The sequence below is a fragment of the Chiloscyllium plagiosum genome, unplaced genomic scaffold (assembly GCF_037043375.1).
Source record: "Chiloscyllium plagiosum isolate Xiang-an unplaced genomic scaffold, Cpla_swu_hap1 HiC_scaffold_11, whole genome shotgun sequence".
Taxonomy (NCBI): Eukaryota; Metazoa; Chordata; class Chondrichthyes; order Orectolobiformes; family Hemiscylliidae; genus Chiloscyllium; species Chiloscyllium plagiosum.
This window is the reverse complement of record NW_028270149.1, coordinates 21,623,979-21,858,004: the sequence shown is the minus strand read 5'-3', so window position 1 is coordinate 21,858,004 and position 234,026 is coordinate 21,623,979. Positions and strand designations below refer to the sequence as shown.

Below are 234,026 nucleotides of genomic sequence, written 5' to 3'. Positions count from 1 at the left end.
GGAGGTGGAACTTGAACCTGGGCACCTTGGCTGTGCCACAACAGTCTTCCAATCCACCACTCCCCGCAAACAACTTTTACTAAAACAAAACAGTTACCCGGCCATCATCACTTTATTGTTTATGAATTAGCCACCAGCTCCTTACGATTACATCAATAACTTCATTTTAAAAATTAGCTATAACAGGCTTTGGGTTTTTTGGACATTTTGAAAGGTGATATATAAATTTCTTTTAGCAGACAATTCATTCATGTGTAGTCCATGAGTGGAGAATACTCAGTGTGCCATCATCAGTACTGCATAGTCTGATCCTGAGTATGCCCACTGAAGTTAACAAGTTGTAATAATATGTACACTGTAGTTTGACAATGCTTACTTTGACAATGAAAGCTATGAATAAAGAATGGCCTGGGGATAGATGTATTGTGCAGTGTTACGAACAGAGACAAGAAACCTCAACTCATTAGCTGAGATGATGAAAGATTATCAAGATAGGCAGAGATGTAAAGTTGAGGTTACAATCCGATCTGCCATAATATTATTGAATGACAGAACAGGGTCAAAGGCCAGAACAGGGTCATCTTGTATTTTTGGCTGTATGTCACAGAATCCTGAAGGGTAGATAATTTTAATCAAACTGTTTAGACTGGTTATGACTCTAAAGAAATTGAGTCTTGAATCCAGTTCTTTTGGTCCAGAAATAGAGACACTATCGCTGCAATAAAAGAGCTCCCAATCCTAATACAGAACACAGAACAGTACAGTATAGGTACAGGTCACTTGGCCCATCTACTCTGTGTCGACCATAATGCTGTCCTAACCTAATCCCATCTGCCTCCACGTGGTCCATTTCCCTGTATTCGCTGCCTGTTCATGTGTTTGTCTAAATGCCTCTGAAACATTGCTATTGTATCTGCCACCTCCCTTGGCAGTGTGTTCCAGGCAACTACCATCCTTTCTGTAAAACAAAACTTGCCTCATATATCTCTTTTAAACTTTCCCCCTCTCATTTTAAACCTATGCCCAGTAGTATTTGACATTTCCACCTTGGGAAAGTGACTCCCACTATCCACCATATCCATGCCTCTCATAATTTTATATGCCCTATCAGTTCACCTCTCAGCCTCTGGCAAAAATGATCCAAGTTTGTCCAACCTCTCCTTATAGCTAATATGCTCCATTCCAAATCACGTTTGAACCCTTTCTGAAGCCTCCACATTCTTCCTAAAGTGTGGCAACCAGAAGTGCACACAATATTCCAAATCTGGCTTTACTAAAGTTTTACACAGCTGCAACATGACTTGCTAAATTTTATACATAAAGCCCTGACTGTTGAAGTCATACATGCAGTACGTCTCCTTTCCCATCTTATCCACCTGTATTATTATTTTCAGGGAACAATGTTCTTGCACCCCAGCATCCTCCTGTATATCAATGCTCCTAAAGGTCCTGCCACTTACTTTATACTTTCCTCTTGCATTTGACCTCCCAAAATGCATCACCTCACACTTGTCTGGATAAAACTCCAGCTGCCATTTCTTCACCCAACTTTCTAACTGGTCTATATCTTGTTCTATCTTTTGACAACTTTCCCCACTAACTACAATATTAGCAATTTCTGTGTCATCTGCAAATTTACTAATCAGATCACCTGCATTTTTTTTCCATATTGTTTATTTAATTACAAATAACAGAGATCCAAGCACTGATCCTTGAGGAACATCGCTGGTCACAGACCTTCAGTTAGAAAACACACTTTCACAACCACTCTCTGTCTTCTCTGACCAAGTCAATCTTGTAGGCAAAAGTGAGGACCGCAGATGTTGGAAAACAGAGTCTAGATTAGAGTGGTGCTGGAAAAGCACAGCAGGTCAGGCAGCATCCGAGGAGCAGGAAAATTGACATTTCGGGCATTCCTGATGAAAGGCTTTTGCTCGAAATGTTGATTTTCTTGCTCCTCGGATGCTGCCTGACCTGCTGTGCTTTTCCAACTTCACTCTAATCAAGTCAATGTTGTATCCAACCTGCCAACCCACCATGGATCCCATGTGATTTAATCTTCTGGGCCAGCCTATCATGAAGGACCTTGTCAAATGCTGTAGCAAAACCCATGTCGACAATATCTACTGCCAGACCATCATCAATTAACTTTGTTATTTTGTCAAAAAACTTATCAAATTTGCGAGGCAAGACCTTCCCTACAAAAAGCTACACCAACTATCCCTAATAAGTCCATTCTTTTCTCAATGTAAGTAAATCTTGTCCCTAAGAATCTTCTCCAATGATTTTCCTGCCAATGATCTAAGGTTCACCAGCCTATAATTTCCTGGGATTATCACTGTTGCCCTTCTTAAACAAAGGAACAACATTGACTATTCTCCAGTCCTCTGGGACCTCACTTGTGGCTAAAGAGGATACAAAGATCTCTGTCAATTCCCCCACAATCTCCTGCCTTGTCTCCTTTGGTGTCATGGGAGACATTAATTGAAAAAGAAATCTCTATCTCCTTGGAGAACGTATATGGGAGCAAAGATTTAAACAATTCGAGGGTCAGATATTACTTTTGGGAATTCTTAACCCATGTCTGGACCGTAAAGGCAGTTCTCCACAATCAGTGATACAGTCCATCCCAACAGGTGCAACCTAACAGGAAAGATACTTTCATATTCTCAATTCATGTGATTCAGACAGAGGAGAGAGTATTGGAACATGGAGAATCTTAGATTTGGCAAAGAGTAGATTCACACCTATGATATAAGCTGAATGTAATGTTGCAATTGTCCTTCTGTCTAATTAGAGAGAGATGCCTGGTGGTGGTTTTACCTGAGGGTCACCATGCCTCAGACAGAGGATTGAGATGGAGAGTCCTTCATGGGAAATACAGCCAATTATCCTCGGCTTTGTTGACTTTTGAAAGTATCTGGCAGAGAAGGCAATGTTCACCCCATATTTGTTCCTGTTATATCCCAATAACTGGTTTGAGTGTCACTCAGGAATTCAAGGGGTGAAGTTCTCCACTTTTGGTTCAAGTAATGTGGATGAATGGAACATAAGTGCCTTAAAAAGACATTCTTATCTATTGATAGGTTACATGGGGAAACAGGCGTAGCACAAATGTTCATCTGCTACATTTTATGTTCATAGTTTGTATGTGTAAGTAATTGCCAGTGTCGAAAAAGACATAACTTCATATCTTCTTACCAGGAGACATTTCTTTGAAAATGGGGTATGAAGATTAGGCCGAAATTTCAGTAATAGCATTAATCATTTTGCATTCCATCTTTACCCTGACCAATGACAAAAGAGGCTCCACCCTGATTCAAGTAGCTAATGGACTGGGTCTCTAACATTATATTATCTGATGGACGAATGGGTGATGTATGCAGTAGCCTCATTAAAGTGCCTCTGTGAATTTTTGCAAGCTAATGTTTCACCTAATTATAGAAAGTCAAACTATGTTCAAGCAGACCTTCCATTGTCACATTCAAAGTCAGGCAGTCTTTGGCATTGGTGAGATGGATCTCTAAATTAGAATTTGTTGATTCAGTCATGAGGTACAAGGTGTCCTGAGAAGCTTTAATATGTGATTTTATGCCTAACAATGTTACAACTTAAAAATAAAACCCAGACAATTTATGTCTTGTTCAAAAAAATGCAAAAACTGGGACAGATACAAAGGGAATAGACAAGTAAGTAGAAGAAATATTGCAACTACAAAGCTTCTATTTAATTGAATTGTAAATAATAAAAGTTTGAATTACAGACAGTTAATATCAGAAAATATACAACAAGGCAGTCATAGTTCAGATGAAACATTTGTCCCTTCTATGTTATATAACACTTTATTTAGGTCTAACATATTGGTATGTACCATTTATCTGATGTTTTATCAGCTTGCTCCAGTTGTTATCATGGCAGCTAGAAATAACTATGGTTGTGCTTCCTCATTTACCTGAATAGTTCAAGAGGAATTGAGGTTGGCCACTCAGTAGGGGTGTAGCCCATCTGCTCCTGTCTCTCTGAAAGGTAAGCTGCCAGTGATTCCATGATTCTTTATGTTTCCTCTTCCATTGTGGGAAAAGTCAGCTCTAGGAGGGATATGGTTTCCCGATGGTGATGTTGGTCAGGCACCACCCAATGCTAGAACACCTTCCACAGATCAATGTGTTTCCATTTCAGTTAGTCTCAATTGGGTTCAGTTAATTCCAAGCAGGCAATAGTAGAGATACTGTGTCTGATATTAGCAAATGGAAAATATAACCAAGCCTCACAATATCGATGATAATTGAATCAAGCACAAGAAAGGATAAAAGTTGATTTTTTTATTTAAAACTCTGAAATATTTGATCTATCTAACATGAATATATTTTTGCATTAATATTCAGAAATATATTATCTTTGATTAAGGATGAGAGGATGGATACTTTCATCAAGGTGACCATGATGGGTAAATCATTTTATCCATTTGTTCAGACTAACGTGTTTCCTCTAACTAAGCCTCTTGTTCCACATGTTTTCAAATCCCGAGCAGGAGGATGAATGGAGCTCAAAAAGAGACAGATGGTGCTTGTTCTATCTCTAATTAGCAATGATTTTTCTTAATCCTCTTAGTGCATCTCTGTAAGCTCTTCCACTCATATGCTAACTCAATGCTTGACAGTTCTGTAATTGTTCAAGTCATTTATACTGAGATTGGTACATTAATGAATTGGTCGGAAAATATTCCTCTGGCTTTTGATGAACAATGTATGTACTATAAGGGCACCATGTGTCAAGTAATGGAATGAAACTAAAGCAATTTAGCAGGCAAAGAGATTTTATATGCTCATATTTAATGCAGGCGTTCTAACATCATACAGTGTCATTTCAAAGCCAAAGAGAATCAATTATTTCCATTTCTTCAGCCGACTGAATAAATCACTTCTGGCTCATTTCTCTAACTGTCAGAAGGATTAATAATAGGTTTCAAACTCATTTTTCTGGATCCTGCCAAATATTTTGTGGATGTTTTCCCTTTTATAGTGAGATTTTCATCTAGTTTACTTCACCTGCCAAATCTTACTCCTGGAGGTAAGTGCACAACAAGCCAAGGTCCTCTTGCTGCCCACCAAATGAAATTCAGGAACAATTCTCCCTTGATATTTCCTCTTGAAGAACACCTTCAGGATAAAGCATTGAAGTAGAATTTAATAAGTATATGGAATTACGAATCTAATAATGGCTATGAATTCATTGGAAAAGCCTAGCTGGTTCTCTCATATACTTTAGAGAAGAAACTGCCATTCTTACCTCATATGAACACTATGTGACTCTAGACCCACGGCAATGTGGATGACTCTAATGACCCTCTGGTATGGGCAATAAATGCAAGCCTAGCCAGCAATATCTTCACCACCTTCTGCATGAAAAAGTTGCCCCTCAGGTCTCTTTTACATCTTTTCTATATCACCTTAAACCCATGCCCTCTAGCTTTGGACTCCCATATTCTGGGAAACTACTTTGGCTGTTCACCTTACCCATGCCCTTCGTGATTTTATAAACCTCATTAAGGTCACTTCTTAGTCTCTGATGCTCCAGGGAAAAGAGACCTGAGTCTATTCAGCCTTTACCTACAGCTCAAACCCTCCAATCTCAGCAACATAATTTTAACTCTTTTCTGAATCCTTTCAAGTTTAACAATATCTTTCCTATAGCATGGTGACCAAAACTGAATGCAGTATTCTAAGTGTGGCCTCACCAATGTCCTGTACAACCACAACATGACATCCCAACTCCCATTCTCAGTACAATGGACAATAGACAATAGGTGCAGGAGTAGGCCATTCTGCCCTTCCAGCCTGCACCACCATTCAATATGATCATGGCTGATCATCCTTAATCAGTATCTTGTTCCTGCCTTATCTCCATAACCCTTGATTCCACTAAGCTTGAGAGCTCTATCCAACTCTTTCTTAAATGAATCCAGAGACTGGGCCTCCACTGCCCTCTGGGGAAGAGCATTCCACACAGCCACCACTCTCTGGGTTTCTCCTCATCTCTGTCCTAAATGGTCTACCGTGTATTTTTAAGCTGTGTCCTCTGGTTCGGCACTCACCCATCAGCAGAAACATGTTTCCTGCCTCCAGAGTGTCCAATCCTTTAATAATCTTATATGTCTCAATCAGATCCCCTCTCAGTCTTCTAAACTCAAGGATATACAAGCCCAGTCGCTCCAGTCTTTCAGCGTAAGGTGGTCCCGCCATTCCAGGAATTGACCTCGTGAACCTACGCTGCACTCCCTCAATAGCCAGAATGTCTTTCCTCAAATTTGGAGACCAAAACTGCACACAATACTCCAGGTGTGGTCTCACCAGGGCCCTGTGCAGTTGCAGAAGAACCTCTTTGCTTCTATACTCAATCCCTCTTGTTATGAAGGCTGGCATGCTATTAGCCTTCTTCTCTACCTGCTGTACCTGCATGCTTACCTTCATTGACAGGTGTACAAGAACACCCAGATCTCTTTGTACTGCCCCTTTACCTAAATTGATTCCATTGAGGTAGTAATCTGCCTTCCTGTTCTTGCCACCAAAGTGGATAACCATACATTTATCCACATTAAACTGCATTGGCCATGCATCTGACCACTCATCTAACCTGTCCAGGTCACCCTGTAATCTCCTAACATCCTCATCACATTTCACCCTGCTACCCAGCTTAGTATCATCAGCAAATTTGCTAATGTTATTACTAATACCATCTTCTATATCATTAATATATATTGTAAAAATCTGCGGTCCCAGCACTGATCCCTGCGGAACCCCACTGGTCACTGCCTGCCATTCCGAAATGGAGCCGTTTATCACTACTCTTTGTTTCCTGTCAGCCAACTAATTTTCAATCCAAGTTAGTACTTTGCCCCCAATACCATGCGCCCTAATTTTGCTCACTAACCGCCTATGTGGGATTTTATCAAAAGCTTTCTGAAAGTCCAGGTACACTACACCTACTGGATCTCCCTCGTCCATCTTCAGAGTTACATCCTCAAAAAATTCCAATAAGGTCAAGCTTGCCAATGCTATCCTATCTACTTATGTTTCCACTTTCAAAGAACTATGATCATTCTTCCCTAGGTCTCTTTGTTTGGCAACATGCCCCAGGGCTTGGCCATTAAGCTTGTATTTTCAAATAACTCTGTTGGACTATAACCTTGTGTCATGTGATTTTCAACTTGTCTAACACCCACACCTCCACATCATTAACATACCATCAAGAAAGTTGCAAACATCTCCTACCCTTTGTGTGTAGAAGTGCTTCCTATCATCTATCCTGAACAGTCTGGCCCTGGTTCTCCGAAGGTTTTCCATGCTGTACATCTTTATGACTCTATGTCCCCAATGTTCTTGAATCTCCAACCAGTGAAAATAGTTTGTCTTGATTTATTCTGTCTTTTCCTGTTAATATCTTGAAGCCTTCAAATAGATCACCCCATAACTTTCTAAATTTGAAAGAAAACAGGCCTGATTTATATAGTCTCTCTTTATAACTTAACCCCTGAAGTCCAGGTATTTTTCTTGTCCACCCACATTGTATTATCTCCAAGGCAAATATATCTTTCCATACCTGTCGTGCCCAAGAGATCTACCCAGGGTTTTGTGTAATTGTAATATAACTCCTATATCCTTGTACTCCAGTCCTCTAGACATAAAGACCACCCATTACCTTCCTTGATTACTTTCTGCACCTGTTTGTGATATTTTAAAGATCTATGCATCTGAATCTCAAAGTGTCTTTCGATATCCATTATATTTGAATTCATACGAATTGGAAAGTATCCTGATCTATCCTTTCTTGGTCCAAAATAGGTGACCTCACATTTGCTTACATTGAATTCCATCTGATACAATTTTCCCATTCACTTAATATATCAATATCCCTTTGTCTACACTGTCTAAAATGCCACCTAACTTTGTGTTACCCGCAAATTTGGATATATGATTTTCTATTTGATTTGTTTTATTGTAGTCACATGCACCTAAGTACAGTGAAAAGTTTTGTTTTGCAGGCAGTACAGGCTGATCAGAGAAAACAAGGACAAACAGATCATAAGAGTGAGGCACACAAGGTTATGACTGCGCAGGATGTGCACAAAAGCAAGGTCAACATTAGATTTGAAATTAGACAGGTCCATTCAGAAAGCTAATAACAGCAGGGAAGAAGCTGTTCTTGATCCTGCTGATGCACGTGTTCAAGCTTCTGTATCTTCTGCCTGGAGGAAGAGATTGTAAGAGAGATTACTGGGTTGGGAGGGGTCTTTGATGATGGAGGCTGACTTTCTGAGGCAATGGGGAGTGTAGATGGAGTCAATAGATGGAAGGTTGGCTTTCCTGGTGGTTTGGGCTGTACACGCAACTTTCTGTAGTTTCTATGCCATGATTTATTAATAGTTATTAATAGATCATGTGAATAATTGAGGCCCTAACACAGATCCCTGTCGGACACAACGGGTCACAGCCTGCAAATTTGGGTACCCACCCATTAGCTCTACTTTCTGTTGCCTGACACTCAACCAAGTTCCCAAGCTTCTCAGTATTTTGCCCTCAATCCCATGGGTTTATACCTGAGTTAACAGTTTCTTATGTGGGACTTTATTAAGTGCTTTCTGGAAATCCATATAAACAACATTCACAGACATTCCCCAGTCCATTACCATTGACACCTTTTCAAAACATTCACTGAGTTTTTTCAGGCATGGCCTATTTAATAGAACAATACAGTACAGAACAGGCCCTTCGGCCCACGATGTTGTGCCGAACATTTGTCCTAGCTTAAGCGCCTATCCATGTACCTATCCAATTGCACTTAAAGGTCACCAATGATTCTGACTCTGCCAATCCCACAGGCAGCGCATTCCATGCCCCCACCACTCTCTGGGTAAAGAACCTACCCCTGACATCCCCCCTATACCTTCCACCCTTCACCTTAAATTTATGTCCCCTTGTAACACTCTGTTGTACCCAGGGAAAAAGCTTCTGACTGTCTACTCTATCTATTCCCCTGATCATCTTATAAACCTCTATCAAGTCACCCCTCATCCTTCTCCGTTCCAATGAGAAAAGGCCTAGCAATCTCAATCTATCCTCGTAAGACCTATTCTCCATTCCAGGCAACATCCTGGTAGATCTCCTCTGCACCCTCTCCAAGCTTCCACATCTTTCCTAAAATGAGGCGACCGGAACTGCACACAGTACTCCAAATGTGGTCTTACCAAGGTCCTATACAGCTGCAATATCACCTCACGACTCTTGAATTCAATCCCTCTGCTAATGAACACTAATACACCATAGGCCTTCTTACAAGCTCTATCCACCTGAGTGGCAACTTTCAAAGATCTATGAACAAAGACCCCAAGATCCCTCTGCTCCTCCACCTTACTAAGAACCCTACCAATAACCCTGTATTCCCCATTCTTATTTGTCCTTCCAAAATGGACAACCTCACACTTGACAGGGTTGAACTCCATCTGCCACTCCTCAGCCCAGCTCTGCATCATATCTAAGTCCCTTTGCAGCCGACAACAGCCCTTCTCACTATCCACAACTCCACCAATCTTCGTATCGTCTGCAAATTTACTGACACACCCTTCGACTCCCTCTTCCAAGTCAATAATAAAAATTACAAACAGCAGAGGACCCAGAACTGATCCCTGCGGAACTCCACTTGTAACTGGGCTCCAGGCTGAATATTTACCATCTACCACCACTCTCTGACTTCGACCGGTTAGCCAGTTCTCTATCCAACTGGCCAAACTTCCCACTATCCCATGCCTCCTGACTTTCCACATAAGCCTACCATAGGGAACCTTATCAAATGCCTTACTAAAATCAATGTACACTACATCCACTGCTCTACTCCCATCCACATGCTTGGTCACCTCCTCAAAGAATTCAATAAGACTTGTAAGGCAAGACCTACCCCTCACAATTCCATGCTGGCTGTCCCTAATCAAGCAGTGTCTTTCCAGATACTCATAAATCCTATTCCTCAGTACCCTTTCCATTACTTTGCCTACCACCGAAGTAAGACTAACTGGCCTGTAATTCCCGGGGGTTATCCCTATTCCCTTTTTTGAACAGGGGCACAACATTCGCCACTCTCCAGTCCCCTGGTACCACCCCCATTGACAGTGAAGACGAAAAGATCATTGCCAACGGTTCTGCAATTTCCTCTCTTGCTTCCCACATAATCCTAGGATATATCCCGTCAGGCCTGGGGGACTTGTCTATCCTCAAGTTTTTCAAAATGCCCAACACATCTTCCTTCCTAACAAGTATCTACTCTAGCTTACCAGTCAGTTTCATACTCTCCTCTTCAACAATACGGTCCCTCTCATTTGTAAATACTGAAGAAAAGTACTCATTCAAAACCTCTCCTATCTCTTCTGACTCAATACACAGTCTCCCACTACTGTCCTTGATCGGACCTACCCTCGCTCTCCTCATTCTTGTGTTTCTGACATATGCATAAAAGGCCTTGGGGTTATCCTTGATCCTACCCGCCAAAGATTTTTCATGCCCTCTCTTAGTTCTTCTAATCCCTTTCTTCAGCTCCCTCCTGGCTATCTTGTATCCCTCCAACACTCTGTCTGAACCTTGTTTCCTCAACCTTATGTAAGCCTCCTTCTTCCTCCTTACAAGACATTCAACCCTTCCTCATCAACCAAGGTTCCCTCACACGACCATCTCTTTCCTGCCTGACAGGTATATACATATCAAGGACACATCGTATCTGTTCCTTGAAAAAGTTCCATATTTCAACGACGTCCTTCCTTGACAGCCTGTGCTCCCAATTTATGCTCCTCAGATCTTATCTTGCAGCATCGTATTTGCCCTTCCCCCAATTGTAAAACCTACCCTGTTGCACACCTATCTCTCTCCATAACCAAGGTGAAAGTCACAGAATTGTGGTCACCATCTTAAAATGCTCACCCAATAACAAGCCCATCACTTGTCCCAGTTCGTTACCAAGTACCAAATCCAATATGGCGTCCCCTCTGGTCGGACAATCTACATACTGAGTTAGAAAAGATTCCTGGACACACTGCACAAACACCGCCCCATCCAATCTACTTGATCTAAAGAGCTTCCAATCAATATTTGGGAAGTTGAAATCGCTCATGACTACTACCCTGTGGCTTCTGCACCTTTCCAAAATCTGTTACCCAATCTGTTTTTCCACATCTCTGCTGCTATTGGGAGGCCTATAGTAAACACCCAACAAGGTGACTGCTCCTTTCCTATTTCGGACTTCAGCCCATACTACCTCCAAAGGCAGATCCCCCTCGAACTGCCTTTCTGCAGCCGTTATACCATTTCTAATTAGCAACGCCACCCCCCCCTCCATTTTTACCACCCCCCCTAATTTTACTGAAACATCTGTAACCAGGAATCTCCAACATCCATTCCTGTCCCTCTTCTATCCATCTTTCCGTGATGGCCACAACATCGTAGTCCCAAGTACTGATCCACGCCTTAAGTTCACCCACCTTATTTCTGATACTCTTCGCGTTGAAGTATACACACTTGAACCCATCTCTGTGTCCGCAAGTATTCCCTGTCAGTGCTACCTTCTCCACAGCCTCCCTACATTCTTGGACATCCTGAAAAACAGCTAACCTACTTGCTGGACTACAAGTCGGGATCCCATTCCCCTGCCAAATTAGTTTAAACCCCCCCCGGAAGAGTGCTAGCAAACCTACCTCCCAGGATATTGGTGCCTTTCTGGTTTAGGTGCAACCCGTCCTGCTTGTACAGGTTCCACCTTCTCCAGAATGCAGTCCAATTGTCCAAATACCTGAAGCCCTCCCTCCTACACCATCCTTGCAGCCATGTGTTCAACTGCACTCTCTCCCTATTCCTTGCCTCACTGTCACGTGGCACTGGCAACAACCCAGAGATGACGACTCTGTCCGTCCTAGCTTTTAGCTTCCAGCCTAACTCCCTGAGCTCCTGAATAACCTCCCCACCCCTCTTCCTACCTGTGTCGTTGGTGCCAACGTGCACCACGACTTCTGGCTGCACACCCTCCCCCTTAAGGATTCTGAAGACATGGTCCGAGACGTCTCAGACCCTGGCACCCGGGAGGCAACAAACCATCTGAGAGTCTCGTCCATGTCCACAGAACCGCCTGTCTGTCCCTCTAACTACAGAATCTCCTATAACTAGCGCTCTCCTCCTCTCCCCTTTTCCCTTCTGGGCCTCAGAGCCAGACCTCGTGCCAGAGACCTGGTCACTGCAGCTTACTCCGGCTAGGCTGTCCCACCCAACAGTATCCAAAGCGGTATACTTATTGTTGAGGGGAACGACCACAGGGGATCCCTGCACTGCCTGGTTCATCCCCTTCCCACCTCTAACTGTTACCCAGCTACCTCTGTTCTCTGGCATAACTATGTCCCTGTAGCTTCTATCTATCACCCTCTCAGCCTCTCGAATAATCCTCTGTTCATCCAACTCCAGCTCCAGAGATTTGTCATGAATCCATGCTGGCTCTCCTTGATTCACTGAAAAGATATTCAATTGCCCAGTCCTTGAGTATGGGCTCCAACAATTTCCCCTTGGTTTCCTCTTTTGCATTCCTTAACAAGTGGAGTGATGTGCAATTTTACAATCCAGAAGGATGATTGCTCCATCTACAGATGCTGTATTTGAAAGATTATAGTTAGGGCATCTATAATGCGCTCCTATACTTATTTTAATACCTGAGATGGGAATATCAGGTACTGGAGTTTTGTCACTGTTTAATCAATTACTTTCATAATTACCAATGCTTTAATTCTGTTAATTTTATTCAGTTTGTGTTCCTGTTCCTCTGTTAATTTCCTCAGGACTTCCGGCAAACTATCCTCCTTTCCTACTGTGAATATTTAGACAAAGTAATTATTTAGTATGTCTGTTATTTCCCCATAGTCATTATCAATATCCTCACTTTCAGTTTTTATTGGGCCAACATTGTTCCTGACCCACTTTCGCTTTATGCAGCTATAACATTTTTTATTGATAGCGAGTTTTGAGAACATTTGTAGCTTAGGTTGAGGTTCTGAATGTAGGTTTGCTTGTTGAGCTGGAAGGTTCAATTTCAGACGTTTCATCACCGTACTAGGTAACATCTTCAGTGAGCCTCCAGACAAGGCTTCGTCCAGAGGCTCACTGAAGATGTGACCTGATATGGTGACAAAATGCCTGAAATTGAACCTTCCAGCTCAGCAAGCGAACCTACATTCATTTCTTATTGATTTTGATGTCCCTAGCAATTTTCATTTCATTATCCCGTTCAGTAGTTTTTGTAAACTGCTTTGTGGCTCTTTGCTGGTCTTTGTATCTTTCCCATTCTGCAGAACTCATGCTTTTTTTTGCATTTTTGTAAGCTCGTTCTTTTAGTTTCATGATGTCTCTATCTCTTTCGATTTCCATCATTGTAGTTTCTGTGAAGTGGAGCTTTTCCCTCCCTGGTTTTGTGTTATTTTCAATGTTTCTTTAAACATGCTCCTCTATTCTTCAGTTATTTTACACATTAGCAGATATTCCCACTTTACTGTGGACAGTCTGTCTCATTGCAGTAAAATTAAACCTAAAACAGCAGTAGCTGATTCATGCTTTTTGCTTTCAACTGCTACATTAAACTTAATCATGTTATGATCTCTATTTGAAAAATGTTCACGCACAATTAGGTTACTAATCGAATTGGCTCCTTACTGTGTTCGGTTCTGGTCACCACAGAATAGATAATTGGATTGCACTGGAGGGGGTGCAGAGGAGATTCACCAGAATGTTGCCTGGGATGCAGTAGTTTAGTTATGAAGATTGGCTGGATAAGCTTGGGTTGTTTTCTTTAGAGCAGAGAAGGCTGATTGAATTGTATAAGATTACGACAGGCATGGGCAGGGTGAATATAAAGTAGCTCTTTCCCTTAGTTGAATGGGGCATAATTTTAAGGTGAAAGGTAGGATGTTTAGAGGGCATTTGAGGAAAAATGTTTTTACTTAAAAGACAGTGGGAATATGATGTGTACTGCCTGGGAGGGTAGTTTAGATTAGATTTCCTGCAGTACAGAAACAGGCCCTTCAGCCCAACAACTTCACAGAGTAATCCACCCAGACCCATTCCCCAACCCTACATTTATCCCTGACAAATGCACCTAACACTATGGGCAATTTAGCATGGCCAATTCACCTATCCTGCACATCTTTGTGGACTGTGGGAGGAAACACAGGGAGAATGTGCAAACTCCACACAGGCAGTCACCCAAGGCCGGAATCGAACCTGGGTCCCTGGTGCTGTGAGGTAGCAGTGCTAACCACTGAGCCATCGTGTCGCCCAGATGAGGTGGGAAACCTCACAACCTTTAAACACTGCTTAGACGAGTGACTGAAATGTCCTAACATTCAGGGCTATGAACCAAGTGCTGGATGGTGGGAACCAGTGTAGATTTTGAGTAGATTTTGTCGCTGCTAAAAGAGCCTCCTCTGTGCTGTATGATTCTATGATTCTGTGACTTTAACTTCAGAAGGATATGGACAATTCATTAGATGGAGCAAACAAGAAATTTAATGCAGGAGTGTGTGAAATGATTCATTTCAGTAAGAAGATCTTAGAGAGACATAATAAAGGGAAATTCAAAAGGGAATGCAAGAGCAGAGGGTACCTGGGTCTGGATTTAGTTATAATTGTGATAAGAAGAGGCAAGCAATATTCACCTTTCATCATTGGCCTTTAATGTCTGAGACTTTCATGGAGTAAAAATGCTTTAAAGGAAGAATATTACTGATCTAAAATGGCTTCTGTGATGACTTGATAAGCTTAGGAAAGTCACATAGTATATATGAAACCAGCTGCATTAGAATGACCACTTCAAACATGATATACTGAAACTCAGTAAGGCATCAAGATTTTTGCATCTCTTTTGTTACTCACTGATGAATTCACAAAGTAGAGATGAAAAGCTGCCTACAACTCTCCTTTTTGAAATTAAACAATGACACAACACCGTCATCCAGAAAGGATAGCAACAGCAGTCTTTGAGCAAAACAGCAGAGAGAAAGCTCATAGCAAGCATACCTGAAAGCTCTTCTTTCCCTCTCTCTGTCAATAACAGAAGCAAGGAAACGTAGAGAAACCATCATAAGCCGAGAAATCAAGGTTATCTGCTAGATCCTGAGAAAACAGGACAACAGTAAAATGGTTCAGGCTTCAGTCTTGCAACTAAAGTATTTTAAAAACTTTAAACTGCAACTGCCTTTACTGTCCCCCCAAGACACTTTCTCCCTTCTTTTTAAACTTATCTCCTGTGTTCCTGTCTGTTTGACGTCACACAATATTATTATTTTCGTCTTTTTACTCAAGCTGTTCTCTTTATGAAATTTTCATCCAAATGTGATAGCTGCATGCTAAAGAGGATTGCCAGCAAACAATAGAGGTTTAAATAGAAATGAGCTGCTTCCTCACCTGCTAATACCAACATGCATAAATCATTGAACGTGGTAAGATATGTTGAAAGATTTATTAATAAAGCATGTAGCATCCTGGTCTTTATCAGTAGGGAATAGAGAACAAAAGCAAGGAGGTTATGTTAAATGTGTATGAAAACAATTGCAGGCTTGATCTCAGCTAGTGTTGAGTTTTGTTTACCACACCTTAAAAAGGCACAAATAGGGTTCAGGAAAGAATTACAAGAATAGTTTCAGAGGTAAGAAACTTAAGTTGACAAAAATACAATACTGTGGATGTTGGAAATCTGAAATAAAAACAGGAAGCACTGGAGAAATTCAGCAGGTCAGGCAGAAATATAGCCATCTTATGACATTAACACTCCAAGGTTCCTTCAAAGTCCTTGTTTTCAATCGCATGTCTTCTTGGAACTGGTGTACTTCAGTCACTTATGTTCCAGAATGACTTTCTGACCTTTTGTTTTAGAAAACTCCTCACAGCACCAAACCACATTTATACACTTCTCTTTTAAAACAATGGAAGTTCCAAAAAAAGAGGTGATTTACTTAGTACTCCTTTCATCACAAAGGCATCTGGTAATGTGGTCCAAAAAGTGACCAATGTTTTGATTCTTTGAACCAATAATATGTTGTTTTTCACCATATAACATGTGTTATGTATTGTGGACTCACATACTATGGTTTTAAAGCTGAGATCCAAGGAGATTTATGTCCCATTGATCCAGTGACTAGCCATTTACTGTTTTGTGGCAGATGTGCCATGGATGTTACTGTCCTATACACATTTTGGGTGGTTATTTACAATCTGGTGATTGTGTGATATTTCAAAAGATTAATTGCAGACTGTGCTACATTCTGGCCTGTCTTTGATGGGAAATTTTGATACTTTTTTCAAAGCTCAGTCCTTCCGCCAAAAAAGAATCATATATTTCATCTCTGAGGATTTGTTTAAATGCCCTTGACTATCATTCCACACTTTCTGGAGAGTTTTAAGCTATGGGTCCATTAGGATTTTCAGGAAAATCCCTCCTATTGGCTAGGTTGCAGGTATGGGCAAGAAGAAAGACAAGTTTGGGTGGAAGATGCAAATGGAAAAGGGTTGGGGGATTGGGGAGAAGAAGCTTTAGTATTTTCTTGTGGAAGCCAGATGGATACTCTTCCACTTTCACAGGGAATCTGGGTTTTAGATTGTTCAAAGGCACGAGTGTGTCAACTTTGGGTAAAAGTAAGAATGGGATGGGATGTTTTCACTGCTGAGAACATGCACTATCTGCATTTGCATGAAAAATAACCATTTGAACAACAAAGGTAATGGAAAGCTCCTCAAATTCAAGGAAATAAACTGGAGCCGAAGTTGACATATGCAATGGAAGGGGAGATGAAAAATAAGAGAATTGGTAAGTTTATCCTTCTTAAAAATGTGGCTCAATCCCATATTTCCATGAATTCCCATGAATTCAATGTCAGGACTGCTGTATGAGGAGCAATTGTTTCGACTGGACCTATACTCGCTAAAGTTTAGAAGGATGAGAGGGACTCTGATTGAAACGTACACATTTCTAACAGGACTAGGCATACTGGATGCAAGGAGGATGTATCAATATCTAGAGCTGGGGATCACAATCTCAGGATATGGAGTAGGCAATTTCAAACTGTGATGAAGAAATATTTCTTCACTCAGAGGATAGGACCTGTGGAATTTAGAGAAGGCTCTGGAGGGTAGGTCTCTGGGTATGTTCACAAAAGAGATTTGATACATTTTTACATATTAAAGGCATAGAGAGAGAGAGAGAAAGTGGGAATGTGGTGTTGAGATAGATGCTCCACCGTGACCATATTGAATGGTGCACAGACTCAAAGGATTGAATGGCCTGCCTCTGATTTTATTTTCTGTGTAATTTCAGTAAAATCATGGGTTCTTTGTGTGGATAGAATATTGTTAAAACTCACAGAACACTAGGTTATAGTCCAACAGCTTTATTTAGAATCACTAGGTTTCGGAGCACAGCTCCTACAACAACCTGACCGACTGGTGTTGTGTGATTTTTAACTTTCTCCACCCCAGCCCAACAGCAGCATCTCCAAGTCATGGATAGAATATGTTGTCTATGGATAATGGGTCATGGAAACAAAGGTGATGAGTCTTTAATCAATCTGTTGAAGTATGCATTGAAAGGAAATTAATTCGAGCAATACTTTAATCTTCTCTTTATCTGAATAAGTAAATCAACAGATCAGTCTAAATTTATAACCCCCACAGCCTAAATGAAGAAAAGTAGCAGATGCAGTGGAAGAGCACCAGCCACAGGTTCACATCAAACTCATACGCTTTCCTGACTTGAGATAATATTACTGTTAATTTATTATCAAAGTGCTGGAACTCCATCCTGAACAGTGCTGTGGAAATATGTACAGCAAATGAACTCTAGTAGTTCATGAAGATGACCCACCATCAACCTCTCAAAGGTGATTAGCGTAGCGAATGCTGGTCCAAGTATGCCACTTCCCATGAGTATATCAAAAGGAATAGATGGACAGCCTACATTAGTTTGAAAGTAAATCTTTAAGTTGTAAGGCCAATTGTTATTTTTTTAAAAACCATTTTGTTGAATAGACAGGATAGAAAAGAGACAATTGCAGTTCCCTTTTAAATTTGGTATTCTTGCTTCTGGTCCTGCTTAATGCAAGACAAAATCTATGGCAGCGTGTCTGTTTTCTTCAGCAATTGCCAAGTTTTGAATTACCAAGCTACTGTTTTTCTCATTTGTACTTTACTGATGACTTTTTTTTAATAAACCCATACCAGCTGAAGAATGGTTGAATTGAGAATAGAACATATTCTATTCCAGAAAGTATATATCATCATTTTGCTTTCATTACTTCAATTCTCCAAAGCCATTTGGCCCACACTCCTTAGCTGCTGGCCTTCCTCCCATTTACTCAATTGCTTGCAGAATAAATCGGGATGCGGCATCAATCAGCAGGGGCCATGAGAGTCAGCATACAATCACCATTACAGATTTCATTCCATTTAAGGTAAAGATAATTGAACTCTTCTTGACAGGCTGTGGCTGGAGGAAGCAGAGAATTTGGTAATGTTCTGCCAAGGGCAGGATAGTGCCTGAGCATCTATATTGCTGGCCTAACCTCCGTATGATGGTTCACACAGTTGGAAGATTTTACCCTCCCTCTCTGTCTGAAGGTGGCAAATCTCTGAGATATTGCCTTCCCTCCCCATACTGGGAGGCACAGGAAGAGGAACATGCTGATAATTGAGAGGAGGAGGGGAAAGCACAGAGGCTTTTGGCAGAATCTTATTGGTGTCTGAGCTATGTGGGCTATGGCAAGACATGGTAGAATTCAATAAAAATTCTAGCAAGACTTCATCTGTTATGTGTTGATGTCTAGGCAGTGATAAGTTGCTAATTAAGCTCAATGATAAATTTTTTGTTAAATGCCTTGTTGACAGCCCAACTCACATCATTAGTATTCAGTTTTCTCTGTTACTAAGCTAGCCATTGAGAAGACTCAATTTGGAAACCAGAGTAGGGGAAAGTGAGGACTGCAGATGCTGGAGATCAGGGTCAATAAGTGTGGTGCTGGAAAAGCACAGCCAGTCAGGTAGCATCCGAGGAGCAGGAGAGTTGATGTTTTGAGCATAAGCTGTTCATCACCTAATGAACTGCTTATGCTCAAAATGTCAAGTCTCCTGTTCCTCAAAGCTGTCTGACCGGCTGTGCTTTTCCAGGGCCACACTTTTTGACTTGAAAACCAGAGTGACTATCTGACAGATTTAGGTTGCTACTTGCCACAAATGACCTCTGTGTTGGACTCTGGGCTCCAACATATCAGGGCACGCTCCTTGGGCACTGGCCAAGTGGACCCCATGCCCATGGACATTGGCATAAGAAAGGTAGAAACCATGTGGCATATCTTCAGTCCACTTATAGGAACCTTCAGCACTTCAATGTTTGCACTTTGGGCTGCACCAGCAACTATCATTGAAATGCTGCAGCAAAGATGCTCTGCTCAGGTCACACACCCAGCTCATGGGTTGGAACAGGCTGTATCTCCAGGTTCTTCACTTACTTTCATAGCACTCACTTACTTTGACCAAACTGTATGCTCACAGCATCCCTGCCTTGTGTTGCCTTGCCTTGTCTTTTTGCAAAGTAAAATCCAAAATAATTGCGGATGCTGGAAGTCAGGAACAAAAATTGAAATTGCTGGGAAAGCTCAGCAGCATCTGTGGAGAGAATGCAGAGTTAAGGTTTTGGTTCCGGTAATCCTTCCCTGGTTCTGAGGAAGGATCGCTGGATGAAACGTTAACTCTGATTTCACTCCACAGATGCTGCCTGACCCGATGAGCTTTTCCAGCAATTTCCGTTTTTGTTCTTGGCTTTTTGCACTTTGCTGTCTGAGTCAGACGTACCAGGCTCATATTACTTCTGTTTCTCCTTGCCATTTAGTGCAGACACAAAACCACAGGGAGAGGAGCAAGTAGAAGTTGATGGAAAAGCAAAGCCTAACCTTGAGGTTGATGGAAAAGCAAAGCCTTTGTTGGCAAAATCTCAAGGAGATAAGGAATGATGGTTGAGGTTGGTGGCAGGTTAGAAGTGTCTATTGAGGGAATTTAGGATTCCTGCAGTGACTTGTCTCTGTTGTGGAATAGTGTTAATGACAGGGATTCCATTTTCTGTTGTATTGGATGGCAGTGAGAGTCTTTAGATGTGTGAGCTTGCTGGACAAATTTTCTCTCTGACTGAAAGTGAGTAACAGCGTCATCTGCCTTAAAGGCTGGAACATGTTCAAGTGAAACATGGTTAGATTAGGACCCAGCCTTTCTGCTTCTCACTGAGAGACCTGGCAACCCATTCAATGATATTACAGACAACCTGCTACAAAAAACCTTACTTTATACAATAGAATATTTTCCTAAACAACAGCGTTATGGCACATGAAGCCGAACCATATAAAAATCTTGCAACTAGTACATACTTCCTGTTCGTCACATTTCCTATCATCTGACTGTAAAAATGTTCTCTCATATAAACTCTTCTTAGCTTTCAGTCTGCCCAACACTAGATGGAGTTACCGCTTCCCCCAAATCAAAACTAAAGTAGGCAATCCCTCCAGATGCTATTGTAGATATTTGACAAAGGGTCAGTTAGACTTGAAACGTCAGCTCTTTTCTCTCTTTACAGATGCTGCCAGACCTGCTGAGATTTTCCAGCATTTTCTCTTTTGGTTAACTCAATATTGTTTACTTTTAATATCTCCAATTGCCTTCAGTTAAGCATTTTTTTTAAAAGCAATGATTAAATATTTTCCATTGTCATGGGACAGCTTTGTAACATGTGTACATATTTGTTCTGCTGAATTGTTTCTGTCTTAAACAATTGTTGGGTTTTACTCACATTTTGGTCCACCTTTCCCTACTGGTGTTCCAATGTGCCAAAGGGTATAGACTGCTGACCAACCCCTCTGCTCCCCTTCCCCTCTCATCAGCTCTAGAATTTGCTACTTCGTTTGTATTGCCTTTAGCCCACTCCATTTCCCATTCTGCACCTCCTTAGTCATTCACCTGTCTGCAAGACCATTTCTCTCCAGTGCAAACAAGAAACGTCCCTTTCTGTTAGTCAATCTCAAGGTTCCTCCTTTGTACTATTAAACGTCAGGATCCTAATCACTTAAATGTGTGCAGTGCAAATTGACTTATATCTTATTTATAAAATTAACTTGGGAGGTTAAGCACTGCAGGTTTAATAGTTTTAATTAGAGATCACAAGATCTTGCAATTCAACACAGGAATGACACATATCCCCTTTCAAAGTTCATCTCTACTTATAGTGGTTTTCTCACACCAAGGAGGTGATTGCTGATCACTGCCACTGAGGAGTCCTGCCACTGGAGGGCCTGTGTGACACACAGGACTGCTAGTGAACAACACGAATTGCAGGCATGCGGGAAAGCTCATGATTGAAGCAACAGGACAGATAGACGAGGCTATCTCCTCGGAAGCTGCAACGACAGAGGAGTTGTCTAAAACCTAAACACCAAGCAAGCAACAGGCCAAAAGGGTAAGTGAATGGCTTCATCGCAATGAGTGGTGTTCAGTGAAACCCTCGCTTCATACATTTAGTTTTAGATAAAGGACATGAAAGAATGGAAAGTACTATTTATGTTCAAGCTAGGTTTAATGAATATGCTTCACATAAGACTTTTAACATCAGATGGTTGTAAGACTGACTCTTGTGTTTCTGTTTGGTTGGATTCTTAGAATAAAACAGTTTCTGTTTGAAGTAGATAACATTGTAGAGATAAATATCAGACGTGTTGCACTCTGAAAGTAACAAAGACGTTCGCCCCAGTTGTCCACCATGTTGATCAATACCGATTGTTCTTCTGCGTCAGGGTATGGATGGTGTGTGACATCCTCTGCTGTGTTTGGGGAAGAATATCAAGTTGCTACACTTTCGTCTTTTGGATTTAATAAAGAATGTTTTAGTGGTTAGTGCTCAGCCTCTCACCAAGTAGCCATTTGGTGAAGTGCAATTTTACATCCAGTGTTCTTTCACTTTGACAACAATCATTAAATTTGTATCAGTTTCATATTTTTCCATGATTGCTTTCTGATTCAGCTATTTCATTGTTTGGCATTTAATTTTGCTTGATTTTGGAGATTCTCACTTTTTAAAAAAATATTTTGATTGCCAGTTTGAGTGTGACCTAATGAAAACTGACCGTGGTATTTTGTGACTCTGTGTGAAACAGATAATGCAGAATTTTCATTGACTTCAATGGAAGTATAAAATTGGGAGCAATGTAACATGGGCTGCTAATTCCCCGTCAGCAGTTTGACACGATTGTATGACATTGAGATCTACCTCATTGGGTTTCACCATTGATTCTTCAAGATTATCAAGTTTAAACTGCAAAATAGAGATTCCCAGATTCCACACTCCTGGTCGATGTTGAGTTAGCTGATTCCAATTGTGGTCATGACAGGGATACTATAATTGGTCTACACAGGTTTGAAGTGGAAGAAAAATGAACTACCAAGATTAAACGCAGACCTGAGGGGCTGAATGGTCTTCCTCATTGTACGATTCCATAATTTATATCATTGACACTGCCCCTCCAACTTACTAGATGATGCCCATACGTGGAAAGTACCGATGATACTCTGCTTGACAATTGGTTACTCAAATCAAACATGATAAATGGTTACTCAGGTAAGTGGAAATGCACACAAATCAATCAGCATTAATGGATGTTTTAAGGAGCAGAGAGAATTGCAAAGGATAAATAATAATCCTTCTTTGATCGTTTATTAAGGATCATATCAGGAGCGCAACAGCTTTCACTTAATTGCTGTTAATACATGAACAGATACTGTAATGGCGACCTTTAAACCCTACTCAACATTCAGCATCAATAGTCAGAAATTAATGCCAGTGGGAAATACGTTACTTCAACCTGTTCAATACAGAGTGATTTTGACCCCTTGATTATTGAGTTTCACAAATTCTGAAATAGTTAGGATGCACACCATGTCACCACTTGATTTATATATTTGACAACCTGGTTGATATCTTCCATTTCTGCAGTCCTGTGTTAAAGAGTCATATAGTCATACAGCACGGAAACAGACCTTTCAGCTCAGCTTGTCCATGAAGACCAGGTTTCCTAAACTGAACTAGTCCCATTTGCCTGCTTTTGGCCCATATCCCTCAAAACCCTTCCTATCCATCTACAAATGTCATTTAAGTGTTGTAATTGTACTCGCCTTTCCTTGGAGAAAGTGAGGACTGCAGATGCTGGAGATCAGAGCTGAAAATGTGTTGCTGGAAAAGCGCAGCAGGTCAGGCAGCATCCAAGGAACAGGAGAATTGACGTTTCAGGCATAAGCCTTCCTGAAGAAGGGCTTATGCCCGAAACGTCGATTCTCCTGTTCCTTGGATGCTGCCTGACCTGCTGCGCTCGCCTTTCCTACTCCCGTCTGGCAGCTCGTTTCATATCCTCACTAACTTCTTTGTGAAAAGGTTACCCCTCAGGTCACTATTTGCCTGTTACATCCTTTCCCTCTCACCTTAAACCTGTGCACTCTATTTTTGGACACTCCAACGCTGGAGAAAATACCTTGGCTATTCACTTTTTGTATGCCCGACTATAAACCTCTATAAAGTCACATCTCAACCTCCAGCACTCCAGGGAGACTATCCAGAGAAATCGTGAACGAAGTGGTAAAATGATGGGATTGAAGTTCTGGGCAGGGCAATACTAAAGTAGACAAGTTGATGTATTTGGAGCTATTCACAACAGGTTGCTATAACCTATGTGGCAAAATATTGGCACAACAAATTCATCACATGAGACCCTTCCCAGTATGCTTTTACTTGCTGGTATAGTCGAAGTAAAAGCATGTGGAGAAAGGGAAAGCAACTACAGGTATAGTTCAACAAGGGAAAGGAAGCACTCTGGCAGGGCAGTTGGAGAGGATGATGAACAGGCTGAGGGGCTCGAGTCTTTCACACACATGGTCTTAGTGGTGAAACTGGCTGAGAGGAATATCCAGACTTTGAAATCTGCAGTTGAAGTAAACAGATCATTTTTTCAATTTACGAGTCCTTTATGTTACATATTATTATCAATGTTTCAAATAAATTTAATCTACAGTAAAAAGCTTAGCCTTAATTGCATCCTTTCCTGCCTTCGGCTTAAACAGACCAATAGCGAAAAATCAAATAATTGGAATTGTAATTATTTATCTTTCAGACTCTGCTTGAACAGTCTCTTTCATATTGTTCTTTATTATATTTTATAATAGATATTTCATAGCAAGTTACTTTATTATCCTGCTCACCTGATAATGGCTATGATAGTACTTTGTCAATCAAATGCCCAACACTTGGGTAGCCTAATATGTCTTTAGTATTAGACTATAAATCTTCCATTTGTTTTGAGGTTGTGCATCAGACGACTTGATTGTTCACTTGACATTTTAATTACTAATTTCATAATCAGGTTTCGGAGCATAAAATCAGAAGGTGTAGGAACAGAAGTCGGCCATTTACCCCATCAATTTCACTCCACCATTCAATGACATCATGGTGAATCTGAAAATCCTCAATTCTGCTTCCCTGCTGTTGAATAACTTTGATTCCTTTACTGATTGCAAATTTGTTTCTCTCTGCCTTGAAGATACTTAAAGACTCACCTTCAATACTCCTCTCCAGCAAGTAATGCCAGATTCTCCACCCCCTGAGAGAAAAAAATGTCCTCCTCATATCTGTCTTACACCTTACTCTGACAGAAGTCACCTGATGAAGGAACAGCGCTCCAAAGCCTTGTGATTTCAAATAAACCCATTGGACTATAACCTGGTGTCGTGTGACTTCTGAATTTGTCCACCCCAGTCCAACACTGGCACCTCCACATCATCCTTATTCTGATATTATGTATCCTGCTTGTAGACTCTTCCATAAAAGGAAGCAACCTCTTGCTATCCACCCTGCCAAGGCCCCTACGATTAATACATATTTCAAAGAGGTGATTTCGCAATCTCCTAAACTCCAATGGGTAAAGGCCCAACTTGTTCAACTATTTGTCATAAGGCAGACCTGCCATATCCGGGTTCAATCAGTGACAATGCTGTCACTTTAATAAGGTTATATTGTCCTTGGGTTTTTTTTTTAAGAGAGGTTGTCAAGGCAGAGGTGCCGAAATGTCTGGAAAGACTCTAAGTTAACAATGGCAGGGGAGTGGCCAGATCTCCCAATTCAGGTTTTTTTTTCTCTATTTTGACTTAGTTGTAGCAGAAAAGCTGCAGAAAAGCAGAAAATGTGCTCCAACAGATGATCCTTGACTGGCTTCTGTCTCTGAAATCAGTCCTGCCTGTAAGAACTGGTGTTTGAATTGACCTTTTGCCAAAGGATGTTACACGAATTGGAACAGCTGCAAGTCGACTGCAGCGATTCAAGAAGGCAGCTCACCACCACCTATCAAGGGCAAATAGGGATGGGCTATCAATGCTGGCCAGCCAGCAATGCCCAAATCCCACAAATGAATGAAAAAACATTTTAAAAATTAAGTTGCTGTTTTGGGTCAGTTGAGTTTTCCAATAGTTAAGTTATTCTAGATTCCATTTTCTTTTGTTTGTTTTCCAACTGTAGTGTTTAAATAAATTCTGTTTTGTTTAAAGCCGAGTGGGTAGACCAGTTGCATCACACCCTGAATATCCACCTCGGATCTGCCTTTAAAATAAGAAAAGTTAGGGTCTTTTTAAAATGTTTTGAGGGGGGGGGGGGGGTCTGGCTTGGTCAATAACAAATCTAATGAACCTACTCCAGACTGCCTCCAATGTCAGTGCATCTTTCCTTAGATGAAGGGAGTAAAACTATTCACAGCATTCCATCTGTGACCATGCATAATTTTAGCAAGACTTCCCTTTGTACACCATTCCGTTCGAAATAAAGAACAACAGCCCATTTATCCTCCCTATTACCTGCTGGTCTTTTTGTGATTCATACAATGGAATCCCCAAATCTTTTGTGCTGCAGCTTTTCTATTCTTCCTGCCAAAATGCACAATCTCACATTTTCCCATAATATGTTCCATCTGCAAAAGTTTTCCTCACTCACTTCACCTTTCTATATTCTGCTGGAGAATCTATATGCCATCTGCACCACTTGCCTTCCCATCTTCTATTTTGCCCTCCACAAACATAGCTATAATACATTCACTTCCATCATACAAGTCATTAATATTTACTGTAAGTACCTGTGGCCCCAGCACTGACTACAGAGGCATTCCAGTGGTACTGTGTTGCCTTCCTGAGAATTCTCCCTTTATCCTAACTCTCTGTCTTATATTAGTTAGTCAATCGTCCATTCAAGCTAATTTACTACCCTAACACCATATACTTTCATCTTATTAAGTAGCATTATGTGTGGTGTCTTAAAAAATACATTTTTTGAAATCCAGATGTATTACATCTACTGGATATCCTTTATCTATCCCACTTGATACCTCCTCAAAGATCTGTAATAAATTTGTCAGGCATGATTTCCCTGTAATCATACACATACAGCATACTGACTTTCCTTGATTATGCTGTGTTTCTAAATGCTCGGCTATTAAATCCTTTGGAGATCAGTTTAATACATATCCAATGACAGATATTAAGCCAACTGGCCTATAGTTACTTGTTTATGTCTCCCTCTCTTTTTGAATAAGAGTGTTAAATTGTTGCTTGGTTGTGGTTTTTCGAGGTTGTTTGCTTTATGCATTTAGAAACAGTCTGAGATGCAGCTCACTCTTGTCTATATAAACAGGACAGCTCCATTTATAAAGGGTAAAGCAAAGAACTGCCAATGCTGCAGATCGGAGACAAAAACAGAATTTACTGGTGAAACCCAACTGCTCTGATAGCATCTGTAGGTTGGAAACAGAGTTAATGTTTTGAGTCCAATGATTCTTCATCAGAACCATTCAGAAGAATCAATCGCTGGATTCAAAATGCAGATTCTGCTTTTTTCTCACATCGATAAAGGTAATGGATGGATTTGTGCATTGAGGTTATCTCAATGTCGTGATAGTCAATCACATTGAGCTCATTGAACAAAATAATTGTGGAACATAGCTCAAAAGCTCCTGGAAGTAATGAGTTCTCATGTCCGTGTAGGCAGTCAGTGAAAGATTAATTATGTGAGACTTGAGTCTGATGGATATTGAGGAATTTAGCTGCTTGTCCATTGAAAAAGCAGGTTGATAATGCACAAACATGTTCTTAAAGATTAAAGACAAATGTAGAGTGAATTGTATTAAAAATAGCAAGTACTGAAGATACCCATTTGATCTGACATCATCTGGACAAAAAGAGTTAATATTTGAAATCCAATATGGTTCTTCTGCAAGAGCTAAAAAACATGGAGGTATCATCTTTACTGGTGACAGAAAGGTTGGTGAAGTTGTGAATAGTGTGGGTGGCTGGTGACCAGTGGTGTTCCACAGGGATCGGTTCTGGGACCTCGGCTCTTTGTGATTTTTATAAATGACTTGGATGAAGGAGTAGAAGGGTGAGTTGGTAAATTTTCCAATGACACGAAGATTGGTGGAGTGGTGGGTTCTGTGGAGGACTGGTGTAGTTTGCAACAGGACATTGCCAGGATGCAGAGTTGGACTGATAAGTAGCAGATGGAGTTCAACCTGGAAAAGTGTAAAGTGATTCATTTTGGAAGATAGAATTTGAATGCAGAATACTGGGTTAAAGGTCGGATTTTTGGCAGTGTGGAGGAACAGAGGGATCTTGGGGTTCATGTCCATAAACGTTGCCACCACTTGTGGCAACGGTATATGGGCTTTCATTAGCAGGGGGACTGAGTTTAAGAGCTGCAAGGTTATGCTGCAGCTCTATAGAGTGCTGGTTAGACCATAGTTGGAATATTGTCTTCGGTTCTGGTTGCTTCATTATAGGAAAGATGTGGAAGCTTTAGAAAGGGGACAGAAGAAATTTACCAGGATGCTGCCTGGACTGGAGGGTATGTATTATGAAGAAAGTTTGAGGGAGCTAGGGCTTTTCTCATTGGAGTGAAGGTGGATGAGAAGGTGACTTGATAGAGGAGTACAAGTTGTTGAGAGTCATAGATGGAGTGGATAGCCAGAGACATTTTCCTCAGGCAGAATTATCTATCACGCGGAGACCTAATTTTAAGATTAATGGAGGAAGGTTTAGGGAAGATGTCAGAGGTAGGTTCTTTACTCAGAGAGTGGTGGGTACATGGAATGCACTGCCAGCAGTAATAATAGAGTCAGAGACATCAGGGACATTTAAGCGACTTTTGAATAGGCACATGGAAGTTAGTACAATGAAGAGTATGTAGGTTAGTCTGACCTTAGAATATGATAAAAAGCCGGCACAACATTGAGGGCCGAAGGCTCTGTACTGTGCTGTACTGTTCCATGTTATATATTCTATGTTTTCCCATGTTATATTTGCTTTAATTTAATGGTCTATCAGTGTTGGATAGAATAGGGAATATAGCATAATGTCCATCTTGTCCATAATGTTCATTATATTATTTTGGCAATTCATGTTCTAATTCTCTTGCCCTAGACCACTCAACTACTGGAAACAGTCTGTTTTTAGTCAGAAGGAGGTGAACAAACAATGCACACATGAACTACCCTGGACACTTTACAGTTCTAATTTCAAATAATTGACATAAGGACACATTCCAAAGTTTCTCAGGGTGATTAAATCACAATGAATTATGAAGAGCCTGAATAGAAAAGAATAAGGAAGACCGTTGCCTAGAAGAGGGGCCAATATCTTGGACCATTGATTTAAAGTAGTTGGTGGAAGGGTTTTACAGAATTGAGAAGTAACATTTCACCCAAAGTGTGGTGGAGGTCTGGACTCAAAGATTAAAATGGTGGTAGAGGCAGAAACTCTCACTATTTTAAAATCACTGAGATAAATATTAGAAATGCCATAACATTTAGGTTTAAAAGCCAAGAGGTAGATGGCATTTTTTTTTTGGTTGACACAAAAAATGATGGGTAAATAGCCTCTTATGCTGTGAATCTCTATGATTTGGAGACTTTATTGCCACAGTTGTATGTTATTATATCCATCAATGATGTGTGCACTGCCTTTTTATTTAAACAACCTAAATTTGTGTTGTTGTCTTGCTGACCAGGATGGAAAAGATAAAGGATATGGTTTGATCAACATCACAATGCACTGGTTTTTTTTCCACTGTGCAAAGTCCGAAGCCTTTTATGTCTATGCTTTGCTAGACTACTGTTTGCAAACTTCTGACCGTATTTTCTGTAAGGTTGCAGAATTACATAAATATGGCAAAATATTATTCAAGCAATCTAAACGCATCTGTCCAAAAGATGTCGAAGGGCTGCAATCATAGTCTCCCTTTTGCTTATTGAACAGTTCCAGGGCTCTTGTTTCTATATTCTATCAGAAAGTCCAGATAAATTGGTCACTTTTTAATTGCAGAAAATTCATAATTAAAGTCGTAAGATTGTTCGTTATGAGTTTAAAATTGTTCTTGTTCTCTGCTCTCCCAACTCAGCTTGTAGCCATTTTGCAGATCTACCCTTTGCATATCATTTCCAATGTTTGAAACCTGTTTGTCCCTCAGAGTGTAAAACCTAGGTCTTTCCATTATTTTCCCATGAATCAAATCTTTGATACTTGGGATAAACCCTGCCACTTTTCTCAGAGATGCATCGTGCATGTTCATTTTTCTCTGTGGTTTTGTGATCTGACGTAACACTTAAGATTGAATTTGACCAGAGGACCATACAGCTTGAACATTCAGGAGTGAATGAAGTTATTATTCAAAAAGAAAAACTGTGCAAGGTTACGGAGAGAAGGTGGGAGAATAGGATTAGTTCACAGAGCCAGCATACATGCAACAGGCCAAATGGACTCCTACTGTGCTGTAATGATTCTGTAACTTTGTCTGGCTCATGCTACGTACTGGATGACCTTCACTTCACACTAATCACAGGGATGTTCAAGGACCTTACCTTGCTCTGGTTGTGTGAATCCTACATGGATTGAACTATGGCGCTTGGATTTAACTCTGTCTAATAGTTAAAGAGTTAAAGGATATAACGAAACTAGAACCAGGCTACATAATGAAAGTGGAAGCAGGTCTTTGTGATGGAGAGATTAGGTGGAATTTAAAGAGAGGCTGTGAGGCATGTCATTTGTCATTACAGCTGGTGATGTATCCACTGAGAATTTCTAGATGTCGCATGGGGATTAGTTCCCGAATTGACAGTGGGAATCCTATCACTGGGACTCTCGAATCCTTGTGGATATTTATTCCCAGGACTTGCCCCAGTGTGGTGGAGAACATGTCCTAAGAGCTCCCACCCAGTCAAACATCAATAGCTGTCCATTAAGGATAATACTACCGGCACCGGTGCCCACTGCTGGTAATTCACTTCTGCCTCGAATCACTAGAGAAAGTTAAGTGAGGGCAGGGTGGGGCCTGTGAGAGAGGGTCACCAGCAGTATAGGGGAGGAGGTAGGGCAAGGTGAGAGCATGGGATCTGTGGAAGTGGCTTTCAAATGCCCGTCTCTTAACAAGTCCCCCTCTTCTGATGCTGGTTCCCTCATTCAAGCCTTTTATTAGCCCCACAAATCTGTCAGCAAAGCTGTTGGGGTCCCAGGGTGATCTCAGTATATAGTGAATCCACCCTGTTAGTCAATGGTTGAGTGCCACAAGAGTTTCTGTCACAAACTTAATCAGAGTGAAGCAGGAATGCAATGCCTCTGTATTGATCATTCAGACAACACTCTCCTACACATTCTGAAACACATCCAGAGGGAGCACTGAACTCCGGCCAATAGCATTGAATACATTCTGGGATTCATAACTTTTGCAGAGTAAGAGATTTAATTAGGTGACACCATTTCTTATTAAACAGATGTTCATTCAAAATGGGATATGAACCTGGATTCTTAGTTCTTAGGGCTAAAGGGATCAAAAGGTATGAGGTTAAAACAGGAATAGGATACTGAGTTGGATAATCAACTATGATCATCTTGAACGGCAGCGTGGTTTGATGGGCTGAATCACCTCCTTCTGTCCTTTTTTTGATTTGCTGAGCAGACAATGTACGAGTGACAAACTCCAGGCCGAGTCAGCCTTAGGAGTGGAAATGATTACCATATAATATTACTGCCAGTAGCATATTCTAAAAAAGGGCCAGAACCTTTACAGGATTAAAACATGATACATCCCAGATTGAAATTCACTTGGCTCATTGTGTTTGTGCTGGCTCTGTGAAAGAGCCACTGAATTCATCGCACGGCCCTGTTCTTTCCCCACATCTCTGCAAATGTTTCCTTTTCCATCGAATTCTCATTTGCCAATAGCTCTTTAATCAGTCCCACCATCCTTTCACACAATGCATTCCAGGTCATAACAACACAGCGCATGAAAAAATTATCTCCCTCTCTCATCCTTTCACCAACCATTTTAAACATGTCCTCTGACTACCAACTAACCTGTCAATGAAAACAGTTTCTTCTTATTTACCCGACAACATACCTTTACATATTTTGAACTCTCTGTTGAACCTTTTGCTTTCTTTAGTTTAAGGAGATTGAGGGAGAGAGAGGGGGAGGGCGAGAGAGAGAGGGAGGGAGAGAGAGAGAGGGTGGGTGAGAGGGAGAGAGAGGGGGAGAGAGAGAGAGGGAGGGAGAGAGAGGGGGAGGGTGAGAGGGAGAGAGAGAGAGATTGAGGGAGAGAGAGGGGAGGACAAGAGAGAGAGGGAGGGTGAGAGAGAGGGAGGGAGAGAGGGAGAGAGAGGGGGAGAGAGAGAGGGAGGGAGAGAGAGGGGGAGGGACGGCACGGTGGGCGGCACGGTGGCACAGTGGTTAGCACTGCTGCCTCACAGCGCCAGAGACCCGGGTTCAATTCCCGCCTCAGGCGACTGACTGTGTGGAGTTCGCACATTCTCCCCGTGTCTGCGTGGGTTTCCTCCGGGTGCTCCGGTTTCCTCCCACAGTCCAAAGATGTGCAGGGTCAGGTGAATTGGCCATGCTAAATTGTCCGTAGTGTTAGGTAAGGGGTAAATGTAGGGGTATGGGTGGGTTTCGCTTCGGCGGGTCGGTGTGGACTTGTTGGGCCGAAGGGCCTGTTTCCACACTGTAATCTAATCTAATCTAATCTAATCTAATCTAGAACAATCCCACCTTTTTCAGTCTCGAATGTAAATCAAGGCCCTCATCCCTATTCTAGTCTCATAAAAAAATTGTGTGCAGTCTCCAAGACCTGGTTATTTATCCTAAAGTGTGGTGCTTGAACAAAGAACTCTAGCTGAGATCTCATTTGTGTTTTATAAAATTTGCATATCATTTCCTTGCTCTGTATTCCATCCCGATGCTTATAAAGCCAAGGCTGCTCTTATACCAGCCCTCTACAAGTCAATTTATTTTCCCCGCTCTTCAGTCTTTCTTTCCAAACACTGCACTGCATTTCTCTGTACTAAACTTCATTGAAATGTTCCCATCTATTTCACTTGTCTGTTTTTTTCAAAACATTGAGTAACCTGAGTGAATAGTGAAAGTTTGAGGGGCTGGATTATATGGGGTGCCACAGTCCATACTTTTGTGTTGGGTTGCCAAATGTGTTTGGATGTATTCATGGACATTTAATCACTTGACCTACCCTCATGCTCCCAGCTATTAGTTGATGATTATATCTATCTTTGCCAACTTTAAGTACATTTAAGTTGTCATTGGACAAGCATATGGACGTACATGGAATAGTGTAGGTTAGATGGGCTTCAGATTGGTATGACAGGTTGGCGCAACATCGAGGGCCAAAGGGCCTGTACTGCGCAGTAATGTTCTATGTTCTATATATCCCTGTGACACGCTATTTTGCTCCATCAATTGGAAAGCAAAATTTCTCATTACCCACAAGGCATGAACATTAACTGCAAACCAAGCAGTTTCTTTTTTTCCCCCCAATATCCAATATCATTTGAGGAGAAAGTGAGGTCTGCAGATGCTGGAGATCAGAGCTGAAAATGTGTTGCTGGAAAAGCGCAGAAGGCCAGGCAGCATCCAGGGAACAAGATATTCGATGTTTCGGCATAAGCCCTTCTTCAGCCCATTCCTGAAGAAGGGCTTATGCCCGAAACATCGATTCTCCTGTTCCCTGGATGCTGCCTGACCTGTTGCACTTTTCCAGCAACACATTTTCAGCTCAATATCATTTGCCTGGTAAAGAGAAATGTTCTAAGAGAATGACAAAAAAATTTTTTTAATGGTGCCATAACCTTTTTAAATGCACTCATGGGATGTGGGCTTCCTTGTTGAAAAATGTGTTGCTGGAAAAGCGCAGCAGATCAGGCAGCATCCAAGGAGCAGGAGAATCGACGTTTCGGGCATAAGCTCTTCTTCAGGAATGTCGGCTTCCTTGGTCAAACCCAGCCATAATTGCCTCTGAGAAGGTGTTAGTGAGCTGCCTTCTTGAACCATGGTGATGCCTGTGCTGTGGGTAGACCCATAATGCCATTAGGGAGGGAATTCCAGGATTTTGAACCAATGAAATTGAAGGAATAGTGATACATTTCCAAGTCTTTCTCCACAGTCTCACAGAGCAATGTCCTGAAGGTTGATTTTCAATTCCTGGAGACTCCAGGTTGGCACCCCTACTCCCATGGCCACCTCACAATCCCGTAAATGGCCTCACACCCAGGTAATCCTGACAGCGGAGCTCATTGCTTTAAGACAAGACTTCCAGTATTATCTTATCAATCAGGTGGCTGGCAGCTTTGAAGTGTTAACAGAGCAAGCTGGGAGAGGTGGACTACAGAAAGCATGACCTTGATAAGAAGGCCAGGTAAAACTATCATCAAGGATGAAATAGTAAGACCTCTAAGTAGAAATTGTCCCATTGGGCAGACGCAGCATGGGTTCATGAAGGGCAGGTCGTGCTTGACTAATTTTACTGGAATTCTATGAAGATATTATGAATGCGGAGAACAATGGGGACTGATGTGGTGTATCTGGATTTCCAAAAGGCGTTCAACAAGGTGCTGCACAAAAAGCTGCTGCATAAGGTAAAGATGAACAATGGTATGGGCAATGTATTAGCATGGATAGAGGATTAGCTATATAACAGGAAGCAAAGAGTGTGGATAAATCAGCGTTTTTCTGGTTGGCAATCGGTAACTACTGGTGTGCCTAATGTTGGTAAATGTGAACCTCCATTTTGGTTTGAATAATAGTAAAAAGGATTATTATTTGAATGGTAAAAAATTGTAGCATTCTGCTATGCAGAGGGATCTGGGAGTCCTAGTGCATGAATCGCTGAAGGTTGGTCTGCAGCTACAACAGGTAATTAAGAAGGCCAATGGAATTTTGTCCTTCATTGCTAAAGAGATTGAGTTTAAAAGCAGGTTATGTTGCAGCTGTACAGGATGCTGGTGAGGCCCTACCTGGAGTACTGTGTGCAGTTTCGATCTCCTTTCTTGAGAAAGGATGTACTGGCAGGAGAGGGAGTGCAGATAGGTTCACTAGATTCATTCCGGAGTCAAGGGGATTGGTTTATGAGGACAGCCCGAGTAAACTGGGATTATATTCATTGGAATTTAGAAAAATGAAGGGTATCTTATAAAAACACATAAAATTATGAAGGGAATAGCTAAAATAGAAGTAGGGAGGTTGTTTCCACTGGCAGGTGAAACTAGAACAAGGGGGCACAGCCTCCAACTAAGGGGCCCATCGGTGCCAACTGGACCTTCCAGTCACCACCCATTTTATTTCCCCTTCCCACTCCCTTTCCGACATGACCATCTTTGGTCCCCTCGATTGCCACAATGAATCAAACTACAAATTGGGGGAACAACACTTCATCTTCCATCTGTGCAGCCTACAGCCCGGAGGACTCAATATTGAGTTCTCCAATTTCAAATAAACTCCCTTCCCTTCTTCCAACTCCCTTCCCAGCCCCTCCTCATCCATTCCACTCCTCCCAGCCACCAACTGGATTCATTCCTCCCATCAACCAACCAGGTCGTACCCTCTACCTGTCTTCACTGATTCCCCACCTCACTACCCTGGGCCCCCTCACTCCCTTTATCTGCAGCTCCCCCTTACATCCACCCCCAGTCCTGAAGAAGGGTGAAACCTGAAACATCAACTTCTCCACCTCCTGATGCTTCCTACCTTGCTGTGTTCTTCCAGCCTCCTGCTTTCTACCTTGGACGCCAGCATTTGCAGTTTTTTTTGACTCTAGCAAAAATAAGGATGAGAAGATTTAGCACTGAATTGAGCAGTAACTTCTTGTCCCAAAGAGTTGTGAATTTCTGGAATTCCCTGCTCAATGAAGTAGTTGAGGCTTCCTCTTTGCATGTTTTTAAAGCTTAGATTGGTCATTTTTGAATAGTCAAGGAATTATGGGTGATGGTGAGAGGGCAAGTAAGTGGAGCTGAGGCCACAAGAAGATCAGCCATGATCTTATTGAATGACAGAACAGGCTTGAAGGGCCGGATGGCCTACTGCTGATCCTGGTTCTTATGTTCTTACATTCCTACTTTCTTCAGACTAGGCCAATCTGACACCATAATCGTTTGTGGTGTTTACATCAATTCAATCAAATATTAAGCTTTTCAGTCTCTCTCAAACCCAGATACAACATGTACCAGAGGGGAAGAGCTGAAATATTTGGTTTCTGTAACAGTTTCACTTAATCTACATTCCCTTCAATTGATGGAGGCATTAAAATTTAACCTAAGTGCAGTAGATATTTTCCTTTGATTTTTCATGTGTCATTTTTCTGGATCCCAGCATTCAAAGGCAGGAAGAGTGCCGAGAGCAGGTGGATGTTGGAGATTGATGCTTGCTCCTTTTGGATCAAGGGGACTGCCAATGAGAAAGTAAGTTGAAAATGCCAATCTTGGCCAATCACAGGAGTAAGGGGTTGGAGGTCATTCAGTAGTGAATGAATGTTTCCAGAAACCGATAGGAACTTAAACTGGCTCTGAGCTCCAAGGTGTGCAGGACTGAACAAACCTGAGAAACATGGAAAACAGGAACAGGAGGAGGTCCTTCCTCATTACTGGAGGCTGATGGCCCATCTGGGGTTTGGAAGGGAAAGAGGAAGATCAGTGGCCAATTCTTTATAAGTTGACTTTTCATGAGGTGATGCACAACCAAGTGTCAGACATTGGATCATGAAGTCAAATATAATTCACAGGAAAGTTAGAAGGAAAGACTTGCATTTATATAGCACCCATCACAATTGAGTGCTGGCCCAAAGTGTCATATAGCCAATGAAGTACTGTTGTAGTAAATTCACCTCAGTTATGTAACAAAACTGCGCAATCAATTTGCGCACAAATAACTATTTGGAAGTAACCAGCCAATCCATCCCAGTAATGTTGGTTGATGAATTAATATTAGCTGAGACACCAGGGAGAATTCCATTGCTGTTCTTTGAAACTGTGATATGGGACCTTTTGCATCTATCAGAAAGAGAAGAAAGCCATCCTCAACTGTACAACAGTAAACTAGATTTTGTCCTCAAATTGTCTTCCTGTATCCTTCTTACTCTGCAACAACAGTGCAATCATGTGAACAATAATGACAGCACCAGTTTACAACTATTTACACATCTTCATTAACATCTTGCTGATGGCTTTTTTCTTTCCTTCCAGGGTTTCGCTGATCGGTTTGTATTGGGTGTGATCAGAATGGCTACAGCAGGTCCACCGTGGTATCACTTGGACATTAGCCGAGCTCAAGCTGAGGAACTGCTCGCCAAAGCTGGAATGGATGGGAGCTTCCTGGTGAGAGGCAGCGAGTCAGTGGTTGGAGCGTATGCACTTTGTCTGCTGTGAGTATTACTGAGCCTATTTGTGGAAGTACTAATGGTGATACAGGAAACTTCCAAAACAAATATTCTGATGTCTTGGCATCCACTTTGGATTTAGCATGTAAGGATTGGCAATGTTCAAGTGGGGCTGATGAATTGACCTCTGTTGTCTTTAGTTTATTTTGAAGTATGAGACTAAGGAAAAGCAAACTAGAAATGCAGGAGGAACCTTTTACTGAAAGGATGGTTTGGGTGATGAAATAAGAGATCTCTGTGGGTTTCGAGAACAAACTGAATACAATTTGCCAACAAATGGAGAAACATCAGGTGATCACTTTGGATGGATGGGATTGAAGAGGTCATTTCTACGATTGTTACTCAAGTTGCTGGAGTAGAAACTAGAGATGAGAAAATTGATTGGATATTTATTTATTCATTCAATGGATGTCAATTTTACAGTTTGGGCCAAACTGTAGCAGTATACTGCTGATCTGAACAGCTGCAGCCTATGTGGCATCATATTCCCACACATGATGAAGGTTTTCAAGATTATGAAGGACTAGGATGATGCATGTTGTGGGAGCTTAAATCATAGAATCCCTTCTGTGTGGAAACAGGCCCTTCAGCCTAACAAAGTCCACACTGACCCCCTGAAGAATATATCACCCAAACCCCTACGCTATCACTTTACATTTACCCCTAACACATTCCTGAACACTATGGGCAATTTAGCATGACCAATTCACCTTACCTGCACATTTTTGGACTGTGAGAGGAAACCAGAGCACCGTAAGGGAATCCATGCAGACACGGGAAGAATGTGCAAACTCCACATAGACACAGCCTGAAGCTGGAAACAAGCCTGAGTACCTGGTGCTGTGAGGCAGCAGTGCCAGCCACTGAGCCACCATGCCACCCAGGTAGGCAGTCCATGGATAGATTAGCTCTATTTCTCAGCAACACCAGCAACAAGTGGGAACAGGATTGAAATTATCATAAAAGGACTTTAAATGGCGATTAAATAAACTCACACAAAGGGTGGTTATAACTTAGAACGTGCTGCAAAATGTTTTTGAAATAGAGCAAGGAAAGTTTCTCTAAAGGGAATTCATAAAGTATGGATTACGAACAGAGAGTCCAGATTAGGCAAAATGAACCAGATTATCTTCTGATGTCCTACTGCCCCACCTTCCCTTTCTTGGCTCAGTGGGATCATACCCTGGCTCACTCACAAGAGAATGTGATAAGGGATCAGGGAATTGGACAGACCTCCAGCTTCAACCTCTTCTCTGAGAAAGAAAATCAGCTCTGGGGACAGTCCTGGAGAAAGCTACATTTTACTTTCAAATGAACTTCATAAAGCAACATTGAGAGAGGCCCAAAGGTATGTTGTTTGCTGTCGACCAATAAGAGTTAAGTTGGCACATAAAATTCAGTTGCCAAAGTAGGTCCCCTAAGCCTGCTTCAGTCTGTAGATATCAACCTAAGATTAGCTGGGTTAGCCAACATCAAATTAAATGGAAAGAAATGGGGAATAGAAATGAGGCTGCTGACAACCTAATGATTAGAAAGATCATTGGTTTTAATGTGTTTCCCTGCTTTGCTAAAGGAATATGTATGTGTTTACAGCAAGAATAGTAACTTAACACTAATAGACTGAATAGTCACAAAAAAAGCAGATGTTTTCTTTAAAAATAGATGCAGTGAATAGATGTAATAATGTGGATAATTTATCAGTTAACAATTAGTGATTGTGCAGTGTAAATGTCATTCAGTTGATTGAGCAACACAGGGTGACCTGGTGGCTCAGTGGTTAGCACTGGTGCCTCACAGCACCAGGGACCTAGGTTCAATCTCAGCCTCGGGTGACTGTCTGCGTAGAGTTTGCACATTTCCCTGTGTCTGTGTGGGTTTCCGCTGGGTGCTCTGGTTTCTTCCTACAATCCAAAGATGTGCAGGTCAGGTGAATTGGCTATGCTAAATTGTCTATCATAGTGATAGGCACATTAGTCAGGTGTAAATATAGGCTCGGGGAATGGGTCTGGCTGGGTTACTCTTTGGAGGGTTGGTGTGGACTTGTTGGGCTGAAGGGCCTGTTTCTCTCCAGTAGGGAATCTAATACAATCACAGAGCAAGCTAAAGCTGAGTTCATTAAAAGCAGGAGATGAGCTTCTTTCCAAAGAGAGATAACTAAGCCCTAACAACGTAATTGATTAAAACTAGCCATGGTAAGTGACATGTCTGTGATATTTACCAGTGATCAAACTAATAATTTGATAGAGACTGGATAGTGTCAAGTATTTGAATATCTAACTTCTTTGTATTGAAAGAGTGTCATAAAACACTTGCCTGACAGCATATTAGCTACATGTTGTGTAGTCGGAAGTGTATTGTTTTATTAATATTCAGAATAAACTGAACAGACCATGGAAAGTGGAAATAAATTCCTACAACTATAATCACAGTTAACTTTATATAGGTCAACTTATTATCTGGGCCTCTATCCCTGTGTTACATGATTTGCTAAGCTTTTGGTTTTATTTATTTATGGGATGTGATCACTAACGCTAACATTTGTTGTTCATCCCCAAATGCCCTGGACAATGTAGTAGTGAGCCACCTTATTGGTCTACAGCTACCCATATAGTGTAGGTACAGCCCTAGTGCTGAAAAATCTATGAATGTCAGTGTTGAATATTCTCTTCAACTGAGGACCCACAGCACATTTTGACCAGCAAACAAGGCATACAGAGGAAATCAAAGATCCTGCTCTAGGGGAGGGCAGAGTGAACAGAAGTAAAATATTCATTCTCATATGGAAAGAATCCCAAAGATATGCTCTTTAAATTCCAAAGCTGGAAGCCAATGTGGTTTCATTGAGCCCTTGCCTCCATGTGAGAAACTGGGGCCTATCGCTTACCTCCCATGAGCTAGCAATACTTTTCTCATGGTAGCCTTGAGATGCTGGGCAATTCACTGACTTCCCTCTGCGGTCCATTTTCATATGTGGAAAAGAAGAAGCCCAGTGGCATTTCTGACAGGGAGAAAGAGAATTGTAGTTGGTCTGTGAAGTAGCGGTGGACCTCACCACAACATATTCCTTCAAGCTTTAATGGTATCCTGCTCAGTTTAGGGTTAGATGGCAAAAAGCCATTGTGCAAAAGCTGTATACCACCTGATGGACGTATACGGCCAACTGTTATCCTGCTCTGCTATGCCTATGACATTGAAACACTTGGTTGTACTGTAGGTGTGTAGATTTAGTTGCAAACAGTCTATCAATATCTGTGTTTAAACCTATGAATATATCAACAGACTTCAGCTGCAGAACTGAATCAAATATCACTTAGCTCTGTCCAGTAATTCAAAAGGCCCCAGTATTTTCAAACACAAGTTGCAATTAAAAAAAAAGAAAATGTAAATTCAAAATTCAAATTTCTATTGAATTAATTTGATTGTGTTTGTGTCAGTGGAAATTTGAAATGCTATTTTTTAATTCAAATCATCAATTATCATTTTCATGAGCAAACCATTTTGCAATGCCAAAAGAAAACTTATCATTGTAATAAAGGTATTTCAAATGTTAATTTATCATCCTGAAACTGCAAAGAAACACTCAAAACATCACTTTAAACATATGAGTATGAATACTTTACTTCTGTTCGCTCTGCCCTCCCCTAGAGCAAAATCTTTGGTTTCCTTTGCATGCTCCGCTCGCTGGTCAAAAAGTGCAGAGACACCCAAACTCTCTCTTCAGGATATCTTCTTCCTATCAGCAGTTGAGAGGACACTTCTGGGTCTTTCTCCACAATCCAGGAGAGAGAGAGAGAGAGAGAGGTTTCAGTGGTATGAGTTAACATGGGAGAGGGGGGTTTACGATGTGTCAGAAGCTAAGCAGAGGTGTCCTCTTGCCGACAGCTCCTTGCCCATTGCCCATGCCTTCAATCAGCTACTGAGTGCATTTTATTGACGCATCCCTCCCTCCCCTCTCAAGCAATGTGCTCCACACTCTTTGATCAGTCATGCAAACCACTTATCAGCAGACCCGCCTGGAGCTGGGTTTCTCCCAGCAATGGCAGGAAGACGTCATTAAGTAACAACTTAGAGATGACGCAAGAGACCATTTACAGGTCTCAATCAGCACTGAGCTGGGAGGGAACCTACTCAGAATGTAATTCTAGTAAAATCAAGATGATAGTGTGGTTCAGGCACACCCTCCCATACCATCTCATGGAACTGCTTTCTCACCTCCAGCCATGCCACCACTGGGAGCTCAAGATTCAGCTCCTCATCTTATTCCCTGCCCTTCCTTTACAGTCAGCAGCATGTCCTTTATGCAGCATGCCCTTAGCTTTCAAAATTATTGCCTTTTATGTGTCCCACCTTTATAGGGAGAGGGGTTTTCAAGTGTGTTGTAAGGGTGGCACAGTGGTTCAGTGGTTAGCAGTGCTGCCTCACAATACCAGGGACCAAGGTTTGATCCTACCCTCGGGCACCTGTCTGTGTGAAGCTTCCATGTTATCCCCATGTCTGCGTAGGTTTCCTTCAGATGTTCCAGTTTCCTCCCAGAGTCAAAAGATGTGCAAGTCGGTGGATTGGCCATGCTAAAGTGTCCAGAGATATGAGGCTAGGTGGATTAGCCATGGAAAATGTAGGGATAGGGCTGGGTCTGGGTGGGATACTCTTTATGGGCGTGGTAGTGGTTCAATGGGCTGAATGGCCTGCTTTCATACTGTTGGGATTCTATGATCTTTCTTTCAATATCTCATCTTCGCACTTTTGAAATCAATTTATTTTCAATCATTCATATAGTGCGGATGTTGCTGATGGAGCATTTATTCAAATCTTGTTGTGATTGCAACAGATGGCAATACTGGACAAGAGATGGTCTAGGTGAAACATTGTTTGATAGATCTTTAACGGAATTTTGCAGTTGGTTATTGTGGTGGTTAGGTTGAACATGCATGAGGTTGCAAATGTTCTTTAACAAAAGGACACAGTCTATTGCATAAAAGAGAAATAGTAAATTTATATTACTTTTTTATTTAATATTTATGAAAATGACAGTTTAGGAAGATCTTAATACTTGCATCAAAACAAAGTTTCAATCTGCTTCCAAGGAATATCCTTTCACAAGTGCTCTATCCCAGAGAGATAGCACTCCTATATGCTACCTTTATTTTCTTGGTTGTTTGACTATTTCCAGTTCTCCTCTTTGGTATGATGAGACAGCTTTACAATTTGAAATTCCTATTCAAACTCTCATAGCTTGGAGTCTTCTCCAACTAAATCCCTTCAATTACAGTGACTGATCTCCTGAAATAGAAACTTGATTCTTCTGCTATGAGTGAGGAAGATTCTCTTCTAAACTGAACTCTTGAGTCATCCACAACAAGCTTTCTTGGATTCTTCATGTGGACGGACTGGTTACAAAGGCCCAACAGCATCTCTTCTTCCTCAGGCAGCTGAGGAAATTTGGCCTGACGGTGAATATCCTTGCCAACTTTTATGGGTGTGCCATCGAGAGCATTCTGTCTGGATGTATCACTACATGGTTATGTAACTGTACCATTCGAGATTGGAGACGGTTACAGAGAGTGGTGAACTCTGCCTGGACAATCACAAAAGCCCAACCTCCCATCTATAGAATCCATCTACCAGGCCCATTGTCAAGGAAAGGCCGCCAGCATTCTCAAAGGTCCATCCCACCCTGGCAATGTTTTTCTACAACCTCTACCATCGGGGAGAAGGTACAGAAGCCTGAACACACGCACCAGCCGGTTTCATAACAGTTTCTACCCTACTGTTAGAATACTGAATGGACTCACAACTCTTAACATTCGTCTGTACCTGTGTTTTTGTTTTTGCCAGTTTACCTGTTATTTACTTATCTATGCTACTTAACTCTTGATCTGCCTGTCTTGCTCACTAGACAAAGCTTTTCACTGTGCCTCAGTACACGTGACAATAAATTCAATTCAATTCAATTCAACTCAATTCAATTCATTTCAATTCAATTCAGTTCAGAACCAAAGTCAAAACTAACCTAATAGTCCCAATCTGTTCTCTTCATTGCAAATGCAGCAATGTAAACATTCCATAAATTAAGACCACATGCATCCAACTGAGCACTTAATATGCTTTCTTGGAAATAAAGTATTTAGGCCACTGTTCCACAGGACTTTCTGACCTGTTTAAAAAAGCAGTTATCTTCACAGAACTGAAACCAAAATCCATCCATCTTTTAAATAATAGATTCCCAATGGTAATATACATTATACATATTTATAACAATCCCTAATTGTACCTGCAAAGTTGGTGGTGAGCTAAAATCTTAACAACTGAGTGGTTTGCTATGCCATGTCAAGGGACAATTAATGGTCATTAATCCCTGATTGCGAACATAAACCCTGGAGTCACATAATAACCGCACCAAGTAAGGGCAGCAGATATAATTCATTGAAAAGTGACAAGAGAATCAGACAAGCTTTTGTAAATATCTGATAGCTTTTTTTCTTTATTCATTCACAGAATGAGGGTGTCACTGGCTAGGCAGCATTTAATACCCATCCCAGGCAGTTAAGAGTCAACCACATTGCTGAGGGTTTGGAGTCACATGAAGGCCAGACCGGGAAAGGATGTCAGTTTCCTTCCCTCAAGGACATTAGTGAATTAGTGAACCAGATGGGGTTTTTCCAGACATTCAGCAATGGATTCATGGTCATCATTAGATTCTTAATTACAGATATTTATTGAATTCAAAATCCACCATCTGCCATGGCGTGATTCAAGCCTGGGTTCCCAGAACATTATCTGGGTCTCTGGATTAACAGTCCAACAACAATACCTTAAGACCATCACTTCCCCATTAAATACTCACCATTACTGATAATAGTATTTTATTAACATTGTGGTAAATTTAAGCTCATGACTCACACTCCAAGCCTCTAGATGACCAGGACCATAACATAACTTATAGAATCACGGAGCCACACAGCACAGAAACAGACCCTTTGGTCCAACCAGTCCAAACTAAACTAGTCCTATCTGCCTGCTCCTGGACCATATCCCACTAAATCTTTCCTATTCATGTCCTTATCCGAATGTCTTTTTAACATAATTGTACCTAAATCCACACTTCCTCACAAAGTTCATTCCACACACAAAACATCCTCTGCGTAAAAAGAAATTCCTTCTCATGTCTTTTTTAAATCTCTCTCATCTCACCTTAAAAATGTGGTACCTGGTCTTGAAACTCCCCCATTCTAGAAAAAAGACAACTACCATTAACTCTATCTATACTTGTCATTATCTTAAAAAGTGCTCAGTGGTTACGGTTAATGTGCTCATGGTTCTTTAGGATGGCACAGTGGCACAGTGGTTAGCACTGCAGCCTTACAGCACCAGAGACCTGGGTTCAATTCCAGCCTCGGGCAACTGTCTGTGTGGTGTTTGCACATTCTCCCTGTGTCTGCGTGGGTTTCCTCCGGGTGGTCTGGTTTCCTCCCAAAGTCCAAAGATGTGCAAGTTCGGTAGATTGGCCATGCTAAATTGCCCATTGTGTTAGGTGCATTAGTCAGAGGGAAATAGGTCTGGGTGGGTTACTCTCCGGATGGGTGGTGTGGACTTGTTGGGCCAAAGGGTTGGGAATCTTAAAAGAAACCTGCTCTCGGCTATTATCTCCATTCGGGATACAAACTGCACATAGTGTTTGCCATTGTTATTTCCTTATTTATTTACATTGTCCTTGATAATGACTAGCCAAGGCAGCCCTGACTATGTTCTCCTACATTCTTTCAAATTTTTCATCATAATTTGTCATATTATTCCACAATCTATCAGCAGCAATTTCACTGTTCTTCCTTCAATTCCTAAGTCCAGAGCCTTTTGTGTACAACAGCACAAACATGAATCCTAAGCTACACGATGAAACATGAATCAACAACAAATAAAGTACTTAATTGAAAACTGCATCTTTGTGTATTTTAATGATATAATTAACATACAATTAGCAATCAGCATCAGCTCACTTAGATCATCATTCCATAAGACATCGGAACACAAGGAGGCGATTCAGCCCATCAAGTTCGCTCCACCATTCAATGAGGTTGTGGCTGATCTGATAATCCTCTAGTCCACGTTCCTCCTTTTTCCCCATCGTCCTTAATTTCCTTACCATTTGACTTTTCCACTTTGAATATGGCACAATGACCCTGCCTCAACAGCCCTCTGCAGTAAAGAATTCCAGAGATTCAATATCCACTGAGATAAGAAATTCCTCCTCACGTCTGCCTTAAATGAGTGACCCCTTATTCTGAGACTATGCCTTCTGGTCCTAGACTCTTCCACAAGGGGAAACAACCTTGCTGCATATACCCTTTCATGTCCCTTAAGAATCCCCTAAGACTGCATTTTAATAGCCTTATAAACTATCTCAAACCCTTAGTCTTGGCTCTTTCACCCTCCTCCAAAAGGTTTCTGTTCCTGTCATCACAGTCCCTTCAGTTCAGCATGCCATCATCTGCAGGTGTCAATTGTGGTAGTTTATCATATTATTTTTCAAGGGCCTTGCATACCACACCTTTTGCAATTCTAGGGTCTGTGCTTTGTCTGGATTGTCTAAAGTTTCAAGTTCAAGAAAGACTTAGCTGTTGGAAATCCACATTTCCTAGTCTCAATTATGATTCTGAATTCTTCTACCATTATAGTGTGGCACTAAGTTGTAGCCTGAGCTGAGATCAGCTATGCACAGTGCAAAGATCGAAACTGAGTAATCAAGCCCTTAACTTGGTTTAAAGAGTTTTTGCAAAGTTGAGCTGAACTACATTAATAATTATTTGATTTAATCCTCTCAAAGAGTAGCAGCAATGGTCAGATTAGAGTCGTAGAGCTAGACAGCATGGAAACAAACTCTTTGGTCTAAGTTGTCCATGTCAAATAAGTTTTCCTAAGTAAGTGAGTCCCCTTTGTCTGCATTTGGCCCATATCCCTCTAAACCTTTCTTATTCATATGTCTATCCAAATGTCTTTTAAATGTTGTAACTGTATCTGCATCCATCAACTCTTTGGGTAGTACATTTCACACAAAAACCACCCTCTGTGTGAAAACATTTTATTTTTTGCAAACTCACGAAAATAAGACAAGTTTTTCTAATTTCCCATATTTGTTGTGATCAAAATTTTTTTTTTAGATGCAAGCGCCAGTTGCTGCTGCTGGGAAATTGAGAGTTACAGTAAATCTAAAGAAATATTTTCTTTGGGAAATTGTAAACTGCAAGTCCAGCTATCTAACCAGCGTGGTAATTGTACATGCTGTACAGTATTTTTCTCAGTGGAGACAGCACACCAACGCAGTTTTGAACACTCAGTGGCATTGAACATTGACTGCTTTTTGGGCCTAATACTTCCTGTATATAACAGAGATTGTCAGCGATGATAACACTTTGCATTTCCTCAAACAATTGTTAGCAACAGCTCCCCAACTGTTGATCAGTTCCTTCTTATCACCAATTTGAATAAACCTCAAGCAGGCACAATTTCTTCATTCTCCCCAATAACAATAATCAATTCAAGCTTGTCACATCCAAATGCATTATGGAATCATTGTAGAAATTTTCAGCTGCGATCCAAGCTGTTGCATTGGGAAACCAGAGCAGTCCATCTGTGCTGAGTAAGGTTCCAAAGACTGCACATCGACAAGCAGAAATATTAACCTATACAATTGGAAAACTCTTTACTTAGAATAGTGTCTTTGGACTTTTACATTGATGAGACATGGCTTCAGTATATATCATCTGAAAGACAGCATCTCCAACAACTTTCAAGCTTCAATATATGTCTAGATCGAGATGTGAAAGTGCTCTTATCTAAGCTGTGGGGATTGTTTAGAGTACAAAGGAAGTCAAACGACTGCAAGTATTTCACTCACAGTTGAATGGAAAGGATGTGGTCATTTTAAAATGTGTTGAATGTTGCTTCCATTTAACTGTTTCCACGCTGGCATCTAAAATTGGTGTCTTTGCTAAAAGTTTCCATTTCTCTTGCAATTGGTTAGTACTGTCATAAAAATCATTTACTCAGTAATCAGCATTTTAGATTGGCATTAAAAATATACAGGCAAGAGAAATAAAAGTTGTTTTTTAGATTATTTATTTACATTAAGACATAAATTGAATGCACAAATTGTATTCTTGCAAATGATACTGTTCCTCAGTATTTTTGTACAGTTTTCTTTTGTCTTTTAACTGACAAGATTAAAGTAAAATTAAAGTGAGAGGCACAGACCAAAGCAACTTCGACATTGAAATTTAAAGAAAAGTCTGGCTTTTTGCCTTGGAAGTACTTTGCATTTGGTTTAAATTACAGTTGAGCTGATCTTCTAAAACCGCAGTCATATTGTGTTGGAAGAGAATGGAGAGTAAATGATATCAAACTGACTTGCAACTGGATTAGAAGCACAAGATTAAATCAATGTTTAGCACACTTGGTGGAGACCTAGATAGCTTTTTCAGATGCTGTGTTTTTATTTAAAACTCAAGTTCAGATCTGAAGCAAGAAAGGGTGCTTTGGTGGAGTGCACAGAACATTGACAAGGCAAACTGTATTTCGGCCAACTTTGTCTTGCTGATCTCCTTCGATTTACAAACAGCAATGATATAATTTAATTGGTTAACTTACCATAAACCAGCTATTGACATAATCATAATTTTAGCCGAATCCTTTTTACAACCATTAACATTTTTTTGTTCCATTGCAGCTATAATAGTTGCAATAGTGCAAAGATATCATGAGTCACAGATTTGATAACATGGCAGCTGAATTATTTGAATAGACTGCAGTTCTGAGAACTTGACCAAACCCATCCTCATGGATATAATAATGGTCTTAAGATCATAAGACTATAAGACATAGGAGCAGACATTAGACCATTCAGTCCATCAAGTCTGCTCCGTCATTCAATCATGGCTGATAAGTTTCTCAAACCCCTTCTCTAACTTTCTGCCCATAACCTTTCATCCCTTTGACAATCAATAACCTATCTATCTCCATCTTAAATATACTCAATGACCTGGCCTCCACAGCCTTCTGTGGCAGTGAATTCCATAGATTCACAATTCTCTGGATGAAGAAGTTTCTCCTCGTCTCTGTTTTAAAGGGTTTTCCCGTACTCTAAGGCTGTGCCCTCAGGCTCAATCTCTCCTTCTAATGGAAATATCTTCCCAATGTCCACTCTGTCCAGACTGTTCAATATTCTGCAAGTTTCAATTATATACCTCCTCATCCTTCTAAGTTCCATCAAATATAGATCCAGAGTCCTCAAACATTCCTCATATGTTAAGACTTTCATTGCTGGAACCATTCTCATGAACCTCCTCTGGACCTGCTCCAGGGCCAGTACATGCTTCCTGAGATATGGGGCCCAAAATTGCTAACAGTACTCCCAATGCAGTCTGACCAGAACCTTATAGAGCCTCAGAAGACTATCCCTGCTTTTATATTCTAGTCATCTCAAAATAAATGCCAACAGTGTATTTGCCTTGCTAACTATCAACTCAATTGGTAAGTTTACCTGAGAGAAACCTAGACTAGGATTCCCAAGTCTCTTTGGACTTCATTTTTCTGAATTTTCTCCCCATTTAGGAAATATTCCACGCCTTGATTCTTTCTATCAAACTGCATTACCTCACACTTTCCCACATTGTACTCCATCTGCCATTTTTTTGCCCAATCTCCTAACCTATTCAAATCTTTCTTCAGCCTCCCTACCTCCTCAATACTACCTCTCCCTCTGCTATCTTTGTATCATCTGCACACTTAACAAGAATGACCTGAGTTCCTTCATCTAGATTGTTAATGTATAAAGTGAAAAGTTTGTGGTCCCAAAACTGAACCCTGTAGAACACTACTTGCCACCGAATGAGAAGGACCCTTTTTATCCCCGTTTCTACCCATGCTAGCACCTTGCCTCTAACACCATGGGCACTTATCTTAGTGAGCAGCCTCCTGTGTGGCACCTTGTTGAAGGCTTTTTGGAACTCCAGGTAGATAATATCCCTTGACTCTGTTTGGCCTAACCTGCTCATTACCTCCTCAAAGAATTCTAACAGATTTGTCAGGCATGACTGCCCCTTGATCAAACCATGCAGGCTTTGCCCTATTTTACCATGCACTTCCAAGTACTCAGAAAATTCATCCTTCACCATGGACTCCAAAATCTTACAACATAACTGAGGCTTGCTTACAAAGTTGTTTCTCAACTTCCCACAGACTATTGGGGTCTATAGTTCAATCCCAATGAGGTAATCATCCCTTTCTTACTTCTCAGTTCAACCCACATAACTTCCCTTGATGTATTCCCAGGAATATCTCACCTAAGTACAGCTGTAATGTTATTTTTAATCAAAAATGCAACACAGCCCTTTCTTACCCCCTTCCTATCCTTCCTATTCCATTTATATAACTGACTTGGATGTTAATATAGGAGGTATGGTTAATAAGTTTGCAGATAACACCAAAATTGGACATATAGTGGACAGTGAAGAAGGTTATCTTTGAGTACAGTGGGGCGTGATCAGATGGACCAATGGGCAGATGGAGTGGTAGATGGGAATTTAATTTAAATTTAATTTAATTTAGAGGTGCTGCATTTAGAAAGGTAAATCAATGCAGGACCTTTACACTTAATGGTAAGGTCCAGGAGAGTGCTGCTGAACAAAGGGACCTTGGAGTGCAGGTTCATAGTTCCTTGAAAATGGAGTCCAACGTAGACAGGATAGTGAAAAGGCATTTGGTATGCTTGCCTTTATTGTTCAGTGCATTGAGTACAGGAGTTGGGAGGTCATGTTCTGGCTGTACAAGACATTGGTTAGGCCACTTTTGGAATACTGCATGCAGTTTGGGTCTCCATGCTACATGAAGGACATTGTGAAACTTGAAAGGGCTCAGAAAAGATTTACAAGGATGTTGTCAGGTTTGGAGGGTTTGAGCTATAGGGAGAGGTTGAATAGGTTTGGGCTGTTTTCCCTGGAGTGTTGGAGGCTGAGGGGTGACCATATAGAGGTTAATAAAATCTTGAGGCGCATGGATAGGTTGAACAGATGAATTCTTTTCCTTAGGGTGGGAGAGTCCAAAACTTGATAGCATAGGTTTAGGGTGAGAGGGGAAAGACTTAAAAGGGACCGAAGGGGCAACTTTTTCATGCAGAAGCTGGTGATGTATGGAATGAGCTGCCAGAGGAAGTGATGGAGGCTGGTACAATTACAGCATTTAAAGCATCTGGATGGGTATATGATTAGGAAGGATTTGGAGGAAATGGGCCAAATGCTGACAAATGGGACTAGATTAATTTAGGATATCTGGTCAGCATGGACGAGTTGGACTGAAGGGTTTGTTTCCGTGCTGTACATCTCTATGACTCTATTAGACAGACATGTTTCTTTTCTCCTTTGGACTTGGGGCATCTAGAAAATTAAGCTGCATTTCTCAAGTTTCTAATGAAGTTATATGTTCCAAAACACTTTCATGGGTTCATTATCAAACACATTTTGCAACTAGCCAGCTAAGGGATATTATGACAAATTTGTGAAGGAGATGGGATTTAAATACCAGAAAGGTTCAGTAAGGCAAATTCCCAAGTTGAAACATCTTATTTCGATTTCTCCTGCAAGGACAGAGTCACAGCAGCACTGTCTGTGTTGCTTTCTACATATATTTTCAGAATATAGAACAGTATAGCAATAGAACAGGCCCTTCGGCCCACCCTGTCTGTACCAACCATGATGCAATTCTGTAGTAATCCCCTCTGCATCTTCCTCTATTTTCATGTGTCAGTCTAAACACCTCATAAATGTTGCTATTGTACCTGCTTTTATCACCTCCACTGGATGTGTTCCAGACATCTACTATTCTCTTACATAAAAAAATTTGTTTTGCGCATCTACTTTAAATTCTCCCCCTCTCACTTTAAACCTTTTTCTCCTAGTATTTGTCATTTCCAACCTCGGAAAAAAACTCTAACTATCCACCCTCACCATGTCTCTGATAATTTTATGTATTTCTATCAGGTTGCTCTTCAGCCTCCAATGCTCTAATGAAAACAATCCAAGTTTTTCCAAGCTCTCCTTACAGCTAATACACTCCAATTCAAGCAACATCCTGGTAAACCTCTTTTGCATCTTCTCCAAAGCCTCCATATCCTTTCTATAGTGTGACGACCAGAATTGCGTACAATACTCCAAATGTGGCCAAAGTTTTACACAGCTGCAACATGACTTGCCAACCTTTCTACTCAATGCCCTGACCAATAAGGTAAGAGTGCTGTATGCCTTTCTTACCACCTTTATCCACTTGTGTTGTTACTTTCAGGGAACCTTGGACTTACACTCCAAGGTCCCTTTATTTGTCAATGCTACCCTGCCATTTACATATGGTTTCCTCTTGGATTTGACCTCCAGAAATGCATCACCTCACACTTGTCCAGATTAAACTCCATGTGCCATTTCTCCACCCACATTTCCAACTGTTCTATACCCTGCTGCATCCTTTGACAACCTTCCTCACTATCTGCAACTTTACTCATTTCCATGTTGTCTGCAAACCTACTGAACAGACCATCTACATTTTCATCCAAATCATTTATAACTATCATCACTGGAATCTTATAATCTATGTTGATGAAAATAATTGAAATGAAATGGAACATTTTTCAATAATTAATTACACAAGAAATAAAACAAAGTCAATTCATCAATTGGAGAATAAGGTATTTTTTTTCTGAGGAAAACCAAAGGTTCTTTGTAGGAGTAGGAAAAATTGTTGCCTTTTGTTTACAAGAACTCATTGGATTCAGGGATTTCAGAAGCATTCAAGTGGATTGGAAAGCTACAAATGTGATACCACTGAGCTGATCAGGAGGATTTAAACTAGTAAGGTGGGGTGTGGGACCCAGGGAGATAGTGAGGTAAGAGATCAATCTGAGACTGGTACAGTTGAGAGTCAAACAGTCAGGACAGGCAGGGAAAAGATACGACTAATAAATTAAACTGCATTTATTTCAATGGAAGGGGCCTAACAGAGAAGGCAGATAAACTCAGTGCATGGTGAGGAACATGGGACTGGGATTTTAGATTTTATTCCCTACAGTGTGGAAACAGGCCCTTTGGCCCAACAAGTCCACACTGACCCTCCGGAGAGCAACCCACCGAGACCTATTCCCCTACCTTTATCCCTGACTAATGCACCTAACATTATGGGCAATTTAGCATGGCCAATTCACCTACCCTGCACATCTTTGGATTGTGGGAGGAAACCAGAGCATCCGGACGAAACCCACGCAGACACGGGGAGAATGTGCAAACTCCACACAGACAGTCACCCGAGGCTGGAATTGAACCTGGGACGGTGGTGCTGTGAGGCAGCAGTGATAACCACTGAGCCACCATGCCGCCCCAATTACAGAAACATGGCTCAAGGATGGGCAGGACTGGCAGCTTAATGTTCCAGGATACAAATGCTACAGGAAGGATAGAAAGGGAGGAAAGAGAGGAGGGGGAGTGGCGTTTTGTGATAAGGGATAGCATTACAACTGTGCTGAGGGAGCATATTCCTGGAAATACATCCAGGGAAGTTATTTGGGTGGAACTGAGAAATAAATATTATAAACCTCCTAATAGTCAGAGGGAAATTAAGAAACAAACTTGTAAGGAGATCTCAGCTATCTATAATAGGGTGGTTATGGTCGGGGATTTTAACTTCCCAAACATAGACTGGGACTGCCATAGTGTTAAGGGTTTAGATGGAGAGGAATTTGTTAAGTGTGTACAAGACAATTTTCTGATTCAGTATGTGGATGTATCTTCTAGAGAAGGTGCAAAACCTGACCTACTCTTGGGAAATAAGGCAGGGCAGGTGTCTGAGGTGTCAGTGGGGGAGCACTTTGGAGCCAGCAACCATAATTCTATTAGATTTAAAATAGTGATGGAAAATAGTGATAGTTCAGATCTAAAAGTTGTAGTTCTGAATTGGAGAAAGGCCAATTTTAATGGTATTAAGCAAGAACTTTCAAAAGCTGATTGGGGGCAGATGTTCACAGGTAAAGGGATGGATGGAAAATGGGATGCCTTCAGAAATGGGATAATGAGAACTCAGAGAAAGTATATTCCTGTTCGGGTGAAAGGAAAGGCTGGTAGTTATAGGGAATGCTGGATGGCTAAAGAAACTGAGGGTTTTGTTAAGAAAAAGAAGGAAGCATATGTAAGGTATAAACAGGATAGATCGAGTGAATCCTTAGAAGACTATAAAGGAAGTAGGAGTATACTTAAGAAGGAAATCAGGAGGGCAAAAAGGGGACATGAGATAGCTTTGGCAAATAGAATTAAAGCGAATCCAAAGGGTTTTTACAAATACGTTAAGGACAAAAGGATAACTAGGGAGAGAATAGGGCCCCTCAAAGATCAGCAAGGCAGCCTTTGTGTGGAGCCGTAGAAAATGGGGGAGATACTAAATGAGTATTTTGCATCAGTATTTACTGTGGAAAAGGATATGGAAGATATAGAAAGTAGCGAAATAGATGGTGACACCTTGCAAACTGTCCATATTACAGAGGAGGAAGTGCTGGATGGCTTGAAATGCATAAAGGTGAATAAATCCCCAGGACCTGATCGGGTGTACCCCAGAACTCTGTGGGAAGCTAGGGAAGTGATTGCTGGGCCTCTTGCTAAGATATTTGTATCATCGATAGTCACAGGTGAGGTGCCGGAAGACTTGAGGTTGACTAACGTGGTGCCACTGTTTAAGAAGGGTGGTAAGGACAAGCCAGGGAACTATAGACCAGTGAGCCTGACATCAGTGGTAGACAAGTTGTTGGAGGGGATCCTGAGGGGCAATGTGCACATGTATTTGGAAAGACAAGGGCTGATTAGGGATAGTCAACATGGCTTTGTGCATGGGAAATCATGTCACACACTCAGGCGACTAACTGTGTGGAGTTTGCACATTCTCCCAGTGTCTGTGTGGGTTTCCTCTGGTGCTCCGGTTTCCTCCCATAGTCCAAAAATGTGCAGGTTAGGTGAATTGGCCATGCTAAATTGCCCATAGTGTTAGGTGAAGGGGTAAATGTAGGGGAATGGGTCTGGGTGGGTTGCGCTTCGGCAGGTCGGTGTGGACTTATTGGGCCGAAGGGCCTGTTTCCACACTGTAAGTAATCTAATCTAATCTAATCTAATCAAACTTGATTGAGTTTTTTGAAGAAGTAACAAAAAGGTTTGATGAGGGCAGAGCAGTAGATGTGATCTATATGGACTTCAGTAAGGCGTTCGACAAGGTTCCCCATGGGAGACTGGTTAGCAAGGTTAGATCTCACAGTAAAAAGGGATACAGAATTGGCTCAAAGGTAGAGGGTGGTGGTGGAGGGTTGTTTATCAGACTGGAGGCCTGTAACCAGTGAAGTGCCACAAGGATTGATGCTGGGTCCTCCACTTTTTGTCATTTACATAAATGATTTGGATGCCAGTATAAGAGGTACAGTTGGTAGGTTTGCGGATGACACCAAAATTGGAGGTGTAGTGGACTGTGAAGAGGGTTACCTCAGATTACACAGGACCTTGATCAGATGGGCCAGTGGGCCGAGAAGTGGCAGATGGAGTTTAATTCAGATAAATGCGAGGTGCTGCATTTTGGGAAAGCAAATCTTAGCGGCACTTATACACTTAATGGTAAGGTCCTAGAGAGTGTTGCTGAACAAAGACACCTCTGAGTGCAGATTCATAGCTCCTTGAAAGTGGAGTCACAGGTAGATATGATAGTGAAGAAGGCGTTTGTTATGGACAGAGTATTGAGTACAGGAGTTGGGACATCATGTTGCAGCTGTACAGGACATTGGTTAGGCCACTGTTGGAAGATTGTGTACAATTCTGGTCTCCATTCTATCAGAAAGATGTTGAACTTAAAAGGGTTCAGAAAAGATTTACAAGGGTGTTACCAGGGTTGGGGGATTTGAGCTATAAGGAGAGGCTGAACAGGCTGGTTCTGTTTTCCCTGGAGCGTCAGAGGCTGAGGGGTGACCATATGGAGGTATACAAAATTATGAGGGGCATGGATAGGATAAATAGACAAAGTCCTTTTCCTGGTGTCGGGGAGGGCATAGGTATAGGGTGAGAGGGGAAAGATATAAAAGGGACCTAAGGGGCAACTTTTTCATGCAGAGGGTGGTACATGTATGGAATGAGCTGGCGGAGGAAGTGGTGGAGGCTGGTAAAATTGCAACATTTAAAAGGCATTTGGATGGGTTTATGAATAGGAAGGGTTTGGAGGGATATGGGCCAGGTGCTGGCAGACGCGACTAGATTGGGTTTGGACATCTGGTTGGCATAGACGGGTTGGACTGAAGGGTCTGTTTCCATGCTGTACGTCTCTATGACTCTAGACTCTACATTCAAGAAGTGAACTGAAAATGTGTTGCTGGAAAAGCGCAGCAGGTCAGGCAGCATCCAGGGAACAGGAGAATCGACGTTTCGGGCATAAGCCCTTCTTCAGGAAGGGCCCCAAACCTCGATTCTCCTGTTCCCTGGATGCTGCCTGACCTGCTGCGCTTTTCCAGCAACACATGTTCAGCTCTGATCTCCAGCATCTGCAGACCTCACTTTCTCCATTCAAGAAGTGAAGGAAACACAATGTAGGAGCATAACATCCATCATCTGTAGGACGAAATAGCAAAACTTCTAGAAACACTTAACACAATAAAAGAATTGTAAAAGGGAAATAATATTTAACAAATTTGCCAAAGTTCTTTAAGGATATAGCAAGCAGAGCTGATAAAGGGGGACTGGTAGATGTAGTGCATTTGGATTTCCAGAAGACATTCAATAAGGTACGAGATAAAAGGTTCTTACACAATATTGAATTAGCATGCATTAAGTGTCAGTTAACACACAGCCAACAGAGTCAGGATTAATCAGCTTAGAAAGATATTACCAGTGGAAGGTCACAAGGATAAGTCTTAGGGCCTCAGTTATTTATGATCAAATGGTAATGAATTGGAGGAGGGGACAGAATCTAAATTTTCTGATGATACAAAATTATGTGGTAGGGCCTATTGAGATGAGGACATACAGAATTCGCAAGGGGATATGCGGTAGATAGATTGAGGAGTGATCAAAAGCCTAGCCTGTGGAGTTTAATGTAGGTAAATACATTTTGGTGGGAAGAATTAATAGGTAAACTATTATTTAAATGGAGGGAGACTCCAAAAAAAGTGCATCACAAAAAGATCAATTGTTCTTATGGATGACACGCAAAAAGGTTCCCATGCAGATGCAGAAAGTAATTAAAAAGGCAAATTGAACCTTGGTCTCTATTGTTAGTGGGTTGTGGTTTAACAAGGTGGAAGTTTTATGACAACTATACAGGGTGTTGATGAGGCCACATCTGGAATACTCTGTGCAGTTTTTATCCCTGTTCTTAAGAAAGGATACATTGGCAATGGAGGCACTTCTAAAGAGATTCATTAGGCTGATTCCTAGAATGCAGGAGTTGACTTATGAATCACGGTTAAATAAAGTGGGCTTTCATTCATTAGATTTTAGAAGAATGAGGTGTGATCGAATTGAAACATCCAAGATTCTTGACAGGGTAGATGTGGAGAATTTATTTCCACTTGTGGGGAATCTTAACAGTTACAGAATAAGGAGAGACTCATTTAAAACTGAGAGGTGAAGAAATTCCTTCTCCCAGAGGTCAACCAATGTTTGGAATTGTCTGCCCCAATGGGTTCTGGAAGTTTAATCACTGGAAGTATTTAAAGAGGAAGTAGATAGATTTTACAAGTGACAGGGATTTGAGGATTTCGCTGAACAGTCATGAAAGCTGAGTTGATCTTGTTGATGTGCAGTGTGGAGGTGGGGCTTTATTTCTCGTATCAATTTATGGCAATTATCAGATCTATGGCATTGCCAGATATTCAATGAAGTGTTCCAACAGGGACAATTCTTTCCTTGATCTTTTTAAACCTGATGTTTTACACATTTTTTTAAATCACTTAAGTGATTCGTTATGGTGTTGAATTCACAATTACCTTGAAGTCTCTGATTTGATATATCAGTTTACTTTCCCACATAAATCACTCCTTAAAGCTTTCTGCACTAGGGACAATTAACCCATGCCCAAAAGAAATTGGATTGAATCTGCTTAAATGTATTCCTTACAGAGGTCCTGACAGCACAGAGATGGAGTATGTTTCTAATCTGTAAGAGGGCAACAGATATGAACCCAAGTTGAAAGGTCAAAGGTAATATCTAACATTAGCGCAGTATAAGCTTTAACAGAGCCCATACAGTGTGCAAGGTGACAGACCAGCTTGCATAACTACAGACAAAGTCATGCAGTTTCTTTCTGCAAGTGAGAAAAGTGATTCCTCTTCAGTCAGTAGTGAGAATGCAGGGAATCTACCTGCTGGTTAAAGGGTTATTATTGCGTCACTAAAAGGCCATTATCTCTAAACTCTCAGGGATTTAGTGGTGGCTCAGGGAATCTTTTGAACTGGGACAGGGTGCCCCAAGTTAGATTTCCATTCTGGGGTTGGGGGGGGTTGGGGGGGTGTTGGTGGGGAGGGGGGGTGGGGGGGGGTTGGGAAGCGGTGGTAAGAGAAAGGGTGTTTGTAGTCAGGTTGGGTGACCCAAGAAACACTGTGGAGGATGCCAGGTACAAGACCAGGCTAACCCAACTTGACACAACAGTTGTCTTTTGAGGCTGTGCAAAACAACCTCCACAAATCAGCCCTCATCTAAAGCAACAATTCACCTCTCCCAGACACTGCCATCTTACACCCCCTCCCTCCATCATGGCCTTTCATACCTTCCATGCTGATCTACACATCTGTGCCCATCCTCTAGGCAACATCTTGACACCAAGAACAGCAATGTAAGAATCCTACTCATTGACTACAGTTCAGCCTTCAACACTATTACCCCTCATGACTGATTACTAAACTTAGTGATCTCAGACTAAGCTCCACTCTCTGCAACTGGATCCTCAGATTTCTGACCCACAGGCCTCAATCAGTGAAGATTGGGGACAATATTTCATCTCTCTAACACTCAACACTGGAGCACACCAGGGGTGCGCACTCAGCTCCCTACTGTACTTACTGTATATCCATGACTGTATTGCCAAATACCAGACTAATGCCATTTACAATTTTGTCGCCATCTGAGATGCGACCACCATAGTTGATCAAATCTCAGATGGCTCAACTGAGAGACTACACACAGGAGGTGGAAGACCTGGAAATATGGTGCACTGAGAACAACCTAGCTCTTAGTGCTAGCAAAACCAAGGAACTCATTATTGGCTTTCAGAGGGATGTTACTTATGCCCCCTCAACACATTAACAGCACAGAGGTGGAACGAGTGGAGAGTGTCAAGCTTCTGGAGTGGTCATCCACAGGTTTTCTTGGATACTCTTCATGTGGGTGCACTGGTTACAAAGGCCAAACTATGTCTCTTCTTTCTCAGACAGCTGAGAAAATTTGGCATGATGGCGAATACCCTTGCCAACTTTTACAGGTGAGCCATCAAGAGCATTCTGTCTGCGTGTATCACTGCCTGGTATGGCAACTGTACCATTCAAGATCAGAGACTATTGCAGAGAGTGGTGAATTCAGCTCGGATAATCACAAAAGCCAACCTCCCATCTATAGCATCCATCTACCAGGCCCACTGTCAAGCAAAGGCCGCCAGCATTCTCAAAGATCCATCCCACCCTGGCAATGCTTTACTATTGAAGAAAAGGTACAGAAGCCTGAAAACACTCACCAACTGGTTTCAAAACAGTTTCCACCCTACTGTTGTTAAAATACTGAATGGATTCACAAACTCCTAGCATTCGCCTGGGCCTGTGTTTATTGTTTTTGCTGCTGTTTACCTACTATTTACTTATTTGTGCTATTTAACTATGTGATCTGCCTGTATTGCTTGCAAGACAAAGCTTTTCACTGTGCTCAGCACACGTGATAATAAATTCAATTCAATTCAATATACTCTTGTAGTCACTCCCATTTCCCCTTATAGTCTCATATGTGACAACTTCTGACTCTGTGGCTGGCCTGACACAGCCCAGTTCAATGCCTGATTGCACTTGAGTTGGCTGTTCTCAGAAAAGGGACATGGGTTCCCAAGCAGTTTTTCCACAAGTCCATTGAATCAAATAACCCCCAATATTTTGATGAAGTCAGTCTTGGGATGTGGGCATCACTGGCTGAGCCAGCATTAATTGCCCATCCCTAATTAACCTGAGAAAGTGGTGGTAAGCTATCTGTGAAACTACTGCCCAGGATTTTAAAATATGTCTCAGGACTTCACAAGTTAATGATGTACCAATATCTTTCTTTCCAGTTGCAATCCACAGTAAATTTAAAACTCATGGTTACTTCCCAAGAATTAGTATTTCTTTATCTCTCATCTTTTGTACATTGGAATGTTGACTTTGAATCTTTATTCTGTACCTCACCAAAAGATGCTGTGACTTGGTAAACTGCTGTCCCACTGGAACAGAATGCTTCTAAACCTTACATAATGATGTTTCATTGTAGAATTCTTCAGCTCTTCCTCATTCCAGAAATAGTGATGGTCCCTTTAAGCTAAGGAACACAGTCAAGTCTCTTCTGATTGAAATACTGGTAACTTGAGTAATTTATTTTTTCTCCAATAATTTGCATTAATTGAATTCATTCATTAGTGGGTGGCACGGTGGCTCAGTGGTTAGCACTGCTGCCTCACAGCACCAAGGACCAGAGTTTAATTCCAGCCTTGGGTGACTGTCTGTGTGGAGTTTCCACATTCTCCCTGTGCCTGTGAGTGTTTCCTCTGGGTGCTCTAGTTTCCTCCCACAGTTCAAAGATATGCAGATCAGGTGAATTGGCCATGCTAAATTGCTCATAGTGTCAGGTGCATTAGTCAGAGGGAAATGGGTCTGGGTGGGTTACTCTTCGGAGGGTCAGTGTGGACTTGTTGGGCTGAAGGGCCTGTTTCCACACTGTAGGGAATCTAATCAAAAATCATCTTGAATATGAACTTGTTTTAACTTCAAAAGTGTATTACCCGTAAGGGCAGCTTCCCCATTTATGCTGATAATAGAACCAAGGAAAAAGATTAGGAAGAGCAGAGGGTAAGAGTAACTAAGAGTGTGGTGAGCCAGCTTCAGATGAGGTAAACAAGAGGAAATTGGATTGTCTCCTGGAAAGGATGAACTTGCAAGGTTATGGGGAGGAGGTAGGGAATTGCATTAGTCACATTGTCCCCCAGAATGCCAACACAGACATAATGGGCTGAGTGACCTCCTTCTATGCTGTAACAATTCTATGATACTCAGCTTTACCTGATCTGCCAGCACATTGATCTCATGACCATCACTGTACACAGTAAAAGGGCTTGCCCATCAGCAAGTCAGACATGGAATCACAAAAGTGTACAGAACACAATGGAGCCACTGTACCTGATCTGGCTCTTTAGTAAAGTTAAACAATATGTCCACTGCTCTTGCACTACCTCCACTGCTCCCCTGGTCTTTCCCTATCAGCCTCTAAATGTTTTCCGTTTAAGTTTATACCAGTTTTCTTTTAAATGTTGTTACTGACACTACTTTCACTATCAATTCAGACAGTGCACAACAATTCACAATATAAAGGAAACCTTTGTTGTGTCACCTCTGGTTCTTAAGCCAAAGCACATGCTCAGTAGTTATTATTAGAGTAAAGACTTGGTTAACCTTTACCTTACAAGAGAGAAACTTTAAACCCTATAACCTACTTATCAAAGAACCTACTGACTGCCATCTCCTATTATTATTCACTGTCACAGAAACTTTTGTTCATGTTTTGTTCAAGTCCATCGACACTTCCTTTGCTTCCTTCCAAGAGTATGTGTACAATTCCATAATGCCATATGGTCATGTCCTACCTTAAAAAGTAACCTACTCAAACATTACCCATGTCCTTTTGTCCACCTTGTAGCTCCCCATGTATTCTCCTGTTCCCTATCAGATGAAAAATCTTTGAGCAATCCTGAGTGTACACCCTGGGACTCTCCCCAGCTTTCAATTTGATTACTTCCTCCTTATCGTTAAAATCATCTTCAGCGCCTATTTCTTCAAACATATATTTGGTTAACTTTTCTTTCTCAACCTGACATCTGTTTTTCCTCTTTGAAATACCTAAGGTTACTAAACACATTGAAGAAGTTTTATCAATGCAAATGATGTTATTAATTTCGTTAAATAAAGTTGCAAGGGTTGTGAAAATTAAATCAAGGTGGAAAGCCCCTTTTATCCAAAGGAAGTTAGAATCTGCATTCATTCAAAGCCTTAGCAAATGCACATGAATTCTCAAAATGTTTTACAATAAAAAGATTACTTTTGACATCACTATTATTATGTAGAGGATCCCATTAGCCAGTTTGTAAAAATGAATTAATAATGAGTGCCATCCTATAATCTTGACTGGATGTCGTAAGATTCACACAGTTCGACAATGCTACAAACATGAAATTCTAGTCTGTAAACAAACCTTGTTTTCCTTGTCAAGGTCAGATAAAAATCCTAATCTGAAATCCTGAGAAAGAAAAGTGGACCCAGAATACTGTGAGAATTTCCTGTTCTGCTTCAGAAGATTTGGGATTGAAATTCTATTGCACTTTCATTCAGGCAAAAAGAAATCTGCAAATGACTTTCAACATCGACGCTGCCAAAATCTTCAGAATCAGAGAAAGTTTGCTTCATTTAAATGAAGGCAATAGATTTCTGGTTCATTAATAGTGTACATTAAGAGCACTTCTGAAGTCTTTGATGTTCTGAGATTGAAAATCAAAAGAACTAATGACAAGCCTGGGGCCTGAGATTTGGTGTGCTTACTCTCCTGAAAAGATCAAGAAAACTCATCCAATGACCCCTAAATCATTAAATAAATAAAGTATTTTTATAAACTTCCCAGATCATCCATACAATTAGCGTGGGCTAAATTGCATACATCATAGTGCACCACGATACACCACAAGAATGGGCCCAGGAAACTCTCTGACTGAGAATCTTTACTTCCAACCATGCTTCCCCCAGCCTTTTTTGAACTGCATGGTGACTTTACCCATAACAAAGCATCTCATACACTTCAGGGGAAGACCCAACCAGAAATAATCGTCTTTATTCAGTATCCTTAAATGGCATTTTGAAAATGATTGTCTCATTATTAATGTCATGAGAGGAACTGAATTATCCACAACACACAGCTAATACTGAAGAGGATTGGCTATCCCCAGGGATGGGACGAAACTACCAGGTTGAGAAAAGTACTCAATCAGTTGTGATTTTTAGTACGAATGAAGCTATGTGAAAATCATTTTCGCACTGCACATTCTCTGAAGCAGAATCCATCTGTAAAAACTACTCTCAGATCTCACGTAGAAAGGTAAGAGGAGCTATAAGCAGTTAAGGTGTTGTTTTGGATCTCTGCTAATTCAAAGTGGGGTGGGTGGGTTGTGGTAGGCGAGGATTGGATGGGGGAGTAGACGTGATTCTTTACAGTGGATACCAGGAAACTTTCCGGTCTGCAGCAGATAGCACATCTAATATCTACCATTCTTTTCATGAAGACTATACGAATTGGGAACAAGAATAGGCCATTTGTTCCCTGTAATCCCTTTAACCCTATGAATTATATCATAGAATCCGCACAGTGTGGAAACAGACCATTTGGCCCAACGAATCCATACCGATCATCCGAAAAGTAATGCACCCAGAACCATTCCCCTACCCTATTATTCTACATTTCCCCTGACTAGCCTACATACCCCTGAACAATATGGACAATTTTTTAGCATGGCCAATTCACCTAACCTGCTTGACTTTGGACTGTGGGAAGAAACTGGAACACTCAGAGGAAACCCACACAGACACTAGGAGAGTGTGCAAACTCCATACAGACAGTCGCCTGAGGCTGAAATAAAACCTGGGTCCCTGGCACTGTGAGACAGCAGTGCTAATCACTGAGCCACCATGCCGTCCAAATCTCCTTTTAAAAATATTCAAAGTTTTGGCCTCAACTGCTTCTGCGGCAGAGAGTTCCCCAGGCTTACAACTCTCTGGATGAAGAAATTTCTCCTCTCAATCCTAAATGGCCTAAATCATATCCTTAAACTGTGACCCTCAGTTCTGCACTCTCCAGATCATCAGAAACATTCTGCTTGCACTCATCCTGTCAATCCTGTTAGACTTTTATAGGCTGCTAAGACATTCCTCCTGCTCTCCACTCCCATATTTCTTTTAAACTCCAGTGAATATAATCCTTATTAATCCAATCTTTCTTCACATGTCAGTCTTGCCATCCCAGGAATCAGTCAAGGTTCAATGGTGTATTCCGTTTATTTTGTTCTTGCGTAAGGACGGAGGGAGAAGTCATTATGTTCTCTCTGAATACAGTGAAATACACAAGGTGTGAAAGTGACTTTAACAGGCCACCCTACAGTACCACTGACTGCAAAAATGTGTGACTTTCGGGTTATCCTACTGTCTATAGGAGGAAGTCACCACTAGTGCAAAGTCTGGTTGACATGTGAGCAGGGCACATTACGTTGGTGAATGCGTCTTACCCTGGTTGTTTTTATTCTGTCAATGTATTGTTGCCTCAGTCATACAGCGCTATGGTCAAATCAAAAGCCAGCAGCTGTGCTGCAAAGGCTATCCTCCCACATGAGCAATCCCCATGTGAAACATGATAGAGCTGACCATTGGGGTCCTGTAAGAATGGCTCTGCTGACTGTACCATTCTGGAAGAGGCCTGATGTATTTGTTGGAGTCAGAGTGTCATGATTCTTGTGGTGGTCTGGTGTATCCTTCAATATCCTGGGTTGGAGGTTTGCTAGATTTCTTAAGGAACATTTAAACTAGTTTGGCAGGGGGATAGGAACCGGAGCTATGGTTCATAGGATGGGGTGAGCAGGCAGATACAGCATGCAGACAGTCTGTGAGGAAGGATAGACAATTGATAGGGCGAAGTTGCAGACAGTGCGATGGGTTAAACAAGAAGTGTCAGGAAAAAGGGTGATGAACTTCGAGAATGGTTCAGTACTTGGAGCTACGATGTTGGGGCCATTACGGGTATCACAGGGTCAGCAATGGTTGTTGGATGTTCTGGTGTTTAGATTTTTCAAAAGGAATAGGGAGGGATGTAAAAAGAGGTGGGGGAATGGCATTGCTAATCAGGGAGAAAGGGAGGTCATCAGGGAGGATTTGTCTACTGAGTCAGTATGGATGGAAGTCAGAAACAGGAAAGGAACAGTCACTTTATTGCAAATTTTCTGTGGACCCACCCCAAGAGCAACACGGACATGGAGGAGCAGATTGGGAGACAGATTTTGGAAAGGTGCAGAAGTGACAGGGTTGTTGTCATAGGTGACTTCAACTTCCCTAATATTGATTGGAACCTCCTTAGTGTGAATAGTTTGGACGGAGCAGATTTTGTCAGTGTGTCCAAGAAGGATTCCTGACTTAAAATGTAGATAGCCTGACGGGAAGAGAGGCCATATTGGATTTGGTGCTTGACAATGAACGAGGCCAGGTGACAGATCTCTCGGTAAGAGAGCATTTCGGTGATAGTGATCACAACTCCCTGACCTTAACGATAGTCATGGAGAAGGATAGGAGCTGGCGATATGGGAAAATATGTAAGTGGGGGAGGGGGAATTACAATGCTATTAGGCAGCAACTGTGAAGCATAAATTAGGAACAGATATTCTCAGGGAAATGCATGTCCGAAATGTGGAGGCTTTTCAGGGAGCACTTGCTGCAGGTGATGGATAGGTTTGTCCCACGAGGCAAGGAAGGGATGGCAGGGTGAAGGAACCTTGAGTGATAAGGGATGTGGAACATCTAGTCAAGAGGAAGAAGCAAGTTTACTTAAGGCTGAAGAGGCAAGGATCAGACAGGGCTCTGGAGGGTTGCAAGGTAGCCAGGAATGAACTGAAGAATGGAGTAGGAGAGCTAGAAGGGGGCATGAAAAAGCCTTAGCAGGTAGGATTAAGGAAACCCCAAGGCATTCTACACTTATGTGAGGAACAAGAGGATGGCCAGAGCGAGGTTAGGGCTGATCAGTATAGTGAAGGGAGCTTGTGCCTGGAGTCAGAGGAAGTAGGGGACATCCTTAGTGAGTACTTTGCTTCCATATTCACTACTGAGAGGGACTTTGTCATTTGTGAGGACAGCATAAAACAGGCAGATAAGCTTGAAAAGGCTGATTTTAAGAAGGAGGATGTGCTGAAAACTTTGGAATTCATGAGGATAGATAAATCCCTGGGCCAGATGGGATATACCCAAGGTTACTATGGGAAGCAAAGGAAGAAATTGCCACACCTTTCGCGCTGATCCTCACTGTCCACTGGAGTAGTGCCAGATGACTGGAGGGTGGTAAGTATTATTCCCTTGTTCAAGAAAGGGAATAGGGATAATCCTGGGAATTATAGACCAGTCAGTCTTGCATCTGTCATGGGCAAATTATTGAAGAGGATTCTGAGAGACAGGGTTTATGATTACTTGGAAAGCCATAGTTTTATTACAGATATCAGCATGGTTTTGTGAGAGGCAAGTCATGCCTCACAAACCTTATTGAATTATTTGAGGATGTCACAAAACACATTGATGAAAAGAGAGTGGTGGCTGTGGTGTATATGGATTTTAGTAAGGCATTTGATAGGTTTCCCCATGGTAAGCTTATTCAGAAAGTAAGAAGGCATGGGATACAGGGAAATGTGGCTATCTGGATATAGAATTGGCTGGCCATAGAAGACAGAGGATGGGAATAGATAGAATGCATTCAGCCTAGAGCTTCGTGACCAGTGGTGTTCCACAGGATCAGTTCTGGGATGTCTACTCTTTATGATTTTCATAAATGGCTTGGATGAGGAAATGGAAAATGGGTTAGTAAGATTTCCCATGACATGAAGGTTGGTGGAGTTGTGGATAGTGGGGAGGACTGTTGTAGGTTGCAATGGGACATTGACAGGATGCAGAACTGGGCTGAGAAGTGGCAGGTGGAATTCAACCTGGAAAAGTGTGAAATTATTCATTTTGGAAGGTTGAATTTGAATGCTAATTACAGGGTTAAAGACACGATTCTTGGCAGTGTGGAGGAACAAAGGGATCTTGGGGTCCATGTCGATAGATCCCTCAAAGTTGCCACCCAAGTAAATAGGATTACGGTATGTTGGCTTTCATTAGCAGAGGATTGAGTTTATGAGCCGTGAGGTTATGCTGCAGCTCTATAAAGCCCTGGTTAGACCACATTTGGACTATTGTGTTCTGTTCTGTTCACCTCATTATAGGAAGGATGTGGAAGCTTTAAAAAAGGTGCAGAGGAGATTTACCAGATTGCTGCCTGGACTGGAGGGCATGTCTTATGAAGAAAGATTGAGGGACCTTGGGCTTTTTTCACTGGAGCAAAGAAGAACGAAAAGTGACTTAATAGAGGTGTACAAGATGATGAGAGGCATAGATAGAGTGGATAGCCAGAGACCTTTTCTCAGGGATGAAATGACTATCACAAGGAGGTAAAATCTTAAGGTGTTTGGAAGAAGGTTTAGGGGAGATGTAAGAGGTGGTTTCTTTACACAGAGAGTAGTGGGTGTGTGGAACGCAGTGGTAATGGAGTCGGATACATTGAGGATATTAAAGCCACTCTTGGATAGGCACATGGATGATAGTGAAATGAAGGGTTTGTTGGTTAGTTTGATCTTAGAGCAGGATAAAAGGTCTGCACAACATCAAGGGTCAAAGGGCCTATACGATGCTGACCTGTTCAACGTTCTATGTTTTAAAACCTCACGATCAAGAGGGCACTACCCTTGTCACCAAGAATCTGGAAGCATTTCAGGAGGAAGGGAATGGAAAAGGGCAGTGGCAGCTGGCATATTCATGTTCAGTTAGCTGTTCATGATGCCTTAATTCAACAATAGTTTCCATGAACATGATCCTAAATATCATTATACAATAGGCTTAGACTTTAGCATCCCTCTTCAATGAAACACTGCAATGTCCTATAATTCCACAGGTGGCACGGTGGCTCAGTGGTTAGCACTGCTGCTTCACAGCACCAGGGACCTGGGTTCAATTCCCACCTCAGGCAACTGTCTGTGTGAAGTTTGCACATTCTCCCTGTGTCAGTATGGGTTTCCTCTGGATGCCCTGGTTTCTTCCCACAGTCCCAAGATGTGCAAGTCAGGTGAGTTGGCCATACTAAATTGCCTGTAGTGTTAGGGGTAAACATAGGGGAATGGGTCTGGGTGGGTTGCTCTTCAGAGGGTTGATATGGACTTGTTGGGCTGAAGGCTTGTTTCCACACTGTAGGGAATCTAATCTTCTCTGTTATAATACTGGAAGAAAGGCCACCCCAAAATATAACTTCTAACTTTGCTATATCCAACTAACCAGAAAAATTTTCACACAAAACTCAACAAATAACCCTTTTGTATTCATTGAGCATCTGATACCTTTCACTGGAACACCACACTGACACAATGCTATCCTACTGGCTACAGCAGGTTGCAAATGTTTCATTTGACAACCTCGAGTAACTTGCGGTCAACATCAGACTGTATAATCTCAGTTTAGGGCCAACTGCAAGAACACTGCTAGAGGGGCAGTGCTGGAGGGGCAGTGCTGGAGGGGCAGTGCTGAGAAGATAAATGCTGGCGAGGTCAGAAGACCTGAATACTATGGAGATCCTGCCCTTTCCCTGATGCCTGTCCAACCTTCGTAACCTGCTGAAGGCCAGTCTACTGGACTGTGATGAAATGTTGAAAGCTCCCTGAAGCACCAACAATCTGAGCCTGCAAGGCAACAAGCTGAGAGTTCATGTCTCCCGTGTGAGTTCTCACTATAGCACTTGGAGATTGTGTCGAGTCTTTGACTATCATACTGTGTGTCATGTTCTCACAAGTGTTTCTGGGGAATTGATAACATTCCAAGTCTGGAAAAGATGGGCTCAAATCTTTGTGCAAAACCCTTAGCTAACTGGGAACTATGCTGTTCCAAACTCCTTGATAGTGAAAGCATGCTTTCTGGTTGATCTTGCTTGTCACTTATTCAGTCACTGGGTGGTTGATGTCATTGACTATATATTGCCCTTCCCTAATTACCTTTAAGGAGCTGACGATGAATTGTTTTCTTGAGCCACGACAATGTCTGGGGCACTGGGGCATCCACAAAACTATTGGCAGAAGCGTGGAGCTGTTTCAGGATTTTAACCTGTTAACAGTGAAAGGATGGCAATATCATTCCAAGTGAGGATGATGTGTCATTTTGAAGGCAATCTGCAGGATGTGGTTTACCTCACGTCTGCTACCCATACCTTTATATGGGTGGTACAAAGGTCTGGAAAGTACTATCAAAGGAACCTTGGTGAGTTGCTGCACTGCATTTTATCAACAGTACACACATCACTATGCATCAGTTGTTTATAGGGTAGTGAATGTGAAGCTCATCAAGCAGCCTGCTTTGTCCTGGATGGTGTCGAGCTTCTTCAGTATTATTGGAGCTGCACTCATCCAGGCAAATTAGAAATATTCCATTACCCTTCTGCAAACAGTGCATATTCCCACTTCTGGTCTGAACGTAACAGGAAGGTCATTGATAAAGCAAATGAAGCTACCAAAACCACAAGCATTTCATTGTATTTTCACATCAGAAGTCTCATGAACGTTCCCCCATTACAACGTCATAACGGTAAGGGAGTTTTTGGTATGAGTGGTGCTTGATTGAAACTGGAGGTGAGTGAAGGGGATGTGGTGAATTAGCAGTTCAAGTGTGCAAGGCCAATGGTGTAGTTGTGACGAAATGTCATGTACAGATGCATTCACTGACCTTAACCACATGAATGACATTAATTAACATTTTGCAAAAGTACATAGAGTCATAGAGTCATAGAGATGTACAGCATGGAAACAGACCCTTTGGTCCAACCCGTCCATGCCAACCAATTATCCCAACCCAATCTAGTCCCACCTGCCAGGACCCAGCCCATATCCCTCCAAACCCTTCCTATTCATATACCCATCCAAATGCTTTTTAAATGTTGCAATTGTACTAGCCTACAACACTTCCTCTGGCAGCTCATTCCATACATGTACCACCCTCTTCCTTGGAGTTCAGCTGCTGTCATTGAGCACAAAAGCTATTCCCACCCATTGCTTTTATAATGCCTGACTGGAGAGTGTGCTAGGCATCTGAGGAAAAATGTCTTGTCTCCTCCTGTCCTCCACTGTGACCTCCATCAAAGACTCTTGGGAATGCTCTCCTGCCCGTTTCAACTCTTTTCTACACGTATCAACTCTTCTTTAAAAAAAAACAAAAGCTGCACCAGCTAAAATGGACCTTACATTTGGACGGGACAGGCTTGCTTTAAATACAGCAGGCTGGCTTTAATGGTAGCAGCCTTTCAGCAAAGGCTCCAAGCTACTGAGCTCTACATGCACTCCACTGCACATCGACCAATGTGGGTTGAAAGCCGCTATCATTTAAATTAATAAGCAGAATGAAATGTGAATGTGGATGTTGAAGGGCATGTGTTAATCATGCATTGTGATCCCTTTGCCTGATTACCAGCCTTATCCAAGTGTTCCCCTTTATAACTTTTACAGTTAATGGGATGGAAATTAATGGAAAATAATGATAGATGATAGATGAACAGTACTAGCAAATATTAGTTCACTCTAAAGATCTAGTCATTTGTGTTGAAGAACAGATACACTGAATTGTGACAAATTGCAGGACATTGACAGAAATTACCATCTCTCCCTACTGGAGAGCAAGGAGTGCCAGGAAATTGTTGGATTTAAATAAAAAAACATGTTGTTGTAACCATTTAGGACTGTTAATTCATGCCATAAGGAGGTTGTCAATAATGTAATGTATGACCATGACACAACACTTCAAGGTCCTGAAAGGAATCAAGGTGAGATGTCACCCCAACAGCAAGTGAATTATTTCCAGATATTATTTACCTATTTTGCTGTAACCTTGTGTCATGTTTAGATTAGATTCCCTACAGTGTGGAACAGGCCCTTCAGCCCAACAAGTCCACACCAACCCTCCAAAGAATAACCCATCCAGACCCATTTCCCTCTGACTAATGTACCTAACACTATGGGCAATTTAGCATGGCCAATTCACCTGACCTGCACATCTTTGGATTATGGGAGAAAACCCACACAGACACAGGGGGAATGTGCAAACTCCACACAGACAGTCACCCAAGGTTGGAATTGAACCCAAATCCTTAGCACTGTGAGGCAGCAGTGCTAATAAATGAGCCACTCTGCCACTCTTACCAAAGATTAAAGTGTCATGGGAAACTAAAGCAGCAAATGATAAAGACTCCAAGGGTGCTGTTACAGATGAAACAGATGTTTTTGGCAATGGAGTCATCCCATTTAAATGTGGTCTCTTTGGGATAACAACTGCGGCATATGCAGCCAAAAAGCATATTAAGAGGGATATTAGGGGGTTCTGAACCAAATCCAGTAACAATTCTGCTAATTGAAATACGGAGGTCCGCAGTATCTTAGAATACTGCTGATAATTGATAAGGCAGCCCAACAAAGGAATATGGAAGGCTAGATCTGTCTTTGAAGTTGACATTTCCCAAATATTGGGTGGGTGATACTAATTAGATGAGCTGGGGCAGTTTGTCAGTGCTCTCACTGGTAATTGAGGTACTTCATTCTAATTAGACCCCGGTAGAATCTGTGTGCACACTGAGAGGCCACAAAGCCCTGTCTTGACAATCTGCTCCTAAGTTTAGGTTTGATAAGATGGCAATGTCCATAAGACACAGCATGCCACGTTCTGACAAAGTGAAACAAAAGTAGATTTTCACACTGTTTACCTCACTGTCACCAGAAAGGCAAAGCCTGGCAGTCTCTTTAAACATATGCAATAGTGAACTAGGTAACTCTGCTCTGAAATACTGTGTTAATTCACAAACAAAATATTCTTGGTTTCCGCATAAAACCCACAGTTACTGCAGATGCTCATAAGTTTCGTTCAAACTCATTTTAAAACTTTGTTGAAAACTTTAACTATAATAGCAAGATAATAAGATCATTAATTTTAAGTGAATTATTAGAAAAAACGTTTTGCATAACTGGAAATCAGTTAAAAGGAAATAATCAGCTCTCGCAGCTCTTTCAATTCTGGAACCCAATCTTGTTATTATTTATTATTAAACCAACTTGCTGCCACATTATGCTGTAAGCATAATGGTATTCATAGAAGCCCTATGGTGTGGAAATGGGCCATTCAGCCCATCAGATGCACACTGAGCTTCCCAAGATTATCCCACACAGACCAACCCAATCCCTGTAACCCTGCATTTTCTGTGGCTAATCCTCCAAGCCTGCTTATCCCTGGATAATATACTATAGCCAATCCAGCTAACCTGCACATCTATGGACTGTGGGAGGAAGCAGGATCACCTGGTGGAAACCCACGCTGGCACAGGAAGAATGTGCAAATTCTACACAGACAGTCGCCCGGGGCTGGAATCAAACCCTGGTTCCTGGCACTGTGAGGCAGCAGTGCTAACCACTGAGACACCCTGCCACCCTGTAGCTGGACTGTTAATCCAAAGGCCCAGGTAATGTTCTGGGGACCTGGGTTCAAATCCCAAGCAGCATTAGGTGGAATTTGAATTCAATAAAAAATCTGGAATTCAGAGTCTAATGATGATCATGAATCCATTGTCAATTGTTGAAAAAAAAATCTTATTTACTAATGTCCTTTCTTACCTTTTCTGGCCTACATGTTACTCCAGATTCAAAGCAATGTGATTGACTCTTAACTGCCCTCTGGGCCATTAAAGATGGGCAATAAATGCTGGCCTAGCCAGTAAAGCTGTCATCCTGCGAATGACTTTAAAAAAAAATCAGAATAAATACATTATGTCGACCATATGAATTTCAGCAATTTCCCATTAATATGTTGAGACACTGTGCCAATTGGCAAATGAAGTCATGACTCTCCCTTAAGGCACTTCCTAATGTAAGTGATTAAAACACAGAGCACAGATTGTATGTCTTGGAAACTCATCTGTAATTGTCAATCATGTTTGATTCTGAAAGACAACCTTATCATCTTTTGTTCCACTTTGGACTTTGAAAGTAACAATAGTTTATTTTGGAGTCACATATCATGACTTATTTTCAGACTCTGCTGTTGTAACTGTTGCAAAGACCACTGTGAAAATCCAATTTTACGTGTAACATTCTGGCTGAAGTTGCAAATTATGAGTTTCTGGATGTTTATAAATTAGAAATAAGTGTAAACTGCTTTTGAAAAATGCAGAGATTCCTTTGCACTTTCTACTGAAATCCATTTTGTTTGGTATTTTCATATTATTTTTATATCATTTAATAAAACTCATTCCATCCCTCCAATTTAAGGGATTAGTGCATACCAGAGGGACAGAGGCTATGCAGCACACTTTTTTCCCATTGATTAGTTTTAATTGATTGTGATTTCAACTTGCTGCAGTAAACAGCATGCATGTGCTACCCTCTGCACCAATCGACCCTATGCATTTAAGGTATGTCAGCCTTATTTTGTTCAATATAAAATTCAATAATTAAAGTGATCAGGTGTTAAGTAGAAAAGGCAGGAAAGCAGAATTGAGGATTATTAGATCAACTGTGATTGCATTGAATGGTGGAGCCATACGATAGGCCGAAAGGCTTCTTTATCCTCTTATGCCTTATGGTCTTAGGTAAAGACGTTAATGGCAAATGGGCATATTAACTATGACATTATCTTGCACATCTTGTTGATTTTCAGCAAATGCTAGTCTTCCTTTGCCTTCAATAACCCACGTCAATAATACACCCACTTCAAAAATATCTCATTGGCTGTAAAAACAAAGTACTGCATTTCTGAAATATCTTTATTTCTCAAAAGGATGGTGCAACTTGGAACTAGATTGCTGTCTATAGTGCATTGCAGAGAAAGCAACTGGGGAAAAAGACGAAAAATAAATTCAAAGAGGTTTCTTTCCCATCATCTGAAAACAAAACAACATGAAATGGAAGCTTCCCTGATGCAAACTGATACTTAACCAAAACAAGCATCTGCTCTGATAATCAGCGTGGTTTTCTTATTATTTTTATGTGTGGCTGGGACCGTATCTCTACTTTCAAAAGAATGTGTCATTTTCCTAAAATAATTGTACTATCATTTGAGGAGACATATCATTTTTGATGATAAATAAGAAAAAATGTGCAACACATCAAAAAATATATTAATTACACAGGAAGTGGATTGCAGTTGAGTAATCCCAGCAGATATCATAACAGAAAGATCTTGGCCAACAGTAATATAGTTGATTTTTGTTTTGAAGGGCTGGATGATGATTTAACAGTTTCCTTTACCTCTTACCCCTTTATTTGAACCAATTTATTGGCAATTCCACTATTTGCTACTCTGATCAGATCTTTCTGAACTTAAGCATAAGAGCAATGTAGCACAGATGCTGGAAACCTGAAACAAAAACAGAAAATTGTGAAAATGCTGGGCAGGTCAGGCATCATCTGTGGAGAGAAGAATCGTTATGTTTCAGGTTGATTTTCTGTTCTGTTTCAGAAAGATTATATATTGTTCCCTTGATAGAACAATACATTTACTGAGATTGGGGTGGTATGGTGGTTCAGTGGTTAGCACTGCTGCTTCACAGCACCAGGGACCCAGGTTCGATTCCAGCCTCGGGTGACTGTCTGTGTGGTGTTTGCACATTCTCCCTTTGTCTGCGTGGGTTTCCTCCGGGTGCTGTGCATGTTAGGTGAATTGGCCGTGCTAAACTGCCCATAGTGTTCAGGGGTGTGTAGGTTACATGCCTTAGTCAGGGGTAAATGGAGTGTAATGGGGAATGGTTTTAGGTGGGTGACTCTGCGGAGGGTCAGTGTGGATATGTTGGGTTGAAGGGCCTGTTTCCACACTGCAAGGATTCTAATTCTAATTATGACATTAATTCTATCTGCCAGTACAGGTTCAAATAATGTAAAGCACATTGAAGAAGGATGCAGCATCCATTCTTTGAACTTTGTTTCTATAGGGACAGCCGTTGAGTGAGATTTCTCAATGGAATAATGTCAGATGTGACAGAATTGAGACAGATTGGGAAAGTGTGTCCACTGTGTAAGGCTTTCTGATCAATGTAATTAAAATAAGCTTTGTACAATATTTCAAGGAGAAATGACCACAATGAAATTACAAAATTATTAAAAGTAGACAAGGTATTCAGATATGATTAAGGACCGAAGCTTGGGCCGAGGTCCAGTTGTGCAAAATCAAACCGGACAATGGGTTCTCTTGAAGCCAAAGTAGTTGAAGTCAGAGGGCACATTGAAATGAAATGGGTTATTATCTTGCTTTAGGTCTTCGATTTGATATAATGGATTGAGATACTTTTATTCATGGAAACTGGAAGATGCAGATACAGTTCATACCCAACCTTAATGGAGCACCATTCACCAGTTATCGTTTTGGTCCCTATTATTTATTGGTCAAATTTCAGCAAACTTTTTCGGTAATTCTATGTCTGTGCAGAGGTATGTTAGCAGCACCCACAAATTTGTTCCACTTGACTCTTCTACAAAAGAGAAGACGCAAGCTTGAAAAAGAGGAAGGCAAAAAGAAAGAAAACTGACTTGGAGAAGGTGAAGAGAAGGCAGAGACATTTTGGTGTATAGTGGTTGAAATCAACTTCATAACTCAGAGATGAAAGGACTGCACTGCCTGTCTCTTTTACATGCTGATCCTTTTCAGGAAGTTAAAGTCACTTTTATCATAGCTAATCGACAGTACCATGTCTGTTCTTTCCATACAGGTATCTAAAACAAGTTTATACATACAGAATCTTGCAAGATGAGGAAGGGTTTCTGGCTGTACAGGTAAGTTGAATGTCATAGCACATTTAAAATAACATACTTCACTTTTTTCTTAGCACATAGTCTTCAGTTTGCCTCTGTTTGTGTATTTTTATTTAAATCATTCACAGAAAGTAGGTATGGTTCGCAAGACCAACATTTATTGACCTTGAGAAGATAGTGATGAGGTGTCTTTTTGAGCTCTATTGTGAAGGGACACCCACAGTCCTATTAGAAAGGGAGTCCCAGGAATTTGACCTAGGGACAGTATGACCAGACCAAGAATTACTAGATTTCTTTTCCTTCTCGGTGGTTATATGGCACATTGCTGTGATGCATCTTGTAGCTGATACACATTGCACCACAATGGCAGAGGGAGTGAATGTTGAATATGGTGAATATGCTGCTGATCAAGCAAGTTGATTTGCCCTCAGTCATGCTGAGCTCTTTGAATACTGATAAATCTGTTACTTGATGCAAATATTCAGCCCTGAACCACCTTTATATCCACCCACCTTTATTTATGTGACCTGTCCAGTTTAGTTTCTGATCAATGGTGATGGTGGGGAAGTCACTGTGAAGGTAACTGTGCTGAAAGTCAAAGTGAGGTGTCTTGACCTACTCTTATTGCGGATGGTCATTCTGTGGCATTTTGCATGCTATTTAGTACTTAGCATCCAAGCCAGAATGATGTCAATGTTGTTGTGGTTCTATGGATGAAGAAAGGCTCATGCCCGAAACGTCGATTCTCCTGCTCCTTGGATGCTGCCTGACCTGCTGTGCTTTTCCAGCAACACATTTTCAGCTCTGATCTCCAGCATCTGCAGTCCTCACTTTCTCCTAGTGGTTCTATGTTTGTTCAACACAAACTTACCAATCCCACATCAGGACCAAATCTAGATTTTGTATTTGTGAAGATATTTTGAAGGACTACCCAGCAGATAGACTCACAAGAAAGGTTCACCTACTATTTTTAACAGAAATGCCAACTATATCCCCTCACACAACATACAGCCTGCAAGTCTATGCAGTGGCTGTGAGTCACATGTTCTACATCCTGGTACTTGCTTATTATCATATTCCCTCTTAAAGTGATAAAATAACTCATCTTTTAGCAAGTGGGCACAAACATTTATAGAGGTATGTGTATAAATGTGTTTTATGCAAAACTGGAAATAAAGAAAAGGACGTCTCAAGGACATAAATAAATATCATTTGATATATTTGGATGGCAACAAATTAGTTTCTTGCAGATAAGAGTTGCAAATTATTAGAAAAATTATCATTTTAACTAGCAAGTTTTATTGGAATTAACATTATTGATTGCTTACAGCATTTATTTCCAGATGTAGGTCTGTAAGCATTTGCCCTTAAATATCACCTTTACAAGTCTGCCATGCTGACCAAAAACCCAAATTTCCTTAGAATGGATTTCACTAGAATTCACTTTGCATGGTGTTGATCAGTCTTCAATTTCACCTGCAAAATTGTGAAAAATACAGCACAGAATGAGGCCATTCACACCATCATGCCTTTGTCAGCTCTTTGAAAGTATTATTTGAATTTAATGACATGAAGATTGGTGGAGTGGCAGAAAGCATAAGGGACTGTCAGAGAATACAGGAAGATAGTACTTCACACAGAGAGTGGTGGACGTTTGGAACACGTTGCCAGCAGAGGTGGTAGAGGCAGACACGGTAGATTCATTTAAGATGCGTCTGGACAGATGCGTGAGTAGGTGGGGAGCAGAGGGATACAGATGCTTAGGAATTGATTGACAGGTTTAGACAGTACATTTGGATTGGCTCAGGCTTGGAGGGCCGAAGGGCCTGTTCCTGGGCTGTAAATTTTCTTTGTTCATTGTTCTTTGTTCTTTTTAAAATTCTTCAATTAATCCCAATGTCCTACTTTTTAATCATAACCTTTGTTTTATTTTAGGGTATATATCCACGTTCATTTTAAGCCTTGTTGGCTCTGTTACCTGATTCCCTGCCTATCCTTAAGTGTATTTTTTGGTTTTGCCAAGTGCAGTGCCTTTGACATGCAAGTCTTTTAAGGAGATAGTAAGCAACAAGAATCTTTGCATACGTCCCACATGTGACACCCAGGGAACGTATTCCCCCTGTCTTTGTCTAAATCTGTCTGAAAACCTGTGCCTCACTTTTGGAGATGTGTAGTCACACCAAATACTCTTTTCATCACTGCTGTTGTAAAAGGAAGATGTTAGCTAGCATCAGTAATATCACAAGCCTATAAAATAATTGCTCAATGGAAGTCAGCAAATTCAAATGTCAAATCGATAATTAAAATGTCTTCACCTAGGCTTGTACTTGTATCTGAGGCTGGAATTGAACATTCCACTTGAAACTGCTGCTGATATCTAGTTGCTTTGCATCAGACAGAAAGATGCAAGAGGAGTCAAATTCAACTTGCATGGTAAAGAAAACTAACAAGAATGAATGAGCAGCCTACTATATACTGTCTCTGTTTTACTTCCATCAGGAAAAGAAAGTTAAGAGGAATGGAAGGCAGACTTATGATTCCCTTTCACATGTTTTTCAACTTCTTCACCATTATGTGATTTGTTGTGTTTGGTACGTCCTTGTGGAACTATAGTGTCCACAGTGGGTGAGGCAACTAGGCAATAATGTGATAGATAATGATATATTGGACAGACAACTATTTGAAGATAAGGCGGGCATTGACAACTATTTTTTGATTCTCTGCTCAATGCAAGAGAAAGCTGAAGAGAGATACAATTTGGATGTCTAAATATTTTCAAGCTCCTTTAGAGAAATTGGCTAATCAAGCACAGCCATCATGCAACATGATCTGGGAGAGACCAGATTGAAGCTTTCAATCCAGAAGGCGCAAGAATTGTTTGGAATAACATACCTTGTATAGAAGCTGATGAATATATATAATCCACAGCCAGGAGATGTTGAAAATTGAAAATACTTCAGGAAGAATTGGATATTTGAGTGAATATATTTTTTAATGGACCACAAAGTCTTTTCAGAGCTTGTACCTCCCCAAGTTCAGTGGAATATTTTCGGTAGAAACATTATCCAAACACATATGTTTTTGGTTGTTTGAACTTATATATTAATTAGACATTCAGGAGGAGACTAGTATTGCTGTTTGCTTTAAGGTCTGCGTTTAATACTGGAGACATGTTTCACATTGATCTGAGAAAATTAGCCAATCTACGGTCAGGGTTTTTCACTGATTCTCAAATTACTGCCTTTAATGGGTAGATATTTGTGGGCACACATAGATAATTCTACTCAAACCAATGGTTATGGTCACCTGCTCAGACACAGTATTGTCCACTGGAGTCTTGAAAGTAGGAAGATTTGTCCGGGGCAGCATCAACAGCTTCAACAAGGCATTTTCTTTTAAGATTAGATTACTTACAGTGTGGAAACATGCCCTTCGACCCAACAAGTCCACACCGACCCTCCGAAGAGCAACCCACCCAGACCCATTCCCTTACACCTAACACTATAGCCAATTCACCTGGACCTGCACATATTTGGACTGTGGGAGGAAACCAGAGCACCCGGAGGAAACCCATGCAAACACGGGGAGAATGTGCAAACTCTATACAGGCAGTTGCCTGAGGCCGGAATTGAACCCAGGCCTCTGGCGCTGTGAGGCAGCAGTGCTAACCATTATGCCACCATGTGCTGATTCAATCCAGCCTCAAGGCTAACTTAAAACCAAGAACTGAAATGAATCTTTCCTGGCTATATTATGTAGTATCATGACACACAGTGCATTTTCTCATTAATACAACAAAAAAATCCTTATTTAACGGAATATTGTTTTTTGAAGTGTTTTGAAACATTTTTAATTTCAGTTTTGTACTCCTGGGCTGAGGAGCAGAAAACCAGCTCCCAATTCCTCCTCAAAACGGTGCAAGTCTGGATGTCAAAAGGCTTCAGGCTTTTATTCAGCTATTGTACTGTCCCGGTCTATGATCTGGGTAGATGCTCATTGACCAGTTTTGTAAACAAAGAACGGGTCAAGCAACACTAGGATGCACAGTATCCCAACAAAAAAGGAAGCCCTTTTAACAGGGAGAGGAAACTTATTTTCCGTTTCCTTCTGCTTTCAAGGCAATTATTCTCTTTTGTGCGCCAGCTCAGCAAGAAATTTCAAAACACAACAATCCAACCCTTCTTTGGGATTTTAAGACTTTAGCTTGGCTAGGACTTTTTTAAATTACAGAAATGCTTAGTCACCACAGTTTTCAGTCCACTCCAATCCCATCCATGGATGGCACTGTCTTTGCTGCAGTTTGTCAGTGCACAGATGCCAGGTAGCACCTATAGCACTGCTGTGCTGAGTAAATTCAAACATTAGAACATGCAACAGCCGTCTAGAACCAAGCAGTGAACAAATAAACACCAGTGATTCTCAGAAACTCAATTATAGAGTCATAATCAAAGGGATGTACAGCACGGAAACAGACCCTTCGGTCCAACACTTCCATGTCGACCAGATATCCCAACCCAATCTAGTTCCACTTGCCAACACCCGGCCCATATCCCTCCAAACCCTTCCTATTCATATACCCACTCAGATGTATTTTAAATGTTGCAATTGTACTACCCTCCGCCATTTCCTCCGACAGCTTATTCCATACACATACCACGCTCTGAGTGAAAAAGTTGCCCCTTAGATCTCTTTTATATCTTTCCCTCTCACCCTAAACCTATGCCCTCAAGTTCTGGACTCCCCCACCCCAGGGAAGAGACATTGTCTATTTATCCTACCTATGCCCCTCGTGATTTTATAAACCTCTAAAAGGTCACCCTTTAGCCTCCGATGCTCCAGGGCAAACATCCCCAGCCTATTCAACCTCTCCCTTTAACTCAAACCCTCCTATCCTCGCAACATCCTTGTAAATCTTTTCTGACCATTTTCAAGTTTCACAACATCTTTCCAAAAGATGGAGACTAGAATTGCACACAATATTCCAGAAGTGGCCAAACCAATGTCCTGTATAGCCGCAACATGACTTCCCAACTCCTGTACTCAATACTCTGACCAATAAAGGAAAACATAGCAAACGCCTTCTTCACTATCCTATCTATCTGCTACTCTACTTTCAAGGAGCGATGAACCTGCACTCCAAGGTCTCTTTGTTCAGCAACACTCCCTAGGACCTTACCATTAAGTGTGTAAGTCCTGCTAAGATTTGCTTTCCCAAAATGCAGCACCTTGCATTTATCTAAATTAAATTCCATCTGCCACTTCTCAGCCCATTGGCCCATCGGATCAAGATCCCATTGTAATCTGAGGTAACCTCCTTTGCTGTCCACTACACCTCCAATTTTGGTGTCATTTGCAAGCTTACTAACTGTACCTCTTATGCTCACATCCAAACATTTATATAAATGATGAAATGTAGTGGACCCAGCACTGATCCTTGTGGCACTCCACTGCTCATAGACCTCCTGTCTAAAAAACAACCCTCCACCATCACCCTCTGTCTTCCACCTTTGAGCCAGTTCTGTATCCAAATGGCTAGTTTTCCCTGTATGCCATAGGACCTAATCTAGCTAACCAGTCTCCCATGGGGAACCTTGTCGAACGCCTTATTGAAGTCCATAATAGATCACGACTACCACTCTGCCCTCATCAATCCTCTTTGTTACTTCTTCAAAAAACTCAATCAAGTTTGTGAGACATGATTTCCCACGCACAAAGCCATGTTAACTATCCCTAATCAGTCCTTGCCTTTCCAAATGCATGTACATCCTGTCCCTCAGGATTCTGTCCAACAACTTGCCCACCACCGACGTCAGGTTCTCTGGTTTATAGTTCCCTGGCTTGTCCTTATCACCCTTCTTAAACAGTGGCACCACGTTAATCAACCTCCAGTCTTCCGGCACCTCACCTATGACTAGCAATGATACAAATATCTCAGCAAGAGGCCCAGCAATCACTTCCCTAGCTTCCCATAGAGTTCTAGGGTACACCTGATGAGATTCTGGGGATTTATCCACTTTTATACATTTCAAGACATCCAGCACTTCCTCCTCTGTAATATGAGCATTTTTTAAGATGTCACCATCTATTTCCCTGCATTCTGTATCTTCCATGTCCTTTTCCACAGTAAATACTGATGCAAAATACTCATTTAGTGTGTCCCCCATTTTCTGCGGCTCCGCACAATGGCCGCCTTGCTGATCTGTGAGGGGCCCTATTCTCTTCCTAATTACCCCTTTGTCCTTAATGTATTTGTAAAAACCTTTTGGATTCTCCTGAGCTCCATATGCCAAAGCTGTCTCATGTCCCCTTTTCGCCCTCCTGATTTCCCTCTTATGTATACTCATTCTGCCTTTATTCTTTTCTAAGGATTCACTCGATCTGTCTTGTCTATACCTGACATATGCTTCCTTCTTTTTCTTCACCAAACCCTCAACTTCTCGAGTCATCCAGAATTCCCTACACCTATCAACCTTTCATTTCACTCAAACAGGAATATACTGTCTCTGGATTCTTGTTATCTCATTTCTGAAGGCTTCCCATTTTCCAGCCGTCCCTTCACCTAAGAACATCTTCCACCAACCAACTTTTGAAAGTTCTTGCCTAATTCAGTCAAAATTGGCCTTTCTCCAATTTAGAACTTCAACTTTTAGATCTGGTCTATCTTTTTCTATCAGTATTTTAAAACTTTGTTTTTAATTAGATGTCATATCTATGCTGTGGTTCTGTTCGCCGAGCTGGAAGTTTTTGTGGCAAACGTTTCGTCCCCTGTCTAGGTGACATCCTCAGTGCTTGGGAGCCTCCTGTGAAGCGCTTCTGTGGTGTTTCCTCCGGCATTTATAGTGGCCTGTCCCTGCCGCTTCCGGTTGTCAGTTTCAGCTGTCCGCTGTAGTGGCCGGTATATTGGGTCCAGGTCTATGTGTTTGTTGATGGAGTTTGTGGATGAGTGCCATGCTTCTAGGAATTCCCTGGCTGTTCTTTGTTTCGCTTGCCCTATAATGGTGTGGCTACTAGGGATAGCTGGTCGTGTCATTTCGTGGCTAGTTGATGTTCGTGGATGCGGATCAACTAGCCACGAAATGACACGACCAGCTATCCCTAGTAGCCACACACGCAGACGACAAGCAACATGAATTTGACTGGGACAACACTACCATTATAGGGCAAGCGAAACAAAGAACAGCCAGGGAATTCCTAGAAGCTTGGCACTCATCCACAAACTCCATCAACAAACACATAGACCTGGACCCAATTTACCGGCCACTACAGCGGACAGCTGAAACTGACAACCGGAAGCGGCAGGGACAGGCCACTATAAATGCTGGAGGAAACACCACAGAAGCGCTTCACAGGAGGCTCCCAAGCACTAAGGATGTCACCTAGACAGGGGACGAAACGTTTGCAACAAAACTTCCAGCTCGGCGAACAGAACCACAGCAACGAGCACCCGAGCTACAAATCTTCTCACAAACTTTGTCATATCTATTCCCAGAAAACCTATTTGGTGGGCGACATGGTGGCACAGTGGTTAGCACTGCTGCCTCACAGCGCCAGAGACCCGGTGCAATTCCCGCCTCAGGTGACTGACTGTGTGGAGTTTGCACATTCTCCCTGTGTCTGCGTGGGTTTCCTCTGGTTTCCTCCCACAGTCCAAAAATGTGCAGGTTAGGTGAATTGACCATGCTAAATTGCCCGTAGTGTTAGGTGTAGGGGAATGGGTATGGGTGGGTTGCTCTTCGGAGGGTCAGTGTGGACGTTTTGGGGCGAAGGGCCTGTTTCCACACTGTAAGTAATCTAATCTAATCTAAATACTATATTTATTTACTTCAGAAGGCTTTTTGAATTTGAATCAAATGTCAATCACATGGTATGCATTATATATCAGCATCTTCATTTATAAGCAGAAGTGGCTTCTAGCATCTGATATCTGGTGTGTTAAAAACAGGACAAGACACTGAATAAACCTTCCCTACTGCACACTCAAACGACTTCATCTCAAGTGCAGCATTCTGTAGAAGTAGAATAACACTCCATCTCCCACCTGTGAATAAGCACTGCCAATATTTAACTACTGAGTGAATCTTCCTGTACTCTAACAATACATTTTGACTCCTACTTCAGTCAGGCGTGACCTACTAAATCAGGTTCATGTTTCTGTCTGTCTGACATCTCCCAACAGTTTCACTTGTGATTTCTTTGAATGTGATTGCCAATTTAATAGGCTTCATTACCTCTACCCATGGTTTCTAATATTTATAGAAGTAGAACAGTCAGGATAAGGGAAGACAGTTTCATCATGCCACTGAGGGTCTGATTCAAAATCTGATCTCAGCTGAAGTGTGAAAGAGTAAAGCTCTAATTCCCTGCTGTCTTCTTCCATTAAAAGTATGTTTCCATCTGAATTTGTTTTTAGTCTCTCATCTCCAGTGCCTGCCTTTGTTGTGAACATTCCTTAGTACAGCTCTGCCTTTTCAGTGATAACAATGCAGCCACTTGACAGATGCATTTCCTACCAAAATTTTAAGGTTTGTTTTTACACAACCAAGTGTTGATGTGCCCACAGAGCCTGATGTATTTCCTCTCAGATCAAACAGTGAACATCAACTGAGCCATTTTGCTACTTGCTGACTTTATTGAAGTTTCATAAAATTAAATGCTCATTTTTACTTAAAGGCAGCTGCTCCAGAAATTATATCATTGTCTGTGTAAAATATATGTGTAATTATAAACTATTAATTGTCAACGGTTTAAGGAAAACTTCAAATTTTACAGCCCAAAGAAAACTGCAATTGCAGGACTCTTCTTTGTAGGGAGGGCTGGTTCCACCCAATAGGTTTTATTGTGAGTGTAGGTTTGCTCGCTGAGCTGGAAGGTTCATTTTCAGACGTTTCGTCACTGTACTAGATAATATCTTCAGTGAGCCTCCAGATGAAGCTTTGTCCGGAGGCTCACTGAAGATGTTACCTAGTATGGTGACGAAACATCTGAAAATGAACCTCCCAGCTCAGCGAGCAACCTACACCCAGTACCTCAACCTGAGCTACAAACCTTCTCAAAACTCTCGAGGTTTTATTGTGATTACAATGAGTCCAGTAATGCAAGGCATTGCAAAGGTTATTCTACCAATGTGTATTGCTGTTGTTTCAGTTTCAAGCAAAATCTAAAACTTGAAAATTGATCAAAGGCATGGAGATGTGTCTGGTGGCTTTATACAATGATTTCTTAGTTGAAGCTGTTGACGAACAATAATTTACCCCTACATTCCACCATGCCTGTTGATGATTGTTTCAAAATTCTTAAATGGGCCAGGCAGTGTCAACTTTGTTGGAAATTAGATGAGAATAATGGATAAAGCAGTTTTAGGGAGATTTCTGAATGGAGGGAGAGGTAGTGAGGCAATTTTCACAGAATTACAATATTGTTTTAAGGGAGAAGGAGGTCATTCAAACCATTATGTCTGCTTTAGTTCTCTAAATGAACACTTCACCCAGCCATGTTCTCACAATCTTGCATGATTTCCTATTCAGCCCTGATCTCTTTTGAATGCTTCAATTGAACCTGGATCCAATAGACTTTCAGCAAGTACATCTCAGTTTTGAATCAATTGCTGTGTGAAAGAATTATTCCCCATGTTAGTTTTGCTTCAGTTACCAGTTATTTCAAGTCTGTGTTTTGTTGTTAATCCTCCTTTCATGATTGAGAACATTTGCTCCTGATCTGCTCTGTCCAAACTTCTAATGATTTTGAACACATCTATCAAATTTCCTCTCAGTCTCTGAGGAGAAAGTGAGGACTGCAGATGCTGGCGATCAAAGTCGAAGAGTGTAGTGCTGGAAAAGCACAGCAGGTCAGGCAGCATCAGAAAAGCAGGAGAGTCTATTTATTGGGTCTAAGCCCTTCATCAGGAAGGACAATAGTCCCAATGTCTACAACATATCTTCATAACTGAAGTTCCTCACACTTAGAATCATTCTCATCAATCTGTTCTCCATGCTTTCCAATGTCTTCACATCTTTCCCAAAGTGAGGTGGCCAGAACTTGATGTAAAACTCCAGCAGAGGCTGAACTGATGTCTTAGACAACACATTTCAACATGACCTTCTCACCCTATACTCTTATTCAGTGCAGCTCTCATGCTGTGCATTGTTTTGAGGATCACAAGCTTAGGGTCAGGGGTTTCTACCAGGTCTCTTCAGGTGCCTAAACAGGCTGATGTTAACCCACAGATGTTGGGCCGAAGGACCTGTTTCCACACTATTGGGAATCTAATCTAATCCAACAGGATTTTTTTTATTATTACTTTATGGGATGTGGGCGTCTGACTGGACCAGTATTGATTGCCCATGCCCAGTTGTTCCTGAGAAGGTGATGGTGAACCACCTTCTTGAACCGCTGCAGTTCATTGCTAGCAATAGACCCACATTGCCATTAGAGAGGGAACTGCAGGATTTTGACCCAGTGACACTGAAGGAACAGCGATATATTTCTGAATTAGAATAATGAGTGCTTTGGAGGGGAACGTACAGCTAGTATGTTCCCACGTACTTGCTGCTTGCATCCTTCTAAATGGTTGTAGTTTTGGAATATGTTGTCAACGAACTTTAGTAAATATTTTTGGTGCATTTTGTAAATGGAACCTCCATAGGAGGTCAAGGTGGATCATCTGCTTGGCACTTCTGGCTGATGATTGATGTGAATATTTCAGCCTTATCTATTGAACTGATGTGCTGGGCCTCTTCCATCATTTAGCACAGAGATATTTGTGGAGCCTCCTCCTTCAGTGAATTGTTTAATTGTCCATCACCATTCATGACTGGATGTGGCAGCACAGCAGAGCTTAGGTCTGATCCATTGTTGTGGAATTGTCTGTCTCTCACTTGCTGCCTATGCTATGTAGCACACAAGCAGTCCTGTTTAGTAGCTTCAGCAGGTTGACACCTCATTTTTAGATATGCCTAATCCTGTTCCTGTTATGCCCTCCTGCACTCTTTATTGAACCAGAATCGATCCACGGCATTGATACTGATGGTAGAGAGCATACGCCAGGCTATGATGTCACATATTGTGATTGAGTATATTTCTATTGCTGCTAATGGCCCTCATGATTATCTACAACTGAGTTACTAAATCTGTTCAAATCTAACCCATTTAACGTGATGATAGTGCCACACAACATGGTGGAAGGTGTCTCCAATGTCAAAACAGAACTGCATCTTCACAAGGACAATATGATGGTCACTCCGTCTGTCCCATGACATATTTTGACAATTTAAAAAAAGACTTGTTTCAGGTTGTGTTCAACATGCTTATTTCGGAGTTTAAGGTGTTACAGCACTAAATCCAATCCTGACATTTAAAAAAAATTACCATAATATTTGCGTTCACTCAAATCAATACAGCATGTGACTTAAAAACCTGAAAATTTGAAAACAAAATTGACTGGATGTTGTATCTTTTAGCACCCTAAACAAAAGACTTTTTTTAAATTTGTGGGATGGATGCGTAGTTGACTGGTGAGACAGGTGAGTTTTTCCAACAGTTGACAATGGTTTTTTGGTCGTCATTAGACTTTTAATTCCAGATTTTTATAAAATTCAAATTCCATCATCTGCCATGGCAGGATTCAAAATCCAGTCCCTGGGAACATGACTTAGTTCTCTGGATTAATAGGCTGGTACTCATACCACTAAGGCCAACACTGCCCCTTTTAATTCCTGCTTATCTTATTTTCTCCACTTACAGTTTTTTGACCAAGCATTAATGGAGACAGATTGTTAAACTCTCAGCTTTTGCTGTACTACAGGTGGAGTAATGATTTCCATAGAACCAGAGAACCACAGACAGATGCCTTGCAGTGAATTTAATTTGAGAGTCATCAAGCTTTAGGTGATATTGAGAAATTGGGAGCTTCATTGTGACCTCAGCTAGTATTGGAGTTGACCCTGCGCTGTTGGCATGAGTGTGTATTGAAAACTAGCCATCTATCCAACTGAGCTACCTGACCTCTATAAACAGCTGATAGGTGATCATTAACAGAAGGAAAGGGTTTGCAATTAGGTAGTATCTTATCACATCCTCAGGAATTTCTTGAGGCTTCATTAGCAAAGAATTACTCTTGAAATTCAGCGATTGTTAAAATGCAAGCAAATGTGACTGCCATTTGGGCACAGCAAGCTCCCACAACTGAGGTGACTGACCCGAAAATTATTTCTTGTTGATGCAGGTTATTGAGCAGGTTCGGAGATGAGTCATAGAGTCATAGAGATGTACAGCATGGAAACAGACCCTACGGTCCAACCCATCCATGTCAACCAGATATCCCAACCCAAACTAGCCCCACCTGCCAGCACTTGGCCAATATCCCTCCAAACCATTCCTATTCATATATCCATCTAGATACCTTTTAAATGTTGCAGTTGTTCTAGCCTCCACCACATCCTCTGGCAGCCCATTCCATACACGTACGATCCTCTGTGTGAAAAAGTTGCCCCTCAGGTCTCTTTTATATCTTTCTCCTCTCACCCTAAACCTATGCCCTCTAGTTCTGGACTCCCCGACCTCAGGGAAAAGACTTTATCTATTTATCCTATCCATGCCACTCATAATTTTGTAGACCTCTATAAGGTCACCCCTCAGCCTCCGACGCTCCAGGGAAAACAGACCCAACCTGTTAAACCTCTGCCTATAGCTCAAATCCTCCAACCCTGGCAACATCCTTGTAAATCTTTTCTGAACCCTTTCAAGTTTCACAACTAGAAATGTGGTTAATAAACCTGGATGAGAAATCTAGCACCAGTGCAGGTGACTATGGATTGTTGTAAAAACCCCATCTTGTTCATGATTGCCCTTAAGGAAAGGAAATCTGCCTTCCTGATCAGCTCTGGCTTTTGTAGTACTCCTAGCCCAAAGCAATGTGGTTGACCCTGAAACTGTTCTCTGAAATGGTTGAGCAAGCCATTCAGCTGTCATAAAGATAGCTTACCACGACCTTATCAACGTCAATTCAGAATGGGCAATGACTGCTGGCCTAGCCAGTGACGCCAATATTCTAGGGCTCTAAACAAAAGATGTAAATGGTAAACAGTGGATTGTTGCGATTTACTTTTTTTTATTTCCTGACTTTTTGTGCAGAATAGGTTGAACTGTGAAATGCATAGTTGCACTTAAAAGTAACTGCAAAAGCTTACAACTAGGTCAAACATCTTTCCACTGTTCACAAGTGCAATATAAAATTAACATTGTGGTTTCATACAATTTCTCTCCTGATTTGTTGAGTTGAAACGTGGTCAGGATCTTCATTTTATTTCTCCGTTGCTATATTTTGTTTATTTCTGAGCTGCAGTATTTTGTTGAAGTGATATTTTTAGTTGAGGATATTTGCATTTCACTTTGTTGTTGCAGTTTAGGGTTAGTAGTTTGTCAATGTGCTGTGCCATTTCCTGCTAGAAAGTTCCAGCACAAAGAGTGACTATTCAGGAGAAGTTCAAATCAACTGAACCCTCGTAACGAAGTAAGGGAGACCAAGATTATTGCCAACACTTCTGAAAGGAAACAAAGATTGACCCAAAGATAGAGAATTAAAATTTGATTGTTTTGGAAAGGGGTGCAATTTTCCCTGCCTCAGATGGTAAAAAGGGGAAATGGTGAGGCAAGTTGTGATATCAAGTGGTTGATCTCTGAAAGCCATGCATTGGGCTTTGCATCAAGCCCCTTGATAACACCTCTCCCCACCATATTATCTCCACAGGAAGAGAAAGAAAAAGAAAAAGGCCCCCCATGTTGCTGTTGGGTCTCCTAAGGATTAGGTCACCATCAATGATTTTCAGAACACAGACTCTTACTGGCTGGCACCTTCTGGGAAGCCGGGACACCACTAACGAGATCTGTGATTGGCCAATATGTTCACTAAATCTCTCCAGGTTCTCAACAAGCAATGTTTGATTGTGTTTTCGTGGTGATGGGGCGAGACAAATTAGTTTTTTACTTTGCAGGCCCACCTCCACACTTCACCTCAAAGAGGGAAAATTGTGGCTGCTATCATTTTAATTTTTGATAAATTATGTCCTTCTCTAATTTTGATCCAGTTTTAGTTGTTGCAACTGTCTACTGGTGTTTCCCTTATCTAATCATTTATCGTATGTGATTTAGGAAGTTTTTTTTTGCCAACATTTATTTCACTGTCAGGCCACTTGTGTATATATATTTTCCTTTACCTTTTTAGCCACTTCAGCAGAAATGTGAAGGATTTAGAATCAACTTTAGCATTGATCTAAAGGAGCTCTTCACCTTGTGGCTGTAATCAGTTCTGGACCTGAAACATTATTCACCCCAAAATTTCACTTGCCCTAACTCTGTACTCTCCTGCGCCCCCGCCTCCTTTTATCGATGATGTAGATGAGCCGGTGTTGGACTATGGTGGACAAAGTTAAAACTTTATATTTTTATCTCACCATTGATAAAGGTAGCCTTCAACTGCCTCAGACCCATTTTCAGGAATTCACTCTGAATTCATCTTAAGCCCATAAGACCATACGAAACAGGAACAGGAGTAGGCCATTTGACCCCTCAGGAATGCTCCACCATTCAGTAAGATCATGGATGATCTGACCTCCCTCAGGTCCACTTTCCCTCCCTCTTCCTGGAACCTTTGATTGCCTACTGATTCTCCTGAATAAGAATCTATCGATCTCAGTTTTAAAAGTACCAAAGGACCCAGGCCCCACAGCTCTCTGTGGCAAGGAGTTCCAAAGACTCACAACTCTCTAAGAGAAGAAACTTATCCTCATCACAGACTTGAATTGGTGCATCTTTATTCTGAGACCATGTCCTCTGATCCTAGACTCTGCCATGAGGGGAAACATACCCTCAGAATTTACCCGGTAAGCCTTCACAAATCCAATATATTTCAATGCCTCATCTTTCAATAAGGGAACCAAAACAGCTCACAGTACTTGAGATATGGTCTCATCAGCACCTGGTACATTTGCAGTAAGACTTCTCTACTCTTATACTCCAAGCTCCTTGAAATAAAGCCAAAATTCCTTGAGCCTTTCTGATTACCTTCCTCATCTGTGTGCCAGCTCTCTATGTTTCATGGGCAATAACACCAAGTCCCTATGGGTTATAACCTAATACAGTATTTTTTTCTCTATTTAAGTAATATTCTGTTCCTATGTTCTCCCTTCCAAAATGAACAACTTTGTATTTTCCCACATTATACTCAATTTGCCAACTTTTTGTCCATTTATTAAACCTTTCATTATCTCTCTAAACTGTTGGTATCCCTCTCACAATCTACCTTTCCACATATTTTTCTGTTGTTTGCAAATTTGGTTAAACTGCATTCACTTCCTCCCTCCAAGTTATTAATACATATTGTAAACAGATGTGGTTCCAGTACTGACTCCTGTGGAACCCAACTGGTCCTAGGTCACTACCCAGAAAGTTTCCCCACCTGCTGTTTCCTGTCCATGAGTCAATTCTTTATCCATGATAATATACTGTCTCCAGCACCATGGATACTTACCTAATGACTTGATCTTTTGTGAGATACCTTGTCAAATGCATTCTGAGAATCTAAATACAACATATAGAGATTTATAAAATCATGAGGGGCATGGATAGGATAAATAGACAAGGTCTTTTCCCTAAGGTGGGGAGTCCAGAACTGGAGGGCACAGGTTTAAGGTGAGAGGAAAAAAATTAAAAGAGACCTAAGGGACAACTTTTCCATGCAGAAGGTGGTGCATGTATGGAATGAGCTGCCAGAGGAAGTGGTGGAGGCTGGTACAATATAAATGAAGCAGGAAAGATGTTAAACAAGGAATTGAGATGGCAAAAAGGAACCATGAAATTTCCTTAGCAAGTAGGATTAAGGACAATCCCAAAGCACTTTTTCTGTGTATTTGGAGCATAGCAAAGGAAAATGTAGGACCACTGAAGGACAAATTAGGGAATTTATGTATGGATCCAGGGGAAGTGGGTGAGATCCTTAATGAGTACTTCACATTGGTAGTCACCATGGAGAAGGGCATGGATGATGGTGAGATTGTGAAGGGGTATATTGATGTTCTAGGACATGTCGCTAGTTAGATAAGGGGTTGTTGAGTGTCTTGAAAACTTTAAAGTGGATATGTCCCAGGGTCTTTTGGGAATATTCCCAAGATATTAAGGGAGACACGGATGGAGATTGCTGCAGCCTTGACAGAAATCTTTGTATCCTCTTTAGCCACAGGTGAGGCTCCAGAAAATTGGAGAATAGCCAGTGATGTTCCTGTTTTTAAGAAGGGCTACAGAAATAATCCAGGAAATTATGGGCTAGTGAAACTTATGTCAGTAGAAAGGAAATTATTGGAGAAGATTCTTAGGCATTTGATTTACTCACACTTGGAAAAGAATGGACTTATTAGGGATAATTAATATGGCTTTGTGTGGGGAGATGTTGTCTCACAAACTTGTTTGAGACTTTTTAAAAGAAGTGACAAAGAGGATTGATGAGGATAGGGTAATGGATTTTATGTACATGGACTTTATGTATGTAGAAAACATTTGACAAGGTCCATCATGGTAGTCTAGTCCAGAAGATTAACATACATGGGATCCACAATGAGTTGGTAAATTGGAAACAAAATTGGCTTGATTAAAGAAGACAAAAGGTAATTGTGGAAGGGTGTTTTTCTGACTTGAGGTCTGTGACCACTGGAGTTCTGCAACAATGGTTGCACAGTGGTTAGCACTGTTGCCTCACAGCGGCAGAGACCCGGGTTCAATTCCCACCTCAGGCGACTGACTGTGTGGGGTTTGCACGTTCTCCCCGTGTCTGCGTGGGTTTCCTTCGGGTGCTCCGGTTTCCTCCCACAGTCTAAAGATGTGCAGGTCAGGTGAATTGGCCATACTAAATTGCCCGTAGTGTTAGGTATATGGGTAAATGTAGGGGTATGGGTGGGTTGCGCTTCAGCGGGTCGGTGTGGACTTGTTGGGCCGAAGGGCCTGTTTCCATACTGTAATGTAATCTAATCCAATCAATGCTGGGATTTCTGTTGTTTGACATGTATATTAAAAATTTGAATGAAAATGTAAATGATTTGATTAGTAAGCTTACAGATGAAACAAAAATTAGTGGAGTTGTGGACAGGAAGGAGAGTTGTCAAAGATTACAGCAGGATATAGATCAGCTGGAAATTTGGGCAGGAAAATGACAAGAGGGAGTTTAATCCAGACAAATGTGAGGTGATGCATTTTGTGAGGTCAAATGAAAGAGAGAAATATGCAGTTAATGGCAGGACCCTTTAGATGATTGATATACAGAGAGATCTTGGAGTGCAAGTCCATAGTTCCTTGGAAGTAGCAACACAAATAGATAGGATGGTAAAGAAGGTGTACGGCATGCTTGCCAGCATTGAGGAGAAAGGTTGCAAGCAATGTTGGAGCTGTATAGGACTTTAGTTGTGCTTCATTTGGAGTAACATGTGCAGATCTGGTTGCCACACTATAGAAAGAAGGTGCAGGCTTCCGAAAGAATGCAAAGTGCTTTATCAGGGTGTTGCCTAGATTGGAGTGTATTAGTTATAAGGAGAGGTTAGATAAACTTGGATTGTTTTCATTGGAACAGCAGAAGCTGCCAAGTGACCTGATAGAAGTAGCTAAAATTGTGAAAGGCATAGATATGGTATCATTTTCCCAGGGTAGAAATGTCAAATACTAGAGGCACAGTTTTAAGGTGAGAGGGGGAAAGTTTAAAGGAGATGTGGAGGACGGGAAAAATTTCTGGCTGTAAGAGCTGCTCCTTTTTTTTTGAGGTATTTTAGGTGCTGGAGGTGATTTCCTCGAATTACAGGAGCAGCAATCACTGTTTTATATGCTGTTGCATTGTTTTGGAACTTTGGAAAAAAAGTCAAAACAACAGCAGTTTTAAAAGGGAGAAGAACAGACAAAGGAAGCACACTCTGGATTAGGGGTGCTGGAAGAGCATTGGATGCTGCCTGAACTACTGTGCTCTTCCAGCACCACTAATCCAGAATCTGGTTTCCAGCATCTGCAGTCATTGTTTTTACCTCAAAGGAAGCACATGGTGAGGACAGTGCAGGAGAGAGAGAAAGAGAGAGAGAGAGAGAGAGAGAGAACCTGCACAGTTACTGCCTTTGCTGTTTTTGAATTCATGTGTCGCTGGACATCGGAGTGCATCTGGGAAAATTAACAAACAGTGAATTTCACAACTAATCTTGGAGGAACCGGTTTGGGCGAAGTTCACAACACAGAATCAGATAAGTTAATTGTTGTTTTAAGTCTGTCCAAGAGAAAGGCTGTATTAGTGAGTACAGTGGGTTCTTTCTTGATTATATGTTTTTGGAGATATGTCTCTTGATCAAACTTAAAATATAAGCCATAGCTATCAATTTAACCTGGTGCAGTGTTTTGTAGAGGAATAAGACAATGTTATTTTCTGGGTCTGTAGATTGTGAAGGAGCAAAAATGGCCTTTGCAGTGATATGTACTTCTTGTCAGATGTGGGAATTTAAAGAGTTTAAGGGTTACTGTGGATTATATCTGCCATAAATGCTATTGGATGCGAATCTTACCAGATCGACTGGATCGGTTAGAGACAGACAGATAGAAGCGATGAGGAATTTGCATCAGCAACAGTATGTGATGGATGGCAGTTATAGGAAGGGGGGAAAGTCTCAGATACAGTCACATAGATGGGTTAACTTCAGGAAGGGTGAGAGAGGTAGGCACCTAGGGCAGGAGTCTTTTGTGGATATACCCATTTCAAACAGGTATGCTGTTTTGGAAAATGTAGGGGGTTGATGGATAGCACAAACAGCCACGTTTCTAGTATTGAGACTGGCTCGAATGCAATGAGGGGTACGTCGGCTTCCAAGAGATCAATTGTGTTAGGGGATTCTGTAGTCAGAGGTACAGACAGACGTTTCTGTGGCCAGCAGAGAAAAAGCAGAATGGTATGTTGTTTTCCTGGTGCCAGGATCAAGGATGTCTCAGAGAGGGTGCAGAATGTTCTCAGGGGGGAGAGAGGCCAGCAAGAGGTCATTGTCCGCATTGGAACCAACGATATAGGAAGGGAAAAGGTTGAGATTCCGAAGGAAGATTACAGAGAGTTAGGCAGAAATTTAAAAAGGAGGTCCTCAAAGGTAGTAACATCTGGATTACTCCCAGTGCTACGAGCTAGTGAAGGCAGGTAAAGGAGGATAGAGCAGATGAATGCATGGCTGAGGAGCTGGTGTATGGGAGAAGGATTCACATTTTTGGATCATTGGAATCTCTTTTGGGGTAGAAGTGACCTATACAAGAAGGACGGATTGCACCTAAATTGGAAGGGGACTAATATACTGGCAGGGAAATTTGCTAGAACTGCTTGGGAGGATTTAAACTAATAAGATGGGCGGGGGGGAGGGGGTGATGGAACCCAGGGAGATAATGAGGAAAGAGATCAATCTGAGACTGGTACAGTTGAGAACAGAAGTGAGTCAAACAGTCAGGGACAAGATAGAACTAATAAATTAAACTGCATTCATTTCAATGCAAGGAGCCTAACAGGGAAGGCAGATGAACTCAGGGCATGGTTAGGAACATGGGACTGGGATATCATAGCAATTACAGAAACATGGCTCAGGGATGGACAGGACTGGCAACTTAATGTTTCAGGATACAAATGCTGCAGGAAGGACAGAGAGGGAGGCAAGAGAGGAGGGGGAGTGGCATTTTTGATAAGGGATAGCAGTACAGCTGTGCTGAGGGAGGATATTCCTGGAAATACATCCAGGGAAGTTATTTGGGTGGAAATGAGAATTAAGAAAGGGGTGATACACTCATTGGGATTGTATTATAGACCCCCTAATAGTCAGAGGCAAATTGAGAAACAAATTTGTAAGGAGATCTCAGCTATCGGTAAGAATAATAGGGTGATTATGGTAGGGGATTTTAAATTTCTAAACATTGATTGGGACTGTCATAGTGTTAAAGATTTAGATGGAGAGGAACTTCTTAAGTGCGTACAAGACAATTTTCTGATTCAGTATGTCGATGTACCTACTAGAGAAGGTGCAAACCTTGACCTACTCTTGGGAACTAAGGCAGGGCAGGTGACTGAGGTGTCAGTGGGGGAGCACTTTGGGGCCTGTGACCATAATTCTATTCGTTTTAAAATAGTGATGGAAAAGGACAGACCAGGTCTAAAAGTTGAAGTTCTAAATTGGAGAAAGGCCAATTTTGACGGTATTAGGCAAGAACTTTTGAAAGCTGATTGGAGGCAGATGTTCGCAAGTAAAGGGACAGCTGGAAAATGGGAAGCCTTCAGAAATGAGATAACAAGAATCCAGAGAAAGTATATTCATGTCAGGGTGAAAGGGAAGTCTGGTGGGTATAGGGAATGCTGGATGACGAAAGAAATTGAGGGTTTGGTTAAGAAAAAGAAGGAAGCATATGTCAGGTATAGACAGGATAGATCAAGTCAATCCTTAGAAGAGTATAAAGGAAGTAAGAGTATACTTAAGAGGGAAATCAGGAGGGCAAAAAAGGGACATGAGATACCTTTGGCAAATAGAATTAAGGAGAATCCAAAGGGTTTTTACAAATGTATTAAGGACAAAAGGGTAACTAGGAAGAGAAGAGGGCCCCTCAAAGATCAGCAAGGTGGCCTTTGTGTGGAGCCACAGAAAATGGGGGAAAATGAATATTTTGCATCAGTATTTACTGTGGAAAAGGATATGGAAGATATAAACTGTAGGGAAGTAGATGATGACATCTTGCAAAATGTCCAGATTACAAAGGAGGAAGTGCTGGATGTCTTGAAATGGTTAAAGGTGGATAAATCCCCAGGACCTGATCAGGTATACCCTAGAATTCTGTGGGACGCTGGAGAAGTGATTGCTGGGTCTCTTGCTGAGATATTTGTATCATCGATAGTCACAGGTGAGGTGCCAGAAGACTGGAGGTTGGCAAACGTGGTGCCACTGTTTAAGTAGGGCGGTAAAGACAAGCCAGGGAACTATAGACCGGTTAGCCTGACCTCAGTGGTGGGCAAGTTGTTGGAGGGAATCCTGAGGGGCAGGATGTACATTGATTTGGAAAGGCAAGGACTGATTAGGGAGAGTCAATATGGCTTTGTGCATGGGAAATCATGTCTTACAAACTTTTTTGAAGAACTAACAAAGAAGATTGATGAGGGCAGAGCAGTAGATGTGACCTATATGGACTTTAGTAAGGGGTTCGACAAGATTCCCCATGGGAGACTGATTAGCAAGGTTAGATCTCATGGAATATAAGGAGAACTAGCTATTTGGATACAGAACATGCTCAAAGGTAGAAGACAGAGGGTGGTGGTGGAAGGTTGTTTTTCAGACTGGAGGCCTGTGACCAGTGGAGTGCCACAAGAATCGGTGCTGGGTCCTCTACCTTTTGTCATTTACATAAATGATTTGGATGCGAGCATAAGAGGTACAATTAGTAAGTTTGCGGATGACACCAAAATTGGAGGTGTAGTGGACAGCGAAGAGGGTTACCTCAGATTACAACAGGATCTTGACCAGATGGGCCAATGGGCTGAGAAGTGGTAGATGGAGTTTAATTCAGATAAATGCGAGGTGCTGCATTTTGAGAAAGCAAATCTTAGCAGTACTTATATACTTAATGGTAAGGTCCTAGGGAGTGTTGCTGAACAAAGAGACCATGGAGTGCAGGTTCATAGCTCCTTGAAAGTGGAGTCGCAGGTTGATAGGATAGTGAAGAAGGCGTTTGGTATGTTTTCCTTTATTGGTCAGAGTATTGAGTACAGGAGTTGTGAGGTCATGTTGTGGCTGTACAGGACATTGATTAGGCCACTGTTGGAATATTGCATGCAATTCTGGTCTCCTTCCAATTGGAAAGATGTTGTGAAACTTGAAAGGGTTCAGAAAAGATTTACAAGGATGTTGCCAGGGTTGGAGGATCTGAGCTACAGGGAGAGGCTGAACAGGCTGGGGCTGTTTTCCCTGAAGCATCGGAGGCTGAGGGGTGACCTTATAGAGGTTTACAAAATTATGAGAGGCATGGATAGGATAAATAGGCAAAGTCTTTTCCCTGGGGTCAGAGAGTCCAGAACTAGAGGGCATAGGTTTAGGGTGAGAGGGGAAAGATATAAAAGAGACCTAAGGGGCAACCTTTTCACGCAGAGGGTAGTACGTGTATGGAATGAGCTGCCAGAGGACGTGGTGAAGGCTGGTACAATTGCAACTTTTAAGAGGCATTTGGATGGGTATATGAATAGGAAGGGTTTTGGAGGGATATGGGCCGGGTGCTGACAGGTGGGACTAGACTGGGTTGGGATATCTGGTTGGCATGGATGGGTTGGACCGAAGGGTCTGTTTCCATGCTGTACATCTTTATGACTCTATGACAAATCTTTTTTACACAGAGGGTGATTGGTGCCAGAAATACACTGTCAGAGGACGTGGTAGAAACAGGTATGATAGCAACATTTAAGAGGAATTTAGAAAGACATATAAACAGGCAGGTAATAGAAAGATATAGACCATGTGTAGCAGATGGGATTAGTTTAGAATGGCAACATGATCAGCTCAGATTCTGTGGGCTAATGGGCTGTTCCTGTGCTGTAATTTTCTATGTTCGATGTTGTCAATTCTATGTTTAACTTCTTTGCCATTTCCTTGTTCCCCAAGACTATCTTCCAGATTCATTTTCCAGGGATCTATGTACACTTTGACCTCTCTCTTCCTTTCTACATATTTAAAGAAACTTTTATTATCAATTTTTAGAGTTCTCACCAGTTTGCCCCCATAGCTTATTTTCTCTGTCTTTTTTAAATCATTTTCATCCTCCTGTGCCAGATTCTGAATTTATCCCAGTCTGCTGGGCTATCATTGAATTTAATCTATGCTTCCTCTGCATGAGTAGCCATGGTTGGTTTATTCCACTTTTAGAATTTTGTTTCCATACTGGGATGTGTTTTTATTAAGACTCATGAATTACCTCCTTAAATTTTTGCCACTATTTGTTCACTGTCATTCTTGCTAATCTATCCACCTAGTTCATTTTAGTTAACTCTCTTCCCATTTCATTTCAATTCCCTTGATTTAAGCTTAGCACAGTTGTTTCCAATCTAGGTTTCCCATTCTCAAACTGAATATTAATCACTTCCTAGTGGATCTTTTACTCGGAGGTCATTCATTAAACCTGTCTCATTGCTGATTATCACATTCAAGATAACTTGTTCCCTGGGTGGTTCCATGATGTATTGTTCTATGAAACTATCCCTCATGGACTCTATGACTTTTTTTATTATAGCTACCCTTTCCAATCCAATTGACATGAAGATTAAAATCACCCTTGACTATTGTTCCATGATTTTTACATGCCCCTATTATTTATTGATTTGTAACCTTTGTAACAGAGGGTCTACTGTTTAGGGGTCTGTACACTACCCCTATCAATGTCTTCTTTCCCTTGTGTTTTAGTACCTCCACTCAAATGGGCTCTACATTGTTGGAGCCTTGATAATCTCTCACAACTGTCCTCATTTAATTTCTTATTAACAGTGTTATCCCACCACTGTTTCCATCCCTCCTATCTCTTCAAAAGGTCAAATATCCATGAATGTTAGGCTCCCAAGTCTGGTCTTCTTGTAACCATGTTTCTGTAATGGCTATGAGATTGTATTCACGTAATTTGATTTGCACTGTCATTTTATCTACCTTATTCTGAATGTTTCAGGTAATCCAGTACAAAACCTTTATGTTTGTTCTATTATTGTGTTTCCCTACACTTTATGGTTCCTTGATGCAACATAGCATTCACACATTCTACCCCTTATTTTTATTTTCTGTTAACAATCAACCCCATCATTAACCTATAATTCTGCATTCTCCTTCGCGTTTGGCATTCTAATATTCCAAACACCCTCCCCGCCCCCTTCCCGACACACTGTTTTGTTTACAGCCCTATCTACAACTTTAAAGATATGATTTGCCTCAGGAAAAAAAATGAGGGGGGCATCTCATAGAAACCTACCAAATTCTAACAGGGCTCGACAGGGTACACACGGGAAGGATGTTCCCGATGACCAGGGAGTCCAGAATTGGGGATCGCTGGCTAAGGAGGTGGGGTAGGCTGTTTAGGACTGAGATGAGAGTAGTGAGCCTGTAGAATTCTCTGCCACAGGAAATAGAAATTGTTTTCAAGGAAGAGTTAGATATCGTTCTTAGGGCAAAGGGGATCCAGGAGTGTAGGGATAAAGCAGAAGCAGAGTATTCATTTGGATGATCAAGCATGATTGTATTGAAGAGCAGAGCAGGCTTGAGGGGCTGAAAGACTTCTTCCTGCCCCTATTTTCTGCATATCTATGTTTCTAAGTATTTTACTCTTAGACTTGGCATCAGGTTGACAGAGGAGAAAGTGAGGTCTGCAGATGCTGGAGATCAGAGCTGAAAATGTGTTGCTGGAAAAGCGCAGCAGGTCAGGCAGCATCCAAGGAACAGGAGAATCGACGTTTCGGGCATAAGCCCTTCTTCAGGAATGAGGAAAGTTTGTCCAGCAGGCTAAGATAAAAGGTAGGGAGGAGGGACTTGGGGGAGGGGCGTCGGATATGCGATAGGTGGAAGGAGGTCAAGGTGAGGGTGATAGGCCGGAGTGGGGTGGGGGCGGAGAGGTCAGGAAGAAGATTGCAGGTTAGGAAGGCGGTGCTGAATTCGATGGATTTGACTGAGACAAGGTGGGAGGAGGGGAAATGAGGAAACTGGTGAAATCCGAGTTCATCCCTTGTGGTTGGAGGGTTTCTAGGCGGAAGATGAGGCACTCTTCCTCCAACCGTCGTGTTGTTGTGGTCTGGCGATGGAGGAGTCCAAAGACCTGCATATCCTTGGTGGAGTGGGAGGGGGAGTTGAAGTGTTGAGCAACAGGGTGGTTGGGTTGGTTGGTCCGAGTGTCCCAGAGGTGTTCTCTGAAACGCTCCGCAAGTAGCCGGCCTGTCTCCCCAATATAGAGGGGGCCACATCGGGTGCAGAGGATGCAATAGATGATGTGTGTGGAGGTGCAGGTGAATTTGTGGCGGATATGGAAGTTTCCTTTAGGGCCTTGGAGGGAGGTGAGGGGGGAGGTGTGGGCGCAAGTCTTGCACCTCCTGCGGTTGCAGGGGAAGGTGCCGGGAGTGGAGGTTGGGTTGGTGGGGGATGTGGATCTGACGAGGGAGTCACGGAGGGAGTGGTCTTTACGGAATGCTGATAGGGGAGGGGAGGGAAATATATCCTTGATGGTGGGGTCTGTTTGGAGGTGGCGGAAATGACGGCGGATGATGCGCTGTACATGGAGATTGGTGGGGTGGTAGGTGAGGACCAGTGGGGTTCTGTCCTGGTGGCGGTTGGAGGGGCGGGGCTCAAGGGCGGAGGAGCGGGAAGTGGAAGAGATGCGGTGGAGGGCATCGTCGATCAGGTTGACACACCAGCATCACTTTCCAGAATCTCTCTGCCATGTGATCTCTTACACCACAACTGATATAGTTGACTAGAGATATTTGAGTATTAATCCTTTACTGTAAATAAATATTAAGGGTGAAAGAGAATATGAGTCTGTCTGTTTTTGCCCCATTCCCCTCACAGCCCTGTCACAGCATGTGGCTTACAGGACATGGCTAATTTCCAGGTCTTAATTTGGAGGTGCCGGTATTGGACTGGGGTGGACAGTTAAAAAAAAACACACAACACAAGGTTATAACACTGCTATTAAGACTAGTAAAACATTTTACTAGTCTTAAAGCAGTGTTGCTCAGGTGAATTCATCAGAAGGAAGTTTTGAACTGGAACTTTGCCTTTGCAGCACTAATTAGATACATCAGCCTCGAGATTTGGACTTCCGAGCCTGAAATTCAACATCATTCGATTGCAGTGAAATGCTAGAAAGATTATCATCTCACTTAAAGTAAACTTTCTTCATGTACCACATGCCTTTGATTAACTAGGATTATTATGTGTGAAGTACAGGGTTACCTTTTAAGGTAACTGTTCTGTATGACATTACAAAGACCACAATAGTTCAGTCAGCACAATAAATTTTAGAGTAAAGTTCATCTGTTGACAGTGACCACATCCTGGTGATTTCGCTGTTTAGAGAGACCTCAGATCGCATGAGAATGGACTGAAATGGGCTGAACCTGTGAGTTCCAAAACTTTGGAGGAGATTCTCTTCTAACTGACTCTGTCACACGGAAGTGGTAATAGGAGTGTGCGTGAGTCTGTTATCTGCCCGATGGGACAACAGAAAGTCTCTTCACTTTTTGCGACTGAGCCATGCGAGAATAATTCCGGAGAATAGGCAGCACTAGTTAAATGCTGAGAGTTAAGTGAACAAGATTTCATGTATTGGCAAAAAGTGTGGTGCTAGAAAAGTGCAGCCGGCCAGGCAGCATCCGAGGAGCACAGGAGAGTCAACGGTTCGAGCATAAACTTTTCATCAGGAATGCTGCCTGACCGGCTGTGCTTTTCCAGCACCACACTTTTTGACTCTGATCTCCAGCAGCTGCAGTCCTCACTTTCTCCAAGCTATCATTTATTGCATGTTAGCAGCTAGTTACAGATGACATTGATGTGATAACATTGGTACAGAGCCATGTCCGAAGATCAAATGACAGATCTCAGTTCTTTGAGATCCTGGCTATTCTACCCAGCACTCCAAGTAACATCATTATTGGGGCAATGCTTATAGCACTCTGTGGTATTAACTCTTCCAAACTCACACTCAACATCTTCCTGCAAGCTTTTTGTTCATAATTTTAATTCTTACTTTGTGTATATAATTACCTTTACCACTATCCTATGTCCCCACAAGTCTGTAACTTTACAAATTCGGGTAATCTGGAGGTTTCTCTATTCTCCTTGAACATATTCTCTTTGGACTAGGAGAGCTTGTAGCTTTCTGGGTGGAAGACCATTGACTTTCTTCTTCTTTCTGGCAGTCTGAAATCTGGAGGAGCCTTCCTTTATAAAGTTCTCCATTGGCTTTCAGGCCTATTCCACCATTCAGTCAAATCATGGCTGAAACAAACACAGAAATTGACAGAGAAACTCAACAGGTCTGGCAGCATCTGTGGAGAAAGACAGAGAGTTAACGTTTTGAGTCCCGTGACATTTCTTCAGAACTGACAGTAGTTAGTTAAAGGTAGCATAAATGTCACAGATACAGAGACAAAGGGATGGGTGATAAGGTCACAGAATCCTGACACTGTGGAAGTAGGCCATTCGGACTGTCAAGTCTACACCGACCCTCTGAAGAGCATCTCACCCAGACCCACTATATCCCTGTAATGCTGCATTTCCCATGGCTAATCCACCTAATCTGTACATCCCCAGACACTATGGGCATGTTAGTATGGCCAATCCACCGAACTTGCACATCTTTGGACTGTGGGAGAAAAACGGCATATCTGGAGGAAGCCCATGCAGATACAGGGAGAATGTGCAAACTCTGCACAGACAGTCGCCTCAGAGTGGAATTGAACCTGTGCTCCCAGTGTTAGGAGGCAGCAGTGCTAGCCACTGAGCCACCATGCCACCCCAGGCTGTGTGCAAAGGAAAGAAAAGCTGATAATAGGGACAATGAGTAGGTTAAATTGTGATGGCTGTGCTGAAAACAGCGTAAGTCATGACATGGCCAGGGGTGTGTGTGAGTAAAGGGCATAGAAGAAGCTGTTCAGGTTCTAAAATTATTGAACTCAGTGTTGAGTCCTGAGTCCTGAGCATACTAGTATCCACCTTTTATCTGTCAAACCATTGTTCTTTCTCTCTCTTTGGTCTCCATCTCCACTTAACCATTCACTCCTTTACTCCCCAAAAGCCTCCACCTTCAGAATAAATACCACCCTTTCTTAGCTACTATCAGCTCTGAAGAACGGTCACTGGTCTTAAAGCATTAGCTCTGTCTTCTCTTCACAGCTGCTGCCAGACCTGTTGAGTTTCTCCATCAACTTCTGTTTCTGTTTCAGCATTCACAGTTACTTGTTTTATTTAATGTTAATGGTTATAGAGTCATAGAGTCATAGAGATGTACAGCATGGAAACAGACCCTTCGGTCCAACCTGTCCATGCTGACCAGATATCCCAACCCAATCTAGTCCCACCTGCCAGCACCCGGCCCATATCCCTCCAAATCCCTTCCTATTCATATACCCATCCAAATGCCTCTTAAATGTTGCAATTGTACCAGCCTCCACCACATCCTTTGGCAACTCATTCCATACACGAACCACTCTCTGCGTGAAAAGGTTGCCCCTTAGGTCTCTTTTATATCTTTCCCCTCTCACCCTAAACCTATGTCCTCTAGCTCTGGACTCTCTGACCCCAGGGAAAAGACTTTGCCTATTTATTCTATCCATGCCCCTCATAATTTTGTAAACCTCTATAAGGTCACCCCTCAGCCTCCGATGCTCCAGGGAAAACAGCCCCAGCCTGTTCAGCCTCTCCCTGTAGCTCAGATCCTCCAACCCTGGCAACATCCTTGTAAATCTTTTCTGAACCCTTTCAAGTTTCACAACATCTTTCCGATTGGAAGGAGACCAGAATTGCACGCAATATTCCAACAGTGGCCTAACCAATGTCCTGTACAGCCGCAACATGACTTCCCAACTCCTCTACTCAATACTCTGAACAATAAAGGAAAGCATACCAAACACCTTCTTCACTATGCTATCTACCTGCGATTCCACTTTCAAGGACCTATGAACCTGCACTCCATGGTCTCTTTGTTCAGCAACACTCCCTAGGACCTTACCATTAAGTGTATAAGTCCTGTTAAGATTTGCTTTCTCAAAATGCAGCACCTCGCATTTATCTGAATTAAACTCCATCTGCTACTTCTCAGCCCATTGGCCCATCTGGTCAAGATCATGTTGTAATCTGAGGTAACCCTCTTCGCTGTCCACTACACCTCCAATTTTGGTGTCATCTGCAAACTTACTAACTGTACCTCTTATGCTCACATCCAAATCATTTATGTAAATGACAAAATGTAGAGAGCCCAGCACCGATCCTTGTGGCACTCCACTGGTCACAGGCCTCCAGTCTGAAAAACAACCCTCCACCACCACCCACTGTCTTCTATCTTTGAGCCAGTTCTGTATCCAAATGGATGGTTCTCCCTGTATTCAAAGAGATCTAACCTTGCTAATCAGTCTCCCATGGGGAACCTTGTTGAACGCCTTACTGAAGTCCATATAGTCACATCTACTGCTCTGCCCTCATCAATCTTCTTTATTGATCTGTTTGTGGTCTCAGCTCCACTTTCCTGTCGGCCCTGAAAACATTCTTGTCCATCAAAACTCTCTCTCACGCAGCCTTGAATAAATTTAAAGAGCCAACCTCTTCTCCCTTCTGCAGTAGAGAATTTCACACTCATAACGGCCCTCTGAGAGAAAATCTTTCTCTTCACGTCTATCTTAAAAGGGAGACCTCTTATTCATATCTATGTCCCTAATTTAATATCCTCCATAAATGGAACCATCCTTCTGGTAACCACCTTATCCAATCACCTCACAATCGTATGTGTTTCCATCAGATCACTTGTCATTCTGCTAAACTCTGGTGGATTAAGGTTTAATTTATTCAATCTTTCTTCACAAGATAAGCCCACAGGATTAGGCTTCAACAGCTTCAAAAACGATTGTACTTTTTTTTGTTTCAAAATACAGAGATCAAACTATACACAGTAACCCAAACATGGTCACACTGACACTCTGCAGAACTTCAGTGAAACTTTCTTCCATCTTTTCCATTTCCCTTTGCAATAAGTGGCAACATTCAATTTGCCTCCGAATGACTCACTGTATGTGTATAGTAACTTTGTGATTCATGCACCAGGTCACTCTGTACTCCTGAGTTCTCTAACCTCTCTCCATTAAATTAACACTATATAATGCTTTTCAATTCCTCCCGCCAAAAGTTCCCATTTCCCTACATTATCGACTCATAGAGTCATAGAGCTGTACAGAATGGAAGCAGACTCTTTGGTCCAACACATTCATGCTGACCGGATATTCTAAATTAATCTAGTCCCATTTGCCAGCACTTGGCGCATGTCCTTCTATATCTTTCCTGTTCATGTACCCATCCAGCTGCCTTTTAAATGTTGTAATTGTACTAGCCTCTACCATTTCCTCCAGCAGCTCGTTCCATATACGCACCACCCTCTGCATGAAAATGTTCCCCCTAGGTCCCTTATAAAACCTTTCCTCTCTTACCTTAAACCTATGCTCTCTAGTTTTGGCTCCCCTAACCTTGGAAAAAGACCCTGGCTATGCACACTCTCCATGCCCTCCATGATTTTATAAGTAAACCTCTGTAGAGTCACCACTCAGCCTCCAACGTTCTAGGGAAAATAGCCTCAGCCTATTCAGCCTCCCCCTACACCTCAAATCCTCCATCTTTCAAACCTCTGCCAAGTAATTGTTTGTCCCTATCCCTTTCTTGTTATCTTTCTATCTACTCTTAATAACTTAATAGATTCCCACTTTATTTTTGGTGTCATTGGTAAATTTAACCATCATACATTCTGCTGGTATTACTGTGATAGCTGAGGTCCCAGTACTCATCTTGACCAGAGATTCAAGAAGACCCCTTGACAGGTTCTGAAGGGCAAGGAGGGATGGGCAACAAATGCTGACTTTCCCACAATGTTCACATCAAAAAAAAAGAACAAAACTCCCTCTAGAATCAGACTTTCTGCAAGATTGCTGTACCATTTGTTATTCATTAACTAATAAACCCAATGGAACCAATAAGTATCCTGAGTGATACATTTTAATTATATTACAGACTGAAAAGGGTGTCCCAGTGAAGAAATTCTCATGTCTCACCGATCTAATGTTAAACTATCAACAACCCTTTCAAGGGCTGGTCACACCGCTGCAATATCCAGTGGAGAGAGAAAATGAAAAAGAGATGATGGATGATTTTTCAGGTAATTTTTAATAAACTTGACTGATGTTTGGGTCTAGTTTGATTTGTCAGCACGAGTGCTGTTGATGCTGTCGATGCGATATTTGACTTGTATTGCAGTCAGCCCTGTATCAGAAACTCACAGATTTAATACAAGCAAGATACAAAGTAATATTCCTTCAGTATGATTCAATGAAACTCCCATTCTTGGCACTGGTATCGGATAAATTAGTCACAGGATAAAGTCAGCAGACTTTTCATAGGATATGCATGAGATTGGGCACCAATCAGCTGCTGAGAAAATGCAACTTAGTGAAACACTAGGTATAGCACACAGTTTTGGTCTTATTGCTGATCTCCATAATTTGAACTTGCCTGTAAGTGCAAAATAAAACAGCTGCAAGCTCTGCAAATACTAAATACATAACAAATTTTATGAAATAGTAATTGTGGGCTCTATGTTTCCAATTGGACTGGAGATGTGGAATGCACCGGTTGACACACAAGGGCATGTTGTAGGATTGCTCAAGACCTGAGGGACAGGGCACACATGTTCTTAGACTGGGTACTAGCAGTCTGACTGGTCTCGGATCAGAGTGCAAAAATTCTTGAGGGCATTTACTCTCTCTAGTGAAAGAATTTGCAATATCAATGCTGCCAACATATTGGTAAGTCCTGAGAAAGTGTTCCAGAAAATCTCAGATGAGTTTCAGCGATCCTCCATATAACCACAACAGCAAGGGAAGATGGAATAAGGAATGACACTTGACTAATGCTAGAAATAAAGGCCTGTTTACTCCATCAACTGTCCATTGTTAAGAAGGAAGTCAATTCAAACATATAGCCAACAAAATGCCATGTAGCCTCTTTAATGAACAAAAACAGGCATTCAAGTGAGTCAACCCATTCATCAGCATTAGGTAATCATTTCTAGCACAACCTTTAACTGATATACCAGTTTCGTCTCTATGTTACGTGCAGGCTGATCTGATCTTTAACTCAGAACTTCAGCTTTTTAAAGATTTACTCAACCAGCATTGTTATCACACACCTCTGGATCTTCAACCCAAGCCTCCAGGTCTAGAGGTAGGGATATTACCTCTGCACCACCAGGCCCCCACACAACTCCGGAATTGTCAGCTCACATGATCTTTACCATCTGCACACACAACTGTTTAGTAGAACAGACTATTTAGTAGAACAGCAGTTGTTACAAATCTGATGGAAGAAATGCATTAAGAATTAAGTCCCATTACTCCATGAGCCACACAATAATGTAAATGCTTGGTTCATTCACTAAAATGGCTGAATTGTTTCACTTTATTCCTATCCTCCAGAATAAAAAAGACTTCACAACATTTCTTTGATAAACTTAAGAATAACTGGCTTATTGTAAACAAAGCTTATTCTTTAAACAATTGGCAAACCATTAACAACTAAACTATCATCTGAAGTTAAACAATATTCCCTAATTCCAAACAATCAGATTCACATGACAAACAAGATATATGGTACTGCAGAGATGGTATAGCTTTTTATAAAAAAGGCACAAAAGGGGGAAAAAAGATCCTGTGGGTCAATGATCAAACTCAAATGATAAAATTGGATCATTTTTCACTGTTTCTTGACTTTCCTGCTGAGGAGGTTGAAATGCTGACCATTGTAGAGTGAGAGAAAGTCTTTAGATCAGCTTTCAGTTCAGGTGAAAGGTCAGTTGGACTTAGGCCTATGAACAGAAATAACAGTTCAGCTTTCAGAATTTATCACACCTTCAGATGCTGATATTTGGAACTTTCTCAACTTCTCAGAAATATTTCAGTGAGAGAGAATTCTGCTGCTTATGCTGCTTTTGGACTTTTCTGACTTTTTCCTGGGGTGAGAGAGATTTGCTAACTCCAAACTTTAGAGGCCTTTTACTTTTACTGACACAACCAGGTGCCCTGGAAAGACAGAAAACAATCCACAGTAGTATTGCTTGGCAACTTTTAATACATAAGCCCTGTCTATTCCAATTGCGTTTGTCCAGCAACAAAGGCAATGAAGACCAATTCTTACTTCGCAAAACCTTTGCTTGTCTCCTTTGCAAAGTTACTTAAATTTTCAGTAATGATCAATTTCAAGAAAGCCCTTCAAAACATCCCTTCAAAACCTTAGAAACCCGTTTTTAAAATCTGAAACACCTGAGCAGTTCCATATTCCAGTAGTTCATGGGCCTCATCTCTAAATATGAATTCTCAAGCAGGAGAATTCCTGTTCACTCATTGGCTTATAGCCATTTTAATTTTCATGTTGGTCAGATGCCAAGTAATTCCCTTGAGAGAAACACTTCTGATATCTGAAACGTGCAACCACTATATAGCTCGAGATTGATACTTTGAAATTTCTGAAGATGAATTTGCAAATTATTTTTAAAGAATTGGTTTTTAGAACTGTGAGATAGGTAGTGGGTAAGTATACAATGGAAATATAAGACAGTTACATTTAAAATTGTTTATTTTTCTTGTAAAATAAATTCAATTGATAGTTTAGCTTCGTGTGCGCTAAAAGGCAAATAAATATGTCATTGATAGTCAGTGAAAGTTTCATCGTCTCTGTTGCTGAAATAACTTTGCAACTCCAGATTTATTAATTGAATTCACCTTCCATCAATGGGCATAATGGAGTATGAACCCATGCCCCAAGCCATTAGCCTGAGCCCCTAGAAATGTTGAATGTCTAGTAACATTACCACTGTGCCCTGTCTCCTCCATTACATGTAACAGTCTCAGAAGTTATACAGATGTCTTCTTATTTATAGATGGTGAGGATGAGAAACCAGCCTTGCCTCCTCGTCCATTGAGTACCTCCATCACTTCACCAGAGGCAAAAAACACCTTAAGTCAACAGCTACAGGAACGTTTACAGGAGGGGTCTTTAAAAAGGTAATGCTGTGAGATATGGGTGTTTAAATATCCACGTACTAACTGGAACAGACAGGGAGCAAATAAAGAAAAAGGGGAGGATGTACTTGGAATGTATAATGGACAATGTGACATTTGTATGTTTATAAGGGCAGGTGTGTAGTTAAATTTGGTTATGAGTAACAAAATAAGTCAGATATTGAGTTATGTGTGTGGATATTTCAGCAAAGTAATGATTACAGGACATTAATGTTTGCACGATGATAAAATATCAGTGACAAAAGGAGCAACAAACATACAATACTTGCATTTATATGGTGTCTTTAATATGGAACCACAAGAGCATGATCAAATAAGATGTAATACCAGGCCATATCAAAAAAAATTAGGGCAGATTGCCATAAACTTTGATCAAGTCACAGAATTATTACAGTGCAGAAGGAGGCCATTTGGCCCATCGTGCCTGTATCAGCTCTATTATCTAGATTCAATCTTCTCTGTTCCCTGTATCTCTGAACATCAGTGCACTGCTGTTTGAATGCCTCAATTGAAACTGCCTGCAACATATTGTAAGATAGTGCATTTCATAACTATCAACATAGTTAGTAGAAGAAGATTTTTTGCACATTGCCTCTGCTTCGTTTGCACATCACTTTAAATCTATGCCGTCTCCTTCCTGTTCGCTTACAAGCTGAAACAGTTACACCCTATCTATTTTGTCCAGCTTCATAGGTTTTAAGGAGCATCTTAATAGAGGAAATGAGGTAGAGAATCAGTGAAGTTCAGGAAAGGAATTCCAGAGTATAGAGTGTGGTAGCTGAAGTCAGGACTATGAATGAAAGAGTGGTTATAATTAAGGATGTAAGAGTTTGGGCAGAGCAGATATCGCAAAGGACTGAAGGACTACAGGAGTTTACAAGAATAGGGAGTAGGGAGGCCATGGAGTGATTTGAAAACAAAGATGAATATTTTAAAATTGAGATATCGCTTAAACACGAGCCAGTGTGTGTCAGCAAGCACACTGGGAATGGGATTTGGTGTGGAGAAGAACGTTTGGATAACCTTCAGTTTAGAGAGAATATTGAGTTTGGTCCGTGGAGTTGAATTGGTTGACGGGAAATGCATTTTCACTGGTGTACATGGACTTTAAGATAACCTTTGAAAATGTATCTCACAGACACGACTGAAGAAAATTAGGTACTAAGGAGATTAAAGAAAAGATAAAATCATCATCGTCCAGCTCTCTCATTGGAGTGAGAAGACTGGTGGTGGTTTAACTTGAAGGTCACCACACCTCAGGTAAATGGACAGATTGAGAAGGAACATTTTTCCTGGTAACCTCAACTTCTATAGGAATTGAATTCATGCTGTTGGTATGACTTTGCAAGCCAGCCATCAGCCAACTGAGCTAACCAACCTCCAGCTAAGGCAATAGAAGGGAGATGCCAGAGGAAATAGTGATAACTTTTATCACCAACAATTATAAGTGACAAAGAACTGGCAGCCTGTTTTACATTCCACTAATTTTCTTTTCAGCTTTAATAGTTCAAGCCAGTGAGATGATGCACTAAATGCTACAGCCAAGAAACTGAAGGAACGGGAGGAATATAATATTAAGCATGGTGGCAGAGTTAACTTTTCAAGAAGATCTGGAATTGAAGACAAAAGCGTTAATTCAGAGACAATCTAAGGTGGGAGGGAAGACAGGGAAGAATGCAGGTCTGGAAGCAAGATTTAATATTAACAAGACAGTTTGCACAATTTGATGTTGACGATGACAGATTGGGCACCAGCAATAAGCATACTGGAGAAAGTATTAATTATTGACTATTCATGAGATGCTGCATTGTTGGCTAACCCAATATTAGTTACCCCATGAAGCTGCCTTCTTAAACTGTTATAGTCTTTAATGTGTAGGCACACACAATGCTGTTAGCCAGAGTGTTCCAAGATGTTGACCTCTGCTAACAGTGAAGGACTTGTGACATATTCCAAGTCAAGTTAGTATGTGATTTCGAAGGGAAATTGCAGGTAGTGTGCTCTCATGCATTTGCTGCCCATGTCCTTTGAGGTGCTAGAGGTTGCAGATTTACCAAGGAAGAAGATGCAACCCCATCCATGGTGAAACAGAAGAAAATTCAGTTGCTAGATGTTCTTCAAATTTAGATGGAGGAGGTGTTGGGTGTGTTGTTTATACTTTAGGTTGACAAGACACCAGGACCAGATGAGATGAATCCAAGAAGACTGAGAGCAGTAAGAGTCAAAATTGCTGAGCCAATGACAAGAATTTTTCCATCATCTTTAGACTCAGTGATGATGGCAGAAGACTGGAGAATTGTAACCATTATGAACTTGATCAAAAAGGCTGTGAGCATAAGCCACTGTAGACCAGTTGGTCCAAATTCAGAAATTGAGAAACAATAATTCAGGACAAAATTAATAGTTGAGCAAAAGAAGGTTAATTAAGGAGAGGCAGCATGCATTTTTTTTCATAGAAAATCAGGTTTGACTAACTTGCTGAAGCTTTTTGAAGATGGATTGGAAAGGATTGATTATGGCAATGCTGTTAAGGTAGTCTACATGGACTTTCAGAAGACATTTGATGCAGTACTGCATCATGACTAACAGACTTATGAGCAAAGTTAGAGCTCGTTGAATAAAAGAGATTTTAGCAACAAGGATACATAATCGGCCAAGTGAAAATAAACAGAGAGAAATGGTAATGGCTATTTTCTTGGGTTTGGAGAAGGTTTGCAATGGAGTTCTCTATGGATCTGTGTTTGGACTCCTGATTTTTTAAATATATATTAATGATCTAGATCTTGGTGTAAGGGCACAATTTCAAAATTTGCAACGGATAAAGACATTTGGAAATATTATAAGCCATGAGGTGGACAGTTTGCAATTTCAAAAGGATTAAGACAAGTTGGTGGAGTCTATAGAAAGGTTTCAGGTGAAGTTCAATATGGAGACCAGAGAGATGATTGATCTTGAACGTGAGAAACAATGTACAATAAGTGGTACAACTGAAAAGGAAGTGCAGGAGTAGACGGCCCTGGGTATATATGAGCAGAAAGTTATTAAGGCTGGTGGCACAGATTGAAAGAGCAGTTAATAAAAGATACAATATTCAAGGCTTTGTTCTTCAGGACAGTGTACAACAAAAAGGAAGTTATGATCAACTTGTATAAGACACTAGTTAGGCCTCAGCTGAAACATTATGAACAGTTCTGGGCACTGCACTTTGGAAACATGTGAAGGAATTGGAGAGTGTGCAGAAGAGGTTTCTGAGAATGGCTCCAAGCTTGAGGAATTTCAGTAATGAAGATAGATTGGAGAAGTTGGGACTACTCTGGAGAACAGATGGCTGCCATTAATAAAGAAGCAGAATTGATATGAAGAAAATGTTTTTCACAGAATGGTTTGTTAGGGTCTGGAATGGTTTTCCATGCAGTGTGGAGAAGGCAGTAAGTTGATGTTTTCACAGGGGCATTCAGACAATTATTTAGGAAGGAATCTGTTCTTATGAAGAGTCACTGGACTAGAAAAGTTAACTCTGCTTTTCTCCCACAGGTGCTGCCAGACCTGCTGAGTTTCGCCAGCAATTTTGATTTTTGTTTCAGATCTCCAGCATCTGCAGTTCTTTGTTTTATTTGGGAAGGAAAATATTCAGGGTTACAGAAAAAAGCAGGAGAATGGCAGTTAATGAGATGTTCATTTGAAGAGTCAGTGCAGATATGATGGGTTTCCTTCTGCACTGTAAGAATTGCGTAATTTTGTGAAATGTGCATGAGTTGTTTTGGTATCTGAGGACACACAAATAGAGCTGAAAATTGTGCATTCATCACCACTTCTGACCTTTTAGTGGAGTTCATTGATGAAGCAACTGAAGATAGCCAGGCCGAGGAGATTGCCCTGAGAAAATTGAAGGTCATTAATGGTGCAATGGTAGTGCCCCGATCTTTGACCCAGAAGCTCAATTCCTACCAGTACCAGAGATATTTACTAATATGTCTGAACAGGTTAGTTTTTAAAAAAAAAAATATGTCCCAAAGAGCGAGAGGGGCTCTTCTTGTTCAGTTGCAATATTGTTATTTCTGAACCAGGAGATCCGGGTTCAAGTCCCACTCGCTCTAGAGGCGAATAATAACATTTCTGAACAGGTTGATTTGAAAATATCTATAAGGACTGTTGTGATGCCATGATAGTGTCTTTACCTCTGACCCAGGAGGGCCATTTCTCCAAGAGTGTGTAATAATGTGTCTGAATAGCTTTGATGAGAAAATATCTGCCCTGAGGAATTTCTGGAGCTGAGGTGACTGACCACAGAGAGATTTCGCCCTAATTCCCATTGACATTAGATTTGTTCTGTTTCCTTGATGCCATATCTGATTAACTGCTGCTGTGGTGCTCAGAGAAGTCCCTCTTGCCTCACCCTGCAGTTCAGCTCCTTTGATCTTGTTTAGAGTAAGGCTGTAATGAGATGAGAAACTAAGTAATCTTGGAGGGATTTAAACGGCGTATCAGAATAACCAACCATTTTGGAAAAAAGGTGGACACTCCGACTGAATTGGAGCAAAGGGACCTTGGTGATAAATAAAATGCAGGGTTCGAAACTCAAACCCCGGTTTAGCAGGATCTATTTGTTTTTTATTAGGAGAAAGTGAGGACTGCAGATGCTGGAAATCAGAGTTCGAGAGTGTGTTGCTGGAAAAGCACAGCAGGTCAGGCAGCATCCGAGGAGCGGAGAATCAACGTTTTGGGCATAAGCCCTTCATCAGGAAGGGCTTGTACCCGAAATGTTGATTCTCCTACTCCTCAGATGCTGCTTGACCAGTTGTGTTTTTCCAGCACCAACTCCTTGGTCTTTATTAGTCTGACTCAGCTGGAGCATGTGGTAAGAATAATGTTCAAACTAACAGCAAAGAAGAAGAGTACTTGGTCTGTAAAGTAATCAAGGGCTTTGATCTTTCTGAAGTGCATGGGTGCATTACCCATTTCACAATGTCAATCAAAACAAAATTCAGCAAATTAACATGAATTTTTATACTGATGCACTTATACTGTCAGGTATCTTGAATTGATTCACACTGAGCAGCTTTTGGACTAGATTACATCTGAACATTTACTGACTATAACTGCTTGTATCATTAATGATCTTTGGAATGTGACAATGTTGAAAATACTTAATAAGTAGTCTAAGCTTTTGAGGGTATGTGAATATATTTTGTGCAGTAATACAATGCCTTATTTACTGCAGTGAGTATGCTGCTTTGCTGAGTGACTACTTGAAGATGAGTCTTCATAAAGACCTTGATGCTATTGGTGCAGGGAACATAGCACTGGTACATCTCAACAAGACCATTATAAAGTTATGCAAAGACCTGGACAGGTAAGTTTCAGGACCCTGCCTAGGCACTCGCATCCTTTTATATTATTGGAGTAGTACTATGGATCAGTGCAGTACGCCTCAGAATATTTTAAGAAGATATCCTAGATCCTAAACTTTTTTTTATTTTAAAGGCAAATTTAACTTATTTTGTTTTAGATGTAATTCCTATGGTCAAACTACTGTACATGAAACAAAATACGATACATTTAAACATTATAGTTAAAATAAATCACAAGAAAGAAGAACTTAGAATAACTTAACACTATTGGAAAACTTGACAGAATAATAAAGTAACTATGACTAATTAACAGTTCTAATATCCCATAAATAGAGCCCTTGGCAAAAAGGCAAATTCAGAAAAAATGGCTTGTCTGACAGGTACCCAGCAACAGAGAGAAACTCCAGTTTCTTACTGTAACCAAAAGAGGGAAAAACAGTTTCGACTTTTTCAAGCCCACAACAGCAATTGCTTAAATCTAAACCTAAAAATAAAAACAAAAGACTAGTCAAAGAAATCCTGGTCACACCAATCCAGGCTGCTTCTATTGCTCCAACTTTTCAAAAAGCAACTGAGGCCCCACAAGCTGTTTACTTCAGTGGTTTTGGTAGACTGCTCGAAACCTCTGGCATACAACATCTCTTTAAAAATAAACCCAGGACAAAATAACCTCTTAAAGCCACAGAACCGTCACAGTAGTAAACACCAAAATAAGATTATCTATTGAATTGAAGAGACAGATCCAAACATAAAACAAGTTTCAAATATCCTAATATAAATTTGAAAAGCAGCAAATTCTTTACGCTAAAATAAATATAGAAAATTCTGGCAATGCGTAGATAGTTCATCAGTGCCTAAAAAGTAAAAAAGATAGTCTATTTATTTTGACGTATAACAACATTATGCTCCAGCAACGATTCTCTGTGTGAGCTAACAGCCAGTCTTCTGTTTCCTTTTAGACTGCTATAATCAGAATCAGGGTGTCTATATTACAGCACAAAAAAAAGACCGTCATGGACTATTGATTCCTACAGTTTATTATCAAGATCAGTACACTCAACAGACTGACTCTTGATCTGCACAAGAACATAATAAACCATAAGAATTTCAGAAATAGCAGCAGGAGTTGACCTTTTGACCCATCGATCCTGCTCTGTCTTGCAAAAATCAGAGTTTCATCTGATTGTGACTTTCACACCATTTTCCTGTCAACGCACTCATTACTTTTGACTCCCATCCAAAGCAAAATTCTGTCTCACTCGACTTTGAATATATTCACTGACCTAGCCTCCATTCCTGGGTTAGTGAATCCTGTCCTGCATGGAGCTCCTAAAATTCTCCCTCACTCAGGAACATAACTTTGGGTCACCTGTTGGGAAATGGAACAAATTGACAAAGGTTGCCCAGAAACTTGTTGTAAAAAGTTCAAAAATTAAAAATGCACAGAGACTATTCCTTCTACTGTCTGTCTTGGATAGGAGACTCCTTATTTTGCAACTTAATCCCCTAAATCTAATTTACCTCATTAGATGAAAACTCCCCTCATCATCAACCTTGCCAGGCACCATCTTATATGTTTCATTAAGATCACTTCTAATTCTTCTAAACTACAATGAGTATAGGGTGAATCTGCTCATTTTCCTTCAAACAAGAACACTTTAATCCTAACAATCATTCTCTGAACTGCATCTGATGCAAGTATATTTCCACTGAAATAAGCAAACCAAAACCATACGCTGTTCTCCAAACTGGTTTTCAGTCTTGCTCTATGCAGTTGTTACAAAACTTCCCTACCTTTATACACCTTTTCCCATTTGCATTAAAGGAATTTGATTTCTTAAGAATTTGCTGTATCTCTATGCTAAGGTTTTGTAACTTGCCCTCTGTACTGCAGCATTCTGTAGTCTAGCAGAATTAAATTCCTTACAGTGTGGAAACAGGCCCTTCTGCCCAACAAGTCCACACCGACCCTCCGAAGAATAACCCACCCAGACCCATTTCCCTCAGACTGATGCACCTAACACTGTGGGCAATTTAGCATGAGCTGAAAATGTGTTGCTGGAAAAGCGCAGCAGGTCAGGCAGCATCCAGGGAACAGGAGAATCGATGTTTCGGGCATAAGCCCTTCTTCAGGAATTTAGCATGCCCATTTTACCTGACCTGCACATATTTAGATTAGATTAGATTACCTACAATGTGGAAACAGGCCCTTCAGCCCAACAAGTCCACTCAGACCCTCCCACTTGGACTGTGGGAGGAAACCAGAGCACCCGAAGGAAACCCACACAGAGACAGGGGGGATGTGCAAACTCCATACAGACAATCACCCGAGGTTGGAATCGAACATGGGACCCTGGTGCTGTGAGGCAGCAGTGCTAACCACTGAGCCACCGCACCGCCCTTGGCCCATCTTGGAATATCCTGGACCATCTTTTCCAGCATGTCCTTTTAGTCAGAGTTATTATGTATGACTTTCAAATTTGTCAGAGAGACATGATGATTGATGAAACCACAACATTGTCTTACCAGATATTTACATTCCAATTAAGCTCATAAGACCATAAGATATAAGAGCAGAATTGGGCCAATTGAGTCTGCTTCACCATTCGATCATGATTGATATGTTTCTCCATCCCACTTGTCTGCCTTCTCCCCATAATCCTTGATCCCCTTACTAAACGGGGAGGCAATGGCCTTGTAGTATTATCATTGGACTGTTAATCCAGAGACCCAGGTAATGCTCTGGGGACCTGGGATCAAATCACGTCACGGCAAATGGCGGAATCTGAATTCAATACTAAAAACAAAATATTGAATTAAGAATCTTATAATGACCATGAATCCATTGACGATTGTTAGAAAAGTCCCATATGGTTCACTCATGCCCTTTAGGGAAGGAAGCTACTAACGTGTTAGTCCAGAATCAAGCAATGTGGTTGACAGCCCTCTGGATAATTAAGGACGGGCAATAAATGCTGGAATATCCTGTGAATGAATGACTGAATAAAACAAACATAAAGAAATTAATTAAAAACTAATTTAAAAAGGCATTGGCTCATTTGGTATTGAAGATAACTTGCTTCCACTATGGTTCAATTGATTCTGAGATAGCTGATAAGTCCAATGCCTGACCTGAAGACTCTACCACAGACAAGGCAGGTGGTGCTGGATAAATTGGCTGGATAGGTTGTTTGGAGGGTTTCTGCACTCTCTCCAACCTTTTGACTTTGCTCGTGTAGCTTTCCAACAAGGTCTCTTGACAGATTTGGTGCTTTCCAGATGAAATATCTCCATTTTACCCAGCTTCAAGACAGGGAATCCCATGATTTGATATTAATGTTGATCACTTTAGGGGAACTTTGAGGGCATCCCCAATTGTTAAATGCTTCAGAGACTCAAATTCAGGATGAACCTTTTAGAATGGACTAATTACGATTTTGTTCCTCTATCTGTTTCAACTCACTGTCAGTTTCTCTCACCAGGGAGATAGACCTGGTGTCCGGCAACCTTGAGGCAATAGTGCAAGTGTTTGGTGGGAATAGCCATTCCAACACAGCCAAAAAAGAGGTAAGGTATGAATGGCACTCAAAAACAATGACCTGAAGTTCAGTTCTAAATATAATTTTTCAATTTGTGTGCTGTAAAGAAAGGATGTTGAAACCATCCGATATGTTGCAGATTCCTACAACTTCTCACTTTCATTGGGTTTCTACTCTTTAAATTCTGGGGCTGAGATCGGGGTGCTGACAGATTTTTCTGTCCACTGCACCTCTCCCCTCCACCAGTCACATGTACATTGTTTGCCTGTGACACTTCTGCACTGTCCAGGATACTCTGCCTTTCGCGTGCAGCATAGTTCCATGTGAGTACCAATAGACAACCTAGTATCTTTGGAAAGAAAGTGGATTGATTGCAGAAAGAGGATTGGTTATCATTTCATTGAGATGTGCACCTTGAGTTGACCCTGAGGAAATTTGATGCAACATGATGAGAAAGTGGGGCTGACATTAACTCTGTCCCACTTTGTGTAACATAACTGGAAAAGCTGTGCATTTGTCATATAAGCAAAATTTTTGCTGAACCTCCAGTGAAGCTACTCCAGTGGCAGAGGAGCATCAGTCCTGATCTTCGGAAGTGTTGTCTCCATTACATTTCTTGCATTTGTCTAGTTGAGATATTAGACACTGGAGCTGTCTGTGAAACACTTGCATTCAATGATCAAAAGTTAGTGCTGGGTTTCTTTGTACATGAAGTGTATGCTTGTGCACAGGCTCCATCATCAAATGTTGAAATATTCAGATTAATATGTAAGATATTTCCATACAATTTCCAACCACGTTCTAGACAAGTCTCCAGGATTCTGATAACATCAAGGTTTATGATAGAGGTGCAGGGGTTACTGCTATGGCTTTATTGACTGTGGCAATGTCAAGGTCACTGAATGAATAACAACAATTAACACAAAATCTGTGTACCATGAGTCTTCACAAATCCAATCTTCCTGCTCTTATTAGCAATCCAAATTTAAATACATTTAAAAAAGACAAGATGCCAAAACAATTTGGATGTATAAAAATTTTAAATCAATATTTTTAGTTGCTAATTTTGAGAATAGTTGCTAAATTTGAAAGCAAACTTCTTGTAGATGCTAGCTACGCTATACAGGCCAGGGCAGTATCTATTCAGGGAAAAATAGAGTTAATGTTTCAGTGCAGACCACACTTCTTCTAATATCTCTCTTATATTAAGCTTTATTTTGCACCTGTTCTCAGGATGTTGGTAATTTATGTTATTACTATTTATTCCCAGTCTAAAACTAGAGGGCATAGATTTAAGATGAGAGGGGAGAGATAAAAAAAAGGGTCTAGAGAGGCAATATTTTCATACAGAGAGTGGTGAGTGTCTGGAATGGGCTGCTGGTGGTGGTGGAGTCGAGTACACTTTTGTCATATAAGACATATTTGACTAGATACATGGATGGGATAGGTATGGAGGGATATGGACCAAACACAAGCAAATGAGATGAGATTAGTTGTGAAAACTGGGTGACAGGGGCAAATTGGCCAAAGGGCCTGTTTCCTCGCTGTCACCCTCGATGACTCAGTCCTTCAAAGGCACTTCTGCTAGTGATAACTCTTCAAGAAGAGTGTCTGAGTTTGGAGCCATGTACATAATATGGGCGTGAAGAACGCAATTTAGTCAGAACTGGCAGATCAGTTGGAGCAGAAAATTGGAGTCAAGCCTGGTAAAATCTGAGGCCATTCATCTTATGAAAATTGTGAAGACTCGGATTGACAGATTTAGGAGGTGAGGTTTAAAGGATTCTTGGAGTTCAGATGCATAAAGAACCATATTCAAATTGAATGGTGGAACAGATTCAAGGGTCTACTTATGTTCTTATAGTACTTTCTTCCTTTAATGTGAAGGATATTGGTTTGTTAGAATGATTTGAGGTTTCACATCAATTTGTCAACGTTTACTTCTGGGTTGTTGTCCATGACATGATCATGCCCTATCGTTGATTAAATTAGAAGAAAAAACTTGGAATCCAAAGTTTTTTTATGTCCAATGTTTAATAACTCATGTTTTGATTTTCACAGGAGCCTCTCAGTCCAAGTGGTTCTAATGAGCTGGAAATCCTCATCAGTAAAATTAAAAATCTGGGCAATTTGCTGCCGAACATGGAAGAAAGGGTACAGAATCCATATCCGATTTGAGACTGTATTGGGGCTGGTGAATTGTTTCATGGGCTAGTATATTAAACTTTCATCTTTTATATCCAGTCAAATGAAAGGTTCCTCTCTCTTCAGGCTGTACGAAGTAAGAAATGAGCTTGAGTGCACACAGTCTGATTCCTATTTCTGCTTACCTTTCAGCAACATCTTGCATTTACATAATGTCTTTAATGGAGGATCAGGATATAAAAATTCTTCAGAAAGGTGTGAGAAACATTGGCTAAAATAAAGTGAGCTTAAGGTGTGTGACCAAACACTCAGGAAAAGGTGTGAATTTGTAAGGAGGAAGGGGTGGAGTTTGGAGGGGTGGAATGGCTTAGACGAGGAATTCTAGATGAAGAATATGATTTACCTGGTTGAAGGTATGATTGCCATTGATGCATGAATCTCCAATAGAAGCAGGCTCAAAAGGCCAATGGCTTACTCCTGCTCCTATTTTCTATGATAGGGCAAAAGGAGGAAAGGATGCATATGAGGTAGTGGACTGAGATCAGGAGCTCAGAGTTAGATGTAGGGTTGTCGATTATGAAAATAGAGGTCATAGTGGCAGAGCAAGACAGAATCAGCAATGTTGATACCAATGTGCTGTCTCATTTGGACAGGCCACAACAATGCGATATTAAAAAGCAGTTGTGTTGCAGTGGGGACATTGTAGATTTTCTTCAAAATGGCAACTTCTTTAAAGGATTTCTATCAATTAGGAAATGGTTTAAAAAACTATTCTTCATATTTGGGAAATGAAAAGAACCAGAAAATATAGTTATCAGTTTATATCCCAGTTAGGTAGTCAATAACTCATTTTGATATTTATTGTATCTCACTATAGTTTTGTAAGCAAGTTGGAAAGAAATGATTTTCCATGATGTTATGTCATGAAGATGGTGCTGCTTTAAGAATCAAACAGATTTTTGACTTAAATTCCACAGATTCACAACCCTTTGAGAGACGAGATTCCTCCTTGTCTCAGTTTGAAACATGATCTCTTGTTCCAGCATTCTAATTTGACCAACAAAGGGAACTATCCTTTCTACAGCTACTTTGATTTGATTCGTTATTGTCACATGTACCGAGGTACAGTGAAAAATTTTGTTTTGTGTGCAGTACATGCAGATTGTGCCATGCAAAGTGCATTAGGGAAATAGAACAGAGCAAAGAGTACAATGTTATGGCTGCAGAGAAAGTGAACGAGGAGAGAGATCAACATTAAATTTAAAACTTGAAAGGTACGTTCAGGAGTCTATTAACAGTAGGGAAGAAACTGTTCTTGAATCTGTGTGTGTTTAAGTTTTTGTGTCTTCCACCTGAGGGAAGAGGTTTGAAGAGATAATAACCAGGGTGGGATGGGCCTTTTATTATATTGGCAGAGTTCTTGAGCAGTGAGAAGTATAGATGGAGTCAGTGGATAGAAGGTTGGCTTGTGTGATGTACTGGACTGTTTTCTCAACTCTGTAGTTTCTTATGGTTCTGGGCAAAGCAGTTGCCAGACCAAGCCATGATGCATCCAGATGGGATACTTTCTATTGTGCATCTATACAAATTGATCATAGTCTTTGTGCACATGCCAAATTTCCTTAGCCTCCTGAGAAAGTAGATATATTGTTGTACTTTCTTGACCATAGCATCAACGCCAATCCTCCTTAGCATCATTTTTACCTCAGTTGAATCTCCTCTCATCATTCCAGCATGGGAAGGGAGGGAATCCTGCTGGGACCCTACAAACATGGGCTCCAGTTCCATGTGATCTCACATCACTATGACATGGCTGTTTACCCACCCACCCTATTGCAATCCTCAGTGTAAAAGTATAATGAGCCCTTTATCTTCCATGGCTTCTGATGGCACTTCTCGATTTCTTGCAGATACTTGGGTGGGATGGCAAGAAAACCAAAGATAAATGTTTCTGTGATTGGAATCATGTGACTGGGGGACCCACTGGCAGCTGGGAGAGGTTTAACTTGCTTTGCTGGCAAAATTCATGCACCACTGTAGGACAAGATATAAATAGTTACATTTTGGATACGTTGCAGTTGATGAAGTTTATAAGGAAAATGTTCCTGATGAAAACTCTCTCATATCACATGTAGGCTGGACTGGATGGGACAGGAAGGTTCCCTTGTACAAGGACATTTGTGAGTCAGAAGGTCTGTCCAACATACAGACTTGTTTCACAGCCAAATACATTGCCTTCCTGGGCAGAATTTAAGCTTGCAAACTGTAGGTTGTTAGCACAGTTCTCTGACCACTGGACATTGTATCCTGTCACTGATGGGGAATGTCAACAATGAGCATTGAGGAACCAAGGGTTATCTTGGAGCTGGGTGAGGTCATATGATTGATTTCTGAAATGTTATTCTGTTAGCATTCCTTCCTTGCACTGTCTACCAATTTCAGTTAACCTGGAACCTTTAGAATGTCCTTCCCATATTCTTTTGCTCTTTAACAATACCAGCAAACTGTCATTGCTTTTGCATCATTGCCAAAATATGAAAAGATACAGATGATCTATTTGTATTCTCGAGACAAAGTTCAGGTGGGCTTCATTCACTGTACTTTTGTTTGTTGACAGGTGTTGAAGGGGTTGCAGCATATGATGATCACAAACAGGGTGGAATTACCTGTTCACTTAACATCTCCTGAAAACAATGGCAGGAATGCATCCAAACCCATCCCAATCCAGAGCTTCGAGGTAAAAGAGAAAAAGCTTTCCTTTTTTTTAAGCAAATGCAAGTTCTAATGCATAAGTTTTTATCATGGAAGAAATTGAAGCCATGAGGAATGGAGTATTTATCTCCTGTTATTACATTAAGCTTGGATCAGGTGTGAAGCAAGGCTGTTTAGAAGAAAATCTCTTAATGTAAAAGCAGTTTGTAACATATTGCCTGCTTGTCTCTACCCTTCTCCTAATGCTATTCAGTGTCTCTGCTGTTCGAGGATAGGACAGACAGGTTACATCTCACGGTCTCTGATTTTACTCCAGTCTATTACTCCAAATTATCAAAATTTTATTCCAATTCTTTGCTATGGTGTTTGTCCATGGGAAGAGTTACAGAAACCTTTCAACATGTCTTCAATGTAACATGGCCATAATCTTGAAATCATGCAATCATGGGTGGACCTCGGCATAATGAGCACATGCACTATTATGCTGTGGACATTTCAAAGTCTCTTTTTATGCGGAGGATGATCATTTACCCTATTGAACTCTCTTACCCTAAAAGGTACAAAACTTTGGCAGAGTTAAAACTTCACAAGCTCTCTGATCTGTGCACAACTGATCTTTTTTTTCTTTTGTGAGTTCAGGATGTTTACACCATCAGCCTGTATAAACCTTTCTGTTGACCATTATCCTGAATCTCCCTTCAGATATTGCTCAAAGCAGAGGTCACTGGATGCTGAGCAGAAGTTGGAGCCCCAACTGATTTTCATGCTGCCTAAACTTCTGTTATTAATTCTGGCTGAGATCAACTAATTCATCATAATGCATCAATCAAATCGAATCCTTCACAGGATGACATGAGCAATGCAATTTTTGTCACAAACTCAGCAAATGAGACAAAGAAGGATCTTAATGGTCATGTGAAATGATCTTGCTCAGCTAACACTATCTGTTTCTTCTTACATTTTAGGTAAAGCTTGGAAAGACTCAGAAATATACATTGAGTGTTGATGTGGATGGGGGAAAACTTCAAATCTCAAAGAAAGCTGCCGGATCACCTGAGGAATCTATTTCAAATGATAAGAGTAAGGAGAATCGGTTATTAGTCAAGCCCAGTATCGATCCTCAACAACAAACACACAAATCACTGGAAAGGCTCCGATGTTCTGCAGCATCTGTGGAGAGTAATCAGAGTTAACGTTTCAGGTCGAGTGATCCTTCCTCAGAACTGGAGTATCCCAGGATCTAGTCTTCTGCTCAGTCTTCATTGGTGGCTGCAGTCTATGCACTTCTTATTTAGCATTTTTATCATATTAAAAATATTTAAGGGAAAATTCAAAGCATCAAGGTTTCAAGTTAGGAGCAAATTATTACATATGCTGGAATCTGAACTGAAAGCAAAAAGTGCTGGAAATCACAGCAAGTCAGACAGCATCCATGGAAACAAAGCAAGCAAATGTTTCAAGTCCGAGGTCACTTTTGATCGGAGCAGAAGTGAATGTTGACAGGGCGGTATTTATGCAATAGTGGGACAGAGGGGATTGGAGTGGTGGGGGGAGAAAGGATGTTGATAGTTCCAAAAATGATCTGAATGTGAGAAAGGCAGAACTATGGTGTATCCACCTGCCAGATTGGAAAGAACAGACAGTCCCATTGGGGTTGGGGGAGGAGACCAAAGGTGACAGAGAATGTAACAAGTAAAGCAAAAAGGAAGGGAAGGAATGGGTTCACAATTTGCGAGTGTTAAACTCAATATTGAGCACAGATGATTGTAAACTGCCTAGTTCCGCAGAAAGAAGTTATGTTTATCCGTTTTTAACCTATTCATTCTGATAGCCCTATGTTGAGTCATATCATTTTTTTACAAATATTGTTTCAGTTTACCCAGACATCTATTTCACACATTAATCTCTCTATGTGAAAGCAGAATTTCTTGATATCAACTTGAAACCATAATTTCTTGCTTTACTCTCAGAATTTATTTTAATATTTTGAGTTAGGTTCCTCTATACCTGTAATGATCTAATACTATATACCTCTATAAGATCTCCTGTCAGAGATTTATGTTCTAGGCTGGAGAGATGAAACACCTTTAGATTTCCTTTCTAAGGCTGCTCTGTAAGCTGCTGATAAATATAGAGCATTGACTTTCCCCTTAAATCTCTTTGCTTTACAGTTTTGCAATTGGTTAAATATCAGAGCACACCAAACACACTACAGATTGTGACTGACAAAGAAAATCAGAAAAATCAGCAGAGGGATTTCATTTTTGAAAACGCACGGGTAAGTCATGAGTAACTTGTGTTGAATAGGGGCTCAGTTGCTTGCACTCTAGTCTACATCATAACACATAAATGCTCATGTACCCAAGGAATGCTGTCCTGTCAGAGGTGTAATCTTTCAGAGAAAAGTTAAAATCAGGATTCACTTGCCTGCTAGGGTGCATGTAAGAGATTTGACAACACGGTTATGCAGAAGAGCTGAACAAAAAACAAAACATTTTGGATGCTGGAAATTTGAAACAAAAGCAGAAATTGCTAGTGAAACGCAGAAGGTATGGCAGCATTCTGGAGAGAAAGCAGAGGCAACATTACAGATTCAGAGTTCTGAAGAAGGATCACTGGACCTGAAACATTGACTCTACTTTCTCTCCACAGATGCTGCTAGACCTGTGAGTTTCTCCAGCCATTTCTGTTCTTTTATGCAGAAGATTCCCCCGATTGATATGTAAATCTCAATCAACATCACCAAAACAGATCACATTACAGTTTCTGGGAATTTGCTGTGTGCATATCAGCTGTTGTGTTTCCTAAATTATAATAGTGACTGCAAATCAAAAATCCGTTATTAACTGTAGTGTATTTTGAGACACCTGGTGCCTGTGAAAAACTCTGTAGAAACGTAAGGTGTGTTTTCTGGTTACTTGCATAAATAGAATATTTTAAAAATTCATTATCAAATAGAAGAAGTCATTGCTAAATAGTTGGAGACTTCTTTCCATTTCAGGCAACTTTTGTTCACATTGTTAATTTACAATTGCATTCAAATCAATCTTAAAAGTTGTGGAATGATAATTGCAGCATTTTCCATAATCAATATTCACCAGCAACCATTAAATTTCTATATTTACTATGGTGTAGCTGTAGCCTGTACTATCCACAGGATGCAGAGCAGCACATTGCCAAGCTTTGTGAAGCCTCTCAGGACTTCCTGCAACCAAAGGGTCAAGGGGACAGTTTATGGGAATACCATCAATTGTAAATCATGTTGAAGAGCTGCATTCCACCTGCCCCTGACAGGTGTAACTTCAGTGAGGGAGGACATGTAAAATAGGTGAGGACTACACTTGGAATGTTGTATACACTTTTGGTCTCCGTACCTCAGAAGCATATTTTCACAGATGGAATGTAATGACAGAGGAAGTTTAACTTAGATAAATGTGAAGTATTGCATTTGGTAAGGCAAATCAGGGCAGGAATTAAACACTTAATGGTAGGGCCCTTGGAATTGTTGCTGAACAAAGAGACCACGAAGTGCAGGTTCAAAGTTCGTTGAAGATGGAGGCACAGGTAGATAGGGCAGTAAAGAAGGTGTTTGGTACATTTGCCTTTATTGGTCAGTGCATTGAGGAGTTGGGAGGTCATGTTTCAGCTGTACAGGACATTAGTTAGACCACATTTGGACTGCTGCACTGAATTCCCTGCTATAGAAAGATGTTGTGAAACTTTGAAAGGTTCAGGAAAGACTGACAAGAATGTTGCCAGGGTTGGAGGATTTGAGGGATATGGAGAGGTTGAATAGGCGAGGGCTGTTTTCCCTGGAGTGTTGGAGGTTGAGGGATGCCCTTAAAGAGGTTTGTAAAATCATGAGGGGCACAGATAAGGTAAATACACAAGGTTTTTTCTCTGGGTTGGGTACTCCTAAATTAGATAGTACAGATTTAGAGTGAGAGGGGAAAGGGACCTAAAGGGCAACTTTTTCACACAGAGGGTGGTGCGTATGTGGAATGAGCTGCCAGAGGAAGTGGTGGAGGTTGGTATAATTACAGCAATTAAAAGGCATCTGGGTGGGTACATGAATAGGAAGGGTTTGGAGCAATATGAGCCAAATGCTGGCAAATGGAACCAGATTAATTTAGGATATCTGGTTGGCATGAATGAGTTGGTCCGATGCGTCCATTTCCGTGCTGTGCCACTTTATGACTCTGATTGTTCCCAGGATGGAGGGTGTGGAGGAGAAACTAGGTAAACTGGCCTTATATTCTCAAGAGATTTAAGAATGAGAAGAGATCTCATTGAAACCTGCAAAATTCTTAGAAGAACAGGCAGGGGACATACAGCTAAGATGTTTCCCCTGGTTTGGAAATCAAAAACCATGGGTTAGAAATTAAAACTATGGGGGATAATACTTAGGTCCAAGATGAAGCCATTTTATTTTAGTCAGAGTTCTGAATTTTGGTGTTCAGTCTGTGGAAATCCAATGTTTGAGTATGCTGAAGTAGAGATTGATAGATTTCTGATTACCAATGGCATAAAGGTTATTGGGATAAGGTGGCAAAATGGCATTGAAGTGTTTGATTATACATGATCATATCACGATGGAGCAGGCTGAATGAGCTGAATAACTTAGTCCAGTTCCTATGTTCTTGATATGTTGTGGCCATTATTATTTTCTCCGGTGAGTATGAAGCTGACTTGTGCATTTCATAAAGGTGGTCATCGTTTTTGCTGCTCTTGTGGATTATGCGAAAGTTTTTATCATTCTAATAATTACACTCCTGAATCTTTTCCCTGCAGAAGCGTGAAGCTTTCTGTCAGCTCCTTCAGCTTATGAAGAACATACACTCTCAGCAGGATGAACCAGACATGATATCCATCTTTATTGGAACCTGGAACATGGGTAAGTTATTGAAGGATTGTGCACACCCAGAAAAACACTGTACCAGAGAATTATGCTGTATGTGCAATGGGCTGCATGTATTCCTAGGGATGGCGTTCCTGGATCGGTTCCTAGACCAGTCTAATCTAGATGCAAGCTGCTTGCACATGAAGACGAATACTCCTTGCCAGTATTATGAACAGTGTAGAGACAACAGGATGGTTTTCTGTTTATTTTCTACTTCTATACTAACCACAGAAAGAAAGAAGTCTTTTCACCTCTTGAACACTGTGTTCCTCAAATGCATGCACAAGACCAATTTACTCATAAGTTTAACAAAAGAAACAGTAAATGTATATTTTTCATCATGTGGAATGCTTTTGCAACAGCATTCACTCTTACATTCATAAGAGTCCTGCATACAAGAAAAGATGATTGTGAAAGAAGTAGGTTTTTATAAAGTTCATGAAGTCGCTATGGCTCTTGTCTTACAAAATAGAAGTTGAAAGTATTACATGCCTGATTTTTGGATCACTGAAGAAAATACAGGTTGGAAGTTCCTGGTAGCACACTTCTTGCAACAGCACATTTCTTTTCTATTCAAAGTAACAGCTGAGTTCTCTGTAGTGAAGATCAGGCTTCTTTCTACAAGCCTTATGTAAAAGGCTGGCCCACTACTCTATCTTTTCACAGACACTATGCAGGGCTCTTCCTTAGGTATGTGGAATCTCTTGCTTCTGTGATTGCTTTGTCTGACTGAGAAGATACTTGTGAAATTGCTTGTCAAGATATGTGTTCATTAATATTTCTTATCACAAGCTGGCTTCTGTCAAGGGCTGTGCTATCAATTCTCCTACTGTCCACATGAATGGTTCCTTGGCAACATTAACACAAGCACACAGTGGGGTTTGATTCTCGGTCTTCGCATTTTCTTGCGAGAGAATGCTTTAGCCTCACCCTGTAACTGGCTATTTTTATTCTGCTGTCATCAAGTCTGTGTGATTATTATGCATTAGTTTCTTTAGGCATTGACAATATCAGCTGTTAAATCTGTAGGGAAAATCAGTTACATTTTTAATGTGTTCTCAAAGATGTGTTCCAAAGTAGTCATTTACATTGTCCACCTCTTGTCCAAAAAAGCCAGCTCTTTCCATCCTTGTGAAATTCCACTTTTATCCCCAGACAATGAGAGAGACCACTTGAACCTCTTCACTCCATCTTGTCACAATACAGATTGTCAATTCTCCATGTTGCTTTAAAGAGAATAAGTTTGTTTTGCATGGGTGTGACATCAGTGAGATTGCAAGGGTGTATTGGAGGGAGCAGGATCTAATCAGGCAGTAAGTTTGTTTCTTTTAGAAATAGAAAATACTTTAATAATTCCATAGGCGTGATACTTTTTAAAAAAAATTAGAAACCTTTTATTTATATTCATTCATGGGATGCGGCATTGCTGTAATCCATTTGGTGTAGATATACGTACAATGCTGTTAGGGAGCGAGTTCAAAGACAATGAAGGCACAGTGATATATTTCTAAGTCAAGATAGTGACTGATTTGGAGGGGAACATTCAGGTGGTGTCGTTTCCATGTACCTACTGTCCTTGTCCTTTTAGTTGGCAGTAATCATGGATTTACAAGGTGCTGTCTAAAATGCCATGGTAAGTTCTGCAATGCATTTAGTAGAAGGGTACACACCATTTCTACTGAGCATTGGTGCTTTTGGATAAGATGCCAATCAAGTATGCTGCTTTGTCCTCAGTGATGTCAAGTTTCTTGAGTGTTGTTGGAGCTGACTCAACTAGGCAAGTCCACCAATACTGCAACAATTTTCTGATACTGGTTTGAGTCACCTATAAACAGTTAAGACGTTTTACCATTCTCAACATCAGGGTGACATGCTACTGGAACTCAAATGTCAGCATTTGTGCAACTTAAATTTAGCTACAAATTTGGGTAGGTTTCAGGTTAACGCTATCAGTGAGAATGGAAAATTGCACTCAAGTGATATTTTTAAAAGGATGGAGAAAATTGAAGAGGAGTTTTGCAGTTGGCGACAAAAAAGAACTTTGATATACCATCTCAGCCCAATGTTTGCCTTTTTCATGCAGAAATTGAACTGAGATGGTAAATCAGAGTTTTTGTCACCAATTGCAAAACTCCTCTTCAATTATCTCCATCCTTTTAAAAATATCACTTGAGTGTGGAAAATTAATCTGAAAAATCAAATGACCAAGACATTAATGGAAGATCGTTTGAAATACTTAACAGGTGCTGCTAATCCTCCAAAAAGCATTGCTTCTTGGCTAATGTCAAAGGGCCTTGGACGTACAAGAGATGAAACAACAGCCACTATACCCCATGATATCTATGTGATTGGCACCCAGGAGAACTCGCTAGGTGACAAGGAATGGGTGGATTTCCTGAGAGCCGGAATAAAAGATGTAACAGAGTTAGACTTCAAAGTGGTAAGGACTGAAATTCCAGGGACGATAACTTTGATAGCATAACAAAAATGTGTCAGTTTATATAATAGGAATCTGTGAGTAATAACACATTGTATACTATCACCTGTTTGTATTTTAATTTGGCAGTCAAATTGGAAAGCAGTTGGTGGTAGTGAAATGCAAGCAGATCATAAATGAAAGCCAGCACAATTATCAAATTGAATTAAATTAGTGGGCTTCCTTGAGGTTTCTATTTACAGATACAAAAGAGAATTTGTATTAAATGCAGAGAGATAGGATGTGAAGTGCCAAGAAATCTGAACAAATGCTTAATTGACAAGAACTCATTCTAACCAAGCAGATTAGTAGTTGACATCAAATTGATAATCCTCATTTAATAGGATAGCGGAAACAAACATGCTGTATTGGCACGCTTGGCAGGGTGATATTGGCAGGCACTGCTCATGGGCTGATTCACAATTCCAAGTCCTACAAAGGTGAGGCCAATCCAGAATTGGATCATGTCCTCTGCTTCTGACTTCTGACATTCCTATCATCTTGATGCGATCAAAATTCACTCCAACCAGGGGAAACATCTTCTCTGCCCAAGATCTGTTAAAATTTTATATGTTTCAATCTTATTTCCTTCTCATTTTTCTACACACTAGTGAACACAGACCAAGCTGATCAAGTTATCCTGCCATCCTGAGTATCAGCCTCGTAAACATGAAGTATTTTTGGCAATTGTCCACCAATTAGAATCATATTTGTGGATGATAGTGTGTATTTTAGTTGTATCATTCCAGCAATAATTGTATTTATGCTATTTGAGTAGGTGGAATATTGTTGACTTACTGTCACATAACTGATCTGAAGTTGATCTGAGTCAATGGAAAAAGGGTGGAATTTACTGAAATGTGTACTGGATTACCCAGTTGTTATTCTCTCTGTTATGTTGCTGTGCCACTCAATAACGTATCTGTATTATAGATTGCCACACATTCATTATGGAGTATTAAAATTGCAGTGTTGATCAAACCAGACCATGAGAACCGAGTCAGTCACATCAACATGTCCAGTGTTAAAACGGGCATAGCAAATACGTTTGGTAAGTCATTGTGTTGTAGAAAATGCCCTGAGATGAACGGGTTGATGGGAAAGCATTCTTTTCTGGAAGTAAAATTAGAAGTGAGCTGGAGTGAAATGGGAATAAAGTGAAAAGACTGAAATGATGATACACACTTCACTAATCACAATTTATCAGCGTGCTTTTTTATTATCTCAAAATAACTATGTAAAGTTAGATAGGCATTCCTGCAATTTCCACAGCTGTTCTTTTCAATCCCCATTTTAACTTTGATGGAAGATGAGTGGAAAGCCCTGGTGGAGCTTATTGGTAATGTCACTAGACTGGGAATCCGAAGCCCAGGCTAATGCTTTTGGTCATGAGTTCAAAATGCTAAAATTTAAATTCAATTCATAAACCTGAAATTAATCTCTTGTCTAATGTCCATATTCGCTGCCTGTTTTCAAAAAAATTGGATAAAGCTCATTGGGTTAGATATTAATCTGGTCAAAATCATGAGTGAAAAGAGAGACCTTGATCCAGCCCAAAATTAAGCTTTGGGTCTTGTTGAAATGCCTGTATTCTGGAAAAAGCTGTGATCCACACAAGCAGCTTGTTCTTTCAATATTTAGTATTGAACTGATGGTCTGTAACATAGGACGCCAATTTTTTTATCTCGGGAAAGGAAAGTGGAAATGATGTTAAAAAAAAGTCTGCTCAGCATTTCCAACACAGTTTCATTTTCTGTGACTGCTTAACCAAAACCTACTTTTTTTTTGTCTTGTTTTACTTTTCTCTGCAGGTAATAAAGGTGCAGTTGGGGTTTCATTCTTATTTAATGGAACATCCCTGGGTTTTGTCAACTGCCATTTGACGTCTGGTAGTGAAAAAGTCCTCAGGTACATGCATTCATTTATTTAAACAAGTAAACAAAGTCAGACCATGTTTTGCAATCTTGAAACATAAGGTGGGACTTTCAAAGGTAACTGCATACCATTAGGCTGTAATTTCCTGTTTATTAGAGTTAATGGATGGAAAAGAAATCACAGGTTGTGGTGCAATATTTCCTCATATGTGCTCCGGGTGTGTGGTCGAACCAGTTAAAGTGGAAATTGCCTCCTGTTTTTCAGCTGAATGAAATGTCGCAGTGCTGACTAAGTCTGTGAATGCCCATATTCTTAAAGGATAGCGTGTCTGAATATAAAAGGTGTCTACTGGTGTCAGAAGGGTTGATTCTCATTTCTCGAAATGAGATGCAATATCCATATAAACAGCATTCTCCAATACACATCTCAGACATCTGAGTGTTGTATAACATAAATTTAACTTTTTCTATACAGAATCCTGTTCACAGTGAAATTGATCTTAAATTTTGCAGCTCATTCAACTGCGCTGTGTTTTAAGCGATAAATAGTCTTTACCATGGAACCAGAATGAAGGTTTTCAATATGGACAAACTTGCAAGATGAAAACATGAAAAAGATGTCTGATCTTTTTTCCCGGATCAATAAAGGACTCACATAAACAGGCTAGACAGGAACCATTGTCTAAATTTTTCTTACTGTGTTGAAGTACCTGATCTCTGTTGTTTCTGTCATCACACCGAGGCCAAACATTCAGTGAAGGGGAAGGATGGATGGGTGATGCAGGCGGCAGTACCACTCTGGGCCACTTTCTCATAAAGCAATAGCATTCAGTTAGCTTTATTACCAATGCAACAGAGTGCTTCAGCATGGAGAAAGCTGTAAAATTGGCTTAAATCTTCCAAACTTTGCATCACCGAAAAAACTTCTGGCACCAGAATTGCATTCGATTGGGCGCTTCTGATCCAGGAAATTTACCTTATTTTCAAAATTGGTTGTAAAGTGAGAACAGAAATAGCTCGGTTTACTAGTGTGGCACACAAGGCAATTTCAGCATCAGGTGTCATCATTCTGACAGCATCAAGTCAGGGAAAACTGGATATATCATCTGGTTCCTACCTGAAGCCTGCTGGTAATTTGAGTGAGGGAATGGGGAGGACTGCAAATAGTTGCCACCAAACTGGAGATATTTTGCATCTCTCAGAGTGACAATAATTTAAACCAAAGATTTCATGGGGCATTTTCATGTCTTTGGCACAAGTTGAATTTCTTAGCTTATGTTTCTGAGACTGAGATGCCTTGGCTGTAATCTTCCATCATCTTTTGTTTTAGGCGAAACCAGAATTACTTGGACATACTCCGTTTGTTATCACTGGGGGATAAGCAGCTCAGCTCATTTGATATTGCTCTGCGCTTCACCCATATTTTCTGGTTTGGAGATCTTAATTATCGTCTGGATATGGATATCCAGGTACGGTTCATTACCTTGCTGCTTCATTGGAATCCATATATCAGGAAAATAAGACTTTTTAGGACTAAGTGTAAAAGGCCAATTCTCTATTTTTTGTTTTCTTGTAATTTGACCTACCTGAATTCTCAGTATATCCCTTGGCTCTCTTCTTCCAGAAATCTATTTCCTTGATGCTTGTGCCAATTTTCAGAATTATTGCCTGCCTAATTAATTGGTCAATCCAAACTCACATGGGTCCTGTGTATCCAATTCAAGTTGGGGAGTCACAAATTATTTAGTTGAAAGGTTTCATGCAGTCTAATGAAGAGCATTAGTTCTAATACATCATATAAACAGAATGGATATAGTGGACATACAATCAATGATAGTAGAGTTACCAGTCCAGCATTCAGATAGATTCAATGACATTCTCTCTATCTTAGGCAGAAAAATACATTAAGCAAAAGCTAGCAACCCTAAATAGCTTCCTACCTCCCCCACCTCGCCCCCCCCCCCCAACACACACACACACACACCCCATACTCTTCTGTACTCATAACTGCCTGTTTACAGACTTTATCTTGAGGAGACTTATGGATGTCTCAATCTGGGCACTCAGTCAATTATAATTTTCCATTCAATCTTCCAGTTATGAGATATGAATACCCAAGGTTTCCTTCCCTTTTCAGCCAGGGCTGGCATTTGAAATGACCTGATTACTTATCATGTAAAATTATCTTATTTATTTAATGGGCATAAGGCTTGATTTATTCAGGCCTAGGACTGTCACCCTGAACACCTATGCCTGAAGGAGCAATGGAACCTAAGTAAAACCTGTCTGGCGAACAATGAGCAATTGACTGTGCTGTGTCTTTGTTATATCCAGTAAAGGCTACAGGGTTCCTTGAAAATAAATGGAGATAATCCTTTGAGCTCCACAGGTTCATCATTTCCATTGGTATTACAAAAGCTATCATTTCAGCATTTCTGTAAAATTCTCAGAACTGCTATAACTTCCAACTACATTATTAAAATTACCATTTTCCTGTGGGTCTAAAGGATTGGGCCTTCCTGCTGGCATCAGTAGAAGTCACGCTAATTGGCAGCTGGTGTGAAGCCTACAGTGGAAAGAATGGGGAATTTCTTTCATTTTGATAGTGTATAGCATATTCATCCATGATCTCCTTTCAGAAAATAGATGGATGGAAACTCCTGGTGAAACTGCTTACATCTATATTTTAGCACCCAAGATGGCAAACTGATGGAATTCCAATTTAATTGACATTGGAGAGGGGCCTTAGTAGGGACTTTAATTGGCCTATATGGTCACCCTTAAATTGTAGATTATCTACTGGTAAACTAGATTGTGCCAAAACAATCAAGTGGTAGAAATATGCATTCTAGCATACCAATTGGTAACTGGAAATTACCATCTCTCCCATTTTCAGCCCTGTCTCCACAGCACCATTTGTCTACTGCTGTCCGTGAAAATTAGCCAGTGGATGAGATTTGAAAGTGGATGAAATAATTACGATGGGAGGGTCAAGAAATTAAAGCATAAGTTGATCATTTGGAGAGACTCAGTGGCTGATAATGCAGTGCTGAAAAGCTTCAAATAATTCAAATACTTTATCATTCAGGATATTTTAAGTCACATCAGCAAAAAGGAATTTGAGCCATTATTGAGTGTAGACCAACTGAACCTGGAGCAAGAGAAAAGAAAGGTGTTTCTGAAATTCTGTAAGTAAATTTCTGATGATTCAAATGTATTAAATTTTTCCATGTTATTGTAAAATACATAAATTACCACCATGGCATAAATTGCATTTATACTAATTCTTCGGGTTTTCTGGAGAGTTTCCACCAAAGTTACAGGAAATGTTCGGTAGAATTCAACACCAACCCTTCAACAACCTCCAGATGTTAGATCCACATATGTCCTATTGACAGTTGGTGGCTGCATAGTCAGATATTTTGTTGACAAAGACTGGTATTTAATGGATTAATTCATCATGTCAAACAGCACCACATCACGAAATTATATTTTTTTCCCAGGGAGAAATATTTTTGAAGTGCTAATGCCACTAAAATTGGAAAAGTACAATAAAACTGTGTTAAGCCTGAAGATTGTGGTAATGTGAAATTCAGTTGGGTTCCAAAAGCTGGATAAAACTTTTGATTCTTTTTTGATTTTTTTCATGGGATATGAGCATCGCTAATTTGGTCAGCATTTGCTGTTCATCCCTGGTTGCCCAGAGGGTAGTTAAAAGTCAACCACATTGCTATGGGTCTGGAGTCACATGTAGGGTCGACCAGGAAAGGAAGACAGATTTCATTGTGAAAAAAGCAAAATATGGTGGAAATCTGAAACAAACACAGAAAATGCTGCAAAAAACTCATCAAGACTGATCACATCTGTGGAGAGCAAAACAAAGTTAGTGTTTCAAGCCTGTTCTGGGGAAGAGTCACTGTGGAATCAAAATGTTCACTCTCTTTCTCTCTCTCTACAGATGTTGCAAGATATGCTGAGTTTCTCCAGCATTCTCTGTTCTTGTGGCCAACTTCTTTCCTTAAAGGGCATTAACAAACCAGATGGGTGTTCTTACCACAATTAGAATAGAATCCCTATAGTGTGGGAACAGGCCCTTCGGCCTAACAAGACCACACCAACCCTCCAAAGAGTATCTCATCCAGACCTATTCCCCTATTACTGTACATTTACCTCTGATTATTGCACCTAGCCTACACATCCCTGAATGCTATTTGCAATTTAGCACTGTCAATCCTCCTAATGTGCGCATCTTTGGAATGTGGGAGGAAACTGGAGCATCTGAAGGAAACTCACGCAGGCACGGAGAGAATGTGCATACTCCACACAGACAGTCATCCAAGGCTGGAATCGAACCTGGGTCCCTGGCTCTGTGAGGCAGCAGTGTGAACCACTGAGCAACTGTACCGCCCTAGATTGAAGTTGACCCTGGTTACGTGGCTGTCTTGCAGCTATCCTTATATTCCAGATATTGTATTCATATTCAAATTTCACCATCTGCCATGGTGATATTCCAACCCATAACCTGGGATCTTGGATTACCCATGCAATGACATTCCATTTATCACCATCATTGTGCCTATTCCAGCATTCAGTAAGATGATGGTTGATCAGGTTGTGGTTTCACCTCCATTTACTTGTCTGTTCTGTAGAGAGAAAGTGAGGGCTGCAGATGCTGGAGATCAGAGCTGAAAATGTGTTGCTGGAAAAGCGCAGCAGGTCAATTAGCATCCAAGGAACAGGAGAATCGACGTTTCAGGCATAAGCCCTTCTTCAGGAAGCCCTTCTACAGGAGTCTGTCCTGTAACCCTCTACTCCCTTGTCTGTCATTCACTGCAAAAGGAACAGCAGATATTGCAGGCCATTCAATTCTCCCTTGGCATTATGGTGGTGTGCAGGGATCAGGTCGAAACTGAAGGTTATAAAGCTGAAACACTATCCCTCTCATTCTTACAAAAGGCTCTAAACTTGTGATATGGTGTTCTCAATTTTCTTTTCCATATCTCTCAGATGAGGAAGAAATCACGTTTCCTCCTACTTATCGATACGAGCGAAATACCAGAGACGTTTACTCATGGCAAAAACATAAAACCACTGGGGTAAGGATCATCAGGCTGATTATTTTCTATTTTTCTCCTTTGTGAGAAAGTGTGAGAAAATGATGGAAAGGTCTTAGAGGTATCATGAAGATTGCAAGGACTCCCAAAAGCATAAGAAATAAAATAATGGAGTTTGACAAACAGATTGCCCTTCCACAATACGATGGGACTGCAGAGACCTAGGTACAAACTGAGCATGATAAAGGGCCATATATCAAATCTTTAGAAAGGAGAGAGAAATTGGGAAAGGATGTAAGTAATAGCTATATTGATAAAATACTTAATGAAAGCTGTAGAAAGAAAAGATTTTGATAAGGGTGATCAGACACTGGAAACACCATTAAACAGAGCTAAGGAACAGCTAGGGATGCAAGACTCTGGTAGGAGTTGTCCACAGATCACCTAATAGCAATTATGCAATGGGGAAGAGATGGAGAGGACGATTCCATGAGTGAATAAGAATGCAATGTAGTTCAATAGGTAATTTAAACGTTAACATTGAATGGGAGAAGTACAGCTCCAATAATGAGGACAATTAATGTCTAAAATGTGATAGGGGCAGTTTTGTTGAACAATTTTAACCTAATTCCTTGTCCACAATTAGGTTAAAATTGTTCAACAAAACTGCCCCTATCACATTTTAGACATTAATTGTCCTCATTATTGGAGCTGTACTTCTCCCATTCAATGTTAACGTTTAAATTACCTATTGAACTACATTGCATTCTTATTCACTCATGAAATCGTCCTCTCCATCTCTTCCCCATTGCATAATTGCTATTAGGTGATCTGTGGACAACTCCTACCAGAGTCTTGCATCCCTAGCTGTTCCTTAGCTCTGTTTAATGGTGTTTCCAGTGTCTGATCACCCTTATCAAAATCTTTTCTTAACGATGGAGGGAACTGAGGGATCAGAACATCTTTAACCCCTGTGTGATTTTAATTTGCCATTAAAAAGTGTAGTTCTTGAGTGTTGTTTTACAAGAGAATAGACATGGACATGATAGGAATATCTTGGAAATAGTTGGTCAGGGAATATCTGGCAAGTAGTGGTCTTGGTATGATTGAGTGTGACATTTATTTATTTATTTATTTTTGAGTTTGAATTTCAAACTAGTGGTGTGTAGGTTTTGGTCTGTGTGCCTGAAGGGGTTACATTATTAACTTGTAAGATTTTATGAAGCTATGACTTCTTAAAAAAAAACGATAGTTTTTGGAGGCTTTTGCAAACTTGTTGACATTGGGAAAATTTGCATAAGTGAACCAAGTGATCAGTGTATTCATTGGACTTTAGTTAGAAATTAGACTTTAGTTAGGAGGATCCGGAATTGTAATTTTTTTGACTTAAAGGAAGCACCCACACTTTGTTTCCTGCTTATATCAAACAGTTGCTCCTGAAGAAAGGGAATTGATTAGAATTGTTGAGCAATAGGCTACCTTAGGTTAAGGAGTTTTGTTTACAATTGCTAGACCTTAGAAAAGTTTTGGTAAAATACTGAAGGAGTTACTTGAAGCTGAGAAAGTTTAATCTCAGTTGTATGAATACTCAAAAAAGAGGCTATCAGATTTTCAAAAACAGAAATTGAAACATCTATTCAGTTAAACCCTATAGATGTCATAAGGGAATTCTCTCTGGTATTTGAGTCCTGTAAGGGCTGTGTTGAAATGAATGGGATTATATTTTATCATGTCTTTCAAAATCTTCAATCTTGTGTTATATGAAAATAATTTGGTATTATGTATTCTTTTATTAATTTCTCTTAGAGTCATAAAGTCACAGAGATGTACAGCACAGGAACAGATCCTTCAGTCCAACTCATCCATGCCGACCAGATATCCCAACCCAATCTAGTCCCACCTGCCAGCACCCAGCCCATATCCTTCCAAACCCTTCCTATTCATATACTCATCCATATGTTACAATCGTACTAGCCTCCACTACTTCCTCTGGCAGCTCATTTCATACACAAACCACCTTCTGCATGAAAAGGTTGCCCCTAAGGTCCCTTTTATATCTTTCCCCTCTCACTCTAAACCTATGCCTTCTAGTCCTGGACTCCCCCCAACCCCTAAAAGACTTTGTCTATTTATCCTATTCATGCCCCTATAAGATCACCCCTCAACCTCCAACGATCCTGGGAAAACAGCCCCAGCCTATTCAACTTCTCTGTATAGCTCAAATCCTCCAACTCTGGCAACATCCTTGTAAATCTTTTCTGAACCCTTCCAAGTTTCACAACATCCTTCCAATAGGAAGGAGACTAGAATTGCATGCAATATTCCAAAATTGGCCAAACCAATATCCATGTTACAGTCGCAACATGATCTCCCAACTCCTATACTCAACACTCTGACCAATAAAGGAACACATACCAAATGCCACCTTCACTATCCTATCTATCTGTGACTCCACTTTCAAGGAGCTATGAACTTGCACTCCAATATCTCTTTGCTCAGCAACACTCCCCAGGACCTTACCATTAAGTGTATAAGTCCTACTAAGATTTGCTTTCCCAAAATGCAGCACCTCGCATTTATATAAATTAAACTCCATCTGCCACCTCTCAGCCCATTGGCCCATCTGATCAAGATCCCGTTGTAATCAGAGGTAACCTTCTTCACTGTCCAAATTTGGTGTCATCTGCAAACTTACTAACTATATCTCTTATGCACACATCCAAATAAATCATTTATATAAATGAAGAAAAGTAATGGACCCAGCACTGATTCTTGTGGCACTCCACTGGTCACAGGCCTCCAGTCTGCATAATCCAATTCTATTTTATTGTTAACATCAGATCTGAAGCATTGTGTGTTTATATTTCAGTAAAAGAGGACCTTGTTAAAAACAAAAAACAATCTATGAAGCCAGATTTCAGTCTGTGTTCAGATTTTTCCAGTAATAACATGAGCTGGAATTGTAACAAGTCTCAGACTACAGATTACAGTTTAAGCAAGACAATCTTTTGTAACATAAGGAATGAATTATCCATAGTAGATTGTTAATGGGTAAAATAAAAACCAATAGTACAAAACCAAAATATAATCCTGAAAGGCAAAGATTCCACTTGTGTAATCTAGCAACCAGAATTAGTAAGCAAGGTCAGGAAGAGCATTTATTAACAGTCTTAATAAAAGCAAAACTAATGCATCCAGCAAGTTGTGAGATCCATAAATAGAAGAAACAGTTTCTGAACATAAGAGTAAAGGACATTAAAGTTAGCAGCAAAGGTGTTTGTAAATATATTAAGAGAAAGAGATTCAGGGAAGGTACAAAGAGCTAATTTAAGGTTGAAGTCTGCCTGACCATAATGAACTATATGGAAGTTGGAGACTTGCTTACATGAGTACTTTGACTTTGTTTTCACAGTATTAGAAGAGGGCAAGCAAGCAGAAATAGAAGAAACCTAAAAATAAGTCAAAGGGAAGGACTATCTAGATCTAATATGAATAAGGAAAACAGTAATGGGACTTAAGGCAGAAAAATCTCTAAGACCTTGTGGTTTCCAATCCAGAACATTAGAAAAATCAGGTGAGGGAAGTACAGATGCATTAATTGTAATTTTTCAAAGCTTTCTATATCTTTGAAATGTGTTTTTAGTTAGAAAATTGCAAATATAGCTCTATCATTTAAAAATGGTGAGAAAGAGGAAGGAAGCAACTTCAGACTCAAAAGTTTGACATCATTTGAAGATACATTCAAGCTTATTATTCATATCTTTGTTCATTGTTTTTATTATAGATAAGAATAAACGTTCCTTCTTGGTGTGATAGAGTCCTATGGAAATCTTACCCAGAGACGTATAATCAATGTACCTCATATGGTGAGTATAATAATTTATCATTGAAATAAATGGATACTTTGCAGCTTAGGGCAAGGATACTTCCATAGTATCCTGGCCATTACTGTGCTGGTGAACAAAGACATGTCACTTATGAAGTTTTTGAAAATATTTTGCATCAACTTTCCAAACTTGAATAATTTTGTTACTCATACTCAGGTCAGCCGATACTGAGAAAATATTTTACAAATTTTTATAACATCTAATATTTAAAATAAGCAAACTTTATCAACGTTTTAGACAAGACAGAGGAGGAAGCAAAAGTGGTGAGAGAGTCGCATTACTGGTATCACAGCTGTGTTGAGGGAGGTCACCTCGGCGGCATCTTGCAGTGAGGCATTATGGGCAGAGCTGAAAAATAGGACGGGTACAATCACAATGTTGGGATTGGAATTCAGACTTCCCAGCTGCCAGTGGTTGATAGAGGAAGAGCTATGTCGTCAGATTCTGGAAAGATGTGAAACTGACAGTGTTGTTGTGGTGGATGATTTTAACTTACCCCATATTGACTGGGATTCCCTTAGCACCAGGGATTTGGATGGAGAACAATTTGTTAGGTGTATCCAGAAAGGGATTTTTGGATCAATGGTAGATAGTTCAATGAAGAAGGCAGCCATACTGGACCTGATATTGGGAAATGAGCCTGACCGGGTGATCAAAGTTTTAGTGGGGGAGCATTTTGGAAATAGAACATAGAACAGTACAGCACACTTCAGCCATCAATGTTGTGTCAATATTTTATCCTACTCTAAGATCAAACTACTCGACATATCCTTCATTGCACTATCTTCCATGTGCCTATCCAAGAGTTGCTCAAATATCCCAAATGTCTCTGACTCTACTACTATTGCTGGCAGTGCATTCCATGCACCCACCACTCTCTGTGTAAATAACCCACTTCTGGCATCTCTCCTAACCCTTCCTCCAACCACCTTAAAATCATGCTCCCTCATGATAGCCATTTCCACCCTGGGAAAAAGTCTCTGGTATCCACAATATCTATGCCTCTCATCATCTTGTACACCTTTATCAAGTCACCTCTCACCCTTCTTCACTCCAATGAGAAAAGCCCAAGCCTCCTCAACCTTTCTTCCTAAGATGCTGTGGGAGGCAAGGGAGGAAATAGCTGGAGCCTTAACAAATATCTTTGCATCCTCTTTGGCCTCAGTCAAGGTTCCACAAGACTGGAGAATGGCCAATGTTGTTCCTTTGTTGAAGAAGGGAAATAGGTATAACCCAGATAATTGTAGGTAGGAGGTCCTGACATCAGTGATGGGGAACCTATTGGAGAAGATACTGCAAGACAGGATTTATTTACATTTGGAAGGAAATGAAATTGTTAGTGAAAGGAAGCATAGTTTTGTACAGGGAAAGTCATGTCTCACCAACTTGATTGAGTTCTTTAAGAAGGTGACAAGAATAACTGATGAGGGAAGATCATAGTATGTTGTCTACATGGACTTCAGTAAGGCATTTGATAAGGTACCTCATAGCAAGCTGATACCAAAGGTAGAGTCTCATGGGAACTAGGATGAGCCATCAAGATCAATACAAAATTTGCTTGGTCAGAGAAGAGAGAGTAACGGTGGATAGGTACTTTTCAAAATGGAAATCAGTAACTAGCAGTGTTGGAAGGGATTAATGTTAGGTCTTGAATGCAATTGTAATAACTACAAGTGCAGAAATAGCAAACAGTAGTATATAAGGAGATTATTGTTGTGTGTTTTGGGAATGCCAACTATTACCAGACTGCGTTTGGGATAATTTGCTGTCATCAAGTGTGTCTTAATGAGAAGAGGCATTGTAGTTTGTTACACTGTTAGCAATCAGATACAAATTACATTAATAAGATAGACATTATTACTATGACTAAATTAAATTCTACAATAGAGATCCTAAAGGAATTAAAGCTTTTCTATATAAAGGTAATTGGTTTACTGAGCTAATTATCTTTGTCTTGAAACTCTCTGAGGCATTCTCAAGCCCCTCAATGGAACACCAATCACGTCTCACCTGATGAGAGGTTTGTTTAGACCCTATAAATGTATATTAGGCAGAATTCTCAGAGTAGCCTGTGACCTGCTCGTGCACTCCCTTTGAATATCATAGGAAGGGTGGAAGATTTGTTTAATTCCTTTCAGTGGAATAGAAAACAGAACTTTGTACTGGATGGAATGATAGTAACTCTGTTTCTAACACAACTTTCACCCATGTTACAGGGCTTTTCCCACTTTCTGTCCCACCCTTTGTTCATAGTTTGAAACTAGTACCATTTTAGATCATTACATCGGACAGACATCGAAAGGAAATTGGTTTTACTTGACGAAGGGATTTTACGGAACCATCTTAACAATGTTTTAATGAACACAATTAGTTCAGATTTTTGTGGAGTAGAAGGAGCTTGAATGGGATACCTGCTGAACTACGTCTGAGAAAATTCCCCTCGCCTGCCTTCTTTTTGTGATGGGGGTGGTGGAATGGGATAGATCCAGTCCACAATGTCCAGAGGTAGCAATGTCATGGGTAATGGCTAAGCAGCCAGGTGGAATGCGTTCATACATTTACTGGGATGTTGGTCTGGTTTTCAACATGAGTTTCAGGCCCTCAAACCCTCCCCTACCCACTTCTACCTGACATGACCCCTCATATTTCCCATGAACCCTTTGTGCCTCCTCATCTTAAGTGTGCTTCACTGCCAATCATCCAATATCTACGATGGGTAAACCTTATAAGCCATGACATTGGAAGATAGATGAAAATTTCAACTATTGATAATCGAATTCAGCTCTCCCTGAAGCAAACTGACTGATAACAAACTCGAATTCATAAAATTCATTCAAAAAATGTAAACCCTTTCAAGTAGTTAACCTATTGTGAAACAATAAATCAATCGATTCACTAATTGCATCAAAAACAGATAACACTTGAATTCCGTCTTTATGCCACCAGTTAAAAGGTAAACACAGTCTCCTGTGAGGTAAGTGGTTCTGGACTTTTGGGACTCAACCAACCAATCAGCACGTGTTCAATTGTATTAACCTTGGGAAATACAAGGGATATGTGTGAGTGTGCTACAGATATCTTTATCCCATACCAGTGAAAATTGCAAGACGTGAGAATGGGGGCAAGAATTCAAGAATCTGGTCCTAACCACTATTTCTAAAAAGCAGTTGAATGTTCAAGGTATTATTTTCCTCTTTTTTAAAGGTGTGTGCCACTCATCGCTACTTACTGTGATACAATAATGACAGAATTGTGCCAGATCACCTGTCTCAGAAGAACTAAGAGTATAATAATTCATTTTCACATATTCATGCTATTTCATTTTTCTGCAGGTTGCACTGATGACATTATGACCAGCGACCATTCACCTGTCTTTTCCACATTTGAAATTGGGGTAACTTCCCAGTTTGTGTCTAAAAAAGGTAAAAAGAGCAACTTACTGCAAAGAACATGTTCATCAGTCCGAGGGTGGGGAGAGCATGTGGGGGGAGCAATTCCTGAATCATTCTGCAAGTGAAATTGTACAGTGTGAATTGATTAGAGTGGGTTGTTACTGCAGATTGTCCACTGATCTTTCATCTTCTGCATTTGGCTATGAACCTAGATCAAAGTGAATGAATTAAAGTCTCTTTGTCTGAGGTCAGGTTAAGCAGCACAGGCAGCAGAGTACACTTAAGTCCAGAGGCAACGAAAATTGCTAGTTATTGCTTAAAGATTGTCATTGGCACATTAGGGAGATGAGCATTATGGGAATACAACAAGGCAGCAATAAACAATACATTCTCCACTTGGTCCATTGTTGAGGTGGAGCAGAGAGATATCGAAATTTCACAGGAGAGCTGCCCTTCACCTTCTCTTTCCTGGCCCTTTTTATATGTCAGCCCAAACTTCCACTGGCCACGCTACAACCTCCCAACCCAACCTAACCCAAATAGCTAGTAAAAAGCAGCCCATTGAGTGCAAATCAGACAAGGTTCTATTACTGGATACTCTGTGCCATTCTCCTGAAATCAGGCAAAGATATTGTCATGCTTCAACTGTATAGACGTGAGCAACAAGTGTGGTTGTGGGTATTGAGTATTAAAATAATAAGATGTTAAGGGAAATTAGATTTGTGTTTGATTGAAGCTATGACACTTTGAGGTTTCATAATTAATTGCTTGCAAAATTATAAAGGAATTTACAAAGGAGGGAATGATTTTAGGGAAATACAAATTAAAATTAGGAAATTATGAGTGAAGTCAGTGAGTCATTCAAATTACCAAGCGGAACCTTTGAAAAATGCTGTGCATAAATGTTAAAGCAACTTCTAGGCTTGTTCCTACAGAAACAAAGTAATGAGTATTATTGTGAGAGGGTGGTAGAGAGACATCCATTTAAAAAACATGGCTAATATTGTGGAGCTAAGTAAATGTAGGTGCTTCCTGAAAGTTTGTGTTTTCTTTTTATTTTATAATTGACCATAGCTTGGGCTAGAAGTATATAACACTGATATTGTTTCATTTTCCAGCAATGACATATATCAAATTAGTGAGTACGCGCGCACACACACACACATACATATACATGCACACACACACTCAGGCACACATATACACTGTCGCACATGTATGCACACACACTACTCGAAGGCTAGTGTGCATAAGGTATGATATGCATTCATATATTGGTGAGTTTGGTTAAGAGACACTATAAAATGCAGGTTATTGTTGCTGTTGACTTTTTCTCATTTATAGTTAATTATACTTATGTTGTTTGCAGGTCCTGGTAACAGCTCCGGGCAGGCCTGCATTGAGTTTGAACTCATTGAAGCCATTGTGAAGACAACATGCAAAACAAAATTTTTCATTGAATTTCACTCAAGCTGTCTGGAAGGTTTGGAATATTCAATACTCACATTGCAACCAATTATAGGGTGATACCTCCCAATTAATTGTCCCCAATATTGGTTAGATATAAAAACGCCACTGTAGCATTGACATCCACAGAAAAAAAGACCATTTTGAATTCCTTACTTTGGTAATGTTAAACAATTTGTTTATAATACATGTAGCGATAGGTTCATTACAATTGGCCACAATGTCTTTGAATAAAGAAAGGAAAATTTCATATCCATGCATGTATCAGTGACTGATTACTTTGCATTACTGACTGAAACCCTGTGAGTGGGAAGCATATGTAAATTTCAGGTCAGCTCAGCACTGGTTGTAAAACACTTTGCCCACAGGGTCCAAGATCATGCATGAGCAATAGTAACTTGGAGGGGCAGTAGGTGGTTTTCTGATGAAGGGCTTATGCCCAAAATGTCGACTTTCCTGCTCCTTTGATGCTGCCTGACCTGTTGTGCTTTTCCAGTGCCATACTTTTCGACTCAGACCTCCAGCATCTGCAATCCTCACTTTCTCTCAGTGGATGGTTTTGTATACTGAAGGTTTTGCTTTGACTCGTGGAGTTAATGATTGAAGAAGCTTGAGTCAATATTTAAATATTTATATATAGTTAAAGAAAAGTGTGATAGTGATGGGGAAACAATGCAGCATGTCAAATCAGACTTATGTTTGTGGGTATGCAGCATATATACCAACATAGCCTGGATGTGTAAATTCATATGATTATAATTCCTGCACAGTCCAGAATGGGCATTGGTGGTCTGGCCATCTGCTATACCCTGTTTCTTTTTTTTGACTTCAGTTGACGTTTGAATAATGGGCAGCTGAATGACTGCCACACATTTCACATCCCGAACAAATTTCACCCCTCAACGCATTTCTGTGCCAGATTGCTTGAAGAGCAGCCAGAATATATGGAACAAAAACATCAAGAGGAACAAAATTCCATCAATACAGGAAGGGAGAATGAAGATAGTTATTAAAGGACAAATGTTCTTACTCATAACTTACTCTTCCATTAAATAGGATTCACAACAATACATGGCACAAGTTTATTATAATAGTATTTATTAGGAGTAATAACACATTTAACAGCAGCACTTAAGATGATAAAACTGGCAGGATTTTAATGGGAAATTTTAAACACATTGCAGTTAGGAGATTGGTTATTCAGACTGATCAGAGTTTAATTGAGATCCAACTTATTGATTGACACTCACATTTTGTTCCTTTTTTAAAATGAATTTCCTTCTTTATAATAACTTTCATTGGAACAAGTTATTGTTTTCTGTAAATTATCACATCTCCCGTTTAATTTCACTCCCTAACTTTGTGATATTTATGAGAGGTGACAGGGGTCTCACCCACAGCCCAGGGTGCTGACAAAAGCCCCATGACTTTCAGGAAAGGTGTACCCACTCACAGCAGAGGTTGGAAAACTCCTATCTCATCCACTGCACTCCCCTTCCTCCACCCACCACACTCATTCTGGGGGAGAGTATTCAATTCCATTCAAAGGAACAAAGACAGCTTTTCTAGCTGTTCTGTGCCTGTGTCGTATCAGTTGTTATTACTCCTATACTGGGTGAACCAATCTGCTATAAATCTATGCCATTGTTTACTGATCTCCTGTTTCAGTAAGTGACCGTAGCGGGTTTATCAGGTGGAAGATTGGCAAGTGGAGATCCCAGCAACTTCCAATCTCAACTGCAGTTAAAAGAAATACAGAAGATAGGAGCAAGACTGGGCCATTTGACTCAGTCCTGCTCCACCATTCAATATGATCAATAAATGTGAACAAGGTTTCTGACTGTCTGCAATCGTTGAGTTCTGGATTTAACACCAGTCGAACAATTGGTGCAGAATCCTTACAGTCAAATGAAGAGCGCAATTTGTTCTGCAAACAGTAACTAACAATTTTAATACCATTATTGTGGCTTATTTGTTTTGTGCCTCAGTGATACCTTGTGCAATAATCAGATTTCTAGCTGGACAAAGATTATGCGCAAGGTTTTGTCAAACCTGACTCTACCTTTTCAATGTAGACATGGCAATGCAAGGACAATAGCAAAGATTTGCACTCAGTGTAGATGAAAATCTCTGTTTGAAATTACCACAAAGATATTCACAGGTGAACAGAAAAGTACGCATTTTGAAAACAATAATGCTCACTTTTCCAAAATTCACTTTTTCTTGACAGAATTTAAGAAAAGTTTGGATAATGCTTTGCAGATTTGTATTAAACATGGATTCCTGAGAGTTCAGTGGTCTGCACACCAGTTGCCAATGGTAGGTCACTGTTTTAGCCTGATGAAAGATGATAACTAAAATATATAATATTTATTTTATACATAATACAACAGTCATTTACTGTAAGCTCAACCAGGTCTTTATGTTTCGATCTGAACAGTGAGAAATGCTATTTGGTTATTTGAGCAATGTCTAGAGCAAACAAAAAGCTTACTTAGTTAGGATTCAATCCTTGTCCTTAACTGATCTCAGCCAAGGTTGTGTTAGAAGCAACACAGGAACCTTAGTATCACTAATCAGTAAAGACCTCTATTGAGAATCCAGAAGGATAAACTATCCTACCATTTTCCCATCCTAATAGGCTAGTGTCAGGCTAGTCACCTGGGATTAATACATCAAAGACAGACAGGAAAAACTTACTTTTCTTGACTGCTACATTTGGAAATAAGCTGGACATGTATAAGAGTGAATGAGCTTTGTATTTGTATGCAGAAGCTCAAAGTTATCTCAGATTTAAACATGCCCAATTGTACATAGACCTTGTAAAAAAATAGTCTACTCCATCTAATTTTCATTTGGGGAGCAGGTTATTGTCCAAGGTGAGCAGAATGTTGGCTTTAATGGGATGAACCTAAATATTATTTCAAAACAGACTAAATTTAATTTTCAATGAGTGGTCATTCATTCCTTATAGAATTGGGGCTGACAATACACTCTTGACATCATGGAATCTCCACAATGTGCAAGCAGATCATTTGGCCTATCGAGTCCAAACTGACTCTCCAAAGAGCATTCCATCCAGACCCAACCCTGTACCCTACCCCTGTAACCTTGCATTTCCTACGGCCAATCCACCTAATCTACACATCCCTAGATGCTCTGGGTAATTTACCATGGCTAATCCACCAAACCTGCACATCTTTGGACTGTGGGAGCAAACCAGAGCATCTCGGTGGAAACCCACGCAGACACAGGGAGAATATGAAAACTGAACACAGACAGTCTCCGAAGGGTATAATTGAACCTGATGCCCGGTGCTGTGAGGCAGCAGTGTTAACCACTGAGCCACCATGCCACCCCACTAATGAAGAAACACAGAGATGTAGGACCTGTAGAACAAGAACACATTTCTTGTTGTTCACAGGAACGTCCTTCCCTTGTGTTTCAGGTTCATTAACACTCCAGCTGACTGAATCAACCACTATACAAATTCCCTTTTTAGACACTCACCATCCTGACTTGGGTATATATATATCATCATCCCTTCAGTGTCGCTGGGTCAAAATCCAGAAGCCCCGCCCTGATGGCATTGTGAGTCTGTCTAGAGCATTGTGAGTCTGTGAGTCTGTCCACTACATATAGATTGCAGTGGTACAAGAAAGCAATAAATGCTGACCTAGCTCAAGATACCCATGTCCCACAAGTGAATGAAAAAGTTCTGATAATTCCCACAATTTGATGGAAGACATGGGAGGCCTCTTTGAAGCCATTTCTAAGCCAGGAGGGCTTGCTGCAGTTCACTCTCCTGGCTAATGTTTCCCAAATATGTATGACAGCCGTCAATCAAATACTTTGAGCATTAGGTACAGGATGGCACAGTGGTTCAGTGGTTAGCATTGCTGCCTCACAGTGCCAGGGACCCAGTTTAAATTTCCACCCAGGGCGACTGTCTGTGTGGAGTTTGCACATTCTCCCCGTATCTGCATGGGTTTCTTCTGGGTGCTGTGGTTTCCTCCCACAATCAAAAGATGTGCAGATTAGGTGAATTGGCTATGCTAAATTGCCCACAGTGTTCAGGGACGTGTAGGTCAGGTGCATTAGTCAGGGTAAATGTAGAGTAGTAGGGGAATGGATCCGGATGGGTTACTCTTTGGAGGGTCAGTATGGACTTGTTGGGCCAAAGGGCCTGTGTCCACACTCTAGGGATTCTTTGTATCTATGATGGGTCTGATCCAGTGTAACATTCCCAATAAGGTGTCTCATCAAGGACATTCAAACTAGATATATCATAAATCTAATGCAGAATAAAATTGTTGAACTGCTCTCTCAAGAACACTAGGACCAAATAGGGTTAAATGTGGAATAAAACCCCCTATATTCTGATGTATCCATTTATGTGAACATAACTCCAATACTCTTAAAATCCTTTAAATTCATCACTGTCATTTAGAAATTGGTGTGCCTTATGATACACGGTATTCTAATTCTGACTTCACCAAAGCATAATTTAACCTTTTGATTTATAATGAAAAGCTGTTGACAGAGACATTGACCCAAAGCAAAGATTTTCCAAATCCTGGTTAATATATAATTACTAATTTAAACTCACTGAACTCTTTGCCATCTCTCATTATTCACTGTTGCTGCTTTTAGTTGTCTCCAATTCTGTCTGATATTGAGTACCTACAAGACCAACACCTCCTGCTGACCATAAAATCCACAGATGGATACGAATCCTATGGTAAGTTAAAACCAAGTTCCAACTAGCCTTTAAAGACAGTAAAAGTATAAATTAATGAGGGAAAGATGTGTTTAAGCAACCTTCTATCAATAGCAACGGACAACAAAGGAATTGAAGGAACAAGGAAAAGTAACTCACTGAAGCCTGTGGTCCAGACATGTGTGTTCAAACTGTGATTTTGATTTTCTTTTTCCAATCCTAATATTTATGTCTTGTCTGTCTTCATATGTCTGTCTGTTTGTAAAGGCAGAATGTCCAAGAGGAAGAATTTAAGGTGTAGAGTTATAACTCAGCAATTCATACTTCCTACTTGCAAACAACCAATTTGAAAGGTATCTGATTCAATATTGATACTTTTCAGGCATGTTGTTGTCTTAACCAGGTGTTAGGCCTTTGAATAGACCAATTAGGAGACCAGACAGTACATTTTTAATGAACCTTCTGGGGAATGCAGGTGCCCTAAGCAGGATTATGTTGCATGTTCAATGCACATCACCCATCTTGAGTGCATTGTACTCCAGCAACCCACCCTGCTTTGCCCTGTCCTCAGTAAATCAGGAGTATCTGCTGCGAATTTACCTCCAAACGATGCTCTAAAGCAAAACGAAAGTCAAAAATAACAGAAGAATGCTGATAATAACAGTACAGAAATCTCTCATAATACTACTGTGGGCGGCACGGTGGCACAGTGGTTAGCACTGCTGCCTCACAGCGCCAGAGACCCGGGTTCAATTCCCGACTCAGGCGACTGACTGTGTGGGTTTGCGTGGGTTTCCCCGTGTCTGCGTGGGTTTCCTCCGGGTGCTCCGGTTTCCTCCCACAGTCCAAAGATGTGCGGATCAGGTGAATTGGCCATGCTAAATTGCCCGTAGTGTTAGGTTAAAGGGGTAAATGTAGGGGTATGGGTGGGTTGTGCTTTGGCGGGTCGGTGTGGACTTGTTGGGCCGAAGGGCCTGTTTCCACACTGTAAGTAATCTAATCTAATCTAATCTACTGAAGGCCATAAATCAATCCAACATAAACTTCAATTACATTGTTATAAGGCTGCTGTGTTCTCACTTCCCACCCTTTGGCAGGAGAGTGTTGTATTGCACTGAAGTCCCTAATTGGAAACACACCACAGATGTTTGAGACAGGTCTGTCTCACCTGGGAGATGAGTCGGGATCTATCCGTGTTACGATGAGGGTCGTTGTTCCTGCTGAACGCAAAAGAACTCGGGAACGTCTTTATGGTGAGTTCCTCAGATGCCGGAGTTCCCAGTACAATAAAATGACACAGTAATATGTACAGAAGCACATTACCTCTCTGTTATGGTCTCAAAATTTAATACATCACCTACACAATAAGCAATGATTGGACAACAATACAACTTGCAATACCATTAAAATGATCCACTAAGTGGTCCAGGAGGTAATGTGCCTAATTTTCTTTCCCTCTATTGAAGTTTGGGATCTCCCCTTGGCATCTCCTTCTGACCAAATGCTGACTGAAAATTATTTTTCAGCCTTTGGTGGGGTATTGCTGGCATGAATTCAGTCATATTACTTGTTGGTACTCTCATAATGTTGTCCTCAGATATTTTCTTCCTTCCAAAACAAAAGTGGTTTGGATCAGAAATTGGCTAGCGCAAAGAAGACAGGGGCTGGTGGTTGTTGGGAAATGTTCATCCTGGTGTTCAGTTATTAGTGGTGTACCGCAAGGATCTGTTTTGGGGCCACTGCTGTTTGTCATTTTGAGAAATGACCTGGATGAGGGTGCAGAAAAATGGGTTAGGAAATTTGTGGATGGCACTAAAGTAAGTGGAGTTGTGGATAGTGCTGAAGGATGTTGCAGGTTACACAGAGATGTAGACTTGCAGCAGAGCTGAGCTCAGAGATGGCAAATGGAGTTTAATGCAGAAAAGTATGAGGTAATTCACTTTGGAAGGAGTAACAGGAATAAAGAGTATTGGGCTAATGGTAAGATTCTTGGTAGTGTGGAAGAGCAGAGAGATCTCGGTGTCCATGCACATCCATCCCTGAAAGTTGCCACACAGATCAATAGGGTTGTTAAGAAAGAGTACGGTGTGTTAGGTTTTATTGGTAAAGGGATTGAGTTTTGGAGCCACGAAGTAATGCTGCAGCTGTACAAAACTGTGGTGCGACCGAACTTGGAGTATTGCATACAGTTCTGGTCACTGCATTATAGGAAGGATGTGGAAGCTTTGGAGATTTACTAGGATGTTGCCTGGTATGGAGGGAAGGCTATATGAGGAAAGGCTGAGGAACTTAAGGCTGTTTTCGTTAGAGGGAAGAATGTTGAGAGGTTACTTAATTGAGACATATAAAATAATCAGAGGGTTAGATAGGATGGTCAGTGAGAGCCTTTTTCTTGGATGGTGATGGCTAGCCCTAGGGAAGTAGCTATAAATTGAGGGGTAATAGATAGATAGATGTCACAGGTGGTTTCTTTACTCAAAGAGTACTAGGGGCATAGAACACACTGCCTGCAACAGTAGTAGACTCGCCAATCTTAAGGACTTTTAAATGGAATAGTGTAGGTTAGATGGGCTTCAGATTGGTTCCACAGGTCGGCACAACACTGAGGGCCGAAGAACCTGTACTGCGCTATCATGTTTTATGTCTATGTCTAAAAGCATCTTGGATATCTTTGTTCTTGGTTAAATTCACACAACATATAAATTAGCAAAAGTTCTATTTTTGTAAAATGTTATCGTTCAAGCATAAATTTTCAAAAACTTTTGCAAATTGGTTGACTATTTAGTGCATTTGCAATCTACTAACATTTCTTCATTTTATTTCGAACAGAATGGATTAGTTCAGAGAGAGATGGCATCCGGTCCCTGAAAGATAAGCCTATATCTTCCAAACCAATCCAGGACAACCCTGGGTAGGTAACATTGGAACAGGTTTGTAGGATAGGTGCTGGAAAATTGTTGAATTTCCAGTTTTGCATTTATAATGTGCATTTTTCCCTGGAAGATTTGAGGCTGAGGGGTGACCTTATCAAGGTTTATAAGATCATGAGGGACATGCAGAGGGTGAGTAGCCAAGGTCTTTTTCCCAAGGTATGGGAGTCCAAAACTAGGTTTAAGATGAGAGTGGAAAGATTTAAAAGGGACCTGAGGGCTAGCTTTTTCATGCAGAGGGTGGTGTGTGTGTGGAACGAGCATCAGGATAGGCACATGATTAAGAATGGTTTAGGGGGATACGGGCCAAATGCTGGCAAATGGGACTAGAACAGTTTAGGATATCTGGTCAGAAAAGACGGTTTGGACTGAAGGATCTGTTTCCATGCTGTATAACTCTATGTCCATTTTTAATAGTCTCCTGTTTCTATTCATAGCGTTTCTTTTATTTAACCTTTTTTTTCAAAATCAACCTGTTCTGGAGCAGACAGGACATGAAACCAGGCCTCTCGGCCCAGACAGTAAGGGCACTACTACTGCGCCACAAGAGGACCCCTAACCCCGAGAACGTTTCCTTCTTCTTCACTGGAATCAGTGACTTGATTGGGTACATTCCATTAGCGTTCTCACATTCATGTAGCTTGTTCAAGCAGTCTTTCTTCATCCGTGAGGCAGGATTGTAATTATTGAAAACTATTCAAACATGTAAGACCTCATACTTTCTAGACATACAGACTTAGAACCCAGTAGGATGCCATTTGGCCTATTGGATCTTTGAAGGTGCAATCATGCTTCGTCCTACATCCCCACTTTTTCTCCATTTCCCTATAATTAGCTCATCCTTGAGTACCTATCCAATTCCCTTCTCAAATCACTTATAGAATCAAGTACAACTGCATTTTCAGGTGCTTTCAATGTTCTGCCTATACTCTAATTGAAAAAATATCTCATCAACTCTCCTCTCAATTGTGTTGGGACATCTGGTCAGAATGGACGAGTTGGACCGAAGGTCTGTTTCCATGTTGCACATCTCTATGACTCTATGACTCTGGACCTTTGCCAATATATCTTAATCTGTTTATTCACCCACTCATCAGAGTTTTTCTTGGTCCACTGTATGAAACCATCTCATTATCTTAAAACCTCAATCTGGTCTCTTCATTTACTATTGTGGGCCAGTACAGAAGTTGAGAGCACTGACTTCAAATTAGGGCTTTCCCTTTCAGGACAGAGATCAGGGGAAATGGCCTCTTGTGTGACTTTGGAACTCTGCCTCAGAAGATGGTGGAGACAGGAGCCATTGAATATTTTAAAAGTGGAGATGAGTATATTATTTTAGGGAAGATTAATCAAAGGTAGAATTTCTAGCATGAACAGATAAGCCATAGCCTCATTGAATGTTGGAGCAGGTTTGAAGGGCTAAATGGTCTATTTCTGATCCTAGTTTCTATGCAAATAGGGGTTCTTCATCAAACACAGAAATTATTAGAAATGTAGAGTGGACCAGATAGCATTTCAAAAAGAGAAGGATTTATATTTCAGAAGTAAGCCTTCATCAGAACATGAAAACTAGGTGATTAATACCATCTTTGACCATCCTGGTAGACACATTAAAAATAACAATGGAATTTTGGAAAATCAGGATGTTCATTCCTAACCCACAACAGATCCAAGCATAATACAGAGAATGGTGGAAAATTTGGAAATCATTAGTGTCAAACATACTATATTTTGTCTGTATATATTATGCAGGAAGAACGTCCTGATAACCAGGAAGTCCAGAAACAGGAGTCACAGTCTAAGGATATGGGATAAACCATTCAGGACTGAGATGAAGTGTATTTTATCACCCAGAGAGTAGCGAGCCTGTGGAATTCTCTGCCACAGAAAACAGTTGAGCCCAAAACATTGAATGTTTTCTAAATATAGCTTCTGGGAATAAGGGGATCAAAGGGTATGGAGAGAAAGTGGAAACAGGGTACTGAGTTGCATGATCATGTTTAATGGCAGAGCACATTTGATGGACCAAATGGCTTACTCCTGCTTCTATTTTCTATGTTCCTCTTATATATCTTACCTTAAATATATCTCAAAATATTAATAGACAATAGACAAGAGACAATAGGTGCAAGAGTAGACCATTCTACCCTTCGAGCCAGCACCACCATTCATTATGATCATGGCTGATCATCCTCAATCAGTATCCTGTTCCTGCCTTATCCCCATAACCCTTGATTCCACTATCCTTAAGAGCTCTATCCAACTCTTTCTTGAAAGTATCCAGAGACTTGGCCTCCACAGCCTTCTGGGGCAGAGCATTCCATACACCCACCACTCTCTGGGTGAAGAAATTTCTCCTCAACTCTGTTCTAAGTGGCCTACCCCTTATTTTTAAACTGTGTCCTCTGGTTCGGGACTCAGCCATCAGCTGAAACATGCTTCCTTTCTCCAGAGTGTCCAATCCTTTAATAATCTTATACGTCTCAAACAGATCCCCTCTCAGCCTTCTAAACTCAAGCGTATACAAGCCCAGTCGCTCCAATCTTTCAGCATAAAATAGTCCCGTCATTCCGGGAATTGACCTCGTAATTCCGGGAAATGACCTTGTAAGAATTTTCTGAAAGAATCTTGCATTTAAATGATTGAACAGTGCATGCATCTGCTGCATTCCCCCCTGGTTATACTGATCTTGCTGTTACATGTTGCAAACACTTCAGTGAGTGTGAATAGCATTACTGTTTTTAAAAAATCATTTGAGACTCAAACAACTGAAGATTACCTCAGTTCCTGCTTAAATCAATCAATTTAATAAACAGAACAGATACCCAAAATATCACCCTCTTGCCCTTCTTTAGATGCAGAATTTTGCTTGCACAGCCAGTTTTATTTTGAAATAAACTATTAAACTGATCCTCACATTGCGATTTGAAACATTTTCAAACTGTGAGGACAGCGATGCTATCATTTCTTAAAAGACCATTAGCATTGAATGCTCCTTGGCATTTCTGATCCACAGTGGCACACTGATGCCTATCTGACGTCTCTCACACAAGTTCCTGACCTCAGCCATTGGGAAGTGGCACTGAATGGACAAAGGAAGAGAAAGAAAGATCCAGCGACTACTCCCAGATGCCTCTTATATATTTCCATTTTGATACACAGAACTGGACGTATCAGGGGCCAAGTGTGGATGAAGGAAAAATAATTTGCAAAAAAGATGATTTAAAATAAAAATAATTTTCTTACATTCCGTTCCCTCACCTCCTTTGCAGCTGGTGACTGATTCTGAGCAGGGTTTCCCAGCTGCCAGTAGCTTTTTCTTTGTGCCATCTGGATACCATACAACAAAGCAAGCTATTAGTTATGTAACATGCAGATGCTGAGCACCTGTAGAGTACTTGATGATAGGGCCAACATCAGCGAAGCCTGATCTCTCTTTCCTAGTATTTCTACTTGCAGCAGAAATTCAGGGCAGGGACCCCAGCTGGTATTACTCTCTTCTTTTCTTACTACACATGCAAGCAGACAATTTGTAACCAGCTAAATGCTTTTTAACTGATATCAGAAAGCTCAAGAGAAGCAAGGAATCAGAATGTATTTTTTGCGCTGATTCATAAGGAATCTTGTGGGGGAGTCTTGAGGGACTTATGAGGGATTGGGATGGTTTTTGGCAACAAACTACGATGGTTTGAACTGGAAAAAAGTGACTATAAAGAATACTACAATATAAAGCTAGCAGAAGTATTTGGTAGCATTTATACTTTGAGCTCATGTGAGGGACGACCAGGAGTTTGGTAGCACTGAAACTGAAAGAATATTTTTAACATTTGTCTGTTACTCCACAGAGGCAGTGAGAAAAAATGTGGTCAGAATTCAGCGTTCTCTGAAGTCATCAGCTCCATGTTTTCCAATTGGCCTGACGATGGCCCTCACCCTGGGAGTACTGGTATAGGAATTAAAGGGAAGGGCAATGAAGAGGTCATTCAATCAAGGTATGTCAACCCATCATCACACCTGAGGTTAGGCTGAAAGGGAACTCTTACCTTCTTCTCATATACACCAGGAAATCTGGATTCAAGACCCACCCACTCCAGTGGTGTGCAATAACATCTCTGAACAAGTTAAATAAATAACATCTACACTCGCAGAAAGACAACCCTTTATGGACTGTTATGAATCCAGCATGCAGCCAATTTGAGATCTCCTGCCCTATGATGGCATAAAAAAAAGAACTGTGGATGGTGGAAATCAGAAACAGAAACATGTTTTCCCCTTGTCCAGTTGCTTCTCACTTACATCTTCAATTCTCTGACATTTTACATCAGTTCCAGAATTTCCAGTTTGTGGGCTCCAGCCACCTCCCCTTCACTATGGAAGTACCAGCCCTTTACACGTCCATCCCCCATTAGGATTGTCTCAGCGCTCTCTGCTTCTTCCTGGAACAAAGGCTTGAATTCGCTCACCCACCACCACACTCCTCCGCTTGGCTGAGCTTGTCCTTCTCTTTTAACTCCTTTCATTTTCTTCAGGTCAGAAAGGTGGCCAGGGTACGATTTTTCCTGCTCCTCAGATGCTGCCTGACCTGCTGTGCTTTTCCGGCACCACTCTAATCTAGACTCTGGTTTACAGCATCTGCAGTCCTTGCTTTTACCCACATAGGCCCCAGTTATGTCTGCCTCTTTGTGGCATAAGTGGAACGTTGCTTGTTGTAGTCCTACTCCTGTCCCCACCCACACTCTTTCTCCAATATATCCAGAAATAGAAATATTTATGAATTTTGATTCCAATTACCACCCTGACCTCAGCTTTACCTGGTCCATCTCTGATTCCTCCCTTTCTTCTTTGACATTTCTATTTCCATTTCTGAGGATAGACTAGCTACCAATATCCACTACAAACCAAGTGATTCTCACAGTTACCTTGACTATACATCCTCACCCTGTTTCCCATAAAGACTCTATTCCATTCTCCTAGTTCTTCTAACTCCGTTGCATCTGTTTTAATGTCAACTTCGACAAGAGGGCCTCCAAAATGTCCAACTTTTCCCTCAATCGAGCATTCCCCAGCACCATGGTCAACAAGGCTCACAACCAGGTCCAACCCATCTCCCGCACTTCCACCCTCACTCAATCTCTCTCCCATAGCAGCAGTAGGGTCCTTCTTGTCCTCACCTACCATCCCACCTGAATTCACATCCAAAGGATCATTTCAACCTTTTCAGCCACCTCCAGCGAGATGCCATAACCAGGCACATATTCATCTCCCTTCCCTTACCAGCCTTCAGCAGGAACCATTCCCTCCAGAACCCACTGGTCCACTCCTCCTTCAACCCAACACAGCCCCTCCACTCATGGCATCTACCTTGCACAGACAGAAGGTGTAACATCTGCCCATTTACTTCATCCCTCCTCAATATCCAAGGACCCATACACAGCTTCCAGGTAAAGCAGCTCTCTACCTGTACCTCACTAAATCTCTGCATTCAATTTCCCATTTATCTTTACGTTTCTTTTTGGTCAGAATCTGCAACCTCTCACCCCGACAACTTATGCTCACAGTCCCCAACCCCCGATTCCCTGCCGTCACAATTCCTGTCCCCACTCTGACACCCTACCCTCACAGATCGTGCCCTCTCCCTGACCGTTACCCTCACAGATTCTGCCCTCTCCCTCACTCCCTACCCTCACAGATCCTGTCCTCTCCCTCACTCCCTACCCTCACAGGTCCTGAGCTCTCCCTCACTCCCTACCCTCATAGGTCTTGTCCTCTCCCTCACTCCCTACCCTCACAGGTCCTGCCCTCTCCCTCACTCCCTACCCTCATAGGTCTTGTCCTCTCCCTCACTCCCTACCCTCACAGGTCCTGCCCTCTCCCTCACTCCCTTCCCTCATAGGTCCTGTCCTCTCCCTAATGCCTACCCTCACAGGTCCTGTCCTCTCCCTCACTCCCTACCCTCACAGGTCTTTCCCTCTCCCTCACTCCCTACCCTCACAGGTCCTGTCCTCTCCCTCACTCTCCACTCTTACAGTGCTGTGTCATTTAAAAAATGGAGTGCTGGTGAGATGGGAGGTGCAGGGGATTGGCACCTTGTCCTGTCATTGTTCCAGCTCCTGGGATGAAAGCCAACATGGAATAAAAGAATCTTTATGCTCTCTTTATGATTTTTTTCAATAATGATTTTGGGCCATATTGACTCAATTCTTTTGGGGGCGTAAGTTCATAATAAAAACACTGGCAATGAATTCTCTGCTGTAATTCCATTTTCCCTACTAGCTAAGGAAAACTGGAACTATTATTGAATTTCTTTGACCACATCTCCAATATGTTGTTGGAATAAAATGCCCTTTACTGCACTTTGTCTGCACTGAGAGTGTTTGCTCAGTGTCTGAATTAGAAAATGTTTCATTATTCAATATTGATGTCCCACACCGCAGCGAGAACAGAAATGTTACTTAACAAACAAAAGGTTAAAAGGTGGAAAAGCTGTCTGAAAGAATCAAAATGATTGCTTGGTTTTGGCTATGGTATTCTTTTACTCACTCTGTGCTCACCACAGGAGGGAGCGGAGTGAATGTAAAAGAGGAGAAATCTGAAGTCAAAGATCTTTGCAAAGTGTCTTGCAACAATTATGAAGATGATTCTGTTTTTAGCTTGTGTATAATAAAACTACTCAGACTATAGGCATGAAAGGTTAATATGTAACCTTTTATTAAACTGATATTGAATTGGAGAAACTGTGTTTTGAGTGAAAGATCTTTATATGGAGCACCTGTGACTGAACTGAATAGATCTTAGAGGTGTCAACAACTTAATTAAAACTAAACCAGAGGGGGCATCCCTGCATTTGTGTATTGTGCTGTTTACAGCATGCTGACAGAAATTCAGACAACTTGGGCGAGAATATTTTTCCAATTTCAGATCAATAGATCACTTTTATTTTGGATGATGTTAAAATTTGTTAAGTCTTCTTTCTCTTTCTCTAAATGTAATGATGTGTGCTGGGCTCTGATACCTTTCCATTTTAAAAAAAAAATTTCTGTGTCACCTGGGTCAATGCGCAGTACCATTATATTTGTTTGCACAGCCACAGTATAGAATCAATCACAGAATCCCTACACTGTGGAAAGAGGCCATTCAACCCATCGACCTTCTGAAGACCATCCCACTCAGACCTAGCGTCTACCCTATCCAGGTAACCCTGCATCGCCTATGGCTAATCTACCTAACTGCACATTCTTGGATTGTAGGAGGAAACCAGAGCATCTGACAAAAACCAACATGGAAAAGTGGAGAATGAGTAAACTCCACACAGACAGTCACCCAAGGCTGGAATTGACCCTGGATGCTGTGACGCCACAGTGCTAACCACTGGGCTACCATGGAGGAGGACTGACTTGACAGCAGTTTGTGTCAGACCTTCATGATTGCTATGTGTCTGTGCATCACATAAAACCTCATGTCTATTGGTGCCAGTCCGAATCCCAGGCAGCCATCCATGGAGCAGCCTAACCCAACCTGACAGCAAATTATTCAACCATGGAGCAAAGTCTTGCAATGTCTACCAAATTGGACAATAATCAAAGGTGAGAAATCTGAAAAAAACACAGAGGATTTTGGAGAAGTGCAGCAGATCAGGCAGCATCTGTGGAGACAGAAACAAAGTTCATGTTTCCAGTCAGGTACTCTTCTTCAGAACTCTAGGTGGGAATTCTGGCTGATATTAGTTCCATCCTGTAAGTCCAGTGTGAACAAACTCAAACACTGGCATCCCACAAGGATGTGTCCTCGGCCCCCCTACTGTACTCCCTGTACATCCATGATTGTGTGGCCAAATTCCATATGAATGCCATTGACAAGCTTGCTGGTGATACCACTGTGGTAGACCAGTTATCAAACAATGATGAATCAAAATACAGGAAGGAGATTGACGGCTTGGTGTCATGGTGCAATCATAACAATCTCTCTCTCAATGTCGGCAAAACAAAAGAATTGATCATTGACTTCAAGAAGAAAGGAGGAGGAAATACCCCAATCTACATCAACAGAGCTGATGTGGAGAGAGTCGAGACTGTCAAGTTCCTAGGAATGATGATACCCAACAGTCTGTCCTGGACCCCCCACGTAGATGCAACGGTCAACAATTGAGGTGACTCCTGGCCAAAGAGTCGCTGGGGTCTTTCAAGGAGAAGTTGAAATGTGGCAATTGAGGATAGTAGCAGCAAATTTTAGTGGACACTCTTAATTTTATATTCTATGTCCTGAGTAAGTAGCACTGAGGAGTGGTTTCCTTATGTGGCATTGGCAGAGTAGTGGCACTGTACCTGGGGAGTAATTTTGAATTGAGATGTAATAGAGTTTTCCATAATGATAATGAGAATCCTTTTATGGACAGCTAGTCTTTTGTCCTGGATTCAAAACTATCTCATACTAAGGGTAAATGATAAGCTTGTACACTGAAGATGACACACATAATCTAAGTTGTACCTTTATTATTTTGTTTTTTAGGATGAAACAAAATATTCCTGCGGATGATGATTCCTATTTGAACAGTTTCAACAACCCAGCCTACTTTGTACTTGAAGGGGTACCTTACCCCCAGTCTGGAACAGGCAGTCAGGAAAATTCAGTGTCAAAAACTATTCCAAGGAATATGCCACAACCTTTTCCTCCAACAGTGGCAGAAAAACCGAGAGACCCCTCCTTCCGACACTTGAACAGTGAAGGAGGCTCCTTAGACCACGAAGGTCTGCGCGGCTCTTACGATCAGTCCCAGCACACTTTCCCCAAAGTGGGGGAGGTTGAAATGCAGAATAACCCACTTTATGCCAGTTCTGCTGATGTATGGGGTAAAGCTCACCAGGCTGCGCCATCCAAAACTAACCAAGAGTGGCACAAGGCTGCAACGACAACCAGGGATTCCCAGGAATTCAAAGCGCCTACCACAGCACCTAGGAGCTTCTCCAGAGCTCAGCTGGCAGGCAAGAGTGGGCCTCAAGCGTCGCTGATCAATGAGGTCCGAGACAAACTCTCTGAAAGAAAAATGGATGACTTCCATACGACAAAATCTCTGAGCAGCAAAGACCGCCAAGTCAACAAATATGAACTCCCCCTTCCTGTTCGAGAACGGCCAGCAGTGAGTCCTCGATTACCAGCCAGAAACAAAGTAACAGGAGAGTTTCAACCTCGGCCTACACGAACGGACGTACCTCCACCACTACCTGTCAAGAACAGAACAATGGAGGCTGGGGTACGTATTTAAAACAATAAAACACTCCGGTGTGAACCATGGAATAGTTAAATCTTTGTTTCACCCACAGCGGTGTCATTTGAGAAGCGACATTTGGAACACAGAAGTAAACCAGGTTCCCAAATGTTTTAGTGGAAATATGTGTTGCCCAGTAGGCTACTAAGATGTACAGAGCAAATAATTTGAGGGTCAGTTCTCAATTTGTGATGAGTTGGATGATCTCAAGGTTAGCAGTGAGAGCATAACAATTGAAATGTGTGCTCCTGAGCTAAAGAGGGAAATATTACCTGATTGTCCCTGATCATTGTACATGCTTACTGCTGTGGACAGTGTATGTATGAATAATGGGGAATCTGTGTGTTTGTTTCATTTGTCATTGCATAATAACACACTTTTCAATTAGATGTATTTAATTTACTCCTTTTTAGCTTTAAATTATTGGGTTTGTCCCAGCTATTCTGTTGAGAACAGACATCAACCGCAGATTGGAGGTAGCACTCTTACCCTAAGTCTAGGGCTTGTGGGTTCAAGCCTCACTCCTGAGAGTTGAATACAAAATCTAAGCTAACACTCCAGTGCAGTACTGAGTGCTGCACTTTAAGTGTGGGTGGGAAATTACGGCTTGGTTCCTGCCCAGGAGAAAAGTTGGCAGCCAGTTCACTGAACAGTTAGAAGCTTGACCAACAGCACACATTGGGCCAAACACACTCTGCGTTGAGCTTCCCTCTTTCATTGGAAGCTACACCTATACTTGGGGGCTGCCAGAGACAACCATTTTAAAGAGGCGGTTTGTGATGTTATCTTCTCTAGGAGTGCCTCAATGGGCAAGAGGTCCCCTTCAATGATAGCCTCTTCATTCCTATTATTTTTAGCACTTTTAAAAAAAAATTGTGAATCCTACTCACACCTGACTACCATGTTATGGCATTGGCAGTGTAACACTGGGTCATTTGAGCTTTTACCATGCTCAATTGACCCTGAATTATTTAGCTACATCGGGGTTCAGTTAGCTCAGTTGGCTGGATGACTAGAATCTGATGCAGTCCTGTTCCATGTCCATACTGGCTGTGAGCTGTACCACGTCACCTTAACTCATGCTTATGGAGTACTTACTTTCAATCTGAATGCACCCAACTGGTGTTCTCCAATGAATAGAGATGCTGATGGTCCTTTATGGGTTGTAACTCGATACCATTTATTTTCATATTATGGGCCAGGCTACTTGTTTTACTGCCCACCCATCCTATACATTATAGGGATGAACATGGGTGTGAGTGGGAAGTTGGTGGGCTAACCATCCTTTCTACATTATGAACACTCCCCTACCCCCACCCCTCCACCACCCAAATCAGAAGAAGTGATGGCCTAGTGATATTATCGCTGGGCTGTTAATCCAGCAATCCAGGAAACGTTCTGGGGACCTGAGTTCAAATCATGCCACAACAGATGGTGGAATTTGAATTCTCTAAAAAAATCTTGGATCAAGAGTCTAATGATGACCATTGTATGTTGGAAAAGCCCATTTGATTCACAGATATCTTTTAGGGAAGGAAATTACTATCCTTACCTGTTTGGCCCACATATGACTCCAGACCCACAGCAATGTGGTTGACCCTGAACTGGGCAAGTAGGGATGGGCAATAAATGCTGGTCTAGCCAGCAATCCCCCTGAATGAATAAAACAAGTCACATTTGGAAGGCAGAATTAACATCCAGCCTTTTAAATTAGATATTAAATCAAAACCTGTCATTATTATTATGGAGGGTAATGTTTCCAAAGTGGTTAATGTGAATGTCACATTGACTCCTCTCATTTTATTGATATCATATACAGTCTGTGGCTGGAGACACTGTGTTCCGTTCCAACTTTCAGAACAAACTAATGAATCTATATTAGCGCCCTAACATATTAGTAGTTCCAGCTAACCAAAGATTTTTCAATGCTACCATGCAATAAATCTTTGTGTTATAAGACCATAAGTTGTAGGAGCGGATGGTTGACCATTCAGCCCATCGGATGTGTTCCACTATTCAATGAGATCATGTTTGATCTGATGGTCTTCAAATCCATCTCACTGCCTTTTTCCCATAACTTTTGATGGGTGACTTCTCATTCTGAAATTATGCCCTGTGACCCGAGACGCTCCCAGAAGAGCAAACAACCTTTCTTTATTGACTCTGTCAAGTCCCCTAAGGATTTTGTGTATATCTAAGGACTGTGGCAATTCTATAGATATTCCACTGTGGTGTATTCTCTCCCACTAATCACTAGATAGGCCCAAGGGCAAAGCAAAGACAAAGGAGGTAAAAACAAGGACTGCAGATGCTGGAAACCAGAGTCTAGATTAGAGTGGTGCTGGAAAAGCACAGCAGGTCAGGCAGCATCGAGGAGCAGGAAAATCGACGTTTCGGACAAAAGGAATAGAGGCAGGGAGCCTGCAGGGTAGAGAGATAAATGAGAGGGGGTGGGGGTGGGAAAAAGTAGCATAGAGTACAATAGGTGAATGGGGGTGGGGATGAAGGTAATAGGTCAGAGAGGAGGGTGGAGTGGATGGGTGGAAAGGAAGATAGGCAGGTAGGATAGGTCATGGGGACGGTGCTGAGCTGGAAGTTAGGAACTGAGGTAAGGTGGGGGTATGGAGAAATGCGGAAACTGGTCAAGTCCACATTGATGCCCTGGGGTTGAAGTGTTCCGAGGCGGAAGATGAGGCATTCTTCCTCCAGGCATCGAGTGGTGAGGGAGCAGCGGTGGAGGCAGCCCAGGACCTGCATGTCCTTGGCAGAGTGGGAGGGGGAGTTGAAATGTTGGGCCACAGGTAGGTGGGGTTGATTGGTGCGGGTGTCCCGGAGATGTTCCGTAAAGCGCTCTGCGAGGAAGCGTCCAGTCTCCCCAGTGTAGGGGAGACCGCATTGGGAGCAACGGATACAATAAATGACATTGGTGGATGTGCAGGTAAAACTTTGATGGATGTAGAAGGCTCCTTTGGTGCCTTGGATGGGGGTGAGGGAGGAGGTGTGGGCGCAGGTTTTGCAATTCCTGTGGTGGGAGGGGAAGGTGCCAGGAAGGGAGGGTGGGTTGTTGGGGGGTGTGGACCAGACCAGATAGTCACGGAGGGAACGGTCTTTGCAGAAAGCGAAAAGGGGTGGGGAGGGTCCGTTTGGAGGTGGCGGAAATGTTGGTGGATGATGCGGTTAATGCGAAGGTTGATAGGGTGGAAGGTGAGCACCAGGGGGTTCTGTCCTTGTTACGGTTGGAGGGGTGGGGTTCGAGTGCGGAGGTGCGGGTTGTGGACGAGATGCGTTGGAGGGCATCTTTAACCACGTGGGAAGGGAAATTGTGGTCTCTTATCCGCCAACATTTCCGCCACCTCCAAACGGACCCCCACCGCCAGAGATATATTTCCCCCCCCATCCCTTTCCGCTTTCCACAAAGACCGTTCCCTCCGTGACTAACTGGTCAGATCCACGCCCCTCCCCCAACAACAGATGAGAAACTGCAATTTCTCCAGCATCTACAGTCCTCACTTTCATCCAGCCAACTGAACTAACCATCCCTCTGGGTATGAAAGTGTGTGCTCTAAACACTCATAACTACTGCACATGCACTCCAAATGTAGTTCCATTTTTATAGATGCAAAAAATAGTAATGTAATGATGAAAATAATAATCTTCCTGTATCTTCAAAAGATAAAATATTTTTCTCTATCTTTTAGAACTTTGACAATCGTAGCAACTCAAGTACTCTGTCTGAGTTCCTGAAGCATTTGGGTTTGGAAAAATATGAAGCAGGTTTGGTTGAGAACGGATGGGATAAATTGGAATACTGGAGGTAATTACATCAAAAGAACACCTAAATAATATGAATAACTGTCTGCTTATTTGTATTTACACAAATAAATCCAAGTGGTTGTTATGGTGGTGAGTGTTGTAATGTTCCCAGGGAAAGGCAGGAGGTGGGGGCTTGGAGAGGAAGGGAAGTGCTGTAGTGATGGATGATTCAAGCCACTTTCTCTCATTATCAGCAAATTGAGTGGCACTCTAGTACAGATTGGTGTGATATTGAGGAATCAGGTTCAACTCAGTTGTAGTGAACATCCATAGCCAAAAGCTAGATGCATGGCTGGCATGGTGCACTAATGCCTCACAGATCCAGGGACCCAGGTTCACTTCCAGCATTATCTGTGTGGAGTTTGCACATTCTGCCCGTGTCTGCATGAGTTTCCACTGGGTGCTCCAGTTTCCTCCCAAAGTCTAAAAGACGTGGAGGTTAGGTGGATTGGCCATGCTAAATTGTCCATAGTGTCCAGAGATGTACAGACCAGGTGCGTTAACTGTGGTAAATGTGAGGTTATGGGAATAGGGTGGAGGTCTGGGTAGAATGCTCTTTGGAGGGTAGATGCAAACTTACTGGGCCAAATGGCCTCTTCCCACAGTGTAGGGATTCTAACTACTTTATAAAACAGCACAAATTGGCTGTAAATTAGCAAATTGATTAATGTACTGTCATTTCCCTGTAGAGTTTTGAATCCTTCCAGCAAATGTTCAGGCTGTGTCCCTGCCCTTTCCCTGTGCCCTCATCTAATTACTGCAGCATCTTGTGAGAATTCTCAGGCTCCTCGAGAAATTCTTATTAATGCATCTCCCTTATTGCCAGCAATTTTCATATCTGATGCTAACAGCTATGAATCCCAATTTAGGTCTAACACAGGCCTAAGGATGTTGAATTTCAAATGGAGCAAATACTGTCCCAATTGACCAACAGATCCCCATGGGTCATTACAACCCAATCAGGCTTGGTCTGTGTCTTTTCCATCCAACAACCCTGGCACTGCCTCTCTAGCCTGGATTGGCATCCTATCAGAACCCCTGGAGATGCACTGGGGACAATGATTACTGTTGTGCCTCTACAAACACATCCAATGTTAATTGCTCAGCCAAACACATCACTATGATCCTTGAAAAATGATGTGTGATACATGATAGATTTTACAAGAGGTTGATTTAGTGCACCTAGCTGATGAAAGTGATCATTATAATGATTTTAATTGTGTGCTAAATTACTGCTGTTAAGAGTCTCATGTCTTTTTTTATTTCACCTTCACGTTCAGTGGCATTGCTGAAGAGGATTTGCTGGAGGCTGGCATCACTGATCCCATTCACAGGAAGTTGCTTCTGGAAATAGCGTCCCAACACAAGCCTTGACGAGCAACCTAGGCAAGAAAGACAGCAGGCTACATAAATGTACTTTATCATTTCTCTCAATTCAGAAATGATTCTTAACTGAACAAAAAAGAATATTGTGTAAATCTCAAATCAGAGCATATCCTGATAGTCCTTTGATATGTTTGGAAGGGGTTAACATTCAATCAAGCTTCCAGCATCACTCTGGCCGAGAGACCAGGAGGAAAACAGCAATGACCGCACTGCGTCTGGAATTATCCCTTTTCGTCACTTCTGTAAATCCTTTACCACACACAGATGATAGCTCGGGATCAGAATCAGGGATGTAATCTGGGAGTCAAGCTTCCCCAGCTAGGAATGGAATCCAGTGTTGGCAGATCTTAACACTTAGTAATTCAATGGTTTTACTTCCATTTTTCGAGCTCAGGTACACCATCTAATATGGCTAACAAGAACTGCACCCTCATTACAAGCCAGAAGCTTCAAATGAGTATGGTACAAGCAACAAAAAATGAGGCCAGGGCACATGCCTGAAATAGACCCTTTGCATAAGAAACTGAGGAGTCTAAGTCCTACCTATCCGGGGCCTCTTCTGGAAAATTGGTTTACTTTGGACACAGTGAGCACTGGGTTAGCTGTGTTCAGGAAATCCTGGTTTGCAAATAACCTGTGGAGTAGTATATGATGGGGCTATTGCAGACTGCTGTCAAAAAGATAAACCTTTTAAGAAAAAAATCGCACTTTCCTGACTATAGATGAACTGGTATTTTTTATGCTGTGCCTAAGCTTTCCTGAGCTTCCTGTTGATTTCACAACAACTTCATCAGAATCCTTTGTTGCTCATCAACATCACTCCAACTCCATATAAAAGTGCAGGGAAGGTGGTTTTCCTTCATTTATATCTGTGCACTGTAAGTTTATGGCCAAAAGCAGAGGCATAACTGGAACCAGTCATACTTCTGGTCTTTTCTGATTTTTTTTTTAAAAAAAGCTTCTCCTCACAAAGACTTTGAAAATATTTTAATGAAACTTGGAAAATGTCCATGATTGCCTTTCCCTAAATGTTGCACTGGAAGTGTTTGAAAACAAAAAGTTTTGATGGCTCCGAAATTTAATTTTCATAAAGACAGAGGATGTTAACAAAGGGATGTAGAGTAAGTTTAGAGTTTCCTGAGGATCCCACTTATTCTCATTGATTTTCCTTTGTACAATTAAGTAGTCACAAATTTCTCAGGTTTAGTGAGACCACTATTGGAGTATTGTGCAGAGGAAGAGAAGAATTGCTTCGTAGGAGGCACAACAAAGGGTCACTAGGCATGATTCCTAGAATGCACCAACAGTTTCTGGAGTTTTGAAGCCAAGGTGCCTTCATTGAAAGATTTTAAGTCTCTGAAAGATGATGAAAGGGTAACTTGGGAAAGGCTGTTCTCAAGTTCAATGAAAATGGGCTGCAAGTTGGGAGGAATGGTGAATTGGTAGGAGGTGCCCTTTGCCTTACTGCCAAAATGCCATATTGCCTGTGTTGGTAAAGTTGGCATCCCACCAGCCTGCAAAATGAATGGGTTAAATCACTTAAAAGAGATCTATTCCTTGTTTCTGACTGGCCTTAGAGAGACTGCTGCCATGTGTAGAGACCACCAAATAAACCCTAGTGACGTTCTAGTGCATACCTATGGATGTGCAGGGCCCTCTATTCTGGATAGTCTTTAGCCCGTGGAAGGGTCCCAGTGGGCATGTTCATTGGTGATGGCATCTCAATGCACTTGCTAACCACTGCACTCCTCTAACCGCCCCATTCCTCCCTGACTCTGATCACCAGGCTCTACTTCCTCCAACCACACTTGCATTTCTACATTGGTGCCCCAGCATTGATGCACCCTATTTGTGCATTCTGACCAGTGCCCACTGCTGAGTGGCAAGCCATCAACCCTGAGATTGGGCCAGCTCTTCTTGGTGCTGTGTCTCCACCCTGACCCCAGACCCTGCAGTAACCTCTTAATTAGCTGCTGCTGGCAACATCCCTGGGGATTGCTGTTGATTAAAGCAGGGTCAGCAATGGCACTTTGTCATCTCATGCACAGTTCAACGAGGCATCGCCCCTGGCTGGAGAGCCGAGAACACAGGGACACTGTCACTGGACAAGGCATTCACCAGTTCAGCCTGAGAGGAAGAGGAACCTCTTCACTCGCTGAGTTGCCACCATTTGAAATTTTCTATGCATAGGACTCAGCATTTGAGTACATTCTAGGCTGAGATTGGTAGACTTCTGGAGCTGAGGGGAAATTGGAGATGTGGTCAATAATAAACTGTTATCTTATTGATGGTGTAGCTGGCTGAAGAGGCAGTGTGGCCCAGTATTGCTCCTATTTATTGTGTTATGCTTGTTTTATGTTCAGAAATTCTTGGTGTCAATTGCTAATAAAAGATTGACAGAAATTTGAATGTAAACCTTAGACTAATCTAGCTTTTCTTGTTCAAGCACAATCTAACAGTTTTCTAATTCCAACATTTTAATTTTGGCCATGGTCTCTCTTGAGGCTTCCCAGTTTTTTTGAGGTCTAATACAGTGGGCAAACAAGGCAGTAGGAAATAGGAACAGGCCCATCAAGCCTGCTCCACCCATCAAGATCCAACATACCTCACCTCCACTTTCCTGCCCTTACTCCGAAAGCCTTGATTCCTTATCATTCAAGAATCCAACTATCTCAGCCACAGTGTCTTTGATATGAATATGACTGGTTCAAATTGATCGACTCTTCAGTAAAGATGGGCTATGGTAAATTCCTCCAACTCTTCTGGTATAGTAATCGAGGAGAATAAATTGCACCCTCTTTCTAGATCCCATCTGAGACTCTTGTCATTGAAATTAATGGATAAGACATTGAAGGGATTTAAAATAGGCAGAATAGACCAGGCAGAGTTAAAATCAGGTGTTCTAGCTGTCCAGATACTTTGGAAAAACAACACTGGATACTGGATTTGAAAGACAAAAATAACCTGTGAATATGTGATCTGCCTGTATTGCTCGCAAGACAAAGCTTTTCACTGTGCCTCAGTACATGTGACAATAAATTCAGTTCAATTCAGTTCACACCATTGCATAAACACGGAAGTGAGGAAAGCAGCACATTCAGGAAAGGAATTCTTTGACTTACATGGTTGCTGCAAATTTATGTTTCATTTTCTGAATTGATTACATCAATTGAGATTACCTACAAGTTCTGAGAGGGTTGAATTGAATTACACAATGGACCATCATGCTACATATGTAAGACCTACACCAAACAGCAACGCCTTACTTATCGTGAGCTTGAAAAGCGGTAACTTCATGATGGCGATTTTGACAACATCTTTGTAAACATGTGCTGCCATGTCAGCATGTGCATATGAACAATAATGCATTTCATTGCTAGAATTTTATAGAGATAATACTACTCTAAAAAAGCTTATTATTATTGATTGTTGTACACTGTATAGGCTTTTCTGAATGTTTGATTTTAATATATATTATGGATTGAAAACTTACTTGAGATTTGTTATTAATAGCAGTCCACAGATCAGTTTGATTTCATCATTTCTTTAGACATTTTTAATTGACATATTGCTTTGGGATCTGAGATGTTATGACATGAGGTGAACCCCTCTGTTACTTAAACAAAACACCCAGAAAAGCTCACCTTGTCTCGTAATCTGTTAAAATATGAGTGACAGAGAACTCCCAAATTCCACTATTTAAAGACAAAATATCAATTGAAAAACTGAACATTAAACAATAACTATTTACAATTCTAAGCCTCCTTTCTCTTAAATGTTTCTTATCTACCTCCATCCCTATAATAATGTACTGTTCCAATCAAAACCTGTATTATAATAACATCAACTTAATTTCAAAACCACACAGTGGCTGTCGTTCTTGTTGTCTGTCTTCCTCTGGCTGAAGATTCCTTGGGTCATCTTCAGTCTTTTGCTACAAAGATGTATCATATGAAAAAGGTAACTTTGATATAAAGTCAAAAATCACACAACACCAGGTTATAGTCCAACAGGGTTAATTGGAAGCACTAGCTTTCGGAGTGCTGCACCTTCATCAGGTGGTTGTCGAGTATAAGATCATAGGACATAGAAATGCCCTACGATCTTAAACTCTACAACCAGCTGACACAGGAGCAGCAATCCAAAAACTAGTGTTTCCAATTAAACCGTTTGGACTATAACCTGGTGTTGTGTGATTTTTAACTCTGTACACCCTGGTCCAACACTGGCACCTCCAAATCATGAGTACCTTTGATAGAGAGTGCTTTGAATGACAGTCTCTCTCAATGGCAGTGACTCTGTCTGACTTCTAAAATGTTTGCTTTTCTTATATTCAAACATCGGATCATCTCATTGATTCAATGTTGACAAAAACAATAAATTCAAACTTGATTGAGTTTTAGTATCCTGGGGCATAATTTAAACTGGTTGGTTAAATTCAAATTGTTGTCAAAACAGCAACCAACTCAGATATCTATTTCACAGTGAAATGTTAAATATCTTCAATTGTCCAGTACACTCTGAGACTGCTAGTTAGTCATATGATAGGTGCTTGTCAGTTGTCAGTGCAAAACAGCATTCACTCTTTCTTAATACTACTGTACATGCCTTCAACTTCATAACCAAAATGCATATAAGTATGTTGGGATTAAAAAATATTTTTTGAGAACATGATGCTCCAGGTTGCTTGAATATCTCACATGGTCAGTTAGGGTCAAACAATCTTCTTCAACAAATGGTTAACCAATATCTCCTTAAGGACGTGATTGGAAACTGACACATTTGGCTAAAGCGATCAAGGGAAATGGGGGAAAGTAGGATTGGGGTATTCAGCTTGATGTACAGAGTGTGATTACTATCATTTTTGCATTGATGTTTGTGGGACGTGAGATAGAATTAATGCCCCACTTCACCCCAAAGGTATATAAAATAGACAGGAATGTGTGGGTGTATGTTCAGTTATCCTCACCCAGAGAGTAATTCACCTCTTGAATCCCAATGTCTGTCCATCACCTACAAGGCACAAGTCAGCAGTGGATTGAAATATTCCCCACTTGCCCAGATGGGTGTAGCTCCAACAACACTCAAGAAGCCTGACACCATCCAAGACAAATCAACCAGCTTGATTGGCACCACATGCACAAACATCCATTCCTTCCACCACTAACGCTCCACTGCAGAAATTCACCAAAGATCCTCAGACAGCACCTTTGAAACCCACGACCACTTCCATTTAGAAGGACAAGGGATGCCAAGATGGAGGACGGGAAAAATTTCTGGCTGTAACAGCTGCTCATTGTTTGAGGTATTTTAGGTGCTGGAGGCAATTTCCTCGAACTCCAGGAAGCAGCAATTACTGTTTTATATGTTGTATTGTTTTGGAATTTTGGGAATAAAAAGTCGAAACAAGAGCAGTTTTAAAATGGAGAAGAACAGACAAAGGAAGCACATGGTGAGGACAGTGCAGGAGAGAGAGAGACAGAGAGAGACAGAGAGAGAGAGAAAGAAACTGACACTGCCTTTACTGTTTGAATTCATGTATCGCTGGACATCGGAGTGTGTCTGGAAAAATTAACAAACATTAAAATTCACAACTGATCTTGGAGGAACTGTTGGGCAAAGCTCACAGCACAGAATCAGATAAGTGAGTTGTTGTTTTAAGGGTGGTCTACAGAAAGTCTGCAGTAGTGAGTAGAGTGGGTTCTTTCTTGATTATATGTTTTTGGAGATGTGTCTCTTGATTAAACTTAAAATATAAGCCATAACTATTTAACCTGGGGCAATGTTTGTCGCAGAATAAGACGGTGTTAGTTTCTGAGTCTGCAGATTGTGAAGAAGCAAAAATGGCCTTTAGTAGAGTGATATGTGCTTCTTGTCAGATGTGGGAGTTTAAAGAGAGTTTAAGGGTTACAACAGATTATATCTGCAATAAATGTTATTGGTTGCGAATCTTATCGGATCGAATGGATCGGTTGAAGAGACAGTTAGAAGCAATGAGCAATTTGCAACAGCAACAATATATGATGGATGGCAGTTATAGGATGGGGGGAAAGTCTCAGATATAGTCACATAGATGGGTTGACTCCAGGAAAGGTAAGAGAGGTAGGTAGCTAGTGCAGGAGTCTTTTGTGGTGATACCCATTTCAAACAGGTATGCTGGTTTGGAAAAGGGAATCTAATCTAAAATGTAGGGGGTGATGGATTCTCAGGGAACGTTGCACGAACAGCCAAGTTTCTGGTATTGAGAGTGCCTCTAATGCAACGAGGTTGTATTTCGGGTTCTAAGAGATCAATTGTGTTGGGGGATTCTGTAGTCCGAGTACAGACAGACGTTTCTGTGGCCAGCAGCGAAAAAGCAGAATGGTGTGTTGCTTCCCTGGTGCCAGGATCAAGGGTGTCTCAGAGAAGGTGCAGAATGTTCTCACGGGGGAGAGGAGCCAGCAAGAGGTCATTGTCCACATTGGAACCAATGACATAGGAAGGAAAAAGGTTGAGATTCTGCAGAGAGATTACAGAGAGTTAGGCAGGAATTTAAAAAGGATGTCCTCGAGAGTAGTAATATCTGGATCACTCCCAATGCTATGAGCTCGTGAGGGCAGGAATAGAAGGATAGAGCAGATGAATGCATGGCTGAGCAGCTGGTGTATGGGTGAAGGATTCACATTTTTGGATCATTGGAATATCTTTTGGGGTAGAAGTGACCTGTACAAGAAGGATGGATTGCACCTAAATTGGAAGGGGACTAATATACTGGCAAGGAAATTTGCAAGAGCTGCTTGGGACGATTTAAACTAGTAAGGCGGGGGTGGGGTGGGACCCAGGGAGACAGTGAGGAAAGATGTCAATCTGAGACTGGTACAGTTCAGAACAGAAGTGAGTCAAACAGTCAGGGCAGGCAGGGACAAGGTAGGACTAATAACTTAAACTGCATTTATTTCATTGCAAGGGGCCTAACAGGGAAGGCAGATGAACTCAGGTCATGATTAGGAACATGGGACTGGGATACCATAGCAATTACAGAAACATGGCTCAGGGATGGGCAGGACTGGCAGCTTAATGTTCCAGGATACAAATGCTACAGGAAGGATAGAAAGGGAGGCAAGAGAGATGGGGGAGTGGCGTTTTGATAAGGGATAGCATTACAGCTGTGCTGAGGGAGGATATTCCTGGAAATACATTCAGAGAAGTTATTTGGGTGGAACTGAGAAATAACAAAGGGATAATCACCTTATTGGGTTGTATTATAGACTTCCTAATAGTCAGAGAGATATTGAGAAACAAATTTGTAAGGAGATCTCAGCTATCTGTAAGAATAATAGGGTGATTATGGTAGGGGATTTTAAGTTTCCAAACATAGACTGGGACTGCCATAGTGTTAAGGGTTTAGATGGAGAGGAACTTCTTAAGTGCGTACAAGACAATTTTCTGATTCAATATGTCGATGTACCTACTAGAGAAGGTGCAAACCTTGACCTACTCTTGGGAAATAAGGCAGGGCAGGTGACTGAGGTGTCAGTGGGGAGCACTTTGGGGCCAGCAACCACAATTCTATTAGATTTAAAAGAGTGATGGAAAAGGATAGACCAGATCTAAAACTTGAAGTTCTAAATTGGAGAAAGGCCATTTTTGATGGTATTAGGCAAGAACTTTCGAAAGCTGGTTGGGGGCAGATGTTCGCAGGTAAACGGACAGCTAGAAAATGGGAAGCCTTCAGAAATGAGATAATGAGAATCCAGAGAAAGTATATTCCTGTCAGGGTAAAAGGAAAGGCTGGTAGGTATAGGGAATGCTGGATGACGAAAGAAATTGAGGACTTGGTTAAGAAAAAGAAGGAAGCAAATATAAGGTATAAACAGGATAGATCGAGTGAATCCTTAGAAGAGTATAAAGGCAGTAGGAGTATACTTAAGAAGGAAATCAGGAGGGCATAAAGGGGACATGAGATAGCTTTGGCAAATAGAATTAAGGAGAATCCAAAGGGTTTTTACAAATATATTGAGGACAAAAGGGTAACTAGGGAGAAATAGGGCCCCTCAAAGATCAGCAAGATGGCCTTTGTGTGGAGCCGCAGAAAATGGGGGAGATACTAAGCGAGTATTTTACATCAGTATTTACTGCGGAAAAGGATATGGAAGATATAGTATGTACGGAAATAGATGGTAACATTTTGAAAAATTTACATATTACAAAGGAAGTGCTGGATGTCTTGAAACGCTTAAAAGTGGATAAATCCCCAGGACCTGATCAGGTGTACCCTAGAACTCTGTGGGAAGCCAGAGAAGTGATTGCTGGGCCTCTTGCTGAGATATTTGTATCTTTGATAGTCACAGATGAAGTGCCGGAAGACTGGAGGTTGGATAACGTGGTGCCACTGTTTAAGAAAGGTGGTAAGGACAATTCAGGGAACTATGGACCAGTGAGCCTGACGTCAGTGGTGGGCAACTTGATGGAGGAAATTCTGAGGGAAAGTCAAGGACTGATTCGGGATAGTCAACATGGCTTTGTGCGTGGGAAATCATGTCTCACAAACTTGATAGAGTTTTTTTGAAGAAGTAACAAAGAGGATTGATGAGGGCAGAGCAGTAGATGTGATCTACATGGACTTCAGTAAGGCGTTCGACAAGGTTCCCCATGAGAGACTGCTTTGCAAGGTTAGATCTCACAGAATACAGGGAGAACTAGCCATTTGGATACAGAACTGGCTCAAAGGTAGAAGACAGAGGGGTGGTGGTGGAGGGTTGTTTTACAGACTGGAGGGCTGTGACCAGTGGAGTGCCACAAGGATCGGTGCTGAGTCCTCTACTTTTTGTCATTTACATAAATGATTTAGATGCGAGCATAAGAGGTATAGTTAGTAAATTTTTAGGTGACACCAAAATTGGAGGTGCAATAGGCAGTGAAGAGGATTACCTCAGATCACAACAGAATTTTGATCTGATGGGCCAATGACCAGAGAAGTGGCAGACACAAGGTGCTGCATTTTGGGAAAGCAAATCTTAGCAGGACTTATACACTTGATGGTAAGGTCCTAGGGAGTGTTGCTGAATAAAGAGATCTTGGAGTGCAGGTTCATAGCTCCTTGAAAGTGTAGTCGCAGGTAGATAGGATAGTGAAGAAAGCATTTGGTATGCTTTCTTTTATTGGTCAGAGTATTGAGTTCAGGAGTTGGGAGGTCATGTTGCAGCTGTACAGGACATTGGTTAGGCTACTGTTGGAATATTGCGTGCAATTCTGGTCTCCTTCCTATCGGAAAGATGTTGTGAAACTTGAAAGGGTTCAGAAAAGATTGACAAGGATGTTGCCAGGGTTGGAGGATCTGACCTACAGGGAGAGGCTGAACAGGCTAGGGCTGTTTTCGCTGGAGCGTTGGCGGCTAAGGGGTGACCTTATAGAGGTTTACAAAATTATGAGGGGCATGGATAGGATAAATAGACAAAGTCTTTTCCCTGGGGTCGGGGAATCCAGAACTACAGGGCATAGGTTTAGAGTGAGAGGGGAAAGATATAAACGAGACCTAAAGGGCAACGTTTTCACACAGAGGGTGGTATGTGTATAGAATGAGCTGACTGAGAAAGTGGTGGAGGCTGATACAATTGCAACATTTAAGAGTCATTTGGATGGGTATATGAATAGGAAGGGTTTGGAGGGATATGGGCCGGGTGCTGGCAGGTGGGACTAGATTGGGTTGGGATATCTGGTCGGCATGGACGGGTTGGACTGAAGGGTCTGTTTCCATGCTGTACATCTCTATGACTCTGTGACTCTATGACACCACAACCTTCAAATTGCCCTCCAAGCCACTCACCAACCTGACTCAAAAGTATATGGCTGGGACAAACTCCTGGAATTCTCTCCTGAATGACATTGTGGGACAGCCCACAGCAGGTGGACTGCAGCAGTTCAAGAAAGCAGCTCACCACCACCTTCTCAAGGGCATCCACGGATGGGCAATAAATGCTGGCCAGCCAGTGATGCCCACAGAAAATGGCTGAGGCTAAAACAATGTGTTTTGAAGAAGGAGATAGATTTAACTCTTTTGGCTAAATGGATCAAGGGAAATGGGGGAGAGTAGGGTCGGGGTATTGAGCTTGATGATCAGCCATGATCATACTGAATGGTGGAGCATGCTCAAGGAGTTGAATGGCCGACTCTAGCTCCTATTGTCTATGTTTCTATATATTCCAACTATGGGCAGGGAAGCCTAAGGGCAGCATATCTACTCCTAGGCCATTGAGGTACTTTAATAACCAGTTAAAGGCTCTTTAAGGACCTTATCCTGCTGCCATTGTTTGAAGCCCAAACCACATAAGTGGCAGTCTGATATACCCTGTTTGATTCCATGTCAGCTCAGTGAGAGGGGCAATTCTGATCAGTATCCTGTGCCCCACAGAGGGCTCACTCAACACTGAGGGCGTCCCCTGCTGGCCTCCATAACAACCCCTTTCCCTTATCACGGCCTGCCTGACTGGCTCCAATAGCCACTCATAATAAGCCTCGCTTGCTGGATACTGCTCTGGGTTCCCTGCAGTACCAGCACAGGCCACCTCGCTTCTGGTGGGCACTGCTGAGACTGAAGGACAGATGGCTATCTGATTGAGCAGCAGCTCTTGGAGGCAGACCCATTGCCTCGAAGGTACAGGAACCTTGTTAGAAGGCAGCACATTCCTCACAGGCAGTTAATTGTCTCGAGACTCTTGGAATTGACTGATTGGGGTTTACAGCTGGTCATTGGAGTCACTGTCACCACATTCACTTCAGCCACGTGTATGCCACTTTTCACCTCATTGCAACAGAGACTACTTTGTAAATACTTCAATGGCTGTAAGGTCCTTGTGAGCAGGAGCTCGATGACAGGTGAAGCAGATTCCAATGTCTCAAGGGGGTTCCTCTCCAATCTCAAATCGGGGTGACACGGTGGCTCAGCGATTTGCAGTGCTGCCTCACAATGCCAGGGAGCAGGATTCTATTCCAGCTTCGGGCAACTGTCTGCGTGGAGTTTGCTCCAGATGTTCTGGTTTCCTCCCACAATCCAAAGATGCACAGGTTAGGTGAGTTGGCCATGCTAAATTACCCATAGTGTGAAGTGCATTAGTCAGGAGTAAATATAGGGTACGGGAATGGGTCTGGGTGGATTTCCTTTCGGAGGGTTGGTGTGGACTTGTTGAGCCAAAGGGCCTATTTCCATACTGTAGGGAATCTAATCTTATCAAACCATCCGTGGGTGACTCCAAGGTCTCTGGTGTGCCTCAGCACCTCCTGTCTCACTGATTGAGGCTTCAGACCTCAGATTAGACCAGCACCATCTTGAATCCACCTACTGACCAGAATTGGGCATGCTGCCAATTGGGAGCTACCTCCAGGGGAGCAGCTGAGCTGATCCCACTGACGGCAAATGCAAGGATAGGAACCACTACCCCCCCCCCCCCCCCCCCCCCCGCCTTCACTCCTAGCTTCAGATAGTGGGGTCCTGAAGCCTACAGTAAAATTCAGCAAAAAGATTTGAGAGATTGTCTAAAGTGGCCCCATGTCATTATGGAGTTTCAAAGAGTAACTAGTGATTCGATTGAAAAGTATTGAATGCTCAGGGAGTTTGGGAGATTGTGTAGCTGAACATTCTAGAACTACAGGCTCTAAATGGGGTCTGCATGGTGGCTCGGTGGCTAGCACTGCAGTCTCACAGCGCTAGGGATCTGGGTTCGATTCCAGCCTCGGGTGTCTGTCTGTGTGGAGTTTGCACGTTCTCCAGGTGCTCAGGTTTTCTCCCTCAACCCAAAAGATGTGCAGGTCAGGTGGATTGGCTAAGCTAAATTGCCCCGTAGTATCAGGTGCATTAGTCAGAGGGAAATGGGTCTGTGTGGACTGGTGGGGCTGAATTTCTACACAAGGGATCAATCATTTCATGAAAGGCACTACATAAAAACTTCATCTAATGGGCAGTAAAGTATATTTAAAGCATTCAAAAGTCATTTTGGACCATCAACACTAACTCTACTCCTGCTGCCATTCAGCAGGTTTAATTTCAGATTTTCAGCATCCACAGTCTTTGGCCATTATTGGATTATCAAAGAAAAATATGTTTCATGTCCAACAGAGCTGATGACCTAAACATAAACTGGCATTTTAGCAAGAACAGAATGATGTAGAGATAGGCACTTAACAGATCCAACAATCTGTTAGTGGATTAAATGATCATCAAATGATCAAGTAATATAAAAGATTGTGAGTGACGCAATAAAGTGTTATTAGGACAACAGGAAATGTAACTATTGGAGCAAAAATGTTGAAGAGATGCATAGAAATGAAAAAGAAGATATGAAAAAATAGCAGGAATAAAATCTACAAGTGAAACAAATAAGATCAACATTAAACTTATCACTGTGAATGTCTAATTTTAAAATATTATAATCAGCAACCCTATAGATATCGTCAGCACTTTGCCCCCAATTTAGAAATACTTAAAACAAAAAATTTCTGAAATGAACCAAAATTTAACACTTTTAAAAGTAACATTGAAAGTCTTCTCCAAAAGCATTTCATGGAATCCCATGGCCAAACACAAGCCAACCAGTGTAGAAGGCTCTCAGTAGAGTGTATATCTCATACATACTGTGTTTACTCACTGTGACTGAAGTCCTCACGAGTGCACAGTTTACCCTGAAAGAATATCCCCACAAGCACTGAATTTGCAAATTGCAAACCTATTTAATGATGGGAGTCAATGGGATAGGTTCCAACCATCGAAGAATTTTAAATGGACAGTGTACTGTAGAAGGTAAAATACAATAAAGTGTTTTTAACACTTTTAAACATGTCTTTCTAGAAAAGAAACTCCCTGAGCATTCAATACTTTTCAATCGAATCACTAGTTACTCTTCGAATCTCCATAATGACATGGGGCCACTTTAGACAATCTCTCATATTAAATAAGAAACAGGTTAAGTTTGTCATTCTTACCCTTATTATAATGCTCTCCAGTGGAATGCGCAATTGTGACTGTGAACACCGTGAATCTAACAAACATGAGCAAGAATATTACCTCGACTAACCTTCAGTGACACCATTTCCTTTAACCATTTCAAACTAAGGGAAATTTGGGGCCAGTGGTGATAAAATGCTGAAAGTTTCAACAAAGACTGTAAATTCAGTGCGGAGATGAGTTGGAAGAGTGCAGAATGCCAGGACCTTCTGAGATAGCAGAAGAGGCAACATTTGCAATGATTGTAAAATAAATCCTGCACTTATTACTCAAATTTTGCTATGGACAGATTTAGTTGTTTGTTTGAAATTAATCCAAGGATGACCCAGTTCACTGTCAGACTGCATCAAACATTTGTTCTCAAAGCTGTTTAAAAAGGCTACAATATTTTTGGACCACAAGAGGGCCTTCTGACGTGAAATAGAAACCTGGAGGTTTGCAATTTCACAAATTCTTTTTGGCGATTTGAGCATCGTTGCCAAGGTCTGCTTCCATTACCAATCCCTAATTGACTTTGAACTGATTGGCTTGCTAGAGGACCATCTCTCGTAGCTGAGTAGCTTAAATGTTGACAGATGAATTTGAACTGGTGAAAGTAAAAGCTCCATTCAAGTCAATGTGACTGGCAGGTGTGGGAATCCTTGTTATATTTTGGCTACGTGACAGTTTTGAAGACCTTCATGGAGGTGTTTGGTCTGAAAGGCTCAATGAGATTTCCCACCACATTATTTTGTAATTCTCTCATTAACTACCTACGCTTGGTCACTGTTTGCTTGATTCTGCCACTTGCTGCTGCCAGGATAACCCAGAATAGACAGTCAACCCTGGGCCTGCACAAGCACTATCAATGTGGAGATGCCTGGCACAGTGATTGGCAGGGAATGAGAAAGTGGCGCCTTGCTTTGCAGACAGCAATCTGGAGGTCCGGGGTGAACCATCTTCTTCCTCCAGGATGGGCAGGGGAGGCCATAGTACCAAACCCTGCCAACCTCGGAACGAAGGTCAATGCTGTCTCAGACATCTGATGGTATGCACAGCTGTATAGGAAGAAGGTCAATGACATTCTCCACTCTGCCATGTGCTCACTGTTACTGCACACTCACTGTATCTCTGCTATTGCATAAACCTCCCACCAAGGCTCATGCTTTACCAATCATGCTACTGGCCTGCAATATCTTCCCTCACTCGCTCTCACCCACTCCAACACTGAAAGAACAATGACAGAACTTTGATCATTCACCTGCCATGAGCAACATTTCCTGTTCAAGTCTTTGGACATGTATCGGATGTTGTCCTGTGCTAACACCCCGACTGAAGTATGTCTCCCTTGACTTGATGGAGGACTGCTGGCAGCCATGATAAACTTTATTGGTTTTGTATCTTTGGTCAGAGTGAGTGAGCACTCCGAGAGCAAGTGAAAAGGCCTGGCATGGAACCCGGTCCAGTCTATCAGCTGAGTGCCTGTCCCTGCGTGTGTAATGTTCCAGCTGCAGCATTTCAAAGTTAATTGCTGATGTGGTATAAAGTGCAGCTTTAAAGTGTAGGAACATCCTCTAAGTTGGTCAGTGAGGTGCAGTGAGGGTCCTGAGAAGCTGTCAGATGTCAGATGCCAGCTCCACGGCAGCATGGTGGCTCAGCGGTTAGCACTGCTGCCTCACAGCTCTAGGGACCCGGGTTCGATTCCCATCTCGGGTGACTGTCTGTGTGGAGTTTGCATATTCTCTGCGTGGATTTTCTCCAGGTGCTCTGGTTTCCTCCCACAAATCAGGTAAATTGGCCATGCTAAATTGCCCATAGTGCTAGGTGCGTTAGTTGGGGTAAACATAGGGTTGGGAATCGGTCTGGGTGGGTTACTCTTCAAAGGTTCGGTGAGGACTTGTTGGGCCAAATGGCCTGTTTTCATACTGGAGCAAATCTAATCTAAATAAGTCCATGAATGTGGAATACATACAGTTAATACATTGGACCATGCCCTGAAATGCTGCTGCCTGGTGTCTAAGATGGCAGTCTGGAGTCATCAGTTATCTTTTCAGACTTTCAGGTCAGGAATAGTCAATGTCTGGTTTCCTCACAGTGGGTTGTAGGATAAGAAGCTGGATGTTAACAAATCAAGATTCAGTGCTAAATAAGGCTATTAACAGGCGGTGATCTCCATTAATATGCATCTCGTTGTTGTCTAATGAGAAGCTCATCTCAATGTCTGGAATGTAATTGGAAAATGCAGCGAGTTGCTCCCAACATTAAGACAGGCGTCACTGGACTTTTCAAGGAATTCTCTTGGATTTCGCCTTGTGGCCCATGTCATTCAAGCTGGTAACATTTCCACCCAGAGTTTTCATCCCTGGATTTTGAGTTTGAATGCAGCCTGGATAAACAGAACAGGTGTTGCCAGTATTGTGTCAGTTAAAAATAGATGGTGTAGGACTTGGGACTTTAATTCAGCATGTCTTTGGGCTCATGACTACACAAGCAGAGGGGAGGTTTTCACTTGCCAGCGGTTTGGGAATCCAATAGCTCATGGTGAATCCTGAAGCCTGCGTGTACCCACATGCTGTAGAGTTGAACTTTGACCTTTTAGGACAGTCTAGTTCCCTACCTTGAAGTCATCCTGTTTGTTAAGTGGTGAACGCTGCAAAGAAGGCCACGTTCTGACCACAGCAGGAATCCTTGAAGGAAGGATTTTATTGCAAGGGGAGTCTGATCTCCAATATGAGTAATGGGGAGAATTCACACACCAGAGCAGCTGAGCTGCTGTGCCTAATGGTGGGGGCCAAGAAGGAGAATTCCTCATCCTCCAGGCTAGAGTGAGTGGTGTACAGCTTCCTTAACAAGATTATCCTCACTCTGCTTTAGCCACTGGATTTCCAATGCAAGTTAAACTTGCAAAGAGGGTTTTATCTTTGGCTTCTAGTGTCATTATTATATTGAAAATGCCACACTGCTTTCTGAGAGCAGTAAAGTTCCCTGCTCCTAGACCTACATCAGAAAAGTTTGGAAGCTGTGTCCAATCCTATTCAGTCCACCATTTTATGATTCTCTAAGTAAGGATAGAAACATTAAAAATATGAGCAAGAGTCAGCCATATGACTTTCTGAGACTGCTCCACCATTCATTATGGTCATGGCTGATTATCCAGTTCAATACTCTAATCCTGCACTCCCCTCAAATCCCTTGACCCTTTTAGCCATAATAGCTATATCTACCTCCTTCTTGAATACACATAATGTTTTAGCTTCAATCACTTCCTGTGATAGTCAATGCCACAGGCTCACCACTATCTGGGTGAAGAGATTTCAGTCAAGCAGAACTATTTCTACAGTAAAATGTAGTCAGTGGGGGAGAGCTGCATAATATGAATGGTGTGTAATGTTAATCCCAGACTCCAAATAAACAATATCAAGGTGTGCTTGATGGGTGCTATATGCAGTCATTTCCATCCTCGCACTGTTTGTCAATGCAGCCTGTAGTTCTGTCATCCATGAAAATTACTAAGTGCATCCAATTTCCCACTTTCAAGAAATGGTCTGAACAAAGACAATGACCTTTTAACCTGATGATGATTATTTATGCTGCACATTTGCTGAACCTGTCGTGTGCTCTTCGAGGATGTGGATTGTCTCATCAGCACTACCTCTTGGTGACAGCAGCAGCACAGCTCACAGGGGAGAGAGTCTTAATTGGATGACTGTCAGTGTAAGAAAATAAGAAATAAAAACAGAAATAGAAAGCACTATTCCCCAATCCTACTCTCTCCCCTGTACAATCAGGCTGAACTTGCTCTTTCCATATACGCCTTGATTCCCTGAGAAACCCTGAACACCGTCACTCCTCTGGGGTTGAGAATTTCAAAGATTCACAAGTCTACAAAAGGAGACATTTCTTCACATCTCAAAAACCAATTTCATACTCTGAGACTGTGCCCCTTCGGTTTAGATTCTCCAACCAGAGGTGTCAGACCTTCAGCAGCCACTCTATCAAAGTGACTAAATGATATATGTTGCAGTGAGGCCACCTCTCACTCTTCTACACTGGAGGGAATATAGGCCTTTTCTACCACCCATCTGCATGTTCAGAGGTTGAGCGGCAAGAATGGTGAAAAGTGATATGCATTCCAGTTTAGAAAAGAAATGTCACCATCCAGTACTCTTAGCATAAGTGAATTATGCAGTAATGTACTCTATGCTATGCTTTGGCATAATCCTGCTACTGGCATAGTTAAATATACTCCTTAATATCTCTGGCCTGTGAGTTCTACATATACACACTATGTGACATGATGTCGTTGGCTCCTTACCCTTGAGTAAGGCTCTGTCACTCCTGATGAGTTGTAACTATTAAATACAGTTCCCTCATGCAGTGTCTAAGGTCTCTCTCCTTAGAAACTTCTTTCAGTCTGATACCTTCTCTCAACCTCTCTTACAGATTCAGAGGTACATTTGCAGTTGTATCGTCATCAATTGCAAATTCTGTTATAGTATCAAAGCTTCATGTACACAATAATGTGCCTTAATTATTACTGCAGAAATGCATGCTGCATTCCATTTTCAATGTCGTGAGCTTCCTGCTTGGCATTAGCAATTAGTTCCAAATTTTCCAAAGTCTAGGGCGTACAATCTGAGAAGCAAACTTTCAGATAGCATCAACAAGGCAAACACTAAAATCATTGAAAAATCAATTGGATCGCTATAATGGAGATATTAGAAGTGACTTAGATAACTGAATCAAGATGAATTGAACAGCCTGCTGCATTTGTTGTTAATTCACTATCATGTCATAGAGTCAGAGAGGTGTTGTGACCCTAAGGTTAAATCAATACCAGTCAGCTCTCTTTAATGAGCGAACAGCCGTAGAATCATAGAGGCAAAAGTGAGGACTGCAGATGTTGGAGATCAGAGTCTAGATTTGAGTGGTGCTGGAAAAGCACAGCAGGTCAGGCAGCATCCGAGGTGCAGGCAAAGCCCTTCATCAGGAATGAAGGCAGGGAGCCTCCGAGGTTGATAGATAAATGGGAGGGGAGGGGTGGGGCTGGGGAGAAGGTAGTCAAATGTACAATAGGTGAATGGGGGTGGGGATGAAGGTGATAGGTCAGAGAGGAGGGTGGAGTGGCTAGGTGAGAAGGAAGATTGGCAGGTAGGACAGGTCATGTGGATGGTGATGAGCTGGAAGGTTGGAACTGGGGTAAGGTGGGGGAAGGGGCAATGAGGAAACTGGTGAAGTCCACATTGATGCCCTGGGGTTGAAGTGTTCTGAGGCAGAAGATGAGGCGTTCTTCCTCCAGGCGTCAGGTGATGAGGGAGTGGCAGTGGAGGAGGCCCAGGACCTGCATGTCCTCGGCAGAGTAGGAGGGAGAGTTGAAATGTTGGGCCACTGGGCAGTGGGGTTGGTTAGTGCGGGTGTCCCGGAGATGTTCCCTAAAGCACTGCGCTAGAAGGTGTCCTGTCTCCCCAATGTAAAGGAGACCGCATCGGGAGCAACGGATACAATAAATGACATGTTGGAAGTGCAGGTGAAACTTTGATGGATGTGTACGACTCCTTTGTGGCCTTGGACGAGGTGAGGGGGGAGGTGTGCATACAGGTTTTGCAATTCCTGTGGAGGCAGGGGAAAAGTGCTAGGAAGGGAGGGTGGGTTGTTGGGGTGTGTGGACCTGACCAGGTAGTCACAGAGGGAACGGTCTTTGCGGAAAGTGGAAAGGGGTGGGGAGGGAAATATATCCCTGGTGGTGGGGTCCGTTTGGAGGTGGTGGAAATGTTGGCGGATAATGCAGTTTATGCAAATGTTGGTGGGGTGAAAGGTGAGGACCAGGGAGGTTCTGTCCTTGTTGCAGTTGGAAGGGTGGGGTTTTAAGGTGGAGGTGCATGACGTGGGAAGGGAAATTGCGGTCTTTAAAGAAGGAGGCCATCTGATGTGTTTTGTGGTGGAACTGGTCCTCCTGGGAGCAGATACAGTAGAAGTGGAGGAATTAGGAATATGGGATAGCATTTTGCAGGAGGTAGGGTGGGAACAGGTGTAATCCAGGTAGCTGTGGGAGTCGGTGGGTTTATAAAAAATGTCAGTGTCAAGTAGGTCCAGGAAGGGGAGGGAGGTGTCAGAGATGGTCCAGGTGAATTTAAGGTCAGGGTGGAATGTGTTGGTGAAGTTGATGAACTGCTCAACCTCCTCGCGAGAGCATGAGGTGGCGCTGATGCAGTCATCAATGTAGCAGAGGAAGAGGTAGGGAGTGGTGCCGGTGTAACTACGGAAGATGGACGAGTCTATGTGGCCGACAAAGAGACAGACATAGCTGGGGCCTTGCCGGTGCCCATGGCTACCCCTTTGGTCTGCAGGAAGTGAGAAATTGTTAAGGGTGAGGGCCAGTTCAGCCAAACAAATGAGAGTGTCAGTGGAAGGGTACTATTGGGGATGTTGGGAGAGGAAGAAATGGAGGGCTTGGAGGCCCTGGTCATGGCAGATGGAGGTGTAGAGAGATTGGATGTCATGGTGAAGATGAGGCATTGGGGGCCGGGGAAACGGAAGTCTTGGAGGAGGTGGAGGGCGTGGGTGGTGTCTTGAACGCATGTGGGGAGTTCTGGACTAGGGGGGATAGGACAGTATCGAGGTAGATAGAGATGAGTTCAGTGGGGCAGGAGCAGGCTGAGACAATGGGTCAGCCAGGATGGTCAGGCTTGTAGATCTTGGGAAGGAGGTAGAAATGGGCAGTGCGGGGTTCCCGGACTATGAGATTGGAAGCTGTGGGTGGGAGATCTCCTGAGGTGATGAGGTTCTGTATGGTCTAGGAGATGATGGTTTGGTGATGGGTGGGTGGGATCATGGTCAAGGGGGCGGTAGGAAGAGGTGTCTTCGAGTTGGCGTCTGGCTTCAGCGGTGTAGAGGTTAGTGCACCAAACTTCATCCGCTGGTTTGGTGGTGAGGTTGGGATTGGAGCAGAGGGAGTGGAGGGATGCCCGTTGTGAGGGTGAGAGGTCGGAGTGGGGGAGAGGGGTAGATAGGTTGAGGCAGTTAATGTCTCAGCGGCAGTTGGAAATGAAGAGATCAAGGGCGGGTAATAGGCCAGCACGGGGTGTCCAGGTGGATGGAGTGTGTTGAAGGCGAGTGAAAGGGTCCTCGGAAAGTGGGTGGGAGTCCTGATTGTAAAAGTAAGCACAGAGACGGAGGTGGCGGAAGAGGTGTTCGACGTCATGACGCGTATTGAATTCATTGATGCGTGGACAAAGGGGGATAAAGGTAAGGGCTTTGCTGAGGACTGACTGTTCTTCCTCAGAGAGGGAGAGATCTGGGGCACTGGTGAAAACTCGGCAGGGCTGGAGCTAGGACCTGGTGTAGGTATGGAGCTGGGAGTGGGGGCGGACCCTGTAACTGGAGTGGGCGTGGTAGTAGGGGGAATGGGGATGGAGTCATGAGCAGGGGTGATGTACCCCTCAGGGTTCTGGGGGCGGGGATGGTGACAGTGGGATCTATGGGGGGGGGGGGGGGGGAACGTGTCAGCAGTTTGCAGATGAGTGGCGTTGGTGGGGGCGGAAGTGGTGGCGAACACGGCAGTGGGTGGGCGGAAGTCGCTGAGCGTGTGACATCAGCGATGATGTGAGGGGCGGAAGTGATGTCATGCCTGATATATGTGAAATCGTGAGGCGCAGAAGTGGCTGCCGAAGTGGCCACAATGGGGGTGGAAGTGACGTCATCGATCGCTGTGGGGATGGTAGCTGTACCAGCCTCATGGCTAATGGTGGCCGAGTTGTTCTGGAGGGCCGGGGAACCTTCTGGAATGTTTGAGGAGTGCTGATTATGGAGGTGGGTATATAAAAGTTTGTTGTACTCAGTTTTTGACGGAAACAGACCCTTCAGTCCAATTAGCCCATAGCAACTGTGTTCCCAAACAAAACTATCCCCACTTGCCTGCATTTGGTCCATATCCCTTCAAATCTGTCCTATTCATTTATTTATCCTAATGTCTTTTAAATATTGTTGTAATTGTACCTGCATCCAGCACTTCTCTGCAGTTAATTCCACACACTCTGTGTAAAAAAGTTGCCCCACATGTTGTTTTTTTAAAACTTAGTCCTCTCACCTTAAAAATATATCCCTTAGTTTTGAAATCCTCCACCTCAGGGAAAAGACCCTTGCTACTCACCTTATCGATGCCCCTCATGATTTTATAAATATCTATAAGGTCACTTCTTAACCTCCTATACTCCAGTGAAAAAAGTCCCAGCCTATCCACTAATTTTTATAGCTCAAATCCTCCATTCCCAGCAAAATCCTGGTAAATCTCAACAATTTAATAATATCCTTTCAATAGCAGGGTGACCAGAACTGCCCCACAGTCCTCCTGAAGAGGCCTCACCAACACCCTGCATGACCTCAACATGAAGTCCCAACTCCAATACTCAAAGGCCTCAGCAATGAGGTAAGCATGCTCAATGCCTTCTTAACCACCCTGTCTATCTGTAGTGCAAATTCCAAAAAAATTATGTACTTGAACCCCTAGGTTACTCTTTTCTACAGCACTGCTCAAGGCCCTCCCATTAATTGTATAGGTCCTCTCTTGTTTGTTTTACCAAAATGCAATACTTCACATTTATCCAAATTAAACCCCAAAAGCCACTCCTCAGCCCATTAACCCAATTGTAATCTTTCTAATCTTAGATAACCTTCTTCACAGTCCACTATACCACCAATTTTGGTGCCATCTGCAAACTTACTAACCATACTTCTTATATTCTCATGCAAATTATTTATATAAATGACAAGCAGAAGTGAACCCAGTATTGATCCCTGTGGAATGCCAGTGGTCACAAGCCTCCAGTCCGAAAAACAGTCCTTGACCACCACCCTCTGTCTCCTACCATAAACCTATAACCACCATAATTTAAAAGGACAAGGGCATCAGATACATGGACCCCACCATCTACAAATTCCCCTCCAAGCCACACACCATCTTGACTCGCATGTATACTGCCATTCCTTTCATATCATTGGATCAAAATCCTGGAATTCCCTCCTGATGGCACCTGTAGCACATATCTATAATAAATCATGAAGGCAGCTCGCCATTGATTTTAAGAAGTTCATGACCGCAGTTACCTAATGTAGGCAATTGGCAATTTGTAAGCAATTTTTGAGTCATAGAGTCATAGAAATGTACAGCATGGAAACAGACCCTTCGGTCCAACCTGTCCATGCCGACCAGATATCCCAATCCGATCTAATCCCACCTGCCAGTACCAGGCCCATATCCCTCCAAACCCTTCCTATTCATATACCCATCCAAATGCCTTTTAAATGTTGCAGTTTTTGAGTTTATTGGGAAGCAGCACTTTTGATATGATACATTAGTTATGTTTACAAATGTCACAATTGGGGAGGTTCGTTGATACCAGAAGAAAAATAACTGTGGGTGTCGAACGTTTTGGTCTCATTAAAGGGATGGGGACAATATCCTACTCTTCAGCCGAGGTGTTAGGGAACTCTTCCCTGGTTGTTCCCCCACTTCATATGGCCAGTCTTCCATCTGCCTAATTAGGGCTGCTCTTTGAGGACCACCCAATGACAACAGCTGCCTACAAGGTCTGCTTGATAAGGACTCCCTAAGAAGAACTCCCCTCTACACCCGAACACTTCTTGCTATATCATAAACTGCCTCCATATTATATTCCTAGGGGCAGTTTATTTTCTCTTGTCAACCAATTTGTCTGAAGACTTTTGATCAATGGCCATTCATGAACATTGTCCCCCATCTGCCTTCATCTGAGGGTTAGATTACCATTCTTCCTAAGAACAAAGCTTTCTTATTTTTGAAAATAACATACTGATAATAGGAATTGCTGGAGAAACTCAACAGATCTGGCTGTATCCGTGGAGAGAAAATTGAGTTAATGTTTTCAGCCCAGTGACTCTTCATCGGAATTGATAGCAGTTAAGAGAAAATGGTATCTGTGGTGACGATGGGATTGGGGGGGTTTTGGTTTGAGGGGGAAAGGTAAGTGGATAGATGGTGACGGAATCTTGAGCATAGGAGATATGAAAGGAATAGGTAAACAAGGGGATTATCGATAGTAAGCCGAGACAGAACATAAACTGAATAAGTGATATTGAGAACAGGGAAGCTGTGCTGAAATCATTCCATTTCATAACAAGACCTGGGTGTGGTGGTTGGTATGATCGGACTCTAGTTATTAAACTCAATGTTGATTCTCAGGGCCAAACTCAGGTCCTGTCAGATTTTAAGGGATCACAATATCCAATACAACCACCTTCTCAGGGGCAGCTAGGGATGGGCAAATCATATTGGCTCCGACAGCAATATGCACATCCCATGAATGAACAAAAACAACTTATCGGTCAAAACAGATCTTGTAGGACTCAGATAAGAATGGAATGAATTGTTATGATGTGCTTGAGAAATAGATTGATTTTAGATGTACAGTTTCTCTTCCACCACATGTGCATGAATGATCCTGTTTGTTCACAATCCTCTAAGGGTAGCCATCTGAAAAACACATTGATAGAGAATAAAACGAGTTAGTGTTAGACCAAGGTTAGTAGAAGACAAATAGCTTGCTATTGCACCGACATGTGTAACAGTGCTGCCACCCTGTGATCTAGCAGCTGGGCTGAAGTAATTAAAGAACACATCAGGCAACGTCAGTGGATAGAAAACAAAGGTAACATTTCAAGTTCAGTTCGAGGGTTTAAGCGATAGGGAGAGGCTGGATAGGCTAGGGCTGTTTTCCCTAGCACATCAGAGGCTGAGGGGTGATCTTATAGAGGTTTATAAAATCATAAGGGGCCATGAATAGGGTAGGTAGACAAGGTATTTTCACTGAGATGGTGAATTCCAGAACTAGAGGGCATAGGTTTAGGGTGAGAGGGAAAAGATTTAAAAGGGTCCTAAGGGGCAATATTTTCATGCAAAGGGTGCTATGTGAATAGAATAAGCTGCCAGAGGAAGTGGTGGAGGCTGGTACAATTGCAACATTTAAAAGGCATCTGGATGGGTATATGAATAGGAAGGGTTTAGAGGGATATGGGCCAAGTGCTGGCAAATGGGACTCGATTAGGCTGGGATATCTAGTTAGCATGGATGTATTGTCCCAAAGGGTCTGTTTCCGTGCTATACATCTCGATGACTTTATGACTCTATGACCCTTCTTCAGAACTGAATAAGATGGTTCTGAAACAGGGTCACATGACTCAGAACACTAAATCTATTTTCACTCCACACATGCTGCCCGACCTGCTGAGTTTTTTTTTGTTTGCTTCAGATTTCCAGCACCTGCAATTCTTTGTTTTATTTTAATTAAAGAGCATCTTGTTGTTATGGGTAGGCAGGGCATTGTCAAAGCTTGTGTATTGTGAAAGATTCATGACTTGTCAGGAACAGGAGGTTGGCCCTGAAACAAATAGCACATCTTATTATGCATCTTCCTGGGTTGTCTACAGAAAGTAAATCATACCAGCAAATTCATTATTTCAACCTCTGCTAATTACCATATTCATTTCTGTGTTAACAATGGCACTTTGGCATTATAATAAATTAATGCTCTTTCCATTCGTATTGCTAATAAACATTGAAATTAATATTGCAATGCTCAGCAGCAGTCATTTAATCCGCATAAAATATTACTTCTTTCTTGCAGTCAGATTTTTCTAGGTGGCTTGTAAAGCTGATTTCAATTTCATTAACTTTTACTGTAATTTAGTTTTAGAAAAAAAGCATGAATACAATAAGTTACTTAACCAAAGTCCCTTGAAGAATAAATCATGATTCATTTACTTAAAGGTTAGGCAGCATGGTGGCTAATTGGTTAGCACTGCTGCCTCACAGTGCCAGGGATCTGGGTTTGAGTCCATCCTCGGGTGACTTGTGGAGTTCCGCAATCTCCCTGTGTTCTGCATGAATTTCCTTTGGTGCTCCAGTTTCCTCCTGTAGTCCAAAGATGTGCAGGTTAGGTGAAGTGACCATGGGAATTGCAGGGTTGCAAGGTTAGGATGGGGGTTTTGGTCTGGGTGGAATGCTCTTCAGCAGGTTAGTGTGAACTCAATGGGCCAAATGGCCTACTTCCACATTGAAGGATTCTATGAAAGCCTTGAAAGTAGAAAATGCCTTAAAATAGAAAATGCTGCAGATACTGAGCATGAATACAGCAACTGTGTGCCAAGAGACAGAGGGCAGAAATGATTATGCAACCTCTGGTTAGTTTTGTGGGGGATGGAGGAGTTGCATTTAACCAGACACAGTTGTACCAGGTTGTGCCCTGATCACTTTCCTGCTTCCAGTACAATGCAGCCCATGGTGGGGAGGGGAATCATCAATAGTTCTCCTGCCTCATTGTCATTTGAGGCCTTTACTGGACAATTAAAGTCCACTTGAGGGCTTTACCCTACTGGCACTGTGTTAACCCAACAATGTGCAGTGTGTTCACCATGAGGGCAACTTGAAAAGAAAGCTGGTACAAATAAGAGGTTTTCCATTAAAGTCAGAGAAGAGGAAGAATTTTTTTTCTGCTCTTTGGAAGCATCTTGCTCAGAGAATGGAGGAGGCAGAGTCTTAAATATTTAGCAGGCTGAATTAGATAGATTCGTAACTAATAATTAGGCGGAGGTGATAGGTGGAAAGGTAGAGCTGGAGTCAAGATCAGGTCAATCATATTGAATGGCAGAAGAGGCTTGAGGAGCCAAATGTTAAAGTTAATGAATGGTTTAGCCATCAAGCAACATTTTTGGATGGTGTTGAACTTCCTGATTGGAACTGGCATCACATTCATCCAGGCAAAGAGCAAGGATTGCTGTCCTGGCTTGAGCCTTCTAATCGGTGGGAAGGAATTAGGTGCTGGATTAATTGTAACAAATACTCAGTTTTTCTTCAAACTGCAAGAGGTAAATCTTTACATTTACTTTGGTGCAATCTATCTTCTCTTAGCCTATTCTCACCTCGCAGCCACAATTGGATCTGCCTTCACCACACAATGACCCAGTGATATCATTGCAAGACTATTAATCCAGACACCTCGTTTATTCTATGAAGCTAGGCTCAAATCCTGCCCTGGCCAACAGTGGAAGTTGAATTAAATAAAAATCTGGAATTAAGAGTCTAATGATACCCATGAAACCATTGTCAGTTGTTGGAAAAACCAACCTAGTCCATGAATGTACTTTAGGGAAGGAAATCTACCATCCTTATCTGGTCTGGCCTGCCTCTTAATTCTTAACTGTCTTAAGTCCTTAAGGCTCAAGTCCTGTGAACAATTTTCTCCAATTTAGCACGTTCAGACCCTTGATAATTTTGAACGTTCCTCAACTCACTTCTCTCCAGGAGGGACAGCTTTCCCTAATTTATCCAGTAACTCAATTCCCCTCATCCTTGAGCCATTTTTGTAAACCTTTTCTGATCCCTCACTAATTCCATCATATTCACATTTTAATGGCAGGCTATGTGATAACAAGGCCTTGTGTGTGGGGTAGGGGCTAGGGCATAGGAGACTTCAGGCCTTCAAATTATTTCCCACAGCTACCTGGACTATACATCCTCACACCCTGCTTCCTGCCAAGACTCCATTCCATTCTCTTAGTTCCTCTGTCTCTGTTGCATATGTTCCAACGAAGCCAACTTTGACAAGGCAACCTTCAAAATATCCACCTTCTTCCTTAACTGAGGATTCCCAGCACCATTATTGACAGGGCCCTCAACCGGGTCTGAACCATCTCCCAGACTTCAGTCCTCACCCCTCTCTTCGTCCAGCAACAGCAATAGGTTTCCCCTTGTCCTTACCTACCATCCCACCAGCATTCACATCCAGAAAATTATCAGCCGCCATTTCTGCCACCTCCAGCAAATTGCTACCACCAGAACACCCTTCTCCTCCCTTGTCCATGTTCCACAGGGATTGTCCCCTCTGGGACATCCTGGTCCATCCTTCCTCCCATTATCCTCCCACAGCCCCATGGCACCTTCTACTGCAATTGCCACAGGTGTAACACTTGCCCATTTACCTTCACCCTCCTCAATATGAAAGGGCACAAACATACATTCCAGGTAAAGCAGTATTTTCATGTACTTCTTACAATCTAGTCTACTGCATTTGCTGCTCACAATGTGGTCTCCTCTACATTGGGGACTGAAGTGTAGACTGCCTGACTGCTTCGCAGAATGTCTATGTTCTGCCTGCAAAAAACACCCTGAGCTTTCAGTTGCCTGCCACTTGAGCACACCACCCTGTTCCCTAGCCAGCATCACTGTCTCAGGCCTGCTGCAGTGCTCCAGTGAAGCTCAGCGCAAGCTGGAAGAACAGCACCTCATTTTCTACTTGGGGACCTTGCAGCCCTCTGGACTCAATATGAAGTTTTAGGGCCTGAATTCTCCCATGTCCTACCCCCCAACCCCTCAGTCCAGGCCTTGTTATCACATTGTCTGCTATTACACACTACCTATTGTTGGCAAAAGTGAGGACTGCAGATGCTGGAGATCAGAGTCGAGAGTGTGGTGCTGGAAAAGCACAACAGGTCAGGCGGCATCTGAGGAGCAGGAGATTCGACATTTCGGACAAAAGCCCTTCATCCGGAAAGCCTATTATTGGCCTCTAACGATCTCCATTAACAGCTAGTCACCCTCCCAGTCAGATCACTATCACCTCCTTTGTCTGTCCAACTGTTCTTTTCTCTCTTTGATCTCTATCCCCACATATCATTTACTCCTTTACACCCTCTCCCTGACCTATCTTCTGCATATAAACCAACATTTTCCTAGCTACCATCAGTTCTGAGGATCACTGGACCCAAAACTTTAACTCTGAGTTTTCTTCACAGATGCTACCAGAGCTTCTGAGCTTTTCCTGCAACATCTGTTTTTGTCAGCATGAACTAGTTGGACCAAAGGGTCTGTTTCCCTGCTGTATGACTCTATGACTCTCTGGTTGCTCGCTCATTAGAAACAGATGACTAGTGGTGGCTTAACCTGAAGGTCACCACATCTCGGACAAGGGGAGATGTTGAGAATGACAGTCTTTCATGGTAACCGCAATCAGTGTGGGAATTCAACCCACGCTTTTGGTATAACCCCTGCATCACAAACCTCCCCTGCGTCTGAGGAGAATTAGAAGATTACAGCCAGTGCCACAATGATGTTCACTTTTACTTCCTGCAGTATCCCTTGTTGCAACTCATTGATTTTTTTGTGTCTTATCAGCTTTAAGCATAGGCACCACCTCTTTATCAGCTGTGGTTTGACTAATGTTTACGAAACTTTGGAAAACAACAAGTTTAAAAGATGAAATTATTCACCTTTTACATGGTGGCACGGTGGCTCAGTGCTTAGCACTGTTGCCTCACAGCACCAGGGTCCCAGCTTCGATTCCAGCCTCGGTTGACTGTCTGTGTGGAGTTTGCACATTCCCCCTGAGTCTGCGTGAGTTTCCTTCTGGTGCTTTGGTTTCCTCCCACAATCCAAAGATGTGCAGGTTAGGTGAATTGGCCATGTTAAATTGCCCATAGTGTTAGGTGCATTAGTCAGAGGGAAATGGGTCTGGATGGGTTACTCTTCGGAGGGCCAGTATGGACTGGTTGGGCTGAAGGGCCTGTTTCCACACTGAAGGGAATCTAATCTTATTAAGTATTCAGAAACAAGAGTTCATGATTTTAAACGTTGATAGTGAATTATTTGACGTAAATAGTAATAGTTTGTACCTCAGAAAATTAGTCTGGAGCTTCTGGAGAAGGACAGAATTGTTCACGCAGTGAGCAAGGATAAATGAAGAGCTGAGACCAATTGAATAACTTGCTGGAATGGTTTAGATTTTCTGGTTTGGAAGCAATTCTCATGTTTCAAGAAATTACCTGGTCCAGCTCACTTCTTGCGTCTCAGTCATAAGGTTGTTGTTTGAAATCCCACTCAAGAGACCTGAGAACATAATTCAGGCTGTCACTCCAGAACAGTTCTAAGGGATTGCTATATTGTTTGTTTAACTTAACTGTAAGGGGCATGATTTAGAAGTTTGCAGAAGAAATCAAAACTCTGTTTGATAACAAGAAAGAAAGCTGTAGACTGCAAGAAGATATCAATGGCCCAGCCAGATGGACAGAAAATGTAATTCAATGTGGAGAAGTGTGATCATGTACTTGGAAAAGGCAAATAAGCCAAGGGTATGCAGAAGAGATGGAAGTATTCATTCATCCATAGAAGGACCTCATTTGCAGACAGACAGGAGACATTCCTATATTAGGCAAGGCAGAGAGCAGGTGAGCAGAGAAGTTATGTTAGAGATGGAAAAAACAGTAAGTTAAACCTCAACTAACATTTCTGAGCATCATACTATAGAAAGTATGTGACTGCACAAGAGATGGTAAAAGGAAACATTTCCTGGAATGAGGAACTTTAATTACAAGAAAAGAATATCCAAAGTCTCGTGCAGTTTTGTCTGGAACAGAAGACAATGAGGGAAGATTTAACAAACAGATCTCCCCTGCTTCTTCTGTCTTTTTTTCCCATTTCCTTCTTTTTTTTTCCCAATTTGTTTCCCTTTTGGTGTGTTCCTCTGATGCAGAGTGGGCTGGAGGCATGGTGCATAGTGGACTAAAGGCCTGAGCGATGCGGGTACAGCCAGCAGGCTGGATATCTGAGTAATGCAGGACCGTTGTTGGACTGGGAACCGATGAGGGCAGTCAGTGGCTTGTGAGCCCAGTCAGGCCATGTGTGGAAGCCCATTGCATGGATCTGCTACAGACCCTTTATAGAGAGTCTGTAATAGTTATCTTTTTAACTTTACTTCTTATTTTTCTAATGTTAACCATGAATAACTGCAAAGAAATGTAACTTTTTTCCTCTATTTCTCTTCTTTGTATCTAAGTTTTGTACTTAGATACTTTGTACCTAAGATGGCGCCATTGGGGTGACATTGTAAACTTTTCACTATACTCCTGTACTTCTGTACTTGACAATAAAGGATATTCTTGGAGTGGCACAGTGGCTCAGTGGTTAGCACTGCTGCCTCACCGCACAGGTTCGATTCCACCCTCGGGCAACTGTCTGCGTGGAATTTGCACATTCTCCCCATATCTGTGTAGGTTTCCTCCCACAATCCAAGGATGTGCAGGTCAGGTGAATTGGCCATGCTAAGTTGCCCATAGCGTTAGGGAAATGGGTCTGGGCGGGTTACTCTTCGAGGGTCGGTGTGGACTGGTTGGGCCGAAGGGCCTTTTTCCACAATGTAGGGAATCTAATCTATTCTAAAATTATGAGGGCCCTAGATAAATAGAATGGCTAGGAAGAACATGTCTCCATGAGCAGAGAGGTCAATAACCAAGGGATATTGATTTGATGTGTGATGTACTATGTGTAACTTACATAATTTTCAATATCATTCAGTTTTGATTTATGATTGTTGTATATGAACTAGTGGCATTTAGATTTTCTGTGTGTTGAAGGGATTTACTGATTAACTTGTAAATATTTCTGTAGCTATGGTGATTTATTTGAAAAAGATAGTCTGAGTGACAGTTTTGGAGAGTAATGAAATTATTTTTACACAGGTAGATTTTACTAGGGAGCAATAAAGACAAAGTCAACAGAGTAATAAAAGCTACAGATGCTGGAAATCCAAAATAAAATAAAAATATAGAGTGTTGGAGAAACTCAACAAGTCTGATAGCATTTATAGAACATAGAACATTACAGCGCAGTACAGGCCCTTTGGCCCTCGATGTTGCGCCGCCCTGTCATACTAATCTGAAGCCCATCCCACCTACACTATTCCATGTACGTCCATATGCCTGTCCAATGACGACGTAAATGCACTTAGACTTGGCAAATCTACTAGCATTGCAGGCAAAGTATTCCATACCCTTACTACTTTCTGGGAAGACAATCAGAGTTAATATTTTAAGTCTAATGTGACTCGCCTTCAGAGATTCTTTCCCACCACCCCTCCTCACAGAAAGCCAGCAGTTGGCATTGATCTTGATGCAGTCTAAGGCTGTTGACCAGCACATAGATAGTCAACACCATTTTTCCTGCTATCCCATCTCCGTTCTGCACTGATTCAGGAATGGCCGTGGATCTGGACATTGCTTGATTATGGCTTTGCCGTTTGTTCCTGCATCATGAGTGCTGAGATTGCAGGCTTTGAGCTTTGTGAACCCATCCTTTAAAAATGACCATGTGGGTATCTTGTTTCTGGTTCAGAGGATTAGAGGAGTTACAAACTGGATTTGATGTCATGCAGATACCCTGGAAGAGGATGCCCCATTGTGGAGTTGTGCAGACAAAAAAAGTGTGCTTGGGGGCTCCAGCAATGTGTTTAATGTTTAAAAATAAGGATTAACAAATAAATCATCTCTCCAATCCTCACTCTCAAGTCCCCATCCATGCCAATCCATGCCACCTAATGCCTTTCATCAAGCCCAAACCTTCACACACTCCACGTCCACCTATTCCCCTGTACTGCCCCCACTCAATTATGGCCCTTATGTCCACTTAGTACATATGCCATTTAAATCATTAGGATTCGAGTAAAGTAATAATGAAGTTTTGTTTCAATTGCATGTAAACCTGAAATGTATCCAGTTTTGAGCTCCTTATCTTAGGAATGATATTATTGTCATAGAGGGAGTGCAACAAAGGTACACCAGAATTGTCCCCAGAATGGTGGGACTAACCTATAAAGGTCAAAAATATGCTTGTCAATTCAGGCTACCACCTACAACTAGACGAAAGTGAGGACTGCAGATGCTAGAGATCAGAGTCAAGATTAGTGGTGCTGGAAAAGCACAGCAGGTCATTCCTGATGAAGGGCTTTTGCCCAAAGCGTCGATTTTCTTGCTCCTGTCTGACCTGCTGTGTTTTTCCAGCACCTCTCTAATCTTGACTACCACCTACAACTTGCAGTCCTTTCACCTACCCTGCCAACTCATCTATTATCCATCATGGGCAGACCGAAGGACTCATGCATAGATTATATTAAAAAAACTATTAAACAAAATAAGTGCATTAGTGTTTCATTCATTAATAAAAAAACAAATGTAGCACATTTAAATGGCATCACCTCAATAACAGCCTTATAAAACATTTCATTCAAAATAGAAGTAACATTGGAATTCAAATTATCAAATTAATTCTGAAATCACTTATAGCTTTTAATCAAACTAGGAAATAGAAACCATCTCACTGAGATCATGGATCATGATGAAATCAGTCATTCTACATTAATTAAGTAACAGAAGCAGTCAGGCTAATGTCAACAGATATTAAAAATGGAAAGCAAACTTTTTGTTTATCTCCCCATTTTTCAAAACTTAAAAGGTAATGAATGTTCGAGGCTTTATAATCTTGATCGGTCCCTTGGACAGCTTTGATAGTCCGAATGAGTTTATGTACCTTTAAGCAATTACAAGTGGCACCTGATCTCACCAAAGGGGTACATTAACCCTCCAAAATAATCCCCTGGCTATCTAAGTGAATCCATAAGATTCAAATGTGTTCTTATCTGGTTTAATCTTCACATTTCCATCTTCTGGCATTCCTGTAAGACCATACAGGAATGGAAATAGCAGATAGGAACATAGGAAAATGAGTAGGCCCTTCAGCCCATCAAGCCTGCTTCCCCATTTGATATGATCATGGATTATTGAACACATCAAAGTCTTTTCACAGTTTCACCATTGATCATCAAACATTTATCAACCATTACTTTAACTATATTCAAAGACTGGGTTTCCACTGACATCTGGGTCAGAGAACTTCGCATGTAGACCACCACTGAGTAATGAAAATTTTTATGTTTAAATTGTGATCCCTGATTCTGTACCCTCCAATCAGGGAAAATATCTTACTGGCATCTATCCTTTCAAACATTTTGTGGAGGTACTGGTGTTGGACTGGATTGAACAAGGTCAAAAGTCACACAATACCAGGTTATAGCACAAAGGGCTTGTTTGAAAACATTAGCTGGTGTCGTGTGATTTTTGACCTTTATAGGTTAGTCCCACCATTCTGGGGACAATTCTGGTGTACCTTTGTTGCACTCCCTCTATGACAATAATATCATTCCTAAGATAAGAAGCTCAAAACTGGATACATTTCAGATTTACATGCAATTGAAACAAAACTTCATTATTACTTTACTCGAATCCTAATGATTTAAATGGCAAGCTGTCTTCATAAATCATGATTTGGAGATGCCAGTGTTGGACTGGGGTGGACAAAGTTAAAAATCACCAACACCAGGTTATAGTCCAACAGGTTTAATTGGAAGCACTAGCTTTCGGAGCACAGCTCCTTCACCAGGTGGTTGAAGGAGCATCGCTCTGAAAGCTAGTGCTTCCAATTAAACCGGTTGGACTATAACCTGGTGTTGTGTGATTTTTAATTTCATAAACCATGCAACATGAATCCAGAGCCAATTCCATTCCTGCCCATTACCCCCAAACAAATCAGAAATGCTGTGTTCACAGGGCAAGATTTCTGAGGAACTCCACTATTTTCCCATGTTGGAAAGTCCCCCCAATATACTGAAAATCTGGGGCCCTTTCTTCATACGTTCACTTATGCTTTTGAGGCAAGTGTTCTTGAATGGAACAATTACCTTTTTTTCTACTTGTCTACCAAAGACAATTATAATTCCTTCTCATAGCTGAGCTTAGCTTATTGCAATTAACCCTATCATTTAATTATCCAAATGTTTCCACGTATTTCTGCTGCACCTAATACAGTTCTGAAATAAAACTGGTGGTGATCTTAAGGATGGGATAACATACAAAAATATATCGCATAACAACTGAATTAGTGAATTGGCACTAAATGACTCATGGATAAATGCAGACTTCTGCAAAATACAAATAAAAGCAATTGAGCTTTTCATGTATCATTTATAATTATATTACAATTCAGGCAGCTTCACAATACCTGCTTTCTGAATTATCAAAATGACTTTCGTATCAACACTTTGGCCCAATTGACAAAAGAAATTGCAATGTTTTTGCACTGTGTTCTTCACTTTAAATTCTATCTCTGTAAGTGTTATTTGAGATGGTTCCCTAATGTTAACATAATCATAGTGTCAAATTGGCAATCATTTCGAACCCAAGAAATCAACTTCTAAAAGTACAAATACATATTTACTGTATGGTGAGATTATTCATACTTAGATCGAGAAACAAAATATTACATTTCTCAACTAGAACTACTTGAAAATTGTCTCTCAGCACTGAAACCAAAAGGAAAGATGCCTTGTATCTGAATACCCACGTACTGTTCAATACACATCATGCATAGCGGAAGGCTACAGCTAAAGGTGAGACAGTTTGTCTTAAAATTACTTACCGGTAGCGGGCAGCGGTGTTTTTTTTTTCTCTCTTCACAGAAAGAGCGGGAGCAGCAGGGGGAAGTGACGAAGACCGGAGGGGCAGCCGGGAAGGAAAGCAGTGAGTATAAATACTCACCCTTCGACGCCAACGGTCATTTTGAGTGTGAGCAGCAGCAGAGTGCAAAGGAACCCAGAAGGCTACAGCTAAGGTGAGACAGTTTGTTTTAAAATTACTTACCGGTAGCGGGCAGCGGTGTTTTTTTTTTCTCTCTTCACAGAAAGAGCGGGAGCAGCAGGGGGAAGTGACGAAGACCAGAGGGGCAGCCGGGTAGGTTTTTTTCCCTATAAAAGCGCGCACCAGGGATAAGTAATGGGGCTCAGGCCTCTGGCACGGAACCTGTCCCCTTTGCTCAGAAGGGAAGGGTGGAGAAGAGCAGAGCAATAGTAATTGGGGACTCGATAGTTCGGGGCACAGATAGGCGGTTTTGTGGGGGCGAGAGAGACTCATGTTTGGTATGTTGCCTCCCAGGTGCAAGGGTACGTGATGTCTCTGATCGTGTTTTCCGGGTCCTGAAGGGGGAGGGGGAGCAGCCCGAAGTCATGGTCCACATTGGCACCAATAACATAGGTAGGAGGAGGGCTGAGGATGTTAGGCAGGCTTTCAGGGAGCTAGGTTAGAAGCTCAGAGTTAGAACGAACAGAGTTGTTGTCTCTGGTTTGTTACCCGTGCCACGTGATAGAGAGTCGAGGAATAGGGAGAGAGAACAGTTAAATGCATGGCTACAGGAATGGTGCAGGAGGGAGGGATTCTGGTATTTGGATAACTGGGGTTCTTTCTGGGGAAGGTGGGACCTCTATAAACAGGATGGTCTACACCTGAACCTGAGGGGCACCAGTATCCTTGGTGGGAGGTTTGCTAGTGCTCTTGGGGGGGGGATTAAACTAACTCTGCAGGGGCATGGGAACCTAGACTGTAGTTTTAGGGTGCAGGACTTGGAGTGTAGGGAGTTTAGGAACATGGCATCAATCCCAAAGGAGGGTGCCTGTAAACAGGAAAGTGGCTTGAAGTGTGTATACTTCAATGCAAGAAGTATATGAAATAAGGTAGGTGAACTTGCAGCATGGGTTGGTACCTGGGACTTCGATGTTGTGGCTATTACGGAGACATGGGTAGAACAGGGACAGGATTGGCTGTTGCAGGTTCCAGGGTTTAAATGTTTTAGTAGGGTCAGAGGTGGGGGTAAAAGAGGGGGAGGTGTGGCATTGTTTGTCAAAGATCGTATTACAGCGGTGGAAAGGACGATGGATGAAGACTCGCCATCTGAGGTAATTTGGGCTGAGGTTAGGAATAGGAAAGGTGAGGTCACCCTGTTAGGAGTTTTTTACAGGCCTCCTAATAGTCCTAGAAATGTAGAAGAAAAGATTGCGAGGATGATTCAGGAGAAGAGTGAAAGTAATAGGGTGGTTGTTATGGGGGACTTTAACTTTCCTGATATTGATTGGGAAAGCTATAGCTCTAGTTCGTAAGATGGGTCGGTGTTTGTCCAATGTGTGCAGGAGGGTTTCCTGACACAATATGTAGATAGGCCAACAAGAGGTGAGGCCATACTGAATTTGGTTCTGGGTAATGAACCAGGCCAGGTGTTAGAATTAGAGGTAGGTGAGCACTTTGGGGACAGTGACCACAATTCGGTGACTTTTACTCTAGTGATGGAGAGGGATAAGTGTGCACTACAGGGCAAGAGTTATAGCTGGGGGCAGGGAAATTATGATGCGGTGAGGCATGACTTAGGATGCGTGGCTTCAAGGCAAGGGCGTAATTCATATGTGGAGCTTGTTCAAGGAGCAACTATTGAGTGTCCTTGATAAGTATGTACTCGTCAGGCAGGGAGGAAAGGGTCGTGTGAGGGAGCCGTGGTTTAATAAGGAATTGGAATCCCTTGCTAAAGGGAAGAGGGCGGCCTATGTAAAGATGTAGCGTGAAGGTTCAATTGGGGCGATTGAGAGTTATAAGGTAGCCAGGAAGGACCTGAAGAGAGAGCTAAGAGCAGCAAGGAGGGGACATGAAAGGTCCTTAGTTGGTAGGATTAGGGAAAACCCTAAGGCTTTCTATAGGTATGTCATGAATAAAAGAATGACTAGGGTAGGAATAGGTCCAGTCAAGGATAGTAGTGGGAAGTTGCGTGTGGAGGCTGAAGAGATTGGAGAGACACTGAATGAATACTTTTCATCAGTATTCACTCAGGAACAGGACATTGTTGCCGATGTGAATACTGAGTCACAATTAAGTAGAATGAATGGCTTTGAGGTATGTAGGGAAGAGGTGTTGGAAATTCTGGAAAGGGTGAAAATAGATAAGTCTCCTGGGCCTGATGGCATTTATCCTAGGATTCTCTGGGAAGCAAGGGAGGAGATTGCAGAGCCATTGGCCTTGATTTTTATGTCCTCGTTGTCTACAGGAGTAGTGCCAGAAGACTGGAGGCTGGCAAATGTGGTTTCCTTGTTCAAGAAGGGGAGTAGGGATAACCCTAGTAACTATAGGCCAGTGAGTCTCACTTCTGTTGTGGGCAAAGTCTTAGAGAGAATTGTAAGGGATAGGATTTATGAACATCTGGATAGGAATAATGTGATCAAGGATAGTCAGCACGGTTTTGTGAAGGGCAGGTCGTGCCTCACAAACCTTGTTGAATTCTTTGAGAAGGTGACTAAGGAGGTGGACGAGGGGAAAGCGGTAGATGTGGTGTATATGGATTTTAGTAAGGCATTTGATAAGGTTCCCCATGGTAGGCTACGTCAAAAAATACAGAGGTATGGCATTGAGGGTGAGTTGGAGGTTTGGATTAGGAATTGGCTGGCTGGAAGAAGACAGAGGGTAGTAGTTGATGGTAAAGGTTCATTTGGAGTGCCGTTACTAGCGGTGTTCCGCAAGGATCTGTTTTGAGACCATTGCTGTTTGTCATTTTTATAAATGACCTGGAGGAGGGGCTAGAAGGTTGGGTGAGCAAGTTTGCGGATGATGCGAAAGTCGGAGGAGTTGTTGACAGTGAGGAAGGATGTGGCAGGTTACAGCGGGATATAGATAAGCTGCAGAACTGGGCAGAAAGGTGGCAAATGGAGTTCAATGTAGCTAAGTGTGAGGTGATTCACTTTGATAAGAGTAACAAAAAGATGGGGTACTGGGCTAATGGTCGGATACTTGGTAGTGTGGATGAGCAGAGGGATCTTGGTGTCCATGTACACAGATCTCTGAAAGTTGCCACCCAGATAAATAGTGCGGTGAAGAAGGCATATGGCGTACTGGCTTTTATTGGTAGAGGAATTGAGTTCTGGAGCCCTGAGATCATGTTGCAGTTGCAGGTGCAGCCGCATCTGGAATATTGTGTGCAGTTTTGGTCGCCATACTATAGGAAGGATGTGGAGGCACGGGTGCAGAGGAGGTTTACCAGGATGTTGCCTGGTATGGTAGGAAGATCGTATGAGGAAAGGCTGAGGCACTTGGGGTTGTTTTCATTGGAGAAAAGAAGGTTTAGGGGTGACTTGATAGAGGTGTACAAGATGATTAGGGGTTTTGATAGGGTTGACCGTGAGAACCTTTTTCCACGTATGGAGTCAGCTATTATGAGGGGGCATAGCTTTAAATTAGGGTGTGGTAGGTATAGGACAGATGTTAGGGGTAGGTTCTTTACTCAGTGAGTCATGAGTTCATGGAATGCCCTGCCATTAGCAGTGGTGGACTCTCCCTCTTTATGCGCATTTAAGCGGGCATTGGATAGGCATATGGAGGATAGTGGGCTAGTGTAGGTTAGGTGGGCTTGGATCGGCGCAACATCGAGGGCCGAAGGGCCTGTACTGCGCTGTATTCTTCTATGTTCCATGTTCTATGCAATCAGAGTCATTAAAAACTATTTGAACACACAGTACAGAGTAGGAAAAGACTACATTTTCACATTTTAGCAGTATGAAGACTATTTGAAAATGTGATGCAAATATGAAATGCAATTAATATAGATACGGTGGAGGAATGCAGTAAGTATCCCTGCAGTGGTGATTTGGGGAAGCAGGCTGGCATTGGATAAGATGAGTGCCATAGAGTCATCGAGATGTACAGCATGGAAGCAGACCCTTCGGTCCAACCCGTCCATGCCGACCAGATATCCCGACCCAATCTAGTTCCACCTGCCAGCATCCGGCCCATATCCCTCCAAACCCTTCCTATTCATATACCCATCCCATTGGGGCATGGCACGTAGTTAATGAGACAAGTGTTGGATGATACGTAATCAGAGCTGAAAATGTGTTGCTGGAAAAGCGCAGCAGGTCAGGCAGCATCTAAGGAGCAGAAGAATCGACGTTTCGGGCATGAGCCCTTCTTCAGTCTCATGCCTGAAACGTCGATTCTTCTGCTCCTTAGATGCTGCCTGACCTGCTGCGCTTTTCCAGCAACACATTTTCAGCTTTGATCTCCAGCATCTGCAGTCCTCACTTTCTCCTGATATGTAACCAGACTTGCTAGACATCAAGGAGATAAACTCTAACTGAAATTTGACAAAAAATTATACTTAGTCAAAATATAGTAAGATACAGGCTGATGGAGCATTCAGTGAGTCTTGCACAAGATCTCTCACCTATCTCCTTGTGTTTGTTACCATGCCAAACCAATTGATCGTAATTGCATCTATTCCTATCTTGCAATAAGCCATACCTTGTTATTTAGAGCAAGTGCTTCTTCTTCTTCTTCTGACTGCTATGTGTTTTATCACCTGTCAATGATAATTAGATAGACCATTAGAGTTGGCATAGAAAGGAGCATTGCTGGCAGCAGATTACATCAACCACTAGCCATCAGTGCTTGCTACCCAAAGTCCAATACAGTACGGTGATGCAATTGATACCAATACTGAAATACCTTATAGTAACAACAGGACTGAGAATTTATTTGACCCAGAACGGAGAAGTTTGAAGACAAGTGATTTTACCACTTTAAGAATATTGTCATTTTATGAAATCACAGGCAGCCAGTCAACTACTGAGACACAGAAAATGATAGTCTGTTGCTGTGATGGGAGCAGCAACTGGGTCAAAGTAGCAATCGGGAAGGAAACGTATTACCTCAGGTTGTATCAGCGGCACGGGAAGATAATGTGAGCTCAGAAAAGCATGAACACTAATTCAGGTATGACACAGGTCTTTGAGAAGAAGGCTCTGTGGCAACTATTAGGAGCTCTGGGAGTAATATTAGAGACCCTTCAGGACTTGACACCCTTCCAATAAATGGTGTCAAAGACCAGGCTGAGAAGAAGTGAAAGGACTGCTCACCTTTCAAAGTGTCACTGAAATTGTGAATAGACTCTCCAAAGCTTAGCTGGAGTAGACAAAGCAAGAATCAGAAATTAATTTATGCTGAGGGGACAATACCAGAAAACTCACATCAGTTTAATTAAGGGCAAAGAACGACCAATTCATAAGGCTTGAAGAAAGAGGTCTTCAGAAGAGATAGTTACGAGCACCTTAAGACTTTCAGAATATTTGGACATGCAGGATTTAAATCATCATTTCAGTAGGGAGATTTAATAAGGCCACAATCAAAGAAGTTTATATTCAAAGATTATGCGAATAGTTGTGCACTGCGTTTTTGGTCATGAAAGGCAGAAAAATGTTAATTTCCTCTGGGAAGAAGAGGAAATCTTCACTGTGTTTGTAGAAGGGATAAAAATCTTATACAATGCAGGCAGGATAGAGGAGAATTTGAGGTCTATGACTATCGTATCATTATTCAAAAAGGGTAGGTGGGATAGACTAAGTAAAATTATAGCCCAATCTCTCTGACTTCACTGATGGACACTGATGGATTACTGGAACCAATGCTAAGAGATAGGATTACCTGTCACTTACAAAGGCACTGATTAATTGTGAATAGGCAGCATGGTTTTGTTGAAGAGAAGGCCATGTTTTATAAACATCATTTAATATTTTGAGCAAATAACAAGGAGAATTGATGAGGATAGTGAAATGGATGTTGTCTGTATCAATTTCAGTAAGACATTTGGCAAGGTCCCACTGGTCAGAAAATTAAAGCCCATAAGATGCAGGGAAATGTGAATAGTTTGATCCAAAATTTGTTCAATGGCGATAAACAAAGGATAATGTTTTTTGCAAATACAAAATAGTTCCTAGTAATCTTCCACAAGGCTCAAGACTTGATCCCTTCCTATTTGTGGTATAAAGTATATTAATGATTTAGACTTAAATGTGGAAGGCATGATTGGGAAATCTGCAGACCCCATAAAAATTGTCTGTGTAGTACATTGGGAAGATTGGTTCTACTGAATAGTGGAACAAACAGCATTGTGTTCAATACCAGAGCTTAGTGACGCTTAAGATATCTTCCTATGGGGTACATGCTTCCTGGTCAAGATAACATGGCTTGACAGACTAGGACAGACATTTGTATGCAATTGTATTTCAGTACAAACACCCCATTTTCGACACACAAGAAATGGCATGCATTATTGATATATTTTTAGTTACATAAGTTACCAATTATATACACTACCTTTCTGATACCTTAGTAGTTCATTATCTCCATCATATATTGCACACAAAAATTTTAATCCATCTCTAGATGGGGCACATGTCTTATGCTGTTGCTAGCTGTTGATCTGGGTGATGGTGCTTCGCTCAGCGATGTTGTTACTGTGCCATTTGTTGCTGCCGTTGCTATTCTATTTCTGTTGCTGGGTTGCTGTGACCTCTGGACCTGATGTGTGATATGTGTCCTGTGCAGATGGTGCATTCACTTCTTCCTGGCGTTTACAATGTCTACCTTGAGTTCTTTTTTTGCTCTTCAGAGAGAATTATATGGACTATATTTTGAACAGTTTCTTCCCAACAACAATCTTTTCTAAAACCTTTCAAGTTTCACAACATCCTTCCGATAGGAAGGAGACCAGAATTGCACGCAATGTGGAACTTCAAATAATTTACACATTGCAACACCGTGCCCAACAAGTTAGGGCAGCACGGTGGCACAGTGGTTAGCACTGCTGCCTCACAGCACCAGAGACCTGGGCTCAATTCCCGCCTCAGGCGACTGACTGTGTGGAGTTTGCATGTTCTCCCCGTATCTGCGTGGGTTTCCTCCAGGTGCTCTGGTTTCCTCCCACAGACCAAAAATGTGCAGGTTAGGTGAATTGGCCATGTTAAATTGCCCGTAGTGTTAGGTGTAGGGGAATGGGTCTGGGTGGGTTGCGGGTCGGTGTGGGCTTGTTGGGCCGAAGGGCCTGTTTCCACACTGTAGGTAATCTAATCTAATCTAAAAAAAGTGGGAGTATCTCCTGATAATTTCCTCTTTTCCATACAGAGTAAGTTGAAACACCGACTGTTTATTCTCCAAAGCTCTACACAGTTTTTTTTTTCTCTTTAATACTGTTCCTGTCATATCTTTCCGATGACAATGCTGTCATTTATCACAAAGTTTGGATTCTTACTATGCTGTTAGTCGAAGGAATGATGTTACCAATGAGAGAGTCTTTAGAGAGGCATTGCCAATGATCAGATTTACGTTAACTTGATTCGCAGTTTCATGAATCATTTCTCCTTTTACAGAAAGGAGATACAGAGCAAAGGCATCCCTCCCTAAAATGAGGTACCACGCTCTCCCACACCCCCTTCCCTTTTAGCCCAGGATGCAGATGTTTCAGGTTTTGTACTATGGTGGAGAATTTTGAATGAAGATCCCATATAGACATACTTTGACAGTTAAGGTCCCCAGTAGGCCTAAGGGAAGACATGGCTGGCTGATTGCCCACCGACCATAATAAGGGGGATATCTCAAGAGTGGGTCAGAACGTAGTTGTCTGCCCAGCCACTTCATATTTTGGACTGGCTTCATCGCCCAACCCAGTGCCTGCAAATAAATCCTCTCGAATCCAGAAGGCCTGGAGTGTGACCAAACCAAAAGTGGTTCAAGACTTTTCTCAAAATCACAACCCTCGCCCCACCAAACCCAAGTCTGACTGCCTGTTTCAGGTCGAGATCTCAAAGGGCTCCTTTATTCTGAATTATTTATGGAAAGAATGGAAGGAGGATAAAGCGCATGAAAACTTAATGAGATAAAAGTGAAAAAAGCATTAAATATTTCTGACTGTGCAAATGTAATGAAGTTGAAGGCATGCACCATATCTTTAAGAGAGACTGAATGCTGTTCTGAGCTGAGAGCTTACAGGTACCTGTGATATGGTGAGATAGCAATCTCAATGTGTACTGGGCAATTGAAAATGTGTAATATTTGGCTATGAAATGGATACCTGAGTTTGTTGCGGTTTTGACAACAATTCAAGTTTAACCAATCAGTTTAAATTATGCCCCAGGATACCAAAACCCATTTGAGTTTGAGTTTATTGTTTTGCCATCATCAAACCAATGAGATGATCTGATGTTGGGGATATAAAAATGCAGGCATTTTGAAAATTGCAGACACTGCAACTGCCATCAACACAGATCCAAGGAATTAGGAAACACTCTCTATCAAAGATACCTTTTCATGTGAAACATACTTGCAGTTAAAAAAAAAGATGACCTCGGGAGAATTTCAGCCAGAAGAAGACAGACATTGAAGATGATAGCCTTGTATGTTTTTGAAATTAAGTTGGTGTAATTTAATAAGTTTTATTGGAATAGCATATTGTTGTGGAGTTGGAGGCAGGTAATAAGCAGTTCAGAGAAAGGGGAGCTTAGAGTTGTGAATAGATGTTGTTTAATGTTCACTTTCAGAGTCAAAGAATAAACAAATTTTATTTTCTTTATGTGGGAGAAAGGAAAACCATTTTGCCTACAGACCACTTGCTTACAGAAACCATGTTAGTCCCTAGCTAAAAGAGGGCCTACCTACAATGCCATCGATGACTCAAATTAGCTATACAGGGGAACCTTGATTATCTGAATAACACAGGCGGGAAGTATTTTGTTCAGATAATCGAATGCCAGATAACACAATTTAGCCAAGCATCAGGATCTTGTAATTTTGTTCGGATAATCCGAAATTCGGATAATCAAATGCTGGATAATCGAGGTTCTTCTGTACTCACAAATGAACCATTACCTCATCGGAGGAACATGTTATCTAAATGACTCACTATTGGGATTCCCTAACTCACAATTACACTGTCTCTCCAGAAGCCCCAAAGGTTCTCTCTGCCTCCCCAGGAATCCAGCCGACTCAATGCTCACGCAGACTAGATGTCACCAAGATGCTCAATATGGGTGACCACAGCCCTATAGGACTATTTGTAGATAGGATACTCCTGTTTACTTTATCAATCCCTTTAGATTAGCAAACCTCCTGTTGCTATTGTTTAACTGACCGATACTGCCTGGCCTGCAGCATTGTTTTGCCCGTTTCAATAATGTCTAACTATCAACTGTAATCAGAACTGTATTGTCTTGTAATTAATATTGATCTCTTGTAACCCTATAAAACTGTTTGTGCCTGGACTTCAGGAAAGAGGCTGAGACGCATCTATGCAGAGTGGCCATTCTGTACCTGTGTGGTCAATTTCTCTTCCCACAATATCGTGAAATAAATCAGTGTGTGTCAATTTCACAAGGTCCGTGTACAAGTTTTATTCACAGTTGGACAATTCTCTGACACTTTAAGTAGTGGAATTTGAGAATTCTCCGACACTCATAGTTTAACAGATTATGAGACAAGGTGAGCTTTTCTGGGTGTTTGGTTTAATTAACAGAAGGGTTCACCATTGTATCATAATAGCAAATATGAATGAAATATACTGTCCCAATGAAGAAAATTCCAAAAATTGGTCCATTTTTGATCAATCACAATGCCGTAAACATTGTACAAATATCTGCACACATTCTCTTTATAAAATAACATGTCACCATGAGACTGAATATCTTTGTAGTTATCCTTTGCTGGTACATTGTGTTCAACTGGGAGGGAAATGTTCTTTTTGCAAATTTAAACTCTTGATATTTAAAGCCAGTGGTTATTTCTAGCAAGTGGATTTATAAAAAGTGAATCATCTAAATAGTTCACCTCTACATCTGCTGTACATCAGCAGCTAATGGAGTGCACATGAGAGAGAAGAGAGTGAGAGAGGTTTTATCTTAGTTGACAGCCTCAGGGGCTTTTTAAAGTCCTATTTACTGATCCAGACATAGTAAGAGCGTGTAAGTGAAAATGAGATTAGTATTTTTAAATTGGGGAAGATGTAGTCGATCAGGTGATTCAGAAAGAACACAGCAATTATCAAATAATGGATAATTGAGGAATGATGCAGGCATGATGGGTCTCTGATACTTCTATTTTTTATTGGTCGGAGAGATTGTATTACAAAATTGCAAAATTGACACTGGCAAATAAATTAATTTCTGTGATCAAAGCGTGACTCTTCTCATTGTGGCTGATATGAAGACACCAGAGGCTTTTCAGAGTAGTGTTGTAGGTAGTTACCATTAATTCGGCTACATAAGGAATCTCACAGACAATCGAGTCCTGAAACAATGATTTAAACTGTATTGCACGGAGCAACCAAAATAAGACCCCTTAAGTAAGCAAGCTAAGCTTCACAACTCAACTGGCTATTATCTGACTGATGGTGGAATTTAGCTACCAACAGTGTCTGACTCCGATGTCCAGGATTAATCTTAATGCAGTGTTATTCTTCAAAGTTTTGCTGATGAAGAGTTCTGGTGTTGAATTCTTATACAGATTCTTGTCCTTTGGATCTATGTTGTGACGTTAGTGATGATCTTTTAGATTCTTTCCTCCAAAATATTGAATACACTTCTGGAGTCCTTGAGTGTGCAGTCTTCTGATCAGAAGAGACTCCTCTTTTCCTTGTTACATTTGGTCTCAACTGTCTGTTTAAAGAGCAAGCCTGTCTTGCAATTAACACCTTAAATTATCCAGCAAGGCTGGTCATTTCCCCATGTGGTATGAGGCATCCAGTTATCAAGCAGGTATCAAAACAGTTTGGTTTACGTAGCCTCAAGTCCTTCTTTCCCCAGGCATGACTCATTGCTTTCAATCTCCTAAGTAACAGTTTGTCTTTGTCCTTTAACAGCTTATTCCAGGTGGAGTTATTGCTAATCCCTTTATGTGTAAGTGCGATGTTTTTGATTCTTTCAATCCATGAACAGTTTTTTTTTAGAATTCCTACAGTGTGGAAACAGGCCCTTCGGCCCAACAAGTCCTCACCAACCCAAAGAGTAACCCATCCAGACCCATTCCCCTCCCCTATTATCCTACATTTACCCCTGACAAAGGCACCTAACCTACACATCCCTAAACACTACGGGCAATTTAGCATGGCCAGTTCATCTAACCTGCACAGCTTTGGATTGTGGGAGGAAACCAGAGCACCCGGAGGAAACCCGCACAGACACGTGGAGAGGGCGCAAACTCCACACAGCCCAAGGCTGGAATTGAACCCAGGTCCCTGGTGCTTGAGGCAGCAGTGCTATCCACCCCTAGTTGTTCAAGTTCTGGATTTTCTAATATCACAATAATTTGGCATTCTCTTCTATGGGACTGTAAAGAAAGCCAGACTCTCTCTCTCTCCTCCATGCCAAACTCCACTATCCCCTTGTAACCTGTAAGACTTACCGAAGGTCCCATCACCTAACTTCCTCCTTAATCGGAAACTGATAAGCTGCCAAAGGAACATTCCTACATCCATTGTTCACCTCCTGGCAGCCACACTCTAGCATCTTCTCCTCTAAGAGCGGGGAACAGGGTGAGAGGTTGGGGTAGTGTTGCTCCTGAACTTAAAACATTTAAAAGAGACACAGGATTCTAAATAAGTCAGATTGTAACATAGGCCAGCAACTCATAGTATCAAAGAATCATACAGCATAGAAAAAACCCTTTTGTCCTTTCAGGCAGCATGGTGACTCAGTGGTTAGGGTTGAAAAGTGTGGTGCTGGAAAAGCACAGCAGGTCAGGCAGCCTCCGAAGAGCAGGAGAGTCGACATTTCAGGCATTAGTCCTTCATCAGGAATGTGGAGAGGGAAGAGGGATGAGAGATAAATAGGAGGGTGGACGTGGGGCTGGGGAAAGGTAGCTGTGAAGACGATAGGTGGATACAGGTGGGAGGTAATTGTGATAGGTTGGTGGAACAATGGATGGGAAGGAAGATGGACAGGTAGGTCAGTTCAAGAGGGTGGTGCCAGTTTGGAGGGTTGGATCTAGGATGAGGTGGGTGGGAGGGGAGATTTAGAAACTAGTGAAATCAATGTTGATGCTGCATGGTTGGAGGGTCCCAAGGGGGAAGATGAAGCATATTTTTTCCAGGTGTCAGGTGGCTTAGATTTGGCAGTGGAGGAGGCCCAGGACTTGTATGTTCTTAGTGAAGTGGGAGGGGAAGTTGAAGTGGTCAGCAACAGGGCGGTGGGGTTGACTGGTGCAGGTGTTGTAGAGATGTTCATTGAAACATTTTGTGAGTTGGCATCCTGTCTCCCCAATGTAGACGAGAGCACATCAAGAGCAATGGATGAGGTGTTTGAATAAGGAGGAAAATCTCTGCTGGATGTGGGGCCTTGGATGGGGGTGGGGGGGGGAGTTGTGAGCACAGGTTTTATACCTCCTGCAGTGGCAAAGCAGGTGCCAGGAGTGCAGGGTGGGTTGGTGAGGAGCATGGATCTAATAAGGGAGTCATGGAGGGAATGGTCTCTGCGGAATGTTGATAGGAGTGGGGAAGGAGATATATCTCTGGTGGTGGAGTCTGACTGTAGGTGGCAGAAATGACAGAGGATAATGCGGAGATTAGTGGGGTGGAAGGTAAGTATCGGGGTAGGTCCTATACTTGCAGTGGTTGGAGGGCTGGGGTTTGAGCTTCTAGGTGTGGGAAGTGGAGGAGGTGGGCTGGAGGGCATTATTGATCATGTGGGAGGGGAAATTGTGGTCCCTGAAGTAGGAGGACATTTGGGTTGTCCTGGAGTGGAATTGTTCCTCTCATAGGAGAAATGGTAGAGGCAGAGGAATTGGGAGTAACAGATCATGTTTTTGGGTGGGGGCAGGTGGGAGGAGGTGTAATCAAGGTAGCTGTGGGAGTCACTGTATTTGAAATACATGTCCGTGTTGAGTCGGTCGTTGGAGATGGAAATAAAGATATCCAGGAAGGAGAGCAAGGTATCTGAGATGATCCATATGAACTTTAGGTCAGGGTGGAAGTTTTTGGTGAAGTTGATGAACTGTTGAACCTCCTCGCAGGCGCCGATATAATCATCAATGTAGTGGAGGAAAAGGTGAGGGATGGTGTTGGTGTAACTGCAGAAGATGGACTGTTCCATGACAAAGAGGCAAGCATAGCTGGGATCCATGTAAGTGCCTATGGTCTGAAGGAAGTGGGAGGATTGGAAAGAGAAGTTGTTGAGGATGAGAACCTGTTCTGCCAATTGCATGAGTGTGTCAGTGGAGGGGGAATGGTTAAGTCAGTGGGAGAGGAAGAAACGGAGGGCTTTTAGGCCTTCACCATGAGGGATAGATGTGTTCAGGGACTGGATGTCCATGGTGAAGATGAGATAGTTAGGACTGCTGCCTCACAGCACCTGAGTTCAATTCCAGCCTTGAGTAACTGTGTACAATCTGCTCCCTATATCTGTGTGGGTTTCGTTTGGGCGTTCTGGTCCAACAGTCCAAAGATGTGTAGGTTAGTTGGATTGGCCTTGGGAAATTGCCGATAGTGTCCAGCAATGTGCAGGGTAGATGGATTAGCCATGGGAAGTGCAAGGTTACAGGGATGGGGTGAATTTAGGTAGGATGCTCTTCAGAGGGTCAGTGTGGACTTGATGAGCCAAATTTCCTGCTGCCACACTGTGGGGATTCTGAGCCTTGGCTGCTAAATGTCGAGCACCTTTTCACAATTTTGGGATAAGGAGGCCCAGAAGTGGATGCCAGTTCTTCATACTTGTATTAGATCCTGAAAGACTATTCAACTCATTCCAATCCATTCCCTCCCCCACCCCCCACTCACCACCGTTTCTGTGCTTACCTTCCTCTCCAAATCATTCTTCTCTTGCATGCACAATCATCCTTATAAAATTATTTTTTAATCTGTTTCAATTAGGTGGAAGATGTGCACTTTAAGTCAGCTATGAAAAAAACATTATTTCTAGTTCTTGCGCCAATTACCTACAATGTGTGTCTTCCACACAGTGACCTCCCTGTCAGTGGAAACGCTTTCTCCTCATTCAGTCTATCAAAATCGATCATTTGCATCGCTCTGCATTAGAACTGACCTGAGGTCATCACTCACATCAACAAGGTTTTAGCATTTGCATTCCCACCGTTTGAAGGAACACAGTCTAATGATTTTCCAACGTTAGTCACTTCATTAGCAATGACAGAGGACCAATGCAGCATCAGAAAAATTGTCTCTTAAATGTGAAAGGGATATTAATTTATTTTTATATCACTTTTATGACTGTATCACTGCCACTTTCTGTTACCAAGGAAAGACAGCTGACAATTGAAATCGAATAGGATCAGAAAGGGGTCAGTACCGAAAGTGACAGATCAGAGGCTGAGACTGGGGAGGAATCTTGATCATTGGGATTTTGTAATCAGCTTGGCATGTCATTGATGAAATTGTTACAACATAAAGAAAAAGAAAATGAAGCCAGCAGGAATTGGGATGAAGAAAATGGTGCAGGAATAAGAGGCACAGTTCCCTGTCAGTGGGTCTGCAGTCTGGTGGAGGGGGGTGGGGGGGGCACAATCTTTCCCAGGAGGCCTTCCTGTTGCCCGCCCATCCACCACTGAGTTGTCCTCAATTTCATGGCGAGTAGTGAGACCCATTTTAGGCCGCTGAAAGGCTGCTTCTTGCCCTGCAGCAATTCTGTGCCTAGCAGGAGGAGTTCCGGGACAGGGTGGAGAGGAATGTCCGGCACAGCACTCTACTCAAGCTTTATTCAGGAAAAGATGGGGCTGGTGGTTGTGGAGGGAAGAGGGAGAGGAACACCTCTTTAAGGTTTTTGCGAAGATCTGTAGCTTGGGTTGTGGATAAGGTAGTTGGTTAACTTGCTGAGCTGCTGGGATATTGTGCAGTACCTAACTGGGTAACACCATCACTAACAAGGGTCTGTGGTAATACCTGTTGTCTGAGGCATTCATGGAGGGAGTGGAGTTGTTCATGGGTAACGCTCTGTCGGTTGGCAAAGGACTCCCATCATCAGGACACATAGAGCGTGTTGCGCCAGTACATCTTTATTCACTACCTCAGGAGCACCTCTAGTAATGAATCCCTTTCCACTTCCCATCATGGATTTCCTATCCCTTCTGAGTCTCTGCTTTCCGATGCTGAATGTTCTGTACTCAGTAAAGATTGATGTTTTTAATCCTTCCGTGCTGCCATCTTAATGAATTTCAGGCATGACATAATGTGGAGCTCTTCTTTAATTGCCTTCACCTGCATGCCCATTTCTTTGGACAAGTGTCCTCTCCCTGCCCCACAGATCCCTTCACTCACCTCCAACACTTTCCCTCCATCCAGACCCCCTTCCTTTGGCTGTTTATCTGCACTTGACCTATTCATCGAGTTCAGGCAGACAACTCTTAATCCGAAATCCCGAAATCTGAAAAGATCCAAAATCTGAAGGTTTCTTAGTGAAGTTTTATTTCTCATTAACAATGTTGTTTGGCGTGCAAACAGTAAACCCAACTGCACACCCACTCGATGCGTGTCACTCAGATGCAACTTTGGGGGGGGGGGGGGCATGGTCCAGCACTGGCTGGCCTCAATTCTGTTTCAGGGCCCATTTTACTCACAGTGCTTCTGCTCTTTGGTAAGGTTTATTAAAATTTCACCATCAAACTGTCACTTATTCTGAAATTTGAAAAATTCTAAATTCCGAAAACCAGCTGGCCCCGAGCATTTTGGATGAAGGATTGTGCACCTGTGCAATCGATGTGACATTGGTTGGCTCAATTTCTTTGCCCCCTCACCCATTCCAACCTATCCTCCTGTGGATATTCTCAGATCCATCCCTGACTTAGTAATCAAACCCACCGCCAAGGGTGTTGTTGTCTGCCGAATAACCTCTACGTTGCAGAAGATGAGTGCAAGCACTCGGGTACCTCCTCCCATCTCCTGTCGACCATGACCCCATCATTCCCCAACAGGCCATTTTGTCCACATGCTCACTAATCTCATTTCACCCAACCAACTACCTTCAAGCTTAAAGCCACTCAAACCTGCACACCCTGTTTCTACCTCCTTCTGAAATTCCACAAACAGACCTATAGTTTTCTGCCTGCTCCTGACCCACAGAACCCATCTCTTCCTACCTCGACCCGATTGTATCTCCCCTAATCCAGTCCCCCCACTTCCATCTGAGATTCATCTGACACGTTACATCTGTTTCAGAATTTCCAGTTTGGGGGCACTGGCTACCTCCTCTTTATCATTGGTCATACAATCTTTTACATGGCCACCCCCCATCAGGATGATCTCAGCGCTTTCTGTTTCTTCCTGGAAAGAAAGGCCTGATCCGTTCCCGTTCACCACCACCGTCCTTCCCTTGGCTGAGCTCATCTTCACTCTGGACAACTTTTCCTTTAACTCCTCTCATTTTCTTCTGCTGAAAGGAGTGGCCATGGGTAGCCACATGAGCCCCAATTATGCCAGACCTTTGTGGGTTATGTGGAACATTCCTTGCTTCAGTTCCATTCCAGCCTTCACTCACAACACTTTCCCTGGTACATCGGTGATACTATCAGTAATGCTTCCCTCTCCTGTCCAGAATTAGAAAAATAGATCAATTTCACATCCACTTTCCTTTCTGCTCTTACCTTCATCTGGTCCACTTCTGACTTCTCCCTTCCCTTCCTCGGCATCTATGTTTCCATTTCTGAGAATACACTGGCCACCAATATCACTACAAACCCACTGACTCCCACAGTCACCATGAATGGCTGCTATGTGTCCCCACACCTTGCTTCCTGTAAGGGCTCCCATCCATTCTTCCAGTTCCTCTGTCTCCATTGCATCTGTTCTAATAAGGGGGCCTCCAAAATGTGCACCTTCCTCCTCAACTGAGGATTCCACAGCACAGTGGTTAACAGGGCCCTCAGCCATGTCCTCTGACCCATTTTCTGCACCTCAGCCCTCACCTCACTCTCCCCACCCACAATGGCAATAGGGACCCCCTTGTCCTTACTTACCATCGGATCAGCATCTACTTCCAGAAGATCATTCACTGCCATTTCCATCACCTCCAGCAAGACGCCACCATCAGAGAAACTCGCAGCCCAGAGTGGATTGTGATGGCAGGGGCCCGGTGTGGAGCATGGCAGCAGGGGCCCAGTGTGGAGCATGGCAGCAAGGGCCCAGTGTGGAGCATGGCAGCAGGGGCCCAGTGTGGAGCATGGCAGCAGGGGCCCATAAGGGCTTATGCCAGAAACATTGATTCTCCTGCTCCTTGGATGCTGCCTGACCTGCTGCGCTTTTCCAACAACACATTTTTCAGCTCTGATCTCCAGCATCTGCAGTCCTCCCTTTCCACTGTGTATAGCTGTCATGTAGCTTTTCACTGAACTCATCTGAGTACCTGCGACAATAAAGCTAATTCAATTCAATTCAATCATCCCTTGCCCTCTCTTGTCAGTCTTTCACAAGGGCTATTCTCTCTGGAATACCATGGTCCACTCCTCTCTCACTCCCAACATCCCCTACAACCCCACAACACCTTCTCCTACAACCACAGAAAGTGTAACACCTTCGCATTTACTTCCTCCCACCTTAGTCAAGGCCCCAACTGAAGCAGCGCTTTACCTACACTTATAGAGTCATAGAGTCATAACACAGAAACAAATCCTTTGATACAACTTGTCCATGCTGACCAGATACCTTAAATTAATCTAGTCCCATCTACCAGCACCCAATCCACATCCCTCCAAATCCTTCCTGTTCATATACCCTCCCAGATGCACCTTAAATGTTGCAATTGTACTAGCCTCTGTCAGCTCATTCCATACACGCACCACCCTCTGCGTGAATAAGTTGGCCCACAGGTCCGTTCTAAATCTTTCTCCTCTCATCCTAAACCTATGCCCTCTCATTTTGGACCCTCCCAACCCTACCCCGCCAGGGAAAAGATCTTGTCTATTTATCCTATCCATGCTCCTCATGATTTTATAAACCTATATAATGTCACCACTCAACCTCCGAATCTCCAAACAGTCCCAGCCTGTTCAGCCTCTCCCTGTAGCTCAAATCCTCCAACCCTGGCAACATCCTTGTAAATCTTCTCTGATAACCTTTCAAATTTCACAACATCCATCCTATAGGAGGAAGACCAGAATTGAACACAGTATTTCAGTAGTGGCCTAACCTGTACAGCCTCCACTCCATTGGGGAGATGAAGCGCAAACTGGGTGACCACTTCACAGAGCATCTACATTCTGTAAAAGACCCTGTGCTTCTAGTTGCTTGACACTTCAACATATTACTGTGTTCCCTGGCCAACTCAGCCTCTGTTTCAGGCTTGCTGCAGTGCTCCAGCGAAGCTCATTGCAACCTAGAAGATCAACGCCTCATTTTCTGCTTGGGAACCCTGCAACCTTTTGGACTCAATATTATGTTCAACAATTTTAGGACCTGTGCACTTTCTCCCATGTTCTTATTCCAACCACCACACACTAGGCCTTGGGCTGTTGTCATAAACAGCCAAGGTTAATCTTTAATAGTTCCCATTACCGGCTATTCATTCTCCCAGTCTGACCTTTATCCAGTCTATTGTTTGCCCAACTAATTTTCTCACTCTCTGGACTCCACCTCTGAGGTCCATCTCTATGTATTATCTCCTCCACCTCCACCACCCACCCCCCCCAACCCCATACTACATCTTCAACATATATACCAACATTTTCCCAGCTACATTTAGTTCTGAAGAAGTCTCACTGGACTCAAAATGTTAACTCTGCTTTTTCTCCACAGATGTTGCTAGAACTGCTGAGTTTCCTCAGGAATTTCTGAACATATTTTGAAACTTTAAATGGCCCCCTTTTGATAGCGGGTGTCCACATTCCACAAAGGCCTGCCATTTCCTCCCCAGATACTCCACTCCAACTTGCCCTTGCCATCACTCCCCTCACCATCAACCCAGCGCCTCCCTTCCCAAGACACTCACTCCCACATCCATCTGGGGTCCAGAATTTAGAATCTGGAGAATACCAGTGCTCCCACTGCTTCCGGTGATGTTGCTCAGAATGCAGAACTGCCTGTCAGTTGGAACAAATGGCCAGCAGCTCATAGACACAGGCTCTCTGTCCAGATGTCAGCAATTCATTGGCACATAATCAGGTTGGGCTCCCAGTACTGGCCAAGATCTCTGGCTTGGAGACAGTGAGCTGAAATGTGTTGCTGGAACAGCGCAGCAGGTCAGGCAGCATCCAGGGAACAGGAGAATCGACGTTTCGGGCATAAGCCCTTCTTCAGACAGTGAGGTCTGCAGATGCTGGAGATCAGAGTTGAGAGTGTGTTGCTAGAAAAGCACCACACCACTGCTCACATTAAATTCAGTCAGCCTAAGGGAACATGTTACGTGGAAGACGTACAGTGCCGCTCTCCCTTGTTAATCCACTAGACTGTCAGTCCAAATATTTAGTGTTCACTGATGTTGTAAATATCAGCTATGCAGAACCATCAAAAATAGTGAACAGTCTGATCATTTTCTAGAATAAAAATTATTGATTTCCCTTATTTGTTGGTACACTTGCTGATAGCTGCCTAGTGACCCAGACTGAAATTGACTTTTGCTTAACTACCTGAGGAATCAGAGGAGAAGCAGCAGGAAGGCTGTGGGATCTCTCTCACTCTCTCTCTCGCGTGCGCTCTCTCTGTCTCTCTCTCTCTTCCCTCCCCCACTCTCTCCTGGTTAAAATTTGGGAACCTGATTAAGTCAACACTAATAGAGTCAGGCAATGTTTTAGTACCTTGCTAATCTCGAGAAGTTGATGTGCTACTATTTTCCAAAGACCTGGAACGAAGTTGATTTTGACACAAACTAAAGCTATGTTTAAACAATCTTCCATTAATACGCAGCTATAACAAGATGCTCAATGAACCGTTAAGAGTCATCAACCTCTGTCCTTTATTTAACAAATCATTGATTGGGAAATATATTTTACCCTTTATTTTGCAAAATATTAACTCTGCAGAGCCATAGTTGTTCTGTGCATGTATGAATGCATTTGTTTGGGATTAAAAGGAGTCTTTATTCTAAATATGGCTTATAGCTTAGATGCTACAGAGGAACCTTGATTATTCAAATGACACGGGCGGGGAGTATTTTGTTGGATAATCGAATGCTTAGATATTGACTGTTCGGATAATTGAGGTTCCTCTGTATCCAATTTTGCAATTTGCTTTAAGAATAGGTTTTTGTATTGTAGTAAATGGATTATTTCAAGTTTATTGAAGAAGATTAGAGAAGGTTGCTTTTACTCTGGTAAACAGAATGAAAAGGAAACAATTGGCCATTTTACTGATTAATTTTAAACAAACATACAAAAGGTGTCCTGATGAAGGGCTTATGCCCAAAACATCGATTCTCCTGCTCCTCGGATGCTGCCTGACCTGCTGTACTTTTCGAGTGCCACACAGTTGACTAGACAAGAGGTGTGACTAATAGTGAAAAGGAGCTTGACTATCAGTGCATTCTTCCTGATAGGGTCATAACCATGATGAATTGGCAGCTCACTTCCACGACTTCAATGCAGGCTTGATTCAAACATGGACAAAAGAGTTGAGTTCCAAAGGTGAGATGAGAGTGACTGCTCTTAACTTTAAGGCTGCATTTGACAAAGTGTGGCATCAGCAGCCTAGCAAAATTCAAGTAAATATGAATCAGGAGGAAAACTCTTTGTGGGTTAAAGTCATATCTGGACCAAAGGAAGGTGATTGTAGATGTTGGAGGTCAGACAGCTCAGCTCCAGGACATCTCTGTACAGGTTCCTGAGGCATAAATAGGGATGATCTCATTGCCATTACAGAAACATGGCGATGAGGTGACCAAGACTAGGTACTAAATATTCAAAGATACTTAGGAAGGATAGGCAAGACGGAAAGATGATATGGAACTGCACTGATAATACAAGTTAGGACAAATACCTTAGGAAGGGAGAATCTTAGAATCTGAAGAACAATGTGTAGGAGCTAAGAAACAGCAAGTGACAGCAGACATTGATTTAAGTTATTTGTATGCTGCTAAATAGTTGTGGCAGTGTAGCGCATGGTATAAATTAGGGAGATGAGAGAAGCTTGGAGCGTGTGCAATACACTAATCATGGGTGACTGCAATCTATATGCAGACTGAGTAACTAAAGCTGGAGAGCAAGAGTTTCTGGAGTGTTTTAAAGAGGTTTTCTAGAGCTGACTAGAGAGCAGGCTGTTTTAGACTTGGTATTATGTCATGAGAAAAGGTTAATATGCAATCTTGTTGTAAAAGAATGAGTGATCACAATGTTTTGCACTGTGCTTGAAAATGGGTTATTTCATTCTGAAGCAGGTTTGTTAGATCTGAATAAAGGAGTATATGAAGGCATCAGATGCAAATTGGCTCAGGTGGATTGGGAAAATATGTAAAAAGTCATGACTGCACATCAGCAATGGAAAGCCTTTTTAAGAATTATTATATGGCTTACAGCAACAGTGCTGGTGTTATGCTGTGTAACCCTTTGATCAACTCCATATTCCTTGCAAAAGCTCAAAAATTGTCATGGCTGAAAAAAGGAAGATCAGAACTATATAAGATTAAAAAAGAAGGCATATAAAGTTGTCTGAATCGCAGTAATTCTGAAGATTTGAATGTTTTTCAAATGCAGCAAATGAGGATGAGGAAACTGATAAGGGAGAATTGAAAATGAATGTAATCTAGCCGAAAACAGGTTCTGGATGTACGTAAAAAGGAAACAGCTAAAATGCAATTGAGTCCATTTCAGGCCGAAACAGGATAATGAGCAATTATGAAACAGCAGAGAAGATAAATTATTAACTTTGTCTGTTTTCTCTAAATAAGGTGCAAGAAATCCCCAGAACTAGAGATGCAATTGGCTAGGGAGATTCAGGAGTCAAATTAGAATCAGTAAGAAGATTCTACTGGAGGAGTTAATGGGGCTTAAAATTAATACATTCCTGGAATCTGACAATGTTCAAAGCAAAATACTGAAGAAGGTGACCATAAAGATAATTAATGCAATGGTGATTATCAAGGAAAAATCTTAGAGCTACGAATCTGTTAAACTTACATCAGTAGCAGGGAAATTGCTAGAATCTATCGTAAAGAATGGAATAAATACACACCCAAACTATGATAATATGTTTCAGCATAGTTAACATGCATTTGCAAACAGGAAATTGTATTTGATAGGTTTGTTGGAGTTTTCTGAATGTATTCATGATTAGATTAGATTAGATTCCCTACAGTGTGGAAACAGGCCCTTCAGCCCAACAAGTCCACACCAACCTTCTGAAGAGCAACCCACCCTCCTCTGACTAAGGTACCCAATGCTATGGACAATTTAGCATGGCCAATTCATCTGACCTGCACATCTTTGGACTCTGGGAGGAAACCGGAGCACCCAGAGGAAACCCACACAGACCCTGGGAGAATGTGCAAACTCCACACTGACAGTCGCCCCAGGTGGGAATTTAAACTGGGTTCCTGGTGCTGTAAGGCAGCAGTGCTAACCACTGAGCCACGTGCCATCCTGTCCCTAATGCTTAAAGTACTTGATTGGCCTCAGTCATATACATTTGGGAAACATTAGCCAGGGAGAATGTTTGTCTAATTAATTTCAGATTTTGTTTTTCTAAAAGTATGAAATCATGAAATCCCTACAAATGTGGAAGCAAGCCATTCAGTCCATTGATTTGACACTGACCCTATGAAGAGTATCCCAACCAGATCCAACCCCCTACACTATCCCTATATTCCCCATGGCTAATCCACCTTGCCTGCACATCCCTGGACACTATGGGCCATTTAGCATGGCCAATCCACCTAACCTGCAGACACAGAGAGCATGTACAGACACTCTCCCAAGGGTGGAATCAAATCTGGGTCCCTGGCGCTGTGAGGCTGCCATACTGCCCTATGAAAGGCTTTGAAATCCCATAACATCAGTGCAGAATATCCTAAAATGACAAGCAGCTTTTGAAGTTTACCTCTTTAGCCAAATTTTTTTTTTTTGCAAATGCTTCTATTAAGCCCCTGTGTAGTTAATTGTATCATATTAATGAGTGTTGCTGTAGTACTTTGTGTATTAAGGATGAGGGATTGAATAAATATCTCAGATTTGGGGCCTCCCACCAGAACATGACCACAGTGAGAAATTTCCCCCGTATAATCCTCTGAGGGTCACTGAAGAATCATAGAATCCCTACAGTGTGAAAACAGGCCCTTTGGCCCAGCAGGTCCACAACAACCCTCTGAAGAGTAAGCCACTAAGACCCTTTGCCCCAACCTATTACTTTATATTTACCCCAATTAATGTACCTACTCTACACATCTCTGAACACTACGGGCAATTTTTGCATGGCCAATTCAGTCAGCCTGCACATCTTTGGATTGTGGGAGGAAACAGGAGCACCCACATACAGACATGGAGAGAATATGCAAACCCTACATAGTTGCCCTAGGTTGGAATTGAATCTGGGTCCCTGTGAGGTAACAGTGCTAACCACTGAGCTACTATGCCACCCTCAGCACTGAATATCACTGAAGCCAGACTGTCAATTATTCAAGGACATAATAATAGGCAAAATTGGAATTCTAACGGGCATATTTAATCTGGATTCCTGTCAATGGTGAGGATACACAATTGGCTTCACCTTTTCTTCCATCCTCCATTTGAAATTTTATGCAGAGTCTTTTCCAATCTCTGAAATAAATGCAAACTATATTCGTTGTCACACAGGAAGAGGTGAGGGATTAATTTGAAATCAGCAGCTGCTGGTCTCATTGAAATTTGTTTCTTGAATTTGAGAATTGCAAGAGTGTTCCAACAATATTTATCCATATCTCCTTGGCGGTTTTGTTCTTCACTTCTGACACTACTGAAGAAAAGGGACAGTTCTGACTATTGACTTTAAGTGAACTGCTCTTTTAAAATAGTGAAAATCAAGTAGGAATATGTAAATCAATCTTTCTTTCCCTTATTTCAGAAACAGATTGATTTTATCTATTAACATCTACAGCTTTGAAGAGCTCCCTCACTGAATTGTAATGGTTTTTTATTTTGTGTCATTCTGTCTAGCTAATAAGTATTGTTCTGTACTATCCTTCCTATAACTGCTTTCTTACAGACCACTCTCTGATTTGTTTTAAAGAAACATGTCAAAATATCTGCTTCACATCAATACATGGATTTTCTCCTTAATTTTGAGTGTAATAGAATTGAATGCACAAGAAATATTATTGTATACTTAAACTCATTATGAGTAAAACTATAGTTTCCCAGTATCTTTCATATATCAGAGTATAGATGAAAGCTGCCTGTACTCTTCAGCTTTTATTCTTTGAAATGATGCACACTGGCTGAGATCAGAAATTCATGTAAGTGTTGAGTCACAGACATCTTGTGCATTTACAACTCTGGGGAAAAATCATTCCAAAAATTGTTTTTACATGGTTAGTCTTCAACTTTTATTAGTACGCGCAATCTTGTTCCACTAACTTCATTGGGACCCATACATGTGATTAAAGATTCCATCAGTTTTGGGTGGGTACATTTAGCAGCTGCTCAGTGCTGCAGGTATCCATAGTGGCTCATTGGGTAACATTCACAGCTCTGAATCAGAGGTTGTGGGATTATTTGCCATTCCAGGAGATTGATCTCAAGAATGAGGCTGACTCTCCAGTACAGTATTGAAGGGATGCTGCAATGGAGCAAATACTAATTTTCAGGTAAGACTTGTCCTTCCAATAATGTAAAGTTTATATAAGTCCATTACCCTTCTTAGCTGTCACTTCAAAAACCCAGTCAGTGGGCCTTAACATAAGTTATTGTAATTGTTCTCCTGTCTTATTTTAGTTCAGTAAAAGACATTACTATTTCAATTTAACAATTTGTTAGCAAAAGGTGTAGTGTCAGAGGGTGAGCTGCAACAATATACGAGAAACAAAATAGAATGTCTCCAGGGTACTATAGATGAGTCAGTTTGACACTGCTGATAAGAGAGAGAATGGAATCCTGACGAAAGAAGAAAAGAGAAAAGAAACTAAAAAGTAAATATATAGTGCATGCAATCAACATTGGTTTAAAAAAGGAAAACCATGTTTGTCTAACCTCACAGAATCATTTGAGGAGGTAACAGAGTGATTATACATGCATTATACAATGGATAATAATAAATGCAAATTTCCATAATGTCTTCAATTAGTTACTCTAACCCAAACCCAAAAAAGTAATGAAAATGGTCTGAATGTACGGTGTGAAGAAAAATGTAGAGAATGATTAAATAGCTGGTGACAAGAAAGTGGGTAGTAATGCCAAAGATTAACTGGTCTGAATGGCAGAAAGTGGGAAGTTTGATTCCATAAAGAAGGGTGTTGTTAGCAATTTCTATTAATAAGTTAGACTATGAAATCAAAAGAGAAAATGAGGTCTGCAGATGCTGGAGATCAGAGATGGAAATGTGTTGCTGGAGAAGCGCAGCAGGTCAGGCAGCATCTAGGGAACAGGAGAATCGACGTTTCGGGCATTAGCCCTTCTTCAGGAATGAGGAAAGTTTGTCCAGCAGGCTAAGATAAAAGATAGGGAGGAGGGACTTGGGGGAGGGGCGTCGGAAATGTGATAGGTGGAAAAAGGTCAAGGTGAGGGTGATAGGACAGATTGGGGTGGGGGCGGAGAGGTCGGGAAGAAGATTGCAGGTTAGGGAGGCGGTGCTGAATTTGATGGATTTGACTGAGACAGGCTGGGGGGAGGGGAAATGAGGAAACTGGTGAAATCCGAGTTCATCCCTTGTGGTTGGAAGGTTCCTAGCCGGAAGATGAGGCGTTCTTCCTCCAACCGTCGTTTCGCTGTGGTCTGACGATGGAGGAGTCCAAAGACCTGCATATCCTTGGTGGAGTGGGAGGGGGAATTGAAATGTTGAGCTACAGGGTGGTTGGGTTGGTTGGTCCGGGTGTCCCAGAGGTGTTCTCTGAAACGCTCCGCAAGTAGGCGGCCTGTCTCCCCAATATAGAGGAGGCCACATCGGGTACAGAGGATGCAATAGATGATATGTGTGGAGGTACAGGTGAATCTGTGGCGGATATGGAAGTTTCCTTTGGGGCCTTGGAGGGAGGTGAGAGGGGAGGGGTGGGCGCAAGTCTTGCACCTCCTGCGGTTGCAGGGGAAGGTGCCGGGAGTGGAGGTTGGGTTGGTGGGGGGGTGTGGATCTGACGAGGGAGTCACGGAGGGAGTGGTCTTTACGGAATGCTGATAGGGGAGGGGAGGGAAATATATCCTTGGTGGTGGGGTCCGTTTGGAGCTGGCGGAAATGACGGCGGATGATGCGCTGTACATGGAGGTTAGTGGGGTGGTAGGTGAGGAAATCAAAAGCACAGGGTGGAATCTTCCCAGCCTCTGAATGACATGAATAAGGTGAGAAAATTTGGGAAATTATGTGAGATGGACAGCAAGGAGCTTCTCAATGTCAAGAGGAAAAGTATCATTTTCTAACTAAGTGTTGAACAAGATGAGACTCTTGCTGATGAGTGGTAAGAGATCAGTTTGCATGCATTTACATTTGCTAATATCTCATTATGAAATAATGTCATCTCATTACTATGCAGTCAGACTGGTTACTTGATGCCCCCAGATCACTGCTTGTTCCTCCAGACAGCTGTCTTGGACCAAGTAGCAATACTTGGGGCACACTCCATGGATAGCTACTGCAGGCTCCACCCACACACACTGGCATGGAGAAAGATAATTGAAACAATGCACTGACCTGTAGAAAAGTAATAGAGATAATCTCAACAACACTACCTAGGAACAAAGGCTACTGGACTGTCTTTCCAGACTTTACCCCTCTACCCATAAGCTAATTCATCCTGTCTACTTATCTCTCTCTTTGTGTAAAGGGGATTAGAGTTTCAATTAATATTAGGTGCCAAAGGTATATAACTGTTTACCTGTTGCTAGAGTCTAATTATTTGTGATAAGTGGTGATTCTTATTCAGTACAGAAACAGGTGTTTTCCATTCATCTGGGTCTGAAAGCAGGGTAAATTGGGAAACTTTGCATACTTTATCGTGGTGATAACCGTAACATCGTACCTGCCAATTTCAATCTGCACTATATACTTATTTACCTTGTTTTGTACACTGCATTCATTTAACTACAACACTCTCAGTCTTGCCTTGACTGGCCCCCATTCTCATAGTTGGCCGCTCATCTGCTGTGCCTGAACTTAGATTCTTGACCTTTTCCATATACTCTGCCTTATTACTTGTTCTGGAAACTGTAATAACCTCTCCTGCGCTCTTTCCACCTAAAACTAGTATAAATCCTTGTGACTTCAGTTTACATCATCAGTTCAACTACCTTATTCCGACATGATTCATGTATTACGATGCAAAGCCTTTAAGTTTATTCTATTATCAGGTTTCCCTACACTTTTTTGGTTCCTTACAATATGGCATTCCCACATTCAGCCCCTTCTCTTTATTTTCTGGCAACCCCATCACTAACCTACCATCCTACTTTCTCCTTTAACCTTGATTTTATAACTTTCCATGCAATTAAAGCTCCCCCCTCCCCTCTCCAGCGCTACTTACATGATTCGCCAGGACTCCGGTTCCAATATAACACTTAGCAAAAAAATATATAATTGTGATTCATTTTTGAATTCTATGAGTGGCAAATAAATGTATGGAAAACTGTTTACAGGCATGCAAATGAGATTTTTAAATATACTTGAAATTAATAACTTGGTGCATAGAAACAAGGATCGAAGAGTGGATGAAATTTGAGCTGTTGCTTAGCAACAAGATGTCCTTCGGTACACTATGACAGCAGTTCTTTTAGAGAGGCAGAACCATACAGAATGCTGGGAGGCCATTCAGAGGCAAAAGGCCTGTGGTAGCAGCAATGCAATTTAGCAGTCTCTGAAATAGTCAAAGGAGAAGAATATAGTCCTGACAGGCTTAATTTTAGCAAGAGAAAAGCTCCAGAAATAGAAGGTTATGGAGGAAGTGTTTAAAGAACCCATGTTAAGAAATAATGAAGCCATGTCAGTCATTTGTTTCAGGATTCTGAGGAACAGACATTACACAAAAAAATAATATCAAGTGACTGCAGAAATTTGCCAAACAAATAACCCATTGCAGCTGTGCTGAGTGAAAGAGCAACTTTAAAGGGGAAAATTTAACGGGAACCATGATCAGGTGGACTGATGGGCCGAGGAGTGGCAGATGGAGTTTTATTTAGAGAAATGTGAGGTGTTGCATTTTGGTGAGGAAAATCAGGGCAGGACTTATACACTTAATGGTCAGGTCCTGGAGAGAGTTACTGAACAAAGAGACCTTGGGATGCAGGTTCATAGTTCCTTGAAGGTGGAGTGTCATATAGACAGGGTGGTGAGGAAAGCATTTGGTATGCTTGCCTTGATTGGTCAGTGCATTGAATATAGGACTTGGAATGTAATGTTACGGCTGTACAGGACATTGGTTAGGCCACGCTTAGAGTACTGCATTCATTTCCGGTTTCCCTTCCATAGGAAAGCTGTTGTGGAAATCTGAAAGGGTTCAGAAAATATTTACAAGCATGTTTCTGAGTTTGGAGGGTTTGAGCTATAGGGTAAGGCTGAATAGGCTGGGGCTATTTTCCTTGGAGCATCAGAGACTGGGGTTGACTTTATAGATGTTTATAAAGTCCTGAGGGGCATGGATAGGGTGAATAGCCAAGATATGTTTCCCAGGATAGGAGAGTTCAAAACTACAAGGCCTAGGTTTAAGGTGAGAGGGGAAAGATTTAAAAGGAACCTAAGGAGCAACATTTTCACACAGAGGGTTGCATGTGTATGGAATGAGCTACCAGTCAAAGTGGTGGAGGCTGGTATAATTACAACATTTAAAAGGCATCTGGATGGGTATATGACTCGGAAGGGTTTAGAGGGATATGGGCCAAATGCTGGAAAATGGTTCTAGATTTATCGAAGATATCTGGTTGTCATGAATGAGTTGGACTGAAGGCTCTGCTTTCATGTTGTACAACTCTAGGACTCTATGACTGACTGACGTTGACAGAGTATTTGTGTAGTTTTTGTCATATGGCATTTTAGTGATTGTAACGAGGTCAGCCAGAGTAGAATAAGAGTTCCCTGATTGGGTTAATCTGGTCTAATCAGGGAGCCATGGCTGACAGATAAGAACAGGTATGTCAGACATCCTGTTCCCACAGAGCTGGCAGTGAGGGAGCTGGATCAGTGCCAAGGACTCTCCACATGTAAACAAACAGTGATTTGATGATGGGATACTGGCCCCTATGGAGTTATTTCAGGCACAGAGTTGAATCTTAATTTCTGATATTTGGAAAAAGACTGTTCCAATTAGTTGTTAAATAATATAAAATGGTTAGTTTTTCTATTGCTTTAGTAAGCAATAAATTTTGAGTTTCTTTTGTTTAGACTACATTGATGACCTTTGTAAATATGTTCAGCGATGGGCCATCACAGTGAACAAATAGCAAAAGAAAACAAATTTTGGTTTATCAAACCAATTTTGTTCGTTGGGATCTGATTTGTTCAATATTATCATCAGCTGAGATCATAACAACCTAACCAAGATTAGTTCATTCACTCACGATTCTTGTATGAATGTTTTAAAATCATGCTGTTTGCAAATAAGATAAATAAAGTGAAAAAAAATTCTAATTTCCAGGTCTTTGAAGAGAATGTGAGCTGCATATCACCCTAGTTTATAAAGGAAAACACTGCTTTGGAACCAGAACTAATTGGTCGGTCTTTTGACTCCCATTGAAGTTGTACATCAGGTTTTCTGGTGAACATTGTTTTCTGGCTGGAAAAAAATTACCTCCTTCTTCATTTTTGAACCCCCATGTCACTTTTGTGTTACCTTTTTTGGGTCAGGAAGGCCTTGGGTATTAAATGGAACACACCTCTTCCAAGGACAATCTTCCCGTTGTGAGGAAATGTACCTCCTTACAGAGTTTATGAAGGTAGCTCAGGATTCTGGCATATTCTGAAAAGTGTTAGGTATTTCCATATTTTCAGTCACGAGCCAGAACAGTAAAATCAAACTAGGATCTCATTGCCATGGTCCATCAGCTAAGAGTACTGCCTCATGATGATGCCGTTTTGTTGGAAAGTTGGTTGAGCGAGACATGACTGGAAAATTGCTTACGTGCAATAGTTATGAAATATCTTGTAATTTTTTTTAAAAAGCTAGGTATCTACCTTTTACTGGAGCTTGAAATTTTAAAAAATCCATGATTTATGGAAAGCTTGGATGCATTACTGAGTGTGTTTGTGTCAAATAATCTCAATTTCTTCCCTACTCTCTCAGAGATGTTTGCATATTGCTGAGGTATAGTGCCATTTGTTGGTACTTACCCTCCAGTACCTTATTCCAGCATCCATTATTCATTTGTCAGCCTTAGCTGTCAGTGTCTGCGGGTTGTTTAACGGTGGAAATTGCACAGTCTTCACTCATGCATTGAGACTTCCAACTGAGGTCAGTATAGGGGTAGAATTTTTTTAAAAAAACTTATCTTGGCTCTAACTGAACGACTTGATCTACCCCACTATCCTGCTGAGTTCAATGAATGAATCTCGTGTTTGTGATTAAAAACAGAAAATTCTGGACAGCTCTGCAAATCTGGCAACAGCGCTAATATTTCGAGTCCAATGTGACCTTTGTATTCTGTTTCTCTCTCCACTGGTGCTGCCAGGTCTGCTAAGTTTCTCCAGCAATTTCTGATTCAATTCATGTTTCCAGAATTAACAGAATTTTTACATTTATTTCTGTTTAGGAATGACTTTCCCTTTCATAGCTCTCCTAGTTTTATTTTAACGGAATTGAAAGAGGTAGGTGATTTTGCCAATTGCCCACTTTATACTATGATCGAAAACAAAATTTAGCCTCCTGCTGTGTGATTCCTGAATTATCTGTCTAATATAGTCAGATAGTCAGAATTTGCAATTTTTTAAAAAGAATGAATACATGTATTGTATACTTCAAATGTTTTCCTCAAATTCAAAAGGACAATTTATTCCATTAAATGCCTAGATTGTTCATAGTTCAAGTAGCTCAGTTTAAGAACTTTGACTCATCCATTGCAATTCACAGCTACATTTCTTGACAATAAACAGGACATACACATGTTGCAGTGACATTTAAATGTTCATTGGTATTAGATTAGATTAGATTAGATTAGATTAGATTAGATTAGATTAGATTAGATTAGATTAGATTAGATTACTTACAGTGTGGAAACAGGCCCTTCGGCCCAACAAGTCCACACCGCCCCCGCCGAAGCGCAACCCACCCATACCCCTACATTTACCCCTTACCTAACACTACGGGCAATTTAACATGGCCAATTCACCTGACCTGCACATCTTTGGACTGTGGGAGGAAACCGGAACACCTGGAGGAAACCCACGCAGACACGGGGAGAACGTGCAAACTCCACACAGTCAGTCGCCTGAGGCGGGAATTGAACCTGGGTCTCTGGCGCTGTGAGGCAGCAGTGCTAACCACTGTGCCACCGTGCCACCCACTCTCAACAATAAAAAGATAGGTTCAAGGATCAGATAGCAACCCTTCCATTCAGTTCTCTAAAGAGGCTTGCTTCAATGAAAGTTTCAATTTTGGCATGAGAATGGGAGTTGCATTTTGACATGACTGAAACCTGGATGACTTGAGCAAATTTAGTCAGAGGGCAATGTGTCATCATTGTAGTTTATTGAAATTTGGTGTCAACACTGACTGCTTTTCACATTTTCCTATTTCATTGCAACATACAAAAGGTTTGATATCTTCCCACAGCAGTCAATCAGTTCTGTCTTGGTCACAAGATAAAAGGAACAGTCATACATTTCATTTACCTGTCCTCAGATAAAGCACCAGCCTCCACTTCTCTCTGGGTAAATAATTCCACTGTCTAATGAGTCTCTAAGCTAACATGTCTCCTCACCTTCAGTTCAAATGGCAGACTCCTTATGTT

General features: G+C 41.7%; 1 protein-coding gene across 1 annotated transcript; it reads left to right on the top strand.

Annotated features, from left to right (window-relative positions):
• Positions 1 to 21,472: 21,472 nt before the first annotated feature.
• LOC122557387 (phosphatidylinositol 3,4,5-trisphosphate 5-phosphatase 2A-like) lies at positions 21,473 to 168,288 on the top strand. The gene is made up of 29 exons (XM_043705046.2): positions 21,473 to 21,558; positions 36,689 to 36,867; positions 74,748 to 74,811; positions 105,594 to 105,738; positions 108,514 to 108,637; positions 113,877 to 114,008; positions 117,489 to 117,573; positions 119,607 to 119,699; positions 122,308 to 122,427; positions 123,368 to 123,482; positions 124,574 to 124,680; positions 127,194 to 127,296; positions 129,546 to 129,742; positions 130,712 to 130,829; positions 131,590 to 131,686; positions 132,983 to 133,121; positions 134,741 to 134,840; positions 136,660 to 136,748; positions 140,491 to 140,572; positions 143,926 to 144,015; positions 145,355 to 145,468; positions 147,683 to 147,771; positions 150,106 to 150,193; positions 151,270 to 151,425; positions 153,002 to 153,083; positions 156,948 to 157,094; positions 161,608 to 162,349; positions 166,063 to 166,178; positions 167,458 to 168,288. Exons 2-29 carry the CDS (start codon positions 36,725 to 36,727, stop codon positions 167,549 to 167,551), a joined length of 3,771 nt encoding a protein of 1,256 aa, XP_043560981.2. The 5' UTR covers positions 21,473 to 21,558; positions 36,689 to 36,724; the 3' UTR covers positions 167,552 to 168,288.
• The last annotated feature ends 65,738 nt before the right edge of the window (positions 168,289 to 234,026 follow it).

What these genes read in the sequence shown, in the direction of transcription:
- LOC122557387 (XM_043705046.2), top strand. Translation starts at nt 36,725, where the DNA reads ATGGCTACAGCAGGTCCACCGTGGTATCACTTGGACATTAGCCGAGCT. An exon ending in ATCTATTTCAAATGATAAGA is followed by an intron (nt 123,483 to 124,573) that starts GTAAGGAGAATC and finishes TTTGCTTTACAG; the next exon opens with TTTTGCAATTGGTTAAATAT. An exon ending in CTGCACACCAGTTGCCAATG is followed by an intron (nt 147,772 to 150,105) that starts GTAGGTCACTGT and finishes TGCTGCTTTTAG; the next exon opens with TTGTCTCCAATTCTGTCTGA.